This window comes from Lonchura striata, chromosome Z (assembly GCF_050655825.1).
Source record: "Lonchura striata isolate lonStrDom1 chromosome Z, ASM5065582v1, whole genome shotgun sequence".
In the NCBI taxonomy this organism is placed as follows: Eukaryota; Metazoa; Chordata; class Aves; order Passeriformes; family Estrildidae; genus Lonchura; species Lonchura striata.
This window is the reverse complement of record NC_140740.1, coordinates 46,749,701-46,983,941: the sequence shown is the minus strand read 5'-3', so window position 1 is coordinate 46,983,941 and position 234,241 is coordinate 46,749,701. Positions and strand designations below refer to the sequence as shown.

The 234,241-nt window shown below is 49.3% G+C and overlaps 1 protein-coding gene and 1 long non-coding RNA gene across 7 annotated transcripts; one reads left to right on the top strand and one right to left on the bottom strand.

The window, feature by feature from the left end:
• Nucleotides 1–14,930: 14,930 nt before the first annotated feature.
• CNTFR (ciliary neurotrophic factor receptor) lies at nucleotides 14,931–214,414 on the bottom strand. Of its 6 annotated transcripts, XM_085567084.1 has the most exons (11): nucleotides 213,372–214,210; nucleotides 211,856–212,028; nucleotides 161,902–162,006; nucleotides 96,769–96,850; nucleotides 70,724–70,954; nucleotides 37,364–37,481; nucleotides 36,384–36,550; nucleotides 29,184–29,347; nucleotides 18,701–18,881; nucleotides 17,028–17,172; nucleotides 14,931–16,150 (listed from the first exon to the last, which is right to left on the bottom strand). In XM_085567084.1, coding segments are annotated over exons 1-11 (1,422 nt in total). In that variant the 5' UTR covers nucleotides 213,427–214,210; the 3' UTR covers nucleotides 14,931–16,149. The 6 variants fall into 6 exon arrangements, with proteins under 6 accessions (XP_085423210.1, XP_077646474.1, XP_085423212.1 ...); XM_077790348.2 differs by lacking the exon at nucleotides 211,856–212,028 and having other exon boundaries at nucleotides 214,153–214,414; XM_085567086.1 differs by lacking the exon at nucleotides 161,902–162,006.
• LOC146763803 (uncharacterized) lies at nucleotides 213,730–230,868 on the top strand. Its single transcript, XR_014951404.1, has 3 exons — nucleotides 213,730–213,862; nucleotides 219,659–219,975; nucleotides 229,030–230,868. It is a non-coding gene; the product is annotated as an uncharacterized LOC146763803 (long non-coding RNA).
• The last annotated feature ends 3,373 nt before the right edge of the window (nucleotides 230,869–234,241 follow it).

Genomic DNA, 234,241 nt, shown 5'->3' with positions numbered 1-234,241 from the left:
GTTGTGTGGGATTGCAACAGCTTCTCTCTGGATTTGACCTTCCCTCCTTTATGTTTTCTGGAAATATTCCCTCTCTTCAGCAAGAGTGCTCTTAGGAATGTGAAGTATTTGAGGATATGGTTGTGTGTGAATCTAAGAACATCTGCAAAGCAAATACCAGCCCTTCGCAGCATGGCATGCAGATGGCGAATCAGCATCCTCCATGCTGTGATATGCCATGGCCATTACACAGCAGCTCCTGCCCCAGCTGTTGGGTTCATGGACATCTCTCACAGCTGCCAGCTCCAGAAAACATCTGGACTTCTATAAAACCAGGTCTGGTGCTACACATAGCCTATGGATGAGTAAGCTGGTAGCAGAACTATGGGTCCATGTTTCCACTGGGCTGCTTTGGGGTCCCATGTCTTGATCCCTTTTCCCTTCTGATGAAAAAGTCCTTGACTTTCTTCATCCCCCTACTCCACTGAAGCATAAAGTACTGCTCCATCCTGCAAACCCCTCCCCTGAGGGAGTGCAAGGCAGTAGAGAAATAGGCATTTGCTACTGCCCCTGTTCTTAAGCCACAGTGTTGTCCATGCTAAAAGCTCCAAGGTGATGTACATACAAGTGGTTGATCACATGAATTAAAGCCAGAGCTACCACTCTTGTCTCAGGCTGACAGATAACATTGCTCATCCCTAGGGTTTGCCAGACGCTGTTCAGAGAACCTAAATGTGGGACAAACAGCTACTGCTGGGCAGGTATTCTTAAAATTCTGGCTGAGTGTCTGTGACTGGGGAATCCATGGCCTCCCCTGATTTCCACTTCCAGGTGATTTGCAGATCATGATGACACCCAGGATAGTTTATTCACAGCCATCTGATGCTTTCTCCCTTGAACATATTCCCATGTTGAGGGAGCATTCAGGAAAACATACTTCTGGAAGAGAGTCCCCCGAGACTGCAAGAGTCCATGGGATTTATCTCTGCAACTTATAAAAGTTTTACCACAAATCTTCTGGCCCAAGCGAGCCAAGAGCTTGCTCCATAAATTACTACCAAGCTAGGGATTAGGAGCACTAAAACAGACGTACTTCACAGCTAAAAATAAGGCACAGCACAAACTTGAAGATTTGTTCTGCCTGGAAGTTTTATTGCACCCAAACTGTATGAGATAATGTGCAAGAAAGAGCAGCTTAGCAGATCCATATGCTTTTGGACACATTCGCCTGCTCAATAGCTCTGGAACGAGGCAATGAATCCATGAAAGAAAGTGGAGTTAGACAGTGTTACCCAGTGCAGTAAAACTTTCTCCAGACAAAGAGAAAGGCTGCCCTGTCCCCTCCCAGCTCTGCTCTGGGGATGCTCTGAGGACCCTGAACTTAGTGGTATTAGGGGCTGCTGACAAAGGAGTGAACACCACCAGTGCTGGTGCCAGGTTTTGCTCTTGCTGAGCTTGTTTAGCCCATGGATGTAAACAGGCTTTGAGAAAGTATTCTCCCTTCTGCTAAGGCTTGGCTGTATCTCCAGAATTGCCCAAGTTCTCCTGGCTGGGTAACTGAGAATTAGCCCTTCAGCCTCCAACCTGCAGGCACACAAAAAAACAGTGCAAAAGTCGTAATGCAGGTAGAATTTGTAATGTAATGCAAAAATTGTAATGTCTGCAAAGTTGTTCACAGAATCCCAGAATTGCAGAAGTTTTCAGGGACCTCCAGAGCTAAACTTTGTTTAAGCAGGGCCTGCTAGAGCTGGTTGGCAAGAACCACATCCAGGAGTCTTAGAATGTGTCCAAAGATGGTAATCCACAGTCTCCTTGGTCAATCTGCTCCTGTGGCTGGTCACTTGGACAATAAAAGAACGTGTCCCATATTCTGGTTTGTGCCCACTGCTTCTTGTCCTGTCACTGGACAAGTCTCTCCGAACTTTTCATCATTGGGAGAGATGATCCAATCCCTTCATCATCTTGTGGCCCTTTGTTAGGCTCTACATTATGTCTATATCTCCCTTCTACTAGATTCCAGAACTGAATACAGGGCTCCAGCTGTTTCCTCACCACTGCTGTGCAGAGCACAGGGACCTTCTCCCTTGACCTGCTGCCAGCACTTTCTGTAATCCAACCCAGAATAAGTCTTTTTCAGAAAGAGCACACCACTGGCTAATATTCAGCTTGGTGCCACCAGGATCTCCAGCTCTTTCCATCTGAGTGGCCCCCAGCATCTATCAGCACATCAGTGCAGTGTCCATTGCTGCTCCCCAGGTGTAGGACTTTGCACTTCTCCTTGCTGAATGCCATAAAGTTGCTGTTGGCCCCTATCTCCAGCCTGTCAAGGCCCTTTAGGATGGCAGTGTGGTCCTCTGGCATTCCTGTCACTCCTGCATCAGGACCAGAGGAGGGTGAATTCCTCTTGCACGTTCCCGATCTGTACCAGGGACACCTGCAAGGAGTGGGATGGAGTATTGCGGAACGGCCACCATGCAGGAGGGATGAGGCTGGTTGGACCCCATGTGTGTAGAGTGTGGGTATGCATGAACAGTGAATCCCTCAGAGATGGAGCCATGCTGGCTCATTGCATACTGAAGATCTGTATTCTTGTCAGAGAACCTCTGGTGGCATTGACAGTTCTGGGACCAAAATCCCCACTTTAATCAGCCTTACTGGGGACCCCATGACAGAGGCAGGCTCCACAGTGTATGCCTTTGGCCAGAGCACCTTATTCTCATAAGGAGAAGCAGGGAACAGAGTGACTTAGGGACTGCCTCTGTGTATGCCCCTGCCTCCTCTGCCACCTGTGTCTTACTTTGCATCCCTTTAATGTCGCTAGGGCTGAGCTTTTCCAGCAACAAATCAGAGGGGACAGCAGACACGTGGCTGAGACCCCAGTGCTGTAGTGAGGGTCAGGCCAGGCTTTTTAATATCTGAAGCCATGATTGCAGCAGCTTTTGAGAAGTCCTGAACATGCCCTGACAGGAGTCAACTGTCTCAGAAAGAGTTTGGGATGTGAACCTGGGCACAGGGGAAGGCAAACACTGAGGCAGCCAGGGGGTACGAGAGTTTAATTGAGCTGGAAATCACAGCTGCTTGGTTAACCTGTCCTTTGTCACCCTGATTTTTTAAGATTTTCTAAAGCCTTCTGAGTTTACATTCTTGTAGCAAAATTTCTCACACACTTTCTGTAAATAACTTATTGATTTTGCATTCCTTCATAGAGGCAGAGAAATTTGATGGACTGGTAGTTTATCCAGTGTTGTTGGAGAGGTGGCACTTTCACCCTCCAATCTGCTGTCACATTTGGAAAACTATAAATGCTGGAGTCAGAAAATAAACTTGCTTTTTTTTACCTTTACAGTAGCAGCGGCTTGCGTCTTGCTTTCTCGTGTCCTGTAGTGACACTTGTCTATGACAGAGACAGCCTTCTCCTGCCACCCTGCTGAATGTGACAAGAGTGCTAGCAGCTTTGCTGGAATGAACCACAGCTCAGGAAATGTGGTACTGTTGGACTTCAGCTAGGGCGGTGCTGCCCCTCGGTGTGAAGGAGTCCAAGCACTGATCTGTGGTTGTACCTTCGGTCACACCAACAGGACACAAACATGCACCTGGTGCACAACCCCACGTGCATCCTTGTCATACATCTGTATGCCTCGTGCTGAAGGGCAGAAGAATAGGATGAGCCCCCTGCTTTTCAAACTGTCTGTGTGCATGTGCAGGAGTGGAGAGAGGCAGAAAAGGCTTTCCTGGGAGAAATGTAGCAGTAAATGACATTACAAGCCAGCTCCCCTCAAGAAAGCTGCCAAGTATCCTGTCAGCTCCTGGAGGCTCCTCCTGTGTGAAAACCCAGCAAGCAGCAGAAGGAAGACAGGTCTCCTACTCTCCTACTACTGACCCACAGACTGCCACTGTAGCCCAGTCCCACAGCAGCACTCAAGCAGCTGCACAGACCCTTCTGTTGGCTACAGCATTTGCTGATGCTCCGGGGATCTGCAGCCTCAGGTGTGCCCAGGTGTTCTTCAGGGCCACCAGGAAAGGGCCAGCCCTGGGAGCATACCCCGCACTGAGACCAAGCTGTGGCGCACAGTGAAGCCATCTGTTTCCATCCTGCAGCTGCTGTCCTTCCCATTGCAATTTACTTGGCCTTCTATAATTTATTCATCCCAGGATGCAGCTTGTACATCTGCAGTATCATTACTAGAGACGCCATTAGCTTTAAAATTTTATAAACCTCGGTGCAGGTGATAAGTTGAAAAGTTAAAGAGGGTAATTGTGGCAGGAAAACAGGGGTATTTGCTCAGTGTTCATCTCACACCAGAGATGCAGGCTCTGGGGGGGGCTTTGGAGGGAGATCAGCAGACTGGTGTGAGCGAGTGAACTGCTGCCAGCTCCCAGTCAGCTCACCCAAATGTGAGCCTATCCCTGCTGGATCCATGCACTGGGCAAGGGACCTAGAGGCATGTCCACATGTTTCTCCCTCTTGGCTTCTCAGCTGCACAATTTCTTTGGGTCAGTGATGAGAGGGGCTGCACAACCAGGTGTTTGCATCTGGACGTGTTGCTCATACTTCTGTGACAGACTTGACAAGGGACTGGCAAGGGTTAGGGCAATCCTGAATCATCTGCCTGCTCTCTGTTGGTCTGGATGCTTCAGGACTCTCCAGGGAGCTGGGAGAGTCTCTACCATGTGGATACTTACCACTCAGAGCATGCCTGAGTCTCCCAAGCTGCATGTCCTGCCTCTCTGCTTCCTGACTGGTTCATGTGCCCTCAGGTGCACTGAAATTGAGTCATACTGGGCAGTTTTCCTAGAAAGTTTCCATGGCCAGGGCACAAGAATGCACCAAAGGTCTGGCAGGGAAGTAGGCATAGGAGCCTTCACTGGAGCCCTTCACCCTTTGCTATGAATTAAGAGCATCCAGCTGGCAGCTGGAGGTCTCTGACAGCTGAGCTAGGGGGATAAATTCCCTCTCCCCAAGGCCAAGGGAGATATGTGTACAAGGATGATTTACAGGCTGCTTGTAGGGAGTGATGAGCTGGAAGGCTGTGGGGAGCAGGGTCAGTGCCAAGCAGGGTGGGGCATGGAGGAGTTTGAGGGGTGGTGGGAGGGAGTGAGGGATAGCTGAGACCAGGGAGGGAATGGAGGAGACAAGGTCCCAAAGATGTTCCTCTGTCTGCAGACAGCTTTCTCTCTCCATGCTACAGGTGAGAACATCCCAAATCCCCCCTCCCACCCTGGCGTACCTGCAGCTTTGCTCAGTTTCCTGCAGCCTGAGGACTAGAACACTGCTGTCTGTCCCCAGGGTATGATCAAGGCACAGGCAGCTCTGAGTGCTGGGGACAAGGTTGCTCTTGGGTGTTGCTGGCATGAGTCAATCTCATCTTGTACAGGTTTTCATGCTGGCTAATGAAAGCAGCCTGTAGCTGAGTAATTTGACTGCCACCTGTCCTTTCTGTGACCCTCATCAGTGCCTCATACACAGCATCACTCTGTGTCCTGTGTGTCACTGTCCTGCAGGGTGAGTTAATCACACACTGAGCAACTTCATTATCCAAGCCCTGAGCCCTCACCTGAGCTTTCCAGCAGTTGGTGACAGTCCTGGTTCAAGCTTCAGGAGGCATTTCCCCCTCCATTCTGTAATCATCTTGTGCCTCCTTCCATAGCTATATTTCCCAGGATGCTCCAGCACCTAGTGTGAAAAGATTCAGGATCTGAATGCTCTCAGCAGAAGGGAATTCACAAACCCTTGAGCAAGAAGAGGGGAATGAAGACTGGGGAAGTCTGGAAGACACATCAACCCAACTGAGACTGACTAGTTTCCAGCTTGTCCTGCTCTCCTGCCATAGTCAGAATGCCTTTTTCTACTCCCACACACACATTAGTTTTGCTGGTGTCCATCCCTCTTCACTGTGACTTTCTATCTCTGCTTTACTGTGGGAAATTAGCTTGAGATAGAACTGAGAAGCCTCAAACAGCTTTAAGTAGGGGGAAAGGCTCATTCTGCTGCCTGCCTTAGGTAGCCATAATCTGCTAGGTGATTTTGCCCCAAGGCAGAGTTCCCATTAGCATTTTGGGGCAATGTGCCATGGGCTGTAATCATCATCATTCCCACATTCACAGACCTTACACTGTTGATACCAGAACAGCTCAGCCTTAAGACAGGTCTTACTCTGCTGCATGGTTCACAGCAAGGACCTTTTCCTGGTTTTCCCCACAAAGTTTTAGCTCCCTGGGAATAGACAGTGAACTCCTAGCAAGGCCTGGTCATCTTCTGCAGAGAGTAGTCCTCTTAAGGACTTTACAACCCTCAGTAGCATGGATGACCCTGGACTCGAATCCATCCTAGGAAATTATGACAAAAATACACACCCCTCACAGCAATTTCTTCTGGAATGTGAAGACCAAGCAAGACCACACTCAATAGCCAATTTTGGCAGCCAAAGCAGGCTCCTTGCTCTTCTGCTGCATTGGCTTCCTTCCCCACATGCTGCTCCGCTTCCATCCTCTCGTACACCAGGATGAAGTCTTCTCTAACTGTTCCTGACTTCAGCATGCTGCCAGATAAACAATGTGGAAATTAGTGGAGACAAGTAAATAATTTGTAAACAATCATTTATTCATTACTTTCCCCTCCTTTCCCTGTGCAAGCAGATTGCGTGGTGCCTCAGAAGCACTCGCAGTTTGGAGTGAATTCTCTTGTAAGGCATTTCCCACTCTCCATGAATAACTTATGAACAGATCAGAGTGAATATTAAGGGCCTGGAAATCCAGAGATTGGGCTGAGCTGAGCTGAGCTGAGTGAGTACCACTTGAGCTCCTCCAAAAGACAAGATATCTAACAAAACAGCACTAAGTGGATTCACTGTGCTGTAATTAAAGGGTATGCACATCTGTTAGTCAATGGGCTGCCTGTCAGGTAGGGTAAGGTAGCCATGCAGCAGGGGATGGCATGCCTGAGAGATGTAGCCTGTGATTGGGATACCAAGCCTTTGCATTTACCCTTGGGGTTGATTCATATTGTAGAGTGCTTCTACTGAGCTGCTGATGAGAGACAAACATTGGCCTAACCAGCTGGACTGGGTTCATGCAAGAGGTTCACAAAAAAAATTCTGAATAGCTTCACACGTCTACCAGGCATTGGTAGAAGGCACACATAGAGGGCTTATGCCCCAAAACAACAGAGAGCATAAGGATGTGCTGACTTCAAAGAGTCCAAAATTAAACTTGTACATGGCTTCAGTCAGGTGCTCTGTGATGGGCATTTATCCACCTTTGAGCTCAACCACCTGCTTTGTGGTTTTATTTTTTCTTTTTTTGAAAGATGATTATAATTCACTCAGAGAAAGATTCCCAACCCCCTGTCTAGCTCCTAAGGCAAGGATTCAGATCAGTGCTACATGAAATGGGGGGGTGGGCTGTGAGCTGTAATCCCTTTTGCTCTTGCAGAGGTCGCTGTCAGCCCTGCATATGATGTTCCCCATGTCCCAGGCCCAGCAGGACCTACTGCCCAGGGTGGTGCTTGTAGAACTGAGGGCTGTGTTGATGCCAGGTACCTTTCCCAGTGTAGGCCTCAAGCATCTCCCAATGTTGCAGGAGGTCAGGAGTCCCCGTGGCTGGGGACATCACCAGTATCCTCTCTTGAGGCCTTTGGCACAGCATCTTTCAAGTCACCATGGCTGAGACATCAGGCCTAATAGGGACCTAATAGGTGATCGATCTCCTTTTGCCTTCATTACAGTAACTAGGAAGTCCTAGATAAAATTTAAACTGGGGTGAATGTGAGCCACTAAGCTATGGATTCATGTCCTAAACACCTGGAGTACCCAGGGGATGCTGTGAGTACCCCCACAATGCCACGGGTCTCCTCTGGACATCCTGCAGCACATCTGCTGGCATGGTGCAAGTCTTCCTGCACCCCCGAGCTTTGCCATGGCAGGCTGTGTGCAGGCAGCCCTACCAAGAGCACCTCCAGAGCAATGCAAGGAGCTCCAGAGCAGGCAAGGGTACCATTGCCTGTGCTGGGATGGACCCAAAGCAGCACACAGCTTGAGGCCAGCCTCATCTCCCCCTTGCCGGATCCCCCATGCATCTGTAGTCCTTTCCGCTCCCCGGCAGCCTCATGCACCTGCACTCCTAGGCAGAATGGGATATATCCTGCCCCAGGCGCTCAGTGCAAGAGGTCAGCCCTCATAAACCTCTCCGGCACTGGAGCCCAGGCCAGCTGCCTTGCTTGCACCCATAGGGAGAGCCTCTGCACCCTGGGAGAGTTTTCCATCCATCATTCCCCAGGTCAGCACCCACCCTGCTGGGTCCAGGGCATGGCATGGTGGCACATGGCAAGGATGGGGCCGTGTGCTCCTGGCCCCCAGCTCCCCTCCCTGCACCAAGCACTTTGGGTAACCCCTGGTACGTGGGAGGCAGCATGAAGTCATTCTGGTCCTCCAGTAAACCGCCCCCCCCGCAGCTGTCTGGAGCCAGTGCAGATTGTGGGACGTGTCTGGTGACTGACGAGGCCTCAAGTCCACATTTGTGAGAGATGATATTGAGAGTTTTAATATTTTCATGACTGAGGGGTCAGGGGGAGGCAGGGATTCCCAGGGTGGCTTAGAGGGGAGGCGGCAGTACGTGCATGTGCATGTGTGAAACACGTTTCATCCTACAGACCCCCAGCTGCAGGAGTCCTGCACAGATAAAACCAGCATCACATCACCTCCGAGCAGCAGGGACCAGCTGGGGAGGAGGTTGGACAATGGCAGCTAACAGGGATGTGTCAGCAGGGCTCAGTGTTGGCTCTTGGCTTAAACCCTCTGCTCAGTCCCTCCTGCATGTCACCAAGGTCCTCTATGGGCCTTGCCCATGGGGTTACTCCAGCCTTGGGCCCTTCATCAGTAGATGAGCTCCTGGGAATCTTTTTGTAGCTAGTCTCCTCCTTCCCCACTGGTGAGACCACTTGATGGAGTGCCTCCATGTGATTGCTCCACCATCCAGAGTCTGGTGAGATGCTGTGGCCACTTTCAAACCCTACTGATGCTCCTGGAGAAGCTGCTCTCCTGCCTGCAGTCTTATGGACAGCATTTGGTGCATGCTGGTGGTTTCTGCAGGAAAATCCTTTCTGCAAACTGCTCTGCCCTGCTTTAATCCCAGCTAACCTACATTAAACGTCACCACACCATAGAGGGGGAGGTCAGAGTCACCAGTGTTTTCCAACTGTCCAGGAAATTGCCTGGTCTTTCATGAGGCAAGAGGAAGGCAAAAAGTGAGCCCAGGTGAAGCCATGATGCCTGCTCCCAAGTGCACTGTCTTGGATAGGATCCTACTGGGAAAGGACCTGGAGCAACTTCTTGGCCAGGAAATCTTAGAAGAAGGCACTTGCCTGCTGCACACCCAGGGTCAGTGTCTGAACGTGTTCCCACAGCTACCTCAAGTGGGGATCTGGAAAAGGTGGGGATCTGGCAGCCATAAGCCATCAATGTCCCATGGCCAAGGTGACCACCAAGGTCAAACACTGCCATCCATGGCTGCAGGGTGGTGCCTGGCTCTTTCAGTGGAAAGATCCTGTCCCCACTTCCCATAGAGAGTGGGGATGGAGGAACCTCTCCTTGAACTGGCCAGAGTGCCTGCATGCAGTGACTCTCACCCGGAAAGGAGGAGGGGGGCCGAGGCCTCTTTGTAACCCAATCTCGTCTGCATGGGCCCCTTTGTTGTTATTACATTTATTTATTGATCCCCCTTGGGAAAACCTTAGCGGTGCTGGACTTGCTGGGGCTTTATTAATGGGGCTAGAGAGAGAGGGGAGGGAAGGGGGGCCGACCAGAGCACTCGGACCATCTGTTCCCACCAAAGGGATGGAGCAACAATAGCCATGTTTATAAAACTTCTCTGCAAGTCATTGTGTTTGTGAAAGGAGAGCTTCCACATCAAAGGCCATTTCCGCTCCCACTACTCAGGGGCCCCTCCATCTTCCAGCATTCTGCAGGGATCGCCCTGTCCTGGTCCCTTCTCCTCCCAGCCCTGGACACATGGTGAGGTGATAGTGGCATCACCCACAGAGGGACCACCATGACTGTGCACACCCATGCTAAATCGAGTGTTCATCACCTGCCCATATCTGCTGTTCCAGGAGGCCTTTCTAAGGAGGGGTTTCTCCTGGAAGCAATAAAACTATCATAAGGCATTGGATAGTGATTGCCAAGCACTGGTGTTGGGAGCAACAATATGGCCAGTACGGGAGATCTGTCTCCTGGATGGTTTCTTTCAGTCCACTGAAACAGCAGTATTCACGAAGTTGCTTTGGTTTTCCTCAAATTTCATATATGGGAAAAAAAGAAAGAGGAAAAAAACCCAAAAAAAGGGAAAGGACTGGGGTTTGGCCACGTCAAAGCTGGCTGATGGGGTCCTTAATAATGAAACAACTGTGTTTGGCTTTGCTTGAGGCTTGTATTAGATTATCTGTTACAATCAGACATAAAATAAAGACCATTAAACAGCTATGAAATATTTTGACTGAACCAGTATGTTGTTTTTTTCTTCCCAAACTGATCTTGATGGACAAGATGAGGGTTTAGTTCTGGCTCAGATCAAAGCCAAATGCCTTCCTGAAGACTTGGAGCTGTCAGCCATATCCTGACCACAACCCAATCCTGCAGTTGGGGACAGGCTGCTCTGGGGTAAATTTGCAGGCTGGAGGTTTGGGACATATCCAGGCTGTCATACACCCACAGCATGGCTCTGAATGATGGCGTGTCACCTCCTGGGACTGCATCTCCTTCTCCATGTTGGTGCTTTATAGCTCCATGGGGTAATTCACACCTGAGCTGGTGACTCTGCTGGGGTTTGTGACCACTGGGTGTGAGAAACAGAGAAACTCCCTAGAGATGTAGAATTACCTCAGTCCAGCTTTGAATAAAACTGAGACTTCTGGAAGATGCTGCCAGCCTCCAAGTGAAGGGCTTATCTCTGCACCATGTGTTTGTGCAGGGACCTGATTTCCAGCTGGCAGGACAGGCATCCTGACAGCAGGCTAGTGGTTGGGCAGGGTTCAGGCTGTCTCACACCTTTCAACCATCCCTTCCACCATGGAAAGGGGAAACCTTCCCAGAGACTGTATGACGCCTTCTCAGGAAGCAGTCCAAGTCCCTGTTGGCTGTGTCCCCTTGGCCAGGCTGCTGGAGGAGACCTGAGCATGGTCCCTGATTGCTTTTGGCAGGGTGTAGGGAGCATGCTGCTCTCTCCCAGCACTTAGCAGCTTCCCTGGGAACCATGCAGGAAAGGAGGAGAGGAGCCCAGACTTGTGGGAGACACTTTTCATTTCATGCCTAAGCCACTACTCCACTGCTCAGCCACATGGCTCCATTAAGTCCCGTTCTGGCTGTCTTCTTTCCATCAATCACTCAGTCTCCACGAGCAGCCCAGACACCGGATCTGGGTTATAAATAAGACAATCAATCAGTGATGCTATTAGATAAACAGAGTGGCAGAAGCCAAATTAATGCTTGGCTTTTTCTTGAAAGGGAGGAAAAAAAGAGTCAATTGCTTATTAGAGGACTCTGGTGTGGTCTGGTCTCCACACTGCAGCTGAGCCGGGCGGGCTGTGCTTGGCTGGTGTGTCTGTGTGTAGGGAGGTTTGGGATGCTGTGAGCAGATAATCCATGTGGGTCACCCTGGCCAGAGCAGGGAGGGGGCTGGGGTAGAGTGGAGGTGAGCTGGGAGGTTGTAGCACTGGGGCAGTGATGAGAGATGGGAAAACAGTGGTGGGAGCTTCCATCTGGGCAATGGGGAGGTTTCAGGGTGGGTTTAGTGGGGAGGGAGGGCATGAGGCTGCAGGCAGAAGAGTTTGGGGACCAGGGATTCAATTTCAGGACAGACATTAAGCCAGTCAGGATAGACACAAGGAAGAAAAGTCTCGCTGCTTGGAGGCCTTTCAAACAACAGGCAGTCTCTTCTGGAGGTGAATCAAGTCCTTGTCTGGAGTCACCAATGAATAAGATGGTCCAAGAGTGTCATTTGTGGTTTGCTGTGATGATCTGTCACCTCTTGTTACTACAAACCTCTACCCTACAGGATTGTGAGGATGCCCAAGGCTGTTTTTACCTCCAAGGTCTGCACCTGCAGCTCCATCTGCTTCTCTGTGGGCTCATTCCTGCACCAAAGATGTCAGAGAAGAGGCTTTCCTCATGGTGGGACAAGTTGCCTGAGCTGCTACTCCTGCCACTGGGGAAGAAAGCCCTAGGAGGAAGGCTATAATCTGCCAGAGACATCCAGTGTAAAGGAGACATAAGCTCTGTACAGGAAACATCAGTTTTTTCTGAATGAATACCCTGTGCTTTGGGCTGGGCTCTTGTATTTGCTGGACTTGACACTACTGCAAGTTGAGGACTGGGAGAGTCTGGGCTTCTCCAAGTCAAACTGGCTGTTTACAATCTCATCCCTCACAGATGCTGCTCTTTACTCTTTCATCCCAGGGACTGCCTTTTCACCAGCTCCTGCTGCTTTCACCTCCACCTGACACTTCTCCCACTTGTTGTGATGCAGGAAGGGTATCTTCCCCTGGAGGACCGGATCTACCACTGTGCAAATAAAGCAGCAGCTCTCCTCTGCCAACTGGCTCAAATATCCCACCTGGCATTTCCACCCAACCCAGCAAGCTCTCAGCTCAGGTCTGGCAGTGCAGCTATGGGTGTGCTTTCTCAACAGCTGAGCCTGCTTTCATTCCCCATTCTCACCTCTGACTGTGCCAGACTGAAGCTCTGCCAGAGATGAAATGCACAAGACAGTACCACTGCTCCTCCTTCATCCACCTAAGCAGGTCACCCCATCACAGGCTGCACAACACATTCCTGACAGCCTAATTTGGGATAGATAAACAGGTTGTTATCTTTTGGGAGATCTAAGCTCATGAGAGGGCTGGCTATGGGAGTAGCTAGACTTTCTGACTATTTGGTCAGGGAGAATGAGGCCTCTGCTAGCACCCACTTAAGGGAAGGTTGCAGGAGGTGCAGTCATTCAGTCCATTCCACTGTCCAGCCCCTTGCTCAAGCATGGGGGGTTTCTGCTTCCTCCAAGGCTTCAAGTCCAGGAAATAGCTCCTGCTTTCCAGTCACACTTCTGATCCCTCTTGCAGAGCTTGGGGAGCTCTGTGCAAGGCTGCTCTCACATCAGCAACAGCCCAAAACAACACCTAATGTGGGATTTACTGCCACATATGTGCTGGGAAGATGCAGGGACCCATTGCACCCGGGTGATGTATTGGATTTCAGGTTACGTGATGCACAGGTTTCTCTGAGCATTGTAATTCCCTCTTTCTTCCTGTATGGATTTATACTCCTAAGTGGATGGATTTTCTGCTTGGCAGGGATGCTCCCCTGGGATCTTCCCCAGTTTGAAACATCTCTGCACATCTGTACATAATATTCCTGGGGCACTTAATGAGTGGGCTTTTACGACACCCCTTGCTTTATAGACTGCTGCTTAACATGGCCAGGAACCACGGAGGGGCTGACAAATGGCATCCCAGAGCTGGCAGAAAGCCGAGTACCAACTCCAGGTGCTGGATGATGCCTGGGGCTTTGTGTGAAAGCCACTGCTCTCAGGTGGCTTCTCACATAGCTGCCCTGAGCAGTGGAAGCAACAATCCCTTGGTCCCTGAAACAGCTTGAGAGGGACAAGTTTCTTCTGTTTAACAACCTGAGACAGCATGCCTCTAGACCAGCTATGGAAATCCTGGGAGGAGATGAAGGTGGTCTGTCTGTCTAGGATGATTCTGCCTAGCAAGGGCTGTGCCTGACATTTTTATCTCTGCTAAAAGCTGTCCCTTTCCCCTGCCCCAAAGAGCCATCTGCTATGGTAGATTACCCCAGCTTTTAGCACTGTGAATCCATAATTAGTGCATAATTAATTACCAGATGTTTTTAACACTAATGAAACATTAATAAATGATGGAGGCATGTTGTCTGGTAATGGAACATTAACCAGTGAACCAAGTCAGCACTGCCGCCAGCATGACCAAGCCAGAGACAGGTCTGCATCTGACTGAGCTCTTCCCTAAATAAAGCTCTGACATTGTTCAAATCACAGCAAGTGCTTGGTGGGAGCAAGTGACCAGCTTGGTGCTGCCCTTAGGCTTTGCAGAGCCAAGGCTGTGCCTCCTTGATCTCGGTCCTTCCATCCTTCCTTCCACCCACTCACCCATCCATCGTGATGGACACTCATGTGTCCATCCAGGCAGCCAGCCAGCCACACATCTCCCTGCTGTAGAGACTTAGTTGGGGCACCAGAGAGGTAATTTTCTAAAAAGTGGAGTTTTCCCACTGGGCATTGATTGATAGCACCCCTGCTCCAGGTGGTGCTCACAAGCAAGGCACATGGGGAAAGGACAGACTCCAGCAATGTGCTTTGCTGCATCCATTGGCCCCACACTGGGTCCCTGTGAGCCCTGCCCTGACAGAAGTTTAATTCAGAGCATCTGGGCCAGTGACATTTTCCTAACATGAAATTATTAATCAGACATGGGAAGTGCATTAGTTGTGACTACACAGCCTCCAGGCTGCAGTGGGGCACAGGCAGATTTCTATCCTCCTGCCTGCCTGAGAGATGTCAGGGTGCAGCCAGAGCTTGGGGACACATGGGACCCTCCACGGCCCGTGCATGGGGAGATGTGGCACTTCCCCATCGCAACACAGGTGTCATATGGGGTGGTGACAGCCATCTCCTTTCCCTCACCAGGAGTGTCCAGGCTGGGCATCCCCCGTGCACCTTCTCAGGATGCCCTGAAGGCCAGCTTTTGGGTCTCCCACCCCTCTGGGAGGATGGTGCTATGGTCTCAAATGCCAGAGCAGGCTCCAGGGTGTGTGTGTGTCCACTCGATGTTGTTCTCATGTCTTCCCCAACTCAGCCAGCACCATGCAAGGAAGAAGGCAGCCAAAACCCCCCTCTCCAGATGGTAGGGAAATGACACCCGGAGCCGCCAGTCAACATGAAATGAACATTTAATGAAGACAGTCTCTCCTGGTGTGTGTGTGTGTGTGTGTGTGTGTGTGTGTGTGTGTGTGTGTGCGCGCATGTGTGCGTTGTCTCTGTGAGCTTAGTTTTATCCCCTCTATTACTTTTTTTTATTATTTTTCTTTTTTTTATATATATACATCTATAAAAAATTCAAATACAGCATGTCAACAGTGGGAATACTAGGACGTATGGTATTAAATACTGCGCTTGGGTCCAAGCAGGGCCAAGAGGAGGTGTCTTTACAAAACAGGACTTCGGGCAGGACGGGGAGGAGAGCAGAGCAGGCATGGGGACAGCTGGGGACAGCCAGGGACAGCAGGGGACAGCGGGGCACAGGTCTGCAGGGCTCCAGCTCTAAAGGCAACAGCAGAGCTATTCTGCTTTTGTTGGAGAATGAGACAAAGACATCAATGAGGATGATTCCCTGTATCCAACATGGTTAAAAGTTTGGGGGTGATGTTGGGTCGGGGTTGGGGATGGCGAAGGCTCCTGCAGGGTGCTGTGGAGGGGAGGTGGAGGGACAACTCTCCTAGGTGCTCAGCAAGGAGCAGGGGGGTTTTACTGGTGTTTCAATTCTTTTTTTTTGTTCCATTAAAACCCCACCAGCTCCCTGCTCCCCATCGCACTTGTGAAAGCCACCAGTTCCCCCATCCACCACCCCCTCGGAGGGGACCAAGATATGCCCCGCCCCGATCCGTGCACCCCTCCAGCTTCGCCACATGGTCAAGAGCTCAGGGGAGCGAGTCCAGTCCTTGGGTGACCCCCTTCTGCCATGAGGGGGTACACAGCTTGGAGCATCATTCCCCTCACCACCCCCCCGTTTTCATATCCCCTTTTCTCGGTGCGCGGCCGCGCAGGCGGCGGGCACGTCTTTGGCGTGGGGGGGTTCAGCTGTATGAGTGGGGCCCCCAGCTGCGCGCGGGGCCCGGGCTCGCTTCACTTGGCTGAGGAAAGGGGCACGGAGATGGGGCTCCTCGCTCCGGGCTGGGAGAGGATCTTGCGGCTCCCCGGGGGACGGCAGCAGCTCTGTCCTCCTCCGAAGTGGCGGTGAGAAGCGTGATACGTCCTCAACGTGTGCAAAATCGAAGAGCTAAGAGACTCAACCCGGGAGCGGGGCGGCGGGCGGCGGGCGGCGGGCGGTGGGGAGGTGTCTGCGCTGGGCTGTGGTGGATGGACAGATGGAGATCTGCAAGCGGGGAGCAAAGGGTCACCGTGTCGCTCCAAACTCAGCTCTGCTCAGTCACCGCTGGGACACACCCAGCAGAATTTCCACAGGGGAAATTCACTCAGGTACCCAAACACATCATTTCCACCTCCTCCTCCCCAGCCTAGGCCATGCCCACCCTCCCCTGGCTGCATGCCACCACCTCTCCTGGTGTCACACATGAGATGACACTGTCAGAGGGGAGCAAAGAACCCCGTGCCCACAAGGGGCTTATCTGTGGGCACCAAAGGATGGGTGGCTTGTCCTTTATCTCCCAAAAGGGATACATGTGGCTGCTTCCAGGATCCATCCCCGGCCTTGGGCAATATGGGGACAGTAAAAGGGCATTTGGGTATGACACCCATGAGGCAGCAGCCTTGGTCTGTAGAGGAGAGGGTTGTTTCATGGCTCTCCAGGCTGCCAAGTCCATCCTAAGCTAAATTAAGGACATTTTTGAGATGTAATCTGAATTTTTTTCATCTCGGACAATTTTTCTTTCATCATTAAGCAAAGGCCTTAGATTTCCATTTGTTTTCTTTGCCTCATAAAAACATCAGCATAGAGGATGAGAGAGGGCTGCTAAGGACGAGGCATCAAAGAGTGACCACTTTGCCAACTTTGCTTGAAAAGCCATTTTTGAGACCTCTAGCCCAATATCCATCTGGAAAAGCAGTCAGGCTTGGTGCATTTACAAAACTACAAGAAAAACCCACAGGACTTGTTCTCAATGCCCTTCACCCACAGTCCAGCCAGAGCAGCCCCTTCCCAACCACATTAGAACCCTGAGGGTCCCCATATCCCTGCCCCATCCCAGCACCCACCTCCTGTCTCTTATATCTCAGATTTGGGAGATACTCACTAAATAAAGAAGACACTATAGGCAGCCACAACCAGTCCAGCTGTCCAACACACTGCCATAGCTCCACTGCCCACCACAGCCCCCTTGTCACAGATCTTAGTTGTGGGTGGTGCCATGAAAGAGGAGGTGCTAGCGCTTGTTGTCTCTGCAAGAAAGGAGAGTGGATGGTGAGGGGAGCTGGGATACCCTGGGATTCATTCCATATGAGCAGCCCTGATCTTCTGCTGGTGTGGATAGGACCTGGCCCCAAATTGCCCTTTTCAGTGCTATGCCACACTGGGGCTGAGTTAGAGGGCAGGGATGATTCAAGGGATGGTGTGATCCACAAGACTTTCCTGGCTGTGACAGTGGATCTACTGCTTGGAGATGTTTCTGCCATTAGGCAGAGCTGGGCATTCTTCTCATCCCATCCTGACCAGCTGAGCCACTCTATGCACCAGCTCTGTGGGAATTTTAGCTAAGAAGTCACAGTGAGCCACCAGTGCTCAGCTGAGAACATCCCTCGTCCACAGAACATGCCACACACAGCAGGTTGCATCTGCTGGGCTGGCTCACAAGGTTTTTCCTGCTTTGTTCTGAACCAGATGGATTGTCTATGCCTGCAGAGGGCTGCAGGGTTGCAGGGAGTGCTTGGATGAGCAGTCAGGCAGGGGCAACTTTGGCCACATACAGCTGGCCCCAGCATGTCCCTGGCCAGACAATCTCAGCTGATGTCTGGGGACCAGAGAGGCTATCTCAGCATCTTTCAGACTCCACTGAGGTGTCACAGCGTTGGAGCTGGGGTGTCCCGCATCAGCCCTGCCTGGCAGCACCAGGCTGCGTGTGCAGGGATGCGTGTGCAAGGAATACATGTGAGGGACACATGTGTGCCTGCACAGGGAGCGGGCAGGTGACACTGGGAGGGGTATTCGCATTTAGCATATGGCAAGTGGGAATAGAAGCAAAACCAAAATGTGGACAGTAGCACTGCTGCATGGTGTTCCTGCACTCCTTGTAGAGGTTTATCCACCTGGGAATGGTGGCAGGGCTGTGAATCCCTGCTGCTGCCTGAATATCCAGGTGCTCTACCAGGTGCTGTTTTAAAAAAGGAGGGGGTGGTTTCTCTGCATAGGAGTCAAGGAAACCAGTGCAGGGTCTGCTCCATCCTTTCTGGGAAACAGAAGGCTGATAATACCCATTTGGACACAGTCCCAGCTTTTTCCTAGAAACAGACTTGTCAACTTGGTGGCTTTTATTTTGAACTGGTGTCCCTTTGAGCTATTGTGAGGGATCAGAGATGTGGAGTGGGTAGGACTGGAGAGGGGAAGGAGGGCTGGAGCAAGACATAACTCCAGGGAACAACAACTACCACAATCACAACCACAACAACAACAACAACAACAACAACAACAACAACAACAACAACTACGATGGCCAGCCTCATTGACCTGGCCCAAGTATCCTGGTAAGAAGGATGGTGTACCCAGGTGAGCTGAGTCAGCATTCTACTGCACCTGCTGGCAGGGCAACAGGGTGGGGTAGAGTGCAGGATGAAGGGTTGCAGCTCCACGGGTGTTTGGGGGCTATCCTTGGCTGTGGGCAAAACTTGCATGGAGCCAAAGAGGAGATCATTCAGTCCAGAGTCCTTGGTTCCTCCTGGAGGAAACCTGTTTGTACTGGGAGGAGGCTCTTACCTGTGATCTGGGCTTCCGTGGTGAGATGCTTAGGCTCCTCTGTCCAGGGGGTGGCATGAACAGCCACGCTCCAGTCACTCCACGTGCCAATGTCATTGTCTTTGGCTGCCACCTGGATGATGTATTCCTTGCCAGCGTAAGCGTCCGTGATGGTGTGCGAGGTCCCATCCGACAGCTCGACCTGAGGGCAGCAGTGGGGAGAGGAGGGTAGTCAGAAGAGTCCCCAGGAGGTGTAAGGCAATCAGTCTTTTTAGCTTTTGCAGCAGTTTTGGAAATACTGAGGCGTTGTGGGCAGAGGCACAAGAGGGAAGTAGAGGGAGATGCTCCAGCTGCAGCTTCATTAAATGTCTAAAGACCTGGTTCCACTCCCAAACTCACGATGTCAGAGTGGAGCAACTTCCTCTAGAGGTCACCAGAAACTAGCAGATGTGTGTCCGGGCTCCCTTGGACATGTTAGGGCAACTGGGAGTTGGATATTGCAGGCAGTGGCTGGGATGTACAATGCGCTTTCAGGGCACCACTGCCAGTGCTGGGAGGAGGCTTCCCCACCAGCAACACCTCTGGCCAGTCTGCTCCCATGCCTGCTGGCATCCCATTGTTTTGGCTTGCATCCCCTCCAGCTGGGCCCTTGGACAAGTATCAAGTTTTGTCCAGACATCCTTCCTAGAAACCATTCTCTCTGTCCCATTGTCACTGCTGTCTGAGATGTAGAAGACCCTGCCATCCTTTGTGTTGTAAAGTGCAATGGTTTAACTCCATTTAACCTTCCAAGGGATCTCTGATCCACTTGGAGCTTGGCTCCAGGACAGAGGGATGCAGGTGCTCAGCGAAATGCACCCCGATGGCACCAATCTTGGTGAGCAAACACATGTGGCTGACAGAAGGGGAGGGCTCAGCATCCAAGTGACCAGGGCAAGAGTATCTGGCAGAGGCTAAGTGGGATACTGCCCTCCACCCCATCTCTGAGACTGAGGACCAACATGCTGCCCACTTGAGTACCCCTCTGCTCTGTGTGTGGTTTAGGGGGCACATAGGCCACTCCTGCCCAGACACTTTTCTAATAAAGATGCCACAACATGAGGGGTGGAGTGGGACTGACACAGCCCACCTGTGAGCACCAGTGCACAGCCAGGGCCTCTAGCAGGGCGAGCATCACGTCCATGGGTGGGGGCAGCTTCTTGGTGCTACATGTGTGGGGTCCTCCACATGTCCCCAGCCACCCAGGAGAAGGTCAGGAACAGAATCATGGGAGGGAGGGAGGAAGGGCTGCACTACGGAGTGCCCAGGAGGTACCTGGGCCAATGCACCTGTGGGATGAGGCTGCCCTGGCAGTGTGGCTATACACACACAAGGAATGGTGTGCATACTAGATGGTCAGTGCCATTACCCCATCACAGCTTGCACACCTTAAAAGCAGGAACTCACCCTGAGAAAGAACCAGCCCTTTTCCTGTCCCTTCTGTGCAGCACATGCAACAGCCGAGCACAGATGCAATCCCTTTGTTGTGAAAGCTGCAGCCCCCTCCAGGCTTTTACTGTCACTCTGGGGGATTCCTAACAGGAGGAGGGGCATTTTTGCTTTCTTGCTCCAAGTGAAAGCCTTTCCTTCCCTATTCCCACTTCCACAACATCAGAGCCTTTGGGCTCTGCACTCCCAGCTGCTCCTGCCACCCGACCTGAGCCCCACATCTGGAGCACATCTGGATGCAGGCCTGACTGGTCTCCCTCACAGCCACTGGGAGCCCAGACACCTTGAGGTGGGTAGGCAGGAGACAAACTAGGTTATGAATCATCTGGTCTGCTAGGCAGGGCATCTTCCTGGAGTGTATTGGCACAGTGAGGCTCTCTGTGCCACCCTGGGAGCTCTTTGGAGGCACCTACCAGTGTAGATGGCAATGCCAAGGGAATCAAGTTCATTCCTGATGATAATTAAATGAAATGAAACCTCACAGGGTCAGCTGCCAACACCCTGCTGGCTTGACTTGCTCTGTGCTGGGCTATGGCTTGGAATTGCAGAATGGGGACATTCTGGGCTTATCCAGCTGGTGGTATAACTCTATCCAAGACTTCCAGCATTCTCTGAACCTCCTGGCTCCTCCCTGAGACCTGCACCAAGCAGGCTGCAGGTCGGCCAGCCCTACTAAGGTCCTTATGACGTGGCCAGGCTGCTTTCCCATCAGGATCCCATTTTCCCCATCCCAAGATCTCTCCCAGCTTTCCCTTGGGAGCAATTCCTGCTTCTTCCCACCCACAATCAGCAGCTCAGTCTTTGTAGGTGGGGTGTCACAGGCACAATGGGGTTAAATCTGTGCCTTGCCTGGGTAGGGGGAATGTCCCTCCAGGACCCAGACCTTCCTTGTAGGACCTGGGAGGGTGTTGCTCTAAGCTCAGCTTTATACAGCAGTTAAAAAGAGAAAACACGGATGATATCATTGATCTCTCCCCACACAACCTCTGGATGTAGAACTTCTGAGCTGGGCAGCTACAGATATATCCAGCATTTGTCATGGTGGGGAGAAAGCTACTGGGTGGGTGAAGTGCCACAACAAATGGGAAAGCACAACAGGATTGGGTCCAATTGGATACAGACAGGGAGAGACAGAACTGGGAGAAGACACACTGTGGAGGCTGTGGGGGGACGGGTGAACACACATCATCAAAGGCAGAGGGAGAAATTCCTTAATCCATGTCCTCGCCATACAGAGACAAAAGTTGGAGGAAGGCTGTGCATGGTAATTTTTTGTCTGGGGTGGGGGTTTGTGTGTCACTGCCTGCCTTTGTGCACCTGCCAAAAGTCACTCTGACTAGCTGTGAAGTTCTGCCCAGATTAATGAGGGATCAGTAGCCAGTGCAATGCAGAACTATTAGCATTGGGGAAAAAAAAATAAAAAGAGAGAAAGAGAGAGAGAGAGACAGGAGAGAGAAATGAAAAAAAAAAGCCCTTGAACCCAGTAATTCAGATGACAGCTTGCTGAGGACAGCATGGGCTGGGATCCCATTCCCTTCCATGGTCACATACCCCCACATTCCTTCTTGGAAAGATTATAGAGCTGCTGAGTGCCCACCCACAGTCCCAAGCACCAGGATGAGCACGTGGGCCAGCACCACATTGTTGGGATGGAGACAGACTCTTAGGGCAGGCTGAGGAGAGGACTGCCTGCCACTTGGCTTTCCCCCTGTCCATGCTGGTCCCTCCTGCACAGGCTGGAGGCCTGGGGACATCCACAGTGGTCACACACACTCCAACACCCATGCCTACCATCTTCCAGTCCCTGCCTGCAGACTAGTGTCCTTGTCTCACAGTGCTCAGCACATCAGGAGTTAGGGAAGCTATTATCCTGTCTGAGCTCCCCTCATCCTGCTCCTATGGCCCCCAGCCCACCCTGGCAGTAAAAAAATATCACTGTGCCTTGTTCCCACCCAGGCTCTGCTCCTGGTCCAGGGTGATGACCAGGTAGCAATTACTTGTGAATAGGGTGATGCATGGGCAGGTCTGAAAACCAGATGGTCTTTGGAAGGAATGGGGAAGGGGGGCAGGGAAGAAAACACCACCCTCCTCTGCCCTGACAGGTGGGTTGGGGGCTGGTGTGTCTTGGAAGGAGGTGCAGGGGGAGAAGGGGGAATCAGATGCCTCCTTTTCTGCATCCCACATGAAAATGTGTTTGCTGGCTCCCCTGTGGTGTCAGTGGCTGTTTTCCATTCCTTGACACCTCCTGCTTTTCAGTGCAGCTCCTAGAGTGGGAAGGGAGTGCTCCACTGGCAGTATGGAGATGAGGACTGGTGCCCTTCTGTCCCAAGGCAGGGATGAACTATCTCTGTGTGTGACAGGACAGTGACCATGCACCTGTCCCAGGTGCTGTATCAAGCCTAGATACTAGATTTTTTTAATCCCCAAAATAAAATAAGCACCCTCCCTGGCTATTGTAAGATGAAGATAATGTGCTTACACAGCCTTTGCTACCCACAGCAGTCATGGGAAGAAACCTCTTCTAAGAGCATAACTTGGAACTGCCAAATATCTGGCATCCTTGCAGCCTTGGATACTACTCGAGTTATACTGGATGCTGGGGGAAACTGGAACTGGGATAGGGATGTGACACACAGTGAGCTCTATTTCGCAGCCACTTTTCCCCACAGCAAGGGCCGGATCCTGCCACTGGGCTGCAATGAGCTTTGCAGGGACTCAGATACACAAACAGCTGCTGTTTCGGGTGCCTTCAGTCCCTGCAAGTGCAGGGGGATCTCAGCAGGGCTCCCGCCTGTCCTGGGGAACAAGATAAACCAAAACCAGGAGTAATCCCCAAATAAACTGCCCTGGCACTGGGAAGTTCAGGATGGTCACTGCAAATGGACAGTGAAGCTTGAGAAAAGATGTCACCATATGGAAAATAAATGTTTTACTTTTCCCTTTGAAAGCCATGCCTGGAGAGCAAATATGTCTGACAGTGATTACTAACAAAGGTACCCCCAGATACTGCCTCCTTCTTCAGAGCCACAAGAATCAGTTGGTATAACCCTAGACAAAACTTTCTACCTGGACACTGGGATAACCAAAAGTTGGGAAAAATTAGTGACCCCCTCTTATTCTTTGTCAGCCACATAGTGGAAGAGCCACTCCAGCAGGGTCTGAACTGGGCTCTCTGCTGTCACCCCCTCCTGGAAAGGCAGCTGTGGTGCTGCACAGAGCCCAGTCCTGCTATGGATCTGGGAGGATGAGCTATCACAGGGCTCCTCTGCAGCCTGGGCTGTGCCACACCAGATGCAGCTGAATGAATCCCTTCTAGCTCAAAATAAGGACCATCTTTGAAAGTGGGGGTTGTTACAGGAAAACAAATTAACAGGAAACTTTCTCCAGATGTGCTGGCCCCCTCCTGCCAAGTGACAACAGAAGTCACTTTTGCTTGTGGCTCTGGGGAAGATAGGATCAGGGATGCTGAGGGCACTCAGCAACAACTCTAACCCAGCTGGCACTGGCATATGCTGCCTGCAGATGCCTTTAGCATGCTGATACAGTGGGCTGAGGGTGAAAGCACCTTGTGCATGGGCATGGCAGAGCACTGACACTTGCCTGGTGTGGTCTGCATGTGGGCATGGAAAGTTAGGCTTGTCAACACCTTCCTACCTGCTTTTAGCTGTGTGAGCCTGCAGGTGAGGACGTGCACATGTGAGTATTCTGCTGCACTCTGTAATCTTTACAGCCGGCCGGTGCTCAGTACTTTTAGGTCACCAGCAGTTTCCAAGGGGGATGAGACCATCCAGGCAATGCCAGCCAAGGGTCCTGAACCTGCTGTGTCCCTGAAAAGGTGATTTCTGGGCATTTCCCACCTCCACCCTCCTCTGAGAAAATCTCTGCTCCAGCCTTGTCTGCCCCACGCTGAGATGTGAGTGACATTATGACAACCTAAATATTTTGCTCCCACCTATTAATTCTTTGGATTTTCTCCCCCTTCTTTTTTAATCACTGACTTTGCTGACAGGAGGGGAAGGGAGAGAAATGCTGCAATAAAAGCTACCAGCCGTGAAGCTGTAACCTAGCTTGCTCAGGGTGACCTCCCTGCCAAGATTGCCTTGCAAAGAGGGGGAGTGCAGGCAAAGCAGCAGAGGCAAAGGGTGATGCAAATGGGCACAAAGAGGCACTCCTGCTGCAAAGTGACATTGCAACTGTGCCAGCAGGGATGCTGCTGTGGCAGGCAGTGGCACTAATTGCCTTCCTACCCTGCTTGCTCCATCCTCTCCTTGCCCATCACAGACAGGATACATGCATTAGCTCACACTTCAGGCTATTTCAAGCTGCTCCAAGACAGGAACTTCCAGAGACAGCGTGTAAGATTCACCTCTCTGATGAAAAAATGTTGCTTTGCCCTGAGAAACAATCCTGAGCCCACCCTAGCAGCCACTTCCAATATGGATGAGGGAGGTCAGTCCAGGGAACAATGCCGTCCTTGCACCAACAAACCCAACACTAAGTATTTGGTAATACCCACAAACTTTTCATTCCTGTCCCCAAAACCCCATCATTTAACTGCATCAGAGCAAGCACAGATGTCTGCGTGGGCTTTTTTTTTTTTTTTTTTGCCCCATCTCCTAAAATCCTGTGATGGTGAGACCACTTCTGCTTGCACTTCCAGAGAAGGACCCTTCCAGCCTTTGCAAATGCTCACGAACATGGCCCTAATGCTTCCAACGCAAAAGAGGAAGGAGAGAACTTAACCACATTATTAGCTTTAAATATCTCATGACCTTTTACTGCAAATCTCAAGATCTGAGGTGCAGCCCGCCTCACGGTTCGTTAACATTTCATGTTGTCAGTGCAGCCAATGGGTTCAATTAGACTTCACTACGGCATCTGCAAATTGCTGGCAACCCACAGTAGGAAATCCTCCCTCAGTCTGGCCACCAGCTCTGACGCTGCATAAGAAATACCTTCTTGAGCCTTGCCACATTCCTGGAATGTGCATCGAGCTGGCAAGTGCTCAGCTCATGTGATATCCCTCCGAAATCTGCTAAAAGGGGGGATCCTGCTCCAGAAAATGCCATGAGAAGGGAGCAAATTGGGTGCAAGACCTGCCCATGGCTCCCCAGAGATGCTCAGGATGGTGTCTGGCCACCTGCCTGCGTGTAGGGGTGAGCGTGCAGATGTGCTCGCAGGGAGATCGCATGTGTGAGTGCGGCAGTCGCTGCTGTTGTGAGTTAACTGAAGGAGCCTGTAAAACCAGAAACAGGCTATTAGCAATCCATTAGGAAAGGGTATCCAGTTCCAGCCTAGGTAAGCCATTAGAGGAACATCTGAGAGCATTAGGGGAGCTCGCTTGGGGCCAGGATGGGGCTATAAAACAGAAGAGGAAACCATGCTAATCTGGCTTGAATTACAAACTTAAAAGCGGGAGAAAAATAAAGGATACCCTAAACATTTAATGTTTTATATTTAGGAGACAGAAGGGGAGATTTTGCCAAAACGAGAGAATAAAAAACCTGTTTAGGCTACAAATATCCATCTCTCTTCTGGCAGCAGAGAAACCACTAGCCCCTCTTCCAGAAAGGGAGGAGTATGATTTTAAAGTTGCTTGAGTTTCAGAGTGAGCTCAGTGCTGGTGAGGTGGAGGGGAGTCTTTGGCCACATGATGTGACATGATGTGACATAGCTGCAACCCCAACAGCTACAAAATGCTTGTGCCCAGGGTCAAGGGAGCTGCTGTGAGGTGGCACGATCTGGCATATCCTTCACTGCATGTCCATGTGGAAACCCATCATCCTTCCATGATAATAATTCCTAGAGCACATCAACATAATTTCCAGAGTAAATGGCAACATGAAAGCTGCTAAGTGGTCCGGGTGGAAAGGTGCTGCTGAGCAGGGTAAAGGGATTGTAAATGGCATGCTGGAGCTCAAACCCCATTTGCAAAGCACTGGGAAGGTGACAAGGGTGTTCTCCCCACCACTGGGTCAGCCCCAGAGATTGTTTCATGGTGTGGGTTGCTTGAGTCTGGCATCACCTAGCTTTCTCTGGCAGAGGGGAAACTGCCAGAGGCCAGCTCACATAGTGGTAGTCTCAATAAGATCCACTACTCCCGCCATGGATGGCTTCATCTTCTGGTGCCAAGCCCTGGCATTATTAAAATCCTGAAAGGAAGAGACTGGAAGAAAGCAGACGCTGATTGAATCAGGCCCTATGGTATTCGACAGCTCGACATCCATCTGATCCTATTAGTGCTCATTTGGTCCTGCCTGCCGAGGTGCTGTGCATAAATCAGACCCTGCAAAGATAATGGGAGGTGGTGAGGTGAAAGAAGAGCTGCTTCTTCTGCCAAGAAGTGTGAGCCATGTGTGAGCAGGGCCTGCATGGATATTCTGTCTCTGGGCAGCCTTTGATGTTCCTTTGTGGGTTTTCTCCTGCAGGGATGCTGGCCTTTCCACAGGGCTGCCAAGTACATGCTTCAAACCCACGGCTGGTGCAGAGCAGGGTTGCCATAAGGTGGCAGGGTCAGGGCTCAGCCTGTGGACCTTGGGCAGACAGGGACATGTCAGAACATGATGCTACCCAACTCATCTTGCCTGTTGGCCGGGACTTCTCCTCTCCCCACTGAGCTTCAAGCTGCCCCATTGTCAGCGCGCAGGTTGTGTGGGCATAAAAAGCAAGGACTTCTCTGTGCCAACTGCCTGTGGGGACAGCAAGAGCCAAGATGGGGAGCAGCTTGTGGCAAGAGACCTGCACCTTGACAAGAATTAAGACACCCTCATGCACACCTCATCCTTTCTCAGGGCAGTCATCCCTTTGAGCTGAGACCCAACACCACTACTGCAGGACAAGAGGGACAGATGAGCTAGGCTTGGACCCATCAAACCATGTCCTTCCCTTTTCTGTCTCGATTTGGGGGAATAGAGACACCCTCCAAAATAACAACAGGTAATGTCAAACAAAGAGTGCAGGGAGACTTGGGCATGCTCCCAGCATGCTGACATTGGTGGGGTTAATTTTAGGTACAAACACCTGCGTTTGCAGGGTGCTCAGCTGGGCTAAGCAGCTTGAATGTACCAGTGGGGTCTGGGGTCAGAGCAGCTCCAGCTGCTGCAGCACTGCCTTTCTCTGGGAAATGATTGAATTAGGCTTCGCAAATAATTCATCTGATGAATAGTGGCAGTTTTCCTCAAATCATCCACAAATCAGATTTTTCATTACCCAGCCAGCAGGGTAGGGAGTCAGAAAACAAGGCTGGCACCTCACTCACTGAATGCTTGCACTTGCTCACTGAGCAAATTATTCCCCAAACGCTCTTCTCCATCAGTCAGTGATGAGGAACATGTCTCTTGCAAGGGAATATTGATTAAAAGCTGTACCCAGGACTGCTGCACCTTCCTGAAATGCTGGGAAATGAAACCCTTCCCAGCCATCCTTGTACCCACCAGGAAAGCTGGTACTTGAGGTCTCTCTGCACCTCAGAGTATTTTTACACAGAAGAAGTTAAGTTCTTACTGCCTAAGAACTGCCTTTACCAACTAGGTTGGCCCTGCCACCAGTGTCACTAACACCTCCATGTATTTCCCACTGTCACTGCCTGCCTCGGGGCACTGATGGAGAGGCCACAGCATCCTCTCAGGGCTCTGCCAGGAAGGACTGGCATGTCTTGACACTGAAATTATGGTAACCCACACCCAGTAACTGAGGGACCAGCCACTCCGAGGGTGTTGAGGTAGGAGGTAGCTCAGTGGCTACCCCACCATTTTTGGGTGCAAACCAGGGTATTTGGCTGGATCAGGCTGTGGCAGGGTAAAACCATCAGCTTTTTTCACAACAATCACACACCTTGGGACAAAAACAATGTTGTGTGTGGCAGTTCCCACTAAATCTTCCCCTTTTTACACAGCTTCTACAGTCTGAGCATTCCTCCCCCAGATAAAAAAAAAAAATACTTACAGAAAACTAATAGCCAAACTCCGTCTATGCTTTCTAACCCCTCTGGATGCTCCACAGATGCTCTCCCACTATTAGAAAAGAAGCAAAGGCAAGGAGGCAAGCAGGAAAACCCTCTTATTTTCAGAGCCATCAGCAAAGGCTGCAATCTAAGACACAACCTGTGGTGCTGCCTCAACAAAAAGCCCAAGCAAATCAAAAAGTCACCAAGACAACTCACAGAGCCACGAGCAAGGACTCCCATCCATCCTTCCACATTTCTCTCCCCAGGAAGTGCTGGCTGGAAGAAAATCCCATTTGGCTCTTTGATGCAGGTGCCCAGGGACCCAGTGTTGACTCTTATTTCACTTTTGGTTTTTTTAGCAAAATTCTTTATCAAGAAAAGTACCTAACTAGCTCTCAACTGGCCCAGCTTGGGCACAGAAGGGATGCTGGATGAGCTATGCCAGAGCAGCAACACCTCCTTTCTAGCCACAGAATGCTTTCCTACACAACTTCAGCATAAAAGCAGCACACAGAGTTTTTAAAAAATAAAAAAAATCCTGTTTGTTATCTTTCTGCAGTAACAAATGAAATCTGTCCTCCAGGCTACCAAGGATTTCACTGACTATTTTTTTTTAAGAAACAAGAAATAAAAGTAGGAAATACGATAACATCTCAGCAATTGCTCGGTGACTGTATTCTGAGTTATGGTGAGCGGTATTTTATCTCCAGTTCAAAATCTAAATGTGGCAGAGGCGCATTTAAATGTGGTGACATTTATACTTTAAATGCCTTTTACATCTCGTTGGCAAGTTTTATATAGAACATATGTATGGAAAGTAGATAGGGGCCATGGATGAAAATGCAGAGCAGGAGAGGCTGCAGAGCCATTTGTAGGCAGAGTGTGAGCTACAAAAAAGGTGGAGAGGAAGAGAAAAGCCATGAGAAAGAGAAGGAGAGGAACAGGGTCCAGGTTGCCTGGGCAGTAAATATACATATTTTTTGTCCCTGAACAATTTTTTATAATGCAGCTTGTTCCCAGTCACCAGCTCTCCCCTCTCTCTTGCATCCCAGGCAGTGCAGCATCACTCACATGTTGCCACTGGTCCAAGATGAGAGGGCGATACCGCAGGAAGAACTTCAGTGGGAAAGACTCAGGGTCAGGCCACGATGAGGGGTTTTGCCATGACACCTCTAGTCTTCGAGGGTTATTAGGCACAGGTTTGGCCACCACACTCTCTGGAGGGTCTGGCTTTACTGTAAGAGAAGAAAAGAGGGGGAATTGGAAAAGCTTTGCATATGGCATACTTCCTTTATACCCCTTGGCAAAGCTGTCTGGACTTTGCACCATGTGCTTTCCAAGAGGAGCAGCTAACATGCATCCTTTCCCCAAACTAATTAGATGCAAATCATCTTTTGTAGTCCAGGTCAGTGATATGGCTGTCCTGGCTCAAAATACCACCATTAAGGAGGTGACAGCACTGGAGACACATGGAAACAACTGGGCCAGGGCAGAGAGCGTCCCTCCTACACAGGGCTAATTGGATCAGGATGAGGAGCCCACCAAGCCAAAATCTTGCTCTTCCCTCACTACTGCTGATTTCTGTGACTGACACACATTCAATCCCACTTGCCTCACAATAATCTGACAGAGTTTGGCCCTTGGGCTTAGGGCTGGGGTTTTGAGGATTCAAAGCTTTGGCACATGGTATTTACTAAAGGGGAAGGATTACCCTGGTCATCTTCCACTCCAGCTCTCTCTCTCTCACTGCCCTGCTCTGCTTTTGGGCTATGGGAATATTTTCTTGCTACTTGACATGTATTTCAGGTGAATATTAATTGTCTGTGGGCTATGCAATGTGCTTTGATGCTGCAGCTACTTCAAGAGTGCCAGAAGCTCATGACAGACAGGCTGTGATGAATGTCACTGCCTGTTGCAGAGCAGTCCTTGCTCCTTGCCAAGGGCTTGATCAAATCCTGACAGCTCAAACTCCCAATTGCAATAGCAAAGCTAAAAAAATTTGTGTACGCCCATGCTTATCCTTTAATCATGGTCAGGAAGGAGCTGGACACATGGAGCTAGGCACACAGCTGTGCCAGAGGTGGATGAGGGCTCTCTGTGTGCTCCAAGAATAGCAATGCACTTGAGACTTCCTGTCCTGGGAAGGCACTTAACACTCTTCCAAGTCCACATGCAGGCAAGTGGATCCTTCCTGACCTGAAAATTTCTGGATTGAACAATAGTCCCCAGGCTCTGACTGTCTTTAGTGGAAGCCTGTCAAAATGTCAGCAACAAACTCCCCTCCCAAGGATGGAGGAGGGATGGTGGGGCTGTGGGAGCTCCCCTCTGCCTGGCAGAGCTCCTGCCCTGCAGTCAGAGGTCTTCTCCATGCTGACTCCAGGGTTCACCTGCTGTGGGTGGGAAGTGATGCCCTCACAGGGGTTTTGCTTCTCCTGAGAGAGGAAGGAGGTGGTGGAGAGTGAGCTGCTCCCTCACCACCTGCCTGCAGCCCTGCCGTATGTTGAAGGGCATCTTTCCCTCACTCAAATGAGATCAGGTGCTGATCTGTGGCCAGTCTGGTGCAAGTGCAGTCACATGTGAGCTGCTTGCTGCCACCCATGCTGCAGAATAATGGTGGCACTGCTACTGCTTGCTCCTCTCAGGTGAAACCAGCCTGTGATGCTTTGAGATCACACTTTCTTGTCTGCAGGTGAGGCAGAGAGGGTGCTGAAGTGAAGCCACAGCTCAGCTACCTTGGTGGGACCTGTTTCCCCCAAGACATAGCCCACCATTTCCTCTGTCTCTCCAGCCTCCTCTTGCTCATCACCCTGGCACACACCCTGCTGCAGTCCTTTATCATCATCATCTTCACCACCACCCTGGCTTTCACCTTCCCTCTGTCACAGCAGGTGCAAGCAGGGCTGGATAGCTTCCTCCTTCCCAATATCATTTCAGGGTCAAAGGGTGCTCCCAGAGGCTCTGGCAATGGCTGGTGAGCTGGTAAGTCTGACCACAGGTGCCTAGTGCCACCTCCCAACTCCCACAGGCTCCTCTCTGTGGCAGGATGGGGCATAATTTTCCATTTACAGATTTATCCTCGGCAGCAGAAACACTTTGCTGGGGCTGTGCTGTGCTGAGCTACTCCAGATGGCTCTGCAATTCCTCTGCTCACTTCGAATCCCAGGGCTGGGGCTGGACATCAGCTTCCATCGACAGGGACTTGGAGTCCAAATGCATACGGAAAAGTATAAATCCAGCATTGGCTCAGCAGGATGGGTTTGCAAAACAAAAGTCTGTTTGGCTGAACGAATGCAGATGACTGTGAACTGCAGCTCTGCAGCGAGGAAGTGGGAAAAAGTGCTGGGCTAGGGATAGATGCAATGGATACTCCCTGGGGTAATGCAGGGGGCCTGGCCCTGGTTTTTAGTATGCCAGCCTGAAGGCATGATTAAATTCAGTTGGGCATGGCAAATGTGCTTGGGCAGCAATGAGAAATGCTACTGTAACTGTTTAAGGAAGTCAGAAAAAAAAAAAATGCCCCATGCTGAAGTGGGAATCACCTGCCCATTTTGCAGGGATGTGACCCCTAGACCCTCTCCTGTGAGTTGGACACTGTTGCTAGTGCACAGAGGAAGGCTGTTTGTGTTCCCAGCTGCTATGAGCCTTCAAACAGCACTGCAGGCTAACAGGAAAACCAAAAGTCCCTGGTACCTCTTCATGTGTCCCTCATCCACAGGAGTCCTGCCCAGGCTAGAGAGCACAGCAGGGCCAATCTCTCCAAAACAAAGCCAAAACTGTTCCTGCCATGTCCTTCCAAGGCAGCAGGGACACAACAGCCAGGAGAGGGCCATACCACTGGCAGCCAGTCCAGAGGGGATAAACCTCTTAGGACAGATCTCATCCTACTATGCTCATCACAGGAAACACCTGGGCTGGTCCTACAGGGGCCAGCTGAGGAGTGAGGAGAGACAGGCTGTGTCCAGATTTCTGATTTCTATTTGACCTTGAAAGGGTCCTTTATACCCTGCAGACAGGGACGAGTGCGCCTCCTTCTCCAGCTTTTGTCTGCTTCCATTCAGGCTGTACATGGTGAGGCAGGGGCCGTCTGGCTGTACATCAGCCAGCATAATAGAGCCCTGTCCTCACTGAGGGCCTGCAGGCAGTAATGTAATAAAAGCAGTAATAGTAATAATAATAATGGATGATGGGCATTAGGCTGAGTACTGGTTAAGCGGCTATAAAACCAGATGTAATATTATCCTGCAGAGCTAAGGGAGCATCATCAGACATTCCTGGGAAGGAGACTTGGCCAGGAGGCTACTCAGAGTCCTTCCCGCTTGGTTTTTGGCTGCTGTGTCTAAGCGAGAGCTTGGAGTGCAAGAAGAACATCAGGGAGAAGCTTCTCCTTAAGGCACTGCACACTCGTGTTTAACTGCGAGTCTTTAGCTATCCATCGCCCCTGGCTGTTGTCAGACATGTCTCAAAATTAATCTGGTGGTTCAGAGAGGCAGCTGAGACCCTGTGGCATGGAGCAGCCCGTCACCCATCCCATCTCTCCAGCAAGCACTAAAATGGATCCCTTGCGGCCATTAAATATCCCCTGGCATTTTCCATGAGCAGAGGGATATTAAGCTCCATATCTTAGCCAAATGTCAGTCTAGGTAATTTAATTCTGCCTTCCTAAGTAGTATGAATTGAGCTGACCTTCTGCTTAGGCAACTGTACACCTGTGTTCAAAGACTCTGAATTTCATACAGGCATGGGCATTATGCAGCCTCTCTGAGTTGCTCTGCATCTTCATTGCCACAGAGCTGGAGTTGGAAGGATCAGATGACCTTCTCAAGGTCACAAAAGGCATTGGCAGAAGATTTGAAGAAGGTATCCACACCTGCAAGGCCCCATCCAAGGTTGCCTTCCTCCTTTTAATGCTGTGCATCTTCTCACATTTTTCCCCAGGATTGTGAGAAGAAAGGTGCTGAGGCCAGATGGCGATGAGGCTGCAGTGTGGTGGTGCTGTCCTGGCTTTCCTGGGGGACGCAAAAACCATCTTGGGCTGAAACATAAGTGAAGAAGGTGTGGTTGTATCCTAGTCAGCCAAAAATGTTCCCATGCTGTTCCAGCCACTATAAAGGAGGTGGTAGCTCTTACACACCACCTCACTCCTCCTGGCATCTTCCTCTGCCTCCAGGTCCTCTTCCCTACAGTCCCTTTTCCTCATCCCTGAGGCTGGAGCCCTGATGTCTGTAGGGCTCTGCAGGATCTCCTCATACTCACCTTTATTAATATAAATACTTTTGCAGAAGATGTAATTATGAAAACAATTTGCAGGAACAAGATGAAGGCAATCTGGATCTCTTTCCAATAGGAAATGGGGGCCAGAGGGCCGGAAAAACTTTTCCAGTCATCACTGAAAATGACAATGCAGAGTGACCCTTTATAGCTGGCTGATAATAACTGGCACAACAGCCAGCAAAGCATGGGCTCAGGACAGCAAAAGAAAGTACCAGTCATTTTCCACTCAATTAGAGACCATCTTCTGAGCAGCTGGGGAAGGGATTTTCTTCTGGCGGCTTCAGAGATGGAGAAAGGAGTGAAGAAGCAAAACCAAAGCAGATCACTCTTTCCCAGGGGGTTTTTGTGCTTGTCCAGGCTGGATGGGTGGTCTGACCCAGAAGAGTGTCTTCTCCCAGCTCAGATGGTGCTGGAAGGGAGAACTGCCTGCCCTGCACTGCACTCTCCTTGGCTTTGGGTTGGTCTGTCCCCAGCAGGGCATGAGACTGGGGCTATATGGCTGCCCTTTAACCTTCATGCAGAAGGTATGATGCTTTTCCCTAGGCTAAGGGGAAAACACAAGGCAGGCTTGGACAACCAGACCCAGGGATTTCTGGAGAAACTTCACACAAGTCCTGGCTGACACTGTCTCTTCATTTTAGCAGGATGTGTGCAGATGTTCCCACTCAGCATTTTCTCAATGAGCCAAAGCAGTGGCTTTGCCCTGAGCCATAGGTGTTCCACCCTCCATTTAGCAAAGGGAAACCCAAAATAATCTCCCAGATGAGAGCTCATTGGGCCAGCTGAAATCCCCAGAGAACCTACTGGATGCTAGATCCACACCTCCATTCCCCACACTGGGACACAGTCCTGGAGTGCAGCTGCAGAGAAGAAAGCTGGAAGAGACACTGAAGTTTCAGTGAGGACCGCAGGCAACCTGGGGCAAAACTGCCTAGCAAAACACAGTAATGCAGTGCACTTGTTTTAACACCAGGATGGCATGAGGAGAAGTTCCACTCGGGACAGGTGGCTGTTGTTCAGCAGCAGCAGATGCTGTAATGATCTGCTAAGCCTGTGACTGCCTGCTTCAGCACTCTGTCACCACCCTGTCTGTGCTGCTGATGGATGACACCCATACCAAATCCTGAGGAGGAGAATTTCACAGTCATACAGAATATGGAGATTTTAAGGCCACTGGATACTGAAGTGGTTATGGGAGTGGGCTGGCACAGGACACAGCCTCTCCTATTGGCATCAGCCCATCACCCCTTCCTCAAGTGCCATCCTGGAGCCAGGTGATGCCAGGTGGTGTGACCTCTCAGTGCACTGCTGAGATGTGTCTGGGCACCCTGCACCCTTCCAGGCACTTGTGCAAGAGGCAGCAATAGTACACCCGTGCTGAGGGCTGGTCCGGGGCAGTGTTAACCTGTACTCACCACTCCTCAGACCTGGGCTGGATCCAGCTTTGCGCTGGTGTTGGGATGCCCAAGGCTTGCAGCTGGGTGTGCTTCCCCAGGGGAGCTGCCCTTGTGTGCTGGATGAAGGAGCAGATGTTTGGGAAGCTAGGCAGCACATGGGTGGGATACAGAGGTTACAAGAGGATGCCCTGAACTCCTGCAGGAGGGAATGCAAGGAACTTGGAAAATGTTGCTTAATTGCTGTCCTGGGCCATGCAGACTGGAGGTTACCTTCATTTTTAAGGAGTGTATCTTGACAAACACAACAACTTCCATTTAAAGGCACCCAAGTGACTGAAATTCCATCACTTCCCTGCTAAGCTCCATGCCTTGTTATCGGCATTCCCAATGCACTGATGAACACAAGCTTCAGGTATGGACCATGGCTGCAGGCACACAGCAGGACAGTCCCGCTCCAAAGTTATTTCCCTGCTCTGTTCAGAGCTGGTGCCTTGTTAGATATTTTCCAAGATTTGGGGTACAAAGGGAAAATCTGGTATAGCAGTGGAGCTCCTCTTCTTGCACTCCAGCATTTCCAGCTTCTCCATGCTGTGACATGTAGCACATTAAAGGCAAAGACCAACCACTGGATGCACCTTAATTATTCACTAATTTGTTTTTCAGGTTCATCCATTGCCACACGCAAACAGAACATTGTTTTCCAGCCTATTCCTGAACTCCATTCTCTCCTGTTTTTCCTGTTCTTTGAGGATGTCACAGCATCAGCTGTAATCCAGCTTTGGATGATGGCAAAAGCTGCCTGCTTTGCTGTGTTCGGCACTGGATTGTTTAGTTCATGCCTGCCCTTTGCAGTCAGGGTAGTATCTCTGCCATGGGACTGGACATGGTTGGGAAGCATCCCTGTGGCACAGCCTGAGACATGGACACCCCAGTCCACAGGGCCTGCCTCTCCCTGTCCCACGCTGCACAGCATCTGCTGTCCTGATGGGGCAGTGAACAGGTGCAGATGAAAGAATAGGGTTTTTAGACAATATTAGGTAAGGGCTGGGGGGACATGACTACAGAAGAGCTTTATCCCAACTAAGGATGGAGACAAGAGAATGGGACATTTTAGTTTCTCTTCCAGTCCTAATTGCCATAACTCTGCTTCCAGCAAAAACACCAAACCTCTCCTTTAGGGACTCTCTGAGGAGTAAGAATGGCAACACCATTCGAACCTCACAATTTTCACAGTTCTTTGCCCTAATACATGGCAGCTTTTCCTCCAGCATCCCAAACAGGGAAGAATTTGGCAACCATGGGCAATCTGGACCACTGGGTGTGGGACCACACAAGACACCAGGCCACTGATGTGACCAGCATGGAGGCTGCCTGTGGGCATCCTGTCTGGCTCCTCCAGGATGTTCAAGTGCCAGCAGGGCCCTGAGAATTGGAGGGACACAGGGAGGATGCCAGAGTGGCTCAGATCCCATCTCTATGCATAGGCAGAACCTCAAGTTGGAGAGCCAGTCCCTTCCCTGCCCCATCTTCCCAATGGATGATTGGCAGAGCAAGCCAAACCCAACACCGCCCTGGAGATGCCAGTTGCTGCCGTGGAAGTTACCTATGGCGAACTCGTCAAACGTGAGAGTGGTGAAGTTTTTGCCCAGAGCATTCGTGACTGTCAGAGTCACCTTGTACTTCACTGTTGAGAAGAGCTGGAGGTATCTGATGTGACACCTGTTTTTTGGAACAGCATCCTTCTCACATACCATGTCTTTTGTGCCGTGTCTGGAAAACAGAGGTGAGAAGAGCTGTTACCTGTGGATGCACCCAAGCTGCTGGAGGAAGGAGGCAGATTGTGCAGCTCTGCATCCCCTCAAAGACAATGGTCCCCATGCATTCACTCGCCGTTGCTGCAGACAAAAGGCTCCTTTCCTTCTGCCAGGGAACTGTGTGAGCTCCTGTGTATGAGGGTTTTCTCCCAAGCGGCTTCAGTGAACATCCTCATGCTGGCCCCAAGGAAAGCATGGGACCCAGCCAGGGTTGGGTGTGGGTCTGGCCCTCCCATGGGAGCAACCAGGTCTCCTGATGGTGACACAAACATCAGAAGATAATACATGGCATCAGCCTGAATAAGGGCTGTACCACAACTCTGGCTCAGGGTAGGGAATGATGTCTTGGCCAGTTCTAGGTGAGAGACACGGCTGCTGCCCAACAACAACTTCCTTACACCAGAAAAGAGCATGGATGTGCCAAATGTGCCAAAAGCCGATGGGCACAATATCACTACAGACAACTGGTGCAGAGAGGATAGTCTTGGGGAACACAGAAAGGGGATCTGTGCATGAGGACTTTCCTGGTCCTTTCTGAGGAAATTGAAACTTCCTTGGCAAAAGGTCCTGGTCCCAAACATCCAGTTTATATCTCCCCAGAAAATCCTTTGCCCTGCCCATTTTTGGGACACTGATACCATATGCTCAGCACAGGTCAGACCCTGCCTGTGACTGTCCCCAGACTTCATGGCACTACCTGAGACCTCCAGGCTCCAGGCTGTGGGGACTGAAACTCACCCTGTTGCACCCTTTCTCCCCAGACACTTACATGACAGAGATGTTGAAGGAGTTGGGGATGTAGGTAGGAGTGGGCAGGTGCCAGCTGCAGTAGAAACCCTTCGGGTAGTTGTTGGATCGGCACATCAGCACTGGCTCCTTCGGGGGGGCTGCCAGGGAAAGAGAAAGGGTAATTACCTGCTGGAGTGCGCTCCCCACCAAGTTCTGAGCAAAGGGACAACCCTCCACTCCCAGCTGCTGCCAGACTGGGAGGGGAGAATTTGCAAGGGGAGCCTATCCTGTGTTTATCAGATGCTGGAAAGATCTGGGGGTCTTTGTCCCATGCCTTCTGCTGAGGTCCTCCATGACACCTAGGTTTGGGCTGGGCTGTGCAAAACCCACCTTCTCCTTGGGCAGCTCACTGCTTCTAATGAGGAATGGAGTGATAGAGATGGTTTGCAGGTACCAGGGGAAATTGTCTTCAAGGCTGTGACAGAGATGTTGCTGATGAGGAGGAGGTGCTGTTCTCTTGACCCCATCAATCTACACTACTCACAGCTTTCTCTGCCATCCCTGGGGAGTGATAAAATTATTGAGGGATGATCCTCCAAATGATCAGAGGTCACCAAAGGGAGGAGAAAGGACCACTGGCAAGAGGAGAAGGAACAATGTGAAACCAGTGGACAAAATCCATCTCTGCAAGAGGACTAACTGTGTTAATGATTTTGGCATGGGAAAGAGCATCCCTGAATCTGCTGCACTGCCTCCAAAGAGGCAACAGAAGACAGGATGAGAGCACCCAGTAGGAGCAGCCTTCCTCTGGCCTCATCAGTTGATCCTAGAGGTTAGAGGCACAAGAGGATTTTAACCCAGCAGTGTTCACACTGTACTTGGTTTTCCTGGATGCACATGCAATGCACTCTCCTTTTTGCAGGAGCAGAGCAAGGGCTTCAGGAAAACTCTGCAAAAAGCTGAGGGATGGTGCATGCAAAGAATGAGATTTGATACCTTTGGGCTGATGAATTTTACCCTTGGTGTTAAAAATCATACCTGATCTGACACTGAAATCAACTCTTCTTGGTACCCAGGAACTTGCACTGACTGTACCGCCTGGCACAGTGCCTTGCCACAGAATACACCCTCTGGGCTAGATGTGCACCAGGATTCCCCTTGGAAAGGCTGTCTGATCTTGTGGTGTTCCCTCTTTCCCCTTCTTTGTTAGCCGTCATCCCCATATATCCACTGCAAATATCCCAGGACATGCTCTTCTCTCCGAGCAGGCGGCTTGAAGCAAACTGAGCAGACCTGGCAGCCTCAGAGCCGCTTCAGCCCCACAGCCCGTCTGTCACTGGCATGACACACGCGGGGGCACAGCCTTCTCGGGAATGAGCTCCAGCTGCGACTGGAGTCTCAGTCTAGCACGATCTGCAGAGGGGAAACTGAGGCACAGGCTTTGCGCACCCCCGGCACCGCTGGGGCAGGACTTAGAGGGCGCAAGCAATTGATAAGGGAGCCAAGTGCAGCAGGGCCAGGGAGCAGGGAGAGCAAGGAGGAACGGGAGAGGGAATGGAGGGGGCCAGCGGGAGGGAAGGCTATGCCGCTCCGCTCTGAGTGTTCCTCCTAATGGCCATTTCAGCCTTCAGCCGACAGACGAAGGCCAGAGCCTGGTTAATGAGCCTCCCGGTTAAATTATTCAAGCAGACCCTCCACATCAAAACAGAATGGCTAATCGCAAAGCCAGAGACAAGAGCCTCATCCCTGCTACAGACCCATCCTCTTCCTCCTCCCCGCAGGCTCCTTAACTCCTTCCCTGCCTCCCCTGGGCGTGCGGGACCAAGGGCAGCATTACTGTTTGCAGGATGCAGTGGGGGGGTTGGGGGGTCGGAAGATGTCCCGGAGGGGCTGAAGGGGTTTGGGGACAGTCTCTGGGTGCCCGGTGACCGCGTGGTGGCACTGTGGGCTAGCAGCACCTGCCCGGCACCCGGCAAACCGGGATGGGCTGGGAATGTTGCCTGGGGATGCTGGGGACACTGGGGATGCCACCGTAGGCGACTCGCACACTTGCTGCTTGTGCTCAGCTGTTCCGCCCGTAACCGGGAGTCGCCGGGAAGCCGGGCTGAAGCAGGCGGGGCTTTTTCGAGCATTCCTGGAGTCCTGCAGGGTCCAGCCCTACCAGCACAGCCCAAGATGCTGCACTGCTATGCGCCACAATTAGTCCATCTGAGGGATAATTTATGTCTGTTGTCTCCAGTATCACGCCGGATCCGGCTCTTTGTGATCTGTGCTAATTCCTCCGCTGAGGAGGCTGGGGCAGGCTCACTCCTCCAGGTTCATTTTGCTGGGAGGCGGAGGGAGGGTTGCGCATTCTATTCCCTGCTTCGATCCCCACTCTGCAGCAGCCTTGGAAGATGCCCCATTTCCACAACATGCCGTGAAAATCCTGCCCTCTGCTTCGAGGCTAGTCCCCAACCTTTTGTGTCCAGCATGCTCCACCTCTTACCCTCTGGTTCTTTTACCAGATGTGGAAGGAGAGACTGGGGAAGGGAGACAAAATGATCCTCTCATGTCTGCTCTCCTGATGCAGAGTTCAAGCACAGATGCAGCTGAAGGGAAGCTTCTGTATGAAGCCTGTCTCACCCTTTGCCCTCTTTTTCTGGGCTGACACAAGCTGTCTCACACAGACACTCCTGCAACCTCCCTCACTGCAAAGAGCCATCAGTCCCAGAGCCACAGGTGTCCCAGGAGGGATTTGTCAGGCAGGTACCCCACTTCCCACCTTGGCAGGCAGAAAGTTCGTGGCAGAGTGTGAGTGAGGGCAGTGCAATGTGCCACAAGGAGCTGTGACCGTGACACCACATGGGTGACCGTGGCCACCACTGCCAGGCACCACAGAGTTTAGGGCTGCAAGACACTTCTCAGCTGCCTGGCTGCATCAGGAGGGCTCTCTCTGCCCACCCAGCCATGCTGTCTTCTCCAAAATGGTGACAGATTTTTCATCTCCCTATGGGAGACGATAGCCTGCAACCTTGCTCCTCTCCCCTTCTCTCCCAGGAAAGGCACTCGCTGGCACAGTTCATGCTGCCCATCAAAGGCTCTTAAAGACAGCAAATAAAATTGCAGGCTCCAATCGATCCAGCACGCTATAATGCTGTCTTTGGAGGTGGGCCAGCCCATCAGGCCAACAGAGAGAGCAAGAAAGGCAGTGGAGGAAAACAAAGCCATCAAGGGAACAGCATTAAAGGCTTTTTCTGCCCTGAGGTTTTAGGCAGTGCTGCTGGGTGTGGGGGTATCCTGCTCCAAACTTCTCCATTCTCCCTCAGATGATGTCCAGCTCTCAGCACCTGCCCCACACCACAAGCAGCCTGAACAACAGGTTGAGCTACTTGGGCTCTCCTCCCTGGGTTCCTGCACACAGCCTCCCTAATTCTGGCAAAATTTCCATCCATGTTGCTTCATGGAGCTGATGAACTCTGTAAAAGCAGAGCTCTTTTCCTTTTGCCCAAACAGTGCTTGCCCTGTCTCATCTGTCTATTAACCTCTTGCATGGCAGGGAGCCACTTCTCCCATGTGCTCTGCTGATGTCCTCTAAAAACCCAGCATGTTTAATGCCTGGCTGTGGCAGCTTCCCAGAGGCTTGGGTTGCAACCAGCATCACTACAAAAGCTCTGGGTGAGGTGAAGAAAGGCTCAGAGCTGAGCTCAGAGCTGAGAACATGCCATCTGGGCACATGGCTCACAAACTATGAGATGCTGCAGCAAAATCTGGGGTCTGCCACAGCAGTGAAAGCTGGTATCAGGGTCATCATCTCAGCAGATCCTTGAAAAGACCAGTGTCAGGGATGGAGCTGGCTTCCCCACCACAGAGTGCCCCATGCTTTGCATCCATTTAACTCTGAATCTCTAGAATTTTGAAAACAGCTGTCACTTGACCAGCTTCAGCACTTCTGCTCAGCTGGGGACAGCACCACAAGTGGCCCTGGGGGATGAAACAGCTCTGGATACACCAGCACACAAACAGATTTTTGTTTCCCTCCTCATCTCTAAAGCCCAGTTATCCTTGTACCCTCAGCTCCACTGTGCGGGGAAAAAGTGTGACCAATCCATTTTAGAAACCACTAAAATGTATCTAAAGAGTTTTTCCTAGCTCTGCTAGGTCATGAGATAATGGACATTAAAATCATGACATTTTTATATATAGAAAAGTTATTTTAGGTCACTTTTAGAGGTTTCTGAAATGGATCAGTTATAATTTTCCTCTCCTGCTGAGGGCTGAATGTACTAAAGATGCCTTGCTCCACAGGTGGAGGAATACAAAAAATAGCACCAATAAAAGTTTTAAGAGGCCTCTCAAACACTTCTGTAGGAGGTATTTTTTCTGGTGCACTCGGGGCACATTCAGGCGCTGGGCTGATGGGGGATAATGAGCCCATAGTGTGCTTTTGGGGTCACCTGCATAACTCATCATCTCAGCCTTGGGCCAGCAAAAACTCCAGGGTCCCTGACAGCAGCATGTGCTTGAACTAGAGGTATAGCTGTGACACAGCCTGCCTGCACAAGGGCAGAACCCCTGTGCTGTCCCACATGGGGGCACAACCCCACAACCAATGCTGTTCTGCTGTCAGAAGTCCTGCTCTTTGCACCCCAAGTGCCCACGGCAGGACCACATCATCACCCAGTGACTTTTTTCACACCACTGGTGGTAGATATGTACAAATACAAAAAAAAAGCCACCCAACTGACCAAAAGCAAAGCTGCAGAGGCTTGGACAGCACAACAGGAACCCACCTGGGCACAAGATACCATCACTGAGCATGTGGGCACAAGAGCAGCAGACCTTGCTAGTCCACACATGCATCTACACAGATGCTTTTGTTATGCACATGCTGGCTGCCAGCACAATGTATTATTTATCTAACACTGCTTTTCTAAAAGCTTGTTTGAGTACAGGAGGCTGGTAGGAAACAAGAAAGAAAACAATGACAAATAAATAATATTTCTACTGCCAGGTGTATCAGGGGGGCATCTGTCTGCCATGTGCTACCTGTGCTGGAGTGCAGCATGCCTATGTCTGGGGATGGTCCCTTCCACGGACCCAAATGTTTGGGTGCAACTGTATTTTGTTGCTGGAGAAAGGGAGGGAGGTGATTGAATTTGCTGTTTCTCCTTGACTATCTGTTCTTGGGTAAGTGTAAGGAGAGAAGGGGTGTGGAGGACAGCAGGTGATGCTCCCTATGTTCTAGAAATATCATGTTCATAACTACCACTTCTTCAAGAAGGATAAAGCAAGTGTTTGTTTTTTATTTGTTGCTTTTGTAGGCTTTTATTTGTTTTGCTTTTTGTAGCTGATGCAGCAAAATTCATTTGAGAGAGAATCAGAGAACCCAGAGGTGAAGGGGCACAGGATGAGATAGCTTTGTTTCTCACTGACCTCCTGGATGACCCGGGCAAGTGATGGAGACAGGGTTTATGTCTCTCCCTTTCAGTATAAGCCACCCCACGCTTAGCAAGTGGACATTTTCAGGGGGCATTAATTTCCCTTGAAATAAGACACTGAAGATATATCCCTCTGGAGTGTGAGGCAACCCAGCTGATCACCACAGCCGCCTACATTCAGTTAGCATCTAGCCTAGCCCTCAGACTCAACACTACAGCACCTCCCTGATAGCTCCCAAAATGGGTCAGGGGCACCTGCAGCCATAGCCAAAGACCCCTGACCCTGCTGCCACCTAAGAGACATCTCCCCAGCCTCAAAGAGCACGAATTTATTCCCTAAGAAGGTGCTGGAGAAAAAGGTGGACTCAGCAACAGATAAATTTCTAAAAGGCCTTATTTTACACTGATTGGGGCTCATAAACCAAGGTATGGATTTTCTCATTTCCCTTGCAGAAAATTCAGTGAGCATGGCAAGAGGCAATGTTGTAAATTTTTGGAAGAGAGAGGAGAGGGAGAGGGAGAGGGAGAGGGAGAGGGAGAGGGAGAGGGAGAGGGAGAGGGAGAGGATCCCACTTTGAGCCAAAGTGGCAGGGCAAGCTCCCAGTGTGATCACAGGCTCACTGGAGATTGCTCCATGTGCAGTGCATGAGGCCACACTGTTTCCAGCACAGCAGAACTGCTCCTTAAACCTGACCATTCTCCAGACCCTAGAAAATGATCAAGCAAACCTCACCGTGTTGATCTGTGAGAGGAAGGAGCAAGAGCAGAGGGGCTCTGACAACCCTGATAAGGGGTGGGCTGGCTGTTTGGAATGGCAGCCTTTGCTGGAGGTGTTCCCCAAGGTGCAGGATGTTATGGGAAGGTGATTTAGGCAGGAGAAGCCATCTGGCATCCCAAACCCATGACAGACCCTCTTGTTGCCATTCCCTCGTGCAGTACTGATGCTTGGCAGCATTGCTGTCCCAGGAAAATGCCCATCCTCCTGAGCACACCAGCACTCCAAACACAGCTGTGCTCCTGGAGGTGACTTTATTACCATGGGACAGCATCCTAGGCTGGGTGCCTTAGGGAGTGCTGCATAGGAGGGATGCTGGACACCTCCACCCTTCACTTGGGACCACACCACAGCAGGAAGTCCCTTCTGACCCCCCAGTCCTCTACCAGAAACTGAAGAGCAGGTTTGCTCTGAAACTATCAAATATTGAACAAACGAACGCAAACCTGTTATCTGGGATAATTGTGAGTAAATAAAACATTTAACCAAACCAAATGCAGCTGTTTCCACTTGGAGCCGGCACAACAGCAGGGAAGCCAGCTCAGCTACTCTGCATCCTCGTTACAGCAGCTGATTATTGTTTTGTGTATAACAGTAGCACCGCCAGCCCTGGAGCGGGGCTGGGGCCGCAGTGCTCAGCGTGGTACCCCTGGGATGGGTACAGCGGCAAGGTGGGATGCGGCAGCACAGCAGCGCGCCGGGCAAGGGAAGTTCTCTGCTGTGCTGGGGTTTGCTCATCAGCCTAGGGAGTTCACGGCGAGGCCGGCTTTCCTCCCCCAACACCTCTGCGAGGGGATTTGCATGTAACATAAACCATTTCAGAGCCAGGTCACTGGTTCACACATAGCCCCGGGCAGTAATGACCAAACCTCGTTACCGGCTGCTCTGGGATTGACTGTGCCGGGCCCCTGTCCAGCTCCTGGAGACCTGGAGAGCGCTCTGGAGTGAAGGAGTGTGCAGCAAACGAGGGAAAAGTGCCGGCAAACGGGGCCTTTGCAGGCTCCGTGGATGGAGAACATATCCCTGCCTACAGCTCAGGGCTGGAGCATTCCAGGATGCCAGTCTGCCATGCCCAGACAGTAGGGGAGAGCAGGGGGCTCATGTGCTCTCAGTTTCTGCACATTCTCAGGGCTTTCCACAGCTGGGATTTGGAAAGGAGAGTTTCATGCCCCTGCAGCTCCCACCCACCCAGATGCTAGGACTCTCTCTTCTAAAATGGCTGGGAAAGATGAAGGGCATGAATTACATGGGATTTTCCAGTCCCTGCCAAAATACTTTCTTCTTCCAGTGGGCTATTCTCCTAGACATGGGATTGGATACGCTGTGACAAGGCAATGCAGGCACAAGATGTTTCCTTGTAACACATGACTTTCCCAGCAACTGCTCCACGCCCCAAGGAGTTTGTGGTGAGTGCATGTGGGAGCACATCACAGCCCTGATCTCTGGGGAGAAGTAGCTGACTTCCTTGGTTCTCCTCAGTAAAAGGTTTGACCAGAGCAGCCTGCAGACTCTGACAAATTGCTTTGGGAACTCAGCTGAAAAAGCCATAGAGAGGAAACATCCTTGTGTGCTGAGAGGGAATGCAGGGTAATCCCAAGGGTTCCTCAGGTATTGAGGACTCCTGCCTCCATGCCTGCACTGTATGCAGCAGAAAACTCAGCACTCCTTTCTTCCTCTTTTCCCAGCTCCAGGCAGAAATGCACAGCCTACACCATGCAAAGCCCCTGCGCCTTCCATCACCTTCTTTAGTGGGTCCAAGAAAACAATCCATCCTCTCTCCAGATGGAGAAGACAGGGAAAATAGCAGGTGTGATCAGACACAATTGGGACCATCAACAGCCGTGTATCCTTGGCAAAGCTGTCCCACCAGAACTCCTGGAAGTTGTATATTTATCCAGGGAGGAGCCTCTAGAGGGAAGCTATAAGCACTTTGTCATGTACTGAGCAATAAACTAGCCACGAATATTACCAGCTATCTCCTAGCAGGGGAGTGTGGACTCCCTTTAACAGGCAGTAGCTCTCCACAAATACCTCCTCTCTCTTCATCTCTCTTGGCATGCAATCTGGATATGTCCTCTGCTCTCCTCTTCCCCAGTGAGGGAGGTACCTGGTGGCAGAGAGGCCTCTCACCCCATAGGAAATGGAGAGGAAGAAGTAAGAGGTTTCTAACTCTCTCTGCAGCAGAGGAGAGTATTTTTGGGCTTCTCCTGTCTGGGCAGGAGGAGCTGATGGGAATGGTTACTAAGCAGACATACCCCCTACCCACTTCCTCCTCACAGCTGCACTGGCTTTTGCATGTGAAGTTCCTTTCTTTCAGCCATCCTCTCCTTTCATCCACATGTTCTGCTAGGAATATGTCGCAGTCTGTTCTTCCATCCCCTCACAAGACAGACCCCATGGTGCCCTTGAGCCTGTACTGACTGCACTACTTTGGATTCAGTCAGGACAGGGGGCTTAAAAATGGGTATGCGTATCACATGGTGCACCAGCTGTGGGCACAGGCAGAGGAGCCATTTGCTCATCCTGTGTTTGGCCATCCTGATTGCATTTGGGTTTGCTCATGCAAACTCAGCATCCCCTGGTCAGCAGCTCACATCCTTGGGGCTGCCTTTCTGTTCCATGTGATCTGGTGAGATGCTGCTCTGCTCCTGGGGCTGATCCGCAGCCTGTGCCTATGTCTCAGCTGCTGGGATCCTGCTGTGAGTGTGTGAGAGCCCTGTCCCCTGCAGTGCTGGTGGCTCTGCCCAGCTTCATATCATTGTTTCAGTCCTGCTGGGAAACCAGCTGCAGGCTCCTTGCAAAAACAGCTGGGCTGGGGCCAAAGGAGATGCTGGAGGTGGGTGTAAATAACTGACCCAGGACCAGAAGGAGCTTCTCCCCATGCTGTTCCCTTCCTGGATATGTGAGAGTCCTCCCAGCAGCAGTCAGCCTCCTTTGGTACATCCAGAGAAGCCACCTGACTCATGCCACCTGTGCTTCTGTATGATACACCCTGGAAAAATCACAGCACAGGGCCGTGGTGGGGATGGAGCTGAGATGGACACCACAGGGGGTGGCTCTGGTTTGTACTGCTATTCTGGCTGCTCAGGGATGATGATAGCCCAATAATGACATGCATTTGGGAAAATACCTAATTTATCATAGGAAATGAGGTCTCCACACCAGTCCTTAGCTGCTCACTCTCTGGCTTTGAGAAAATACCAGCCAGACATATCACTAACAGTAGAAGTGTTCCCAGTTCAAGCTGAAATCTTCTGTGCTGTTGGTACCTTGGGGTGGAGGCAGGAAGAGCATCAGTTTCTGTAACTCACCCAAAATGTATCCTTCAAGCAAATGAAAAACAAAAGGATGTGACATTCCTGGAGGTGTTGGGCTGCAATACCAGCTCAGCTAACAGCACTGCTCTCTTTACTAATGTCTGTTTTTTTATCCTCAGGCCTGAATCAGACCCTGGCCTCATTCTTTTCTTAAGGAAATGAGGTCCTTGGGATGATGTAAGACACATAGCTCTGGACTTCACTGCATTTGGAAGTAATAGCTGTGTCCTTAACTCAGCTGGCTTCAAGGGAGGTCCCATTATCCAGTCCATCTGTAAAGAAATTGAGCTTAAAAAAGGCCCTTTGCTTCATGAACGTGATGCTCATCTTCCTCACATCCTGGCTCGATGCTTAAATCCCCACACGAAGCAGGGCAAACCCCAGGGGATATTCATGGCATGTGTGGCTGGGGCAGCTTCACTCCAGCTTGGGGAGCCCTTCCCACCCATGTGTGAAAGCCTACCATTTGCAAAACAAAACGTGAGGCACAAACCAATTCAGTTACTCACAGAGACTGTTTCCACCTGCTCTAATCACCACCTTTGCAAGGTTGTTTTCATTTTGTTCCCTCCCTACTATCCCCAGCTCCACTCGGCAGCAAGCACCTCACTAAATTCCCCTAATCTCCCCTTTAGGTCATACGATATTTTTTAATTCTTTAATCAATTTTCCTCCGGACTCCCTGCAATTTATCAATGGTCGTTTAACAATGAAACCCCAGAAGCAAACACACTTTCTCTGTGAGTTTCAGCGCCGGATCAGTGGCAATAGCAGCATCCTTGCCAAGTCTGCCCAAACAGCGATAATCTGGATGCTCAGCACAGCCTCTCCTGCCTTGTGGAGGACAGCAGCCTGCCACACATCCTCTGATTTGCTTAAAACAAAGAAGAAATAAAAAGCACTTAAAGCACTTATTGTCATATAAAAATATTGCTATCAGTTTTTTAATTATTTACTGAGGAATGGTGGGAAACCCCAGCACACAGATCCCCCAGGGTGTGTAACCTTTCTGCACACTCCAAGCACCACAGCAGGGAAGGAGCCGTGCCCCAGAGGATCGCAAGTCTTTTTTGGTCAGGATGAGGGGGCCAGGATACTGGGATGGGAACCATGCACAGGTTGTTGGGGCACTGCTGCTATTTTAGGGAATACATCACAGTGTTCATGCAGCAGCACTGCCCAGCACAGTGGGAGATGCTTGGGAGAGACCTGTGGCAGAGGAGAGAGGAAGGCACTGTGCCCAGATACCCCACTGATGGTCTGGGAGAGATTTCTGGCTGTGTTGTGGTCTCTGCAAGGGGCTCAGCAATGGATCAAATAGTTTGGCAGGGAAGCCTAAGGCTGCTCTTTCTTCCCTTCCCTTTCTCACTCCCTCCAAGGTCAAACAGTCCTGGACTCTCGATAAAGTGTCGCAGGGGCTCCAGGGGATTTTAGGAGGCATTTGCTAGGATTTCAGCAGACCTGAAGCATGACTTCACAGGGACTGGGGGGGGGGGGAAATACCCTAGAGCTTTGGAAAGAAATGTTATTAGAGTCACTGAAGGATTTTGCTGTGCTCTCTGAAGCATTGCACAGAAAATTACAGGTGACGAGCAAGCCCTGTGGTTTGGACCTTGCCACCAGCATAAGGATGCTGTGGTGTCTGGGCTCACATGAGCCTCACTTCCTGATCATGAACCAGGAGCACAATGCAAATGCCTGCTGCAACAGGAACTTTCCTCTTGATGCACACAGATCCTTCTGAGATGAGGTGAGCAGCTGGGACAGGTTTGAGAGCCAGGGCTTGGCTGCAGATTAGAGCTGCAAGGATATGCTGGCAAAAAACCAGACAGGGCAGAGCAGTCTGGGTATACCCAATAGTTTGCCATCCTCTACTGGAGCAGAAAAAACAGCTCTGACTGGGTTACTGCCAATGCAGTTAGGTCTGTCCCATAGTGTATAAGTCATCAGCAGCATGGGAAAGAAGGCAACACACCTGGAATAAGTGGGGAAATACTGTGATACTGCCAAAGTTTTGACCCTGCAGTGGTGATATGAGGTTGAACCTGGCCAGGATGCAGTATGGGAAGATTTGGTGTTTGCCTGCCAGAGGGAGATGCTGGAGGCATAGCATTGGTACTGCCCCATGCCCAGAATGCTGTTCAGAGGCATTTCTGGAGAGCACATCCCACGGCAGCACCCATGGCTTTATGGCAGAGCAGCTCAAACCATGGCCCAGCATAGTGAAACTCAAATGACTTTTGAGGTCCTAACACACACATGCATCTCAGTTGCTTTCTGTCCTGATTTCTGCACTAATATGATATGGAAAGGCAAGAACTGGGCCAGGACCCACTGGGCAGATGCACTGTCTTTGTTTCACCCCCATGCTGATGCTTTACTTGGACACTTGAGGAAGTTTGTAGCTCAAAAGCAGCTGCCGCTAGGAGCCAAATGGGTTGCAAATGTATTGGCATGTGTTGTGTCATCTGCAGTTGTTAATAGGATCCATTTTCCAGGGAAGGGGAAAAGGAAGAAGAGGATGGGAATACTTAAATCAGCAAAACAAATATTCACCACCCCTTCTGAAGCACTACACCCAAGGCAATAGATTATTTATGGAAGTTTGGTCTGGAGCAATAACCTGTAAGGGCTTCTCACAACAATGCAGCTGGATTCAGATGTCAAACCAAAATCCTTAGCACTTAATACCTTCAAAGCCTGTACACAGAATGGATGCATTGCTGGTCCCAGTGGAGATATTGTGGGATTTGTCTCTCATTTCACCACCAGCCCTGCTAACATACTAATTCCTGCTGCCCTGGAACTGGGCAGTGGACTTCCCTTCCTGGTGACACCTACACCACGCCGAAGCTCTGAAATGATGCAGGAGTTGCCTGCCCATGTGGGAATTGCTGAAAGGCTTGGGAAAAGTGGTAGATGGGAGAAAAGCATCCTGTGCCACCTTACAGTCACCTTACAGGGAAATAGAGGCATAGAGCAGTCAAGGGAAGGCTACTGAGGATGGAGAGGCTGACAGACGATGCCTGTTAAATCCCTCAGCCCCGAGTGCAGTTCCCTGCTGAACCCCAGGTGCTCAGTCACCCCTGCAGCCATTTGAGCACTGCTGAGCTCCGCACCCATGGGTGGCTGAGCTGCCCAAGTCCCTGTCTCTTGCCTGGCCCCAGGCAAGGCTGGGAGATCCCTCCTTGCCTGCCTGGCTTCCCTGCAGCCCAAGCAGATGTTCTGGGTCCTGTGTCCCGGGACAGATCTCGGCTTGATTTATTACTGGACGTGACTTCTGGAGTTTGTCAAAGGCACCCGCTCCCCCTCCCCTGACTTTTCCCACACCCTTCCCATTTTGTTTTACGTTCACTTTGTGGTCTCCCCACCATAGCTTGCAATAAACAGAAACTCATTTCCAGTATAAACAACTGCACACTCTGCCCCAGTGAGCTGTACGACCCTGCCTTTCCTGCTCCCCACCCCTGTCTGCTTTTGGGTTCTGGGAAAGCAGTCTCTTTCTTCTGCTTTTTTTTTTATGCCCCCCCCCCACCCCCGCCCCCACCCCCCCCCCCACACACACCCAAAGTCTCCTGGCCCTTTGCATTTTATTTTTTTTCTTTCTGAGATTTATAATGTGCCAGCCAGAGCTGGAGTGGTCTATCCCACTCCACATCACGTACACGCTATTAAAAGTAAAGCTGCCAATAGATCTCAGTAAGGAAAACCACCTGAACTCTGCCTGAGCTGAGGGTTTACAAGATGGGGAAGTTGGCCCTGACATGGCCAAAAGCCTTTCAAGATGTGGGATGTCTCTCAAGGCAGGATTTAGAAGACTTGAATCATAGAGTGAAGACGTGCAGGGCAGATCTTGTCCTCCCCAAGCCCTGACTCAGGAGTGGTTCCAGCCTGATGGGAACCAAGCCTGGTGAGAAACTTTGCAGGAATGCCATGGAGAGCTGGATAGTCACCTCTCTGAAGGGCTGTCCTGATGCTCTCAGTTGCCTTTATCTATCTTTAACTACCTGGAAAGTAACTGGTTGGGTCAAGCAGTCTGACTCTACTCTTTCTGTGCCTGATGGAGACAGACAGACATGTGGGAAGAGCAAATTGAATCTTTCCTCTATATGGAGTACACACCTGTCTGCAGTGTTTTCACAGAATCATGGAATATGCCGAGTTGGAAGGGACCTACAAGGATTATCAAATCCTGCTCTTAGCTCTGCATAGATAGCCCCAAGAATCCCACCATGCACCTGAGAGCGTTGCCCAAACGTTTCTTGAGCTCTGTCAGGCTTGGTGCTTGCTTCCCACTTCCCTGGGGAGCCTGTTGCAGTGCCCAGCCACCCTCTGTGTGAATAACCTTTTCCTATTATATCCAACCTAAATCCCTCCTGACACAACTTCAGGCCATTCCCTCAGGTCCTGTCACTGGGCACCACAGAGCAGAGATCAGTGCCTGATAAAAATGCATAAAAAATGCTAAATATTTTTGACACCTGGAAGAGCTTGCCAAAGGCTCAAGAAGATTCCCAGCCTTTGGAAGTCTTCATATCAGGGCTGAATGCTTTCCTCACAGTTTTGCTGCCCTTCAAAGAGAGATCTATTCAGGGCAAGTATCCTGCCCTGCAAGGGCCACAGAGCAGGGCAGGCAGCAGCCTTGGGCCCCCAGGTCTTCCTCACATCCCACATCACAGGGATGCTGCAGGGGGTGCACACATCTGCCTTTTCCCATGGCACAAGGATATTGGGGTCAATCATCCTGTAACATCTGAGGACAAAGCTGCTTGCTTGACCAAAGCTCTCTGGTTGAAATTTTACTCTTTATTACCTTTTACTCTCTATTGCCATCTTCCTAGGACAAGCCAGCCCAGGACCACCAGTGGCCAGGAGTTTATAATTTAATTCCAGGCAAGGAGCTGGTCAAAGCAGCCAGTGGTTTAACTTTTGCTGGGAGATTAAAAAAAATGAGGAGGGTTAGTGAAAATCTGAACCCAAGTGGTTTGGCTGGAGAGAATCCCAGCATTGTAAACTGGCCTCTAAGAGTGCTGGATATATCCTGACCTCTGTTGCAGATGCTGACATTGTGTTCATACTACCACTGGTTTGCACTCACTGACAGTAAGGCTTGTGCAGCCCCAGACAGCTGGATTTTGATTGTACTCCTTTAGTTTTACCCCATGTGGGGTTTTCCATTTGGAAATAAGCTCCCTGAGGGGCTGTGCAGAGTGCAGGGGTGCTGCTGGGAGGACTGCAGAACTGCACTGGGATCTTCACATCTACAAGAAGGTTGTGTTGATTTGGAAAAAAGCCCCACACATGTAATTTACAGGGACATTAAACCTGAGTGACTGTCTCGGCGCAGAGTCTGAGTGCAAAGTAGAGACTGTGGTACCACAGGAAACAATGGGGAGCTCCCAGCCACAGCTCCTGGCAGCTGACCACTCCCAGCAGCCATTCCAGTGCAGGTGAGTTTGCTCATTTTGCCTTGTCCTCAGAGAGACACTGATACTGATAAGGTGTGTGATGCTCCCAGGACAGCCCAGTGGGCAGGATCAGGGCTGGATCCAGGCTGGGTGGGTGTATCCGTTCACTGACTGTAATGCATGAATGTGCTGGATTGACCTTTACACGTGCTGCTCAATGCCAGAACCAGGCTGTGAGCTGGCCTGAGAGAAACTGTGTTCTCCCAGAGGAAGGAGGCTGCTCCAGGTGGTTTTAATTCCCTTGAGCAGGAAGTGACAAGAGATCTGGTAATACAGATGCACCTTGTGCTGTCTGTGCAGCAAGTCCAGCAGATGGTCTGCCCATATTTGATGGGAAAGCTGAAGGGCATGGGAGGTTTCCTCTGCAAAACTCCCAGTTCTCATGGAAGTATGCTGATCAGATGGAACCACACTAAAAACTCCACATACAAAAATCCCTGGGGTGGAGAAACCCTTCTGTTAGGTGCTGAGACCTTCTCTATCTTGACTTGCATCACATCTCTGTTTGCTGACAGCACATCATGACATGGCTCCATGTCATGATGGGGACAGCTGGTGTTGCAGGTGGCTGCACCCATGGCAGGAGAGTTACAGTCAGAGGAACAGCACTGTTAGGATTCCCTAACAACAAATCCATACCGATGGATTAGCTGTCTATGGAGACAGTTGGTAGCATTTTATCACTCCTTCACACCCCATTGATAAAAGCACTCCTGGTATGAAGGGTGGCCAAGAAACTGCTCTGCTCCTCTCCTCTCCCATGGATGAGCTGCTGAAGCTGTCCCCAGCCGACCTGAGACCCTTAGCCTTTGTGTTGTTCACCCAAACCAAGCATCCCCAGTGCAGTTAATCACTGCAAGCATCGGGGCAGGAGACAGCTGAGGCCACTGAAGCCCAGCACAGTTCGCTGACCCTGGGGAGGAATGCAGCTGACTCACACCTCGGGAATCTGACCTCCACGAGGGCTGTGCAACTGGCTGAGATCATGGATATCCCTGTCCTGGCACTGCAGCTCCCAGCAGAACTGCAAACAGTACGGTGTGCCCTTGTGGGTCACGGTGAGTCCAGCCTCTCACCTCACTACAGTGATGTTCTTTAGGTATCCCAGTGTGTGCTGCACAACCAGGCACAGTGCCTGCTTCCCTGTCCCTGTCTGTGTCCCTGCTCAGGAGCATGGGCAGCAGTCCTGGCTCTCTCCAGCGTGATATTTCCAGCTAGGAAATGCTCTGAGTGTGCCAGCACTGGAGCTCTGCTGCCTCTGATTCTCCTCCAAGTGACCCACAGGGTACTGTTAGAGTTGCTGTTATGGTGATTTTTATTTAAATCAATATCTTCTGTGTTATCCCTGAAGCGCTCACTACTAATAACCTCTCATCCTCTCAGCATGCCTTCAGTGGCTGTCAGCTTTGCTTTGCTCTACACAGAGCTATGAGCCCTCAACACTTCTCTGCAACTCCACCTCTGCCTATGCCTCCTGGGAGTGAGGCTGCTCCCACTCCAGATGCAATTCAACCCCAGCAGCAGTCACAAATACCTATGGGGCTCCCAGATGGTACTTAAGTTTCCAGTCATTGTGATGGGAGGAGAAAGCCCTGAAAAATCACATTTCCAAAGACTTTTTCTTGAGTGCCAGCCCCATGTGGGATCTAATAAAGCAAATCCCAAATTGTTTGAATAGCAGGTTTCAGGTCTAGCATGTGGCTTTTGAATCCCAATATTTATCATTACTATTCCTGGAGAGAGCAGGGATTTCTCTGTCTGAAGTTTCCAAGCGCAGAGCATGGAAGAAGTCTGGGTCACTTGGTCATCTATACCAGCAAAAAGAGGGTGGAGAATGCCCCACAATCCTGCTAACCACACAGGGCATAAGGAAACACTCTGATTTAACAGTATCTCCAAATTACAATAAAAAATCTTTACCTGTTTCATCTGAGCACATATAGGTCATTTTCTAACAGAGCTGAAAATCTTGGTGAATCTTCCCTGAGTGCAAGTGTGGTTCAGCCTAACAACCACAGTGACAGTCCTGGGGCTGGGGACCTGCCAGGTAATGCACAGTCCTGAGGTTGAGCAGACGTGGATCCCCCATGGGCACATGCTGCAAAGTCAATCCTTGCTGCCAAGCACCAGCCCCTCGTGGGAAAGGACCCTCAGAATAAAGCACCAGTCACCATCTCACTTCTTCTCTCTTCCCTGGCCACCCTTGCCTGAATCCCTCCCCAGCAGCTCCCCCGAGGCTGCAAAAGCCAAAAACAACAAGGGGAAAAAGTGAATCATAAAGCCATCATTGTGATGGTGGATTAGCATAATATGGATTTCCCATGTCAAAATAATAGATCAAAATTCATGCTGCCACCCTGGCTCCAGAAGGGCACCACTGCTCCTACCCATGGTTTATGTTTGATGAAACTGAGTTAGTAGTGTTTTTATCTGTCAATTAGGAGCCATGAAACAGTTATTAAATAGAGTCAGAGCCCTCCTTGCTGCTCTCCTGGGCAGTGCAGGAGACACATAACAGCCTGTAATGAAGCATTAAGCAGCAGCAGTTTTGTTTCTGATAGGATTGGAAATGATAAGCCAGCGAGGCATGGCTGGATAGGGGGAGAAGGTCCCTGGCTCAGAGGACACATATGAGCAACTGCTGTGGGGAAGTTCAAGACAAAAATTTCTGCCCCCCACCCCAAACAAAAATCTCATGCTGCATCTGCTTGATGGGAGAAAAGCAAGGGCCTGAATTTAATTATCTGCTTTCCCTGGTGCAGCCCTGGTTGATTTCCATGGAGGCGTGAGGGCCTTTGGCTGTGAACAGCAATGATATCCCAGCCCCAAGGAGAAAAAGACCTGGTTTAAACAAGTTTTAAGAGACAGGGACTGGGCTGTTCATAGAAGGCAGATAACACAGGCACAATCCACTTCTGGAGGTCATCAGAGTTCAGGGAATGCTGTCACTGCCCTCCCTCTGCAGATGTGGATGCACTAGTCATGCAAAGTTAGGATGTCTATTTGATCTCAAGGACTCTATGTCCGAGATCTGACACAGGGCAAAGCCAGATTCTGGGCTGGGTGATGGTAGTCCTGCACAGAGAGAGTCATCCAGGGATGGGAGGTATAGAAGGGGGCAGAGGTTCCCAGTTCCAGTATCAATGGATGCATTTACCTGTGTCCTTCCCACCCTTGTGTCTCAGGGTTTGGTAAGCCCTTGCTCTGTACCCGCACCAGTCCCGGGTGACTCAGAACAGCATTTGCTCACCCACCCATGACCATGAACCCACTCCCTCCCCAGCAGGGCCAGTTTGCACCAAGGGACCACTTAAATGGGTACAAAGCAAACTGTCCTACCAGCACCTTGCCTGGGGGACCACCACAGATCTGGCTATGCCAAAGGCTTTCAGACATCTGTGGCTGCTTTGCAGCCTGTTTGTTCACAACAGAAACAGGATGACAACTGCAGGGGTTCTTTTGCTTCTGGTGATTTGAAATGAAAGGTTGGGTTTTCAGGGCTTTTCCTTCTGGAGCTCCCTCTGATTTAATTAAAAACCTCATCAAACCAAAATAAAATGAGCAAAATCTTGAACATAAGTGCTTAACTCTTTAACAATATACAACAAAAATTTTCATCTGGCTCTGACTTCCAGGGCATTTTTTCCCAAAGTTGCCAGTGATTCACAACTCTGATTCATTTCTTCTTTCTGGGCAAACTGCTTAGGAATCTGAAGATTAGCATCTCCCAGTGCAATGAGGGCTCCTGCTAGCTTCTTCTCCAGTTGCCACCCTTCAGAGAGCAGGAGGGATGTATGCTGTGGCATTAGGCTGGCTCACTACAAACCTACACCATCCAACCCTCTCTTCCCAGGGACTTTTCATAGTTTCTGTGTTTGCAAGACTCTAAGGGACTCCCAGATAAGTTGCACCACCACAGCACTCTGTCCTGACTCCTGTATTCACAGTATTCACATGGCACAGTCTTCAGTGCTTGGCCTCCAGGCAAAACCCTGTCCTTCCCTTCCAGCCTTGAAGAATGAGAGGGAGACCTCACCTAAGCAGAGATCTGAGCTCTCCCTGCATGGAAAACTGTAGCTATAGTAACAAACTGTTCAGAGCTGCAAGGCAGTGATGGACAAGTTTCAGAAAGGCAGATGGGAAGGTTGCTGGTGGATAGGAATGGTGTGAGGGGAGTGTGGAGAGCACAATGATGGGCATGCTTCCCTAGGGAAAAAGCCTCCTCACACATCCCCTGTTCTGCTACATGTCCATGCCATGGGCATGTTGAACCAGCATGAGGCTCTCCAAACTTCACAAATAGACACAGACTCGCTGGGTATTTATTGCTGCCAAGCCATCTCCAACACCTTCACCTTGCCAGGATGAAGGAGATGCCCAGAATATGGCTAATGCATTTGTGTTGCCTCTACAGACTTCCTGGAGAATAAAAGTGGTGAAAAACTTGAAATGGCAGGAAAAGCAACAGCTGCTGTAAAAGTGAAGGAACCCAGGAAGCAGGCAAGGCACAGACCTGTGTCTGCACACACCAGGCCTCTGAACTGCAAGCTGCTTCCTTGAGACAATGCTACCTTGGCCCCTTACCATCTGTTGAGATGGGTTGGTGCCCAGAGTATGATTTCATCTCTGCACTGTGGCAGAATGCTCATGGCTGCAGGCAGCACAAGAGCCTGATATCACCCAGCCAGGCTGAACATCATCCCAGCTTCTGCTGGGAGTAGTGTGCAAGTCCCTGGAGTGGTTCAGTACCATTGGAGCTGTCACACACAGCTGGGCTGGGCTGCAGAAAGCAAGAAGCAGCAGGGACAAGAGAAAAGGGAATCCCTGCCTGTTCTTATAGTAGATGGTGAGAGGTTTTCAGCTCAGTTTCTACCTTGACCATGCCTGCAAAGTAGCCAGGATGGAAGGTCACTGTGGGAAGCTGAAGAGATTGACATCTCTATGCAGTACACCAATGTCAGGACAGGGGGTAAGGCACAACCCAAGGAGTTCTCCCTACACTATCCCAAAGAGGATGCAAAATTAGGGTCAAAGGCAGCCCAGGGTCCTTACAAAACACTTATCACACTTACTTGGCTGGGAACCTTGGACTCTGCAGCCCTTCAGGAGTAAGGTGTTTCCCTCACTGCACCTCTTCAGAACAGAAATCCCAGGTGCTCCTCAGGGATCATTATTTGCTTCTGGAAAGTAGCCAAGTGGAGAAATGAAGCTGGAGCCTTCTGCTGGTTCTACAGACCTCATAAGCCAAGAGACAAACCCAGAGCAGTGATAGGGGTAGGAAGACCCTTGTAGAGGCTCTTTGCAGCAGTGGTGAAAGGGCTATGAAATGCTTCTGTCCTAGTATGAGAATCCTCCAGCTGGGAAGAGGGGCTGCAGCCTGACCTGCTGTCCCTGCCTGCTTTGCACCCAGAACGGATTCTGCGACTGAAGAGAGGAAAGGTGGGCAACCCCTCCTCCTGCACCCCCATGGCTTTCCTGAAATTTGCCCTAGAACAAACTCTCTGGGATTAGCACCAGCCACATCCTGGTGAGAATAATATTAAAGGATTATGAGATTAGAAATACCATTTATGCCTAGAGGAATAACTCTAATTCTTATCTGATTGTCTACAGATGTCAGCAATCAAAGTGCCTCTTTCATGCAAAGCAGGGAGCACTGTCGGGGTGCTAGGTGAACATGACTTGGCCCCCCTCCTAGCATGAGCCATCTCCTCCTGCTGATGCTTGCCCCAGATTGTGTTTGCCAGCAGCTGCTAGCATGTTAGTTCCTTTGTGGGGAAAGCTGCTCAGCAGGAGCCCTGTGGTGGGGCTGCATCCCCCTCCTCTTGTGTCTCTGCTGGGCTGCCTTCCCAGGATAAACTCAGCTGTGCCTGCTTCTTGTAGGGTGCTGGTGGGGAGCCTGGAGAAGTGGGTGCTGCTTTGCCCACAAGCAACCCTGAAACTCCAATTGCAAGTGTACCACAGCCCTTTTGCTACCCTGCGCCACCAGTTCTTCCTGCCGTGGGGAGTGGCCCCGTGGGCAATGCCAGCACTGTGATATGCAGGATGCACAGCCCCCTGTGACTGATGCAAGGCTTTTCCTGCTCCCAGAGGGGTCAGACAACTTGAAAAAGACAAACTAACCAGGTCTGACCCCAAACTTGTGTGCTGCCCCACCGTTCTCTCAGGGTCTGCCTTACACCCAGTTGGAGGGGCTGGGATTCTTGGGGCTGGAGTATTACTGGCTTTGTGGCACTATGGCACTACTGCTCCTGGGCTGGCCAAGCACTTTGTGCCAACTTGCCTGGGGAGGCAGCTTGTAATGGGGTGGTCTGGGAGGTTCTGCCTGGCCATTAAGGGAGGTAAGTGCTTCTGGGTATGCTATGCCAAGCTCCTGTCTGCACGCTGGAGGTAGAGTTCATGCTGTTTGATGGCGCATTATCTCCATTCGGCTCCTCATCAAAAGCTCTCTGTCAATCCCTCCCTTGAAGGAAGACTGTGAGAGCTTTCTGTCCTTCATGCTAATGCTTACATGAGTATCTCCATCCTATCTCTCTTCTTCCTTCCCTTTCTCGGACCTGAGCCATCTTGTCCAATTTTGTCCCATTTTCTTTTCCTGCCTTACCCTGTGCCTCACAGACACTTCAGCATTTGAAGCAACATTTGTCTCTGAGGCAACATTTGTCTCCTCCCAGCCAGGAGCAGGGTGCACAAAGAGCCAAAACATTATAGAGTGGGATGGAGCTGGGTGAGGAGCATCTTAAGGGGAGACATGCAGCATCCTCTGAACATCGCACATCTTCCTGTTCTGCAGGTTTTTCCTTGCAGCCCTGATCTGCATCACTAAACACCTGAGCCACATTATCTGATGAAAGAAACAGCAGCTGTGAAGCTAAATCTGCAAGACAGGGATATGCACCTTCTTTAAGTCACTGACTTGAAGGCCATGGGAGAGAATTAGTTCATCTCAGCTGACCTCCTGGGTTGCACAGGCCATTACATCCCTCCATTACCCCTCTATTGAGCCCAATAAGTTGTGTTTGACAGAACCATCTTTCAGCAAGGCAGCCAGCCTTGCTCTGCAGATAACAAGCAACAGAGGAGGTGACATGGTTTTTAGCAATTTGTTCCAATGCTTAATCATTTTTTCTATTAAAAATATGAGCCTCATTTCTAATTCAAATGTAGTTGTGGCTCAGCTTCCAGTTATTGGCTCGTTATGCCTTTGCTTGCTGGGTTAGCACCCAGTATCTTCTCTGCTTGGAGGTAATTGCGAAAAGGAGTCAAGGCATCTTTCCAGCTTCCCTTGAAGTCACTGAACAGACTATTTAAAGTCTTCCTCCTTCTGGCAGTTCCCCCTACTCCCTTCATCTCCTTCTTTACTCTTCCTTTCCCAGGGTCCTTCTCAAATATCTTCTTAGATAATATCACAGGAACTAAGCAAGGATCTAATATTGTCTTTGTTTGTACATATGCAGCAGTTGGCAGAGCTGGCTCAGTCTTGGATCTGAGTCCCCTTTTTGGCCAGCCTGTCATAACACAAACTCACTGTGTGGGGCACCTCCCTCATGACATCCTCCTGCAGGAGCTGTCTTCTATACTCCCTGACATTTTGCTTTTTTTGGGTCATAATTAAGCCCTGGAGGAGTGTGGCAGCACATACCCCATACTGCCAGTATTCCTGGGCAACTGTTCTCCCCACTCCAAGTGGGAATCACCCTTGAGTTTTGCTGAGAGACAGGGAAGTGGGACAAGGAAATGCTGCAAAATGATGCCTGCAATGACTTTGTCTCACAGCGCTCTGTGAGCTTTTTAATGCCCATGTAAAAGCCCACTGCACTTTTCCACTTCTGGACAAAACCCTCCATGGGTTGACACAGCAGTTCTCACACCACCATGGCAAAAATTACATCCATGAACACTGCTTTGGCAGCTAAAAATGTGAGTGGGGCTTCCCCTTTTGAGCCTTTGGAGGTGATGGGACCATAGTTGGTGTGGTTGTGCTGTTCCAGCAAAGCAAGTGGGGTTTGCAAAGGGGCCATGTATCGCCACTGACACTTGCACCAAGGAATAGCCTGGTGCTTTTCCACAGAGTAACCCAGCAGCATAATCACCTACTTTGAATCAATGTGAACAGCAGAGGTGCCCACAATACCAGCTCCTCCCTCCATGCTCTTTGTTTCAGGAACACAGTGATTTCTGATTTTGGACCTTATCTGGCCACCTTAGTCCAATGCTTCAGGTCAGCTGGACATAGGGGAATTTCCCTCTCCTGAGAATTCATGACTCTGTGAGCAGAAGAGGCAGAAGCAAACCCACATGCTGTCCAGGAAAGGAAAGAGGAATGGGAAGAAGGACTGGATGACAAAGGCTGTGGCAGAAAGGGAGGTTGCCCATGACATGTCCAGGCCAGCTGCCTGGGAGCTGTCCCACTTAATGGTGTGATGCAGAAGCATGCAGATCTGTGTGATCAGAGATCTCTGGGGTGGGCTGCAATGGGTGGGAGTCTTGGCATTAGGGGTGTCCAATCCAACACACCCCATTTAGGAAGCCTTGGAGGGTGAGGAAGGCACAGAATCATTACACAGGTTTTCAAGTCAAATTCTGTGGCTTCAGAAAATTCCTCCCCAGTCTGTGTCTTAATTTCCCCTGAATTTCTGTCTTTTCATTTAGACTCTGACATCCTGTTAACCACCAAGCTGGGGGAAGAATGAGAGGTGGCACAGGCTGCCCTGTGTCCCCAGTGCAGCACAGGAGTCCATGTCTGTTTGTTTCTGTGAAGACAAGAGAGGAAGAGGAGGAAGAGACTGGTGGGGCCAAAGAGCCTTTTCAGAGGGCAGCTGCACCTGGCTGGCAGCTCAGGGAAGTCAGGCACAGAGGGAAAGAGGAGCAGCTTGAGTCCCTATGGAGGGAGCAGGGATGAACTCTGCACTGGAGGGCTGAGAAACTATTTCCCAAAAAAAGTGAATGGCACCCCATCAACTGCAAAGACATCAAAAGATGGCAGGTTCTAGTTCATCTACCATACAAACAAAATATTTCACACTGGCTCCAGCCTGCTGGAAGCAGGCAGTGGCTCAGAGCAACACAGGTCACACAGCATCCAGAAAGCAGCCAAAAGCCAGAGATCTGCTTTCAACCCTCTGCTTTCTTCCCTGACCAAGAGGACATGATACATCCATGACATGTGACAAGCCATGCCATACAAGGCTGCTCCTCATGGAATGTGCGGAGTTGGGTTGTGCTCAGTACAAAGCTACTCACACTGTCCAGCTGTGGAGAGGAAAAAGATCCAGGGCTGGGAATGCTCAAGACAAGACAGCCCAACATGAGCAAAAATGCACCACCAGGGTCTGAGCCACAGCTCCAAACCTCCACATGGTTTCCTGGCATGGACCCATTAAGTGATCTTCTGTACTCCAGAGGTGAACTTCCAGAGGATTTACCTCCTCATCCTACACATCTAAACTCAGCCACACAGGACACCAAGTTTCCCTGTGAACCTGACTCTGGTCCAGTCATGGTTTTGTGATCCCTCTGTCCTCCACATCTGCCACCTGGGGCAAACTGCAGCACTGGAGAGCCACTGCTGGTCCCTGCTGACAAAGGGTTCTGTGCACACACTTCTGGGCTCTGCCCTTCAGGTCCCCAGAGTGAGACCAGATTTCCCCATGCTGCTTGGCACATCAGCTACTCATTGCTCACTTGCTTTTGGCAAACAACCCTCTCCCTCCCCAGCATCATCATCAGTCAGGCTGCCCAGGCTAGTACCTGTAAGCTGGTGGAGAGAAGGGCACACAACCTGACAATACTTGTGCTCAGCAGGCTGTGTATGGCTCCTGTCAGTGCTGAGAAGACCATCCTGAAGAGAAAACAAGCAGCCGTCACCCTAGGGATGGTATCATAAACCATTTTAATAAGACATGTTGCTCCCCCTCCCCACCATCCTAACTCATGCGAACGCTGCCTTGTTCAGTTGGCAGCAAACGATAAAGACCCCCAGGGAGCACAGGAGGGGGAGAAAAGGGACATCTGTTTAGAGCATTTCTACTGCATGGTTCTCCCAGGCTATTTCTATCTCTTCTTGTCAAAATTTATCAACTGCGTAATTGTTTAAACAGCATTAAAGTGCTTGCAGCAAGAGCAACTGGAAATTGTCCTGCAGTTGCCTCTGGTACTGATGCTGACAGCTCAGGAAGGGACTGGGGAGGAAAGGGATCCATCGGGCATGGGAACCCTCTGACTCCTTTTCCAGGGGAAGACACTACTGTGTCCTGCTAACAGAAGGAAAATAATCTCACTTTATCCTGATGCCCTTCCCTAGTGTCCAGGCCCAAAGCTATGCTCATTCTCCTCTGCTCCCTGTCCTGACCTGCTGTTAGCACACATTTAATCTGCTAAATTATTTACAGCAGACACAGTGGCTTGGGAAACCACAGCTGATGACAATGTCTTTTATGCTGAAGTGCCCTGGACCTTGCCCTGACCCTGCTGAGCTCTTGGCTGGCACCTCACCGCATGCCTGGGCCCCACCGTTGTTCCCAGCCACTACCAGAAGTTTCAGAGAGAGATGGAAGAGCTTCGCATACTGGTAAAAGATGAGAATTTGCTGGTGCCTGTCATCTCCTCTCCTTCGGATAGGAGGGATGTGGACACTGAGGATCTCCACTGTGGGGTCTTCCCATTCCTGGTGACACTATCTGGCCTGGGTACCTGCAAACATGCGCACATATGGGCATTGACAGGCAAGAGTTATACCCTGTGCTGGTGACATTGTTGGGGTTTCTTCTTTCAGCACCTTCTGGGAAACAAACAATGATCTTATTTAAGTATCACAGCCCTTTGGAGCTGTGGTGGAGAAAAGAAATCAGCATTCACATGTGGAGCATCAACTCCTTTGCTCCTTGTCCCATAGCTGCAGTGACAGGAAGTGGCTGTATCCCAACCCGTTCCTCCCCTCCCAGGACCCTGGAAGCTGGGGACACATTGCTGGTGGGCAGCAAGAAGTTTGCACCAAATATTTTGACAAGGGGCACTTAGGAGCAGCTCAGATAAAATCCTTCCTGGAGAAGAGGCCAGTGTGAACAGACAACTGGTGTCTGTTCCCTCCACTCCCCAGAGCAGTCACAGTATCCATCCATGGCCACCATCCCCATCCAAGGTTTGTCTTCTCAGCCCTAGACATCCCTAATTCCTGGCACTGCAGAGCAAGGGTTGTGGGAAGCTGTTTAGACTGGACTTGGGATTCTTGAATTACAGAGCTGTTTTTGTCATGTTGGGCAGGATAAACAAATCTGAGGAGAGAAGGAAGAGGCTGTACTGCCATTCACCCAGGACGTGGGATGTTGGCATTGCATGCAGCATTTGGTATTTGTGCTAGGCAAGGATGGGGGGGGTTTCCAGGAAGCTACCAAACCCTGAAATCCTTTTTCCTTTTCTCCTCCAGCCCAGCAGCTGGAGCCAGGCTCCCTCTTGGTCCTGTCCCATGATCTTGTTCCCAGTCCAGCTGCAGGACAGGATGCACAGGGAGCTTCTGGGCTCATTCCATGTGGAGATCCAAAGCTCATTCACTGAGAGGGTTCTTGCATCTTAAGCAACCTCTCTCATACACACGTGATCCCTGGCTCTGGCTCGTTGCTGGGAACTCTGGAACTCTGTCCTTCTCAGTGCTCTTGTGCTACATGGCCGCTCCTGCCATGATTCCACCATGAGCTCTCTACAGCACTCAACACAGCACGAGATCATCAGTCACTGGGGTCAACTGTGGGGCCACATCCCTTGGGTACTAGCAGTACCAGGATGTAGGAATGGGATATTGCATGCACTGGCCACCTCCTGGGCATGCTCCTTCCACAAGTAGCATAGGCAAGTTCAGGGCAGAGCTGCTGATGCTGCTGTTCTGAGTTGTGGCTACTCATAAACACCCTGTGAGGCTCTGCTGGCCCCACCACTGCGTGCTCCTTGCTGTCCCCAACTCCCCCGGGGGAAGAGGGGAGCCACAAGGATGGGAGAGGGGATATTTTTATTGTTTCTGACACTGGCTCCTCCAGATTATCATGTTTTACACAGCGAGACAAGGAAGCATCACTCTGCTATGCTGCAGCTGGGCTGGCTGCCCAGCCCAGTGAGGAGAAGGAGGAGAGGAGCAGCGGGGCGCGGGTGTGAGCGTACGAGTGTGTGCATACGTGGGCCACGGGGCACGGCTTAATTCAGCCCTTCCTGCTGTGGCATGCAGCCTGCAGCCCACTGAATGGGGCAGAAAGGTCGTCTGCTGCCTGCAAACGTGTTTGTTTTTCTAGTCTGGCTCCTAATTCAATTAGGAGTAATTGCATCTGGGAGCGTGGCAGGGTTTTTGGGTGGGTTTTTCTTGGCTTTCTCCTTAAAGAGCCGGGATAGTAATTTGCATACTGTTACCCAGAATGCCTTTTCAGCTCACAGTCTGGCCAAGACCCAAAGTCTGGACGCATGGCAGCAGCACAGTTCATCCATTGAATTTTCCCAGCCATGCATGAACAGCACAATGTGGGAAGGCATTGGTTGGACAGCATGCAAGCCTTGTGAAATAAAGCTGAATTTCAAAGAGCAAAGCATACCTGCAAGCTTATTGATGCTCCTTTTCTGTGTCTCTCAGGAACTGGGAGGAGGATGTCTGGCTGTGAATCACCCCAGGACCACTGCACCTACCCAGTCCCCAGTGCTGCAGGCACACAGGGGAAAAAACCCTCCATAGGTAATGAACCCAACAGCTCTAGGGTGCATCTTCTGATTCTGGAATATGGATGGTCATTTACATTTATTAGCTCCACCCTTGCTGTAGGTTTGGTCCATGCTGATGTAGTCCTGCCCTCAAGCACTGGCTGGGCACAGCCTTGGGGTTGCCTTGTGGGGACTATCCCAAGGGGCAGGAACACATTGGGAGGGAGAGAGGGTTGAATAGAAGGAGTGGATCCTGTTCCCTGCCAACTGGCCCTGGTGCCAGAGAATAATTGCAGTCATGTTTAACTTGTTGCTCCTGAAATAGCCTAAGTTTACATCACCACAGGAAAGGATTGGAAGAGTTCAAAGGGGAAAAAATCCATCAAGAGGGCTTTTTAAAAAATAATTTAGAAAAAAATCTCTGCATCACAAATCACTAGACACAAGCAAGGAACTATCTGCACACGCTGACCTCGAGCCTGTGCTTCTCCAGCAGCATCCAGCCAGGAGCATCAGCCTGACAAGAGGCACCCTGGTCTGAATGCCACATCTTCACCACTGGCTGTCAGAGTCAACCAAACTTCTGTTCTCCCAAGCTGGCATGTCATCTGTGCCCTCCTGCACTTTTTTTCCACCCAACCAAGCCATGGAAACAGGCAGGGACATACCAGTCCATGGGACTGCCTTCCTGCACTGTTTAGCCAGTGCCCGTCATGGGATACTCATGCCTGCCGTGGTGGAGCCAGAGATGCATGACATTGAGAGGTCGCGACCATCTTGTTTTGCTTCTTTATTTTGGATAGGTGAAATAGAAAAAAAGTTATAAAAATAACAACAAAAAATAGACACAAACTTTCAGTACAACCCTCTGGTTGCAGCTGGAGCCCAGCTGGGAGGAAAAAGACAGAATTCTAAGTCAGAGAAAAGGGAGGCTCTGATTATTTATTAGTGGCCGATGTTTGATTGCTTGCTAATCAGTCCAGAGAACACTCAGGCTCTCCTGGACTCCCCGCTCACATGTGGTTCCTGTTGCTTTGCTGCTTTCTCCCTCCCTCTCTCTGGTTTTGCTTTGTTTGTTTTTCTGTTAATTTGGTTGTTTTTTCCATGTCATTTTCCGTCAAACCGCATGTTTTTTCCTCTTTCTCTCGCCAGCCAGTGCAATGACAGACATGGAGGAAGCAGACCAGCCTGGGACTGCTTGTACTCTGCCAGTCCCTTTTCCACATCCATGGCCTGGGAGGCAGCAATGCCCATGGGACAGCGCTGGGGCTGGCACCAGGCTACAAGACCCCAGGCCACCACTGCAACATGGAAGACAAATCCATTGCCTGCATCCCGATCTGTGCCCCTGCTGCTGAAAAGGATTCTGCTGTATTTCCTCTCCCATGCTTGCACTCCATCCTGTCAGGCAACAGCCTTTTTGGCAGCACGCCAAATGATGAAGGTCAGATGCATGTCCACCAGGGCTTGGGCACCCCCAGAGCAGGACAGAGGGGCAAAGGGGAAGAGGTGCTGGGTCAGGATGGAGATAAGCAGGTTAGACAGGGATGGAAGGATGGGAGCACAAGGAGGCTTCCTGCCCTGGCTGCCTCCCTCCAACCCTCCCTTCTTTGCACACAAGGCCTCCCCGCTCTCATGTGCACTCTCCGGCTTCTGGCAGCCTTTCCGACGCGCGTTTCCACTCCTCTCTGGCCCATTAGCAGTATTTTTATAACATTCTGTAACGCACAGCGCCGTGTGCCAAACCTCAAGAGTGCATTATTTCCCAACCTCTTTGTTATATCCACCCCCAGGCCCTCCGGCTGCGCATTTCCAAATGCAGAGCTGTGGCTTGTGGGGGCAGCCAGGAGCCCGGCACCACAATCCTGTTACCCAGAGCCTTGTGCTCCCTCCTGCCCTGCTCCTGGTGCTCAGCCTGGGCTCAGGCCAGGGATGCCTGGTGTGTAAAAAGACCTGGACCCATCTCCTGCTTTTAGCCACACATGGGCATCTGCTGTGGTCAGCCTGCAGGGCAGGTGATCACTGAAGGTAAACATCTGGTTGTTCTCCTGTGCTCACCTCATGCTCAACTGCCTAAAGAAAGGGGCAGACCAACAAGCGACTGCTCAGAGTGCCTTGGAAAAGGTTTCCCCTGGAGAAGTGCCAGCTTCCCCCAGGCCAGTTTGTGCTGAGGAGGATGCATGCCTTGTAGGTAGTTGATCTGGGACCTTTAGCAATGGACAAACCTGGGGATCCCTTCTCCCCATCCCTGAATGCACACTGTCCCACTACATGCGCACCAGTGCTTCCATGTCTGCAGTGAGTGAGACAGCCCAGCCACCCCCAGCCTCTGCAGGGTGCTGCTGGGCTCCCATGATGTGCACTTGGGTGTCAAACCCATTTCAGGGACCAGATGAGCTACCTGTGCCTTCCCACCCCACTGCTGAAGCACATTGATAAATCACCTCCACACATTTGTGCCTGCATTGTTATGTAGCATGCTGATCCCTTCAGCATGAAATCTCCATCCCAGATATCCTCTTCTCCCCGCTTAGCCACTGGCATAGCCAACCAAAGCCTCCTGGTCCTTGTGGGCCAGAGCCATTACAGATAACACCAGAGAGAGTGGCCCAAGTGCGGTCCAAACATGGTGCCAAAGTTTCCCCATCCCTTCCAGGAGCTCCCCCTTTCAGCACAATCTGATCTCCTGTAGCCATTTCCTAAGCTGTGTTCCAATTCTCATACTAATCCACATTTTCTCTGGTTTAACTCATAATTTCCCATGTGGCACCATAGCAAATACTTCACTGAAGTCAAGACAGATTACACTGACCACATTTCTGGGCTTAGAAAACTGGTTCCCTTATCAAAGAGAGCTATCAGGTTAATCTGCTATGATATATCCCTGGCAAGCCCCCCTTGTATTTTTTTCCTATTTTCCATTTGTGTCCAAGTCTTTAATTGCTCCCTCTTCCAAGTGCACCATGTGGCCCCCACTGTGCTGTGGGGTCAGGCTGGCTGATGAGGACTTTTCCTTCGCTCAGGCACAGGAGACATGTTGCACTGGGTACCACCACTGGCCTCTCAGCTGCTAATGAGCCTTGCTAATGAACAGATGTCCTCACATGGGGATGAGGTGCTCCCCAGGCCTTCAGTGCATTGTGGTCTTTGAAGGTGCCTCCACAACAGAGGATAACCTCCAGGTTTTACACTCCCTCCTCTCCCTTAGCCTGTGCTGCCCTTGCTCGCAGCATCACTGCTCAGACCTGGTGGGGTTCATTTAGTATTGGGCTCTGCTGAGCTTACTTTTAATCTCCCCTGAAACCTGTCTGCAGAACCAACTCCGCTCTTTTCTCCTCGTTTGCTCTCTATTTATATGGCTCACCCCCCTTTTCATTTCCTCTGCAAGGTCTTGCTCAGCTTGACTCCTGGCAGGTCTCCCTTTATCCCTGTGCTCGCTGACCCCCACGACAGAGCTTGCTTTGCTAATTGACACCCTTTCATGGTCTTCAACCCTTCTCTGCTCCCTCTGCACATCCTTCCTGTGGTGTTGTATACTCAGGAGAACCCCTGCTTCACCTGGGGAGCACATTCCAGGTACCATAATTTATTTAATGAGATCCCCAGCACTTCTCCACATGCAGCCCCAGCCCCTCACTCTCGCTGCAATCATCTTTCTTGTTGCCCCAGCAAAAGAGAAAAATGCAGGCACAGGCCTGTTTTCATTTAATTTCCCATGCAACTGAAAATAAATGAGTCCAAGATCCCTCAAATCCCAGGTCTGGGGCTCCCAATGCACTCAGCTGCAGCAGCAATGCTACCATAGGGCCATGCTACAAACCTCCCACAAGTCACCCATCCCCATCTACATGCCCAAGCCCATCTCTATTCCCTGCCGGTATGCTCCCAGATGCACTCCTTTGCATAAATCCTCACACTTCCAGGGAATCAATCTTTTCCAGCAGAGCCAGGACATTTAGGATGGTGTGCAGGAGGCAGGGGCTAGGGGTGCAGAGCTGGGAAGAGAAACCTCACAGAGAACGTTAAATTAAAATCCAGACAGTTAAATTAATTACCACTAAAAGCATCTTACCTGATTAGTTACTTGCATAGCTAATTGTGCTAACAATGCCAGACACTTGTTTATTTATTTGCCACACTCTTTCCGGGGGGCTGGTGGCCCCAGCAGTGTCCAACTGGGCTTCTCGGCTGCCCAGTGCTCAGGGGGCTGTGGCTCTTCAGCAAATGGGAACACAAGTAATAGGGAACAGCAGGATTTGGGCTCTAACGCTAAGCAATTCCCACGGGTCCCTGAGGGGATTGACAGGGATTACTATTAGCGAGGTGCTTAGCAGATGGAAGAGCCATTGCAAAATCACAGCGATGCCACAGCTGCAGAGGCGGCGGCTGGAGGCTGTGGAAGTCTCCCCACTCCCCTTGTTTCCTGCAGGTCTGGGCTGCAGCCCTCTGTGCACTGGCACAGCCTAGGACCTCTCCCTAGATGGGATCTGGAGAGCACATGCCCAAGCAGAGGAATTACACAACCTCCTTGTGTTGCTGCCTGCACTGGACCCAGCTCCTGCCCTTTCTGGCTCTGAACTAGCTGTGAACACTTCCTGACCACAAAGCAGTTAAAAACCCCTGACTCATTTGTTAGGCAGTGGCACTGGCCTTTTCATCCACCATGCTCCCAACCCCCACACCTGCTTGCTGATGTAAATAAGCCCTGCCCTGTTCTGACTGCTTCCCCTTTTCTGCTTCTCGCATCGCCTTCCAGCTCCTTCCAGCATCCCTCCTCCTTGGCCCAGACACCAGGCTCCATCCCACACGACCTCAAATAAGTTGGACACTGTAGAGCATCTCTAAAACTCGAATCTCTAGGTGCAGCGAACCCCTCGTGCTTTATTTTCAGGGCTTACACAGACCCTCCTGTGACCCTCTGTCCCTGGAGCATGGCCTAGGATGGAAACACCACCTTGGCTCTGATGCCAGGTGCAGAAGGTGAGATAAGGAGTAGAGAAAGACTCTTCTGTGTCTTCCAAACCTGGGAACATACAGCCACCTACATGACACATCCCTGTATGGCAGGGTTCCCAGCTGGTGCATCACAATTACTGTCCCACAGCCGAATATGCCAGCTTGTGCTCCCAGACACCCACAGCTGCCAGTTGCGCACGCCGTGCTGCAAAACACACAGTTGCTATCAGCTGTACAAACACAGCAGCCCTCAAAACACACAGCTGCTATCAGCTCTCAGCATCATGTGAAATACAGCACAACTCTTATCTTCCCCGCTGAGGCCTGGGAATCTGCGCATCCCGTGCTGGAGATAACACAAAATGCTGGGGAAAACACAAAATGCTGGGGAATGTGCAGCTGTCCTCCAGCACACCCGTGCATCCAGAATCCTGCAACACCTTTTGGCTGCTCCTCTGAAACAACCACACTGCAGTAATCCCAGCCAGGGTTTCTCCTTGATGGTTGCAATCCTCTCTAATAGCTTTTTCACCTGCAGAGATGGTTGTTGTAGCACATCCCTTCTCAAATTATTCCTGAGGCATCATTTAATCTACTGGCTTTGATTCCTGGGGCAGACTGGCTGATTTCAGCTTGGATTAGTATGTCATGAGGACCTCATATGGCAGTGTGCAGTGGACAACCCTATGTAAGGAAAGTAGAAAGGCTGGCATGGCAGGAGGGGGGCTGTGGGGAGTCAGTATGGGAGCAGAGACTGTCCCCCTCAATGTGACATGCTGGGGTACTCACTTCCCACCCTCAGGTAGGTCTGGTATTTGAGGTGCCAGGAGGAGCCCTCGTAGCAGGAGTACTGGCCACTCTGCGACAGGTCAACATTCTTCAGGATCAGGTAGGACCCGTTCAGGTGAGACTCGTCGATGTCGGTGCCGTTGGCTGTCCAGGTCACGGCTGCATCCCAGTCCATGGAGCCACACTTCATGGTCACGTCTGCACCTACCCGCTCGTACTGGATGTGGCTGTCTGTGGGAAGGAAAAGGTGAAAAACAGGTGAGCTCAGAGCCCCTCAGCACAGTTGCCTTGGAATCTTACCTTCCCATCTGGGAAGTAAAGAGAAGGACTGGAGTGTCGACTGCCGGTGGCCAGGGAAGCCCAAGTTCTGCTCCTCTCTCCAGCCATTATTTATTTTAGACTAGAGTGGACCGGTTGACAAATAGCAGAGGAACATGGACCACCTCCATCCACAGGATGGCTTCCTCTCACCTTTGCTATGGTGAACACATGTCAGGACTGCACACAATATGCCTCACCAACTGAACACCCCACAGCACGGCCCGACACAAAAGATATTGCCAGTCGTGTGTCTAGGGGACTTGTTGCAGGACACAAACCAAACACCTGGATCAGAAACTCCCAGCAGAGATGACACAGCCCCAGGACATGTCACCAGCAAACTCCATATATTTACTAGCGCAGATGGGAAGCAGGTAATTCTCCTTGCAAATCCCTATCCAGTACACCAGGCAGGAGGATTGTAATCTAACTGCTGTGCTGTGGAAAGGCGCAGCTGCTTGGTGCACACAGTGCTGTTTTTCTCCCTGTCTGGGTTTTCTTTTCTTTCCACAATAACATGATGCTTACTGAGCTGTTTGATGTAGCAGCTCACGAGTGGGGCAGCACAGCTCATTGGGCACCAGCTGCCTAATTGAATTTTCTCAGGTTTCTGGACAGGAGCTAGAGCTGACATTCATTAATGATCCTTAGCAACTGAATATTTCCCATGTTGCTACACTTGGCTATGCTGAGCTGCATGTGGCAAGGATAAAACCATGTGAGTGCGTGTGCATGACACAGGGTGAAGCAGGACAGAAGGATGAATGGGGATGAGGCTTGTTCAAGGCTTCATCAAGCCTTTGTGCACAGACAAGTGTGGCTCAGTTCTCAAAATTCTTCTGAGCTTCAAAATCACATTTGACAAGGCGCCTTCCAAGGAAACTAAGGAGCCCTGACACATGGGAAAAGTCCTTGCAAAGATTTATAGCAGTGAAAGTCACGAGATCAAAGGTGAAAACAAGCTGTCAAATGTAGCAGTAGAAGATGTCAGTGTTGAAGTCTGATGGAGATCTGAGCTGGATCAGATGCTCCCAACATCCTTGTCACTCACAGGTAAAAGGGATCAGGGCAGAGAGAAGATAGAGTGCTGCACAGCTGTCAGGGCAGCCAAAGCACAGCTGGGTTCCAAAGTGCTGCAGGAGGACATCATGGTACAGACCACCAGGCAGTAATCCTGTGTCGATTAATGCACAGTGGAATGCATGCAGCCTTCCTTCCCCTACTCACTCATGGTTTCAAATGTGCCACAGCCTCCACAGAAACCCACCTTGGAGTTATCACACTCCCTCCCTTAAAACATCAGCTCAGGGGTGACCAAGAACTCAAACCCAACATAGAAATTATTGTAACTCAAAAGCCATGAACAAACCTGTTCCCATGGTGTTATGAGCACAGCATCAGTGAAAGCAGGGAAAAGGAAAGAAACAAGATCAGCTGAAGCTGGAAACAGATCCCATGTGAAGATGGTTTAGTAGACTCAAACCCTTCATCCATAAAAGGAGATAGCCAAGCAAAGATATGACAGACACCTTAGCAATGACGAGTGACATGAAGAGGACAAATGGAGAAGGACTGCTTGCTTTTTCTCCTAATAAAATAAGGGGGAGCAAAACAAGAAGTAGAAAGTGGTCCTATTTTTTTTCCACAAATTGTGATTAAATTACATAAATCTATATCTATCAGATGCTGTTGATGTCAACGTTGGAGGGGGGAACAGTGGGTAAATTAATTCATAGCAGAAGATGACCTAAAAAAACTGAGCTGCCCAGTGAGCCTTGGCAGGTTGCAAGCAGCTGATGGTGGAAACAGGTGGAAGAAGCACCTCCAAGGCTTCTCCTCTCTTTTCTCCCTCTCCAGACATCAGCTCCTGGGTCCCACCAGATAGGTGGGACTACATGGATGTGATCCAGCCATTCCTTGTGCCTAAGCCCATGTCCTGATCCCATCTGCAAAGCTGTCTCTGGAGGTGTGCCTGGCAGGTCTCAGCCATCCTGCAGATGGTCTGTCAGGACGCCTGCTTCTGACAGGAATAGAGCAACTTTGGGTATATTGTCCCTGCTGGGAAAGGGGGTGCTAAGGACAAGGGAAAAAGTGGTTTGTTGTGAGTAAGTTGCTGGCGGGATGCCTCAGGACCATTTCTGACACTAGCAAGAATGGAGACCTTTGGGAAACTGTTCTGACCAGAAAAATGTATTTCAAGGGTCTTTAAAAAGCTGTGAGAGTGTACTGACAGGCAGATAGAGGGAAGAACATCTAAGATGAAGCATCTGTGTGAGGAGGGGTAGCTGGAACAGGACCAGATTCACAGACAGATAGGCAGAAGTGGAAGAAGACAGTGTATAGATGAATGTGTATAACCACAGACAGATGGACAACAGGCTGGATGGGCACAGATGGAATGGAGGAAAGGAGGCATGGAAGGACAGTGAATGTGAGTGGTGTTGGGTGAATGGTTGCCTACTTGAATGGCTCTGGATGTGGATGGATGGTTGGATGATGAACAGATAGACAGACAGATGACTAGGCACATGTGTGGATAGACAAATATAGATATCAGAGTTTCAGTAAGAATTCAAGCATCTTACTCAAGTTCTCTAATTTCTTCTACTGTATAAGGTAAAGAGGTTTTCCTGTTCGCTCACACAACCATCGACTATCCTGTCCTTACACTTGGAATTCTGCTTATCAGAGACATTGGAGCTCTGATACCCACCATTGCACCACCCACCAGCCTTGCATGGAGAAAGGCTTAGTGCAGTGATGGATCCACAGACCTGCCACCCTTGCCTGGTTCCTGCCTGCCTGGTGCCTATTTCAAGAGAGGGACTGAGATGGGGGGAAAGCTCTGGGATGCTCAGCTCAGTCTCTCAGGACCATCACTGAGAGCTTGTCTGTAGCTAGTGGCTGAACAATTCAATTGGGAAGGAAAATAGTCACCTTGAGTTACTTCCTTAAACAAAGTACAAACACACTGGCATTCATCCAGAAGGGCTGAGGGAGCCATTCCTGGAAGACAGGTCTTTGAAAGCAATGCTCCTTTCCAAGGTAATGATTTAGGGTTCCTGATGAAGGAGAAACACAAAGCGCAGCTTCAGAGGAAGCATTTCTTCCAGCGGGGTTTGCTGAGGATCTTACTGGAGCAGAGATAAGTCCTCATGACATCCCTTGTCCCATGCCAGGTCTGGGAGTCCCATCCAACCACAGTGACGTGCAGATGTGTGGCAGCCCTTTGGGAAGGGACAGCTCCCCTGGAATGCTGGAAAAGCCTGTCTTTTCACTGACAATAGCAGCTCTGCAGTAAGATGGCCCTGTTCTGCAGGGCCAACCCTTTTGGATGAGTATCAACTAGTGACAGGAGTATCCTGGTGGAAGATTTGAGCTGGACATGTCGGATTATTTATTCTCCTGGAGGGTAACAGCACTGGGACAGGTACCCACAGAGAAGGGGTATCCTCATCCATGGTGTTTGTCAGGGTTCTGTTGACAAAGCCATGGCTTATCTGACCTTCTGCTGAGGACAGAGCTCTTCCAAGTGGGGCACTGGACTAGACACTTCCAGAGATTCATTCCCAGCAACATGGATATAGTCTTTGGCTAGAACTGACACTTCAAGATGCTGCCCTGTCCTGCCCCTACACCACCCTTCTTCTCCAAAGCATGCTGTCTTTTGGGTCAAGTGACAACACAAGGTTGTGATGTCATCACAGAGGGGCTGCACCCCAACCAGAAACATGCCTCTTCTCAGCATCCAAGCCCACTAAGGGCTACATCCTCTGCCTGGCACAGCACACCTGACAGGCACAGCACACCTTATGACATGCAGTGCCAGATCTAGCAAGGAGCCATGGTGATGCATAACGGGAGAAATTACAGCTTTACCCACATCTCCACAAAATTGCAGTGGAGGGAAGATGGGAATAAGCATACAGAGCTTCTAGTAATGAACCTGAGGCAGCTTGGTGAAATGAGCTGTGAGCTGCTTTGCTGCTCTATCAGTGATGAGTGGCAGCTTGATAGGTCCTGCAACTGCAAGAGGGACCAACAGGACAGCAGACAGGAGTCCAGTAGAGAGATGTGGAGGGAAAATGAGACAAAGCAGCTGAGACATGGGGCCCCATGGTAACATATTCTATGCTTCCCAAACCCATCCAGCTAGAAATCAAATAGAAACCTCATCCTCATTTTTGTCCTTTGTGAAATCTTGACCTACATTGTAACTGGAAGGTCAATAGCACAAAGAAATCCTGCAAGAGGGTGAGGACAGCCCTGGCATGCACTGTGCTAGGAAGGAGCAGAACTCCTCTTGGGACCTTCCATATCCACTCCTTTGCTCTAGCTGAACCTCCAACCCAGCCAGCATGGGCAGCTGCCAGGCATGGCAGGAATGCTGCTGGGCACTGGCATGTGTGGAGCCACAGATTTGGCACTGGGGTCTATGCCCATATGCCTGAGGGGTCACTGGAACAGTAAGCAGAGGAAGTGGAGAGGATGGTTTACATTCCTGGAAGCAGTGCTCACCACAGCCCTTTAACGGGAGTCTTTCAGGCAGGGCCTGTGGCAAGACAACATCCAGCAGACACACACAGGGCCAAAATCATCCTTGCTGTGACAGTGATTTGCAGGCAGACTGGGACAAATATTCCCTCTGAGCACTCTGACAATATGAACTGCAGGGCTGTGGCTGGTGTAAGCAGAGAATGAGGAAAAGAAAGACACTGCAGCATGTTTGGGGAGAGGGAAGGGCACTCTGCAGGTTCCACAGCCTCTAGTTCTGCCTGTCTTGCAGATGGTGAAACCAACACAGTGAGAAAGACCAGGTCCTCACTTTTTCTGATAGCACATGGAGCACTTCTGCAGTGGGACAGAGCATTACATGCGTTTCTTTGGACAGAGGCCTTCACAGCACCCCACTGGCCTTCATATGTCCCTCCCACAGCTGAGAAACCAGCCACAAATAATTGTCTCAGCAGCTAATTAGCTGTCTGTGTACAGAATAAATTATACATTTAATATTTACACAGTGCCAGGACTATACCAAGAGCTTTCCAGGCATATAAACCAGAAGGGTCTTTCATTCCTCAGCTTCCCATGATAAATGGGACGAATCAGCCCACAGGAGATGAGCACGGAGCCCAAGAGGATGGAGAGGGCAAGAGGACAGAGAGGTGGCCCGACCAGCTTCTGTGAGAGGATGTTCCTGGCCTTCTCCAGCCATTTGACAGGGTAGTGGCACAAGCCTGTGGCCTCTCCCTTGCTTCGGGACCCATGCCCACTGTCCTGAGCAGCACCAACTGTGTCCAAGGAATGCCAGTGTCTCCACTCCCTTGTGCAGCCTGACAGTCCCTGAGGTCTGCCCTTCTTGAGATGAAGCAGGTCCCGGTCTTGGAGAGGGCTTTCTGACACCAGCTTCCCAAAGCACACCTCACTCTTGATCTCACATCTATTCCCTGTGATGCCACTTGGTCTTTGCACAGCTTTTCTTGCCAGCAGAAATCTTCCTTCAAGGAAAAGAAATTTCATGCTTAAGGAGGCATTTCTTCCACAAGTGATTTAAAACTGGATATATCTTTGTAAGGAAACAAGCATAATTAAGTGTCATCGATGTAGCCAAAGATATGGACTGCTCCAAGTTAATTTTGTCCATTAATGAAGAGTTGCAGAAAGCAGGGACCGCATTTGTTTGTTCTACTTTGGTAAATCCCTGGTGTCAGCAGCTTTACTCTTGACAAGAAAAAATAATTAGAAATAAACTTTAATTAAGAGATAACAGATGGGTGCTAAAGGACTTGTACTCAATCACACCACGATAGCCTGGAAGCAGACCTTGGTTTACTTCAGGAGTGTTGTGAAGGAGGGACTTGACCCCTCCAACATGCTTGATCCAGGGGAGGAAAACCTTTTCCCTCAGCCTGGATGTGACCACAAAACACCCTCCTGTGGGCGTTGGCAAAGCCCTGATGCTCCTGCAGAAATTCTGCTCCAGTTCTGAGCAGACTCACCTTTCACCTTCCTCTGAAGCTGCACCGCAAACCCAGCTGGAGATGTCCATTGTGGGGTGACAAGGGCCTTCATGGCCCTTCTACCTGCTCAGCTGCACAAGGCTGGTGCCTCACCCGTGATCCTTAAAGCAACATCTTCAGAGGATGAAGGGACACTTTTGCCATCAAGTGTTCCATTGTCACAAATGATAATCCAACCCACGGGCTCCATCCTGGACTTGATGGTCCAGCAGTGGGGAGGTGTGATGCCTGCCCTGCTATGAGCTTGACATGCACTGCCCAGGCTGAGCTCCAGGTGACAGGAGCAGACAGGATGGCAGCACATCAGGATGATGTCACTTGCATCACTTGTGCACAGGGGCCAGCAAGGCTGTGCAGTGGCAGAGAATCAGCAGCCTCCTGGGGACAAAACACAGTGCTAAACCCAGCAGGGAACCACAGAACAGAGACCCACTTCTGGAAGCAGAAGACATACAGTCTTGCAGCAAAGTGAGGGCCAAATCCTTGCTGCAGCACTGGCTCAGCCCATTGGATGCAGCACCTCACCATGTCCTTTGGGCTGCTGGCCAGCGGGGAGCCCTGGCTGCCAGAGACTGTAGGAGGATGGGGAATGCTGCCTTAGTAGACAAGTAACTGAAGTGTAATTTTTCTGCTTGTATCATATCATCAGACTGGCTGAATCAACAACTCTGGTCTGGTCTGAGCGGGATCTCACCAGGGCAGAGTGCCCTCCCTGTGCCTTATTATGACTGTGTCTTGTCTTGGTACTGCTGCTTTTTCATCAAACCCACGCTGGGACAGAGCTTCTCTACCAGCTCTCTAGACATGCCAAAACAGAGCTCCACACTGGCAGTGCTCCTGGCTGCAAGACAGAAGGGCTCTGTGTCAGAGGCAGCATTTTTTTCCTGCATGCCATCAAGCCCAGCTCTTGTTGGGAGTAGTAGGAGCTGCACAGAGATGTGGTGCCCCAAGCACAACTTAGCCCTGGTCACAGGGGTCAAGCAAAACTGAGGACAGCAACCAAATCCATCCTGCATCTCTAAGAGAGTTTCCTTCACCATGCATGGGCAGGAGACCACAAAGAAGCTGTCCTTTCCCACGGCTTCAGGGTAGGAGTGAGCTCTGCCCCACGGTGCTAGTGCCGGTGTGAACAGTGCACTGCAGTGGTCGCATACCTCTATCCTGGATCATGTTTTGAGACAGCTGGGACCATGAGAAGATGCTGCTACTTCTGTTTGTCTGTCTTAGCAGCTCTACAGCAGAGAACTCTATATTCTTTTGGTCTGGTGATTGTGGCTTTCTAGGTTTTTCCACAGGAGGCTTTGTACTTGCATCCCAGGAGGGGTCCTGAGTTCAGGTGTTGATCTATTTCCCAAAGGTCTTGGTAAGACCATCACTTGGATGTCTGTCCCAGCTCTTCTGGACCCTGGGACTCCGAGTGCTCTCCTTGCTGCAACTGTCTGAGCTGTGATACTGTTTTCATCCAAAGACAAGGCTGGATGGGACCCTGCCCACTTGGCTTCCTTGTGGAGTCAGCTTGAGGTGATTCATCTTGAGGAAGAGCTGTTGCTTAGCAAAGCAGCAACTCCTCCAGTTCTCTGCAACTGCATCAGGCTGCCCAGCATGTGGGGTGGTATGGAGGGAAAGGTGTTGGAACACCAAAGGGAATGGCAGCTAAGGGGGAACAGCACACAGCAGGAAAATCCCACCAATATCCTCCAATCTGGGCTCACTTGAGCCTTCAACCTTTGCTGCCAAATGACCGTAGCTAGCACTGTGGGTGAATTAGAGACTTATTTTTTGGCCCTGCTTTTTCATGCAGACAGGACAAATATCTCTAAGCCACAGAAGAGTGCTTAGATCAGGCTTTTCGATGCCATTTAGGGGGAAATCAATACAATTCAGAATTAGGTGCCCTAATCAGAGCCGTAAACACAAGAAAAGCTCATTGTGGTCCAGCAACAGCGTGAAGATGCCTGTATTTACCGAGGTTTGGGGAGGGGGAGGTGGGGGCAGAGCTGGATAGAGACATCAGGGCGCCTCACTCTCCTCTGACCTCAACATGCCTTTGCAGCCCAGTGCAAAGCGCACACCTCCCCATCCCTGTTTGCCAATGCCCACACGCCCACTCTCATATAGCAGCCTAGCTCCACTCAAATACACCGGGGGCAACCACTATGTGCTCACGTAACAACCCAGCTCCCGCCTCACCCCACTCAGGGCTGCAGATTAGCATCAGGCATTGTGCAATGTTTTTTTATTAGCACAGAATTATGGAAGTCAGAGGCGTAAAAGACCTGTTGGGTCCCACTCAGTCCATCCTCCTTCTGCCAAGACAGTATTGGTCCCTGCAGCATATTTACTATTTCTCCAGTCTAATTTTACATACTGTACAATCTGTGCAGTGCCAAGTTACGATCCCTGTGTGAGAAGCAGAGCTCTCAATTTCCAGGCTCTTGGGTGTGTAAAATCACAACTGCGATGCTAAATTAACTTTTTTCCCCCTTGCATTTAATCATTTAATAGCTCTAAAATTCAGCCCCTCAGGCTCTTTCTGTCTGTTGGCTTGGGTTCTGCATGCTGTAGGCCAGTGGCTTTCACTTACAGATGTAACGCTCACGCCCCTGGGTGGATCAGCAGCAGCTGGGCTTGAAACTGGGGTAACTACAACTTAACACATGAAATTCTGTGCCTCAGGATGGAAAAATTTCTCTGCTTTTTTAAACACAGGTACAGGGGGTTCATCCACCTCCTTATAGCTCAGCTCCACAAGAAAGATGCACAGCGTGCATTGCACACAGGGACAGGATGCAAAAGCATCACTGAAGCTGGACTGAGAAATTAAAATGGGGTGCAGCCTGTAGCACCAAGACATGGGGGACAGGGCATTCCTTGGGCTCCCAACAGAAGCACCACTACTTTTCTTGCCACCTGTACATCCACTGAAGGTTACATCACAGGGCTTTTTTCTTCCCAAAAGAGGGATTTCTTCCCCCTACACCAACACCAAGATTTTCTTTGTGCACATGACTACAGAATAGCAGAGGAAATGACCTGCTGCCAGGGCTGCACAGTGAAGAGGGTGGGAAGAATAGACCCGATAAAATGGTAACCATTTTCTCAAGTTAGAGGGCTCTTTTGACCCAGTCACCATCACTCCTCCAAGTAACACCTGCATATCTGGAGTCTGGTGCTGATTTCAAAACAATATTAAAAATAAAGCATTCATCGTCTCTCCCCTGTAGGGGCTATATTAAGGACTAAGACAAGGCATGGGGATTTGCATTAGTAATAACAAGATACTACATTTGCATTTGATGCCTTTCACTCTAAGGATCCTCTGAGGATGACTTAAGGATCCTTAAGCAAAGCCAAGCCTGGAAAGGATCACCTGCACGTGCTAAGCCGTGTCACAGCCAGCAGAGCTGCAGCCCATCCATCACATAGAGCATCTGCTGGGGGGGAAAGATGGGCACATATCAGACCCATGGCAGGCTGGCAAGTGTTACTTACACCAGAGACAAAAAATAAATTGCCGAGTATAGCTAATGAAGCACTACACACCACACAATAGGACCCCAGAACAGAGCTCCTGGATCTTAAGCAGAGCTTAGAGACAGGCTCCAGCTTGGGGCTGAATGAGGCTGGGACTCTGATTAAGGGCTGGGAAGTATATCTGAACAATGGATGTCATGACTGCAGGATTGTGGTGCCCAAATAGTTTCTGAGCTCCTCTTGGGGCGTCAGTATTATTCAGGAGCCCCATAAATCCTCAGACTATGTGACAATTTACAAATTACTCTGCAGTCAGAGAGTTATCGAAGGTGGCATTGTCTTTAGGATTTGTGTCTGAGCAGGTAGGAGAGACAGGGTTTTCTGCACACTACATGCAAGATCCCAGAAGCAAGAAGTAGGTCCATGAGACAGCAGGGGACTGAAAGTGCTCACTGCTTTGGGGCAGACAGAGCCTTTGCATGGCTTCTTGTGCAGATAACAGAATCATAGAATGGGTTGGAAGGGACCTCTGAAGATCATTAATCCAACAGATGGGGACATATCACAGAATCATAGACTGGATGCATCCTGTTCATCTATCTGCAAAGCACAATGCAGAAGCTCAGAGGAGATCACACCACCTCAGAAAACAGAAGCTTAAGACGAGGCTGGTGAGCCAGGAGCTTTCAGCAGGGTAGGTCCCATTCTCAGCAGCATCACAGAGTGCTTTCAGAGGAGGGAGCATGCAACTCCTTGAGGACTTGTTAACTGAGCCAGCTCCTGCCTGGCCCTGCCCTTTTGTTGGTGCCCTAAGCACCAATGTCCAGGACCCTTTCCAAAACCTGTGAAGAAGATGCTCTTCATTAAGCAGCTGAGCATTTCCAAAGCCACTCCCACTAGCTGGCTGGTGGCCTCATCATGCAGAACCCTAATGGCTTCGTCTTACAGAGCCCCAAAAAAACATGCCATAATTTCTATTTGATATTTGAGGCCTCTCTTCTTCTAGAATTACATTCTCCTTCTCCTCCTCCCTCTCTTCCCCTTTGACACATCCTTTTTCTGCCTATCTACCCGCTGCCATTCCTTTTCCATACCACTTTTGTTGTCATCCATGTGACTAAAGCAGACAGCAGGGCTGCTTTTGGGAGCCCAGTTTACCTTTCAGAGCCTCTCCTAACCTTCAATTTCTGATCCTGCCATGTCAGAGAATCTTCAGGTTGAACTAGGTTTCTTTATTGCCTCTGTTGGAGATAATGATCAAATGCTAGTTCAGGAGCAGGCATTCATTCTTGAACCAATTGCACATTATTTCCTAAATTTCAGTGTTTAAAAGCTGTAAGTGTCTTATTGCAAAACAACAGCTAAAAGGCCAGTTATGTTTCATTGACTGAAATACAAGAAAGTGTGCCCTGTTCTCTGGAGAGCTCTTGGGTTTGAAGCAGAAGATTTTAGGGAGGGAAATTTTCTGAAAGTAAGACTGTTCAGAAGCTCACCATGTCCAGAGCTCCAGTCATCTGAAGGCTGTACTGAATTACAACTATTATTAGCACAGGAGATAGTTGAAATCTGGAATTTCTGTAAAACGTTCTGAATTCAGGTTCTGAAGCATTTAAAGGACTTGAGAAAATATCTTTGGCTCCAAGTCAGCAAAGCACTTAGGCAAGGCCTTAACTTTGAGCATGTGTTTAAGTACCTTGCTGACTTGGGGCTTTTAACCCTGTCGAAAAGAAATCAAAGATGAAAGAAAAGCCAAGGAAAAAATTCTGGTGTACATAGAAATTTCCAGACAAGCCAAAGTAATAGAGGAATCTTCTCTGGAAAGTAAGAAAACAAAAAATATTAGTGACTTGCTTTAAAATTAAACACTAGAGGAAGCTTTCTGGAGGAGGGCGGAGAAAGACTCCCAGAACAAATGGAGTATTTCAACGTAGCCTAACGCCAGCTTCACTCTCCTGCCTCTTTAGCATTCAGAAATTATTTCATGCTGAACAAAAACCCAAACCAAACCCAAAAACCTGCTTCCTCCTCCCATTTCCAGATGAAATGCAATGGGAGAGAGAAAAATCTTGGCTTCAGCAATGAAAAAAACATCTCTGAAATGAGTCGGCTGTGAGAGACTCTCTCCATCAGGAAGAGGATAAGGGATGAGGGAATGAAGGGTAGTAATGAGGAGGAGGAAATTGCCCAGAGGCAGAAGCCTGCAAACAACCACATGCACTGCGTGTGAGGGGGAATACCAGAAAGTCTTTAAGGAGAGAAAATCAGTGCAAATCTATGCACACATGCATGGAAAGCAGCTACAAGCAGCAAGCCACGCTTCCCCTACCTCCAGCTCAAGATTATGAAGAGAAAAACTGCAGCACAGCAATAAGAGAATCCTCTGCAGCCCACCCAGGGAGAGCGGCTGCAGATGGTAACGGGAGAGCAGCCACGGGAGCGGGAATGGGCTAGAGGAGATTCCCCCTGCTGCTCCAGGATCCGCTGCCTGCAGCACTCCCACAGCTCTGGCATGGCCAGGGCAGGCTCAGGGTGCCATAAAGTTGAAAGTACTGCTCTGCCTCCACCAGGGCAAAAGCCCAAATTTACAAATATCTTCTGTTAAAGAGGAAAGAAAACACCAAAACGGCCAAGTTCCTTCCTTCAGAAGGAAATCAAAGATTTTCATGTGTTTTAGGGGTTTTTTTGAAACTTCTGAACTGAGTTGTACAAAAGGCTTTGCAAAACACTTGTTTTTTTAAGGGGAAGGGGGTGTCAATTCTAAGTTAAGAACTTAACAATTTCTGAAAAATACTAAAAAGACAAACTCCAATTTTTCCTTCCCCTACGCTTCATCTTTTTTATCTCCCCTGACAGAGAAATATGGTTTTGTAAAACATTTGGATGTTGATGGGACTCAATGTCCAACAGAAAGCTGTTCTCCTGAGGATTCTCTGCATCAGTTTCGCCCAGGACAGATTGGCAGCCAGTGCTTTACTTACTGATTGAGATGCCCCTCATGGGAAGCACAGGATTCCAGCACAGGGGATGGAGGCAGTTCTTCCTCAGCACTCACACTATCACAGTGCCTGCAGGCTGCTGTGGATGGCCACCCTGTCATCCACTGCTTCATGCTGGCACCAGCAAAATGCAGCTCCCATCACAAGGATCTGACAACCGACTGAAACAAATGAGGAGAGCATCATTCTCCCTGTCTTACACATGGAGAAGAAGTCCCCAGAGCAGATAAAATGACTGGCCTAGAAGAGCTGTTCTCATCAGAGCTAGGCTCTGGTTTTCCTCCTTCTCTGTGATCCTATGACACCTGGTACATTGACAACAGGGTTTGATCAGGCTCTCCTGACCCTGCTGAAATACAAAACCACAAAGTTGAATTAACTTCAGCTGGTGCTTTTCTATCCACCTGGGACCCCTGTATGGCCCTCAGGATGCCAGCACTCAGGCACTGTAGGGATGGCTTGTGGGGCTGTGAAACAGCTGCTGCTGTGCATCCCAGTGACTCCCTGGAAGGCACCAAAGCAAAAAGCTTTCCATAAATACTGGTTACACTAAAAAACTCCTCAGGGCTAAGCAAGTTAAGAAAAATGGTGCAAACTCACTGGAGGAAGGAAAACACAATTAAATCACCCAACAGCCCGTATCCACTAATCCCTTTTGCTACCAGGCTTGACTTGAAGGTCTCAGGCTGCTGACATGCACTTCCCACCCCTCATCCAGCTTTGGCACTGCTTTTCCAGAATCCTAGCAAGGCATCTGTGCACACGTGTTATGTGGGAAAGGAAGGCCCCCAGAGTCCCAGCTTGCAACACACAGTCAGTCCAGCACACTGTGGGGCTATGGGCTGTTCAGGGACAAGCCTGGGAGCTGCTGCCCTATGCCACAGCATAAATTAAAGGCATTAAATATTTTCAGGAGGGTTCAGTATTTGCCAGGCTGGGAGACACATCTGTAGCATCAGGTAACCGGATTAAAGGAGCTGTGAGTGCTCATGGTGACCCTCGCTGTGAGGTTCTTCATTCTGGAGCTGTGATTTAAGGCAGGATGAAGAATGCAGAGGGATTAAATCTGTCTACCTAAATCTTGAAGTTTTCCTTCTGGGTTTTCATCCCAAAGTCCTTCTCATACATCAATAGAAGGATGCTCAGGCCCACCTCTCTGGAGCTGCCAAGAATAAAATTGCAAAAATATGGGGAAAGAAGTGCATCCTGGATACAAAAACCCACGAACTCAGAGAGCTCAGTGGAATAGACTTGCCCGATTACAGAGTGAGTGGGTTCATTGGCACAGAGGTAGGGTTGTCCACTGGGTATCTTGCTCAGATGGGGCAGGCACTTCCACTTTAAAGTCACTGACCCAACCCTGCAACCTGCTCCAAATTTCCTGTGAGATAAGGCACATCCCACTTAAACAGCACTTCTTAGTAGCCCTGAGGTGAACTGCCCCTGCTGCCATGAAAGACATGGAGAGCACCTTTGATAAGGCTGAGTCAAGCTAAGGCAATGCCAATCACCAGAAAATAAATAAATAAAAATTTTAAAAAGGAAAAATCAAGACATATAAAAACCCCAACCCTGCACAGACATACAGACATGTTTCCTCTAAAATGACAGCATCCAAAGTTCTGTGTTGCTACTATTCCCCCTGGGGTTTTCCTTTCTGTCTACCATGCTGCCAATGCACCAGCTAGGTAACTTTTGAAGAGCACCAACCAGCAGCGTGGAAATATCTGCAGTGATTATATTGCAACACTTCACTGCTTCCCTGAGCTGCAGCTCCCTCCTCCACTGTTGGAAGTACAATCAATGCTAATTAATTAAGGTCCAGAGCCTGCCAACCATGGTCACACCAACTTCAATGTTGCTTCCTGAATATTCAGGGCTCACACTTCATAAAAGCGAGGATCAGCCTCCAGCAGCTTTGGTTGAAAACCAGGAGGAGTGGACAGGTATGTCTGTGTCAGAGCTTAGAGCTGGAGGAATCTGAGCTGGGGCAGACCCTGGTGAGCTGCAGCTGCAAATCAGCAGTGAGGCATCCTGCAAGCATTCCTAAAGGCTCTCTGCCTACAGCAACCAGGGAGCTGGCACAGCTTTTGCCCCAGCCAAGGCTGAGAGGCGGGACCAGAGACAGAGCACAAGCACCCTCCAAAACCAAGGAGGAGCAAAGTCCTTTGTCTTAGTGCCCAAAGTGATGTGGAGAGAGGAAGGCAAGAGCTGCCTGCTAATGGACAAAGACTCAGAAGCTCCTTGAGAGCAAAAGACACAGGGAAGGATCCCAGGATAGAGAATAGACTTCACTGGAGCACCAGTGGGAACAGTATTGGAGCTCACTAGAAGGTGAGCCTGTGGCCGTGGGTCCTAACCCTGACAGAGGATTTCTGTGATGCTCTAAGAGTGAGGAGGGACCAGTGGGAAATCCCACTTCCTGATCTGCCCCTCCACTATGCCACACTGAGAGACCCTCATACAAAGGAAAAACACAAGACCCTGTGCTTCAAGTCTGCTGAGAACAGGAGCTTGTGCCACGGATACGACCGCCAGGCTCATGGCTTGCTGTATCCTATGTAATGCTACACTCCCTCCCAACAACAGGAGCTCCTGCAAGGCTAAGCAGCCTCCTCCTGCTGCTCAGCAACATCACTGCATTTTCATCACTTTGCACCCAGACTGGCACAGGTTGTGGCAGGTCTCCAGGCTCACAGTTATAGCCAGTCATGGAGGCTTCCAATGGGAAATTGCAGGAGAGGACTACACAGACAGACATTAGCTTCTGGATTTAATTCACTGTCACTCCTATGTGCCTCAGTTTCTCCCTTGCACAGCATTCAGTCAGCTGGAGCTACCACACCACAGCACAGACAAGCCATTAACTCAGTGGAGTCCAACCTGCCGCAGCTTGTGGTTTGGCTGGAGTCAGAGGCTCTCTGTGACTCATCCTGTGAAGTCTTAAGTTCATGGCTATGGATGGAGAATCCCATGGAAAGCACTCCAGGCTCAATTTACACTCCCTCTGGAAGTGGATTTGTACATAAACAATGCACATGATGAGTAGAGCTCAACCGTCTGTTTGGAGATGATCCTCACTTGGATAGATGGATGGATGGATGGATGGATGGATGGATGGATGGATGGATGGATATGGGGCTAATGAGGACAAGCTCCCAGCAGTGGAGCCCTGTGTGTACGCCCTGCAACACCCTGTTTTTCAGCTGTTGTGAACTTGCCTTCATGCCACTCACAACAAGATGAGCCCCTGATCCCACTCTGGAGCTCTGTTACATCTGTGAGGGATGATCATCAACTTCCTTGCTTTTATTTCAGTTTGAATCCTGGAGGCAGCAGTGTAGGGCTCCTGCAGGTGGCAGAGACTCAGCTGAGCATGGAGTGGACTTTTCACCAGAGAACAGAAGTGTCCTTTGCAGGAGCAGAGCATCCATTCCTCAACATCTCTCTGTGAGCAGAGCTCTTATTCAGCAGCACACCCAAGGCCTGGACATCAGAAATACATGCACTCGTGGGCACACCTCATAACACCTCAGCAAACCCAGCAGGAATCAAGCAAGGTGGGACACATGCTGCAGCCCTGCTTGTGCATCCAAGTTAATCCCTCAGAGTGATGGTGCCAGCTCTCCTCTGCCTACAAATCACAGAGGTCTTGGCTGGCAGAAATCCTGTGGGCTCTTGGCCTTGCAGGTCAATGTTTTGTAGCATCAGCTCTGTAGACTGTTTTGCAAGGCTCCAGAATGGCTAACTAAGAAGAGCCTGGCTACAGGCAAATGACTTAAATCTGCTAACACAGGTCTGCTCTGGGGAAAATGCTGCAGGCTTTGCAAACCAAAAAAGCTAGGAAGGTCAAGGGTATGGAACGTGGGATGAAAGGCACTACCTTTCTGTCAACTGAGTGAATCCTGAGGTGAGGTTTTGTCCCATCCACAGGGAATTTTGAACTGAGAAGTGGATGTGTCCTGCCAGGGACTCTCCCTGCACATAGGTGCATACATGCAGCTGTGTACAGAGAATATTCTATCCCCTTCCTCTTGTCTCTTAAGTAGAGAAAAAGGTTGTTTTATCCCTGTGCTGTGAATCACACCAACAAGTCCCTTTCCCCAACACCAGCCTCCCCTGTATTGCTCTAATCAAGGGAAGGCAGTGCAATGAAGCTCCAGACTGCTTGGCTTCAATTAGCACCTGCTAACAGCTGAGCCTGTATAGCAGTCTTTTCCAGCAAATTGTACACCAAGAGATCAATGGTTCATACAGGATTAATACTGCTGTAACCCCTCCTGCCTCCATCACTGTCAATTGCCTTGTGGTTTCACTTCACTTCTCCTCCTGATGGACCTTCCTGGAGCAACCATTACAAGGTGACATACATCGCTTTTCCCCTCTGTAATGAGCCTGACACAGCCCCTCCTCAATCCTTCTTGTCTTTCTCCTTTTAATATGCCACAATTATATTAGTTTCTCTGCATGGATCCATCCCATTTAGTGCTGCCCAAGACCACTTATCCTGAGAGGCACTCTTTTCATCCACAGCACAGACTGCACATCTTGCAAGATATTCTGTATACTTTTTACACTCCAGCATCTCCTGGCCTGATTAGGAATCTGGTATTTCCCTTTCCATAGAAGCACAGTGTCTGTTCAGAGAAACTAACATCAGCAAAGACTTTGATAACAGGTTTGTGGATGTTGTGTCCCAGCATCTGCACTCCTGAATATGTTTTATGGTATCTTTGCTCTGTTCCCACCCCAGAAAATCCTGAGGAAGCAGAGATGATGTTTGTACTAAATATCTTGCTGTACCTGTGTTCCCATTATCCAGGGCTTTGCTTGTTCCATATGTGTCACAGGTGAGCTGAAGATAACAGCAAGTGATTCCATGCCCAACACTACAGATGAATGTTCAGGACCTGAATGTCTCAGCCTTTCCTGACTTTTTGGTCGTGGGTTCTGCCACACACAGCTACTGTGACATGTTGTGGGGATGATTGGGAGCACCCACTGTTGAGGTTGTGGGCTCCTACAAGTGGTGCCCAGAGCTGTCCCCAGGGCTGCTACATTTTGCTCTTTGAGCCTGATGGGAAATTGGCTGTGCAGTCTCAGAGCATCCAGGACTTTAGACACTGGAAAATCTTCAAATGGGATAAATAATGAGCGTTACATTCAGTCCAAGTTCTGTTGGACACATGGGCTGGTGGGAGCAGGCTGCTCTGGAAATATGAGATATCTGCTTCACTGGGATGGCCACATGTGACTTCTGAGGTGAGACCTTTCTGAGCTTTTGGAGGCTAACTGAAGCCAAATCCCTGAAGCACTAAAGGTTTCCACTCCACCTGTCACAGTTTTATGCAATCTTCCATTTCTGGAAACCTTAGAGAATGTAAGGAAAGGATGAGGATTGCTTCTTCCCCCACCAAAAGGAAATCAGTGCTAGGACAGGACACAGCTCCTCTTCAGCAGTCAGTCCTCATGTAAAGAACAAGGTCCATGGCTATTCCCTCTGTGCTGGGCTAAACCTCAGCTTCCTAAGGTCTGAAAATCTGTGCAAATTTTGGCTTCTATCAGCCTTTGGGAGCTCCCAGCTGCTGTGGCAATGTGTCTATTTATAACTACGTGTCAGCAGAGGAAGCCATGCTCCTGCTCCATACAGCAGGACAATGCTATGCCAAGAAGGAAATCCAAACCTTTCCTCACAGCCTCTCCCCAACAAGCAGGGCTTGCTCAGCACTGGGTTTCAACAATGAATTATTGGCAAGGACTCTCTGGCTTATGTAGATGATCCACAAACTTAGTTCTACCCCCTCTGCACAGCCACAGCCTGGTCGGTCCTGCCCCTGCCCCAAGGGTTGTGGCAGCATTGCCCTGTGTTAGCAGTAATCCTCCACTTGAAGCTTCCCTAGATGTCTGGGTGGACTACAAACCCCATTCCTCCTTCTCCGTTGCCTGTTGATGTGTAATGAAGCCTGCGAGACTTGTGAGATGTGTTTTTCCTTAACACTGGCAGAACTAATGAGTCCTGGCAGATTGTGATCCTCCTGGCAGTTTCTTCTTCTCACCACAGACATGAACTCTTTCATAGGTTTTGTGGGATCACAGGCTTGTACAAAGTCTAATAGATCCACACGCTAAATCTGTGTTTTCTTTTTTCTTTTTTGTCTTTGATTCTTTTACAGATTTGTGATCTGCTTCAATACATAGGGCCTATGTATTTTTGGGAAGGGTTCCCTTTTTTGATAGCATCACAGATATTGCCAACTAGGTTTCCTTCCAAGCTCTTGTATGGCTCATGTGGGACAGATCTTCACTTTACTCCAGAATTTCATCAGCTCTATTTCAAATAACTACTTCCATTTCCAGAAAGTGGCAAATTCAGTTCCAGTGACTACAGACAGAATTGTACATGGAAAGGAGGCTGCTTCTTTGCAATGTCCACAAACTTTGGTAACTTGCAAAAAGCAAGACTTCAAAGCCCTGAACCATCAAGCTGTGTTTCCTCTCACATAACTGCGAGTCCCTCTGTTTTTCTTCCTGTCCTTCCCTTCTTTCCCACACTTGCACTTCAAGAACATCTTACCTTGTGCATCTGACAGCACTTAGCACAATGGGACATCAATCTTATTGCTGACCTGTGGCTATTTTTCACACACAGGTAAGAGCTGTGAGCTCTCCAATCCCAGTCTGAGAGGCACAAGCTGTGTTCCTGCAGTGTGTCCCAGCAGGTCAGGCAACACTCTGCCATGTACCAGCAACTTTCTGCAGCACAAAATTAACAGACAATGTGTGGAAATGAACTCTCTTGATTTTCCAGCTCCGAGGAGGGAGGAGCAAGCCTGGGATGTGCTCCCGACAGGGCTATCCTGTGTTGCTGGCCGGACCCCTGTGGGATGCTTGTCTCTGGAACCTGTGGAGTGATGAGGCAGTGGGCAAGAAAGCACAGGCACTAAAAATAGGCTGTTTGCGGTAGGGGCTGACCACATTTATTAGCAAGCCTGTGCTCTGGCTGACCACAAGGTCAGCTGCCTAGAGCTTGGCCGTAATTCACTCTGTGTCTGGGCAGGAAATCTACTTGAGCTCAGGGGGATGTCCAGTAATAGAAAAAGTTGTTCCAGGACTTTGGGCTATTTTTGCTGTTTTCTTTTATTTTGCAGGCAGAGAATCTTTCAGGAGATGCATCTTGTGCTGGAAAAAAAGAAAAATAAAGCCAGGTGCTCATCAACAGAGAGAGGGGTAGAAATGGAAAGGGGAGGATACAGATGTTTGTGCCTGTTTGGGTCTGGGGTTCTTCTTCTTAAGACAGGCTCACCTTCACCTAGGAAGATCAGAGCAACAAAGGGGGCTCCAGAACTTGATGGGCTATTAAACACCCTAACAGTGTGCAGCAAAGTCTAATAGATTGCAGCAGGGGTGTCCCTGCAGGTGGAGTTGCTGTCTCTTCTGCTTCCCTGCAGCTGTGGGTTGGCAGGGAAGATGAGGAGGCAGTGGGAAAACCATCACGGTAATGAATGCTCAAGGATAGAGATGATGGACCTTCCTTGGAAAGGCATCAGAGGGCAACTTGAATTACAGCCAGGTTGTACCTCTGGCTAGCACAGGCTGGGCCAGCAGATTGTCCCCCAGCAGATGCAGTGGTCCCACTAGGACAATGCAGATTCCCAGGGAATGGCCATGAGCCTGAGCCAGCTTAGCTGTGAGCAGCAAAGAGCAGATGCCTGCCCTTGAACGGCAGCCTTCAGAATGATTTAAGAAGGCTCTGCTGAATGGGGCTGCAGTTTGGAGTGAGGCTGGTATTTTCAGCCAGCTGGATAACGAGAGCATCCAGAGTTATAACAGGAAGGATTAAAAAATGTAATTGCTAATGGGGAATTAATTGTTAATGGGGAATCATCATTGCAGGAGGGTGTTCCCAATGTGGTCCTGCAGGGATATGTTCTTGGCCAATTTCTAATCACTCGTCTTATCAATTATCTTGAAGGCAACATAAAACTGTTGCTGGCAAAGTTTGCCAGTGACACAGGAGTTGACGTACATAATGGAAAGGATGAGTCCATCAGACACTGAGTCCAGAGCAGTTAATATACGAGCCTTCCCTCAGCATGAGCATGTGTTTTATGCACACAAACACAAGTCCATTCATCTCCAGTGGAGGAATGTAGGTCAAACTTGCAGAATGCAGGATGGTGTCCTGGGGAGGACAACAATGACAAGGCCTTGTCAGGAGTCACTTGGACATAAAGTGCCAGTGCTGAGAGAAATCTTGGCCAGAGGTAGAAGGAGGTGTCATGGGAGGTAGAAAGGTGCTATGTAATGAGAATATAGAGTTTTTTCCTGAACTGGCCCTAACCTAAGCCTGGAAGAAGGCACCATTTCCAGCCTCCCAGCCAGCCACTGCACACACAGTCAGTCCCTTTGACCTCGCCTTCCCCAGCAACTGCCTGTGCCCTGGCAATTACAAAAATTCCAGATCACTCTATTGCACACACCCTGGGGAATGGGTGCAAAAACAAACAACACACAACAGATGTTTGTCATGTTGCTTAATGCATGATTGAAGGACACTGTGATAGTGCTGTGGGGAGGGAAGGGGAGGGGAGAGGGAGAGGGAGAGGAGATACTTTAAATATACTTACAAATGTATATTTGTAGATAGCACTCCTGCAGAGCCATCTTAGGTTGGATGCAGAAGGCCACCCCATCACACCTCTTAAATCCGGTCACCTCAATTCAACTGCATTTGCACAACACCCAAAACCTACACAGATGTCTACAAACAAAACACACAGCCCAGTGTGAATGTACAAACCATCTCCTACAGAGCAAATGCAGAGAACACCTCCAAAATCAAAGTATCTAGTTTAAGCATGCCAGGCAGATGGCATTCCCTGCCATGGGCTGACTTATGTGGAGGAAGCAGAGTCCAGAAAGTGCTGGTCAGCCAAAACCACGGACAAGGCTGGGCAATTCTAGAACGGGAAAGAGGTTTTCCTATCTACAGCTGCTTTCTCTTTGAAAAGCCAATTTTCCTGGCTTTGCTGTGCATTTTGAAGGCTATTTACTGGTCCAGACTTTGTCATTGCAGCAGCATTTCTAACAAGGTATGTGCAAACTGGAGCCCCTGGGAGGCTTTGCAGCAGAACTGACTGCAAAAGATTAGTCAGGGCTTAAGAGAGCAAGAAAAAAGGGAGAGTAATGAAAAAAATCTCTCTTTTCCTTGGCCGAGGAATGATGGGGGCTAATTGCTTGTTGCTGGTGAGGAAGAGAGGAGATGGGAATTTCTTCACCCATCAATAAATTAACCCCAGCATGTGGCATCTGAAGTGCATTCATTTCCAGAGCCTTTTATCTCTTTGTCTCCTCTCCTGGGTGAAAACATAATTATTGTTTAAACATGAGTTAATTCAGCAAGGTGAGGATCAATAAAGCAGAATTACTCCTCTTTTAAAAGCAAAGAAATCTCAGTCTGGGACAGATGTGGACATAACTCTGTCAGAGCTGATGGACGGCAAAGACACCTTGGTCACAGTAGAGCTCCCTCTTTTCAGGACTGCCTTAAGCATTGAGTTTAATAAGTACAGGTAATTCCAGCAACAGGCAGTCACAGCATTCAGTACAAAAAGCTGAAATCACCCATGCATGTACACTTGGTAGCCTGACAGGTGGTTAGGCATCTCCACCATGTACACACTTCCCACATAAGAGCTTGGGTTAAACCCCAAAGCTCATGCTGTGATCTCTCCCAGACCTTTGAAGGAGCCCAGACCCTGATAGGGAGGAGGTCACTGCACTGCAGGGACCCCCACCAGCTCTGCTCTCACACAGTGGAGGCCTTGGACAACCAAAGGTGTGAGTGTCACAGCAGACAGCAGTCGCATTGGTGCTCTGCTCAGATTTCCCCATCACTTTCCTCCATTCTGAAATAAATTTAGCAGCAACCACTGCCTGGAGAACAAAACACAGGAAGGAAAACTTAGCTATCCAAAATGATGGGAAGTTGATTAGAGAGCTAGAATACCTCTTCTGTGAGGAAAGGCTGAAATATTTAGTATTCTTCAGCCTGCAGAAGAGAAGGCTTTTGGATGACCTTATAGTACTGTCCAGTACAAAAAGGGGCAAGACACCTGAGGTGGCACTTGTCACAAGGACATGCAGTGACAGGACAAGGGATAATGTCTTTAATCTGAAAGAGAGTAGATTAGATATCAGGAATAAATCCTTCACTGTGAAGATGGTGAGGCACTGGTGAAGGTTGCCCAGAGAAGCTGTGGATGTCTCATCCCTGGAAGTGTTCACAGGCAGATTGGATGGAGCATTATGCAAACTATTCTAGTGAAGGTCTAGTTGCTGTCCATGGCTGTGGGTTTACAGCTTGATGATTTTTAAGGTCCTTTCCAACCTAAACCATCCTGTGATTCTTTATGGAGGGCACAATGCTCCCAAGTCTTCAGCTTGTTCTGCCTATGGTGCACTCTCCTATTCTTCCTGCAGCTTCTGTCCATCCCTCCATGCCAGCTGTATCTGTGCAGATGGGGACAGCCCTGTAGCTGTCCAGTGCAATGCCCATCTCTGCAGGCAGGTTGGCCCAATCTGGCAGACCCATTAAAGCTGTTTAATCATGCACTAGGGATGACAGTCCTGGACACCCTCTTCCATTGCCCCTCTGCCTTTCCCTGCAGCAGATATGTCAAACCCACTGCTAAGAGCCAGAACATTAGTGCCAGCCTCTGAGCATCGCCCTAGGGCTACTCTGCTGGATGTTTCTGGTCTCCCATCACCCAGTGCCCACCCCCTGGGAAGTTCAGTTCCCAGCTGTATGATGCATGTGAAGCCTGAGCAGCCTGACAGGGATGCAAAGCAAGGGAGCTCCTTCACCCCAAAGGCCACAGAAACCCCAAATCCACTGACCTCGGAGCCCCTCCACTCCCTTCTCCCAACACTGGAGATCATCCCAGGCTTCTGCATCCCAGACATATGCTCTGCCAGCTCCAAGGAGAAGGACCAAAGGGAGCAGCAGAGGGGTTAATACAGGAACAGCCTCACCTTCGCGAAGCCTGATGCTGCTTTTATTAATTCATGTGGCACTTTGCAGGACGCTCCAGTAATCACCTCGGTGCACATGAGAGCCAGGAGAGGGTGGCCAGGCTCCCTCCGCAGTGCTCATGCTTACTTAACAGCTTGTCACATCCTCCTCACTCAAGTATTCAGTGCTAATGCATCTCTTAGAGTGCTTCATGAGCTATTAAAGTCGAACGTGCCTCAAGTGCATGATAAATGGACTCTATGCCAGCATCTTCCCACTACTCCACCGAGTCCCTGCCACCAGTGGGATTAATCCAGCCTCCCACCCCATTCCAGCTGTGCAGTTCCAGCCCGAGTGCCCAGCTGGTGGGGGATGAGCTCTGGGGTTGGCTGGTGAGGAGAGGCTGCAGCAGGGCAGGGGGTGAGGGCACAGGGCACAAGCTTTGGGTCTCTGTTGTTGACCTGCCTGTGTGCAGCCTCTCCAAGCCAGGCACAGTGGCGTGGGTGGGAGATCTGCTGCTCCAAAGCTCTTGCCCAGAGCACACCTTGGCATTTCAGAGAGGGACATGCAGTGCCCCTGGGGAATAGATTGAGAACAGTGCTGAAGGCATCCTACTATCTCATAAGTAATTTTCTAATCCTATACCCTTTTTTTGTCCCCCAGTGAAGCTGCTACAGATGGGAAGAGCCCTGCCTCATTCCCACACACCATTCAGGCACTTGTTGATGCACACAGGCCTCAGCAGCTTCAGTTTTGAGCTGGTGCCCCAGAAACCTTCCTCCCAGACACAGGCAGGCAAGGGAAATAGGAGGGACACAAGGACATGGGACGCTATGCTGCCAAACTCCTGAATCCTGCTCTATCACAGAGCAGAAGGTAACAGTCATTGCAGCTCTGCACCAGCTGTCAGTGACAAAATGTGTGGACCTGCTTACCTAGTGAGAAGCAGCATTTGTTCTTCTCTAGACAACACAATTCAAGTGTGCACAACCCTGAAGTACATGGCATGTCTGTGTTTTGTGCATCTCCCAGTGCAACAGGCCTGGGTTACTATTCAAAGCATCCAAAGGATGCTCTGGCAGTCCTGTTGCCACGTCCTTTAAAGCTTCCCAGGTAGTGATCCTGCAAGCACAGCAGCAGTGAGCAGCTTTGCTTCTCTGCAGGAAGCATTACACCACCACAAGCAGCATACAGCTCAGCACCTAAATGCTCTGAGCAGGCACCCTGGGAAGGGTTTGGGACCTTCCTGCAACACCAGCCAGCAAGATCCTTCTGTGTCCAGGGAGTGGCTGTCCCCATGCAATGCAGATATGTTGTCAAACCCGGGCTGCTTTTTGTCCAACCTGGAAGTTTGTGGCAATGTAAAGCTGCCTGGATTTAGGGCAGCTCAGTGGGCACTCTGGGTGGATTCTTCAATTTCACATAGCCCAAGGATGCATAGATGTCTTTACTGGAGTTAATAATCAAAATTCCCCTCTAAGATCTTCTAAAAGCTACTACAGACAGGCTGCCAGGAAAAGCAGGGAATTCTGTGGGCTCCCGGCTTCCCCATTTTTTCCAATTTTTGCAGAGCTGGACTCCACACCAGGACCCAACCATCCCTCATAATCTTCCTGCTCCTACCTAGATGCAAAATCATGTGGGGCTCCTCTGGCTCCCAATGCCACCAGTGACTCTAAAGTATAATCCCTCTAAAGGTACCACTAAAATAAGCCCTGAATCCTCTGCTAACCTGGAGAGATGTGAGCTAATGGTGGGCACAGATGTGTGGTGGCAGTGGGGATTAAGTCATCCCAAGGAGGTGAGAGCAGGATGAAGCATCATGCATCATTGTCATGGGGTCAGGTGTCATGGAGCTGTCAGAGATGATTAGAGTTTGGAGCTGTCAGGCTGATGCTTCCTCCCAACTCTTCACCCCTTCATGGGCAGGCTGCATGGGGCAGCATCCACAAAAGAGTGGGCAAAGAGTTCCAAAGCTGTAGGAACACAGACAGCTATGGGCGGGGCAAGGGGCATCAGCAGAGGGAGATGCAGGATGCCCAAACTCCACAGTGATGGGCTGGAAAGGACACTTGTCATGGAGAGAAGTGATTACATGCACAGAAATAATATCAGGCACACCTGGAGGGTGCACCCAGATTCACCCAGGAACGAGGGGCTGAAGGAGCAGCATTCCCATTTTTCAGGACCCCCAGGGCCTGGGAGGTGTGAAGGACTCACCCTGCTGGCTGTGCCTCTGGGCGTACACCACCACCACCGCGGCGAGCACCACGCAGCAGGCTGACGGGACAGGGTTAGCCATCTGTGGAAGCAAACACAGGCAGGAGCAGTCAGGGTTTGCCCCCAGGGCTGAGAGACCCCAGTGATGGGACAGCAAGGAGATGACTGTAAAACCAGCTCCATCGCAACCAAGGGGAAATTCACTCCAAAATGAGGCACTTTGCTGGCTCACTCCTCATCACTCAATAGCCTGTGGCACATCCCATGGGAGATGCCTGGAGGTGATGATATGTCTTGCACAAATGCTCTATCTTCCTCATGTTGTTTTCAACATTTTCCTTAGGAAAGCCAACCCCTGGTGGGGCTCTCCTTGGCAGATGCAGCAGCATCCCAGGAGCCAATGCTACCTGCAAATGGGTTATAGGGGTTTTGAGGAGATGGGAGCACACCCAGGTAGTTCACAGCAGCAGTTGGTGGTGCAGGATGTGCAAGATGTTGATCTCAGCAGAGACCTCAGCCTCAGCCACCTGCCATCCATATCTTGATGGGCCACAGTTGTCCCTCACTTCTCTGGGCTGGAAGAGGGGCAGAGGCTACTCTGTCCTGGTGAGCTGTGCCTTGTCCTGGGGGATGGTGTGGTGCAGGGAGGTGTGGAGGGGGTGACAGCTAAGAAAACAGGTGATCAAGACATCCTGCCTGCACCAAAAAGCCCATCTAGGAGTGGACAAATGGCAGCAATTACTACAAGGATACCCTGCACGGCCCTGCCAGGCTGGAGATGCCCAAGCTCTCATTTTCTTGCAGGCAGGGCTGGTATAGGAGACTAGAGCCAGAAGGGAGCTGCTGGGAACAGCAACAGGGATGCTGGCCCACCCACCAGGAAGTAAATTGCACCATGCATGAAAAGCAAATTGCACCTTCAAAACCATTTAAGCCTCTCTAATCTCCAGTGCCATATCTGTAACGTGCACAGGATTGCCTTTTAATCTAGAACATGAGTATGGGCTCATTAGCCAGATGGCATCCATTTAAACCTAAATAAAGGGGGAGCTCCATTGGTGAGAGAAAAAAAATCCAGCAAAACATATTCCATTACCCAACGTGACGGTTGCAGGAGCACAGATGGCCTCAGGTTCACAGCAAACCTTTGCAGGGTTGGAGGGGAAAGCAGGAGCAGCTGGGTGGGATTTCATGGGCAGATTAAGGAGTGCAGCTGGACCAGTCTGATTCACAAATGTCTCTTAGGGGCAGGGATGCTGTGGGACATAGTGTGTCTGAAGAGGGTGGGTCTGGAGATGGGCAGAGAAGGGATCCATGTCCTTTACTACTGATTTTTCAGTGCTGGATTTGGGCTCCAAGGGCTGGCAGCAAGAGCCATATCAAGTGTGCTGGTACTGCAGAGCACAGATATGCAAGCCCTGGACCTTGCTGGCAGCCCTCACATGTCACCTTAAGCAAATCACTCCATCTGCCCCTCTCCCATGCCTCAGTTTCCCCGTCTGTAAAACAGAGATAATGAAGGTGACCTTCCTCTGAAAGCTCTGGGCAGGAGCGCTAAGTGCTAATTACAACCTCCTTATCACTCACTCTTCTTTCCCCCTGCTTCTCTCCTGCCTGCTGTGGCAATGCCACATCTTGGGGCACTGCTGGCATGTGACCCCGAGCAGCTTGGAAACCACATGCAACCTAGGAACCAACTCTCCCTATTTACACTCAAATTTACTTTCCACTGAACATTCCTTTTCTACAGCCCTGGGAGTTGATGGGTGGCACTAGGACTTGAAGTCAGCAAGGAACCAGGGCCATAATCTCCCTTCACCACAATCCAGGTATCTCCAGGTATTGCAGCCATGCAGCCACCCCATTTCTGGGGACAATGGCAATGACAGGAGGTGAGACAGGACGCCCCAACAACCAGCCTGCTCTTTGGAAAGTGTGAGATCTCCTTGATGTAGCCTTCACCTTGGCTCAGTGTAAATACCATCACCAGCATCATGCTCTATCTCCCGGCCCTGCCAGGGAACAAAGCCACCTGCTGCCCACACCCTGCTGCTCCTCCCTTGTCTCAGCTTGTAAAATAATTGCTGCTGCTCTTGCCGATGTGCCTAGGCTGGCATTGAAACAGACACAGTTATGTTGCAGGGAATGGTTTCTGTCCCAGAGCCCTGTTAGTCTCAAGGAATACAGGTGGAGTAAGAGAGAGCAGAGGGACCCAGATAAGATCCCTAAGGATGCTTTGGCATGGCCAGGACACAGGCAGATGCTTCCAGTGACAGCACAGAGAATTCACCACTCAACTGCTCTTACCCTGGAAAACCTCATTTCTTCATAGAGATTAGCCCTGTGACAAGGCAAGAGTGAAGCTATTTTAGAACAAAAAATATAGCCAGAAAACCAACTTTTTCTCACTGGAATTGCAATTTTCTATGCAGTATTTGTTTTGTTTGACTATTTTGCCGAAAGCCATGTTGATTTTTTCTTCTCCAAGCACATAACAAAGCCTTCACAATTTCTGCAGTTGTTTCCAATGCAAATTTTCATTGCTGTATTTCCTTGCTTATCTGTTTCTCTAGTAAAAGCCAGCACCCTGGTATTTGGGTGCACAGGCCAGTAAGCAGCATCTCACCAGGTGTTCAGAATCCTGAGCTATGTCCCCGTGTCAGCAGGGAGCAGTATACAGGTGAGGGAGGGGAACCACATTTATTACACAGCAAAGCCCACAGTGTGAAACTCAATCTTCCGTGCAAAAGGTAAATTTTCCCCTGTAATGAATAATTTCTTGGAGGTAGACTGGAAAGAGAAGCCTAGGGAGGAAGAAAGGAGGATAGGTAACACATGAAGTGGTGGACCGTATAGCCATCCTCCCTGTCCACAACTTCCTGTTTGGGGAGACATCAAAGGTTGATATTTCCCTGCCTTGTCGTCTACACCAAGCATAATGAGGGCATCAGTCATTGTCACTCTTAGCAGAAGGCAACTCAACCCAGACATGAATAAGGTCCCCTCCAGCAGTTCTCAATCTAAACCAAATGTTTCCAGGCATGTGCTCCCTGAGCTGGATTAGGACTGAAGGGGCACAGCGATGTGACATTAACTGTGCTGGTGTGATGGGGTGAGGAGAGCCCTGGGGGAGCACAGCAGGGGTGAAAGAGATTGTATATCCAAGCAAAAAGTAGGATGACACTTTCTGCTTAATAGTCCCACTGTCCTCCTTTGAGCAGGCAATGGAATGGATCCCTTGCAGCTCTCCCTTAGTATAATCTCCAAAGCTTTAGCAATGGAGTACCATCTGGCATCTGGAAACAGGAGCTACAGGGCAGGACTAGTGAGGGATGTGAGCCAGTCTCCCACCACAACTCTCACCTGCCACAGGCTGCTCTCAGCAATGATAAATAAATAAAACCCTCCTTCTAGAAGTGTGTGGCTGCCTCCGAAGAAAATTGGTAGTTTTAAAACCTAGTGTTTCCATACAAAGTCTTCCATGAGACAATTCCCCACCAGGTGCTGTTATGGAGTCTGGCTCTGAAGTGGTGAACTGGGGGAAAAACAAACTGTTTAGTTGCTTCCTTCCCCTCCAGCTTTGCCCTAAGCCTTCCAAAGGAGTTTAGCAGCGCCTGTCCTGCAGGCAGGCACCACGGCGTGACTGCACTGCTGACAGCAGTGTTGATGCTGTGCTACAACCTCTGCTGCAGACATGGGCTGTGGATGGACACCTCTGCTGCAGACAGGGGCTGTAGTTGCTGCAGTTTGCCTGTGCTGCAGACCCCAACAGCACATGCAAGGTACCACCTGTACCACAGAAGCCAAGGGTAGGTGTTGTTTTGATTTTTAAAAGTGTTAAGTTTTCTTTTATAGTTCTTTGAAAAATCTTGAAGTTCTCATAAAACTTCTTTAGCCTTCTGATAATGTTTGTATATTTAAGAGTCAGAGTTCCCACATAATTTCATGTATAAATAGAATAGTTTACATATTTCTCTGTGGGTGGAGAGAACTGATTGATTGATCTTTGAACCGGTGTAGTTGAAGAGATGGTAATTCCATCCTCCAATCCACGGTCACCTTTGGAATTCTATAAATACCAGATGTTTGAATAAAACTAAGTCTTTTTCTCTTTTGAGCTTACCAAGTTTCTGCCTAATCATTTCATGTCCAATAGCAACAGGTAGGCGGTACCACATGCCTGCACCACAGGTGCTGGCTGTGGTGGTACCCAACATCTGGACTGCAGATGCTGACTTCAGGCACTGCAGCCCACCTGTCCTTCAGGCCAGGTCATAGTCTGCTTCTTCCTGAGGTGTGGTACTGCACCTGTAGTGCAGATGCCAGCTGTAGACACCACAGTGCCCCTGCACTCACAGCAGGCACCTCCTCGGCCACAGCATTACTGAAGGAGAAACAACACCCTTACAAAAGCCAGTCTCAACTCCTCAGACTAAGCCAGAGATGCTCACACAGCTTCTTCCAGCCCAGGGAATCCAGTGTGTCTCTGCTGGCATGCCATCCCTCCCCAAGGGCAGGGTGTGTTGCTGGTATGAGCAGTCAAGCACCAAAATGTGCAGGACAACCTACAGCCCTGTGTTCCCAGGGATTGTACCACATGTGGCCAGCAGTGCTTGGGCACCTGACAGCACTGAGTGCTGTCTTCTCCTTTCAGATCACCCCTGCCAGCAAGGTGAGGGAAGGAGAGGAAAAAATAGTTGTCACTTAATCTCAGACACTTGCCAAAGCCCTAAAGCCTTCTGGCCTTACAATGCCCTGTCAGCACTAAACTCTTTGTTGCCTAAGAGGAAGAGAGAAAAGAGGGACTTTATCATCTCCTTCATACATGCTATCAGAAAATGTTATCTGCAGAGACTGAATCACCACTGCTTGCAAAGTTTTCTTAAATCTACTTTAAACCCCCACTGTCAATAGAGCAATTCGCACTGCCCCCTTGGACCATGAGTGCCACAGGGGTGACTAGGGCCAGATGAAATAAATCCACTCTTGGCTCTCATGGACTGTGACTTCCCTCCCTCCACATCCTCCCTTTCTGGTAATGAAGTGAAGACCCCAAGGAAGAGGATACCCTGAAGTAAGGAGCACCCCACAGAGAGCTCCTTCATCACTCTGCCTCTGCCATCCCAGTGAGCACTGCTGGACCCCTGGATGGCAGAGCAGACCGTCCTGCCCTCGTGGTTCTGAGAGACGGGCAAATAGTGGAAGGATAGTCCTCACATCACTTGCCAGCTGCTTTGGTTGAAAGTGTGCCTCTGAAGAGAGCTGTGGACTTGCAGAGCTCTTGGTTCCAACATTCCTGCTGAAAGTTACTCCATCTTCCTTGAATGCCACTGGCAAGGTGTCTCAGTGTGGAAAGCAATGACCAAAGCTGCTTCCCATATCCATGATGCTGAAGAAAGAACCTCTTTGGGAAGGAACATCAGCCCAGATTAAATCAGAGCTACTTTTCAGGGGGTAATGCAGAGCTTAGGAGCTCCAGGGGTAGCTGGGATGGTCTAGGGAGGAGCAACCCATGAAAAGGCTCAGGCTGTTTGAGAATCACCCAGACTGGCAAGCTAGCTCCCAGGACAGGTAATTTCTTGCTTCTGTGGATCATGGTGACATGCTGCCACTGGGACAGGGAAGGACCAGCAGAATCCTGAGAATCCCAGGAGTGAGGCTGTCACCCTTCAGCTTCAGGGGCTGGGGACTCCTGCTCCAGGAGCAGGGTGGGGTTCTCACCTCACACCTTACAGCTCTTCAAATTGGTGCCCAAAAGCATCAGGACAGTGCATTCCATCCCTGGGACACACTGGGGTACTGTGATCCCTCTGTGGCCCAAGGACAGGCAGGAGCACGATGTCAGGAAAGCATGGGACAGGTACAATTGATAGGAATCTCTCCAGTGACCCTGCCCCTGGTGGCACATCCATTGTGGGGCAGTGCAGCTTCACAGGCAGCTGCGTGCTGGCGCCCATTCCCTGCTCCTGCTTGGAGCCTTGAAGGAGGATGTTCCTCACAGCCCATACCTGTCCTCACAACTCCCACCATGCCAACCAGTTTTTCCTCAAGTGGAGGGCAGCAGTCCAAGGCCAGCACAAGGAACACTAATAAGCATCACACGTCTTCAACACCGGCACTGTGAGGAAGCACAGCAGGGCAGGAGGGCCTTGAATCCCCATGGCAGAGGAGCAACATGATCCTGGGACTATTCCTCAGAGGCACCAGTGCCACCTGGGCAGGAAGCTCAGCTGAGCTGCCATACCCAAGTCCCACCTCTCTACAGCCCACAGATCTACCCAGCAAACCTTTGAGGTGCAGGAAAGCTCAGACCAACAGTGGAAAATGAAATTTTCCCTCTCTTTTTACTCAACTTTCCTCTGCACTGAGTATTTCCTGGCTCCCTGCAGAGAGAGATTGCAGGAATCAATAGGATCTTTGCTCCTAATAAAGAACTGCCAAAACCAGTGTTTTTTATCTGGACCCTCCGTTCAAATGAGGTCTTGAGCAGTGTTTTTCCACAGATGGTGCCAGGGACAGGCAGAAGGGATGAGACAGAGAAGGGAGAGAGACTGGAGATAGGAGATACTTGTGGTTCAGGTGCTTCCCAGTGCTCCTCTCTGGAAGCTGGAGAAATCACCTGAGATGGGCATATCTGGGAGCTGTTCCCGCTCATTCTGAGTCTCCAGGCTGTGGTGACTGTGGGATGGCTCTTGGTGTCATGCTGATTTTTAGCACTTAGATTCCCAACCTCCACCCACAAAAGCAGAAAATTAATGATGCAGAACCAAACCAAAACAACCCTGCAAAACCAAAACCAAACTCCCATACACTGAGCAAACCAGCCCAAATACTTTAGGAATGTCCTGCTGTCTCATGCTAGGTTTGGTTTCTGCTTTCCAGGCAAATACTGGCAACGTTTCTTATTTTTGTCTGCAGGGCTGTATTGCCCTTCAGTCCCCCAAGGATTTTGCTCACAACCCTGTTTTCTGCCTTGGGGAGACTCTGTAGTGAGGCTACTTTATGAAATACCCAACATCCTTTCAGATCTAAAGCTCCAGGGCAGCGGAAAGCAGCCTAGTACTAAAACCTGGATTGTGGCATAGTCATGTGCCATTCTGAGAAAAACAAAGAGGAAAGGGAGGACAGAGAGGACTTGTCCAGACAGATTTTTCTATCAGCTGGATGCCCATGACACAGCAGACATGGCATACAGGAGCATGCTGTTTCCTGTGGTCACTGCTAGGGGAGATTTTGGGGCATGTTTGGCCATAGCAGCTTCAACATCCTTCTCAATAGCACCTGCAGATACAGGTTCCACAGAAACCTTATTTTGTTTGATATACAAAGACTGCATATCTTACTAGCCCAGTCTTGCTCCTCTGGAGGGCTCTTCCCTACAGCACACAGGTAAGGGCTGGACACCATGTGGGCACTATGTCTGAGCTCAATGGCACTGGGGTTATGTGAGGTGAAGAGCACAGTGCTGATGTGGAAACACAGGGACAAGCAGGGCAAAACTGCCAGCTGCAATCCTAACCAGGCTGCTGGTATCCCTACAGGACCCCTTTCCTTCAGGGGAGGAAAGCACAGCAGGACTATGCTGGCTTGGCTCCAGTAAATCTCCTAGTGGAGATGTCCCAAAGCCAGGGAGAGCTACAGCTCATTCGTGAACCAACAAAGGCATCCAAGGACTGAGGCCACAGCATTGCTGCTCAAACAGCAAGGCAGGTTTGCTTTATGCCAACACACTAGAGAGAGCTAGAGGAGGATGACAGCCTGAAGCTGTGTTGCAGGGCCTCAGGGACATGAACAGGATTGGACTGAGGAACACTGGAAGAGATCTTGGCAGATGTCTTGCCCAAGGAGGGAAGAAGATATTGGCCTAGCAGTACTGGGAGAGTAACTGATGAAAAACCCTATTGTACAGATCTTCTCAGGCATTTTAATTTTAATTTCAGCTTGGCTTTTTGCTTGGGCTTTTTTTTTTTTTTTTTTTTTAAGCAGTTGGCACAGAGGAAGCCACTCCAATGACTCTGATGCTGCCTCCCCAGAGATGCCTCAGGATTCATGGAATCATAAAATCAATCATTTAGGTTGGACAAAAACCTCATCAAGTCCAACTGTAAACCTAACACTGCCAAGTCCACCACTCAACTCTGTTCTAAAGTGCCATATTTACATGTCTTTTAAATACCTCCAGGGATGGTGACTGTGGCTTGTGTTGCTTTGCTTCATCTCTCCTCCATGCCCGCAGTACATGTTGGCAGGACAGGGTAGGCAGGAGACATGCAGCTTTTAAGGCCCAGGGAGAGCAGCAAACACTGTTGGATGCAGACAGCGGCTCAGGATGCTGGGGACTTTGTGCTCCCCACTAGTGCCTGCTTGCTGTCCTTCCCTGTCCAGGTTCCATGGGAGGTGCTGTGTCCCCACCGCCTCTAATGCCTTCAGACAACCAACTATACTGGGGTCACTGGCTCACAAGCTACTGTGGGGTCATGTGCCACTGTAGGCAGACAGGACAGACATGACAGTGAGGACATTTGTCCTCCACCTGCATATGGGCTGTCCCCTGCCTCCCTCCTCACTGCAAGAATCCTACTCAAAACCTGGCATGAAAAAGAAGACTGAAGGGGAATTCTGCCCATTCTTCAGACAGATGGGATTTGTTGGTTGTTGCTTCATCCAGCTCCATCCCGTTCCATCACCACATTCACCCCACATGGTTCCACAGGTGCCCAGCATCTCCTGTGCAGCCTTAGGGGTCTGCATCCATATGCAGCAGCACCCAGTTCTTGAAGTGGTGATTGAAGGGGAAAACTGAGGCACGTGGATTCTCTGCAATGTCCAGATGACAAGTGACATGGGTGGCACTGAAGGGAGGAGTTAATCCTGCCCTTGGGTGAAAGCAGCCCATGTTGGCTGAAGTGGTGATGGAATGGGGCTTCCTGCTGCCAGCAACCTCTTTGGTAGACACAGGGGTTTGCCCCAGAACTGAGCCTAAGGCTGGCAGTGGGACTGGGGCAATGTGCCTGCCCTCTTCTGCTTGCAAATGCCCTCCTGGGGTAGCAGGGGGTAGAAAATGACCACTTTTTATTCTGACCCCCCAGTGGCCCTACACATAGCCAAGCCTCACCACATGACAGCAGCTGTCTTGCCACCACTGCTGCCTTAGTTTGCAGCAGGACATCACTGACTCCTGCTCTATTGCTCAACTTGGCATTGGCTGGATGCAGCTGGTGGAAGGAGAAAAGCAGACATGACAGCAGAAGCAGCATTGCTGAAATGGGCTGGGGGCACCCCAAAGCCCCAGGCTGGCAGTCCTCTCTTGGCCTCCAATTGCTTCCCCTTTGAGGGGCTCTGATTGCCAGAGCCAGGAGCCAGCAGAGCATGTGGGGTGAGACTAAAGGGCTGCTGAGGACCCTCGGTCTCCCTGGGATCCTGCCCCAGACCTCACAGAGTGTTTGATGAGGGCAGCAGAGGATGAGGAGGGAGAAATGGAGTTGGCTGGAGACAGCTGTGCTGAAATAAAAGTCAAGAAAGTATCTCACCCAAAGCTACAGGAAAGTTTAATTATCAAGGACAAAAAATCATTTGTTTGTGCTGACTGTGACCTCCCACTGCCCCTAGGCTTTAACAGCTCTTAAATTAACATGTTTGTTAGAGGTATTCCCTGCCTGACATCAGGGAAGCAGCTCCTGCAGGGCAGAGAAAAGGATGGAGTGATTGTCTGCTGAGACCCATGCTGGGGTGGTGTGCTCAGTGGTGATGGGGGAAACAAAACACCCTTTTGGGAATGAGGGTTCCCACCAAGCACAGCTCTGGCAAGCCCAGCATTGCTGTGTGTTGCTACTGGCTGGTGAGACATGGTGCGAGACTGTATTTGGGTCTCAGCCTCTTTCCAAAAAAAACAAAGTCAAGAAGATGTACTCCTGAAGGAAGATCTTGCCATGCCAAGCCAGCAGAATGAAATGAATACTCCATAAAGAAGAGGTTGGATTAAAATCCCATTTGTTTTCAGCCCTGCAAGGGAGGGAAGATGTGTACATTGGTACCAAGCCCCAGAACTGATTTAGTGATATCAAACAGCAGTTCCCTTCTTTATTTTCTTTTTTTCCTGTTCTTTATGGGATACAGCATCCAAGAGGGACATACCATCACCTTCCTTCCTACCTACTTACCTACACTGGAAGAAGTCTGAAGCCAACCTGGCCATATAGGAGAACAACAACTCAGCTAGAATAAGTCCCACCTTGCAAGATCCCAGAAGCCTTTTTCTCCATCCCCTGAGCTTCCTCTGTGAGCTCCCACTCTCAAGCCAAGTGGCTATCACAAAGCAGGCTGGAGGTGAGGGTAGCTGCTGCCAGTATTCCTGCAGCAAGACATGTTTTCCACAAGTAAGACCTCAAAGCCAAGCACTGAACATGAATGCTGTGGCTTCTGTGATCTGCCATGAGGAATCACAGCCAAGGAGCACAGGTCCAGGTCTTTATTCATCCTAGGGCAGTTCTAGGGGCTGTGAGTCTGGAGGTGGCCATGCTACCAGACTCTAAGAGTAAGCACAAGAGTGCTTAATACTTCTCCTGCTTGGCCCCACACTCCCTGCACAATCACCCTACCCCACCAGCCAGGCTCTCACTGGTCTCTCTGGGCTCTCCTGTCCTTCCAGTACACAGAACCAGTGCCAGTCTCCCTTTTATGCCCCTGATAAGTCAGCCCCTATCCAAATCTGCACCACGTTCACATGCCTTAAACCTACCAGGACTTTTTGATCCTGTGCTCAAGACAGATGCCAGCACCAAGTCTCATCCTGTGCATTTGCCTCTCCTCAGCAACCACCCCTAAAATCACTTCCACCCCTAAAATTACACCATGGCTTTGCTCCTTCTCACCCTTGCAGCCAAAGTAGTCAGTATATGAAGCACAGCCCTTGCAATGTCAAATTTGACCCAGAAATCCCCTTGCCTAGCTGCACCCCAGTCATCTCCCCCTCAGGAGGCTGGTGTGCTTCAAATCTTCTGCCTGGAGCCTGCACTCATTCCTCCCCTCTCTTGGGGGCCAGGCAGCAGGCAGGAACCAGGGTGCCACCCCTGCCTGGCAGGCTGCCTTTCACCAGGCATGGCAGGACAGATGTGAACCACATGTGCTTTTTGTCTCAGGACCCTTCCTGCAATCTCCAGCACCAAAGGAAGAGAAATCCATCAGCCAAGAGCAGCCATGGAGTCTCCAGTGGCCTCCAGCTCTCTCCCAGTCTCTGGCTCCACTCCATCCACTGGGGCAAGACTCAGTTTAGGGGAGGGCTTGCTTTTTAATTACAAAATATTCATCAGCATTTAAAAATAAAATAATAAAGTGTCAACCAGCTGGAGCCACGAAAGCTGGGGTGTTTTTGGCTCCTGACCAAGCACTTTGATAGAAGGGCTTTTTGGAAAATACTGTAGAAAACATTTAATTTTTCCCAAGGCCTGCATATGGGGCTCATCACTTGCGCATATTGCACAGGAATATTCATGTGTGCTGGCCTCCTGCTACAGCATGATGAAGGTTCACTGGTGCAGCATGCAAAAGGGGCTCCTTACCTTCTCTTCTGTTGTTTTTTGTTGGGGGGTTTTTTTGAGGGTTTTTTGGGTGGTTTTTTTTTGTTTGGTTGGTTTTTTTGTTGTTGTTGGTTAATTTTTTTTGTTTGTTTGTTTTCTTTTTTTTTTCCAGTGGTAGAGAGAAAACTCAGTATTTCACTTCAATCCCTGAATATTTGTCAATGGCGGAACAAAGGAAAAACTGAGCCAGGGTCAGGTCTGCTCGTACTCATCAGCTCGCTGAGCTCACCACAGGGTAGAGCCACAGATGAGCAGCAAATGTGGGGAAACAGATTTCTGCCCCTGGTTTTGCTGCTTTCTGGTTGCTTGAGCCCATTCTGATGCTGCCTAGATGGAGAGTGGGAGCCTGGCTTCTATTTCCCTGGCACAGAAAAATGTTTCAATTCATATCCCAGCTCTCCACACCAGAGATGTGGAGCTGGCTCATCCTGGACTTGCTACTGGGTATATCCTAGCTAATGCCCTTCTGCAAAATTAAGGAAGACCAAAAATACTCACTGTGGCCACAGAGCAGAGCCTGACCCAGCAAGGGGATGACTTCCATGGCTTGTTTGGTCCCTCATCTCTCCAGAGTGCTGCTAGCTTCCCCCTTTCACCTTCATATTCTGTCTTAGCAGCATTGGCTTTTCTGCAACATGCCAATGAGCTCTTCTGGAAGGAGCCAAGCTCACACTGAGCACCTTCTCACCCTCTCACTGGGATGCTCACCTCCAGCAAATGCTCCCTTGTTCCTCTTCAGTCCCCCTCTTTCTGTAAGGCCTTACTTCTGCCTCCTGCTCTGCAGCCTTCCTGGACCCAAACCTTCTTTAATCTTTCCTAAAACATTTGTGCTCTCTTTCTCCAGCTCTGGCTGCACCCCTCATTCCTAAAAATTTCTACAGCTACAGCACCTCCCAGCACAGAGTGTACCAGCCTTGCTGGAGCAATTCTGACCCCAAAAAAAGCTTTTTCTTGGCAGAAAAATCTCAGAGTACTAATTAGGAGAAGCCCTGGGCAAGGAGAGGGTACAGGAAAAGAAACTATCTGATCCTACAATGTCTGTGGAAGCAAAGTCAAAGGCAGCTCAGGAAAAGGGCACTGCTCCTGCGGGGGATGAGAGGAGTCTCTGAGCAGAGCAGCACCCTTGTGCAGGGCTCAAATTGTAGTTCTTAGAGACACTTGTGGAAAGTATTAATAAAAAAAATTCTACTGAATGTTCAAAAGAGGAATCATGCCTAAAGAAGTGTGCACACTAGAGTGCACACACACGCAGACTAAATTAATTTTCATATATTTTGGCAAGCTTTCCCAATGGGAAGGGGGAAATTTGATGCCAAGTGTATGCCTAGGCAGGGTCTGTAAGATTCACTATGAAAAAAAAATTAAATGGGGAAAAAAGGTCTTTAAAGCACATCTGGAGCACTGTGCCTAGTTTTGGGGCTCTGGTGTAAGATTGGCAAAGCTGACCTCCAGCAAGTCCATGAAGGGTGGTGATGAGGCTGGGGATGAAGACAGGCTGAGAAAACAGGGCTTGCACAGCCTGTAGAAGCGATGGCTTTGGAAGGATTGAACAGCAGCCTGACAACAACTATCTAGAGATTACTGAGATGATGGAGACAGGCTATTTCCTTCATGGTGGGAGGATGAGAGACAACAGGCATGAACTGCAAGAGCTGCAACAGGAGAGGTTCAGGCTTGCCATAAGTAAAGCATAGTTCCATGACAGTCACCTGCTAGAAGGTGAACCCAGATAGATTGTAGTACCTAACCTGAAGGTTTTCAAAACTCAAATAGGCAAAGTAAATTGGTCCACACTCAGTATTCACCCTGCCTGGGACAGGATTCTGGACTAGAGCTTTCTCAGACCATTTCTTATCTGGTTGGACAGATGAGCATGCCAAGAAAAATTAAATATCATTAAGTCCCCCACAAATCATTAGGGGGATGGACCTGCTCAGTGCTTGTTTCAAATACTGGAAATCAAAATCTGGGTGAACACATCTGACAAGCTCTCTGCCTGGATGTAGAGCACGGAGATGAACAGAGACCACAGGACTGCAGTGTGTCAGGACCAGATCCTGTGCTTCGATCAACCCCATTGATGAAGTGGAGACCAAGGAGATGGCTGTCTGTCCCTTTTCCAAACTCCCTTCTGTGGGGGACTGCCTTGCATGACACCAGTGAGTGATTAATGCACGGCCAAGCCCGTCAGCATGCAGCCTGCGTGCATGGGCGCTTTGCATGTGTGCGCACCGCTCCCTGGGACTTGGCGGGGAGGGGAGCTGGGGAGAAGAGTGCTGACAGGCAGATGATTAATTGAAATGCAAGCGGGAGGAAAAGCCGTGTCCGCTAAAACTATCAGGCGTCATGAGCATGGGAAAGGAACTCGGAGACGCCGTTTCCATCTCTGCTCTGCACGCATGGCGCCTCCCAGATCCAAGCACCTTGCCAGTCCTTTTCCTGGCTTCTATTTTTGCAGGTGCAATTTCATATTTGAAAATAACCATGCTGCACACATAGATATATATATATAGATAGATAGATAGGTAGGTAGATAGATAGATAGATAGATAGATAATTTTTCCTCGCCATCCCCCTGGCTCATGGCACACGGAAACAGCAGTGATGGGAGAGCAAACCTCCCAGGCTGCAGCACGTGGCACCAATTAGGCATCCAAGTCCTCATTACCCATGCCTTGGGGTGGAGGCACCCAGAGCCCAGGCTCTCCACACTGTCTGCACCTTCTAAGAGGTGCAAGCTCAAAAACACACACATAAAGTTACCAGTTTGCACGACAATAATTATTTTTAAAAAACCCACAAGTAAAGAATGAAATAAAAGCGTCTGAAAGCCCATGTCTGGCTTGGCTCCAAACTGTTGCTCAGAGTCCATAAATTACATCCCAGTGTTGGAACTGGCATGATTGCCCTATCGGCAAAAAGGGCGAGAAAGCTTCTGTTCTTCATCTGATACAAGCAGGCTCAGCTTGGGTCATGAAATAAATAGAGTGGAGATGTAATGTGGTACATACTGTTCGCCTGAACGATGGCTGGGAAATGCACAGAGGGGGAAAGCAACAGGAAAGGGATGTCCTAGGGGGAAGTTTGAAGGGGCAGTGAAGGGATTCTGTTATGGCCAAGGTCAAGGACAGCACCTTGGAAATATTCTGCCTCCAGTTCCTTCTCTGAGAAGAAGGAGCAAAGAGAAGACCAAAGGGTCTTTCTGTAGAAAGGAGAGGATCCTGAGCTTCAAAGTTTTAGGCTGGAAAACAAGGATGTGAACTTGCTGATGGCTTCTTGATATAACCATAGTGCAGATGACTTTAACCAGATCCTTGTCAGAGTGAGCACTGAGCAAGTGAGACTCTACCTAAAACATGACCTGAATATGGGCTGCTGGAGCATGGTTATTACCACATTTTTCTTGGCAAGCTGATCCCCAGCCAAGATAACTGGCTCGAGAAATTAACTTTGTGAGTTGTTCAGCACTTTGCTGCTCAGGTAACGAGAGGACCTGTAGGTGATTGCATTGTAGGACTCCACAAACTGCATGTACCATTGACATGGTTTAACAGACTGCTGTTTATGAGACAGAGCAGTATTTAAAAGACACATTTCTCTCAAAGCTGCACATAAAATTTGATAGCTAAATAGCTGTAAATGCTACTGAAGTCTGACAACTCAAAGAGGAATCAAGGGTCTGTCATGCAGAGTATCCGCCAATACACCCGGCCCCGCAGAGCCAGTGAGACTTCCAGTCTCATAAAACCTTTTTTATATTGGAAGTGAGAATTTGTGCAGCGCATATGAACTCTCTTTTATTGGGCTGGTGTGATGCTGAGAAAATGCAGTTAAAGTTGTACAAGTTCTCCTTGGAGCGCTATTGGGCGCCTATAAATCAAATGCTTTATCCTGGAATGGGTTTACTAAATAAACCTTCTTTAATTTGGGCTCGTGCTGAGCATCAGGACCACAGTGGGAGGGTGTGCCTCCCCTTGTCACTGCCCATTTGTACTGGTGGAGTGGGGAAAGCCCTGATAGAGAAGTCTCTGATTCATCTCTCCACTCTTGGAGACAACAAAAGCATCCTAACCATAGAGCATCCTCCTGAGCCTGGCACCATTCTTCTCCCCTCTCATGGCAATTTGACCCTCCCAAAACACCCGTAACTCCCCACTATGCTCCCTGCTCACAGTCTGAGCCCAGATGCTGAAGCCAGCCCAGATCTCCATGCCTATACAGCTGGTTCAGAGAGCTCCTGGGAGCATCCTGAGTTGGAAGGACCACAGACCCACCTTCAGCACCCAGTGGAAATGGAGAATTTCTGAACCTTCACAAAGGATTGGAGTGCTTTGGTTGGGGAGGAATATTTGGGCCAGCTCCCTAATACCCCAAAGACTCCTACAGCTGCATTAATTATTTCATCTTAGTCTGGCTTCCTCATTAAGCTAACCTAGACAGCCCGTGTCTGTGTGACAGTGAGCCAGCCTGCAAGAGCCCAAGCCAGCAGTGCTGGAAACTACGGGATTGATGTGATTTATGTGGACTAATATTACACATATCTCAAACATGCAATCTTTAGAGGACATGAGGCTGCTGTCTGGGTGGAGGAAAGCCCACGCATAGCCGGCAGCACAGCATCTGGATCAAGCCTGGGTATCAGTCTCTCACCCCACACTAAGCCAGCAGGGTAAAGCCTGATGATGGGAGCAATTCCCTCACGGATGCCCTGAAGGCACAGGGAGTGGAGAGCCCTTGCACTACTGCCAGTAGACCCAAGTATGACACAAAGCATCTGTGTCAAAGCAAGGGCCAGGAAGCAGAGCTCCTCCGGCCGCTGGACAGCCACTTCACCCCACTGATGTGGCTGGGAATTCAGCTAATTTTGGCATTGGGTTCCCCTTGGGATGTCTGGCTTTTGTGGGCTGTAAGAACAATGCTTCAGGGCATTACACAGATCCCCTTTTTCCAATACTGCCAAATCTGAGGCTTTTGTGTGAATCCACTGTATTTTGCCATCTCTGCAAACAAGTGTATAGAAATACAAGACTTCAGCCCCTTAGAATCCTCCAGAGAAAATTCAATGTAATGAAGAAATATGAGTTGTTTTTCCATGAACCTATTGAAAAAAAAAGAAAAAAAATACCCTTAAAAAATACACATTATTTTTCAGCCCAATTTTGCCAGCAGTAGAGGTCTTTTTCCCACAGTCCAAGGAACCAACACATTTTCAAATCACTCCTTCTTATGGTATTGAATATCAGAACAAGATTGCCTTTCATTCAGCAGCTGTTTTGGGACACCGAGAGAAAAGACAAGAAGTCTAAATTTAGCAAAACATGAAGAAAGACTTCTGAGCATTTAAAAACTAATCACACAGAAGGAGGGGGCTGCATGGGTGCATGAGGAGTGTTTCAGGGTTGCAGCATCCTTCCACATCCCAAATTTCTCATGGCAGCATCTCAGCAGTGCTCCACTCCTACAGCTCCTTGGAAAAATGTAGGGACATGTCCTCATTTCTCCAGGATAATCAGCAGTACCTCCTAATTTCCAGACCTCTAGCCTTTCTGACACATAAATGCTCTGGCATGTCTGTTCTGCCCACTCCCCACAGTGGGTAGTGGGCAGTTTCAAAAATAAACCAAGCATCTTGGTGCACTGAGAGGAGACCCAAAAGAGGGAGTAGTAATAGGGGATGGAGAATTTGCTGAAATAAATTTGCCCTGAAGCACTGGAAGGAGACAAGCCTTGGTTTCCTATAGGCTTGTGCTATTTAATTCCTCCATGCCCCCAGCAATAGCTCCAACCTCCTCCTGTGAATTCAGTGTTCCCTGTCTCATCCATAGGGATGGGACCAAAACCTCAGAGTTTTCCTGAAATAAGTGCATGGGTCTGGGCACCGACTCCTGTGTCTTTCTCTGTCTTTCAAACCTGGGTGCCCTCAGCCAGCAGGGTGGTGAGCCTTCCCTGGAAAAGGCTGAAAGTCCAGCAGTGACAAGAAAGGGTGCTAAGGGAAGAGAGATGAGGAGGCCAAACAAAGCACGCAGGTTGGGTCATTGAGCACATCAGCCCTGGTTGGACATGCCCAAAGATGCCCTTGGGCAAGGGATCAGAGCCAGGCATCGTGTCCTCATCCTAGCTGACCCCTAGTTCCTAGCTGGCCCCCACAGAGACACAGAAAATTATTTGTGCCACCAGGTAAGCAAAAAGCCATGACCGCCAGGCTTCTAACAAAGACAAACTGCCTCTCTCCTTCCTTCCAGATTGCAAGCAGATGTGTGCTTAAATTACCTGCTGCTGACTGTGACGCTTAGCGAAGTGCTGTGGTCTAGGAGCAGAATGAAGAAAAAATGTGTGAATTGAGGGAAGGGAGGATTAACAAGAATTCAGCTGGCACTGGAAGCGCAAAGTGTTGTCATTGCAGGAAACAAATGTCATTTCCATTGCAAAACAAGCATTCATGGCACAAGGGAAACCCTCATGTTGCTGGAGTCAGTGACAAAATTAAGAAAGTTTGGGAAAATCTGTAGGGCTACATTTGGACGTCACAAAAGGAATTGCTCCCAGCCCAGAGTGCTACAGGAACAGCCCTGCCTATGTTATATGGCTGTGGCTTCCTCTTCCAAAGAAACTCTTGAGGCCTGTGTTCCCAGCTGCTTGGGTACACCCTGGCTCCAGACTTCTTGACATGGATCCTGCTGGTGTTGATCCCTGTGGTGGGTTGCAGGTCTTCGTCCTGTTTCATGAGTTTCCCCAGTGATGCCATGGAAGTGCCCATGAAACCCCTGTGCACAGGAGGGCAAAGACACCCAGGGACCATCCTGGAGGGTCTAAGGACAATCCTAGTAGAGAAAGGGCCTAGAGATGTACTCCCATCCTGCCGATCCTCTGTGATGCATAAGCAAAATGGGGTCTCCACTAACTCTGCTCCTCTATGTGCTCGTATAAGCGACAACTATACCCTCATGGGATGCTGCCAAAGTGTGCAGTTTCAGGGCACATCTTTGCACCAAAAGCAAGACTCCAAGCAATGCGTCCTCAGAGAACTGGGATGTGAATGCAGACCAAGAAAGCCCTGACATAGCCTTCTGTGAGGGCAGCAGGTTACTTGAAGGATCCACATCTTTTAGAAGTGCATCCAAGGAGATGCTCCATCTCCCAGAAGCATCCTGCATGGTAAGACAGTGTTCTGCAAAAAGAGTCATTGAAATCGAGCCCAACCTGCTCCCCTTCCCCCTCGCTGCTCCTGGCTTGCTCTCTGCCGAGCCCTTGCGGGTCACACGTGGCGTCCCACTTCCCGGCACAGCTCCACCGGCTGGAGCAAAGAGCAGAGACAGACCCAAATTGCAGATTAGTGTGTTGGGTTCATGCACGGGAAACAAAAGATCGGAAATCTCTGAAGTGCACAGCTGGAATCCACACCTCGACCATGTTTTTGTGAGATATCACGTACATTTTTAAAAGCTATCTAGAGAGGGTTCTGCTTTAAAACAACCTGGCAACTGCTGCACTAACACCACCTCCTGTCACACTGACCAGAACCTTCAACTGTTCCTTGTCCCCCACAGGCCATGCTCATCTGTAGCCTTTGGCCTTAGGTTATGAAATTATTCAAAGAAAGGATTAAATGTCCTCCTCTGCATTTGTTCAACACCAGCTGTGGAGAGAGGGTGGGAAAGGAAAGACATGTGACCCAGAAAAATCACTGTGGGATACTATCTGCCAACACCCTGAAATGGTGGTCCACAGAAATGCTGGGGTTTCTCTCTCCATCATATGTATGGCCTCACAAGGTCCCTGCAAGGGAAATGCCCATGAGTAGCCATAAGATACTCACATGGCACCATGAGGAATGTGGACTGCAAAACTCTGATCTCCCTCTTACACCACAAATGTGGTTTCTTCTTTCAGAGCTCCCACAACAGCAACCATATGATGGGATGCTAAACTGTGAGATCTTTCTTTGCCTTTTTCCATGTACCAGCCTTCCAGGCTAAAAGTGATTCAAGGTAAGATCAAATATCCTTGTAGGATGTTTAGGTTTTCTGTTCCTCTGTACTCCTGATCTCCAAGAAATCCTCCAACTGCTGTAGGAGTATCAGCAAGGATTTAATTCCCCTTAGGGCTTTGTTTCCTCCTTGTTGCCTCTTCTTCCCATCTCTCAAATTGTCTAAGTTGCAAGCTGACCCCTCAGCTTAGCTCTTCAGGATGTTTGCTTCACTTTGATTCAGAGCCTCTCATCTGTGACCACTTTCTGGCTGCACCACCAGCCAGAAATGGCAGCCCTGCCTATGCCTGCTCCTTTCCAGGCCTCCTCTGCTCCAGAGCATCCTCCACGATAATTCAAGCATTCCCCCCAGAAAAATATGGTTTTCTCCATTCAAGGTGGCTGACCTCAGTAAAATGCGTGCTCCTCAACCCTCCCCGCTATTTTGTTTGGTCAAAGAGGATTAGCACGAGACATAGCATTTCCAATTAAAAGAATTAGCTTAAAAGTCCGGCACAAAATTAAATTCCAACATGGTGACATGCCACAATCAGCCTCCCCAGGAAGGGAATGCCTTGGGACCCTCTGCAGTGATTGTTCCTTAGAGACTGTGGAGCAGGTGCAACGTGGTGATGCCAGGATTCAGCTCCAACAGTGCAGCCACAGGCTTACCCCAACATGAGGAAGACCCAAGCCAAGCTAACCTGAGACAGAAAAACTGTGAGTGAAACCCCCATCCAGTGAACGCAGGGCCAAGGAGGAGATGCTGAAAGAATGTCAGTTATCAAAGGAAGGCGCCTGCTTTTTCCAGCACATGTGTGGAGTTACTCTCACCTGAAACCAGTTTTTGGACAGCTAGTAAGCACATGCTGTTTCAAGTTGAATATGCCTCGGTTGGTATCCCAGGCAGGGAGTTATCTCAGGGTTTATTAATGGAGAAATTCACTGCACTGACAGGCATGAAGCATTGGGGTGAGAGCATTAAGGAAGAAGAATCAGCAACACCTGCTATGCTTCTCCCTAGGGAAATGATCAAAGGAAGGGAAAGAGCACTGCCCACAGCCAGGGATGCCCAGCATTCTCTGGACGGCTCTGAGCACAGGCTGCTCTCCCTCCCACACCTAGATGGGAAACCCATTATAGGCTGCAAGCAATGAAGTCTCCACTGCTCCTCCCTGGAGGGGTTTTCATGGTCAGCTTGAGGAAATTGTTCCTGATATCCAGCCTAAATTTCCTTTTGTTGATTTTCAGTTGAGCAGCGGAAAGGTGGGAGCTTTAATGAGACAAGCACTCCCACTGGAGGGGAAGAAGCCGTCAGTTTGAGCAAGGCAATGCACAGAGCTGTGGTTTAAGTGAAACAGCGATTGCAAAAAGCCCAGAATCCTACAAACTTGGGATGGAAAATGTCTATTAACTTTCCCAATGGACTAACATGAGATTGTTCCCCCATTGCTTCTCCCAGTCCAGCAATTTGATTGGGACCAGAGCTCTATAAAAATATGAAGGGCCCATTCATTTGATTTTTTTTTTTAAGGAATTGCTGTATGTGGAATAAAATATGGCCAGATTTTCTTGTTTCATTCAAGGGCAAAGCCTGTGTTGTTTTGCCTCCTCACACAACTTGTTCTGCCCTGCAAATCACCAGCCCTCTCTACCCCAAACTTGGCTGGTGCATGAGTCAGAGGACCCACACAGCAGAAAGTCACTCTCAAATTGTGTTTGAAGAGAAGAGTGTTTTGGGGTGAGAAATGTAACACAGAACAGCAGACAACTGCTTTCTGGTGTATGCCTGCTGCTCAGCAAGGCACCTCATGCACTTCCTCACCAGAACCCAGCAGAATGTTGCACAGCAAACCAGCAGTGGGAGAAGTTCACTGGATGTGAACCCAGTGCCACCCCTCACTATTTTCTATTTTTTTCCACCTCTAACTGAGGAAAAGGCTTTTCATCAACCTGTAAGAAATTGCAATGCTCACAGGAGCATGCCTGTGATGTACACATGTATGAACAAAGGGTATGTAAAGGAACACTCATGCAGCCAAGTGGGTTTGGCATGACATCTCTTGCTTCCAGCAGCAACTGGAACATCAGGACCTAAAATCTAGCTTGAGATATGTGATTCAGCAAAGGAACAATGGCTGGGTCCAGGACTACCAAGTCCCTCTGCCTTGCACACCCCGAAAGCATCAAGACTGTACACTCGTGAATCCCAAAACTTGGCTGGCTGCTCTCTGAGGGAAATAAAGCTCCCAGGCTGTGATGCACCAGTGCAGCCATACCCCTTGCAGTGGGCAGGGGCTTACCCAATATAGCCACAGACCCCCACAGGATCATGGAAATAGAGTAATCACAAGAAAACGATCATGCAGGGCTGAGCTAATGAACCCTAGAAGATGTTTGCCTTGATTGCACATTTTTTTTCTTAGATGGCTGCATGGCAATAGAAAGACTTTTTCCTACCCTGTTGCTATGGGCTTGTAAAGGCAAGGTGGCTGCACACTCTCTGAAAACGTCAGGCTCTCTTTCCCTGAGGACCTGCCACCTGAAAGGTTTTACCAGTGGAGAGCAGTGGCCTTGGTGGTGCAAAGTGAGGGGATTTAGATAGGCAGGAGCCCTCCCACCCCTGTACCCACACTGGGTCAGAGCAGAGCACTGCTTTCCTACAATCAGCACCTAACTTGCCTTGCAGAAAAGGACAGAGGGTTGGCACTGTCATGTGCTCAGCCCCACAGTAACACCAGGTTTTAGAAGTTCATCAGGGAACACTTTAAAACTGAGAAGGCAGGCCCAAGGTTTCCTTGCTGTAGCCCTCCCAGTGCCCTTTAGTGTCACAGCAATACCCTTGAAGGATAAGGGCTCAGCACACTCGCTGTAAAAACGTCCATAAGAAAGATCCACACCAAAACATTAGAGAAATCCTACCTCACTCTCTCTGGTTTTAGCAGCAGGACAAATCTGAGTGCAGTGCAATGAAATAGAGGGTTTTTTCCCCCCATGTACTTTCTAAGCATCAGGCAAGAGAGCATATTGCATGGAAAATTTGCAAGTCTGCGATGTGGCAAGACGCCAACTACATTTTATGTGTTTCAAAGCCACCTCCTCTGTGGCAGCTGAAATTTAAAAGTATACACTCTGACCTTGGTAATATATTTCACATACTGAGTCACTGCTGACATGGCACATGAAAGGGGAAAAGGGCTGGGACTCCAAAGATTTTAATGCATGGTAGGATTTGCTAAGAACTGGGACAGACCCAGCTGCCAGCCTGGCCCTCCAGTCCTCTGCCACTCTTTATTATGGGCACAAGGCAAAAATTATTTGAGGGGATGTAAAACACTGGTACACCATTCTAGACAAGAGAAAGATGAGAATTCAGAGGACGATAAGACACACACTCTTCTCTGTGGGTAGCCCTAAAGGTGCTAAGTGGGTGATTCCCTATTTTTTATCAGCCACTTCCAGTGGAGAATGGCTTGAAGAGGACAGCTCCTCTTTTTCTTCCTATGGAAAGAATCAGGATGAGTTCATGTCCTTTGCCTGTAAAGGCAAACATCCCAAAACTGAGGGGAGAGGAAAGAAAAGACTCAGCAGAGAGCTTTTTTCACTGGAGGGGGCAAAGATAGATGGGCAGATGGATAAGAAAAGAGAGGAATCCTTCTCACATGACATCCTACCCCATCTGGTCCTTTCAGGATGACCCTCAGCCTGAAGGTTAACCCTCCTGAGGCACTTTACTAGACACATAATTTGATTCCTCAACTCTCTCCATTCTCCCAGAAAGGGAACAGCAGTTTCCTATAGCCCTGATTTGCTAAATAAAACACTCCTTGAGGGCTCCTCGCAATAACATTTGCATAGAAAATTGACATTCTTCCTCCTCCCATCAACCCTGACACTGTTTGTTTGTGAGTTAATAACTTGAACACTCAGCTGGGCTATTGATCCCTTCTCAGAATGGTCATTCTTTATTTCAAAATACACAAAAAAAATAAAGGAATGAGATTGCAATGGCAAAATGAACTCGATGCTTGCATGTGGCATTGGCATTGCAGGGGGACTCAGGTCCTTCCCAGATGCTCATGGTATCTTCTGCAGACAGAACCATACAAAGATGCATTTATTTCTCTCCATTGTCAAGGAAGAGTTGTTGCAGTTTGCAGATAGAAAGTGAGTTTTTGTGGACCAAAATTTATCATTAGCTTTAAGTATTCAATACCCAAAAAGGGCTTCATAGAAGAAGAAGCTGGTGCAGGTAGGTGTTGGTAGAGATGTTCAGCAGCAGCCATGAGTGGTTACCACCACCTCCTGTTTAGAGGAAAGACAGTAAAAAAAAGGACTTCAGAACCCCAGATTCCCAGCTGAAGGCAAGAGGGTAGCAGCAGAACAGTCCTTCCATACATGGCATGGTGCTCTTTGAGCTTTTGATGTATTAGATAGGACCTGGCATTCCAAAGGCAGAGCAAAGCCCCAGGCTTCATCCATTCCTTCCTGACAGCACTCCTTTGGAGTTGATCCCCCTCCACCACCCACTCTAACAAAACCTGATTAAAGGAGACATTAATGTCGCTGCAATGCCCTCATGCTTCTTAACCACTCCTGTACCAGCAGGGCACTGCACCACCTCTCGCAGGGGAATCCTCCCTCCCCAGCCGTGTTTTCTTTTGCAATCTGTTTGCATACCTCTGGCTAATTGTTCTTCAGGCTGCTCTTTTCAGGGTAGGTTTTCATGGCAAACAATCAATTTTTCCCCAGTTGCATTTTTTTTCCCTTCAAAGCCTTTGATGTCTGGGAAAATAACAGGCAACCTCAACACACGGCTGAGCATCAGGCAAGGGCTGGGAAGCACTAAGCGGAAATGCATTTAGTTGTCTGGGTCAAAAACCATTTCCTTTGTTAAATGATTATTATTGTTCCAAGAGGATTTCAGTGGGAATTGAGGGTGCTTAGATAGATGGATTCACAGGTTTGCTGAGCTTCTATAAGAGTCTCTATATCCTCCACCATAATTCTACATCATAACTTCCAACACCAATAACTCTTCTATGACTCCCAACAGATATTCCTGTGCCTTCCAAAGCAATAACTTCTCAATGAACTCCAGACCTGCCAAATCGACTGTTTTCCCCCTGCGGACGCCTGCTTTTTGGCCCTTCTCACCACCCCCGTGGGAATCTTGACCCATTTACCTCTCCTTCTGGTTCCAAGCCCAGCGCAAGGGGAGATGAGATCAGAAAGCGATCTGCTTCAGATGTCAACAAATAGCTCTGGCACTAAAAGCTTTCAGTCATCTCCCATTTTCCTGACTGCTCTCAGCAGCCGAGGATCCAGATCTGGGCCTGCCTACATGTCTGAGCAAACCTTCCCTCGTCACTTGTTGCCCTTTCTCACAATACTAATTTCTTCCAACTTATACCTGAAAATTGCTACGAGTGTTGCAGGTCTCCCCTGGAAAAATTACTTAGGCTACACTGGGGCTAAAGAATAAACACTCAAATAAGAAATAAATTGTGATGCATTTCTTGGGTCACCACACCTCCCAGTTCACCCATAAGAACATAGTGCCAGGCACAGTGACACTGAGCCATTACCTCACCACACACTTGATCTTAACAACATGTTAATTAAGCTGAGGTTAGAGCTGTGTGTTACCTTATTATTTTTGTTCCTATCATAGTAATGCTCAGTGGTCTCAATCAGTAATAGAGGCTTTTTTTCCCCCTCTCTCCTTTTAAGTAACAAATTCTTTCAAGATCCAGTAAAAATAAATGCACACAAACAGGCTCTGCTCTTTTCCAGGGGATTTTGCTCTGTGAGGGAGGAAAGGTTTCAACAGTGTGCTTGAATCAAAAATGAACATATGCAAGAAGGGAGGAATGGCATGCATCAAAAGTTGCCCTTTTTTTTGTTGAAAGAGGATTTTTTTTTAAACAAAGGAAAACCCCAAAGACTAAGTGCTGTGAACAGTCAGTTCATGCTGCATGGTGAATACTGAGCAAGCTGCATAGCTGCCTAGAGGAGGACAGAGGAAGAATAAATGATTTGGATCCATTTTTGGGCTCTCCAGTTGCTATTCCACTCACTAACCTGCAAATTACTCCAGCTACTGGGGCCAAACATGGTAGGTCTCCTCTCAGGCCATCCCCACCCCATGAGCACACAGCAAGCAAGCAGTGCTTCTGTACAAATAACCAAGATTTAAAAGATAACACTAAATTTGCTGAAAAGGATGTTAAAGATCATGCTCTGGCATAGGTCTTCCCTATGCCAGGCTGTCTTCATCTGGGTGCAATGAGCTGCCAGCTCTCATCAGATCCTTCATGAGCTGCCATAGGCACTTTACTGGAGAGCAGGTATCAGAACGGCAGGAGTTCTGCAAAACAGTCTGAGAGCAAATGGAGTCCAAGAGGGAGAGGCAGCTGGGGAATGCCACAGAGGGAATTTGGGCAAGTCTTCTTGACACCAGAAAGGATGCAGGTGTTCATCCTCAGGGAGTGGTCCTGCTGTCCTGGGAAACTGGAATAGCATTCTCCATTTCCACTCCCTCTCAGTCAGAGCGAAATGAGCCACATAAACCAAGAGTCATAGAACTGTTAAGGTTGGAAAAGAAGACTTTTTATCTCATTGAGTTCAACCATTAGGACCTCTCACATTGGAGGATCGAGCACTTCTAACACTGTGGGCACCTCTGACCCTCATGGCTGCCAGCTTCTTACAGGTGTCCTTAGATGTTGGTGTAGGAGTGCCACTGTAAGGACAAGCTTGTGTCACACCCCCAGCACTCCAGTGTCCTGTGAATGACCTGGCTTTTAAGAGATGCCATCACATCCACACAAGCCAATTACTAGGAAACAATTAAGCTGATGATGGACCTCAAGACCACCATGGGAAAATGTAAAAAAGGAGCCACCTGTTCCTACAAAGCCAAGTTTCTGCAAGGCATTTACAAACCAACTTCACGCCATTTGCCAAACACGAGTCAGGACTCCTCTTCCCTGGTTTTCAACTAAAATCAGCTTATGGCTTTTCTGGCTGCTTCTGAAAATAACTCAAAAATGGAAATTAAGAATTGAAGCCTATAGAAACTGTTCGTGTTTTCCCGCCCTGTGCTGAAATCATCACTTCCCTTTGCATTCAGTGTTGTTATCTTCAGGGAAGGAGCTGGTTCTGGGAAGGAGCTGGTTCTGTCCTAAAATTTAACCCTTGATGTCAGAAAACTTCCAAAAGGGAAAAAATAAGCACCTTTTTTGGGGACAACCATAGGAAAAAGACTTTGGAGAGCCTCAGTGATGCTTTAATGGATAATGGAGGAGAAACGGCTCTGAGAACTGGGGTGAGACAGGACTTTTCTGAGGAGCATGGTGTCTCCTAAAGCAGCAAGTCCCATTGGTGCTGGTGTTCCAAAGAGGTCTTGCAGCACAAAGCAATGCAGACAGACACACAACAACCTACTTGGAGGCTCTGGCATCCAGGCTTCAAGCAGGAAGGCGCTGCACAACTGCACTAATTATCTCCTGAACATCTGTCTCTCCCCTGCTATCGTGGGGCCAAAGGAGTCCTCCTGCATAGCTGAGGATTAGCGCTGGAAAAAATTTTGTTGACTGTGTGATTTTGCATAGGAGGGGGAGAGAAAATGATCCTCATATTCCTTGGAAGGGGTGGGTGCTTCAGGGAGAATCTCTTGGATGAAGGAAGGGGAATTTGTAGTTGAAATCAGAGACCTTGCTGAAGAAAGAATCAGGGGCTTGCTTAAGGATTTAGTCCCTTGCTCGAAACTGTGGGGACCAGGAGCTTTGCCCCTGTGGTCTCAATACTGCAAGTAACACCAGGGCATCTATTACAGTCCAGAGGGTTCTCTTGTCATGTTATCCAGCCTGCTGTGCTGGCAGCAGAAGTAAATCACCGAAGACCAATCTGTTGGTGGCTTTCCAGGGACTGCTTTGCTTCCCTGGGACAAAGGAGGATTACCAAGTCACCAGTGGGTCCAGAATTTAACAATAAAAGTAGTAAGACTTTCAGTTGTGGTGTGGTACCCAGGGGAAGTTGTGCATCTTTCTCACTATCTTGGCTGGGATGCAGTTCTCCCAAAATCCCTCTATATCCAGGGACAGAGGCAGCAGCACAAAGGACATTGGACAGGCTTGTGGCATAAATCACCTGCTAATAAACTGAGGAGCCTCCTTCCTGTAGAGGCAAGGAAGGGATCTGGAACAGCAGGAAATGGAACTAGGTGGTGGGAATACGTCCCTAATATTCAGCCTGTAACCCACCAACTTAGAGAGGAAAAACCTTCCCAACTTTGTATGACATCTACCATATTAATAAGGTTTGTAGAAATCTGTGTGCAAAAAGCTTGACAGAAGCCTGAAAACCAAATTTGTAGTGAAGTGAAGCACATTCCCTGCAGTTTAATTAGTACAAATGTCTTGTGAGCTGGGAATGTGGGGGGTCTTTTTGGTTTTTTTTTTCTTTCGAGACCATCAGGGGCCAGAAACTTGCACAATAACACAAACAAAACATCCTTTAAAATCAACTGGTGCTTTTGGCCAAGCAGAAACAGTTGGGATTTCCAAATATGGCCCATGGGAACAACAGCTCAGGCATTTTCGGGAAGCATCTTGGAGCCTAAACTGTCTCCCAAGAATAAAATCCTTCAGTCCAGCCTGACAAAAGAGCCATTGCATGACAGTCGCTATCGCAGAGGCACGTGAATTAAGCAATCAATCAAGCAAGCAATGCCTGGGAAAAGAGCAGTGCACAAGGCACATCCTACCAGCAGCAGAGCAGGGCAGACCTGAGGCTGCCTCCCATCACACATGGGCTATTGCATCTCTTCTCCATCAACACCACAGCAAGTGGGGTTTCCCATTGGTTGTGGCTTTCTTATCCAAGTCTGGGGAGCAGGACCCTATCTTGGACAGAATACAAGTACCCAGCATTTGTTTTGAACTTGGATGCTATATAAATCAATGGTTATTCTACGGGGACATGACAGAGCAAAAAATCAGACATAAAATTTGCCAGATGGCAAGAAATGAGTTAGAAATTGTAGCCATCTCTCCTGGGTTAGGGAGGGAATCCTGTCTCAAAGGCTTGGGATTGTGTGTGTGCTGTCAGCTTCACATAATGACATTCCCCGGGGCAAAAAGAGAAAGACCACTATTTAAAATCACCCTTGACTTACTGTCTTCCATCTCTTTTAACTGGTTCAAAGGACACGGCCACTGCTCATGCACAGATTCAAACATCAGGATGTGATTTTTAGAGCTCAGCTGTGCCATCCTGAGAGGAGAGCTGAGCACCCAGAGGCCCAGATATATTTGCAAACAGATTGGGCAAATGGCTGCATGTTTGTAAGTGTATTTTAAAAATCAGATTATGTTGGCAGGCAACTCTCAGACAGAAAACGGGGCCAAATCCCATGAATAAATTGCTTGGAGTGAGTAGTTTGACGCGCCATTATTCATAACTAATGCAGTCCTAGTAAACAGAAAATGGAGGCCAAATCTGCCTGTATAGACACCAATGACCTCATATATTTTCATCCTACTTACTGAGTAAAATAGAAGCAAAAGAAAGTTACCACCATCCTCTAAAAAGGAAAATGGAGGTTTTGGAGGAACCATATTCCTAACAGCTCTGGAGCACAGTGGGAGCCTGGAGAGCAGGGACCCAAGCTGAATTCAGAGTGAGAGCAGAAATTTGGTCCCACCAACACAAAGACACAAATAACACCAGCATAGTCCTTCTCCCATATATGATCAGCTCTTGCTCAGGGTTATGAAGAGCACTGCTTTCCCAAGACAAGAGGAAAGCCACAACCAATGGAGGGGGCACAGAACCCACAGGGCACCTTCCCAAAAATGGAAGCTCTCCTTCCACTTCCCAACCAGCATTTCAAAGCAGGTTATGTAGAGGTTTTCAGAGGTAGGCAAGCTGCAACACAGTTCCCAACCTCTCCATAGTGAATTTTAAGCAAAACAGGCAAAATAAACAGGGAAGTGAAAAGGGAGACACAGGCTGCTCTTCAACTCAGCGCAGCAATTGCAGGCTGCTCAATACAACCATCAAACAGTTACAGCAAGCACAAGACACAACTCTCATGGTATTTTCATTCTTCAGGAAACATCAGAAGTCACTGCCAGGGCATAATGTAGAAAAAAATCACCCATCCTGATTGCAGATGGGAAGGGACCTTCCCAAGTGCAGGTCTGCTAATGCTGATGCAGCCGCCAGAGTAGCAGCTGCTTCCAAGAAGCTGTGAGGCTACAAACCAGAGCACAGACGTGCTATTTCTGCCACATTTCCTATGTACTTTAGGAATTACATTTATTTAAATTTGGGCAACACATAGGAAAATTGTGAATACGGCTGTGATCACTCTTCCCTTGTTTCCTTTCCTAAATAATGCAAATTTTAAGGGATTTTGCTAGCAAGCTGCTTTCACCCTGAAGAGGCCAGCTCAGCACCTCATGAATTTACCTGAGGGAAAACTGCAGCCACTGACCTGAAGACTGCCACATTCATTTTGAGCATTTGTGTAAATGACAAAGAAAATTTATTATGCTCCTTAAAAGTTACAGCCCATTAAAAAAATTGCCCTGATTTGAATCATTGACTTTTCAAAATAAATACTATTCTTTCATCAATAAGCTCAAAATACAAACTAACCACAAACCCTTTGGAAAAAAAAATAAACATAAAAATAATATCTTTACACATTAATAACATTTATTGATCTAACTGTATGCGTATGTCCACATCCATAATTTTACCATATTGCACATAAATAATACTCAACAGTTTTTTCATATTAAACTATGATACTCCCATGAAACCAAAGTCCTAAGTATTGCCCTAAAAAGGCCCTTGCTATTTAAATGCACAATGGTAACATTTCAAAGGATTAACACTAAGAGCATATTTGGTTATACAGACTGGCATTAGCCATTCATAAAATGAAAGGGGCAGCAACGTGGGCATGTCAGAAAATAGAAGCACTTTTACTTATAGCAAAACCATGGGAGTTTTCTCTGTCTCCTTTTGCTGTCACCTTCTTCATGTCTCACACCCTGAATTTATTAAGCAGCCAAAGCGGCTTGGACTGAGCTTGGCACTGCCAGGTCTCTGTGCCTCGTGGTTTTGGATGAGGCTTAGCATGCTATAATCTGTTTATTAATGCTTTGAAGAGAGGCTGAGCAATAAGGAGGAAAAACTGGCAGATGATAATACTATTTAGGCTAATCAAGAATACGATGGACAGAGGAGATCATCAAAGTGAGTGGCAGTGCCAGGAATTGAGGAAGCATGGTGTGATGTTAAATGCAATGCATGCCATGCTGAAAGGGAGATTTTGATCACATACATTGCTGAAGCCTAAATTAGCTGAAAACAGGCAGAAAAGTGATGTCAGCCTTTGCTTTGTGGCCACAGCTAAAATGGCAAACAAAATGTTAGGTGATATATAAAGACCTGGGATCATATGTGATGCTGTAAATCAACGATACACCCTGACCTGGAACATTCTGATTAATCCTGGATATCCTGCATTAAAAAATCAGGGCTAAAGAGTATCTGTTTAGAGACAGGCAATAAAAGCAATGACAGGCAGAGAAAGAGCGGAGCCTGAGACTTTAATTTACAGAGGAGGTGGATAAACAGGAAGAGAAAGGAGGTTCAGAGAGCAAAAAAAGGGATCTGACAAATGTTCCTTGAATATTGGAAAGGCAGGAGAGTCCACAAACTAAAAAGGAGACTTCAAGCTGCTGTATTTACAGTAGCACCTGGTGCACAGCCAGGTCTGTGCCACCACCAAGGATCCTGCAGATCCACAATCAGGGGGAGTTTAAAACTAAAATCAAGTGCTTTGATATCTAAAAAGACTTATAGGTGTGTGGCAGCACTGGGAGTGGGTGAAGGAAGAGTAAGGCTGTGAAAAAGAACACCAAGGTCGAGAGAGATACCACCACAGCCAGCACAGGGTCTAATGGCTGAGACCTCTATCCAGACGGGAAAATGGGTGCTTCCCACAGCAAGTTGCTCCTGGCTGGACAGAGCCACGGGTCAACCTATGGCCTGCAGCAGGCAGGCTCTCCTGGGAACTTCTTTGGTGTATTTAATGAGTTGGGTCCTCTCTTCTCATGTCTCCCCCAGCCCTTGATGAGGAGCACCACCCTCTGCACATCATTACAAATGCCATGTCCACACAGCTCTCCAGTGCAGTTGCTGCCCACAGAGGGGAAACTGAGGTAGAATCCCTGGCTTTCTCAGCACCATTGGGATGCTCCTCACATTCACCAGCTGCATCCTAAAACCACAGTTGCCCAGGGGCAGGTGGGCAGACACAAATCTTTGTGTATCTCCATCTCTTCCCTCCCTGTTTTCTGAGGTCTGGTGATTTCCCAGCTGATGAACACATTACCACCTCATTCGGCAACGCCTCAGAGGTGCTCACGTTTCAGGCCCCGGCGAGAAAAAGATGAAGTATGAAAATCCCTTTCCTTTCCAATCCAGTCCTCCCAGCACTGGCCAAGGAGCAAACACAAAATGCCTCAGAAAACACACAAAAAACACCGGATGTGAGAGGCTGTGCCGAAGTCGCACCATATGCAGGTGTCAGGGAAAAAGGTCTCCTGTCTCCCACGCCAAGCTGCTATCTCCATCCCACAAAGCCTTCCCATGAAGGGTTAATAGCCAGGGACGATCCTTTCCCTCTGAGCTTGTCAGTGAACTGGACTAGGTGAAGAAAGGGGAGGATTCACTGCTCCCATTGGCACCAGTAAGAATCTGGAGATGACACCTACTCTGGAAGTCTTCAAACACATCCATGCTGACACAGAGAGCTGCACGTATGAGCCCCTGCCCAAATACCATCTCACCATTCTGCTACAAGTGTGATTGGAGAAAGCACATTCTCCTCTCTGTACCCTCAGAGCTGCAGCAAGGAAAGGGACAAAGGTCAGGGCAGGAGTTAAACACTAACCCCAAAGGCATCTCCTGGTGACATCCCTGTCAGCAAACAGCTGTATTTTTTATTTTCCACATGGCCTGCAGCATGTTAAAATCCAGGAGACACAAGCAGGAACTTGTCCCATTTCTGCAGCCAGTGGCTCTGGGGCCCGTATTTTGGGGTATAGTTTAGGAAAAGTGAGACAGTCATCACAATGGGTGAGGGAGAGAATGCTGGTCATGTTCCAGTACAAGGGAGCATGTTGGACAACCTTCATCTTCATCTAAGATTCTTGGGAAAAGGCATCAACTCAGCATGTCAGGCCAAGAGAGACTGATGCTTCTCAGGAAATGTCACAATCTCTTCCCTGAAAGACTTTTTGGACAGGGAAGGGGGTTATAGCAATTGTGGCACTGTTCCTCCCTTCAACACTCTCACAAGCTCAAGCAGAGCAAAAAACTCCACAGCTCTGCTCCACACTGGTTTTTCACCCCATAAATAGAAATGAGCTGATCACACCAAATTCATGCAGGATTTTGTGGAAAACGCAAAAGAAAATGGGACAGAGCTTTGTTTAGTGGTGACAGCCCCATCCTGCCTCTTTGACATTTGCTCCAAACCAGAACTGCACAACATTTGAACTTTTGTTTAGACAGATAGGCCTGTGTATTTAGAAATCCTTGAAACTCATCCATCTGCAAAGACAGCAGCTCTCCATAATGCAAAAGCTTTAGTCAGGATGCTGAGCTCAGCAGATCTCTCTACAAATGATTCCTATTAAAGTAAAAAATTACAATACAAGCGTCTATTTGACAATCCAAGCCTGACCAAAAAAGAAAAAAAGAAATTAAAAAACATAATATGGTTGTGCCAGTCATCTTAACAGACCACTGAGGAGCTAAGGGAACACTGTCTCTCCATTGCCTGCCTGGTGCCCAAACTCTTTCAGAGGAATGCACCCTCCACTGCACTCAGGACCATCTCCCAGTGCAGTCATCCTGATCAGGATCTGCTCAGCTCTTCAATGCTTCTAGAGATGGAAAACCCAGCTTAATAGCCTGGCAGTCAGTTTGGATATTTGTCCATCTTTTCCATCAGGATCATTTCTCCTGGCACCCAGCCTGAACCTCCCATACTGTGTTTTACCCCCTATAGTTTATTGCCACAGGGACTCAAGTGCTGGTTTCTCCATGAGATTTTTGCATCTCTGAAAGCTTACGGCTTTTTTGGACTTTCTCTTCTCCAGACTGACTGCTTCCAAACCATGGCCTTGGGGGATGTAGGACATGCATAGGTCTCCGACTGCTTTGTACACCACCAGCATCAGCAGAACACTGAGAAACTCATTACAGGTGATGGGTGCAGCCTCAGACCAGCAATGGTCCTGAACTCACCAGCAAGGACACTGAGGTACAGCTACCAGGACCAAGGGAAAAACAAAAACCCATCCTAAATAAGAGCCTGAAGACCATCTGAGATAAAGCAAACTGAAGAAGAGCCCTCTCTGTGTTTTCCTCAGGTGTGCCAAGAGTGTGGGACATGCTGGGGAGACCCTGCTGGCGCCATGTCCCTTCTCCCTCTCTGCACACCATGGCAGCAGCAGAGTGCTCAGCTTGTAGCTCCCTGCCCCCCCGCCCCCGCAAAAACTAAATCAGCAGATTATCACGTTAACACTTCAAATGTTTAATTTCCTGCTCCAATTACACCGGTTTTGCAGCAGGAGAGGCGGGGGGGGGAGGCGGGGGGGAAACAAGTGAACACAAGCTGGGTGTTTTCAACTAAATCCCAAGTGACCCTAAGACCACCAGGCTTTCCCTTCATCTCCATGGATGGGGGGGGGTCAGTGCTCAGGCTGGTGAGGTGGCTGGATGTAGGCGTGGGAGCCACCTGAGCGTTGACCTCTCAGGCCAGCAGTGTAGTCCCTCTCCATCCTGCAGCTGAAATGAAAAGATCCTTTTGTTCGGTGATCTCCACAACACTACAGAAACATTTGCTGTACCACAAGAAAAACAAGGCAGCTGGTGTTGGCAGAGCAAAATGGTACCCAGCTGCAGAGAGGGGCTGAGGGAGTGTCAAGGAGACAAAGGGAATAGAGTAGAAGGAGGGCTAAAAACAGTGGAAGTATGGAGGGGAATGTATCTGATCACAGGGTAGCTGTGGAGTGAAATGAAGAGGGATGAAAAGCACACAGGAAAACTGAGGGAGAGGGAAGCTGAGAGCACAGAAAAGAGGTGCAGATAGTGGAGAGAGAGGGGGAAAGAGTGCAGAGAAAGTGGAGAAGGAAAGAGGGAGAGTGAAGAGGAAATCACGGAGGAAACAGCAGGCTGTAGTGGCATGCAGGCTCCTGCCTGGACACTCCCCTTGCCGCATCCATCGGGTTGCTCAATATACTCCCCAGAGGAAAAGAGATCTGGAGGAAAAAAGATATCTTAACCCAGGTGTTTTGCAGGACAGCAAGTCGAGCTTGAGTGGTTTTCAAGAAATATTAAAAAAATAAACTCACCCATGATCACTCACTCAGCCTGAAAGTCTGAATGGCTGCTTACAGGGAAGAGTGGGGCCCTGGGACTCAAAATCCCATGGAAAACACGCAATTACCCCTGGTGGGAAGGCTAAGCCCATCACCCTCAGCTGAGCTGGAGCAGGGGATCTTGGTTGCCTGCAGAGCTGGGGATGTTTTCCGCTCGGAGCCCTTCCAAGGGGTCATCCATGGCTGCTGTTATTTATAGCTGGCTGAGTGTGCACACCCTGCACTGAGCTCACCCAAGTGCATAGGGAAGGAGGTGAGAAAAAAGGACTGACCTTGGGGTCAAGGCCAGGAATAGCAGCCAGCGGCCAGAAATAGCTAGAGCCATATTCGGCCCTGGTTCTTCGAGAGCTGCTGGATCAGAACATGGTGTTTCCAAGATTTCAGCTCCAAGTCATGATAGGATTGATTTTCCCTCGGACTCATGTTCCCTCAACAAGACCCCTCCTTAGCTGCTCCCCAGCTCCAAAAATCTGCTGGGTGGATGGAGCAGGTGGGAAGGGGCAGGAAAGCAATCCAGCGGTGGGGGGGGGGGATGACTGACCTCTGGAAAATGTGCTGGAAAAGCAAGGGAGGCAGGTCGCGAGGAGGGACGGGTTTCAGCACCTGCTGCGGCAAAGCCTGATGCTGACCTGGGAAGGGGCGACGCAGGGGAGAGGATTCCAGAGGATTTTGGCAGCGTGCAGCGATCAGCACGCAGCTCGATGACTCCTTTGGGTGCCTGCGAGAATCTCAGCACATGAGATCAATGTGGACGGTGTGCAGGCACGAAGACTGTCACGTGCATGCCTCCGTCCTCCCAACCCAGAGCCTGTGAGCACAGAAACCCCCTCTGCACCCCAGGCGTGTGGGATGTGGGCACCCTCCCTATCCCTCTGAGCACATGCATGGATGAACACACATGTCCTTTCGAACAGGCAAACACAAAGCCTGGTGTGGACTAACATATCCAGCCCGCATACAAAGGACTTTCCTGGCTGCCCTGGCGTGACCTGCCTGCAAATGCCCTGGATCCCAGGACACCCACATTGCTCAGTGCTGGGCTCTTCTGGAGCATCCTGCCCTTTCAGGTCGGGAACAAGGGCGGAACCCTTCTTGCTAGAATCTCTAGAGAGATACCATGGGAGTGGGAAGGTCAAATCCTGCTCCCCTCAGCACCAGCACCCAAAGTCAGCCACTGCCCAAGGCAGAACTCAGTTATTAACCCTCCAGTACCAAATCCAGGGGCTAACACTATGATGGGTAAGTGGAAGATGAAGACAGCCAGGGTAGCATGGTGGTGCCTGTACCAAAGGCTGAAAGCCCTGAGCGAGCAGTGCTAGCTTGCTGGCTACATGGCCTGCCAAGGAAATTATGCCTTCTGACACAAAGCCCTCACCCTGTTCTGCGCTGACGGGCTGAGATACAGAAAGAACTGTCCCCGGCTTCTTTTCTGCATGGTTTTGAGCTACATTTTGGATGTGGAGGGAAAAGCAGGGCCCACTTGGTCCTGCTCGTCAGCTGGACTGCTGCAGCACAGCACAGCATTAAACCAGTTCTGGGTGTTCCTTCTTCCCAAGAGTTCTGGAGGATACTTCAAGCACCATCGACCAGATCACTGCACGACAGATATCCCCAATGTCAGACAGGGAGACTATACAACCCCTTGCTCCATTAAGAGCCTTCTCTGCTTAATGTTCTGATCTGGATGTTGTTCTTCCAAGTCCCTTGCTGCTTTTGTGTACCAGCTGTGTGAATTCTGAGGAGCTGGGCAGGGCAAAGCCAGCCAAGCAGGGAGGCAGCCTGGGGAAGTCTCCCTGCCCAGGGGGATGTGTAGCATCAGACAGCTCTCACCAGGTGGCAGTAGGTTGTGCTCACGCGGCTGGGGAGTGAAAGAAGAGCCAGAAAAAGAAGAGAGAAAATCAGAAAAATAAAGTATGCTCTAAGCAAAACGTTGAGTAGAAAACACACTTTCCTGCCTCCCGTGTGAAAATACACACAAATGCAGGGTTTTTTGAGGGTTGACTTGCACAGGGCTTGAAAATACAGTTCCTGCAGGTGTTAGAAACTCCTCCAGGTATCCCAAACTCCTGTGGCACCTTCACACACAGGTGTGCAGTGCCCCCCGGATCCACTACGAAGTGGCTCAGAAAGACAGGAGCTGCCAAGACTTGCCAGGAGCACAGAGGTCTGCAGCAGGCACCAGCTGGGGGAATTCATTGTCCGACCATGCCACACCAAAGCCCTACGATCCAGTGGCTGGCACTCCTGCTCACTGCATGGCGGGGGTGGAACTCTATGATCTTTAAGGTCCCTTCAAACCCACAGCATTCTGTGATTGTATGAGAACCCCCTCCTCAAACCCATTGAGGAGCAGCAGCATCCCCTTGAAGTTTCTCCTGCTTGCAACATGCTTCTAAGCCTGGACAACATCAGCCCAAAGCCCCGGAGAGAAAACTCTAAGCTCCAGGAGAGCCGTATCCTAGTGGGACCAAGACAGGAGCAGGGGGGCATGTGCATGCACATCTGGAGCAGAGCCAGTCCCCAGGAGCCCATGGAGACCTCCCTGCTGCTCCATCATGCAAAACTCAGCATCTGGTCCCAGGGTGCGTTGGGTTGTTTTTTTTGGGGTTTTTGGGGGGTTTGTTTGGTTGGTTGTTTTTTTTTGGGGGGTTTTGTTTTGTTTTGGGTTTTTTTTTGTTTTTTTTTTTAGTTTAACAAACTACTCTCCAGCCTTGTAAGGCGAATCCCTACCGTGCCCAAATAAGCTGAGTATTTTTGGCTGCTCTCCCTGCAGCCTTGGGCTGGCCTTTGAGAAATGCATACCCTCCGGCCCTTCATACCCTGGAAATTGAAGAGGCTGCCTCTACTCCGCGCCAGAAAAGGGATTACAGGACACGCTTAAGGGCTTGAATTCATAACCTTCAGCGTCCCCCGGAGTGGGGACCCTCCTGCCTGAACCGCAGCAGCGGCACCGCTAGCCGGCAGCACTGCCAGCGCGTCCGTCCCAGGCATCCAAAGAGCATGGACACTATTTGGGTTTCAAGCTGGGACAGAGCATGCCGACCCTCTGGGCTGTTCGCAATTAACAGCTTCTGAGGCTACAAGGAGACAAATTACTATAATTTAACAAATAGACGTTATCTTAAAACGAGTGCCTTAACCAACACCTATTGATTCCTGCTCCCCTTCCAAAGAACTCACTGCAATTAAGTTGTCACATCTCTAATGCCCACGTAAAAATGAGTCAGCTCCAGTGTCTCCCAGAAAACCTTGTCTGTGCAGGATTACAAAACCCAGCTGCCGAATTTCCTTTTTACTCCTGAATTAGCCAGAGATGAAATTTATCTCGGTGGTAGACAGCAGAGCTTTTATCTGCATCCCTCTGGCTGCCATGCAGCTCACAGACAGTTCATGTTTTACCTTTCCTCTTTCAAACTGCCAAGGTTTTGTCCTCCATAGACAGAGCATTAGGGAAAGCAGAAACTCTATTTCTGTGAGCTTGCAACCTCTGTGCAGCTGATCTTTGGCTGCTGGAACAGCAGGACATGCTGCAAAGATGGGGGCAGTTGTAGGACCCCATCACTCCACAGGGCTGGCACAGTGATGATGCTGTGGGTTCTGCTGTCCTATGGCCAGTCCCTGCCCTGCTGGGAGTCCTGCTGGCCTGGGACACAGTCTGAGCAGCACCAAACGCATTGCATTAGCATGCTGTGCCTCAGTTTCCCCACTGCCACAAACAGACTGAGAGCTGGTGGCACCTTTACCAAACAGAGTAGCAGACAGCAGCATGGGTCCCAAGAACATCAGTCCTGGTTTGAAACTCAGGGGGGATTTCCTCCCTGACAGCAGGTAAGGGGAGTGTGAAAATTGCTTTTTCCTCCCTCAAAAGGCCAATTAAACTGCTCTTTTAATACTTAGACTAGGATCACCACCACAACACAACCATGTTTCTCCTGATCCACAGTAGAACAGCTCAGGGGATTACATGGTCAGCCAAGGCTGCTCCCCCTGGACCCTCCCAGGGACCCCATGGAGCAGGCAAGATGCTTCAGAGATATGGAGGCAAGGTGAAAAAGCCCGGGCCTTTCAGTAGCATCTCATAGTAGGGTTGATTCAGTTCCAGGACAGCAAACAATGCCTTCAGATCCTTAGTGTTTGCATTCCAGTGCCCCAGACTGGGTCAAGAGGATTCCTACCCCACTGCTGCTCGCCAAGAGACAGGGGAGGGCAGCTGAGGGGAAAATACAGAGCAGAAAAACAGCAGCAGGGGTAAAAAGCCAGAACGAGATTGTGATGCTAGAGATTAGGGAGGGATCCTTACAGAGACTGGTGAGCTAGACCTTAATTACACGCCACACACTCGGGCAGTGAGCCACCAGCTGCCGCTCATTTCACCAATGCAGCGGATAGATTTGATTATCACTGTCATGTAGTGGGGCTAATCTTCCCCTCTCCATCTCTGGACGCTCATTTCACTGCAGGCAGAGTTGCAGCCAGCTCTGCAGAGAGCCCTGCACCTGTGTGCAGAGCCAGGGAGGTTTAGGGGTGCAGCGCCCAGATGGGCAGGGCTGCATGGCCCTCACTGTGGGTCCCCAGTAGGTGCATGCCACCCCAAAACCTCCCTGCAAATGGGGACTCTGTTCCCTTTACTGCTGAAGCCAGTGTTATTTATTGATAGCATCCCTGTGATGAAGGCAGGGACTGAATGAATGCATGAGAAAAGGTCTGCAAAGCATCATAAAAGCAAGAGGAAAAGCCACACTCATAAAACACCAAATACCAGGAGTTAATAGGGGGCACTAGGGGTGTCATGGCTCTCTCCTCTGCCCTGGAAAGACCTCGAAGGAGCTCAGCCTTGCTACTGTTTTATCCATGGCTTGAAATTCGACTGTTCCTTTCTTGTTCCTAAGAGGAGAAAGTGGCCCCCAGCAGCAGGGCTGAATCCCTGCTGGGGTAGGCATGGATCAGAAAGCCCCCCCAGCCCCCAGCTCCCATCCTCTCTAGAACGTCAATCAGGCACCTGCCAGCGCAGCCAATTCACTTCCATTTGGAAAATTAAAGAAATAAAATGAATTGTTTGCTTAATTTGAAAGGGTGGCAGGAAGCAAAGATGCCTTGGGCTTGTGCCAGCGTGCAGAGCTCTTCTCATCCGCAGGCTTTTGCTGGGGCAAACATCAGCCTCTTCCCTTCCTCTGTCTGCTGGGCCCAATAGCCCCTGTCCATGGGTGACAGGGGGTCTCAGCCTGCTCCCACTAGTCCCTGTGCTCTAAAACTGGGCAGCAGCTGGGAAACACAGTGGTGCTCACAGCAGTGCTGTCCCCCAAGAACTACATTTGAGGGCCTCAGGGACAGCTGCCCTGGGAATTCTGTCTAACCACTGACTGGGAAGGTGACACCACTTCCTCAGGGGCACCTGAGGTTTGAGCTTTCTTTTTTTGTGCCTTTTACCTCTTTGACCTCTGCTGGTCCTCAGCACAGCAAGTCAAGAAAGAAGGAGCAAAGGTGGAGGTGAAAACAATAGAAAGGCACATTGCAAAAAACCTTCCAAAATATCATCTCTCTGCATCCCTATAGGCTCTGCTCTGGAAATGTACAATCTTCCTGCTGCCCCAAACTTTTGAGATTTTTGGGAGCATGACAGGAAATTCTCCCTGTCTCAGGGCATTCGTCTCTGGGGCAAACTTCCGCTCACCAGAGCTGGCCTCATCCTAGTTCTGCAGCCCCATGGTCTGCAGGACTCACTCCTGCTCTGTCCCAGGAACAGCAGAAAGAGCCACCAGGATGGGACCCCGCTCTCCAGCTGACTCTTTGAGACAAGACTGAACCCTGGGCTGTATCCTTCCGCCTCCCCAGTGTATCCTACTCACTTGAAAGCACAACCAACATTTCACTGCTTTTTCCTCCTCCACCCCCCTGCTCTCCCCCCTCCCGCAACAAAGGCGAATCCCCAAATCCCAGCTCCTTCCTGCCAAAGACACGTGCACCTGCAGAGCAGCTGATGCCAACATCCAGAGCAGAGCCAAGCACAACAAATGGGCTAAAGAGCCCTCACTGCACAGAGACCAGCTTACAAAAACAACTGTATTTCACCCAAACTCTATTAAACTGTCCTGGGTTATTGCTTCGTTTCCTTTCCCACCACTGAGGATCAAATGAGATTTCTGTGGCTACACAAGAGATGCTCTCACATGTCTACCTTCAGCTGCCCCTTCTGTGCTATGTGCAGGGTGAAACTCACTGTGGGGTAGCACAGCTTTGCATGCAATTAATTTCTCTTTCAAGACGACTTTTTCACACTAGTAAAAATACAGCCAGCAACACATTCCCATGCACAGTAACCCAACGGGGCAGCCAAACCCACTGCAAGAGCCCAGAGAGCCCTGAGTGCTGGGGTTTCCTTGCAAAGCCTGTGGGGTTACACATGCTTCAGAGCCAAAAAGGACTGGTGTGATGGTGATAACCACTGGCACAGCCCTGACACTTCACCGCCACAAGCTAAAACCCCACTATTTGTGTAGCAATTAACAAGGTATTAATCATAGAACATGACATTGCTCCCTTCCCTGTGAGCATCCCTCTAGTTTTACCTTCAGCCTTTTGGGTTTTCCTCTGGCAGACTTTGAAAGCCAGCTGCAGAGTAGGCTCCTTGTTTACAAGTCAGAGGATTTAAGAGCTGTGCAGGAGATTCAGGCCATGGCTCCCATTAATTTCACCAAGTTTTACACATCTAAGCCTTAGCCATCAGTTCCTAGAAAAAAAAAAGGCTTGCTTCAAGGCAAAAAATAGCCAAGGAAAATGAACTTTACTTCCAGAGGCTTTTTGAAATAGAAATAGCTAAAATGCAAAAGTTCTTGCAGGCACTTGCCAGGCTTTGCAAATAGATAAGGGTGTCTGGAAACTAAAATCTCAAAAATTTCCACTGCCTGCCCTGTCCCATAGTATCTGCACACACACCCCCACACCAGCTCAGCATCATCAGTGTCTGGAGAGGAAATGCAAAGAAAATGTCCAAGAAGTTTAATGAATTGTCATAGCTTAACAAACTAGTCCCTGCTTATGCTCACCTCATCCCAAATGAGAAGCTGGGGGAAAAAAGTGTACAACATCAGGCAGCTATCTCTTATCTGCTCTGTTGCTCTGCAAGGGCAGAGGACTGAGCAGGGGCTCCTGGGTCATGGTAAGGCACTGCCTTCTCCTCCTCAATGCACACCCAGAACTGAGCAAATACCTCGCAGTAATTTCCCATGAATATTTTGTGTCTGCCTCCCAGAAAAACTTCAGCTAAAAGCAAGAAATGTGCCTGGGAGAAGCATGGTTTATGAAGCTCTCATGAATAGATGGCTTTGAACTCAGGCATGAGCATGCACTGGCTGCAGAAAATCCCTGGTGCTGTTTGTTCATGGCACCAGACTTGCCCTCTGCAGGGAGCCCGACGGCAGCTGAGCAAGCAAAGGTGGAGGCAGAAACATAGGACAAAACCAGGAGCAGATATCTTCCTCCTGCTTCCACTGAGCCCCAGAAAGATCTCCCAAAGGTGTGAGGAGAGCACTCAGTCTCCAGCAGAAACTAAAGCAGAAGCTGCTTGCACATTAGCTGTCCTCCATGAAGCTGCAGGTGGCCCAGTACCTTGATGCCAGTGTCCTCATACCCACACAGCTCGGTGCCCCACCAGCAGCCAGAAACAGGGACGTGAGGCAAGTTCCTGCTGGGCACACTGCTCCTGAGAGATGTAAACACTTGCTGGCAGGAGGCACTGAGTAAATAACCCACAGCAGTGCAAACAGCAGCAAATAGCATTTTCCTGGTAAGGCAGCACCCAGGCTTTCAATCAAAGCTCAGGGCAATTTTTTTTTTTGCCTTTTACTGAGCCAAAGTAAAAGGATCCATCAAAAGGATTTACCTCTCCCATCTCCCTTATAAACATGCAGAAACACACAACCAGCTCTTCTTGTCCCCAGAATCCTTCCCCTCTACATGAATGGCTTCGTGGCCATTCCCACAGCAGAAAGAGTAGAAGCTTGTCATGTGAAATATCATCTACCTCTGTCCAGCAGCGCTGATCTTCATAAAAACCAGTACCTGCACCAGACATCACATTTTCATCATGTGGGCACTGTTTCACAGATGCCTGTAGGACAGCTGGTATCAAACTAGAAGTGAGTGCAGTGACACCCTCGTGTAGGTTAACCAATCAGCAAAGCCTGGGTGTAGATGCTAAATCAGCTGGTAATTCTATATCCCACTGAAAAGGTGGGATTTTTTTGGTTTGGGATTTTTTTTGGTTCTAGGTAATACTTTTCTGTCATGGCAAAGAAAACTCTGGTTCCGTCTGATAATGGCTTGCTTTAAAGTAGTGGAAATACCAGCTCTATTGTCATTCTGTCTCATAGGGATGACTTTTGCCTTCCCTTTCTTTACAAGTTTATAGAAATAGCTTAAAAACTTTCCAGAAAAAATAAAGTGTACAGAACAGCACAACAAGGAAGGAGCTGAGGAAGCTGGTGGTGGTCCCCTGGGGAGTGGCAAGGAGATAGGTTAGGTCACACAGCACAGATTTGCTTTTCACATCTTCTTCAAGAAGACGTCAGTGGCTGCAGCTCAGCCCCACATCGCTGCTAACACAACACCCTGAAGAAATTATTCTCTGCAGGAAAGCAAACAGGGTGAATGGGATCTGCTGCCAAACCCTTACATCTCACAGTGGGAGAGAGGGGAGACCAAGAGGAAATGAAAAACAAATCCCGGAGCTAGGGATGTGCCGAGGGGTTGCTTCGGCAGTGGTGTTATCTTTGTCAGCAGGGTGGGCTCCGTGGGGGTCACCACGGGAGAGGGGATTAAGCACTCACATCCAGACATGCCTCTGTAAAGGCAGAGGAAAGGGACAGATACTCTGAAAACTGCCAACAGGAGGGCAGGGCAGGTCTCACTCGGGTGGTTGTGTCCCTGTGGGTTTCACAGCTGCCCAAACCACCTGGAGAAGTTACGTGTTGGTGGAAGTTTACGTGTTGGGGCCTCCCTGGCAGCCAGGCTTCCCACAGGGGACATAACCCCGAGGGATGGTGCCTTCCTGCTCCACTGCAGCCAGCCTAGAAGGAGTGAAAGAGATCCACACAGAGGAATAAAGGGAAGGAAAGAGGTGGTAGCATTAAAATATAAATAAGACGATACAGCTCTGTAGACACTTTTAAAACTTCCCAGGTGGAAAGCCACAAGTAACCAGGTCCCCACACACGATTAGCACATCACATCACTTATTAACCACCCATTAATGAAAGAGCTGCAAATAGCACAGTTCCCTCTTCTGTCACTACAATGCTTTTCACCCAATCCTCCTTCCAATTTCATTGCAAGAAATTCCCCCAAAAGCTAACATCTGAGAGCTGCACCTCCATTTCTTGTTTCCTTTCTTTCAGCCAAAGCTTTAAAAGCAACAAATACAAGTAGAAGTAGCTCTACATCAAGTTTCCATCTAGTCTTTCCATGTAGGACCTGCTGTGCACCAGTGAAACCCCAGAAACCCTTTGGAAACTTGCATATAGCTTCTCTCTCTGGCTTTGCCCACAAACACACAATGAAACCCCTTTTTTCTTTTCTCTCTCTCTCTTGTTTTTTTTTTTTTTTTTTTTTTTTTTTTTTGTTTTGTTTTTTTTTTTCTGTTTTGTTTTGTTTTGTTTTGTTTTGTTTTTTTTTAATTCCAGGAAAATTATTTGCAAACTGAGTCCTAGACCCTAAGAACAGGTTATGACTCTCGGCATTTTCTGAAGAGATTCAATGGGCCAGCAAGCTGTGTGCAGAAGTATTTGGTTTTCCTCCATAACCTTTGTGGCTGACTGCCTCTTGCACTGTGAATAATGCTCCTTGAGAATAATTCTGCATCAATGCTGCAGAATACTACTGCTAATATGTATATCTTCCAAGACATGAGTATTTGCACCGCTCTTGTGTTGTTTCAGGGAAGTAACTTGCCTTCTGGATCCAGTAATAATTTCAGCAAAACCACAGGAACAAGAGATGCAGTTTTGGACTAAGAAAGCATCTCATCACTCCGTTATTTACAAAACTTTTAAAATACATGTATGTACAAGCATAAAAACACCACCTCCTGCTTGCACACATACCACCTTACTTTATCAGACCTCATAAAATACCAGATGCTATCTTGGAAAACAACTTCCTCAGGAAAACAAACTGCCTGTAGTAAATCCCAGGGCCAGGATGGGCAGCTGCCCCAGCGTGCTGTCTGTGCAGGGCTCGCCGCTTTGTGGAGTCTCGGGACAAATGGGGCAGGATTGGAGCTCTCTGCAAAGCAGGAAAAGAACACAGAGAAGCCATGAAAACCTCACTGCATGAAGATGAGCGTCATGCTGGGGTTTCAGGGTGATGGAGGCAGTCAAGCAAAGGAAAAAACCCACAACCCACGGATGTCAGCAGGCTGTCAGCGTCCCGTAGGCACCGCCATAAAATCCGCATGCAGGGAAGGGCTTGGCTGGGCAGTGGGAGGGATGGTGAGAAACAAAACAATGCACCGGGTGACAGCGGAGGCTCTGCGCAGGGAGGCTGTCAGCACCCTGGGGTCACAGAGAACCTCCCGCTGTCACAGCCTGGCTGCCAGCGAGCCACGACAAGCGGGGCGGCAGCTGCACTCCAAGGCAGCATTCCCACGGGTAGCTTTCCACGGAGCTCCTGAGGAGCCTGGATGCAGCTGGCTGCGCCGTGGTGCCATCGGCCAGGCAAGGAACTCCAGCGGGATGAGGGAGGGCCAGAGTCCCAGCGCTCAGATGCTTGGGTGAGGCTAGCCAGGCTCGCCGGCAGAAATGGAAGTGTGCAGAGCGTGGAGGGATGCCTGTCCCGGATATTCGGCGCGGGAAAGAACGCGGGGTTCTTGGAGCGGGCATGGCCACTGCATCTGTGCAAACAACCCCGCAGAGAGGTGACTTACCTTGCACCCCCGACTGGGATCGCACACCGCCCGCTTGCAGGAGACCTCTCCCCTCGCCCACAGACAGGACAAGCAAAGCCGACGGCTGTTTCCCAGTGGGAAGCTGCTGTCTCACAGGTCAGAAAGTTAAATGACCTGGCTGGGGTTAGGACTGAGCACCTATACCCACCTCCAGCCTGACCCAGCCTAGTGCACAGAGCTGGTCCTTGATTTTAATTTACCCCCACAATAGGGTGGATCCTTTGCCAGCAGAAAAGCAGCAGCAGGGGCTGCGGGCGAGAGGTTTCACTGCACTGCTCGGGTCCCATGCCCCGCTGCAGCATCTCTCCAGTTCTGCAAGCCCTGAAGGAATCCTGCATCCAGTTGGACAGGCAGGAGGAATGCAAAGCCCAGATCCAGGAAAGCACCTACTGATCTGTCAGCACCCAAGTATTCCTGACCCCTGTCTTCCAGAGGAAACTAACTTCAGATGGTGAGAGAGGGAGGAAGGGAGAGTGATCAGCATCAGCTCTGGGGAGAATTGATAACCCAGCAGCTCAGGCTGGTCAGAGGTCACATTGGAAAATGCCATTTTGGAACCTGAATGCAATCTTGAATGTCAGCAGGTCCCAGCATGCTCTCTAAAAGATCATCATTGTTGCTGCAGGTAGAGAGAGAAAGAGAGAAAGAGAGAAAGAGAAAGAGAGAAAGAGAGAAAGAGAGAAAGAGAAAGAGAAAGAGAAAGAGAAAGAGAAAGAGAAAGAGAAAGAGAAAGAGAAAGAGAAAGAGAAAGAGAAAGAGAAAGAGAAAGAGAAAGAGAAAGAGAAAGAGAAAGAGAAAGAGAAAGAGAAAGAGAAAGAGAAAGAGAAAGAGAAAGAGAAAGAGAAAGAGAAAGAGAAAGAGAAAGAGAAAGAGAAAGAGAAAGAGAAAGAGAAAGAGAAAGAGAAAGAGAAAGAGAAAGAGAGAAAGAGAAAAAGAGAAAGAGACAGCCAGTGATCGAAGAGGTACAGGCCATACTCCTGGTTCCACTATGTGTTCCCAGCCCTATCCTTCCCACCTTCAAACTGGGAAAATACTACTTTTCTGCTGTTTTGCCTCACCAGACTATGTACTGTGGGTGATAGATTGAATCTTTAGGCCCTACAGTAAAAATAAAAATTAAAAAAAAAAAAAAGGTGGAAGGGTTTTAAATTCCACATGTCCATAGATTCATAGATTTTTCAGAGATGGGGATGAGAAGGGGGGGTAGGGGCAACACAATCTCTAAATCTTTATTTCCTCAGGCTCCTTCAGCCTGTTTCCTCCCCAGCTTTTGTACTACTTCAACCAATTTTTATTTTTGGAAAAATAAACCAGAACAAATGGCAATAAATACAGGCAGGCTTAGAGGAAAACGGCTGGGATTGCTCTGGATCCTGGCAGAGATCTTCTGAACAATGCTGAACCCCAGGGCCCATTTCTGCTGAGTGGCAGATGTGGACCACAGTGGTCTCCTCCTGCCCTGGTCAGGGACAAGCTTGTCCAGCCCTAGCCAGGGAGGGGCTCTCCCCAGGCTCTGGGGCTCATTGTGACTTTTCCCCACACGCTATTGGATCCAGGTGGACAGAGGAGATGAAGAGCCATGAGGCTGTCAAGGAGCAGACACAGCAAGGAGGTCATGGAGTATTGTGACATGACCCTGGGGATGAAGCCTGGTCTGGTGGCAGCAGAAATCACCAGCTGCAGTGGGCTGTGTGGGTGGGGGCTTCCCTTCCCAATATCTTTGAGAGAAAGAGGGATGCTCTGCAACCCTCATGCAAGGCTGAATTCAGGCTTTTCACTGAGGACCAGGGATGCTGTTCTATCACAAAGCATTCGTTTATCCAGAGCATGTCAGCCCCCACAGGCAGACAAAATCCTACTGCTCTGTGGGTTCTCATTATCACATGAATCTACATCTATGATGTTTTCTGATGTCTCAGCTTTGAGAGCTCTCAAACCCTTGCAAACAGTAGCTAGCAATGGATGAGAATCTCAGGCAACTAATGCCTATTGATAAAATGTAATAAATATTCAAGCTAATCAGAAGGATAAAAATGAGCGAGGGAAGAGGACTCTGCAACACCCTACTTGCTGCCTGCCTGAGAACACCATCTTAAAATGATCCAACACCAAGCCATCACAAACAACACCAGCTACAATCACACTAGTTTTTCTTCTCAAAGCTCTTTTACAAGCTTTGAAGACCTCCAGTAAACAGCACACTGAAGTGTGTGCTAAGGATAAAGGAAATAAAAAAACTCAAAGCCCAAGAACACAAGCCCTTTGCTCAACTGCGTGCCTGGACACAGGGAGACAGCTGACCTGTGAACCCAACACCAAACAGCGCATGAGCTGATGGCCACCCCTTGCTGACCACCATAGCCTCAGCATGTCTTTACTTCACATCTGTGACAGTCTCTCCATTTGTCTTCTCACCCTGGACTGTACAAAATAACTTGACAGGAAAAGAGAAGTAAGTCACAGCCACTACCCTGAGCCCACACTGCTGGCCACAGCTCAAGTGACACCAAAGACTTGTATTTCCTGAGCAGGGCAAGATAAGTGAAAACAGCACAATGAGTAAGCCAGGCCACATAGAAAAGAAATGGGCAGGAAAAAAGTGCCAACCAAAAAAGCCATATTTTTAGGATAGATTTCAGGAGACAACTCTGAAAATCAGTACTTTATTCCTGGAATTGGTTGTCCATAGAAGTTTCTGATGTTCCATCTCTTTAAGTGTTTCAAGGCAAGGCTGGAGGCAATCCTGAGGGAGATGGTCTAGTGGAAGGTGTCCCTGCCCATGGCAGGGTTGAAATTAGATAATCTTTAAGATCCTTTTTAACCAAAACTCTTCTGTGATTCCATGATTCCAAAGTCAGGAACTGTCTTACAAGATCGGCTAATGTTAGCCCTGCCCTGGGGCCATATACCCATCATCGCAAAAGGAGGTGACCTGCCACCTTGGTGCTGGAAGACTCACCTGAAGTTATTTTCAACAACAAAGACCAACAGCACCACACCCCCATACCCGCAAAAAATCCCACAAAAAGCCCCTATTGTAGCAGAACAGAGGGTTAAAGTTGGGATTACAGAATTGGTAACAGAGTCACCCAAGAGAAAAATAAACCAATTAAAAAAAAAAAAAAAAACACCAAAAAAACCCCACAAAAAACAAAACACAATTCCAGATTAACACTCAAATTCCTCTTTAATTGCTCCAGTGTCTCAGCCAGTTTGCAGGGGAGGAGTGGGGACTGGCAAATTAGCTCCCCCCAGGGCTGCTTTCCCCTGGGGAGCTTTCCCAATTTACATTCCCATTGTGTTCTTTAATTAGTACATTCCTACAGTTTTTCTGAGAGTCCCAACACTTCCAGGGCTGTGACAGTACTTTATAAATAATAAATCGGAGGCAGCAGTCACTGTACCCTGCTTCATTCCTCCCAGTGTCCTGGCCGGTATCTGGCAGCTTTTGCAGGGACCACACACAGCCTGAAGCAGCCCACCACTGCCAGCCCCGGAGGCAGCCTTTGGTGGGGACATTAATAACCTCTTTTCATTTTCCTACCTGGCACAACTTATGTGGAGTCCTGCTTCCTGCACAGACAAAGCATTTAGATTTTGTGATATCCCCATGATGTGAGATACACCCACAATGCAGGTGAGAAGGGCTGGGAGGAAAGCTTTAGAAAGGTCTCTGCAGCCCTTTGTCAGACTAGAATGATGCCCAGAGGCAGCACTGGACCAGCCAGACTTTATGATTCAGGTTCTGCTTGGAGGCATCCCAAACCCAGCATCAACAAGTGAGGAGCACACTGCTCCTCCACAGGAGGACTCAGGCAGTACCCTGCAGCCCGAGACTTCTGGCACCCTAGGGACACATGAACTTGTCCTTAGGGAAAACAAAAGGGGGGAAATGTATTTATTCTGCAGCACATCAGCCAGCCTGTGCTAGGGGCAGAGCCCAGGACCCCTCACCACGCAGGAAAGCCTCCAGTGCCTTCAGCCTCACAAAGGGGTCATACAGATAATCCTGGAAACCAAATGGCAGAAAAAGCCTAAAGTAAATGGAAGCCAAGCTATGCATCAGAGCTGCAATCCAACATTTTCCCAGGTCTCATTAGGGATGATTTATGAAGGCTGACACCATCGTTAACCTCTGACCATGTCCCCACTGCCTGCAGGGCATTTCACAGCCTGCCTGGACTGTCCAGCAGCAGTGTGGGGGATGACTGAGATTTTATCTCCCCTGTTAATGCAATTAGGTGGTTTGAAGGAGACCCATTGGATCGTCTTACCTGCAGCAACCCAGCCACTCCATTCACTCCAGAGACGAGCCCTGCACTTACTGCGTGCTTGCACACACGTGCAGCACTGCCTGGCACAGGCACTGGGCACTAATAACCTGCCATTTGCAACCCCATCTGGTTCTGACAAGTCCATTATTCAAAGGCATTTGGCAAAGACCTTGGGCAACTCATTTGAAGAGTCCGGGTCAGTTCACAAGCTCATGAATTCCCAAACTATTTGCTGGCCGTGCTGGTAGCCAAGCTGTGAATAGATTTTTGGCAGATTTGAAAGGAGCCAGTGTTTTCTGAAAACACCTGCCCTCAGAGGCTGCAAAAGCCCAAAGATTTCCATTCCTATTTAAGATGCATATCCAGCCCTCTGTAAAGCAGTAGTAAGATGAAAACCTGACTTGTCTGACACTATAGAGAATTCCCTATTTTTATCAATCTCATGGGAAATCAAATGACATCAGAGTCCCTGAACCAGGGATATAAGTTTCACCTCAATTCACCTCACACTTCTATGCCCCTCAGGGGCTGGAAACCTAGCAGAGCAGAAGCATCTTCCGGTATGGGACCATCCCCAGATCCTTAGCCCAGTCCCTCTTATCCCACAAATGATGCAATTGGCTGATTCTCCAACAAGCCAAGCCCAAAACCCAGTGATGCCCTGGCAGCATAGGCAGCAGTAATCTTGGGTGCTCCTGGTCCTACAGCTACTGCATCAGGATAATACACCAGATGGAACACGTGGGTAGACCTGGGAAAAGCACACTTGGTACCTTTATTTCCAGAAAATTCATATCATGTTTTGCTCTCCCTCGACCCAGAGCTGCAGACCATGGGGGTTTGCTGCCTCTCACGTGCAAGGATGCAGCAAGCTCTTCCCTCCTGCTTTGAGGCTCAGCTCTCCTCCCAGCTGCCTCGCTGGTGCAAATACTCTCTGCAGTCTGTTCAACCAGTGGGCAACTCTTCCCTGCTGCAAACAGCAGCCCACAAGGCTCCCACAGATCAGGCGGCATTGCACACCCGCTTGGAGAAGCAGGAGGCACAGACAGGGGAATAAGAGACGTGATTTGCTCGGAGACAGCTCTGTGCTTTTGGCAGGACTCGAGGGCATTTGTTTTGAAGCTGTGTTTACATGCCTTTGATCAGACGTGTTTAACTTTTCTGGTGCGTGACAGCAGCAAAACAAGTTTGAGACAAGGATAATGAAACACATTGTGCGCCCGTACATGTAAACTACTACAGCCAGGCTGCGCACATCAGCAGCTCAAACTGGAGGTGGGGGCGGTGGGAGGTGGGTGCCAAGACGGGGACATGCATCATGATGATGCCAAACCAACAAGCTAAAAATGAAAAAAAAAAAAAAAAAAAAAAAAGCAGCAAAGCACTAACCCAGCAATAGCTCAATCTCAGTTCTTGGAACTGGCCAAATGAAGTCTGCACTAAGCCCCAGTGCAGAAGTTAAACTCCACACAACATCGCAGGGAGCTTTCCCTGAGCTCCCTCTGTAGTTCAGGTTTGCTCCAGCAGCACCTCAGGGCACCTCAGCTAGGGAGCAGCCCATGCCATCTCCAGCCTCTGAGGTTCATCAGCATCTCTCAAAGTCAAGCACCATCTTTTAAGAAATGCCAGCACATCAGAGAGCAAAATGGAAAGGCAGTTTCTAGAGAAGCTCCTAAAATAGCTGCTCCGTGAAACACTATGGGCACACCTGGCACAATTAGCAAGAATGTGTCTACATATGTATATACTAATAACTGGATCATTGAGCACTCTGTCATCATTTCAAGCCTCCCAGCACCCTAAGGAAAGGCAGAGAATACTGCCTCATCCTTTTAGCAGAGGAGAGTGCATAGTGGTAAACTGGGAAATATTTCCAGGCACAGCAACATAAACACTGAACTGCTAATGAAGACCCTGGCATGGGGCAAAGCCTCAGCACAGACAGAAGGCTGCTCCTACAGAGAAGTTTGGATGCAATAATCCTATTTTTGAGGTTAAGAGACATGGAGGAGTGTGGATGATCCAGCCCGCTGCTGAAGAGCAGATCCAAGCATCTTATCCCTAGTGTGTTTAATTTAATAGTGCAAAATGCCAGCAGAGAGACTTTACAATACAGTCCCATGCTGACCATGCTTTGAGATGAGAGATGCCACCATCTCTTTGTGCTTAGCACAGCAAATGAGTAGAGCACATTGGCACAAGAGGTTTCCTAATGGCATGCCACCTCACTACACAACCTGTCAAGCCAATGCAGGCTTAAGCAGTGGATCTTAGTTGGCAATAGTGGGGGAAGTGAATACTCAGCTGTGATAAATATTTAACGTGCTTTTAGTCCTGAAGAAGTGTAGCACTGAGGCCATCATCCTGTAAGTGAAAACCAAGGCTGATTAATGGGGGAAGGTACTCCCATTTATGGGAGGTTAGGATCAATCCCAATTCTCAGCTATTTGTTGAATCTTTAATGCTCTTTTTCGATAGCAGAGTTCCTTGGTGAAGGGCAGCATCCTAATAAGGCTGCTTTAACAGCAGGGATGTTAAGGGGGTATAAATAAAAGACCCCTGTAAAAAATAAACAATGAAGTAAAAAGGAAGGTTTCATGTGATCACTGCTGTTGGGTGGCTTGGAAAAAGCAGTTTTCAAGTCTCCACTCTTCTTTGGAAGCTGGATTTACTTCTTTTGGAGTTTTCTCTGTCATCTCAGAACTGAGCCCAAGGTTAACCCTTATGCCAAAGAGAAGATGTTGCTCTGAGAAAGAGGGAACATCAGTGACAGCCTAACAGTCAGTGTCTGAGCTTTGCACATCCTTCATTCCATGCTAGAAAGATCTCCGCCTTCTTCCACACCTCAGCCCTCTTCCCAGACCCACACTTTCAGCATCTCATGCTCTAATTCCTCCACCCTCTGAGCAAGGTGCCCTCTTACCACCTTCCATTTCACCAGCAGATTAATCCCCTGCCTCCCTTGCTGATGATATCAGCATCAACCACTCCCCTCCTATGCTCTCAGACATTCCACTTTTCCTTTCTCCAGAGTACCCAGGGTGAGCAGGCAGCTTGCGTTTACCAGGCATTTGCCATCTCCCATCAAGAAGAGCATCCCTCTTTGTCTCTTTTGGGTCTTCCATCACGTCATCTTCATGCACCCCCCCTGCTCCCATGCTTGCTACCCCCCAATAAATCCCCTTCTGATTTTCTCGCCATCCAGTACGACCAGTCTCACCTCCTGCAAGAAAAGCTCTCCCTGCACATCTCTGCTTGCTAGCCATCCCTCCTTTGCTGGCAAGCAGAACGGAAGCAAGACCACAGACATCAGCCTTGTAATGAAGATGAAGAGCCACACAGCCTTGCCGGCCCTCTCCATCTGCCCTCACCTTTCCGGTTGCCTTATGCCTTATGTTGTTTCTTGTCTGAAACTAAACATCAGCTCCTTCCTGGCTGTGCTGTTACTCTCACCCCAACCTTGTGCCAGGGAGAGTATGGCATGAAAGGGAGAGGATGAAAATTGAGACAAGAATGGGGACAGTAAGGGACAGTGGGGGAGAGAGTGTATTTACGGCAAGGGTGACCAAAGATGCCAGAGCCAAGTGCAAGTTCCCAAGCATGATGGGCACTGGTACATCCCTGATGAGCCACTCCAGCTCCATCAGGGCATCAGCTGGAACAGTTCTGGTTGTCTGAGCTGAGAAAGGGTGTGGGCTTCTGCCCAGAGTGACAAGTGGGTTGAAAAGACAATGCTACCCCCACACAGAAGTTAAGAACCTCTGGCTTCTCAAGCCCTCCTTCTTCCTCCACACTGCAAAGGGACCAACCTTAAAAATCCCTTCTGTCCTTCCAGCCCTGCATCTGCTGTGGTAGAACAAAAATGTGGTCTCTTCATAAATGGGACTGGCCCAAAAGCAGGCAGCATGGCCAGACAATGTTCCTCCAGGGCTTCAAGCACTGGAAGTGTGAGGGAGAGGGCTGCATCCTCTCATGGCTGTACACACACATGCTACACACACAAGGGATGTGCATATCCCCTTCTGCTCCCACCATGGACTACTCCTCACTAACCATCCTCCAGGGTCATTCAGCATCTCTCCACCCCATTGCCTCTCCACTGTAATTGTCTTTCCTGGTCCACTGTTGTAAACAGGGATTATGAAAAAAGAGATTAAGACTCTGCTGCAGATTAAGCTGCCATTGTCCTCTGTGACAACAGGTGCCAGACACCTTGTGAGGGCTCAAACATGCTTCCCAGTGTTGCCATAAGACTTTCAGGGAGATAGTATGAGACATCCTCCTGCACCCAACCTTAGCAAGCTTTACCAAGCTTTCCTTGTACTCCTAGCAAAAAAACCCAAAAAAACCCCAAGGAAGTATTATACTGTGTGTCCCTGCAAGCTGCCAGAGACAGAAGCTGGGATGCAACCTGCTGGAATTACAGGAAAAATTAGCATCAGAGAACCAGCCAGGCCCTCAGGTAGACAGTGTTATACCTGATGCCCCCATGGATGCTGCATACCCACCCACTGCCAAGCAACACAGATTCACCATGTGGCAATGCCAACCAGAGGAAGGATGCTCTCATCCTAGGGAAGGCACAACCAAGCCCTAGACAGCAGCCAAACTGCCCAGGTGCCCTGGCTTCTTGCCGTAAACCAGGATACCCTTTGGCTGAGCCACGTGCTTGGGAAGATGATGCCTGTGCAAATGTTAGAGACAGGGCTGCTTTTGTTTACAGGCTGCTGGCAATGGCACTGTGCACCCCACATCCTCCCCCAGCCAGGAGCGAGCTCCAAGAAAGGAAATTACACAAGCCAGAAGATTTGATGGAATGAACCCATTGGGCGGCTTGAAGATAGCTATTAATGGAGAGCTTTCTCTAATTGCTTTTGTATAATCTGGGGCTGCTAGGCGGAACTGGGTAATAAATGAAATCCAATTACATTTTCTCTCAGTATTTATTTTATTAAGTAGAATTCATCAGCTGATGAAGAGCACCTCGAGGTAATGGCTCATGACCTAGTGGAAGGCACTTTTTTTATTATTATTATTTTTCCCACTTGGGGAAGCAGATAATTCTGTTTCCCAGTAAATGCAGACTGCCCCCCCTGCACTGTGGGAAGCACAACAAGTCCCAGGGTAGCACGGATCCTACATTGTCCTCCTGAGTGGGATCTGTGCTCTGATTTCTGGATTCGCAATGAGCACAATGGGTGATTAAAGCCCACCTTCAGTATGCCAGCCAGAATGGAGATGGACTTACAGCACACAGTACACAGAGAGCTGCAGCAGGAACCAGTCCCACTGGGAATGCAATAGAAGCAATGTCAGTCCACATCTTCTCCCCGGGCGGCTGGGCTCTGGTGCCAGCACTGTTTCCCTGGGATGAGTCTCCTATGCAGGGCTCACAGCGTGGGCTCAGCCTGGGCCCAGACCACAACTGACCAGTCTGAAAACACTGTGAACACCAGCAGCCCAGATCCACCACATCCAGCCCCACACTCCAGCACACCCATGGTGCCTTGTAAGCTCTGCAACACAGCATCTCAACCACCACCTGCTGGTGGTTTAAACCCAATTACTGGTGGCAACTGGGTTTAGACACAGTTGCTGCCATGAAGGCTGCCCATCAAGGCCACCAAAACCACCAGTCCCACATGGAGATGCCTAGCCAAGACTCGTGCCACCATTAGCATTCTGGCATCAGCAGGCATCGCATGTCAGGGTTTTCTGGTGCTGGTAGCATTGCAGGGCACTCTAGCTACCAATCAGGGTTTGCTGGAAGCCGTAGCATTGCAGAAGAACAGAACCCAGCCCTGGCAGAGTGCCTTTTCTGTGGTATTGAGAGGCAGCAAAACCCAGTGTGGGTCAGGAGAGGTTGCTCCAAGTATATCCTTACAAGCTCTAGCCAGCATCCATCCCTGTGGAGTAGGGATGGCATAAGACCCTTCTCCCTTCCTCCCTTCACACCAGAAAGCATCAATAGGGCTGGGGTGTGCCAGTTAAGCATGGGGTCTGGTGCAGCACTTTTGCCCTTTTGCTGGAGCCCACAGCAAGGATTCCTCCAGCATGAGCAAGCAGGATTCCTTAGGGATCTTGCAATCAGCTGCTGGGCTTTTCACCATCCCTCTTCCTATCCAGTTATTGACTGACGTTCACCCCTGGCTCCCAAACCCAGTGCCGACAGCCTCAGCTTGCCCGGTTTTCACTGCCATCTTGTCATACAAACAATTTATCACCCACCAGTGAGTGCTGTTACAGGCGACAGACTCCAGTGTCCATTAATTAACAGGAAATACTGAGAGAGGCATATACACATGCACAAATCTGTCTGAGAGGTTTCCTACAGCATCCACTGCGGATGCACTCATGTGCTGCCACAGTAAGCACAAGCTCTGGGAGCCACAGCAGATGTAGCCAACAGCAACCAGGTTCAAAACAAAGAAAAAGCAACATTATGAGGAAGAAAAACACCTATATAAGTGATTGAGTACCATGAATTTATTCCTGAATAGTAAGAAACCACTAATCTTAAGGAATTGAAATATGGGTGGTGATTTGAGAACAGGGTAGCAAGCAAGCCACACCCCAGCTGCTGAGAGTTTGGGGTGAAGGTGACACCATAGACACTTCCAAGAGCTTGCAGTCTTTTGCAGCAGGAACAGCTAATGATTTGCCTAGCCTTGCACTGGGGCTGAGGTGTTCTTGGCTGCTGTATCCCACTTCCAAACCTTCCAAGGCTCCATCAAGACAGGATAAGCCTTGTCCCCTATCAGGGCAGCAAATCCAGCAGCCTTACACATCCCAGGCCACAGCTCAGCAGCAGTGAATGAATGCCTGCCAGAGCCTGAGCCCTCATGCTGCTGGGCCAACTAAAAATAAATTAGGTGTGGGTTCACAGAGAGTCAGTGTCAGGTTTTAGAAGTGCTCTGTGTCACTGGTTTTGCTGCAAAAGCCAAGAACAGAGGATAAGGAAAAAGAGTTTCAGAGGGCAAGAAAGAAGTGTTTTAGAGGAATCTTCTGAAACTTGTCTGGCTTTTTGATTTGGGAAGAAAACTTAAAACCAGTTGGAATAGAGATCTAAACATTGTGTCAGAATCCAGCTCTTCATCTTTTTCACAAGTGGGCTTTCACTTTCTTCTGTGAGGCTATTTGCCAAGCACAACACAGAAACACAAGCTATTTGCGTTGATCCAAAACTATTTTTCACCAAATAAGCCATTCATCTAAAATCTTTCTTCCCAGCTCTGCTGCAGGAAAAGCTATCTGCTTATGGCAGACCACGATCTATGCTTAAATGAGCATTTGTGACTAATAGACAGGCTAGATTCATAGTGAAATGCATCATCAATAAATCAGTCAATCACTTCTGCCCTCAGCTCAAGGCTGAAGTCTAGAGAAACTACTCAGCACTTTGTCAACCTTTACTCCAGCAAAGTCTGGATAAGAGACCTCAGGATTTAGCCTATTGATTGCTTACTATTGTTTGTGATGCCCTGCATGCTTCAGACATGCTCCCTTCAAGCAAGATTAAATACCTGGCTTATGGCATTGGGATTCAATGGAAATTATCTTTTTCAAGCATGGGAACAGACAAGTCAAATTGCTCTGTGCAATGGTCCATTGTGGTCCAGAGGTGCCCCCAAATCCCCTCTGTGCTGCCAGCAAGGGAGGAACATGTCAGTGCTGACTGTCCCTGGGGCTGGCATGGTGAGCCCCATGGCTGTAGCACATTTCTGCAAGTGAAATGCAATTTCTGGCTGTGGCTCCAGAGCCTTTGAGGCTCTCAGCTCCACTGGTAGTGTTTTGTTTCAAGAATAATAGAGTGACAGCTCCCCAGCAGATTTAAGTAGCATCCCCAGCTCAAAGGCACCCTTAATACCTCTGCCAAACTCCTGCCTGTCCTTTTTTACATTTGTTTGAAGTTAAGCTGATCTAACTTGGGTGAGTGGATGTGGACAGAGTCGCTCAACCAAAGCCAAAGAATGTTTTGGACACTCCTCTGCCCAGGGGCTGGTACTTGTCCTCCACACACCATCAAGGACATTGAATATGTTAATACAGATTGGGATAAGTGACCATGCTTCCCCCCAAAAAGGGCATGACTGAGATATCTGCACCCTCTACAGCCATAAAGTAAGAAAAAATAGCAACCATTTGCACAGCAAAACACCTCTTAATAACCCCCTGAACACCATCACCTCCCAGGAACTGTCTCCCTGCAGACACCACCCTTAAGACAGGGAAAAAAGCCTTCAAAAACTACAAACCTGTCATTTCTACAGGAAAAAAAAAAGAAAAAAAAAAAGAAAAAGGAAAAAAAAAAAGAAAAAAAAAAGAAAAAAGAAGAAGAAAAAAAGAACAGAAGCAGCCTGCAAATGGGAAGGACCTGGCAGTTTAGGAAGAAGGGAGAGAAAAAGAAAGTTAAAAACAAAGATTCACTGAATCCCAACCTAGACCACCAGCTGGTCTCCCATCCCCATGTCATGCCCATGTACCAGAGATGGCATACTGATTCCCAGATTTCCCCCATATATCCTACGGTAAGGCAAACTGATTTCTGATGCTTGTCCCGCCTTCTTTTATTTCTGTCAGGCCTCCCCCTCTCCTCTGAGTACTTTTCCTGCTGCCATTTGTTCTTGTCCTTTGCAGCTCTGCCTGCTGTCACTCGCATAACCTTGCCTGTTTGGTAATTTGTGGCAATAAAGTGTCACTGTGGGGAAAAAAATACAGCGTTTCAGCAGCATATAAATCTCTGATCCATAAATTGCGCTGCTCCCTACCTGCATCCCCCTCCTTTTAGATATAAAGTGCAATGATTTGGGGCAAGAGAAAGAAAAAAGAGCCAGTAATATGTGATCTTACTGAAGGGCAGCACTCAGGTGTCCTCATTGGGGGCTATAATGAGTGCTGAGGGACTGGTGTGTGCTGTAAATTGCCCTGGAGACATGGGCTTCAGTCCAGGCTTGCTGGAGCTATCCTGAGCTTAAAAAGAGTAATCTTAATGTGGGAAATAATACATTAAACATTGCAATCAGTGCTGCTGTCTACTTCCTCTTTGAACAACCTCAGTGGGAATGCCATAGCCATGGAAGGGATGCAGGTGTGTGCAGCTGAGCCCCTCGCTCCTCTTCCCACCTAGATGTGGGATCCTGCTCGTCACCACAGCTGAACAGCTCCTCCAGTAGATCCCCACCTCCAGCCACTTTCCCTGGGCATTAAGGGGCACTACAAGGAGGTAGGTCTGCACTTTTGACTTCCATCTGGTGCCAGAGATGTCCACTTTACATACATATGCCCTCCACTAGGCTGACAAAAGTTGCCCATGCCTCAGAGCCAGGATTCAGTGGGGTAGCTACCACCCCTGACAAATGCATCTCATGTTTGTGGCTCCATGGTTTCCAGCTTTACTGGGCAGAGTATCAGTCATCCACCAGCAAGGTCCTTCGGGAGCCATAAGACCAACAGCATCCATGACACCCTTTGAAATGGCTTTAAAGGAGTCCAGCCCTTCTTGCTGATGCTTATTTCTTTGAATTGGAATACACAGCTTGCCTCCATCAGACCCCTCATCTACGGAATTATCAGCTTGGTCACACTGTAGATCAGCATCTTGTAAAATGCCACCTCCAGCACTGTTGCAGCCACTCTCCCAACCACGGCCCCTGTGCCAGACCCAGCAGAATGTCCCACTCCTTCTCCCCTGGTTCTTGGCACATTGAGGTGTCATCCACCATCCCTCACAGAGCAGCAGGAAGATGTGTATTAAAGCCTTCTCCTGAAACTAACATCTTTCCTGACACTAACATCTTTCCTGACATCTGTCGCTCACCTGAGCAGCTAAGCCAGCACTCCTGTGAATATAAACAAGCAGGAGGGAAAGTGCATTCACTAGACAGATAGCTTAGGGAAGTGTCATCACCCACTGAAAGCCCATATGTGGTTTTGTAACAAAGGTATTTGCTTCCTGTCTTGCCCACTCATCAGAGGGATATATGAGCAGAGCTGAGCAGCACCCTGGAGACAGACTAAAACCAAACAGTGCTTGGAGGGCTCTGCAGGAGCCGTGCAGGTGAATGCATTACGGACACCCTGGGGAAGAGAAATCTCCCTTCTCCCAGTCTTGGGAACGGCATGCAGCCAGGATCCATCATGCACCTATCCTGCACCTGATCAAGACAATGTGTTAAATAAATGAAAGAAGTCAGGTCTTGGTCCCCAGACCTGCCTATATACAACAACTTCCCTCCTGGAGCTACAGCTCACTGAGGCCTAAAAAACAGCACTTACTGTGAAATTCTCCAGCTCATTGCTGTGGTTTGGTGCAGGGCTGGGGTATAGGAACACCTACTCTGTGCCAGCGTGGTCCTGCCAGCTGTCTGCCCAGGTAGCAAAGGGATCAACAGCAGGCTGGGTTGTGGGAGCAGAGGCACAGCAAGCACATCTCACAGCACTTGAACCACATCAAGACACTGCCCATAGTTTTGGGAGCCCCAAGAGAAGTCCCAGTGCTAATTAAATAATGGAAATTCAGTCAGGGCCACTGAAATATCCAGAGAAGCTGTTGAGAACACCTAACCAGACTCTTCACAGGAACCCATAGCAAGTAGGTAAGTGACAGTGGGCATATCTGAAACAGAAGGTTCCCACTGGATGCTAGGAGAATGTTTTCCCTCTTTTATCTAGGGTCAGAACCAAGAGAAAATCAGCACAGCACCTTTAACAACACTCAAGGTTACACAGAATTTTTGCCCTTCTCCCATTGCCAAATTCACAACTATTGCATCAGAGCAACATATGGAAGGAAATTAAGGATAGCTCTGTCAAATGAGCATCAGCTCTCCTTCACACCAGGAGCAGAATCTGGATTAGCTAACCCATTTCACATCACCCTTTCCACCATCCTCTCAAAAACGAAACACTCATGTAACATGTAAGTGTACATACACGGCAAGACCTGAGACAACTTGGCCTAGGGAACCATCCCAAATGTGCAACTTGCATGACTGGTCCTGATTCAAATATCCATGATAGCTTTCAATAAAGAAGGAAAATTCATGAGATGCAACATGTCAGTGGCTACAGCTTGGTGCTTGGGAGGTTTAGCGTGAACAGTAGGAAAAATCTCTTTGCTGGAAGAGTGGCACAGCTGAGAGCCAGGTATCCCAGGTGATGGAGGATGCCCATGCTTAAGCCATGAACCCTCAGTTCAACAGCCACACCACTCTGATGTGACATCCATGGCAGCTTTGCTCTGGAGCTCCAAGGGCTCTGTAGGTCTATGAAGATGCAAGAACAAGATGAGGCATTATTTACCTGACCTTGGTCACCAACTCCAAGAAAAGATCTCTCATCCACTTCATTCTTACCAACTAAACATCAGGCCCCTTCTTGAAAGAATGCAAAACACCACCTAGAAGCTGTATTGCTTGGGGTGCCTGGAGGGGACACACCTCAGCCACCTTCAGATCCAAACACTGCTAAGCACTCATAAACTGCATAATCAAGTGACAGCAGCAGAGCTTTGGCAAGACATCTGTCCATCTATAAATAGATCTTAACTGTGTGTCCTTATCACAGGGCTTTGATGTGTTTGGGGAGAATATTTTCTTCCCCTTCACCACCAAGTCCCAGGCAGCACAGATAATGGGCTTGAATCGATCCAGCTCAAGTATTGCTAAACTTCCTACTATTGTGGCAGCATGCCAGCCTCAAATACGACAAGAGAACATGTGTCTGTTCAGAGCCAACCACAAGGAGCAGGCAGAAAATTGCTTTAGGCTTAAAAAAAAAAAAGGTGCTTTTTGCAGATTTGTAGATCAATCTACAATGTATTTTAGAGGTTTAAGAAAGTCAATATAAACAAGATATATCATAGCTGCACAAGAAACTGAGAAGTTGTATTTCTATTTATGCTGCTACTGGCACTCCAACTGCTGGCTCAATGTCCTGCTGCAGTCCCACATCACTACTCCTCCAGCAGGAAAGTTGAGGGAAGGGGCTCCTTCCACTGCTGCCAGGACAGCTCAGCCTTGGGGCTGCCTGGGGTCTGATATACCTGAAGTGTGTCAGCACTGCACCTTGTGCCCTGCTTGCAGCAGGAGGACACAGGGACTAGTGGCAGTGGCCAGGCTGACCTCCCACAAGATGCAGATTGTCTCCTTAGGCCTCTGTCCGCACAGGCTCAGCTCACAAATTGGCTCAGCTCTCTGGGGATGCTCCAGGCAGTACTGAGACAACCCCCTGGCATTCATTTCTCCAGCTGGTGCTGCTGCAGAACTGCAGTGGTCTGACCTCTACAAACTCATCCCCAGGGACATGACAAGTTGGTTCCCACCCACAGACAAGTCTGCCATGTGCCCACCATTCTTCTTGAACCATCCTGGCATGACTTGGGAGAGGCCTCGCACAGATTGCTTTGCCACCCTCTGCCCCCCTCAGCTCCACTGCAGGGAACTACAAAGCATATTCAGAATTTTTCTCTCCCCTTTTTATTATAGTGAGTTACGTAACATGCCTTATCAAACCAGACCTAAATCATGCCTGCCTCTCCCCAGATCCCACATAATATGTCAGCCATTAAACATGTAATTATCCTGCATTTACAAATCCATGAGAGGCTCTTGTCCTCTCATGTGCAGGAGCACTCACATCACTGTGGTGCATCCTGTCCTAATGGACCACCAGGAAGTGGATCGCACTGGAACTGACCACACCCATTTCCCAGTCTCCATGAGGCACAAAACCCCATTTCCTGGCTTCCACCCTCTGCCTCAGAGGGTGAAGAACAAAGTGTGCATTGGATGGGAAGGAGTTGACTGTACACCCTTGGTCAACAGGTAGAAGTCCTGGGTGGTGGGATGCCCAACTCCAGACATCCCTCTGCCCCAGAGCCCATCCAGGCATAGAAAAAGAGGTCAGCCTGAAACAGAGAAAGCAGTAACCAGCTTTCCTACTCTTCCTACACAGCTAAAACTTGTGCAAATGCCTGCCACATGTCCCACCAAATCCTTTGGGAGCAAACCTGGGAGAGCAAGCCAGTGATACAGGGCAGGGATTGGCAGCTGATGCACCAAAGCTGGCAGGAATGCCAGCTTGCTGATGCTTCTCCAACCACTTTCCCATCTCTCTGCCAGGCTCAAGCTCCTCTAGCAGCACATCATCTGGGCTGGGCTCTTACTCATCTGCTGCCATGCACAAGCAGGCGTCAGGGGACATATTGCACAAATCCAAGGAAGAAACAAGCAGCATTAACTGGTAGCATGTGTGTATGGAGACCCCTCAAACTCTTTTTTTCCCTTGCTCCCATCTTCTCTGCTCTGGGCCACTAAATCCAATTCAGCAGTGCTCAGAGCTCGTACCAAAGCTGCGACACATTTGTCAGATCCCTGACTAGACCCATGGCTAATTTTACACCGCTAATTTATCTCACCATATTATATCGCTTTCATTTCATCCCCCCAGGATCCCATTACTGCCAGTGTACCTTGTAGCCAGCATGTAACAGTAATTGGTATTATTAGCGACGTGCCCTGCTCGAGCTGCTCTATTTGCAGGGCTGCAAGGAGTCCTGTGGGTGGGTTGATCTACCTCAAGGATGGGGAGGGAGGGAGTCCTTGTTCCATGCCGCTCCACAGATGCCACCAAGGAGCAATGCCAATGGCAGGGTTTTGCTCCTGTAGAGCATGTCTGCATGCCTAGACTCCAGCCTGCTCCCCATTGTGGCTCCATAAGGTGTTGCCCACCCCTTTGGGTCCTTTACCATGACCTTTTAACTCCAGGGCAAACAATCAAGTGTGCATACAGAGAGCATTTCTGTCCTTGCTTGTGGCTCAAAGGATGAAGTACTCTGCTTATCCAGGGTTAAAGGGGCTGCAAAACAACTCTAGGAAGCATGATGCAGGTGTAGAGGGCAGGGAAGGGGCACAGGAAAAATTAATCATTCATGCTATTTTGGTCAACAATTTCTCCTCTTCAGTGTAAGCTATTGCTTTCTAGGATCAACGTAATAAAAGCCATGCCGTTTTAGCTAAGTGAGAGGCTGCACTAGTCAAACGGTGACAATTCCCACTTAAGACATTCTTGCCTGGCATTCAGGGAGTTGTTAAATTTTAATTCATCATTTTCTTTTTTCAGACACAGAAGCAGCAAGCACCAGGCTTCCCCAGCACAGCTCTGCAGGGTCTACATCCCCAAGTGAGGCAGCTCCATCTCCAGGCTCCTTTCCTGCTCCACCATGGCTCAAAGAACATGATCCCAAACCCCTCCTCAAACAGCACTGTGTTACCACAGCTCCATACTAAGCACACACGTAACAGGCCTCAGAGGTGCAGCAACCTCTTGCCCATGGCTGCTGCTGCTGGTGATCTCCTAAGAGGATGCATTCCTTTTCAAGCCAAGCCCATGCATCTCATCCCTAATGCTGCAGCCTACCAGGGCAGGAAAGCAAAAAAAGCCACCCAGCAGACCTGAGAGCTTCAAGCTGTGCTTGTCTGCAAGAGGTGGCACCTCACTTTCCACCACATAGCTGGGCTGGGTGACACCTGCTCCAGAGTGGTTCAGCCACAATGTGGGAACTCTGTGACTGTGGCTGGACTATGTACCTCCGACCTGCCCAAAGGGCTTTCAAGTGGGAGGGGTCTTTTTGGAGAAGTTGTCCATAGGCAGACCATAACATGGAATTTTCCAGTCTGTTCATCCATACTTGCCCCCTCCACATCCTAAATAATCACTCTCAGCAGCTACCCTCTTTGCACAGCAGCTAAAAGGCTGCTCACATGCCAGAGCCAGGAGCAGGCTTTTGCCACACTCTAATATAAACACCACCATCCTTGCCAGAAGACCTGTGTCCTGCACTCCCACAAAGCATACCAACTCAGGACAAGCTGGGTGAGCAAGGTTTTAACCCACCTCTTACCTCTCCACCAGTCCAGAGTCCTTGGGGTGTCCCCAACTTCTCATAAACCTCTGGGCGATTCTTCTGGTTGCTTGTCCGACCCTCACTGCTCAAATCTGGGATTTTCTTCAACAAAACAGAAGAGACAGCCTGTCAGGTTACCATGTGAAATTCTGTCATTGCTTCAGGTTCAGCAGACAACCGAGGCAAGGAGGCATCTGTTTTCCAGCCCTGACAGCTGGGGTAACTGGTGCAAACATGAACCTAGTTAGAATAAGAGCTCTCCCACAAGAGCATCACAGTCCAGCCCCACAGCACGTATTTGCTTAATTATTTTGATTCAGAGACATGAAACAGGAGAGGGGAAAAAAGACCCCTGCAGCTTGGGGCATCTCTGATCTTCTTTAAAGACAGATAGCAATCCTCCCCAGACAGAACAGCACAGCAGCACCACGCTGTCAGCTCAGCACCAAGGCATTCACCCATGAGGTCTTGTGCTGCCTGAGCCCTAATCCTGAAAAGCCTCACACACGTGTTTTACGGTGCAGAGAGAGGCCAGTCCAACTGAACCCAGGAGTGTGAAGAGGAAAACATGCCTGTATGGCTTTGCAACACAGACACCAAGGACTGGAAACAGGAGGAGGACTTTCTGTGCTACATCTGACATGCTGCCTGGTGAGATGGAGTCAGAGGCATTAGTGTAACCAGTAGTGCCCTCCCTTATAGCAGGAAATACGCTTTTTGTGTTAGACAAACAAATTATTAGTTGAGATCTGTGCTCATTATCCAGCTCTTGTGGCTGAGGTTGTGTTGCTCCCCTTACGTCTTTTTAAATGCTTTGAAGAGGAAAAAAAAAAAAAGTCTTATGGTTCTGCATTATTAAAAATGAAAAAATGGAACTGAAATCCACTGGCAAGAGGAAAGTCTGGGACTCCTGCAGAGATTCTTTCCCAAGGGTGACAGTGACTCCAAGCCTGGAACACCACAGGCATTAATTAGCACCCAACCCTCAGCTGATGAGCTTTGCCAGAGTTCCTCCCAGGACCTCATGCAAAGCCCAGAAAAGCCAATGGGAGGATGCTGCAGAAACCCAAACTACAATCCCCCCATCTACCTCCTGCCTGCCTACAAAACCTAAATAAATATCTGACCATACCCTGGAACTACACTGGGTGCCTGACACCGAAACCCTCATTTGCAAAGTGCTTGGAAATAATTACAAAATTTTCCCAGAGTTTACAAGGAGGAAAGCGGACTGTTTGTCATGCCAGCAGCCACCGTGTGCCGCAATTTATCACACTTGTCAGGTGTCAGCCACCAAGAAATTTAACTCCAGCTGCCCCAGGCTCAGCACCCACAACGCCCCATTATTCAAAACCTGCTCTGCCAGGCACCCCAGAGCTGAGGAGTGACTGGAAAGGAGGAGAGAGGGCTGCTCCCCACCAAGCCTCCTCTCACTCTGCAATGCAAATGTGACTCTCTGATTATTTTTTGGAAGCATTTTTCGTTGTGGGTGTTGGGTTTTTTCCCTACCCACAGATGAAGCGGAACAGGAAAGGAGACAAGGCTACAGCAAGAGATGAGGCTCATTTGTCATTACCTGCCAGAGACCCTTCTGGGCTCTAATTCCAGCTTGGCAGGGACTTGAGAAGAAAGAGTGAGCTTAGCAGTGAGTACCCTCAGGGAGACAGTGCATTATTATGGGTACAAAGTGCAAAATCCCAGTGCCTTTTCCGAGAGACATCTCTGAAACCTGTGGAAAAACTGACATTCCCTGCCACGTCTGTGTCCTGTACTGAATTGGACACAGACGTGGCAGGGACCTGCCACAGGTCCAGCAGCCCAGCTTTCCACATGGAAATCAAAGCATGACTTGCTTTTGTAGGGGCTTCAAATTGAGCTCAAACTGGATTCTGGAGGAAACTCAGCATGTCCAAAACAGGTCACCAGCTGAAGGAACTGACTTGGAGCATGAGTTACTGTCGAGCCAGAGGGAAGATCTGAGACCTGTGCTTCCCCATAATCAAGGGATTATAGCTTGAGCAGAGCTCAGGTGGGCTCACACAAGAAGCAAATGTCATCAGCCACAGAGCAGGGACAAGTCCTGGGTCAGGTTCCTGCAGGAGGGCTTACATCACTGCTGAGCATCACCAGGACTTGAGGTCTCAGAAATGCCATGGTCAGGGCACTTCATGAATGTCACACCTGTTTTATAGGACCCGTCTGGGCTGCTCCACAGAAATATTCCTGCTTTGGCCATTTCTGTAGCAACAATCTGAATTAAGAGAAACCTGCCTGCAAAAGCACTAACTTTTTAAAATGCTGGAGGAAGCTCAGCACGCGTGGCATGCTTCATGTCCCACATGATGCATCTGCCTGGCACAGCAAGGGCTAATGGATAACTGAAACACTTGCTTAATAAGAAAAAAAATCCAAACACGCAGCATTTGCCAAAAATCTTTCTCTCCAGCACAAGCTGGGGCTACAGTGATCAGGGATCCACGAATTTTACTTGCTCTAAAAGAAGAGGCCCAACATCTCCCAGCAGCAAGATGTCCCATGCTGGGGGGCACAGGTTCTGTAGCGCTGTGTGCTCGAGGCAGAGCAGCTCCTGCTGTGGGAAGCTCCCTGCACATGCTGTGGATGACACACCCACACAGCCATGCAATCTACAGCCTTGCGACTTGGCACGGGGCAGGCGGATTTTTGTGGCATCAGGAACAATCAGAACCCTGATGCCTGGCTCAAAACCTTCCCCAAAACTGTCAGGATCAGTCTCACAGCACAAAGATACTGGGATTTCTTCAGCACAACTGCAAGAATTTTTATGCTTTTTTTTTAAATTTTATTTTTAACTGTGGATAAACTAATGCCTCCCCCCCACACCCCCCAACCCTATCCTGAGAGCAGTTTAAAACTCTCTTTGCTAAAATTTTCCAAAAAAATTCAGCCGGAGGCAGAGACATGTGAAGTTTCAGTCCAAATGGTTAAAGGCTGGCATCGTTTCAAGCAACTGAAGACAGGGGCTTATAATCAGAAGTGTCAGGCAGCCTTAATTATATTATTTCCTGAAGGAAATAGTTTTCCCTGCTGAAGTCCAGGAGTTATTAAAAAAAGTTGACCTCACTGGAACCAATCAAGATGGAGACAAGAAGCCTGTGATGGATTCTTAAGGCAGGCGTGTTCATGCATCTGTATTTTCAGGGGTCCAGGATTTTAGCACAGGTGTTCCCAGACAAGCCTGGGTTTGCAACAGCTGAGAGCCAGCACCCAGGATGCAGAGCCCCCTCCCATCCATCCTCATGGAGTGCCTGGGCAGTGGCATGTGGGAGCCCCATGCATCCAGGGAGGGTACTTGCCTGTACCCAGATCGATTGCCTCACCAAGGCAAGCAAGGAAAAACAGCCGGATGCTTTGTAGCTGTCAGGAGCACACAGGCTTTTTGTCCATGTCTTCCTCTGTGCTCATAAATAAAAGTGACAGCAACTTTATTTAGGACTTCTTCCAGTTAAGAAGGGATGGAAGAAAAGTGAAAAATTAAATCGCGGCTCAGCAGAGGCAGAGGGGGAAGGTCCTGGAGGCACAGCTCAGGCTGTGCCACTGCTGCAGCAGCCTGGGGTGGTGGCAGCCCTCACTCTCCAAAATCAGCACCTCCTCATCCCTATCAGTGCACCCCTCTCCCCTGCCCTCCCAGACACAGAAATCCCAATCCCCATCCCACACTGCAGCCTCTGCCTTCTGCTGCCCATCCACTCCCTAGTGCAAGATGAGAGGTTCAAGCATCTGGAGTGAGTTGAAGTAGAATAACCATGTCTCCTTACATCCTAAAAGAGACCAAAGCAACCCCCAAATAATCCAGAGAAGAAAGTTACCTCTTCCCTGCACGTATGCAAAGGTTGTACTTTTAGCACCAACAACTTCCTTAAAAGGCAGCTCAGCCCTGTGCAGCTCACCAGCATGGCTGAACAGAGAGTGCAGCATCTCCACCAGCATCCACTACCACAGAAAGTCCTGTCTGTTTGGCTATAACCTCCAACGAGTATTTCACAACTGAGGAAAGACCCCCTTTCTATAAAAAGCATGAGAAGAGACTCAAAAAGCAGGAAAGGAGCAAAGGCTGCTCTGCAAGAGGGCTGACCCTGCAGACCCAGCCCCCAGCAGTATCTCAGCATGAGGGAGCACAGTCAGGATTTGAGCATCCCAGTCTGGTCTCCCCTAGCTCCCTGCAGCATCTCCCAGCAGCACAGCACCTCGTGTCTCTCAATGGTATTGCAACACATTGAAAACAATAACCTTCATCCTGCTTGCACCAGTGCTGAGCCAGATTTATGCCACAAGCCAAAATCCAGCTCCCACAGGACTGTATGATTGTGACAGTTCCTGAGTGCTTAGGGGCTTGCCTGCAGCTCGTCTGGAGTTGTGCCATGCACTTGCACACAAACACAAAAACTCAGGGCAGGTGTGTAGGAAAAGAACTCCCTCCCATCCTAGGGATGAGCCCACCCTATGTGGAAAGGTTTAGGGTGGAAGTTGTGTGCAGGTCCCATGGGAGAGAGGCTGCCAGTGACCTCATAGGTTTCTTCCACTGCTGCCCTCTCCACTGCCATGAGTCAGAGATTAATGACAGGCCATTTGTCAGCACTGGTGGCATCATTGCCAATCTCATTTCTGAGCAGACATCTGACCTTGCTTGCCTCCCCGAGACCCATGTTACCGCATGGCTCCAGCTGCCTCCTGACAGCTCCCAGGGGAAGAAACACGAGGCAGGGAACTGGGCTGTGACAGCTTGATCCTGAGTCAGGATGCACAGACAAACAGCTCAGGATGAGCAGTGAGTGTTTGTCAGCTTGCCCCACTGCCCTGCCCTCCTCCCAGTTGGCAACCTCTCTTACCAAGCAGTGGGCTAGGTTATGGAGAAAGGAGATCTGTGCCCAAAGATGAGGGCATAGGCAAAGCAAGCCTTGCCTGAAACTCTGGAATGAATGGGAAAGAGGGTGTGGGGGAAGATAGGAACATTTCCCCAAGCCTGCAGTATCTGTGTCTCTGCTCACACTACCCAGCCAGCTGAAGGGATGCATATGCAGTTCCAGCTGTGGCAACCAGACCTTCTCCACAGTCAGCTGTGACCCAGACTGAATCTTAACCAAGATCTCACTCAATGAGGAGACCAGGTAAAAACCAGACATAGATCCATCCTGCATTCCTGAGCAGGACTTGTATCCATGTCCTGAGGTGTAGATGACTTATGCTACAGGGTCCAAGCACTCCTCTGCCCCAAACCAGGCCATATGGTCACTGTACAAGTCCAAAATGTGACTGTCACCTGGTCACCACATATAGTTCTGGTCCTCACAGGGGGGGAGTAGTGAGACAAGAGGAGGCACAGGGAAAAGGGAACAAAGCATCTTCTGCATCGTGGCATTCCAAGCATACCAAGGCTTTTTAACCTGGGAAGAAGGAAGAGGCAGGGTTTATTTAGCTACAGGACCTTGGGCTAGACACTATGTGTTGGCCAAACCACAATGTCCACACTCCTACCTATTAAACAACAAAAAACAATTTCCAGAGGGACAGAGAATATTTGAGAACAGGTCTTCTGACAAGTGCTGGTCCTAATGCAAGCTTTGCCTCCACACAACCCTCAGCCTTAGACAGCCAGATGCATCCCCACCAGGAGGGATGAGACAGGCACTAACACAACTCTTCTCCTGTGCCAAGTCAAGCCTGTCCCAGCTCTCATGCTTCTCAGAAGGAGAACAAATTAAAATGATGTGGGACTGGGAAAAGACCCATTTGGTTAAGATGAAGAAATCAGTGCCATTAAACATCATTAGAATAAATGCCCAGAAAGCTTCATAAAAGGAGATACCATATGACAGAATGCTCTCCAGACCCTCATTTTACACAGACCCAAAACATCAGCCCAGAGCCTCTTTTAACAGCCAACTCTCACAACAATCAGGTTTTAGGTTTTGTTTTGTGATGTGTTGTTGTTGGGTTTTTTTTCCCTTCCTGAGGAGCTTTTGGGTCTGCAATTGAAACTACAATTCCTTTATTTCCTAGAGTGGGGGAGAAAATAAAAATCATTTTTCATTAAACTGAAGCAAATGGCATTTTTGCTTGCCAAAAATATTTGACACAACTCTGACAGACTCGACCAGACATATAAATAAAAGATTTAAATCCTTCTGCTTCAGAGCTTAAGAAAAACCTGCTGTCATTCCAGTGCTAGTACAAGGTCTCTCCTACAGGTCACACTCCCTGGGGGTTCCCAGCACCATCCAGACACTGATGCTGGCATAGAGGGCAGGTACCAGCCACACCAGACTTTTCATGCAAGTGAAACCCCACCAGCCTGTGTTATCCCTTTGCAGACAGGGATAATGTATCCCTCTCGGATACAAGATCAGCCTCCCCTGGCTCAAGCAGCCCACAGCCGACTCTAGCAGCAGGGAGGTGAGGAGCATCGATCTCTTCTCTCTTCCGCCACCATCCGTATCTGATAGCAGCATCGACCGAGCAGCACTGGATGCTGTATTTCCTCAGCCACCTGGGCTGTGCACCAGCCACCTTCCCCATCCGTCGTGTCAGCGACGTGGCCACAGACACCGTGACAAGACACAGAGCAATGTCGGAGTCCATTTCAAAATCCTTCTATCCTGTTCAAGCGAGAGAGGCTTATGTGTATGGATTTATACTGTTTGCCCCAATATTTAGCTACTGAGCTGACTAATCTGTGTGCAAGAAAAACCACGGTGGCTCAGAGGCTGAGCAATCTACATCATTCATCATTTAGATTAGCTATTGTCTTAATCCTCTTTAAACTACTGTATAATACATAAGGGAATGGATGTCCTATATGCTCAGGATATGCAGAAAAAACCCAAGCTGAAGCTCAGAAACTTGGACAGAAGTGAGAATGACAAATCCTACCGAGCCACAGAAGGAAAAGCGAACTTGTTGAAACCCCTGACAGATGGTTTAACTTCTTCTTGCTCTCTCCACCCTACCAGCCTTTAATTATTTCCTAGCCAGCTTACCAATTACTTCCCAGACAGCTTCCTAAAGCTCTTTTGTCCTCTCCCTTCATACACCCCCATGATGAGCTGTGGGCCCCAGCCTGCAGCAGCCCATGCCATGTGGCCGTGCTGCTGTCCCAGGGATGTGCAGCCCTGTGCCCCGGGAGCTGGGACATCCCACTCCAGCATCAGCTGTGGCTGTGTTGCGCTCAGAAAGGCAATGGCTCTGCTCAGCTCAGTGCCTCACTTTGGGCCATGCCTGGCAAACAGGCAGGCTCAGGTCAAGGATTAAAGCCTTGCTTGGCTCTCCAGGATCATGCCATGCATTGCTGCAGAGCCCAGCTGGAGGATGAACAAAACCAGGTTTCTTTAAGGTAACAGCGAAGAGTTCAGGGGCAGAGGGCGGGACAGTACAACAAGGCAGTGGCAAACAAGGCTTTAGTTCACTGCCTGCCGGAGCTGAGGGGACTAATAAACAGACAGATGAGGTAAATTGTCTTCTGAACCTCGGTATCAGTATTCACATTACAGAGCCTGCTTCCAGCAATTCCAGTGTATTAATAATAAATGCTACATAATTACAGCAGACTTGCTTTGTCCTCTCTTTCTGTTTACTGTCAATGTCTCTTTAACCCTTTGCAGTCCACAGGTGGCTCTCCAGTGGCACCAGACCCTCCACAGATGGCACAGCCCTGGCATCACTGATGGGTGGCTCTCCCAGCTCCCTCCTGGGCTGGTCAGGGTGCAAAGGGAGGTGAAGGAAAGCTCAAGTGCTGACACTACTCAGTAGGGATCACTTTTTACCTGTCAAAGCCCTGATAGTCTTGCTGCAGGGCATGAAAAAAGTGTATTTGAGGCTTCAGGAGCACCCTCGGGCTGGGATGAGATGGGGACTGTACAAACAGCATCTCCAATGAAGAGCTGTAACAAGTCACCAAGAGCCTCTTAACAGCAAAGAGGGTTTATGGCCGCTCCTGGTTTTGATCCCCTCCAGACTTGCAGCTGGATCTGCCTTCCCCACACACATGCTTTTGGAGTATCTGTACCCCAGCCCTTTGGGACCCTTACTGCTGCATCCATGGGCCTTGGGCTGTCAGTGATTACAACCACCTGGGATGCAAAAGGCACTGCTGGGAGCTGGAAGTGAGCTCTGGAGCAATCCCTGAAGGACATATTCCTGGGGACACAGAGAAGATGACCCACACAGGTCCCAAGACTAGCACCCAGGCAGGGAGGAGCAAAGATTTTGGATAATCAAGTTTCAATCCAAAGACCTCCTGTGTTTGAACAGCGGCCACATCGCCCATTCTCAGCAGCACCAGAGCCCCACACAGCTGCTCTTCCCAAGTCTCCTTCCTCATAGGCAAGCTGTGCCAAAATGCCTGCCCTGTCTGATCATTTCATGAGCTGATCCAAATGAGACTTAAGGACCCTCTGGCACTTTCTCCCTGAATTTTCAAAGTATTTCATCCAATGTAGCTGCAAACTGAACTCTGGAGCCTGCTTTACTTCCCAAAGGACTCTCGCTAATATTTTGTCCTCAGTTGCAAACAAAAAGCCTCAAAACTCTGAAGAAAGGCCCACATTAACAGTGCAATAGCAGTTTTTATCTGAGCATAGGTTTAATTCGCACCTTTCAGACTAGCTGTCTCTTTTCTATTCTTGCAGGAAGGCTGCCATGGCTCCTAACACAGCTTCAATAAGACAACAAATACCTCAAATGGGATTTCTGCAAGAAACAGCATGCAAAACAAAGTATGCCTGACTTCCAGTGCAAATTAACTCAGCTTCTGACCCGACTGCAGACCTTTCCAGACAGGAGACCCACTGGACAGCAAATGAATGCCAAACAACTCAGATGCAAATCTCTGCCTGCACAGAGAGCCTCAAATGCTAAGGGAACACTTGGCTTAAACAGCTGGGCACTGAAAAGCCTTGAAATAGAAAAATACAAACAACTTAAACCTAATTATATCACTCACAAAAGCAAGGCTAGGCTAGAGTGATATAAGAACATCTACCCCTCAGACACTGTGTCTCCCACTCCACCTGGGACATGCAGAGCATCCCCCTGTGCTGACATCCTGACATTGTTTTCCAGCGGTTCCCACAGCTGCACACTTTGCATTTTCTGTGCCATCTCTCCTCTGCCAGGTGAAGCTTAGATTTTTTTTCTCCCTGTACACAGACTTTTTTTGATTTCTCAGAGAATGGGACAGCAATCGGTCATTCAGGAATAATCAGTAAAGAAATGAAAGTTAGCACTTCTGTCCTAAAATGGGTACAGACTCCAAGAAAAGTGGAAGGGACAGATGGTCCAAGGCCTGGGAGCAAGCCACAAAGGCAGGAGTCCTATGTACCACTTACATGGAGCCTGCGTGCCAGAGAAGGATGGAGCAGAATGGGGGTTGGGAAGAAAGGGGATCTTCATCATTACATCCACTTCTTCCTTGGAGGACAGTACCAGGAAGACTACTTGGAAAGCAACATGCTACACAGTTAAAGCTAGCAGATCTCCCCAGGGTGCAAGGAAGTTCATCCTCCTGGGTGGCCCTGGGTTAATTGTGTCTCTGCTGTCTCTTCACCCACTGCCACTTTTGGCCAGCAGCTCCAATTTCTACATGGCAGGGAACTTTGCAAGGGGCAGTCAGCAGGTTGGAGTCCCCCTACACTGTCACAGGATATTGACAGCCAGCAAAGCAACAATCCATATGGACAGGAAGGGAAACCCACAAAGACCTGCAAGGAAGATGACATATGTCAGCCCCAGAAAGGAAGATTCTGAGCTGGAGTAGGGCACATACAACCTGTGCTGCTGGAGGAGCTCCCACTCACAGGTGGAAGCAGTGGCCCTGCCAGCCCCTCACAGCACCTGCCAGACACATGGGCAGCCCACAGCACTGCTGAGGTGGCTGTCACAGGAGGACTCCAAGGATGGAAGTGCCTGGACTGATCCTGGCTCAGTGATCAACATTTACCCCAGGATTGTCAACCAGCACTCATAGATGCAAATGCAGAAAAGCATGAGTGTTCTGAGGTCTCAGACTCATCTCCAGGACAGTCTGCATCCCAATCCCCTGTCAGGGCTGTTTCCTCACTTTCTAACAACACCCATGTCCAAACCTACCCCTGAGATCTCAGGATTCTCCTCAGCAGAATGATGACAGCATGTTGCAGGCTGGGAAATCCTCCTGTGTAAACCCCCTCCACAAGCCATTTAGAAAAAAGACAGCAAGTTATTAATTACAAATTAAGCTGCTAATTGATACTAAGCTGTGTTAGCTCTAGGGGAAACAGAGGCAGAGCTGTGTCCCTCACACTATGGTTCACTGACTACAAGTGCAGTATGAGGGGTCTGAGCTCCCCAAGAGAGCTGCTGAAGGCACAGTCACACCACTTCCAGCTTGAGCTGCATGCCTCAGCCCAGAGATCTCTTAATACCATACTTCCTCCATCCACAGTGCCTCCAAGCACTGTGACCACCAAAGGTTCGAACACCCTCTCCCAGCTGACAGTCAGACCCCAGGCCACCACACACAAGCACCAGTGATTGCCTCCATCAGACTTTTTCTATAACACTGCACTTAGGAGTGAGAGCCCCAGGGCTCACCCCAAATAAAGATTTCCTCTCTTGGAGGGGATGAGCAGTTTTCCTATCACCACAAGCCAGCAGCAATAAAAGGTCTGTACAAAAGGTTCCAGGTTTTTCTGGTCCTGTGTGGACTCCTGCATCTTTCAGGGAATAAGGAAATGAAGCCATGTAAGAAACAGCCCAGGTCAGGCAGAAAGGATCATGCCATCTGAAATCCTAGGTCTTAAGAAATCCTTCTGCCAAAAGTTCCTCAGCTCTGACTTCTGAAAAACTAACAAGACAGCTCAGAATTACCTCCTCTCTTAGTACGTTACAGGCAAGAAGTAATAAAATAATAATATTAGTAAATAATGAATAAGAGGAAGTAAAGTTCTAAAGTATTTCACCCCTTTGCCCCAGCTTTGAAGCACATGGGAAGTTCTCTTGCAAGAGACACTCAGCACTTGCCCACTTTGTAGAGACCTGCCTTGTCCAGGGCCTCTGCTGGATCAGGACCAGTTCTGCTGGGTTTGGCAATCAAGCACCTGATGCCAAGGGTTCCATCCATCCACTCTCACACTGCCCTTCTCCTCTGGCAGCTCAATTAAGCCTAACGAATTACATCCAGCACAAGTCATGAGCAAACACAGGAAGACTTGGCGGCCACAGTGCTGTGCAAGCAGAAGGTGAATAAATAAAATTGACTCAAGTTGATAGAAGATGCCAATTCAGTGGTAGAGAATCTGTAAAGCATCTGTTTGGGTGACTTTGGCCCAAAAGGGGACAAAACAAAAGTGACAACAAAAAACAAGTGCTATCTTTAAAAGCAAAAACTCCAGAGAAGTTTTATACTATTTCAACATTTTAGACTTAAAAAAAAAAAAAAAAAATTAAAAAAAAGAGTATTTGTAGTTACCAGAATGGATTTAGGATCAGAGCTATAGAATATTGTAGCCTGACTCAGATCTCAACTTAATGCCATGCAGGTACAGAGGTTCTACAGGTCAGGGCTGAGCATCTCAAAGATGCTATTGTTATCTCCTATTGTTATTGCAGGGCTTGATATGGGGACAAGCTAATTCCCAATGCTTGACTAGCTGACCCCAGACTAGGCTGTGGCTTGCTGCCCTGTCCCTTAGTGCTTATAAAAACCAATCTATCTCCTACCTCTCCCTACCATCAAGGAATTCAAGATTGTCATGATGCCCCTCAACATCCTGCTTCACCTTCCCTTCCCAGGCTGCACAGAACCTAGTGCTCCCAGCATCTCCAACATAATTTTTTTCCACAAACCCTCCAAGTTCCCCTGCCCAAAATGACCCCAAGGAGTTTTGACATCTCATTCCCCCAGGAGATCATGGTGGGGAAATGTACAACCAAGACAAACTGCACAGCTTCCTAACAGATAAGAACTGCTCCCCAAACCTAGTTGTATCCAGTTTTAAACAAGTGCCACAGTTCTCCCTTGAAAAAAAGAGCCCTGCTCCATGGTGGCACGAACAGTTGCTGTTTCAAGACAGTTTCTCTCCCCCCACCCCCCCCTCCCCCCTTCCCTTCCCCGTTCAATTTGAAGTCAATTACAGGAAGGTTAATGGGGCAGAGAGGATGCCAGTTGGCTGGGTAATGATGTCAAAGCACCTGGCATTGCCTGGGCAACAGCTAGGCAGCAGGGATGCAAATGAAGGCACAGGATTGCACTTGGTCCCTCAAAACGAGCTGATGCAATTGAGCGTATCAGCATTAATGAACATGGAAATAACTAGAGAGCGCCCAGAGAAACAAGACACTGATGGGGGGTGGGGGCTGTGCCCACAGCAGGGAGATATGGTGACAGGCACCATGTTCTGGCTGTCAATGGGAGCGGCTTCCACAGTGCTGACAGTCTCCCAAGGCTTCACCCAGATGTGCTTTCCGTGGGTTAATACTCCAGCTTTGCACACCCGAGACCAAATCGTGTTGATCTGCTGAAATCTCCCCTCATGCAGCTCCTGGCTCCTGTCCAGACAGTCTGTGACAGGAAGAGCAAGAGGGGAGCTCGTGTGTGTCAGAGGCCACATCTCAGAATGACCTGATAAACATGGGGCCAAGGCAGCAAAGACCCAGGGGCAAGAGGTGCACAGGAGCAGAGAGGTTTGAGGGCATTTCAGTGCAAAGAGCAGTGACCTGCGCAGTGGGAAGGCTGTTCCAGCAGCACAGACCATATTCTCCAAAGCTTGCAGTCCCCACATCATCTGCAACTGATGTTTTGGAGTTTTCAGGCAGAGGAGTCAGAGCCTCTATATGGGGTGTTGTCTGTCAGTACAGCACTTGGCACAGTGTGCTTCCATGGACCAGGACTACAGAGCAGCACATCAGAGTACTGCAAAGCCTCAGACACCAGCAGAAAGTCCTTTCCAGCTTTGTTCCACCATCCAACTGCTGGACCTTCTCCTTAGTCCACCAGCTGCATCAGATCCCCCTCAGCACATTTACTGGTTGCAAAGCCTTCACTCCAGTAGTATTGAGTGCTTTTCTATCCCTGGCCTTTAAGACCACTGCATGCCACCGCTCTCCCTCTTTCCTGACACCATCTCACACACTAGCACAGCTCCGGTAAAGCAGCTGCCTTTGGTCCTCACGCAGATTTAATCCATCCCTCCAAATCCCGGTGCCGTAGGTGGTGGTGCCCCTTTCCTGCTCAGCCTCTTCACACCCCACCCCCAGAATACCCTCCAGGGCAGCAACAGCTCCACCAGTAGCCAGGGTGAGGTCCCACAGGGGCTCTGCTGCCCCAAGAAAAGCCGTGTTAGAGAACAGGGAAAGGCTGACAACATTTCTCACACCAGTGACTAGCAGAGCTTGCACAGTTGAGACGCAGCTGTGCAAATGAGACCCCAGCATCCACCCCCCAGCCCCACAGGCGTGAAGAGCAGTATCAGGGACACAAAGAAGCCGACGCCACAGGGAAGCACTTGGGTCACACATCCATTTACAAGGTCATCGCCCTGTGCCTCTTTAAAGTACTTCACTTTCGCCAGAGGCAAGTCAAGGTGACTCGGACAGATCGTGCTGCCGCTGCCCCTGTTCCCACCGATGTTCCCTGCTGTCCCTGGAGAGCCCCGGGGAACCCAGAGCATCCTTCTCTGCCCTCTGGAAACGGCCCAGCAAGGCAGCAGCCCCGGCCATAAATAACACTGGCAGTGGGTAAAAGCAGAGCAGCCGTGGGCTCTGCAGGGACCGCAGCATCCCTGGCTAATTCATACGCAGGCTCTGTGGGACCCAGCGCTTGCCTCGAGCAAACACCTTCCAAACCTCCCTGCCCACCACAGACGGACCGGGCATGTCTGGGCTCACAGCAGCAGCATCCCAATGCCAGGTCTCTCCTTCAGTCTCCACATGTTGCTTTTAAATGTCAGCAGTAAAACCAGCTACAGAGAGGGAATTAAATGGAGGAGGGAGAGGAAGGAAGAAAAAAAAAAACGAAAAGGAGAAGAGACAGCTCTGCTAATGAGTCAGCCAGAAGTCTCAGAATCCACTTGAAACACGTAGGGTTTAATTTAACTTAATGGTTTTGTCAAACATTGGCACTCTGTTAAAAGCACAGGAGAGCTGGTAATCCAAACGCCAGTGGCTCTGCCTTTGCTAGTCACAAGGAAGCTGCTGTTCCAGTCCCCAGATAGATGCATCTGGTTTCATGCAGGCAGCAAGTATGGCCCTGGCTAATGCAGTCACTCATGAGGGTAGTTCTGTATTTACTTAGCACCGGCAGCAGCTCTGACTTTGCCCAGAACACAAAAAATAAACACAGCCACTGCATTTCTGAGCTTGTACATGTCTTAAGGCAGCCCCAGGCTTCTCCTGAAAACATGGCTCTGTCAGGGGAAGGGAGATTTGCAACTTACCCTCGGGAAGACCAAACAAAATCTCTGACCTATGCGGACTTTGGAAAGAAGTTGGAAGAAAAAAAGAAAAGCAAACTCTTTGCTCACAAGCAGGCAGAGAAAGACATGAACTGAGCTGAAAAAGCAGCTGGTTCCCCACCCAGCCCTGCTCTCTCTCCCTTTGCAGCAGCCCTAGGTCAAGGGCCCCCAGCAAGCCCCATGAGATGAAATGGGCCTCAATCCTAAGGCAGCTCTATCTCTGCTGCTGTCAAACCCCCTTCTAGAGAAAAATGCAGAAATTTCAACCTGTCATTTCAGATGATCTTCCTTCTGCAGACTGAGCTCATCTTTACACACAGTAAGGACAAGCAGAGAGTGTTTAACACTCCTTGCCTGCCCTGATGCCCTATTGTGGCAGTAGACTGGGAATTTGGGAGATCTCATTTTGGTTTTATCCCCTCTCTATGGGTACCAGCAGACAAATTTCAACACCAGACACTGTGTGATTCAAGCCACTGAACCATGGGTAAACCAGGGATAGTGACCAGGGCACTGTCCTCTTTGCCGTGACAACAGTCCAGTAAGGTCAAGCTTACCTGTAGAATCTTGGGAGGAGGCTAAGCCATCACTTTTAACCTTACAACCCTCTCTAGGACATCAGTCACTAACCTGTCCTCTGCACCAACATCCTCCCATGTAGCAGAAGCCACCACAAACTAGGGAGACCAGAGATGCTGCTGAGCTCTGCCCACCTCCCAGCCCCATATGTTCCCAACAGCAGATCCCAGAAAGATTCCCTTCCCTAGAGAAGTCTCCACTTTCCAGCCCCTTCCTCAACCCTCACTCAGAGGACCACCTCTGCCATGTACCCCAAGGAGAGGGAGGTTCAAAGGTGCAGGACTAAAGGAAGCAGTGCTGCCAACCCCAAGAGCAGAGGGCTACAGAGAGAAACAAAGCCCTAAACTCCAGGGCCATGGGCACATTCCCTGCTCCACACAGTGCAGGTGGAGAAAGGACTCCAGGAAAACTGAGGGGGGGCAGTGGAGTCTTTTGAGCCTCTGTATCCCCTTAAACCTCCCCCTCCATCCCAGGACCTGGATTCCTGTTTGATTTAAGACACAAATGGGATCGAGTTTAAAGGTCTCAGCCTGGCCCTTGACTCCTTGGTGGGAGTCTTTCCACATCACAAAACCACCAGACAATTCAGCCTGATTGACAGCCTTTCAGGCAGAGGGGCCCAGAGCTGAGGGAGGGGAGAGGTCTGTGGGTCAGGGCTGGGGGGGGGGGGTGGGCGGGGGGGGTGCAGCCAGAGCAGTGCATGGGCTGGGAGAGCAGGGGACAGTGGTGCAGTGGGGACAGTGTTCAAGGTTTGTGCTTCCACAAGAGAAAGGTTTTTGGGAAAGGCTGAGAGGCTGGAGTATCCTTGAGGAGCTATTAAGTTCCACTTAATACAGGCAAAATCCAAATTGCAGATAGCACACACAAGGGGAAAATAGAGATTTGGTACAATGCCCTTTTTCCTGAGATAAGTGCATGGCAGCATACACCAGAGAACACAGGAAGCTGAGAGCAAGGCAGAAATGGCATCCCAGGCTCATGGAGAAGAGAGGAGTCAGTGACAGGCAAGAGCCAGGAGATACCAGGGATAGAAACAAGTATGCAAAGCCAGAGTTCAGTGACCCTGGGCTCAGCTACTGGAACTGCAGCAAAGGCTGAGATGGCAGCACAGAAGCACACACAAATATGGACTTGTGCCATATTCTGCCTTGGGCCCTATCCCTGCTCTCCCGCTCTAGCAAAACCCAGCCCAGCGAAGGGCCTTGACCATGTTATCCCTGCAGCACAGGCAGGACCCCAGAAGGACCAGTAGCAAAGATGAAGTGCTTCCTCATCTCCTCCACCCTCCTACTCCACGCACTCCAGCTTAGGAGAGGTGGGCACAATGGTCAGCTCCCTCCAAAACGGCTATTCCCCCTGTTCCAGGGCTGATGACAGCAACCTTCATGGGTCTGCAGAGCCCAGTCTTCCACAATATGTGGTCAGACCCTTACAAGCCCATTCACCCTGCTAATTTTGGGAGAAGTTTCCCTTGAAAGTATTCTCACCTTGCAGTCTGGGTCAAACTCATGTTGGCCAGCTGCTCTTCTCAAGAGGACACTTCTGCAATAGGATGAGAGTCATCACTTGGGCAGACAAGGCAAGGGAAAGCAATAGAACCACAGATACTTGGCACACTATCTTACTTATACTCCCTTTTACACACAGGAAACCCTTTCTCCTACCATTTTTTTTTTTCACCCTCCTCTAAATAAAAGAGAAAAATTTTAAGCTGGTGCTCTAAAGCACAGCAACCGGCAGCCCATCTCCATGGCTTGCCAAGAGAGCAATTCATCCTCTGTCTCTATTCTGCAGTAGGTAAAGCCCCCCCCTCTCGCTTTTGTTCATCTCCCTGCTCTTTTGTCTGGCCCTGAAAGCGTTGATCACTCCTGCATGAGGAATGTGAAACTGATGTGATGTGATAGGGACAATGCTCCAGCCCCGTCCTTGCAGCCACATCAAAGTCCCCATTTGCATGGCTTCCCCTTGCCTGCCTGTCCCCCTCTGCCCCCGGCCATGCTCTGGCTGCTTCAGCGCCTTCATTGTCCCCCTAGCTTCGAGAAGCAGCCTTGGCCTCCTGCCAAAAGCCACTCGATGGGCTCCCCATGCCTGCCCGTGGGACATGGGGTCCACAGGCAGCATCTGGTTGGCAGGAGATGTGACAGTCCAGGTGGCACTGCTGACTAGGATGCACCAACATGTTCTCTCTGTTCATCCTGCTGCTGTCTGGTTCCCCAGCGTCCACTCCCCAAAGGATGCTTCTCCCCAGAGCACTGCCAGGCTGGGGTGAGGGCCTAAAAGGATGGAGAGGTAAGGAAGACAAATCCAGAGGTGTGGGGCAGTGGGACCCAGCCCTGCTAGAGGAGAATGGGGAAGTGCATTAGCATAAAGATTAGGACATTTCTAAGCCAGTGGAAAGGCACAGAGGTAGTTCACACCAAAAATGCTCTGCCCTTGCAGTATCTGGGGGAGGTAGGACCCTGTCTTACTTCTGGTGTAGTGGGAGAGACCAGGATGCAGGCACTCAGTAAGGACACAGCCTGACAACTGGACATAACCCCACCTGTAAGCACTTCCAGCCCTCCAGCAATGGCAGTGGCACACGGCTCCCTGGGTGCTGCAAAAGCTGCTGGAGCAGCTGCATAACCACAACTCTGGGTCCAGCCAGTCCTGCCAGACTGCTGAGCCCAGGAATGCTGTCACCAGGTAAAAATCCTGCTGTGTCTTTTCAATGGACAGCTACAACCCAATGCTAATCAATGCCCTTCCCAGAGCAGATTTCACAAGAAGCCCAGTTTGCCAGACTTCATCAGGTCAGAGGCTTTAACTCAGCAAAGTAGGGTGGTGAGAGAAAACAAACCCTCCAGCAAGACAGAGAGCCTGTCCCACAGCAGCTGTGGCTCCATAGCAAGCCTCTGTTGACATGACAGCAACTGCAAAGCGACCGCTCTACACCTCCCCAAGGCATCATCTGCCTCAAAGTCTAGTGGGAGCTCCAGGCAAACAAGTTCCCTTTCCCTTCAAAGGGCATGCAGGTTCCTGCTGACACACAGGGAGATGCAGGCAGCACCTTGGCAGGGAAAGGGAATTCCAGGCAGTGGCCATGCCAGCTGTGGAGCGAGGGAGAGGCTGACATGGAACAGGTCCAGAGTAAAGCAGTAATGGGCCACAGGGAACCCTGTGCTGGAAACAGCAGGACACTGATATCTCTGCAAAACTGAAAGCTGCTGCTACACCTCACAAGCTGAAGGACTTAATTTTTGGCAAAGAGGAAATAAACTCGGCTTACCCTTGCCATCAGGGCCCATGATTCCCCATCCCTCTCATCCTGCAGTATCGGGCTTCCATTAAGCCTTGACACCAACCATGATGCCCAGCTGGTGTGTGCCGCTAACCAACACACAGAGATGGCCTACATCTGTCTGCTAAACAGCAGAGGCTTCCAGATCCAGCCATTTCTAACACAGACTGAAAGATCCTGTCCAATCTGTGAATCTGCAATCAAGGTTTTGAGTCCAAGCACGTCTCCACCTTGCACCTTATACAGGTCAGCAATAGAGACTCCAGGTGTTTTGGCTTCAAATACATAAATGCATTTGAATTTGCAGAAAATGCAGAAAACATAAACAAATAGTCCAAGAGCCATGCATAGATCATCAGCCCCAAGATCCAAATGCACTCATGGGTTACATGTAGGGTGTAGTGCTCTAAGGTTAAACAGGCACTTCTTAAGCATTTCCCAGGCAACCTCTTCTCAAGCAGCCTCCCTCATCTTGAGATTCCCTTTCTTCAGTTTTTACCTGGTTTTGCTTATTTTTTATAAGCTTATAAAAGGTAAGTTTTATAATATGCTTATTTGCCCCCCATTTGAGTGCCTCTGCTCCGCATCTCTGGCTGGAGCTCATGAGCCTGCCAAGAGACCCAGCACTGGCAACTATTCCTGATTTATACTGATGGAGAATATAACTTCCCTTTACTAAAGTAAATAGAGCCACTACCAAGAGGCAGAGCACAATATTTTTTTATTAATGAACATATTTCTGCCTCAGTGCTCACCAGGGAGGCAAGACAGTCAACATGGAAGAACTAAACCCCTCTTCCTAACACTCTGGGTCACATTTGCTACACAAGAAGCCTGCTGCTGTGCATTACACCTGGCCAATGTCACTCCTGTTTAGGAAAGAAGTCTCTGCTAGAGGAGTATCTTGGGGTATGATTAAGGAGGAGATTTTATGCTGGCAGTCAGATTTTTCCCTGCCAGGGTGGTTTACCTTACGATGAAATCAGAAAGGCCGTTTGTCCTCACACACTAAACAGAGTCCCCAGCAGTTTTGAGGCTTGTTCATCAGGCTGGGAGAAGTGCAGCACATCCATGCTGCTCTCCCTTCTGCTGGACTCCTGCCTGGTTATCCCCAGGGGATAAAGCTCAGAGTTCCCTGTGGTGGACTGACCCGGGCTGGATGCCCACCAAATCTATCACTCACTTCCTCAGCTGAACAGGGAAGGTAGAAAATACAGCAAAAACTCCTCAGTCAAGATAAGGGAAGGGAGAAATCACTCACCAATTACAGTCATTGGAAAACCAGACTCAGCTTGGGGAAATTAATGTATTTTATTACCAATTGAATCAGAGTAGGGTAATGAGAAATTAAATCTTAAAACATCTTCCCCCACCCCTTCCTTCTTCCTGGGCTCAACTTCACCCTCAATTTTCTCTACCTCCTGTCTCACAGAGGCTCAGTCAAATGGGGATTAGAGGATGCAGTCAGTTCATCACACGTTGTCTCTGCTGCTCCTTCCTCCTTAGAAGCTGGAATCCTCACACTCTTCCCATACTCCTTAGTGGGTTCTCTACCACAGGAATCAGTCCTACACAAACTTCTCCAACGTGGGTCTGTCTCACCAGCTGCAGTTCATTGACTTCTCCAGCATAGGTCCCCCTCCACAGGATCAGGAAGAGCCTGTTCCAATGTGGGCTCCCCACAGGGTTGCAAGTCCTGCCAGCAAACCTGCTCCACTGTGGGCTCCTCTCCACAGGCTGCAGGTCCTGTCAGGAGCCTGCTCCAGCACAGGGTCACAACCTCCTTGGGGCATCCACCTGCTATGGCGTGAGGTCTTCCACAGATGCACATGGATGTCTGCCCCAGGATGGACCTCCAAGGGCTGCAGGGGCACAGCCCTGGTCTTCAACATGGGCTGCAGGGGAATCTCTGCTCTGACATCTGGAGCCTCTTCTCTCCAGGCCTTCACTCTCTGCAGAGCTGCCACTCCCACATACCCTCACTCATTTCTTCTCTGGCTGCAACTGCAATTTTTCTCCCCATTTCTTAAATCTGTTATCCCAAAGTCTCTACCACAGTTGCTGGTGGGCCCAGCCATGGCCAGTGGCAGGTTTGTCTTGGAGCCAGCTGTTATTGGCTCTGTTGAACACAAGGGAAGCTTTTGGCAACTCTTCTCACAGAAGCCACCTCTGCAGCTCCCACCCCCACCACCAAAGTCTTGCACAAAAATCCAATACACCCCCATTCCCCTGGCCCTAGAAGACTGGGGTTTGTGGCTATAATGGTGCAAACAAGCAATTTTTCTCAAAGCCTGCAGGGCTGCAGGACAGGAGCCTTGTTCTCACGTTATGGCAGTGAGCTGTTGCAGAAGCAGGCACAGATAAGATGCTGCAGACTTCTGCAGTGCCCAGTCTCCCCAGGCCTCAGCCCTCCTGAGCAAGACAGGACAGAGGTCCCACTCCAACAGAAGGTGATGTTGCATCGGAACAGGGAATAAGTGTTTTGTGCCAGTAAGGAATACAGTGATTCCCGCACTGGTCACTGGGCATCACCCTCTAAAAGTGGGAAAACACTGCAGAATGTCCTGCCCCCACCAGCAAGACTGGGTATCACTCCTCCCCTGGGGGTCAGGGACCACAAGAGATCTGACCTTTTCCTTTGCTCTAGCCTAGCAGTTCTCACAAGCTCCTGGCCACCTCCAACAGGTGATGGTAGCCACATGGAATGCTGTATCTGGAGAAAGCCCCCTCAACTTACCTTACACCAGCATGGCAATCTGCTGGAGCTCTACACTCCTAACCCTTCCAGCCCACGGAGAGACAAAACACAGCGAGCCAGTTCAACAGAGACACCTGGCTCACTGCATCCAGCTGCCATTGGAGTCATACAACAGGTGAAGAGAACTTAAATATAGCTGGACAGATGTTGTTTCAGGGCTTCCTAATTCTCTGTCCTTAATTCATTCCTGGTTTCTGACACAGGAATTGACCAGCCACCACACGTGCGTGTTTCTTTGCTTTCAATTCGCCCAGCAAAATCCATTTACCCTGCCTGTCTCATCTGGTTTCCATCAAGCCTGCTGAATTCTCCTCCAGTGAAATAAGCAAGCTTACTGTAACACCCTCTTTTGTAAGAGCATGGTGAAAATGACAGTCTTTCTGGTACCTGACTATTTCCCTTCACAGGAGCTAAACATTGCTTGTTTTCAATTGTGATCTGCTCTGACTTCTTAAAATGCATGAAAGTACCAAGAGAGTCAATTCAACCGGGAAAGAAGTTTCTAAAAGAGAATATTTACTAACCTTGCAGTTTCCTGTGGAGAAGTTTAGGCTTAGAATTTACTAGCCAAGGCTGTGGGGGTCTGCAGGTGAATGCAAGGGGGAAGCAATGCAATTCAAAATCTGCCTTGTCCAGAGGCAGCCATAAGGAGACAGAAATCAAATTGTGGTTTAAGGTGCCTGCTCCAAAGCCCCACTCCAGTGGGTGTGTGCAAGACAGAACAAAATCTCCCCCAGCTTACATAGACTGGGGTTTTTTTGACTTTTGGTGTCAGAGACACAAGCCACTTTTGGATCTAGCAAAACATAATTCCAGTCCTCTCCAATATGTGTTTCTCATCTTGAGGCACCACCTTAGGGCTTCTCAGACTGAATTGGAGGCAAGAAAGAGAGAACAGAAAACACAGACCTGTTCCTCCCATACTCCCTGCTCCTTCCTTATTGCTTTTCTGGTGGCACACACCCATGACAAAGGAGCTACAAGACATCAAACTTACTGGCCCTGTCATAAATGCTGCCAAAGAGACAGCATGTGAGTCAGAGTGACCCTTTGACCCAAAACCAGCCAGAGAACCAGGTCAAGCTGCAATCTGCAAGTACCTGGAAGACCCACAGTGTTAACTTCTACCCAGACATCAGCAGCCTCAGAGCAGGGAAGAGTGCCCAGGGATGCACACCAAGAAAGGAGACCACCAGAGAGTTCTCCTCCCATCCCCACTCCTGCCTAAGCAGGGCAATTGTACATCTGGAGCCAGGCAGCTGACAGGAACCCAGCATGGTGCACACCAGACTATGCAGAAGGAAACCTGGCCCCTGGACTCTATTTGCAAAATGCTTGAAGTCTGATGCTTTCAGCACAGGAAACATCCACACTCCTTACACTTTAGGATTTAATTTCCCTCATGCAGTAGCCTGGAGTTTTCATTTCTCATCCTCTCTTGTTTTGGTTTCCTTACAGTCTTTTCACTTTTTTTTTTTTTTTTTTTTTTTTTTTTTTTTTGTGGCTTCTCAAGTTTCATTCTCTTTTCCAAGTTACACAAGATGAATTTAAGACTTCTGCCACTCCTCCCTGCTCATTAGCAGACATAAATTAAAAGCATAATTAAAGAGATTACTTGCAATGCCAATTGAGACACCTTCAAGCCTCTTATTGTTTTACCATGGACTGTAAATTCTGACACACCAAGGGACTTTACATTCAGACCATGACCTTGCCAAATGTTTATCTACATCCTGTTAGATAGGCTGGGGTAGAAGAGCTCCCATCCTTCTCAGAAATAAAGTCAGATTAAGACTTTGCTGAAGTTTTCCATACCTGCATCAAGTTTTGTTGCAAAAAAGTTACCACCTGCTAAGGTGTTTTGATGCTAAGTACCAGATATTGTCCACTTGCTGGAAAAAAGAAACAAACATGCAACAAATTATTTTTTTGTTTGTTTCATGGACTTTGGATAGGATGTTGCCACACCTGTACTGGAAACAGCTACCACCTGCAGGGTCCAGGTCAGCCTCCCACAGAGACCATGGCTACAGTGATCCAAGGAAATTCACTGCACACCAGCCTGCTGCCAGGACCAAAAGAATGCTGTTGATTTCTACACTTCCAGGTGACAAACAGCTGAGGATCTGAAGACTTTTATTACTATGCTCAGCTGCACCTATCACCTCCCCTCTGTGATTCTCTGTGTCAGGGAAGAGACTGAGAGAGATGCCACTTGCTCCATCCTCATGGGTGTGCTGACATTTGCACCCAGCAGCTCAGGGACACAGTCTGAGTGCAATCACAGTTATTTCTGAAGTCTCGTATGATGTTTACAGGTACAGCCTCTGCTGTTAAAAGCTCAGCTGGCACAAACCAAAGGGCACAGGGCTTACAGAGTCCTGCCTGTCCCACAGCACCATTTGCACCCTGACATATGGATCCAGGCAACATGGAAAACTGAGCTTAAGTGTCCCAGGGATGGAGGACAGGGTGCTCAGCCATTGGCGAGAAAAGAACAGCAAGAAGGACTGAGCATGTGTCAGGAGATGTTTTACCCCAGCTGGTCACCGGAAAGGGGCTGGGAATGATGAGGACAGAGCACAAAGCCAACAGCTCAACAACTGTCAGCTCCAAGAGCCAAGGCACGGCGAGCGCACACGGGCCATCACTGCTACGTAAAGCACCACGTGCCTTTATCTCTCCCAGGGGAGAGGACCTCGTCTAGCCCAGACTGTTTGTGTACTCAGCTAATTTTGTTGCCTGACTTTCCACCTACTTGCTCAGCAGAAAACCGATCCTCCCAAGTAATCATCACTATTTTGTCCCTGCCCTCAGACCCGAGGCCATGGCACAGGCAGAACCCTACCACGTTGCATCAGCTGCACACCCAGTGTCACAAGGGCAACTGGCTCTCCTTGCCATGTCCCCTTTGCTGAAGTTCCCCTTCCAGACTGAGCACCACCTATGCCAGCACAATCAAATACTGCAGTTCACTTGTTAACCTAAACAGGCCTCCTATATCCCAAAATGCTGTTCCAAATCTCCTCTGTGGCTTCTACACACAAGTCAGGCTGTTCAAGTGCAGTAATATAATTAAGGGGAAAAAATGCCCTGCATACACCAGGGAGTATTCTTAACAGCATGAGCTTAGTATTAGCTCTTGCTAGAGCACAGTGAGACTCTTCCTGGCTACTGCCTCCACTGCTGGTGTCCACACTTCTGAAAAAAAGAGGTTGTGGATGTGGAACAGCTTCCAAAAATAATTAGGAGAATGAATTGGGAACTGGAAAGCCTGCTGTGCAGACACAGGCCTGAGCGCTCGATTGGTTCAACTAAGCCAAAAGATGATCAGGAGAGGACTTAATCACCCCCTGCAAAAGAGCAGGAGAAAGATTTCTGCTGGCAGTGGGAGTCTCATCCAGGGCTGCCCAGATTCCATACAGCAAAGGCAAAGGAGACAACTCCACTTGTGGGTCACTTTTAAGGGGGCAAACTAGATTGGGGAGGCAAGTATTGTGCCCAGGTCTCAGCTGTAAATGAAAGCCACCACACCCATTGGAGCCTGAGCTGTAACAGAGGAGGGCAGATGAGTACTGGAGGTGCCCTGGTCCCCTTCCCTGGACCAGCCAAAAAGATGAACCAGAAGCCAACCTGCATCACAACACCAAGGGCATCTACTGACAGCCCACCCTGAGATGTTCCTCTGCACCTTCTTTTATCTCTTAATTTCACACATAAGAGACATGCCAGAGGAGAAGCCCATGTTCTCAGAGTCAGGCCAATGGCAAAAGAGAAGTCAGATTATATTGCTTTAAAAATGCAAGTCAGCCATCCTCACTGGATCAAGGGGAAGATCTCTTTGGACAGACCAGCAACCTCAAGAGGTCAGAACAGCCATTCCATGTGTTTCACCATCACTTTGAAGTCTCACAGTTTTTCCATTCCTGCTTCCATGTTGAAACCAATTTTGTCAGGGAAGCTCTGCAACTCTAAAACTCATCTGCAACACCAAAGTCCGGTTGTCACTCCTTACTCCAGCTGCAGCTCACTTCACTTTTAAGGCAAAGCTGCCTGGGATGCCTCTTTGAGCTAAGTAATAAATGGCACAAATCTTTCACACTGGGGCTGTAATCCCATTTCAGAGGTGCATCCTGGAGCTGAGTTTGCATGTGAGAGTGAAGAGACATTACACCACTTCATGTGGGGACAGGAACAAATCACTGGGAGCCCTCCTTCCCCCTCATACTGGGGTGTCCTTTGCACTGTAAACACCCCTGGCACCAGACTACCCTTTTTTTTTTTCTTTTTTAAAGCAAAGGGACACAGTTATTTACATTCAATTATTAATTCCCCTAATGCCCTGAAGAGTATTTGCTGAGGTTAGCCAAGCATTTGAGGTGCTTTCAAAGTACCCTCAAGCTTTCCTTAGTAGCTATTTTGTATAGTCATGTTTTGTTCCCAATCTTCCACATATCTCTTTGGGCTTTTTTAGTCTTGCTAAACACAGGTATAAAGAGATGACAAAGATCTCAATCTTTTCCTCTCTCTCAATCTGAAAGAGGAAAAGAAATTGGTGAGAAAACAATTCTATTTAATGGACCTATTGTCTCTCTTCTATTTTCTTCTCCCTGGCAGTACTGTGAAAAAGCCTTTCTCCTTCCTTCCATCACCAGCTGTGAAGGCTGAGATCATGGACCGCAGACACTTAGACACCGTAACTTGGAGATTCATCCCCTTGTGAACTCAAGAGTGTACACACTCCTCTCTGGCATCTAGCAGCATTCTTGCAGATGAGTTTTTAATAGTTTGACTGTTCTTAGGCCTGCAAAAATCCACATATGAGCACATGATGTCTTCATTTTACATCCCTCACTGCTGCATGTCTTCTCACAATTTTTTCCTTGCCTGGTTCTCTTCCTGATGCAATTCTCCAGGGCCACTTCACACCTCTGAGAGCCTCCCATTTCAAAGACCACTTTCTACTTCAGTTTCCCTAGGTACAGAATTATTAACCTAAAAATACAATTCTGGGCATATAAATCTTCCTACAACCTCACAGCAAGAATCCTGCCCCAGGCATTTTTTCTTCCACAAGAGTCGTTCACTGTTTCATCACAGCTTTCCCATCACCTTCTCCTGAAGGCAGCTAGAACCAATACAAGTTCTTTGGTCACCAGACTTCTGTGTGCCTGCAGTGCTGCCCCTCAGCATCAGAGGGATCAGTGCTAAGCTATCTTGTCCCCACCATCCATTTGCAGTTGTGTCTCTGCAGCATTCCCAGAGCCTTCAGCTGGACAGCAGCTCCAGAACCACTCACACAGCAAGAGGTTCTGCCTGGAGAGAATTAGATAGAGCCTGTGCAGATGCAGCAGGAGTGGGGAAGAAAAAAACAAAATGAGGCCTGGAGAGAGGAAGGCAACTCATTGCAGGGCAGCAAGCAGAGCAGGCTGTGTGCTCCCTCTCCACTGCCTGAGGTGTTCATCTGCAACCATTCCTGCCTGACTGCTGGAGGTCGGAGCACAAGTGTGGCTTCCGGGCACCAGGGCAAAGAAATCTCCATGAGAAGGGAAGAGAGACTAGAAGAACCAGACAAAACAGGCTGTTTTGGTTTTGCATGAACTCTACCCACCCTTCACCTTCAGGGACACTTCCTGCCCTTGCCACAAGTAACAAGCACATATAATTGAAGGAAAACATCATTTCCCAGAGCACTTCTGATCTGTATTATCCATGCTCATTACAAGTTGTGAGGTGCATTCCGGTCTCCATCAGCTCCAAGCAAACAGGAAAATGTAGCACAGGGATAACAGGCAGAACTGCTGCTGGGAATGCATAAAAACCAAACCAAAACCACTTAGAAGCTCTTGAAGGACCTGCAAAGACACATGGGTTGGTGCTCAGGCCAGGATATCAAAGCCCTAGGGCATTTGCACAGCCCAAGTTGCTTCTTTGAGCTTATTCAAGAGAGTAAATTTAACTGGGCAGTTCTGAGGCTTCAGAGTCAGAGTTCAATTCTCATCTATTGACTTTTTGGGGTTTTGTCCTGCCATCCTCTAGGCTGCCTCCTAACCTTAGCAACAGTACCTCACTGGTCAGTCTGACAAAATGAATTTTTGGAAAAAGGAAGAAGTTTTTCTTCCTTTTCAGTAATTTTCTTAAATCTGAGGTGGGGAATAGATTTTGTTTGGTTGGGGTTTTTGCCATTACACATAGAGTTAGATGCTTCTAAGCTTTTTCTGCTTCTACTCTGCAGCCATGGCTGGTTGGAGCCTCCCAGGACATGACTGGACAGACACATGGGGTGCAGGCCACTTCACTGTCTCACCCAGCACCTCACAGCCCCTCCCCACTTGCAGAATTTTCAAAAAGGTGCTCAGGGACCACATTTCACCAGCTCACTGCAGAAAGGCCCTATCTCAGCAGCAAGGCATTAGTAGAAAAGCAGAAAAAAGTAGATAAGCAAGAAGACTTAGTGAGGAAAAAATTTGCTTTTACAGCACATTCAAGGTCCCTTTCTCCAGAAAAGCCATGAAGATGCAGAAGGGGTGCTGCATACAGCCCACATGCTAAAATCAGACTGTATTTTTTTTTAGAGCTTTTAGTCTCAATCAAGAAAGCAGAAGAGGCATGGCCAACCTGGAGAGAGGGTAACTGCAGATGCAACACCCCCACCAGTACTATTTTCCTCTGAGTGATAGTGGGAGACACTGATCTGGAAACATCACCCACTTCCGAGTCATCTCCTGCAGCTGCTGTGACAAAAGTGGGGACAGATGGGGAAAGAGTGGTGGGAAGCATCAGTGACAGGCTGCAGCAACACACCACCTTCCTTTAAACAGCCTTTCTGCATGAAGAATCAGGGTCCTGCTTGTTTCATATTCACCCCTACCTGAAAACCATCTCCCACTCACTCAAACCTCACCCCCCTCGTCTCTTCAGCCCTTCTTGCTCCTTTTCTTACTTCCATGCTCCCATCAGGGCCAGGAAACTCTCTGGTCCAGCACCTTCTCTTTGTGAATTATGTGATTTATAGCATTTCCAGCCTGGTAAACTATAAGGTATTGGAGAGGATCCAAAACTGCAGGAAGCATATCTGCCTTGCCAAAGACAAGAAACAAAGGAAGAAACTGGATGGGAACTAGATGGGCTCTTCCCTTCACCTGTGCCTCAACCTCTCTTTTCCAAGTCGTGTGATTTATCTCTCTCCGGACCATCTCTGCAGGAACTAGGTCCATTACAGTAATTAAAATGTACTACTGCCAGCAGCTGGCAAGATCAAACCCTCAGCATGCCTGTCCCCTCCAAGCAGGGATGCCAGACACCATGGAGCTTGCATCCAAGTGCATCAGAGAAGGTGCCAAGAGAAGCTCCTGCACTATACCCTGGTGGGCCACCAGCTTTGAAGTCTGCTGGCCAGTGGCATGACTCAGAGGGCCACGCAAATGCCAGTCTGAAGCTGGATTCTGGCACAGCCAGGCTTCCAGGAGCAATGGGAGAGTTAAACACAGACCTGCCACACCACTGCTTGCAACCACAGCACAAGCACATCCAAGATGTTAGAGACACCAGGATGTTTCAACACTGACACCAAGTTTGACACCAAGGGAGGAAAAAAACCCTTTCCCTTCACCCAACAGCTTCCCTTCTAGGGAAATATCCCCAGTAAGAATATGCCAGAATCAAGGAAAATTTACCTCCCAGGACAAATAACTATCACTGGAAGCTAGTGGCTGCAGGTACTGCTAGAATGTGCGACCAACCAAGAGATCTTTCCCAAAAGAAAGGTTTTAGCTTCACTCACACACAAGGAGCCCTAGAAGAGGCAGTTTGATGTCTCATTGACTGCGAACACCTCAAGGTCATTATCATTCCTTACAAAAATCTTTTTTGCTCATGTATTTCCAAATGATAACACGAGAGCATTCAATCTTGAAGATGTTTGTGCTCTGAGCTGGTGACAGCTCTGGAGAAAGCACAGGAATAAATGCCTGGGGAAGCGTATTAAAAGGGCTCAGAGCTCAGAGTAAGGCAGGCACAAACTTCTCCTGAGCAAGATAAGCTCAGTCAGGCATTACTGACTGAAACAAGAAGAGAGAAATGCAACCTGTGCTGGGAGGAGATGAATTCCAGGTGCCCCATCCCAGCCCCATGCAGCAGCATGTTGCTCCCTAGGACCAGCACTCCTCAAACCGAGACATTGAAGGCATCACTGAGCAGCCCAAAAACTGCTGCAAAGGCAAAAGCTCACAGCTACACAGTAGAATTTGCACACACAAGCAGCTGTAGGAGAGGGAGAGCAGGTTTGTGAGCAGAAAAATGTTGGAATATATCATAAAACAGCCATGGATTTTTGTCATAAGAGACAAGGTGGCCCTTAAAAGTCAGGGAATGCAGTCTTGAAGACTTAGATCTTCATGGCCACAACAAAACTGTGCAAGAGAGAAGCCTTAAAACCAAGCCTTAAAACCAAACCTTAAAACTCCTGCTGTTTCCTTGATGCAGAGAATGCAGATAATGTGCACAGACCATAGCCTTAACAGTAGGAAAAGGTGCCCTTGTGTACTCAAGCCTAAAATTGGAGCTTGCTCCACCTGAGGTTCTGCTGGCCTCAGGTCTTGAACAACCAAAGGGCAGATAAGAAACCACCAGCTTTGGCAGGGGTATCAGACAATTTCCTGCAAACAGACTTCTTGCTGGTACTTTCCATGCCTTAAGACAAAGAATGGAAGTTATCATCTGGACAGTCAGAGTACTGCCGTGCCAACAGTCAGCCTAATCCCTCTGATTAGAAGAGGATTTAGGGAAAAAAAAAAACAAACAGGAGGGGAGATTTGCTTACTTCCTTCCGCAGTATTTGAAGCCAGCCCACTTTGTGCTGTGCCACAAGGTAACCTTTTACCAGGCTGTCCTCAGCCCAGATAGATATGACAGGGCACTGAGCACTCTATCTAGGGACAGATACCTGATTCTTAGGTGCCTCTGACCATGTCTGTTAAAGGGATCACAGCAATCTGCCCACACAACAGCAATATCCTCCTCCACATCACCTGGGAGAGCCTGGGGTGACACTACCCTCAGCTGGATCTGAGCCCTGGCCTCCTGGTGCCCTTTCAAACCTTCTGCACTCTGTTCCCTCCATTGCCATGATACTCTCATTCCCGGTCACAAGGAGCTTGCCAGGATTGCTGATCAGCTGCATGATCTGCTTAAGAGGGGAAGATCAAAGCACACCAACCAGCTCCTTTGCAGCTTGTGACATTTCTGTCCTACACCTCTCAGTTCCCAGAGAAGCAGTGGGGTCAGGCAGATGCAGGTAGTGCTGTGTGGGCTTACTCATGCCTGTCCCCCAGGAGCTGGAAGATGCTGGAGAAATGCAGCAACTTTTCAATCAAATGCAAATCTAAATCCCCAATCCAAATGTGGGAAACAGCAGAAGGGAAGGCAAAAGTACCCTCGGCAGGTCCCTTTCTCCCAGGAAAGGTCACTTGGGCCAGCAGATGAAGGGAGGTGTCAGAGTGGGGCTCTCCATCAGCTGTTGACAGCACAGACACTTCATCTTCTGCCAGCAGGAACGTCTCGGCAGCCCTCCACAAGCTCCTCAGGTACTCTGGACCATCACCAAGTGACAGTTCATCCTCATTCTCCCATCCTTGCCAGCCTTCTGACCATCACCCTAAATAGCTCAGATCATTTCAAAGGGGATTGTACAAGGAACAAGAGGTTAAAAAAATAATTTTCTCCCTCCCTCACCTGCCTGTGCAGCATCCCGGTGCAAGGCTCTGGGTCAAACAGCCTCCTTCAGTTCAAGGCAGATGGAATCCTGTGATTTTAAGTGACCAGCTGTGACCCAGAGCTGCAGTGTGGAGAGAGTGGATACAGACCTGCATCTTAAGTAGATTGGATTTTGTATTACACTTACACAGCACAGACAGCAGAGAGATTCCCCCAGAGGCTTCACAGCCAGATGTAACAGCAATGTGCAAGGTTTAATGCCATGCAGGGAACATGCTCTCCACTGGCTGCTCAGACCCTGCCCCACCATGGGGAGCATGAACCAAGAGGTCCTTTGTTTCTTCTGTAAGGAAGGAGCTCAGCTCTTTTGGTGGCCCAAAAGAATGTAGGCACACTTCTACCAAGGGGACAATGCATCACACCTGCAGGCTAGGTCCTGGTTAGGGTTATCCTAACCTGAAAGCACCAAACCAGCCTGCAGTGATCTATACGAGGAGCAAGAGACTACAATCAGCTGAGGAGCAGCACCAGAACACTCCCATCTGCCCCAGCCATTCCTAGGGAAGCACAGTGGCAGAACAGAGAGCACTCAGCATCTTTGCTGCTAGTGTTTCCCTTCTGGATAAAACGCAGTTCATCTCTGCTCTGCAAACATCCCTGCGCATCACTGAGCTGGCCAAGAGCAGTGTTCTGCAGCTCAAGGGCAAGCAGATGGTAGAAACCCACACTTGCAGCGGGAGCAGAGCAGGAAGCCTTCGAATCAGGCTACAAATACAATGCAGCCAGGCTACTCCAACTGGCAAGCCCTTTGCCATGCATAAGTGGAGTCATTGCCTCCCAGCACCTGAACATTGCCTTCAATTTACACACAATGACAGTAATTAACACCTCATCTCCACTGAACTAAGGCTGGATGATCAGTTTAGCGATCACAACCTTACTCTGCCCCAGCACAACTTTCTGCCATGACAAAGTCACTCTCGGCTCTTCCTGATCACAAGGAGACTGGCAAAGGCTTACCAGAACTGGTGCTGCCAGTTCATGGGTTCTCCTTCTGAATTTAAAATTGTGCAGACAAATCTGTGAGGTATTTTTCAGGCTGAGATGTTGACATTTTATTTGCCCAGTATGAGCACCCTCAGTTGCTTTATTGCAGAGATAGAACAAAGCACCAAGAACAGAAAGGAACAGGGAAAACCTCTGTGAGGTGCAGCTGGGATGTGCTTGGTCTTACAGTTGTCACACATCAGTGCTGAAGATGTACAACCAGACTACTGTCATACAACATAAACCAGTACCTGGAGATGCTTGACAAGGCATGTCTGGGCAGAGGAGGGATGCAGCATGAAGCTGGGGTGCAGAGCATCACCAAGGCTCCTTACAGCGCAGAGCCTTGCTGGAGGGCACCTTGCAGCTAAAGGTACAGAAACACAGGCTTTGCAGTGGTGGAGTGTGAGGGATGAGTTTCCCACTCAACCCTGACAGCAGCTGAGCTCCCATAGAAAGAGGGAGAAAAAGCCAGTTCAGCCAGGTCCTCAGCTCTTCCCTAGAGTGGGTGGGTGGTGTGGTGGTGGTGTGGGTGATCAGGACTTGCTTTCTTAGAATCCATGCACTTAGACAAACTCATAACAGACAAGGGGAAAAAAAAATCTCTTTACTTTTGAGACTGTCAAAGACTGGAGTTATAGTGCATGCTCACACTGTTGTTACACCATTCATTGCATGTCCAGTACTGTCCAGTGCCAGGGACAGAACCCCAGGACATTTGGATGCACTGACACAGCCAGGAATAAGCCAGCCTAAAGCATGCAGCAGAAAAGCACTGGGGCATATATTTTGATTCACATTTGCAAGGGCTTTTGACAGGAGCAAAGAAAGAACACTTTAAGCATTCCTTTCAGCCAGCATGCATCCTGGCCCATGAGACTTTTCCTAGGGCAAGGCACAAGAACAATCTCTTCGGAATCAAGGGCTCCTTTGTCACCCTGCTGCAAGCCATTTGACCTTCAGAGTCAGAAGGAAGCTCATATCACAAGTGGTTTGATAGGCCTGGGTTGGGAGAGAGCCCAGGCACTCGAGAAGGACCACAGCCCGGCTGCCAACCCCAGCATCTCAGCATGGAGATAAACAGACCCCGAGCCTGAGCACTCAGCTCTGGAAACACTTGTTTCGACTCAGCACATTTCCTCTGACAGCCAGACGCAGAAGGTCACTCAGACCAGCTTTCCATGTACAAGACATATTCTTGCCAAGAAAGAAAAGTCCCAGGCCAGGATGTGCCTTAGGTGTCCAGAGAAGGTTTAAGCTTTTGAAACAGACTTCACCAACAATATCTTCCCATTTCTTTTAAATGCATCAAATCCCCCCTTCCCTCCCTGCTCTGAGGAGGGAGATTACACACCCCTCTTCATTCATTCACTGCTCTCCCTGTAATTGCCCCGCCTTGAATATTTGTAGCTCTCTTCCCTGCATGTAGCTGCAGAGGTATTTATTAGGGAGCACAGGACTTTTGAATGGTACATGGAGACAGCTGATCCCACAAAGGGCAAGCACCAGCAGAACTTCTGCCCTAAAATTCACTAAGTACCCTGGTGCAGCCTTTTGAGAACTCCTTTCTATAGGCAAGCTCTTCCCCACATCAGAAACCTCGATAGAGTAAGAGTTAACATGAGTTGCTATTGCTGTGACACATCTGACCTGCTGATGTGCTGCCAGGGTCTGCTCTCCCCATGGACTGTGCTTCCTGCTCTTGCACCAAGGTGGAACCACAGCACCTCCAAGCCACTGCAGAGCCCAGACAGCATCCAAAATGCTGAGTCTTCTCCCAGCTTTCAGCTGCTGGGACCTATCAGAGGATCGCAAGCTAGTAGAAACTCTAAATGTGTGTCTCAGGCATTGGTGTATTTACACACAGGAGTTGCTTGTTGGTGCATGAACAACAGAAGGGACACTGAGCCCCAAGACAGGGTTCACTCCCCAGCATTAACTCAGCTACCCCAATTTCCACACTCCACTACTGTCTTTTGCCTGGTGCAAGATAAATACAAATCTGGTCTAACACCAGCCCAGCCAATATACTCCTTCAAACCTGCCCTGCGATGACTCAAACTATGACAGTAACAACAGTTTTTACAAGGAGACAGGATGAATCTGAGCATCAGGCACCAGCCAGAAGGAAGTCATGGCTACATGGGCACCGCAAAGAGCTGATCTTGGACCATGCCTGGATCAGCGTGAGCAAGGCACGCCAGCTTCTACGGAAAAGGGAAACGTGTGACAGATGCAAAGTGTTTATGTAGCAGAGCGACCGCTGCCACTCCCACAGAGCCCTGTCAGTCTATCTGCACACAGGCACACCTCAGGCCTGCGTGTGTATCCTTCCCAGCCTACCCAGGCAGCAAGGTGTTACAATACACATTAAACTAATTCAATTACCTAGAAAAAAAATAAATAATTAGGGCACACAGCCTGTGATTAAGAATTTCTTTCTCAACATGCTGGCAATATGCCTGCAATTACTGAGCCCTTGATTCTCTAAATTCCCCAGAGATCAACAGCACCTGATACCAGCATGTCCTCAGGTCTTTCATAACCCAGAAAACCGCTCCCCCACCCTGCTGTTTCAACACTGGTGAGATTTTTCACACCTTGCAGCTCAGAAACACTTAAACCTCGGACATCCAGTCCGGCAGGTCACACCAGATTCGCTGGAGTAATTGGCAGCACAGGTGGGCTGCAGCTGACACAAGCCAGGGCAAAAGTACTCTCATTAAAAGCAGCAAAGCAGGACCACGCTCAGTGAGATGGGAGGGAAATTGCTTCCCACACCGACTCTGCCGAGCCGGCCACCAGGAGCACCGCAAAGGCAAGAGCTAGAACAGCCCTCCAGCTAATAAGATCCCCCAGAAATACGAATGATGGCCAAAGTAGCTGCGTGAAGGCAGGGCAGCGGGCTGGGGAGAGCCAGATGGCTTTTCCCAGCCAATAACCCCAGGTGCCATGGGGTTAAATCAATGCGTGAAGCGATTAAAGGGGGTGGAAGTGTTTTAACACGGTTGAGTGAAATTCCTCACACTTTTAAGTCGACAAGGACCCCATTGGGGCTTAATGGGCTAGCACAACCCATCCCATTACAGGTCGTTAACACGCACGGGAGCCTTGGGAAGAGGGGCAATTAGGGTTCCCCACTAATTCTGCCAGAGGAACTCCCTTCGCACCTTTGAATCCCACCGATTGCGAAGGGGGATCCAGGAAGAGGCCAGCCCCCCTCTATCCTCTGCGCTTTCTCCACCTGGGAGGGACATACATATCGGAAACTTGCAGGAGGCTGAGCTCTCAGCAGCCTAAAGGAGCAGAACATTGGGCCCCACAGCAAAGCACAGTGACAAAAGTTCCCAACGCTACCTCCTCTGCTGGAGGATATTACTCTGCCCCTCTTTCCTGCCTCCAGACTCAGAGCTGAGGAACCACTGTCCATCACACACCTAGCAGCAAGAACAAGGAGATACCAACAAAGCATCTGTGCTGTAGAAGCAGTGGGCTGCTCCCCAGAGGTGACAGGGCAGTGCTGGGATTACTACAGCCCTCAGTTTCTGCTATATGGAGTACGGTGTTTCCAGCCTAGAAATAAAGTTAATAGCTCTCAGGAACTTAGTAGGTATACACTGGTTATTTTCCACTGTCAAGAAAACAGTAACTAAAGCTGGTGTAAAAGGAAAAGCAAAAAAAGACTGCATTACTACCTAAACTACCAGATTACAGCACCCTGCTCTGCTCTTCTCCAGATATCCCTGGGGAGGGCAAGTAGTTCTGTTGGTATGATGGGGTGGAAACCCTGAGGCTGCAGACCTAGAACTTAAAGTGGGACAAAAGTGGCCCCCAAATGTGGCTGCCAGCTTCTCCCACACAGCCAACTCTGGGGAGGGTTTGAAATACTGATCTGCTGAATAGACTTCACAAATTCAGAAACAAGAACAATCCACAGCTTCAACACCTTGCTCAACCCAGAGCAGAGAACAAGCTGGGAAAGGCTCTGGGTGGCTGCAAGAAACATTGTGGATGGGAGAGAGAGACCACCCATGAGGGAGAATGCCTGGAACAGTCCCCAAAAAGTGAAGAAAAATACTACAATGAGGAGTGAAGACAGCCTTGGACACGATTATTTGGCAAATAAGGATTTTACTGTGATGGAACTGATACATTTTTTTTCCTTCTCTCCCATAAGAGGTCCAAATCTCCCATGGAGAATCAGGGCTTTGGTCTCTCACAAGTGGTGTTTCCCTTCCTTGCCTGTCCCAAGAGTGGGGTAAGATCTTTGCAGTACCACAATTCACCACGGGCAGTGAAGTGCCTCTGGATTTGCATCAATCCAGCCAGGACTCAACTCCAGCTCCTTCCCTTCTCCTGTGTACTCAAACACCTACCAAATATTGTAAAGACCCTGCTCAGAGCTGGCTGTGTGAAGTAGTTGCAGCAGTGTAAGTCTGACTCCTCCTCATGGAGAAATAGCTGTCACTTCCAGTTCAGCCCAGGACAAGCCAATTTACCCATTCAGTCTCCACAACAACTATATTCTCACCCTGACTATCATCTGCTCACTGTGGTGCTTCCCTGGCTCAAGGACACCACCTGTAACACCACTCCACTCCTCCTACTCCACCTAACTCCTCCAGGCTCCCATTTTTGCACGTTCCCTTCATTGCAGCCACCTTCCTCAGGCAAACAGACCCTGCTCAGACCTCATCAGCCTCCAGCTGCAAATACTCCCCTCTTTGCATCCTCCTCCGAGTCTCTTCCCAGCATCCCCTTTCTCACAAAGTGCTGCTTACCAACAGTGGCTCCTGAAGATGCCCTTGGAAGCCCCCAATATTTAGCTACAAATCACTTTGTACTTTGCTCCTATCATCCTAGTAGGAGCCCCAGGAACACCTACAGAAGTGCCACCCCAAATTCAGGTTTGCTTTGATGCCTCAGAAAGAACCAAGCAACTGCTGTGAAGTGACTTGCAATGACTTCTGCCCCACCTGCACCAGGGCTGGTCTGCACTAAAAGCAGATTTAGGGGAACAGCCCAACAGAGATCCCAGCCAGGAACAGTTTGCAAGTTCTTGTCTTATCCATGCCTCTGGCTGAGGAAGGGAAGAAACACCTGCAAAACCCAGAGTACAAACAAATACACAATTCCAAGCAAATGATTTTGCAATTGAGTCTGTCCCCATCTTCCACTGGGACAGAATCAACTGGAAAGGACCTCAATGACACACCTGGTCTACACCTTATATCCCTGGAAGCCACCCCAACAGGCAGGGCCAGAACAGGCAGCATTTGGAGACATCCAAATACTTTCCAGAAATCCAGGAGAGGAACTGGAGCTCCTTGGACAGAGGAGTGCTCAACCAGGCAGGAGCCACATCTTGCAACAAACAATTCGATGTTGAACTACTGGCACAGGTTGCTCAGAGAAGCTGTGGCTGCCCAATCTCTGGAAGTGTTCAAGGCCAGTCTGGATGGGGCTCTGAGCAGCCTGGGATAGTGAAAGGAGACCCTGCCAATGGCATGGGGGTGGAATGACATGCTCTTTAACATCCCTTTTAACCCAAACCATCCTATGATTCTGTGATTTTGCTCTGCAAAAAACCAGGGTGAGCCCAGCCTGCAAAGGCTCCAGGGGGTCTCATAATGCTGTTTTCTGCCAGAGTTGGAGCTTGAACAATCAAAAAGGCATGGGCTTCCTCCCATCACCCTCGGGAGATGTTACCTGGCCTCTTAAAATTGCAGATGTTCAACAGAAACTAGAACAGGGCAGTTGAAGGGACCAGGGGCACTGCTGAACCCCGCCTTTGCCTTGCTCACATAGGAAGCACTGCTAAACAAGTTCATGGCCAGGTCTGTTCCCCCCGCACCACCACGCTGCAGTGCTGCCTGAGGAGTGCAGACCTCTTCCCTGCCTGATCCGCCGTGCAACATTTGTTTTGCATTCCAGGCACTGGCAGGTCTTATTTGTAAAATGACAAAGTGATCTGCAACCTTCCACACACATGCCAATTAGATGCTCCAAACCCCGGGCTCAGCGGAAGGTCAAGTGCGTGGTGTGCCACACTCAGCCACATGCTCCCTGTGTCAGTCGGGCTCCTCGATGGGATGTCTGAGGAGCACTGGGAACAGCATCCATTCCTTGCTTTCATGGCTCGCAAGGAATTGGCTTAAAACAGGGAGGGGGCCTGGAAATAAAAGTTTAGGGTTTTTTTGTTTTAAACAGGGAGGCCAGAGATATAACAGTCTCACAACTTCAAGCTGCTTTCATCCAGCCAGCCCCTTCTCTGCTGAGTTCTGTCAGGAGACAGGCACAAAGCACCAATTAAAGACGAGTTATGCTTTTTCTGTCAAGCAAAAAAGAAATGAGGTGGGGGGGGGGGAAAGATGATGGGAAGGGGGGAGAAGAAATCCAGCCCTGGAGTAATTTTGCTTTCAAAGCAAGCTGTCAAGTCAGCCCCCTCTCCTCCCATCTCCTGCAGAGGAAGAGCAAGGGAGCACCCGCGCGCCTGCTGCGGACGTGTGGCATCAGTCATCAGACCACACCATCAGTCATTTGGCATATCAGACCAAGCCATGCCCTCGCTTTCCCCCTGGCATCCGTCAAAGCCTGTGACATGGAGCCAGAGCAGCAGATTTTTAGTGAAGATGGGCTGAGCACAGGCCCCATCAGCTCTGATGACAAGAATCCCCACTTATGAGCAATTAGACTGGGAACAAAACAAAAGAAAAGCAGCAAGGACTCAGGGCACTAACTGGCCACAACATCAGCTCTGTTTTTTCATGGCAGAGGCATGCACAGCCAGCACAAGCATGCAAGCCCTGCCTCTTTTGCCATATAGGTTACCATATTTGAAGGTTCCCTGCAGCTCTCTTGGCTCACAGCTGAGCTCCTAACAGAGAGGTACTCCACACAATGCTACCTGCATTGGCAGCATACTGCCAAAGAGTCACAGCACCAGCATGGACACAGCAAGCTTTCCATCACCTTGGGCTAGTACCATTGCCTTTGAATCTACCTTGACCACTTCCAAGCCATCCCTAGATCTCATCCAGCAAGCGCCAGTCCTGTAGCTGGACAGATTAAGATTACAAAGGTCTCTCTGGGCTTTGTTGTTGTATGAGGAAGACAAATAGCAAGTATAACCCCTTCTAGGGTGAAAAAGGGCAGGCATTTTGGCACTGCACAAGCACCAACCCCAGCTTTAGTAACTTACTGGTTTCTTTAGCAAAGCAACCTTTGCAGAGCCCATTGGTACTGATTATGGCATCAGCTTCATTCCCACCTCTTCCTTCCTGAGCTTTCTGAAAGCCTCAGCTAATTACAGCAGCAAAGTCACCCACGGGAGATAATGCACATCCTCATTTCAACAGGGTGGCACTCGTGCTGGGCTGACAGCTCCCAGGGAAGGGATATCCTCTGCCTGCTTGGCAGGACCCAGTCTTCTGGGCTGGATTCATCCCACAGTCAGCCCAGAGGAGGAGGAAAGAGCATCTCTGCTCCAGTTTAGATCTGCTTGAGCTGGCTGCACACAATCCCAGCTCGCTTGCGAGTGCCCTGCTCATTAGCATGGGGTCACTCAGCTGCAGCAGGGCACAAGTACCACTTGGCTATTGCAACACCACTCACGTCCACTGCTGTGGAAGTGTTGAATTTCTTTTAAGAGCCCTGAAGATCTCAGTTTGAATTTGAGGGAGGAAAAAAAATCTCACAAAGAATTGCAGGATCTCTGTAAACATTCCAGAGGAAAAAAGAAAGAGAATCTTTGAGCCTCTTGACCTTGACAATGTCCTTATAATTACAAGACTATTTATTTTCAGTTAAACCCCAACTATTGAACAGACAGTGTCGAGTTGGTTTTTTCCTGAGCAGGTGATTATCCTGCCTGACTAATCTAATGAAAATTATCAGGAGGCTACTGACCTCCTGCTACACACACTAAATAATGCACAAAGCTTCAGGATCAGACAGGCAAATCATAACCCTGCCTTATCTTAATCACTTTCTATACAGCTCCAGGCCTGTTCCACTCCTAGTTGGCTGTGTTAGCCAAATGCTATCTCAGTGGAAACCATAGCTCTGAGAACTGCACAGCAAAAAGTTACCTCCTTAAGATTTATTTTTGTAAAAGCCAAGAGCTGCAGAGGCAGATATATTTAGTCTTTAAGCTGCTGTCTGACTCCTGAGCTTATAGCATGAGGTGGTGGTCCCCTGGTACCTGGCTTTGGGAAAAGCAGTATTTTCCTGCCTCTTTGAGGCAGGGTACAAGGAAGATTAGTCTAAAAAAACCCAAAAAGTGCACAAAGGGGGCTCATTGTTCCAGATAGGTAAAGCAACCTTTCCACTCCATCCTCCTGGAATCTTGTGTCAGTCTCCCCCTGCAAACAGGACTGCCCATGGCTTCTAAAAAATGCCACAGCATGGCATGAGGAGTAGGGCAAAGCAAGACGACCCAGCAATGGGGATGCTCTGTCCCCAGCTAGGGGCCTGAGGATCTGCAGCAAACCTGTCCCACTCTTTGCAGCACCACTCTCCTTCAGAAGAGACAAGTGCAGCAGCTGGAAGAGATAAAAGACTACAAATAGCAATTAAGAAGCGTAGAACTAAAGAAGGAGACATTAAAAAAGAAGTTATCACATACTCCCAACACAGTCTCAGCTGAAACAGCACCCACAGCTAGACAAGCAAAATGCATTGGGGTGACTTCAAGCCTAAAATAAGTTTCCACTAGGGAATCTGCAGAGAATGGTGGAAAACCACTGTTAAAGGACAGCTGACTAATTTTTACACACCCTGTTTCCCAACATGAAACCCCAGCTACAACACCAGAGAGAAGACACCCCTCTTACCCATCCAGCCTGACCTTGCTGCCTCATCCTTAATACCCATTCTATGTGGTTCTTCAGACCTCCTAGTACAGGAATTTCCTTCCCAGATTCTCTCCCATCACTGCTGCAGCCAGGAGCTTCACCTCGTAGCCCTCACAAACTGCTGACAGCCTCAGCACCTTGCTCCTGCCCTGCAAGGCTCTCCTTATCCACAAAACACCTGGCTGATCCTCCCATCCCAGGAGTCTTGGGCAGGTGCTAAACATGATGTGGGTGGATAGGATTCCTCCTATTTTAAATGGCCATTTCTTCCCATCTTATGATCTTTCAGAAGAAGAGGGGCAGTTTCTTCTAAAGTGAGCAGAAAAAAAGCCCAGGGTGCTTTTAGGCATGACAGAAGAGGGAGCAAGAAGAAGACAGGCAGAAACAGCACAAGCTTCAGCTTTGGGAAAATACCGGCTAATACATGCAAGGAAAATGATCCATAGCACAGATAGTCAAAGGGAAGCAAAAATCCAGGAAAAAATAATGTTCACAGCAGCAGTTAGTTGCTGGGGGGACAGTGATCAGGCAAGATCAAACTAAGCAGTCCTGAGACAAAGGCTCTACCCAGGGCAGATACCAAATCTGCAGATGGAAGGGTTCAGCACTACTGCTCTGTGGACACAGCCATGCCCAAACGTGTTTCCAGAGAGATGATCCTCAGTCCCATGGAGCCTGGTCACACCCTCTGGACATGGGATGGCTAAAAGGGTTAACTGTCCAGGACACAGCAAAAGGAAAGATCCTGTGCTTTTCATCTCAGTTTTAGGGAACTGTCTGTTGCTGAGGCATCAGAACTACTTCTGGAAATGCATTAGAACAATAAATTTCTCCATCTCCTAGTCTGGGTGACAAGAGCAACCTCTGGCTTTTCTGGTCACTTACAGCCAATGCTGTAAGTGCTTGTGTCACACAGCCTTGCTCCATCCACATACCCTGACTCTGCCCTGAAAAGCCAGGGTGCAGGTCAGTTTGTGTTTATGCCATGTAGCAGCTGCTTGGTATCCCCCACAGGCACAGCTGAGTTTGCTAGAGGGCCACTGGCTGGGTTAAACTGGCAGCACCTCACTGGGTTATGGGGGACCCTCTTGAACTGCCATCCTTGCTGAAAGATGCTGCTCAGGGACAGCTGAGACAGCTCCCAACAGGCACTGTGCAGGGTCTGGTGAATGTAAAGTGAAGGCAAGAGGCTGGAAAAATCCAGAGAATTACAGCTGTCTCAGGATTGACTTTGTCACTGTGCCTGCTCAAGGAGCAGCCTTGCACAAGAGGAAAGGATGGAGCTGAAACCACATTGCACAAAGCCCTCAGAAATGCTCCAAGGACTAAAGCTGGAGCTGGCTACTGGTGCTGGGACCAAGAGAAAGCACTGCTCCAGCACTTTTAGCCACCCCGGCTCCCTATTCCAGAGCAGAGTAAGCACCATCCTCTTCTCATGCCAGGAAACAGGCACTGAGCCTTCCTGCTCACACAGTGGCAGGAGGTTGTGACTGCCTGGGAGGGACTGCGACACATCAGAGCTTGCAAATGCATGTTCTGGGGAGGTTTCTCCACTCCCCAAGCTGACTTCCAGCTGGAGACATGTCTGTGCTTGTACCCAAGGCAGACAGAAGCAACAGAGGCATCCTCTGGTGCCGTTCCCCACCAGCAGAGCAGGCAAAGTGTTGGAGTGACAGCCTCCAGGGACACAGGAGCAATTTCCTCGCCGCATATGCAAGGACAGCGCTCGCCTTCCTTGCTGAATCCCAGTGGGTGAGAGGCTGGTTAATGCTACTCCTCCTGGTTGTCTCAAGGCAGACACCCAGCCTGCTGGAACTCTGCTGAGACCCTACCAGCTCACAGCACACATGCCTGCCTTCAATACCTAGGTCAGAGGCTGGCTTAGGGAGGAGGAAGTGTTTGCCTGCAAGCCTCTACCACTCCACCTCAACACATCTGGCTTAGTCTGCTGTTTTTGAACAGCTGCTGCTAGCTGAGCCTAGAATGGCCTGATCACCAGCAAAGCTGTTGCTCCAGCCCCCCACATTAATGCCAGTGATAGGAGGCAGGAGGAACCCAGCTGGACTCCTCCAAGTCAGGGATGAAGCAGAGCGAGCTGTTGCTGGGCCAGCACTTAGGAGAAACGAATCTTCAGCTTGACAACTCAGCAAATTCAATCTGAAACTGGCAAGAAAGAACAAAAGTAAAGCCTTTAAATGTCATCTTATGTTTGACTGCCAGAAGGACTGCAGACAGGCAGACAGACAGATAAGCACAGTGCTGCAGAAAGAGCCGGATGCCCTACTTTGATCTACTCAAAGTGTTTACTAATGTGTCCCACAGCTGGCAGAAGCTGTTAGCAACTCAAGAAATCTGGTTTTCTGCCACCAGCTCTGCTCTGGGACCTCAAGGAAATCCCAAAGCCACTCCAGGTTTCAGCTTCCCCTCTTTGAAGGCAATGATGCTTCCCTCCAACCCTTAGTGGTGGCAAGGTTAAAGGCTGACCCTGGTAATGTGCCACAGCAAACAGCCTTGGGGAACCCTTCAAGCCTAAATGCAGATGTGCAGTGAGTTAAACCTCTAGTTTGTGTCCTACACCCAAAGACAGGCCAGATAAATTCCTTGGGAGAGACAAAGTCAAAATCATCAATAGAAATCCTTTGCTGTTGGTTCTTTTGACCTGGGTAAATTACACCATCATCTCCTTCCTTCCTCTGGAAGGAACTGGGGAGGTATCAGGTCTATTTGTGCAGAAATGGTTCTTCCCTGTGCATAAGGCAGCCCTGCTTGGAAAAAACACCACCACTTCTGGCCTGAACAGAGGTACAGATTTACCAAATCTAGGAAGCACATATGCTGGCATGCCCCTGAAGTCAAGGACCCACCATGGCCTCTTCTTCCTTACTTTGCAGTCAAACAAGCTAGGGTGAAGCTGAAACTGCTGATCCAGATCAAAGAAAGCTGGGGGAGTGCAGACATGCCTGTACAGCAAAAAGCAGTCTTCAGAGTAGGGATGATCGATGACCCCCATTCCAGTTCTCCTCCCATCTAAACAAGCCCCAAAAACATGGTGTGCCTCAGCATTGCTGGAAGATGGCACAAAACTAGAACCCAGCAGGCAAGGTGTGCCAGCGGGAATGACTGTCGGTAGCTTGTTGGACTCCTGAAGGGTGGACACCTTCACTGAGAGTCGTCAGGTGCATGCCTGGGATGTCCTCGGCACTCAGATTTCACTGAGCTCAAATTGCACCTTCTGGCAAAACAACTCCAGCTGCAGATAAAAGGGAGGAGCCTTCAAAATGGTCAGGAAGTTGGGACACTACAGAAATGCCCTGTCAAATGGGTAAGGGGTTTCTGCCAGGTGGCACAGCACATCTGAGGCACAGCCAAAAATACCATCCAGCCAAAGCACTCCCTCCTGCACAGATGTCAGCATTAGCTGGTGCTCTGTGCCCTGTCATAACACTTACTTCCATGCACAAAATAAAAACTAGACTTGCTAGCATACCCAATGGGCCTGTCAAACTAATCACGTTAGGAGAACTGGAAACACACCAGCAGCAAGAACCAGCCCCTGCTCCAGAGCCCTTGCAGAAATCACGCATCCAGGAGACAGAAAAGCCTCTATCATTCCCGTAACCAGGTCAATAAAAGCACAGACAACTCCATCCAGAGACTTTTTTTACGAATCACAAGAAAGAGCAGCTTCAGCTCGCCCAGCTGCAAATAGGTGGGCAGGCACAAAGAGGCAGCGCGGAAATGTGTCTGTGCAACACGTGTGGGCAATTGGCCGCCCCGCACGTGGCCGGGATATGGGGCGAGAGGAAACCGCTCTGAACCGAGCCGGGAGAAAGAGCGGCAGCAGCTTGGTGTGACTTCTCCCACCCCCACCAGCTGAGGTCCCAAATCCAGCAGCCTCCCACCCATATGTGTGTCTGGCATGCTGGGGAGACAATAGGCTAGACAAGGATTTCAAAGTGGAGAGGTCTCAGGCTTTGTGTGGCCTTGGATTCATGGATTGGCAGTAAGCCCACCTCTGGTGGGGAGTAAAAATACCCAAAATTAACTTCAACCTGGCTCCTCAAGAACAAAGCAGTCTCTTCTCCAAACCCACAGTTATCTGTGGGTGCACTTCACTGTAGCACTGTTATTTCTAGAGCTCTTTGTTAAGTGAGAAGCCCAGAGGACTGGACAGAGCTTTTTTTGATTGAATTTCAGAGCACCTTTTGTTGTCTTTACTCCCTTTTAACATATTTATTTTTTAAGCCCTCAGTTCAGTGGCACAGAGGAAGGTAAATCACCCATTGGTGGTGAAGTCTAGCACAGGCTGCCTCTCCTTTGCATCTGAGAACCACACTCAAATAATGAAAAAGGATGTGTCCTCATTATCACCAGCATTTTTAGGCCCTGGACAAAAGGACTGTCGTGCAAAGTGTACATAGAGCAAAAGCAGAGATAAGGTTGTTTTATTACACATGGTATTGTTTGAATTCACAAACAAATCTCGTGCCTGGTGCCGAGGTACCCAACCCAGGCTGTTTACCAGGCAGAAGGGCAGCAGTGCAGATCCTTCCTCCTGCGCTGATCAGCTTGTAATGCCACAGCCCAGGGAGAAGCTCCCTATCCATCATCTATAACACAGCACCCTAAAATCCAGCGTGGCCCCTGCAGCACTGGGACACCATGGCAATAGCACAGGGACAGCTGCCTGGGTCAGCCCTGTGTGGCACAATCCTCCAAGTTACTAGACCCAGCCTCCAAGTTATTTGCACATGTGCTCCAGAGTCTGGGAATGCCACTAGAGACCAGGAGCAGTAGGAAAATACCAGGCTGCAACTCTGTGAACAAAATGAATTCATTGGCTTAACACCCACATAATTACGAGCAGGCGCATCCTGTGGTAACTGTTAGCACGGGAGTGTGCCTTGTTGTTTGTTTGCATTTGGGGGGCTGCGATACCACGTACAAAAGCAAAGAGAGTCCCTTTTCAAAGCCAGAATCCCCATAGCACTGATGAAACACATAGGGAACACACTTGCCCCAGAACCCATTTTATTTCCCATTGAAATAGGAGTAACAGTGGTTCCTTCCTGCCAAGGAGGTCTGAGCCACCCACTGCTCTCTCCTGACAATTCAGAGAGCTCTGGCAGCCATGAGGACCTCAGCTCTGAGAAAAGAGCTCACTCTTTTGCTTACTGATGCTGAGAATGGCAATGGGCCCTGCTCTCCATGCTCATCTACCAGCCAACTCCCTGGCTTCAGGTAGGTCCTACTGGCTCTTGGCACCACTGCTGGAACTGGGCAACTCCCACTCTCCTCTCCTCACAGGGCTGACTGAAAAATGGTTTTGATACATGAACAACAGGCAGGGAGAGCTGTCCCAGAGGGAGCAGCCCTCACTCTCAAAAGGGAAATAACCACCCACCATCCAGGTATGGTCCAGCAGAGGTTCAGGCTGCAAGCTCCTTCCAATATCAGGGAAAAGCCTTCCCAGGAGCCTTTCCCTCTTACCCAGCACTTCTTGTACTGCTTCTTGCACCAGTTCCCCCTCACAGGGTGTGTTGCATAGTATTTAAATACAACCAGGTCTGGGCAAGCCAGGTTTCAGTTGATCCGATGTCCCCTCTATCAGGCAATGCTAAGAAAGGGATCACGATTCCTCCACCAGCTGTTAGTGTTACAGCATCACTTAATTCGAATCCTCACAGCTCTCCTCCTCCAGCCTCCCTCAGGGCAGAGAGCAGCAGCAAGTGATCCCCCTCAGGGAAAAGAGAGGAGATTTCCCACATAGTGGGCACAAGTATTAATTCTTCTTAAAGCTGCTGGAGGCTTTCCTTTCATTCTGTGACTTTATGAACATCACTCAATGTTGGCAGCAGCCCCGGAGGGTATCACAAGTCACCTGAAAGGAAAAAAAACCTTTCCAAGCATCTGGTCTGCCTCTGAGCCAGAGGGCAGCAGCTCTGGCCGTGCATGGCCACACTGACCAGAACGCTCACAGCCCGGCACTGGATCAGCCATGCCTCAAGAGGGCTTTGATAACATCTTTAGGGTGTCATGGCTAATTAGAGCCCTGACTATACCCTCTAATTAGGTAACACTTTCAGACAAATCACCCTGTCCTCTTCAAACCTCTTCACACCTCCAGATACATCCTTAATTGACTTGAAAGTTGACTTAGCACTTCTTCCTGGACCTCCTTCCAATTCACAAGGCATTTCAAAATAAATAAACCCCTGCTCCTCAGTCCTGTCTCAGAACCCAGCTGAGGAATTGCCCTCACATCCGCACAGGCACACACCTGCACGACCCGACACAAAACCTCCATCAGAGGCACAAAGCAAACGTTCTGACGCAGCGGCAGCATCGTCCTCCTCTGATCTCGCCTTTCTACCCATCCTAGTGCTACTTCCAACAACAGCCAGCAAAGCTTTTTCTTGGAGTAAAGGAGTGTTCGCGATGCAGCAGTGTCCTACTAAAAATATTGCCTGGGGGCTTGCAAGAGAAACACGGCTCCAGCAAAGGAGCCTGGTGTCTGGCAACAGAAGGCTTTAGAAAAAACCCTAACCATTGAGAAATTAATATGCCAGAATTATATCAAGTGCCAACATTTAAATCCAGAAGCTTGACTTCTGTTTTCATTACCTCATGAATAAGCTGAAATGATCCAAATGTTTTCAGTTTCCCAACAGCACAAAATTTGAAGTAGATAGGCAAACTCCCCACCACCATCATAACTGCAAACATGCTGAACAAAAACTATCAAAATTCATAGAAGGTAAATATTGAGCCCTGAAAAACCTTCTATGAGAACAATGTTTCTTTATTTGCTTTCTGTGAGGTTTGTTATAACAAGAGAGAAAGACTCCAGTATACAGTGCTTTAATATATATATATACATGCATTCACAGCTGGAATAATAGATTGTAAGGGCTCAGGACAATATTACATCTGGATGTATGTAGAAATGCATAAACATACCTTCAAAAACATATCCTTTGCACCCGACCCAGATACGCAGATGGACACAAATATAATACACACACACACACACTCACACACACACACACACACACCACACACACACACCACACACACCACACACACCACACACACCACACACACCACACACTCCCATGCTTCAGATCGATCAGAACCATTCATTAGATCAGACTCTCTAAAGTTTCTGCTGCTTTGGGAAAACATGACCCTGAGGAGACATCATGCATGAATTTAACAACCAGCAGAAAATGAAACCATAACACACTGCATCTTGAAAGCCAGACCTGAATCTAACTTAATCCCCGCTGTGGACAACGCCTCTAGAGAGACATTAAAACCATGCTAAGGTGTTTTCCTGGATTTCCCAGATTCCCCAGAGATTCCTTGGCACTCCGGCTGCATCCACCTCCTTGCATCAAAGATGTTTCCAGCTGACCGCTTCCATCCTTACTCCTGCTACTTCCACGGCCAGTGACGGACAGATCCAGTGGATCAGCCTCTGGAGAGCTGTGTCCTACCCTGGCAGCAGGATGAGTTATCAGGACAGCTAGTGGGGTTTAACACTCCTAATTCCTACAAAACGTGCGGGGGAATGATGTGCGGGGCTTGAAGGGTCAAGAGCAGCTTTGCATCCTCCTTTCCCATCCCCAACAAAGGAATTCCAGCAGATCTCGTGCCCCCTAGTGTCATCCTGGTGAACGGACCGACACCGGGCACCGCCAAGCATCGGGTACCACCTGGCCCAGGCAGCATCCTTGCTCATCCCACACTGAAGAATCCACGTGTCCTGCTGGCACCAGAGCATAGCAAAATGCCATTCCCAACAGTTAATGCAAGGGACAGCGTGAGCTTCCTGTCCCTCTCCAGCACCTTGGGGCAGCTACAGCCCATCAGGCATCCCCATGCCCAGCAAGGTGCCACCTCTGCTCTGTTTTGGAGGAGCCCTGGCAAGATCTGCCCCTCCAGCAGATAGCCCAAAGGGTGTCCCTGGAGGAGGGCCAAGAGGAGGAGGCAGAGAGCATCTGCAGTGGACACTGTCCAGAATACAACTCCTCCTAAAAATAGACAGATCCTGGAAGGGCATGGCCCTTCCAGGGAATGTGAATGCTCAGTCCTAGGAACTCAGGGTTTGGCATGATAAAACTTCTAAGTGCATGAATGCAAGGCACTTTGTTACCCTGTTTCTTCTCCATGAGAGCACCTGTGGCATCAGGCTCTGGCTAAAAGCACAAGAAGCAATTAACAAAATCAGCCCAGAACCCAGCATCATCCCCATGTGCCAGCCTGCTCTGACCAAAGATCCAGCATCTCCTCGGAAAATGCCCATGGAAGCTTGGAACTATAACGAGTGCAACCACACCCCACACACAAAGCACCTAAACAAGAACCGTGTGCTGGAAATGTGCACAGGAAAAGTGCATGCATGTGCCTCAGTTTCCCCATCTGCCCAGCTTTTACCGTCTCTTATTTTCCTCATCCCTCCTGTTTAGCTATTAGTTTTTGTGGGAAGAGGCACCCCGGGAATACACCTAGACCACCAGTCCCTTCCAGCATCTGCTACCAGCATGCAACCAAACCTCAGTAACCCATCACCAAAATTTGGAGGAATTCTCCCCAGGGCACTGACCTGAGTATGCTGCTTTCTTCTGCAACACCGAGCAGGGACTATAGCTTAGAATAATGGGGAAGTAACTCAGTTCAGTGCTGACAAAGCATCACAAGCCCCAGCGGGGTGGGAGGGGAGGAGGTGTCCTTCCCTCACACTGCCATGCCTGGTATACATCATGTTTAGGGCCAGGCATACGTCACCGACACCAAATGGACAAATTGGAGGGATTTCAGAAAAATGAGCGACAAAAATTATCAGGCAGTAGAAGGGATTGATTTACAAGGGGAGATTAAAAAATCTGCAATCAGCCTAGCTGGGCTGAGCAAGTACTGACTGCAAGAAGCAGTTGGATGCTAATCTGCAAATGGGATGAAAACAATATGGGAAGGAGCAATTTAGCACCTTCATCAGTACTTGGACGAAATGAGGGGGAACTCAGGGCTGAGTAGGCAGGGAAAAAAAAACCAAACCAACCCCAAAACTTCTTTCCTAGTTATGCACAACTGTCTCCATCAAAACACTCGAAGTCCCCAAAACTCACTCTGCCTCAGACAAGGACCCTTGGGAGCAACTGCGCACGTACACACATATACACACACATACACACAGAAACACACACACACACAGAGAGAGAGAGAGAGCCCTTTCCCACCTCTGACTCACACTCAGGAAAGCAGAAGGGCCGCCACGATAGCCGGAGAGGATGGAGGCTTCACGCTTGCAGGGAAGCAGTGGAGAGCAAAGGCTAGAGCTGGCGGTAGCGGTGGGAAGGTCCCCGCAGAAGGACGCTTTTGCGCTCCCGAGTCTTCGCAGGGGAAAGGTGCTGAGATGGCTTCCTGCAAAGTGGCAGGAGTGAGCTCAGCTGCGAGCACTCAGATATTTACACACAAGCAGCACATTACTCAGCAACTCTCATTTGTCAGGCATAATGGCAGCGGCAGCAATAATAAACGACAGAGCTGAGAGACAGGCTCCCCAGGCGCACACCCAACCCCAGACTGAGCTGGAGCAGAATGCCTGTCTCCAGCTTGCAGGGAATTAAATGAAAGTGGCCAGGAGCTGGGGCTTGCACCCACAAAACTCCTGCTGCTAGCTTCAGAGAGCCAGTTACGTCCCCAAAAGCTAAGCCTTGGCTGCACAGTTATTTGAATATGTGTGTGCATCACAAGCTTTGTGGCTCTGAGAGGTACCAGGGTTTTTTCCAAGTCCAGAAGCTGCTGAGCACTTTCCAGGGGGAAGGGGATGAAGAGTCCTGGCACAATGGTGTCCTCTTGGGGTAAATCAGCCCAAAGATATTGTACAATGGCTTGGCTTGCTCTGACAAGAGGCTCTGATAAACTTATCTTTAGGAGCTGTCGCAAGGAAGACTGCCAGGCACGAGGCTCTCATTTCTAAAGCTCTGCCTGTTTTGGGAAAGTCCTCCTGCTTCAGTGAGCCCTAGAGAGTTCTGATCACAGGACCAGGTCTCAGCATGCTGCCTGGCCAGACACGAGCATCCCTTGCACATATCCAGACATCACAGCAAAACTCTAACTCCTGACGGAGGGGCAAGGCAGGGATCCAGGAGCAAGAACGGCTGCTCCCACATATTTGCACATTTTGCAGAAAGCAGGAAATGTCAGTGCCTCACTGCCTGAACACACAGCCAGTAGGACTGGCAGCAGCATGTGCAGGTCCTGTCCCTCACACAAGCACACAACATGGTGTGCTGAGAGTGGGCAGTCACTGAAATTCGCTGAATTCGAGGAGACATCAGCAAGTTCCCGAGCAAAAAGCGATCAGAGGGAAGAACCTCTTCAACCATCCCACAAACTAAAACACAAAGAGATGGGGAAAAGAAATTGAACAGCTTTGCAGGCAAGTCCCTTTCTATAACCTGTGCTCTGAACAGACCCTGCACATGGGGTGGGGAACGTAAAAGAGTGCCAATCGTTATACCAAAAAAAGTTTAGTGGCTAAAGAAACAACTGCCAGAGGAGTCAGGGAAGCTGGAACATGCAGACCTGGTTCTGTCCCCAATGAAGACACCACAAATTGTCTCACGAGCTGACTGGAGTCACAACTCGTTTTCAAGATTGCAGTGGGGGAAGTCACCAAGATATGGAAATGTCAGGGAGTTTTGTGCAGCATAGGGATCGGTGTGTATTATGCAATTCTGGAAAGCAGCCCTTGTACTCACGTTCGGGATGAACTGTCTGCCTAGCCCAGGGAGAGCAGTTCCCGAGAAGCACCATGCAGACGCTTTTCTTATAAAAATCACACTTCAGAAAAAAAAAAATTAAAAAGTAAAAAAATAAAAATAAATTCTGCACTGCCACAGCAGAGAAGAAGGCAGGTTGCGCCTTTGGAGAGACGGAGAAGCAGCCTGCTCTCCCGCCCAGGAAATCCACGGGCTCCGGTTTACAAAGAGCCGCCCCGCAGATTCAGCCGCTCCAGCCCCGTGCACTGCCGCAGGGAGAACTCATCCCTCCCAGCCCTCAGCGTGGTGCCGGCCGCGATGCCCTCTCGGCCGGGCAGGAGACGAGAGGTGCGGCCGGGCAGGGGACGGGGGTTCCACCGCCGCGCCTCGATGCGGACCCGGTGTCTCGGAGGTTGCAGGGACGCTCCGGCCCCTTGTCCCCCATCTCTCCCCGCCAGGAACACGCGCACGGCGTGCTACTTCCCAGGAAAGTAAGCTGCCCATATTGGTTCTTCACGGAGGGGTGGACGCGCGGCCCACGTCGGGGCGCGGACACACGCGGGCGCTGGGAAGGTGCGCGGCTGCGGGGCGGGAGGGAACACAAGACCGGGAGCGAATGCGGGGGAAGAAAGCGTTCCCCTCCGCCTTGCTTTCCGCCTCCCTCGGCGGCGGGCCCCGCGGCTCGCCTCCGCTGACCCCCGTGCCCGCACGCCGCCTCCCCCGTCCCGTGGGTGGGGGTACATCCCGTGCCGCCCTCCGGCCCCGGCCGCCCGGTACTCACGGCGCCTTCCTTGCCGCCGCTCCCGGCGCTACCCCATGCAACCACCGGCTGCTTCTGCACCGGCTCGGGGGCTATAAGCTCTTTTAAACTCCAGCACATAACCCATGTGACCGCAGAAGCCACTGGTAAGGAGCGCCGGGGAGCCAGCGATGAGCTCAGCCCGCACCCCCCGGCACAGCGCCGGGGACGCGCTCCCGGCCCCGCCGCGCCGCGCGCACCCGCCCGCAAACACACACGGCACACACACACTCACAAACACACGCACGCACACCCACAGACGCACCCCCCGCAGCCACACACTGGTCCACGCCCCTGCGGACACGCCGCCGCCGCCTCCTCCCTCCCCACGGATGCTGAGCTGGAGGGAGGCACAGCACACACGCGCGCCCCACCGACCCCCGTGCAAATGCACACTCGTGGAAGAACCGTGGGGATGGCACCCCGCATACACACACACACACATACATCACCAGCACCAGTTTCTGCAAGCCCCCCACTTCCCCAGAGTGGAAGCAGCAGGGTCGTGGTCACCTCACGCGTACCCTGTGCACACGCACACACACACGCGGTCATGCACAATGCACCCTCCATGTGCACTGTCCCTTCCCTCCATCACTAGATGCCAATTCAAGAAAAGAAGCTGTGCTTCCATCTCCGTGTGCATCCTTGCACATGCCCCACTCATGAGTGCTGCACTCCCTCACACCAACACCCTCCTGGAGTGCCCAACAGTGCCTGCAGGAAGATGCACACTGTCGTGAAAGCATCTCACTCCTCACACACACTGCACAGCCCAGCACCACCACACGTGTGGGCTGTGCTCCCTCTTGCACAGCCATTGCAGCCACACCTGAGCCCACCTTCCTCACTTCAATAAAACCTGCTGGTGGGTGCTGAACAAGCCCACCCTGCTCATCCATCAAAACCCCAGGCTGTGGAGTCCCCTGTAGCATGTGGGAATTTTAATTTCCCATCACAGCTACAGACACGTGTGGGTGGGGTCTGCAGGGCAAAAAGGACAGATATCTCCCCATGCTGTGGTCAGTTACCCCTGATGAGGGGGAAGCTCCAGGGGTAGGCATAAAACTGGGCCGGGTTGCCCACTCCAGCCATGGCACAACAGATTTGGGAGTGCCGGGCTGAAATGTGCCAAGTGGGGACGGGAGCCGGGTGTGAGGATTTGGTGTGCAAAGGGCTGGGACAGGCAGGCCTGGCCGGGCAGGTGCAGGCGTGTGCTGCTGGGGCACGCCAGCAACACATGTGAGAAGGCAGAGCTGGCAGGCAGAGGGCTCCGCTGAGAGCTGAGTTATGGAAAATGACTCTTTCCAAGGAATTGCTAAAATTAAAGCAGCAGTGAGGCCAAGCAAGCAGGAGCCAATGGGGAGAGTGAGCAAGGACAGCCAAGCGGCCTCAGGGCAAGGAAGGGCAGGGTGGGCAGGAGGCCGAGGGGAAGGCGCCCTTGCAGGGCACCCACCCCCGCCTCCTGCCAACTGCCCAGAAAACAGCAAACACCTTGTGGGTAGGATCTGGGAAAAGGCTGACTGGCACCCTGGTGGCAGTGGCTGGGGGATGCCATGGAGAAGGAGGCCTGGGGGAAATAGCCTTTCCCAGACACATCCCCCACTTGGCTGCCAGTGTGCAGAAAAATACCTCTGTTTTCCCAGCCTGGAAAAGACAAATGCCCATGAAGAAACAGCCTGCTTCCTGCCAGGGGCTAGCTGCCAGCAAGGGACAGGGAGAAGTGCCTGGAGGGGATTTTGGGGAGCCCTGCAGAGCCCTGTATCTCATTACGTGCATCCTCTGCCCTTATCTCCAGCCTAGTGACTGTGTCAGGGGTTCTGCTCCCTGGACATCAGCATTCAGGTCGGCAGTAATGGCTGTTCCAGCTTCCAGATATCTGAGCATTCCCAGCTCAAATCCCTGTGACTCAGGAAACAACACATGCGAGAACACTCTGCAGAGAGACTTGGGAGAAATACTCCCATTGGCAGGTCCCCACTTTTCCTGGCATCCCAGAACTTCTCCTGGTCTGAAGAAAACAACGTAGTAACAAAACAAGAGAACTTTCTTCCTGGTCTTCCTGTTAAAGAAAAACATAAAAACCTAACATTTGGGCAAGACTACAAAAGTAGTTCTCTTTTGTTTTAACTAGGTAAGTGTTGATCAAATCAAAGCTACCACCTCTCTTTGCAGACAATGTCACACAGGCAGAGAAAGGGGGCTGGGTGGGAGCCAGGTTTTGTCTAGTTTTTCACTGATGCTGCTAAAAGACACTATTAATTGGATGGAAATAATGATGTTTTGTCTCAGATGAAAGATCACAATAAATTATTATTGTTACTAGTTTTATCCATGAAGAACAACCAGCATGTTGGGAGTCTGGGAGAATCTGTGATAGCAGGTCCTAAGAAAAAAAAAATACAGGGAAAAAAAACAGGAGGGAAAATTAAAAGTCAAAAGGAGATGTCTCCAAGGCTTTTCAACAGGATGCAGCAGAGCCGGGGAGTGACCCTGCTGCCCAGAAAGTCAGGACTAGATTGAAGTAGTCACAAAATAGAAGAAAAGGAAAAAAAATACCAGCCCCTCATTCTCCCTCTCCATTCCTCCCTGCTGTCAGCCAGGATCAGAGCTGAAAAAGAAGGAGTCAAAGCTGTGCAAGAAGCAGCAGCTTTCCGATGCCATTGGGAAGTGTGTCAGGAGAGCAGGTGGTTTTGTGGGGACAGGAATGGAAAGATACTGGAGCTTTAATCACTCCAGGAAGAGAGCTGAACCTGGGGAAATGATTCCCCATTAGCTTATGAGCCAGCATAGGTCCATCACGCTGGGCTGCTTTCCTCATCCATAGCACCCCAGAGGGAGCCACTCAGAAAAAGCAAGGGTCTCATCACAAGTCTGTACACTGATATCCAGCCAGGACATTTATCACCAAAAATGCCACTCTACCGCACTGCACACCACCCCCAGCCTCCAGCAGCAGTTGCACCCCAAGCAGGAGGGCAGAAGCTTCACAGCTGCATGGCAAAAATACAGTACAGCTGAGCCATGGTCAGATCCCGAACCAGCCAGTTTGAGGCTGGTCCTGGCCAGTTGTAAATCTCTTGGACACCTGAGGCCAAAGCTCAGGGGACAGCATTGGCCTGTTTTATGCCAAAGCTGCACATAAATGAGGTGAGCGTCTGAGCCAATGTCTTTCCAAACGATTTATTTGATACTCTGTGGCAAACATCTGACTAAATTACTCACAAATTATTCAAACATCGGGAGAGCTGATTAAATGATTACTGGTGAATCATTTGTTCAAAGGAAAATGCCCAAATTCCTACACTGAACTACTGGCAGGCAACAGCAGATGAGTTTCAGACCTCCAAAATCCCCGAGCTAACATCAGCCCCTGAGTCTGCACTCCTTGCTCATAGCATCCCCAAAATATCCGCCCCCTACCCGACCCCTTGCCACTGGCAGGAGCAAGGTGAATAGGAGACGTGGGGAACCATTCCTTGAATTCCTGCTGGACTTCAGGCGAACAACAACACAGCAGGCTGAGCTAGGAGCCTTGTCTCTCGCCTTTGCACAAAAGAGATTCTCTGGAGGGGGAAAAACCCCACAACAATGGTGAGGAAACGTACAAGAAAACTGCAAAGAAAGCAGCTGACCTTGCATGTGGCAGGCCAGAAAAAAGTACAAATGTTCTTGCAAAGAAGCAGGAAAAGATGGAAGCTATGGAGCCGACAAGCTTTTTACCAGCCCAATTTAATCATCTTCTCAGCAAATGCTCCCCACGAGGAACAAGAGGGGAAAGCAAGATCATGAAAAGACTGCAGGCAAAGGAATTCTTCTGGTACTCCTGGACTGATTAAAATTCTTCAGAACTCATGGCAGAAGAGAATATTTTATGTAAAACTTCACCTTGTCTTTATTACATTTGCCAAAACTTCTTCCTGTGTTGAAAGTGGGAGGCACATGCAAAAGACAAACACAGAGATATAAAGCACAGGACCTGGCTGTGGCTTTCCAGTCCATTACCCATTTGCCTGGGAAGAGTCCTGGTGATGGTGGTGAGCATCTGCCTGCATACATCAATGCGTAGGCAAGAAGAGACCGTGGGGACCTCCAGAGCCTGGACAGAGTGTGATGCAACCATGTGAGAAAAGATTTGTGTGGGAGAAAATCCTGTCCTTGGATGTAGCCCTGATCATGGGCATCAAGTGGCACAGAGATGAGTGATTAGCATGATTTGTGATTAAAAGTGTTACAGAGAGAACCAGGTCTTGCCAGTCAGCTGAAATAAGTGAGTGAAATTTCCAAATTTCCATGTGCAACAAGGATGTCAGGTTCAGTGTTACCAAACCCACTCCTGGAAAACAGAGATTGGAGTATGGAGAGACCCCACACTAGTGCTGCTGCCACTGCCGGGTAAGATATCGATGACAAAGTATCACCTGACAGCTGTTATAAATAAGGTCTGTCCCATCACCCACTCACCACATGACCCCTGGCTGCCAGCTCCTCACTCGGAAGGGGCTCAGCGTGGAATGAAAGCCATATTTAAAATACATTTTTGCACATGCCTTTCTGAGTGAGAAACAAGAGGATAGGGGTCTGGAAAAGGTTTCCTTCAACACTCTCTTTCCTATGGTGCCAGAAGAGCAATCCCATGAAATCTCAAGCAAGAACCAAGACCTTAAAGCGATCATGTTTTGCACCACTTTGCACCGAATTACAGGATTAGTGTTGCAATGCTCCTGGAATGGGGAAATCAGCACCATAATCCTGTGTGTTTGCCAGGTCGGGTGTTTTTTCCCCATGGATCAGGACATGTTACAGGGGCTCACCACTGCCAGGGCTGGGGGCCCTGGAGGTGTCCAGAGGGAATGTGGATGGCATCAGGCACATCCAGGCTAGTGCTGCTCTCTGGAGCCTTCTGCCTCCAGCCCCTTCTGTAGCAGAACTGCACCCAAACGGCCCCAGGCTCTGCATGGCAGAAGTGCTCCTGCTGCTCTGGAGGAAGCAAGGATGTTCCGATGGTTGTGCTTTTGCCTGGATTGAGAGCCCCTGCCCCAAAACCCCACCATTCCCCAGCCACGTGCGAACCCTTCCCAAGCTGTGGCCAATGCCAGCAGGGCTGGTTCATCCCCACGATCCGCCTGTGGATTAACACCTCGAGGCAAGCCAGCATCTGCTGCAGCGTGGCTCCTTGCTCTGGTTGAGGGACTGGCTTCTATCACAAATCATCTTCTTCACATAAGAAAGCAGAAGCCAGGGATTAGAGCGGTTTGATGTTTTTAGCATGAAAAGGTCGGGTTTGAAAGAAAAAAGTGAAAGAAAGAAAACAGTGAAAGAGATGCTTTTTGAATGTGGTTTGGTGAGGAATTTGAAACCCTCTGTCCCCATGACTTTAAAAAGGGTTGGGGATTTTTGGTGGGGCTTTTTTTTTGTTGTTTTTTTGGGGGGGGTTTTGATAGGGAAAGATTAATTTTGTTTCACTTTCTCTCTTTATTGCCTTTAGCTGAAAAGCATGATTTCCCCAGAAACCCACATTTGGGATAAATACAATATTGCAGTTAAAAAAAATCTGGGAAATGTCAGAAGAAATCAAAGGTGACTCAGTTTCGAACCCTGCAAGTCAGAAACACCTGGGAAACATCAGTGCCGGGTGTGCGGAGCAGGGGATGAAGAGAAGAGAGAGCTCCCATCTCTAACAGCAGAGTCCATGAGCTGCCTTTGGAGAGAGAGCTGCAATGGGAAGTCACCATCCCAAATATGATGCCTGTGAAGAGATGCCACCACACCACCACCATTCCTATGCCCTCCACTTTCTGGCTTGTGAGTACAAACCTTTCAAAGATGCATTTTTTAAATAATGATTTGCTGGTTTATCTTCCTTAACATTGAGAATAAATTCCTACAAGTCCAGAAGCTCAATCAAGCAAGTGAAACCCTCTTGGGCTAAGCCCTGTCTTCACCCCAGAGCTCCTTGGTGCCTCTGTATGGTGTAGACCTATACTATGAGAGGGATGGCTCCTGTGGCCACTGACAAAGTCAGAATGGACACCGCTGTGCACCATACAGTCTTTTCATAAAAGGGAGAAATACTCCCTCTTCTTTCTGCTCCTGCACCCTCTGCCATCTTCCTTTTTCTCTCTTCTCCATTAACTGCATTCCACCATCGTTTCCTGCACCTTCACCACTGCCAAGCCCAAAAGGGGGCATTTGTTTACTTTTCTCTCACACACCTGTTACAATCACAGAGTGTCCAGCCCACCTTCCTGTTTACCTCATGTTGTTCCCACTTGTGACCCTGCAACACTAATCTTCTTTCAGATTTATTTGTCTCCTTTAAACTGAGCAAACAACTACTCTGTAAAAATGCCAGAATAGATAATTATGTTAAAATGCATAATTGCTTTTTATTGTCTCCTAAGACCAGGTAGGGCACCTGCATGTTCCTGTTCTCAAAACTTCAGACTTGAGAATTTCCAACTAAAAAAATTATCTCCTCTCACCCCATCCAGCCCTTCCTCCCCTCACCCCCCACTCAAAAAGGGACAAACAAAACCAACCATCTGAAGGTTAAAAAAAAAAAAAAATCCAAAAAAGCCCTGTACCAAACTGTCAGTAAAGGGAAAAAAAAAAAAAAACAAAACAAACAAACAACAACAACAACAAAAACAAAACAAAACAAAAAAAAAAACCAAAAACAACCCCCCCCAAAAAAACCAAAACCAAAACCAAAGAAAAACCACAAAAAAACAAACGAAAAACCCCCACCAAACAAACAAACCCCCCCCAAAAAAACCCCACCAAACAAAAGCCCCACCAACCCCCCCCCCAAAAAAAAACCAAAACCGACCCCCCCCCCAAAAAAAAATAAAACAACCCAAGCCTTAGAAAGCATTTCTGTGGAACCTTTTATCTGAACCCAAACAGATGTGTTTTCACAAGAGAATTGATGGGTGTCTTCTCACTGAGTTTTTGCATTATATCCCATTTTGGGAACACCTTGCTGCCTGGGACAATGCACCACTGCAGAGCACAAACACCCATCCTGGGAGTATCCAACAACTGTTTGCCAAGAAGACCTAACGGTCCAAATATTCTCCCTGAAACGCAAAACTATCCTGACCAAAACTGCTCAGCTGTGACTTCCTGAAAGGTGTTGAAAAATCTGGCAGGGTGAGGAAAAGCCCATGAAATTTCCTTAGGAAATTGGGCCAGCATTGCAAAAGGCTGCCGAAATTTCTCAGTCTCATCCAGGTGGAGATTTAAGCTCTCATGAGAAACAAGAAAATCTGCATCTCCCCTGATACCATGATGTGAAACAGCGAGTTAGCAAAACTTCAGGTGCTGTAAATTTTGATTTCCTGACAGCCACTTTAGCAAAGCTTCCCACCTAGAGACAGGGAAATTAATTATGCTTGCACAGCTTCTTTGTTTGAACTGGAAAAAAAAAAAAAAAAAAAAAAAAAAGCTTTGAGGGAAGTTTTGGGTGATTATGGATCCAGAGGAGGTTGCAGTTGAAATATTCATGCTCTGGAGGGTTCCAGGCAGAGTCTGAGACTGCAAACCCCATGTCCGGAAAGGTGTCTTCATCGCTTAAGGACAGAGCAGAGACTTTTTCTGCCTCCACCCCTCTTTGCCCGGATGCTGACAGGGATGTGGCAGCTACTCCCAGCCATCCCTTGTGCACCCTCCGCCTCCTTCCTGAGCTGCGAGTTTTGCGCGGAAGAAATACTGCAAAGTGGCGAGGATGTAGCGATCACAGGGGACAAGAAGAATATTTTTCCAGCGGGGTCTCGGGGGAAGGATAGGAAAGACCAAATGAAAGGCCAGTCGTGGCCGCGGCGGCGGCTGGCAGCGGCGGAGCGCGGCGGGATGCTTGGCCGTGCCTGCAGTGCCATCTCCCGGCAGGGCCCGCTCGGGGACCGCGGGAGGATGCTCGGCGCCCGCGGAGCGGCCGCGCGGACTCTCCAGGGTGGGCACATCTTTCGGCAGGACAGTGCTCAGCCTGGGATGCTTCCCCCAGCCTGCCGGGGGCCTGGCTGAGCTTGCAGGGGAAAGAGGTAACACCGTGGTCTCACGCTTTTCCCTGTTTTAATGTAAGTGATTCCTGGTGTGGGGGGTGTTTAACTGAGATAGGCGTTCTCTGACAAATAGGATGACAGGCACCCTTGCTAAACCTGATGTCTGGATAGAAGTGGAAGAGTGGTGTTGGACATTACAGCATGGTATAAATGAAAATATCCCTGAGAAGTTCTCACAGTGTCCATGTGCTTTCCCTGCATCCTTCCTCTGGCTTTTGCCTGTTACTACAGCAGTGTGGGGAAGCAAGGGCTCATCCTCCTGCATGTTCAAATATCAAATAGTGGGTCCTGGGCTCCTCAGGCACCCCTGGCAAAGGAGCAGTGACATGGAGGACAAGAAGTGCTGAGAAGGGCCAGTTTCCATGCCTTCAGGTGACTCTTGCTCTGTGAGATGTTTTGAGCAGCAGTTTTGCTACTGAGAGGGTGTATCTGTGTTTTCCAGTGTGAGGCTCACATCTGAGGTCTGCACTGGCTAGTGAAGAAGGGATGTATTCAGGGCAGGACAGAAGAGGGGGGTAGCAGACATCCCAACCAGCTGAATGCTCCCCCAGGCATGTGCAGCCCATCTGATACAGCCAGCAGAGGCTAGAGATTGGTGAACAGAGCAACAGCAAAATTACCCCCTGGGGCTGGAACAGCCCAGACCTCAGTGTGCTGGATCCCATCAGTGGTCCTGCTCTGGTCTGGCTGTGCCCAGGTCAGCAGTGCCCCATATTTTCCTGGATTTGGGCTGGATTCTTCCCACATACTCCTCTGAGCTGGCCAGGGAGCAAACCCCTTTTTTGGAGTTCTCTCTTTTCTAGTTCTCAGCACCTCCCAAGTATCTGGATTGTCAGAGCCAGAGGAAATGTTCCCTTCCAGCAGCCATTTCAAGCCCATGCTAAGAAAGTGGTGTAATACTGGTACATTGGGTGTAACAGCTCCTACCACAACACTTTCTGCTGTAACCAGTGATAAATAACTGCAGTAACCCCACTGTAGATCTCAACTGTACTTAGAGACCTCTCTGTGGAGGTCAGGGTTCTGGATGAGGCATGCTGGGTACTAATGGTTGTCCCCACCATGCTAATTGAAGTGGGGATGGAAACAAAAGCACACCATCTCTTATTTTCAGACAATGGGCTCAGAGGAAAGTGGTGACATTTTGTTAAGCCATGCTTTTAGACTCCTTCCCCTTCTCTTCTGGCTCAGTGTATTGGCTTTTCCTCCTGGTATATCCTTCATGCTCTGACAACCCTGTGCCCAGAAGTGGGCACAGAAGCAGCTCCTCACTATCTCTGGGGTAGGCATGATACATCCTTTAATTCAAAGAATTTATAAATCAGCTTAATCTCCACTTATGGACTACTAAAGAGTGTGAGATGCTCATCATTCTCTTGATCAGATTGTTTTTCTAAAGGAGGTACAAAAATCTAGTGCTTGATGCAGGAGTGCTCAGGTCAGCAGGAGTGATCAGTTTCACAGTAAGGAAGAGGTCAGACCAGATGATCAAAATAGTCCTCGCTGTCCTTAAAGTTTATGAATGCAGTTAAAAGTCTTGGCAGCTCTACTTCAGTCAGTTGGTTTAAGAAAAAAAAAAAAAAACCCAAACAAACAAACAACCAAAAAAAAAAAACCACCAAAAAAATAATAAAACAACCCCACACAACCATAAAATACTCCAAACAAACAAAAAACCTGAACAAAACAACAAACCCAACAAAACCTTTTGAATTTTTATTGCTTTTCCATTCAGCTAAATTCCAATTAACTTTCTTCTGGACAAGTTTATAATCTTGCTTCTGCCAGTCAAGTGCTTCAATCTCTACCATCCTCTGTCGCCAGAGCAGGCAGGAGTTGTGGGGTGAAGGGCTGTTTGGCACCATGCTCACAACCATGGTCAATACCTTGTATCTCAAGCATCCTTAAAACTAAAAGCAGGGAAGGAACTGCCAGGGATAGATGATAGATTAGTGTTGGCTGCTGACAAAGAATCAGCCAGGCAAGAAAAAGAACTGGGAAAAGGAACAAGATGAGATGTGAATGCACTCAGCTGCAGGGGAATATTTCTTGTACCAGCAATGAATACAGGGAAAGACTTGTAAGCATCTTGATTTTTCAAAGTATGCTCCTGCCGCCACTGTAGATGCATGTACTCACAGATAAAGGCTGTTTACGAGGAGTGTGAGAAGCAGGAGCACAGCTCCCCAACTAATTTCGTTTCTCCCACAGAGAACCACAGCATGGAAGCAACGGGCACAAGATGCACCATGATCTTGCAAGGGATGTTGTGTGCACCAAAATCTCGGCCCTCACCTAGGGAACATTGTGAATGAATGAGTGAATGAATGAATGAATGAATGAATGAATGAATGAATGAATGAATGAAAAGTCTGTAATGGTTTCCTCATGGACCAGAGCTTTCTCTCCTTGCAAAGGCTGCTGAGGGCCCCTGCCAGTCTTGGGCTTGCAGAGCAGAGGTGAGGCAGGGAATGTAGATGGAAACAGACAGCAAAATTATCAGATGGGATATGGAGGCAGCTGCACCTTTGTTGAACTGTTAGAGATTAGAGTTAATTAGAAGAGAAAGAGTTGGAACTTTCATGAAAACTTTGGTGCCTGGAGTCTGGACATGTTGACATTCTATGGAGTGGTCCTGCGGGATCTTTCACCAGCACAGGTCACGTATTCTGTACTTCGTCATAAATACTAGAGGCTATTCTGTGTCTGCACCTGGGGGAGATGGTGATTTCACAGCAATCCTCACAAGCCCTTCTGCAGCATCACCAAGACACCTTGGATGCAGGACAGGGACCACATTTCCCATGACATGGATGAGGCAGCTCCCCATGCCAGGCAAAGTGCAGGTCAGGCAGAGGATGTGGGAAGTGACACATTAAATCCCTACATACTGTCTATCCACCACCCAGGCAACATGGGTGAGGAGAGCACAGATGCCACAAGTATTAAAGGTTTCTCTGCTGGGAAAGCCTTTATCTGCTCCAGCTCCTCTCAGCAAGAAGCAACTCTCGATAAAACTCTTTCAGCAGCGTTGATGGCAGACTGAAGTAAAGCAGCAAACACAACCCCAGCAGGAGACCGTTTAGGTTATTATTTTAATTAATTGCACATGTAGTTAAACTGAAAGAAAAATAGAGACGTGACACCCAATTATTCAAATCAGTTTCTGCCAGTCACACACCGCTGCTGCTACCAAGTCCCAGCACAAAGCTCTGCCCTCTGCTATCTCAAGAATTGCCAGATATTTGCATCTCAAGGTTGGTAAGCTATTGTCATCCAAGTTTACTTGCTGTGCAAAAGGGATGAATTGTAAATCTACCAGCATGTTCCACACAGAGAATTGCATTTCTTAGAGCCATGAATGAATCATTCCCTTCTGTAGCAGTTTCTTCCTAAAATGTCTCCTTCTTCACCATGCAGCACAGACTGCTCCAGACAGGCATCCCAGTTATCAAGGAAGACACTGGAAGATGCAGATCCATAGTCAGGAGAATGACTCAGTGTGAAAAACAGGCATTGAGCTCCTGGAGGAAAACATCCTCAAAAGCAATGTCCATTTCCAAGGAGATGCTTACACAGTTCAAATCACTTGGAGCAAGTTCAGGAAGTTAAAGCAGAGTGCTTCAGGCTGGGAAAACTTTCAATTTTCTTCTGTAGTGACCAGAAGTATGAAAATGAGACTGTCAAGCTTTTCAAGACGGGGGCTTTTGAATATGATTCCCCCTTGGGAACAAGCATTGCTGGTATTTGCAGCTGCCAGTTCCTGTTCTCCCACCATGAGGGCAGACATGCCTGTTTCTGTCTGCAGTGCCAGGCACAAAATCCCTCTTCAGCCCCAAGAAGCAGCCCTGAGGCTGCAATCCCCAAATGGGCTCTCAGCATGCAGGAATAAGGTAGTTTCCTGATTTCCTGACACATTTCTCCCAAAGCAAAGACTCAGTGAGATCCCTCATGATGTCTCTGCTGGAAAAAATCAGAGATTTCAGTAGAAAGGAAAACTCCCATCTCTGATCACCTCTGACACATCTGTGAAGCCCAGCCAGGCTATCCATGAGGGTGTCATCCCAGCCCAGCTCAGCTCTGCAACTTCTCAGGGCCCCCTGTGCAAAACCCCTGATACCCAGTGGGGATGAGAGCTGCACCAGCAGAACCAGGCAGACTCGGTCCCCAGGGCACATGTTGTTCCCTCAACAGGGAAGGTGAGTAGGTAATTTACCTGATTTTATTATCTTTTTGAAAATCAAACTGGGGCACCGTGGTGATCTGTGTGTGCTCCTGCACCATTGGTTCAGTTGGACAGAGGCCACGCTCTCCCCTATGTTTGTGTATCAGGTACTTCTTCACTCCTCCAGTCTAGCCGATTAACAAGTCCAATTAAACTTTGAGCCATGCTTCCCAATTTGCATTTCCCTTTGAAGTTTGCTTTTTCTGTTTGAGACCTGGAAAAGGTTTGATGTGTCCCAAAAAAAGCTGGGTTTAGTGTCCAATGATGTCGGTTAGTTTGATAGGTGTTAAATTTCCCTAGAATTCTGGTCCTGCCTAGACACCTGAATTGTTGCACCACCCTATTCATAAGTGTGCAGGTAATTTCTTGTTGCCTTAATCTGAAAGCTGTCCCTGCTCATGGTAGGGTGGTTGGAACTAGATGATCTTTAAGATCCTTTTCATCCCAATCCACTCTGGGATTTTATCCACAGTTATTTCCTCTGCTTCCACCCACTGTCTCACTCGATGTTTTCACTGTAAGCCCTTCAGAGCAGAAGTCTCCCTGGGCTGTGCTGTGCAGAGATAGAACAATTTTAACCACTCCTGCTTTAGAAGCAGATGGAGTTAATTAACATCATGCACCTTCTCCAGCAAGGCCAGCTGCAGCAGTCCAGACAAGGGATGTCTCAGCCTTTCAGGGCACCTTCTTAGCTTCCAGGTCTGCCCTGGCACATTGGGAGAGAGAGCTGATGGAGGCACAGCTCCTGTCTCCACACTGTGACACCAGCCTGTGGGCTGAGCAGCCTCTTGTCCAGCACAGCTTGCACCAGCAGGAAGGAGGCTGTTGCAGTGTGGGGGCTGCAGTGATTCCTGCTCCAGGGGGGGCCTGCCAGCCGCTGAACAGGTAACATATCATCAAAGCATCACTTCGCAGCAAGCAGCTTCTAGGAGAGGCTTTGATCACAGACAGTTTGTTCTCAAGCCCCACGCTCCTCCTTTACTGTTACAGAGACATTTTTAAAGATTGCAAGGTTTTGTTTTTCCAATCAGTGCCACCCTGGAGTGGTTCTAACACCTCTCCTTCTCACAGATCTGGGACTCAGGTCCTGCCCCACCCCAGTCCAGCTTTGTAGGGTAATTTTCCCCTGTGCTGTATTTAATCTGACAATCTGGTGACTTCTTTAGGGAGAAAAACAAGCTAAGGATAGAATGTCTCCTGCAGCCTTCACTGGAATGATTATCATTAAAAATAATGTACCTCCCCAAATTATCCCATAACTACAGAGACAGGTAACCCTGCTTTCCTCAGTGCTTTTATTGAATTAAAAAGACATTAGAAACTCTTGTAGCCCTCACACACCGTCTGTGTCACCAGTGGGGCGTTGAACAGGAAGTATTTTGGAAGCTGAAGAGCTTCTGATTGCATTGAGGCAACTCTTGAAGTATGCAGCTGCCCCACAGCAGCCAGGCTTTGGCTCCATGCTGCAGCCTGCACAAGGACCTTCTCCAAGGAATCATGACCCCCAGACTCACCAAGCTGTAGGGACAAGCACAGTGCCAGCCTGGGATGCTCAGCTCTGTGCATCTCCTGAGCCCAAGGCAGTTCTGCAGCAGTTAGTGTGCAATGTGAATCCAAAGTCAATCCTATCTTCAAAAGATGCTTTTTTTTCCTTCTTAGAGTGCTGGGGGTAGTGCTCAGGACACTTCAGAAGTCACTCCGTATCTCCTTTCTTTTCAGTTTGTGATTTTTTCAGGGCAAAAGAGCCTTTCCCTCCTCCTGTTGAGGTTTCACCAGGGATATTTCCAGGCCCCTGGACATCACTATGGGGCAGCCCATTGCTGAGGTAAGACTGGGCAGTGAGTTCCAGCCCAGGAAGGCTTACCTACCTTCCTCATCATCCTCAGCAGCCAGAATACACTTTAGTACATGTATTGAAGCAGAATTTCTGCTTGTGAGGGCCTAGAAAAGTCTGATTTCATAATTGCTCAAATGAACAACAGCACATAAAGAAAAGGGAAAAAAATAACCAACAAACAACCCAACAAACAAAACCCAACTGTAATTGCAGATTTAATACAGAGGGAAAAAAAATAAAGAGACTCTCTTCTAGGTCTGGCCAATTTTCTTCTGCCTTTTCCAGAAAGTAGGTGACTGGTATCTTGGAGCCTGGCAAAACTGGTAAAATTCCAGCCCCTGCCACAAGGAAGCTCTTCCAAAATCTGAGCAGGGAGAAGTGAAAGGAGCCCATTCCTCACCGAGGAGATGGTCCTAATGGAAAGATGGCCCCGAGGAAGGGCAGGCTTGTCTTGGGACTATGCCTGCGGATGGCTCAGATTTGTTTGCAACAGGCAAATTTTCCAAAACAAAAGAAGAAGCTGTTTCAATAGAATCCAAACCTTTTGCCAGAAAGGTATCATTTTGGTAACATATTTAGGGGAAACCATTCCACTTAATGTTTTGGATTTATACCTTATATTCTATTACAATTTGCTTACAGTATGTTATGTAATATATATATCACACAGCCAATTTGCATGCTGAATTTTAATATAACAAAAATGCTGAGAAAGTGTCGCTTCAATTTTCCAGAACAGCCCTGAGGAATGTTTGCTTGACCAGAAATTTACATTTTTCATTCCTGTTTGGAACAACAACAACAAAGAGGTCGATATTTCCCATGAAACAGGACTCTGCGGCTCCGACCTGCTCTTCTAGACAGTCTGGAGAGAACAACGTTAAAGGCAGGGCAGGCAAAATACTTTTGATGCTTTTCTGTTCTCCGTCCCGTCCTGCACTGTAACAACCAACATCTTCAAATAAAACAGCTCCATGAAGTCGCAGGAAGAGCAAAAACCCTGAACCAGACCCGCCGTGCCCTTAAACCATTTCTCTTCAGAGAGCACTCCCTCTGGGCAAACGAACTTCAAATAATTCCTCCCTCTCTCCTCCTCCAAAGAAGCCCTAATGACACCTTGTCCGTGAACTTAATGTGTTTTAAACTATCTCCATGCCTGGCCACATACTTGGAATGTCCCCTAAGGACTGCTAAAAAGTCACAAGCAGGAAAAAAAAAAAAAAAAAAAAAGAGCTTCAGTCTGGGTCCCTGGGCTCCCACCCCCATGGAGGGGAGGGTTTGCCTGTGCTCAGCTTTACCTTTTGCACACCCACATGAAACTCCTGGTAGATTGAGCCAGGCATGAAAGCAGCTCTGAGACATCAGGCTGTGTTTGAACTTTTCACTATTTTCTACCCCCCTCCTTCCCTCCCCTCCACCACCATCTTGAAGGGGATTTTTTTTTTTTTCTGGTTTCAAAAAGCCCTTCAGGAAATGATTTAGGAGCAGAGAGCATGGTCAGCTAATGGGCTGCAGCTGAGGCAATGTGGGGTTATGCTCCTGTCCCATCCCTGCTCTGTGTGCACAGTGACTCTGCCCCTGTGCCTGCATGTGCCCTGCACTCCTGGCAAGTCACAGATCCTTGGACAGGCAGACCTGGAAACCCTACAGAAAATACTCAAAACCCCTGAACCCTCCACCACAGCTGCCCTCCACATGAGCTGTTGACAAACTGGCACTAAACAACTTGTGCTCTTCCCCCTCTGCACTTGCCATGTGTCCCTGTGTTCAGCACCTTGCTCCATGTGCTCCCCAGTGACCCTGCAATAACAAATCAGCACTTGCTGCCCAAAATCCTGCATGTTGCCTGCATCCCAAGCTCTAGGCAGAGCTGTGGGTTGATAACAGGGACATTTTGGGGCTGGGAGTATTTACCAGTTCCCCTCCGTGGCTTGTCTTCTTCCAGAAAAGCAAGTCAGGGCTTCAAACGCGAGAAGCATGACAGCAGCCTCTGCCAAGTGCCATCTGTCTGGGAAGTGCAAAGGCTCTCGGAGTCACAGATTGCCCTGAGTTTCTCCCTGCCCCTCCAACTCATGCCTGGAATCATTACCCTAATTTCCCACTGATTTTAGAGAGGCAAACTCCATTTTGCATCAGGGTGGTGCAGGTCTCTTTTTTGTCTTTTGTGGGGGACAACTGTAGGGATACCCGCTCCCAAGACAGCACATTTCTCTTCCAGACTTCCATCTTGTCCTCCTCACCTGTTAGTTGCCAAGATAACTGTGGCACAGGTGGTGGGCAGGACACAGGGCAGAGACGTGTTGTTCTGGGAGGACAAGAGAATAGGAGACACCTGAATGGTCCCTGTGCTCTCCACCATGCTTAGCAGATCATGGTGTCTGCTTCCAGGAAGAGAACATCTCCCTGAGGTTTCCAAAGTGCCACTCAGATGACAGTGCACATACAGACACCTAAATGCATACGAAAACTGGTTGTGCCTCACAGCTTACTCCTAAAAATTACTTGGTTTGAGCCTAACCAGTAAAGAAAGGAAGCTAGTGCTGCACCTGGCCATTGAATAAATCCTGGCACTTCCCACCTGGATGTCCCTATCTTTAAGTTTGCCTTGGGTGGAGACCGCCTTTAATCTTGGCAGCAGTCAAGAAATTATGAGCCTGCTCTCAAAGGCTGGCATCACCAACATGGAAGTGAGTGTAAGTGAGTGATCCATGGACTAAAGGATAGCATGGACAATGCAGAGAGCTTGGCCAGCACCCTGCAGCACTCAGCACTGTTACGGAGCATCCCAAGCCTCCCTGTTGGCTCTGTCCCCTTGTGCCTTCCATATTTACTGCAGATACAGCCTGCCAGACCAGGATTTCAACTTCATTCACAGTCTTTCAAATTTCCAATAAATAACTGCAAAATTCTCAGGATTAAGGCAGGGAACCACACAAGCCCTTGGGTAATTCTATCACCAGCTAAAAAAACCCAAAACAAACCAAAAAACCAACCAAACCCAAAACCTAAAAATCTAGAAAATATTCATGAGAAAAACTGCAAACCATTCTGTTGCCCTTTAGAAAAGCCTTGCCATTTCTCAGCTAGCTCATCCTAGATGCTGCAGGAATCAAAATGATCCACAGAACAGCTCTGGATCAGGTCACCCTCCACCTCCAAAGTGTGGGGCTTCTGCCAGCAGGCAGCAAGGGCTATAGGGCAGAGCAGAGGTGGCAAGGACGCATCCATATGTGGGGGAGATGAATGGTGCTTAGGCAAGTGTTTGGCTTCTGATTCCTGTTTTCCAGAGCTCTGGATGCTGTACATGGTACCTCTGAGATAGGGGTGCTGTTGGATTGTGGCCAAGGAACAGGCTTTAGGGTGTCCATGGGGTGGGGAGATGGAGGGACAGACCAGAGGGGAGCATCATGGGGCTGAACTGGGTCGTGGGGGCTGTGGCCAGCCCGGTAGGGCACGTACCACCTGCATGTCTGCCCCTTCTTTGGTGCTAGCTGCTTTCTTCTCTGCCTTCCCTGATTCTTTTTCACAAAGTTTAATTAACATTGTCTCCCACTGGCTTGCCATGGGCAACTTTTTATTTATTTTGTTCCAATATGCCAGCAGGGAAGACTTCTTAAAATTGCCCAATTTTCTTACCCTGGTCTGGTCTCCAGCCAGCCCTGTGCTAATTAACAAAACATTGTTTTTAATGCCTGTGACACTGTCAGCAGCTTGAGGGGCAGAGGCAGCACTGGAGTCAGACCTTATTCCTGCTCAACTTTCTCCTTTCTGGAGAGAGAAGCCAAGTCTTGATGTGGAGGGGTAAGACTGCCACCCCTATCCCTCTGCACACCCGCTCCCTCCCCATGCTCAGCTCCTTGGCAGGAGCTCACAGAGCTTCTCCAGGCTGCACACGCAGCAATGGGGGAAAAAAAAGAGGAAGCTGGGCTGGTTTATTTTTTTTATATAATTTTAAAATTGTGCTTTTAATTTTTTTTCAAACTAAAAATACCCTCTTGTTTTAAAGTTTCCAAGCACGATGCCCTGAAGAAGCAAGAATGACAGATGCTGCCGAGTACAGATGTTTTGCTTTCCTTTTTTTAATTTTAATTAGTAATATTTTCCACACCAAAACTCACAGATGGCTATTCGTGTCACTGCAACTGGATCAGGTCAGGACCAGAATGACCTGCTGGGGACATGGCCTAACCACCCTGAAGCACGGTGGTTATATTTAGGCAGGACTTTTTCTCTGCCTTATTAACCTATTACTTGCCATTGCCTCTGTGGGCAGAACTGGGCTGCCCTCAGTCTCATCGCTGAGGCATCCTGTTTCCTCTCACTGCAGGTTTTTGGGACAGACATCTCCCCCCAACACTTCAGCCATCAAATGCCTGAGCTCACCCCACCATACGGATCTTCCCACAGCCCTACCGCCACCCTCCCATCCATGTTATCAGGGTTTGGGTTTTTTTTTAGGATTCATAATTTTAAACCAGTCCATTTACCTTCAGGTGTTACATGTGGAGTTGTGCTTCTCTAGGACAACATTTCAGCACACAGCAAGGGTGCAGAGATGGGCTCTGGGTAACAGTGGGTGAGATGTTACCACAAGGGTGGCTGGGGACAGCACTGGAGAAATTACTCCCTCTTTCTTCCCTGGGCTCCTATGTCTGTCTTGCAGAGCAGTGGTGACTTCTCAGCATGTCTGTTGCTTCCCTGTGGGACTTCTTGCTCCAAGAAGCCCCGATGGAGAGCCACCTTCCTACAGAGAGATCACTGCCCCCCGGCACACCCCCACACACATGCTGACCCATGCAGAGAACTTGCTGCTGCCCAGGGAGGCAAAAAACACAGGAGCAACATCAACTGTTTTGCAGCTCTGTCCTGCTGGGAAGGTTTGTGCAGGCAGGCTGGAGCAGTGATGGGTGAAGCACAGCTGTGGAGAATGCAGGCATGGCAGGAAGAGAGTGCTGTGTCCAGTTCTGGCCCCTCAGTTTGGGAAGGACGTTGAGATGCTTGAGCATGTCCAGAGGAGGCAACGAGGCTGGTGAGGGGCTTGGAACACAAGTCCTGTGAGGAATGACTGAGGGAGCTGGGGTTGTTTAGCCTGGAGAAAAGGAGACTCAGAGGTGATCTTATCACTCTCTACAACTCCCTGAAAGGTGGTTGTAGTCAGATGGGATTGGTCTCCTTCCCCAGGCAGACACTGACAGAACCAGTGGACACAGTCACAAGCTGCATCAAGGGAAATAAAGGTTGGATATTAGGAATAAGTTTTTTACAGAAAGGATGATAAACTTCTGTAATGATCTTCCAGGAGAGGTGGTGGAGTCACCATCCCTGGATGTGTTTAATAAAAGACTGAATGTGGCACTCAGTGCCATTGTTTAGTTGAGGTGTCAGGGAATGGGTTGGACTCAATGATCTTTAAGGTCTCCTCCAACCTTGGGATTCTGTGAATTCTGTGAGTGCAGGCTCTGCAGCATGTTCTTACGTACGTTATCCAGCAGGTGTTTTCAGGAATCATTCAAGCTGCTCCACCAGCCTATGGAAGAAAGCCTGTGTTTAAAGGCTTCCTTAGGTTTTCCTTTGCTCTGAACAAAGCATTGCTACACAGCAAAGAATCATGGAGGGGCAGATACCCTGTGTGACATGTCAGCTTGGTGAAATACGGTGACGGAAATTATAAAGCAAAAGGCAGGAATTATTAGGAAGGCACACATGTTATGGTGTGGAACAGGGCCACTACACCTTTGACCGAGGCACAGGGTGTGCCTCTGTTCCTTATCTTTCATCCAGATGAAGCTGGAAAAGGTCTAGAGGATCCTGGCAAAGATGAACAGAAGAATGGCTTCCATGTAGGGAGCTGGGTCTCCTCTGGAGCAGAAAGGGTGGCTGGAGGGATGAAGCACCATGGGATGGATGTGAAGTTTACCTTAGCAGAGGACCCCATCTGCACTGCTT

What these genes read in the sequence shown, in the direction of transcription:
- CNTFR (XM_085567084.1), bottom strand. Translation starts at nt 213,426, where the DNA reads ATGGTGCTTCTCGGGAACTGCTCTCCCTGGGCTAGGCAGACAGTTCAT. An exon ending in GCAGACAGTTCATCCCGAAC is followed by an intron (nt 212,029 to 213,371) that starts GTGAGTACAAGG and finishes GCCACTTTGCAG; the next exon opens with GAAGCCATCTCAGCACCTTT. An exon ending in TCTTGGACCAGTGGCAACAT is followed by an intron (nt 18,882 to 29,183) that starts GTGAGTGATGCT and finishes TGCTGCCCTCAG; the next exon opens with GTCGAGCTGTCGGATGGGAC.